Genomic DNA, 274,240 nt, shown 5'->3' with positions numbered 1-274,240 from the left:
CCTTATACCCACCATTTCAGTCGAAACTAGGGTTTTTTCAAAAATTCAAAAATGCAGTGGTCCGTAAGTGCGCTCCACTGCACACCAACCGAAAAACCGCTTTTAAATACTCTAATTTTGCTGAAAATTGGTGTATAGATAGTTTAAAACATGCTGAATTCAAAAAACTCGTCAATTTTTTCCAACAAAAAAACTCACGCTCTCTGTGTGACTCCCAATAGACACCTATATATAGCACTGAGCACTGCGTACAGGCATAGCCATACGACAAGCTCCGCCCACACCGATTTCCAAATTGATCCCTGCAAAGATTTATAGAAGTTTTAGATGGTTTTTAGAGCGTAAATTATAAGAAAAATCCTTTTTTTCAGGATTTTTTCGCCAAAAAACATAGAAATCGGTTGAGATCGGTTAAAATCAGCTAACTGACTTTGAGATCCCGTCACGGCTTACGGTTTTGATCTAAATTGCTAACTTTGTATTTATTTTGTAGCTTAAATCTAGTTCTACATTTTTGTAGTTGACAACTTTTTGATAGCTCAGCCCACTTTTGAGATATGCGCCTTTAAAGACTCTTAGGAGAGAAGGTGCGCGCTCTGCTATCTTTAAAGGCGCATATCTCAAAAGTGGGCGGAGCTATCAAAAAATTGTCAACTACAAAAATGAAAAGCTAGGTTTGATCTATAAGATAAAATAAATCAAAAACAAAAAATAATAAGAAAATTAGGAAAATTGACCCCAAGCGGGATCAAACTCAGGTACTCATTCTCATATTGGCGCACCTTGACCAAGAACTTCTCGGCCAAATTATTGCAAAAAATGTGATTTTTGACGTGGAAAATTAGGTTTTTAAAAGTTTTAAGGGAAATAGAGTTTTCCGGTCATTTCGATGTAAAAATTACATTCAGGCCTTAAAAATGACTAATTTATGCTGTTTTCTTCAATTTTAGCAAATTTCAAACTTTAAAGGCGCATATCTCAAAAGTGGGCGGCGCTATCAAAAAGTGGTCAACTAAAAAAATGAAAAGCTAGGTTTGATTTACAAAATGTGTGTAGTTTCCAATAAATTAATTGGAAATAAAGACAGCTAGACGGGATCTCAAATTTTGAGCCGATTTTAGCCGATCTCAACAAATTTTAAATGATTTTAACCGATTTTCCTCAAAACTGAGCAATTTTTCTGAGCAATCAGAATGCGGGTGCCCTCATAATAGAAGTTATCACCTTCCATCGAAACAGCAATTTGTATAAGCAGAAGAACGAAGAAGAAGCAACGTCGAGTGAGTAAGTCACGGTCATTTTTCGAAATTTTTTGTCTAAAAAATGAAAAAATTATTTTAAAAAGAAAAAAAAACAGAAAATTATTATTGATCAATATTGAGAGAAGATACATGAGTAAGAAAAAGTAAAAGAAAAACTGGTTCTTTTATAAAAAATTTTGTTCTTCTTATCATCTTGCGGTACATTTTTCTGGTGGAAAACAATAAAAAACGAATGGTTTTTTGAAAATCAAAAGAGACATTAGGTTTCTTAAAGAGGAGTGGTTAATTGGTGACCAATTAATTTCAATTCATTGTCTCTACGTCAAACGGTGCCGTTCTTTAAAGATAAAAGAGTAATATCAGATACCATACGGTTAGAAGTTATGAGTGAAAAACAGCTAAATTTGACTACTCGAAACGCGGGTTCTTCTACGAACTGAAACATAAATTATCATTGGACTGTGTAGATCAAAGCTAGTAGATCATTTTTGTAGTTGACAACTTTTTGATAACTCATCGCACTTTTGAGATATGCGTCTTTAAAGATAGGAAGCTAGGAAAGAGCGAGCGCGCCACCGACACCCCAGTTCCTCCAAGAGATTACTATTTCAGAAGTGGGCGGAGCTAGAAAAAAGCTGTCAACTGCAAAAATGGAGAGCTAGATTTGATCTACAAAATAAAGTTAATTTCAAATCGATCGGATCAAAAAAAAAGTTACAGGGTGTCAAAGTTGGACAATTTTTAAAACGATTATTTTTCTCATTTCCATCAGATTTTTGCAATGGGTTTGCAATGGGCTTTGATTAGATTTGTGAGGTGCTTAACGTTATAAATAAAACTACAAAAACGACACAAAAAACAAGCTGAAAATAGCCGAAAAACCCAAGAAAATCGATTTGTACACGGATTTTTACAGATCATAACAGAAATCAGTTAGTTTTAACTAAACATGGTAATTTTTAGGTTAAAATATGTCCAAAACAGGATTTTCAGTCCATCTTGGGTGAGAATATCATTTTTAGCTGTTTTCAGCCAATTTCAGCCAATTATTGACTATTTTTGGGTTTGAAGACAATTATAAATGTTTAAACGGTGATGAATCATAGGTTGAACTTCGATTTCCCAAAATTCAAATTTATGAAATGAACTAACACAAGTACTGACAGTATTATAGACTACAAGGGATTATGCAAATCATTTTCAAAAAAAAAACTTATTTCGATGATCTAATTGATTTTCAGATCTCACCACTGTTCTAAACTATTATTTAACTCTAGATTTTCAAATTTCAAACATTTTCGCTAAAAAAACACAACAAATCACCAAAAAACAATCAAAAATGACGTTATCATCATGAATTATTTTTTGGAAACATAGAGAAGGAGAGAAATGATACCCCTCTCCGACCTAAGCGGGTGATATATGACGAAGAAGACAGATAGAATACAATAAACAGGTTTCTGATAATATATAGATGACATTTTTCCCGGGAAGGAGAAAAAATAATGAAAGAAAAAGATTAATTATATATGGAGATATGTATCTGAGTAGATTACAGGTACAGAATGTTCAGGGTGTCTTTCTGCCTCTAATAGACAGGCACAGGCAGGTTAAATTTTGGCGGAACTAACGATCTGAGCGTCCAAAGTGAAAATCCACGATTTTTGGTTTTAAAAAATTTGGGTTTCTGGACCAAAAAATTGTTTTTTTTTCCATACTTGCAAACCGGGCCGAAACGGGCCGGCCCGTAACTCTCTTCAAACTGAGTTTTATGAGCTGAAAAATATACAAAAATGTAGATCTCGACGAGTTCTAAGTCTGTGGCCTACTACGGGCCGGAGAGATAGTCGTTAAAGGAGAACAGAAGTCATATTTTTTTATTTTAGATTCTGATACTTCAGAAAATTCTGAACAACTTTCACCATTGGAGCATGTACTAAAAATCGCTCTAAACGCCCTAAATTCACGTTTTCCTGGCTCAAAAGGAGCCTAGGTGGAAGAGTTTTCTCACGCGAATTTTTGCCCCCGTGTAGTCCTCTCGGACAATTTTATTTCTCGATATCTCGTTTTCTTGCTTTTTCAACAAATTTTCGTGCTTTTTTCTTTTTTTTTTACGATGTAAATTGAAAAAAACATGAAATTTTGGTGAAAAAAGCAAGAAAACGAAAAATCGAGAAATAAAAAGAAATAATTTTGTCCGAGAGGACTACACGGGGGCAAAAATTCGCGTGAGAAAACTCTTCCATCTAGGCTCCTTTTGAGTAGGGAAAACGTGAATTTAGGGCGTTTAGAGCGATTTTTAGTACATGCTCCAATGGTGAAAGTTGTTCAGAATTTTCTGAAGTATCAGAATCTAAAATAAAAAAAATATGACTTCTGTCCTCCTTTAATGTGCCGTGGGCCGGGAAAAAGTGCCAAAAAACGCGAAAATGGCCGAAAAACCCATTCTAGCTCGGCCCGCGGCACATTAACGAATAGTCATCCGGCCCGTAGTAGGTCACACGCATAGAACTCGTCGAAATCTATATTTTGTTATATTTTTCAGCTCATAAAACTCAGTTTGAAGCGAGTTACGCGCCGGCCCGGTTTGCAAGTATGGTTTTTTCAGCGTTTTTGGCCCAAAAACATACAAAAACCTATGTTTTTTGTGGAAAAAAGACAAACAATAGACGGGCACTGAGTTAGACATGACAGTATAAAAAGTACCGGTCTACTTCTGGGTATGGAAGGCTTTCTATTATATGCATACATCACCACGATGATTTTTTCCTTTCTTATGTTAGCCATGAATCATTTCCCCTTTTGTTTGTTAAATATTTGAACATGAATTCCTGATTTATATATCAAAAATAGAAATGGTTGTTTCGATGTTCAATGCAACGGGGGTCGCATGTTCCGTCTATCATATATTTTTGAATATTTAATAAGAATTAGGTGTGGAAACGAGAGATGTGTTAGCGTTTAAAAAGGAAAAGGAGACTAGGAAAAGGGACAGAACTCATGGTATATGTACATATTTCGGTGTCACCAGATTTTCCGATAAACTCAAGTTTATATGGGTTGAACAGAGCAAAAATAGTACATTATTTTTGTAGTTGACCATTTTTTCGTTGGGACACTACCATGAAAGTTACAGGTAAAGAAACCCATTACTCCCTGAAATCGACTAATTTTAATGCAAATTAACGAAATTTTGGAGATTTTCACTTTGACAACCTATAACTTTCCAGATAGTGTTAGTACAAAATAACGGTCAACTTTAAAAATGATGTGCAAATTTGGCTCTCTCCAACGCATACAAAATTACAAAGACAATCAGGTGGCACCGAAAGACACTGTCAAAGTTGGTCATTTTCCACTGAAAACAGCCAAAGTTGATACCTTTTTGTCCGGTACTGTAGATAAAATGGAGAATTAATTCACTGGATACCGATTTCCTTCAGAGACGTCTGGAACTAGAAAAAGTGAAGATCTGCATAAAATCGCTCACCAGAAGATCCGAGGACTTCTCAAAGAACCTACCTGGATAAGTTGAGGCTACCTTTTTTCTAGAACATTGTAGAAAAGATAATAAAACCTGTGCTCCAGGACTAATCGACCATAGAGTTGTGAGCTCCTAAAGTTATGCGCGAAACTTTGGGTGTGAGAACTTAGAAAACCCTCAACCGTCTAGACGGTCTAGAAAATTTGAGCTTATTACCGGATCATATTCTTTAAAACTAAACATTATATGAATTTTAATGATAAATTTTTTTGAATGACTTCTTTTTTGTACTTCTTGTTTAAATCAAGTTTAAGATTTCTTGGGTGGTTTTACGTAAAGAGATTACTGAACCCAAAAAGTAGAAAAGAACAAAACATGAAAGGAATGCCCACATAATAAGGCAGCTATAGTGCGGGCTTATATGTGTAGTGAATGGAGGGAAAACACTGTCTGACAGAGCTATGCGGAAGTAAAATTTTCAAAAAAGGAATAACATTTTCAAAAAGGAAGACGGAAGAAGGAAGAAGAAAGTGAAAAAACCCCGGAAGACGGAAGTAAATTTTGAAAATGACGAATTTAAGGCGAATTTTGGCGTTATTTTGAAAGCGAGTTTCGGCGTTGTTTTGCATACAAAATTCCATTAAAAACCACCGAAATTCCGCTGAAATTCCGTCGAAAATTACAAAATTAAAGTTCACTTTTTTCACGGAAGTCGGAAGTGACAGACAATTTCAACGGAAGAAGGCAAAAGGAAGAAGGAAAAAGGAAGAAGGAAGGGAAAAATGCCCGGAAGAAGGAAGAAGGGAGAAGGAATTCCGCACAGCTCTGCTGTCTGACTAGGGAAGGTCATTGAGTTATGGGACGTGACCTATATCGTTGCAAAGCTGAGAAAACGTTGATTCCAAATATATATTCAGTTTGTGCCAACGAGGTTTGGTATTCGAGCAAAATAAGAGACACGAACGAATATTCTTGCATTTAAAAAAAAGTTCGCATGTTAAAAAGGCAAACATTTGCCATTTGTCAGAACTTTGACTCGGTTTTTCTCAAATGCCAGACCTCGAGGGGAAAACTTAAGATGCGTTTTCTCAGTTTTCCAAAAAAAAGGAAATCTTAAGGATACCTATATTGTTGAGGTCATTGATTCCTTTAAAGTGCTATGTTCAAATCTTTAACTACCTATGATCAAAGCCGTATGACTCTTCAACGGAAAATTTGAAAAAAAAAACTTGAATACTTGGTATCACAGAAAAACTCCAGCATGTCGAAAGTGTTGAACTGGAAAAGAAAATCTACATAAAAGGTTTACGACCTCAACCCGGCGCACAAGACTTTGCATATTATTATTTGTCACCGGTTAGAGAGTATTAATCGATCATCATCACCCTCCCTCCCTAGTCACCAACTGTCACAACTTACATTTAGTTGTTTTTTGATATTCCAAAATGACAGTCGCCTATTCTCTAGACGTTGCCACATCGGGCCTGTTCACTCAGATCAAAGTACTGCTGAGATGGAAGGGATCGGTGTGGAAGTCGATATGGTCAGAGTTGCTCATCTGGCTCTTGTTGTATTCAGTTTTGTCCGTTATTTATCGAGTGTTGCTGAATAAGGCGCAGAGAGAGTAGGTTGAGGGGGTCCTGAATCGGTTTATAAAATCTTTGTAGCTCAAATTTGGAGTGAGACATAATACAATGTATCTCAGCCATTTTTTTTCACTCAATTTCTGAGACCAGTGTCCGAGGTATCCAGATACCCCAATGTTTCAAGTTTTATATGACAAGAAAGCTGAAGATGTGAGGATTCAAAATATGTTTTTAGATTTTTAATCGGTCAAAAATGGGCGGAGTTATGAGTGGTTAAGCTCAAAGAAATCCTAAACATTTTCTCAGCTCCTCAACTGAAACCAGCGTAACTCTGCCCATTTTTGACCGATTTAAAATCTAAAAGCAGATTCTGAATCCTCACATTTTCAGCTTTTTGATTATATAACATTTGGACATCCAAACATAAAGGACACAGAGGCAGACTCAGAGAAAACACTAGACTGTCAAGTATCCGACTACCTGTATTTCTGTAGATCTGTCTGTGTGTCCCGGGTATCCAGATGTCCAATGGTTCAAATTTTACATGACAAAAAAGGTGAAGACGTGAGAATTCTGAATCTGTTTTCAGATTCCAAGTAGGACAAAAATGGGCGGAGTTACTGCGCTTTTGGCTGAGGAGGCTGGTCTGAGCTGAGGAGGCCACACTAAATTCTTCATAACTGCGCCCATTTATGAGCTACACAAATTCGGAAAACAGATTCAGAATCCTCACGTCTTTAGCTTCCCCACCATATATTTTGTAATGTTGTAAATTCCAGAGTGTTCGAGCAGCTGTGCACATTCTTCGACACTTTCTCTGTGTTCATTCCGGTCACCTTCATGCTTGGCTTCTACGTCTCAATTGTATATAACAGGTGGACTAAAGTGTTCGATAATGTCGGCTGGATTGATACGTGAGTCGCTACGCAGTGAATTCTAGAAGCGATAGTTGTGTAGTCCTTGTGGACTAGTCAGAAGATCAGCTTCTGAGTCGCTTGAGTCGCTACGCAGCAAATTCTACCCTCAAATTTTCAGCTCGGCCCTCACAATCGCCCAATACATCCGCGGAACGTCCGAACGTTCGCGTCTAATCCGCCGCAACTGCATCCGCTACATGATAGTCGCCCAGGCGATGGTCTTCCGTGACGTCTCCCCGGCAATCCGTCGCCGTTTTCCCACTATGAGACATCTGATTACAGCGGGTCTGCTGACTGAGGATGAGCTGGTTGAATTCGATGCGATAGTCAGTCCGCAGAGTAAATATTGGCAGCCGATTCAGTGGTTGTTCTCTCTGGTTACGATAGCGAAGGATGAGGGGTTGATAGCGGATTATTATTTGTATGTGGACTTGATGGATGTAAGTTGGGGGCAGAAAATGCGCTCTACTGGACTTTAACACTGTCAAATCTGCTAATACAGCCTAAGATAGCCTAAGATCGTCCAAGATCGTCTAAGATCGTCCAAGATCGTCTAAGATCGGCTGAAATTGGTTAGAATCGGCTGAGATTGCCCAAAATAGCCCCGAATCGGCCTGAAATTAGTCTAGGACCTGCTAAAATCATCTCAGATTGCCTAAAATCATCTAATGTCGTCTTAAATTGGATAAAATGGTCTAAAATCGCTTAAAATCGTCTGAGATCGTCTAAAAGGAAAATTCATGACGAGTCTAGTTGAACTTTTTCTATAAATTGGATGATAGAAACTTTCGAACCTGCTAATTCCAAAACTGCAAGAAAAATATCTAGTTATAGAAAAAGTTCAACTCGACTTTTGAAATTAAAATGAAAATTAGAAATAGAAGTTTAAACTTGGTCAAAAACAAGTTTTGGTAGTAAAAAAAACTATACATTCTGGGTGCTTTCACTTAAATTTGCAATTTTCAGACATTTACATCTAACTTTGAGCATTTTCGACAATAATTTTTTGGTTTCTAGACGATTTTTAGTGTTTAAAATTTGATTTTAGAAAATCTCAGCCGTTTTTGACATTTCCGGACCATTTTTCTTGTATTTTGAGTTGAAAATCAGAATAATTTTGCTTTTTTTTTTAATTCAACCATTTTCAGTCATTTCAAAACAATTACAAGCATTTTTAGCGTTTTCAGCCGATTTTGAGGGATTTCAGCCGATCTCAAATGTCTTTTTGGCAGAAAATAACTAGCAATTGTGGTTTTCAGTCTATTTTTGCAATTGCAGGGCCATTTTTCTGCATTTTGTGTTAAAAATTCAAAATCCAGACACTGAAATTGCTTTTTAGGCTGCCTCAGGCTATCTTAACCGATCATAGATCATTTTAACCGATTTTAGCCATTCTTAAGCAATCTTAGGCCGCTTTGAACGATCTTAACCGATTTTGACCGATCTCAAGCGATCTTCGACTATTTTCGACCATTTTAACCGATTTCAACCGATCTTAAACGATCTAAGACGTTATTAGGCGCTTTAAGACGACCTTATATGATCTTAGACAAAACCATTTCAGAAACTCCGTGACTTCCGTACTAAGATCCTAAACCTCGTCATTTTCGACATGGTCCCAATCCCCCTCGTCTACACACAAGTCGTCAATCTCGCCGTCCGTACCTACTTCCTCCTCGCACTATTCGGTCGCCAATTCCTTGAAAATAGTGCAAATATTCCCGGTGCCAAGTGGAAAATTGACATCTACTTCCCGATTATGACCTCCCTTCAAATAGTTTTCATAATTGGGTGGTTGAAGGTGTCGGAGGTGATGTTGAACCCACTTGGAGAGGATGATGAAGATTTTGAGACCAATTGGATTATCGAGAGAAATTTACAGGTAAAAACGCGCCGATGACGCGACAGTACTTCCCATTTCCAGGTTGGATACGCAGTGGTAGATCAAGCATACGGTAGATTTCCAATAATCAAACGTGACCCATTCTGGGAGGACGAGACCCCGCAGACATTGGACACGCCGACGTCGACACGCAAACCGCATACCCATATGCAGGGTAGTTGCATTAATATGTAAGAAGAACATTATCTGACTTTCAAAATTTGGCGGGCCCGCCCGGAATTGAAGTTTTGAACTTTTTTACTAGAAGCCCCCTTCTATATTCCAGGAACGAAGCAGATCTCGACAACGGTCTAATTTCATTCGTCCGCCGCCGCTCTCGATCTATCGGTGATGATGACTCGTCGTCTATTTACACTGAAAATACAGATAAACGAGCCAGTACTGCTTCGATGCTCCCAAGACATATGTGGGCTCAACCGAGATCCAAGATCTCAAATGCTATCGCCAAGTTTTACAAATCTGACCCCGAGCCAAGGAGAGCTAGTGTTTGTGAGTCCGGAGTCCGATTTTTTGATTTTTTTTTGTTGCTATTATTCATCAAAAATAATCCAAAATTGTATGAAATTAAAAATTTCAGCGTGTTTGACCCAATTTTGTTGTAAAACCCTGATGTTTTCTTGTAGTTCACGTGGACACAAGGGTTATACCGAGCTTGAACAATTTTGTGCTTTTAGTTCCGATTTTGCCAATTTCTTGCAGTTTTCTATATATAAAAAACTGTTTTTACTTGATAAAATCGTCGGATACTAAACAGACTTCATTTCTAGTGTGTTCTTTCTGTCTGTCTGTGTGTCGGAAATGTCCGGTTGTCCAAATGCCTAAAATTTTATATGACACGAAATCTGAAGACGTAAGGATTTTGAATCTGTTTTCAGATTTTGCATAAGTCAAAAACTCGCAGATCTATGGTGGTTTCAGTTGGTTGCTCTGAAAATGTGTAGAAAGTCTTCTAGCTTAAGAATTCTCAAAATTTCAGCTTTCAAATCATGTTTAAAATACTATATCAAGTTTGAAAATCTGGTATTTAACGAGGTTTTTAGAGGATTAGCGCATTACGACTCTTTTCTTCATCTGAAGTCGTGATAACTCGGTTGGATTTTAACCTACTTGAAGTCTGCAACCAGATTCAGAATCCTCACGTCTTCAGCTTTCCGAGCATATAGATTTTGATAAATTTTAGCATGAAGCGTTAGTGTACTCTTCGTGGACAAGTTAAAATTGGATTTTAAAGTTTTTAGACGATTTTTAAACCCGTTTAATCTGTCGATGGCCTAGGATCCGAAAAATTTGAAATTTTGGTTTCTAAACGTCTTGGTTACAAAATGTCATTGTTTTGAAAAGTTCTTTTTAGCCCCTGACCCCTCAAACTGTATTCACAGGTTCCTTTTACGGAAAAAAATTCTGTTTAGGGGGCGGAGCATAAAATTTGAATGAGATAGAACGTCCCAATATTCCAGGCGTCGCCGCTCTCGACCTCAACCACCGTCGCCCGTCCACCGACCTTCGTGAAATTGAAAAACCGGAAAACGTGGATGACGTCATAATCGATGTGCCCGCTTTGGTTCAAGAGAGAATTCGAATTGCCAAACAACAAGCGGCCGCCGTCAAAATTGAGATACCGGAAGCCTCCATCTCAGGAACATCAGAGGCTGTAATGTTTTTTTTTGAAAAGAAAAGGACAAATTTAAAGGAAAAAAGATTTCAGACGTCCCCATCTGGAAATGTGAAATGGTTCGTTGAAGAGATGCCAGTAATTGAGGAGGAAGATGAGAAGACGCATCGGAAGACACCCAGGAATCTCAGTGCTAGTGAGTATGGTGAAAAATACCGAAAATTCTGGAATTTTCGAGCTAGAAACCAACTAAATAGGCTTGAAATTGAGAATTTGATTGATTTTCGAAACTTTTCGAAAATCCGGCTATTACTAATGGTACTGTAACTTGGTCGGTTTTCATCACATCAAAATTAAACTTATATTTTTGAAATATGCAACATTAGACGGTTCGAATGAGTATAATTACGACCAGAATCCGTCAATATCGAAAATTTTGGCGTGAAACTGAGTACCTGTACTGGTCAGTCAGCCGAATGTGTTTTTCTCAACAAGATTAACCTATTCTGTACATTTTCCACTAAAAACCAACCAAATACCTCTCAAAATGACAGATTTACAGATTTTCGAAACTTTTCGAAAATCCGGCTATCACTAATGGTACTGTAACTCGGTCAGTTTTCATCCCATCAAAATTGAACTTATATTTTTGAAATCAGCAAAATTAGACGGTTCGAATGAGTATAATCATGACATGGTTCTGACGATTTTCAATAATTTTCGAGATTTTCCTAGCTATGCGCCTTTAAATTATGACATTTTTCTATTTGGGTAGAACCTAGTCATGATTATACTCATTCAAACCGTTTAATTTTGTTGATTTCAAAAATACTAATTTTATTAGGATAGCTTTAAAACTGGCCAAGTTGCAGTACATTTTGTGAAAACCAAATTTTCGAAAAGTATCGAAAATCTGTAGCTTTGTCATTTTTAAAGGTATCTAGTCGATTTTGGGTGGAAAATGTAGGTAATTGATGGAATTTTTAAGAAAAATATACTGCCGGCTTACAGACGTGGCCTAGAAACCCAAATGTTGTGGAATTAGGTCTCAAATCCCCCGTCTTCAACATTTTTCTTAATCCCTTTCTCACAATCAAATTCAACTAAATTTGTCACCATTTATACATATTCACACCTGCATTTCAAAGAAATATAACATTTAGAAAGAAAAAAAGTAAACTTTCATCTGAATACTTGATTAGAGGGTATGAATTCTTGGAAACTAGAAAATAGGCACAAATCAAAGTTCTAAAACATTGGTTTTTGGTATTTTAGAACGTTTCATAACCAAGACAAATCGAAACCAAAAATAAAACCTGTTTGGTTTCAAAACGTCGTCAAGGGTCTGGGATTGGAAAGACTGGGAGAATCCCGGTGGCCTTATTTCACAAAGTTTGGGTTTCCAGGCAACGACAGTCTATTTTTCTCAAAAAAAATCCATCGATTTCCTACATTTTCCACTTAAAACCAACCAGATACATCTGAAAATGACAAAGTTACAGATTTTCGAAAAGTTTCGAAAATCTGTTTTTGTACAAAAGGTGCTGTAGCTTAGTCGGTTTTGTTGATATTCTAATAAAATTAATATTTTTGAAATCAGCATTTTCAGACGGTTCGAATGAGTATAATCATGACTAGATTCTACCAAAATAGAAAAATGACACAATTTAAAGGCGCATAGCCAAGAAAATTCCAAAAATTGAAAAAATAGTCAAAACCTAGTCATGACTATACTCATTTGAACCGGCTGAAAGCGCTGATTTCAAAAATTTAGTTTTCATCCTAATAACATGAAACCTGACCAAGATACAGTACCTTTTGTAGAAACCAGATTCTCGAAAAGTTTCGAAAATCTATAATTTTGTCATTTCAAGAGGTATTTGGTTGGTTTCAGATGGGAAATATAGGAAATTGATGGAACTTTCTAGGAAAAATAGTTGCAGTATCAATCCCAGTTCTGAAACGTCTCTCTCTCTACATTTTCAGGCTCATTCGGCAGTCGTAATCCAGGCGGAGGTGGTTCTGGTTCCACATAATTAACATTTTTCAATCAATAAATATTTATCACAAGAAAATCATTTGGCACACAGAAAAAATCGATAAAAATACTTTTAAAAAATTTTGTATCACTGGGATGAGGAGAACGAGAGTACATTGATATGAATGTTTAAGAAGAATGAATGTGAAGTGACTAAAAGACATTTGTAAAAACGTGTTATGGTAAGTGCGCTCTATTGAGAACAGAAAAGAAAACTAGAATTGATTCCCTACATTTTCCACCAAAAACCAACCAGATACCTCTGAAAATGACAAAGTTACAGATTTTCGAAACTTTTCGAAAATCTGGTTTTTACAAAAGGTACTGTAACTTGGTCGGTTTTGATGCCATCGCGATGAAGTTGATATTTTTGAAATCAGCAGAACCATGCGGTTCGAATGAGTATAATCATGACTACTTTCTATCCATTACGAAAAATGACCAAATTTAAAGGCGCACGGCCCAGAAAATTCCAAAAATTGGAAAAATAGTCATAATTATACTCATTCGAACCGTCTGAAAACGTTGATTCCAAAAATATTAATTTAATTTTGATACCACCAAAACTGGTCAAGTTACAGTACCATAAGTGATTTTCGAATTTTCGAAAAGTTTCGAAAATCTGTAACTTTGTCATTTCGACAGGTATCTGGTTGGTTTTTAGTGGAAAATGTAGGAAATTGTTGCAATTTTCTAGAAAAAACAGAAAAAAAACTCTAATTTTGAGGAATTCGGGGCCTCCTATGCCTAAGAAACTGAGCTTGTTTTAGGCTTAGGCTTAAGGCTTACAAGTTAGGCTTAGGCTTCAGACTTAGGCTCAGGCTCAGGCCCCCCTAAACCCCGAAATAATCCTAAATCTGAGAGAGCGAATCAAAATTATCCGCATCAAAGTGTGCGACCACTGTAGTCGTCGACGTTGTCCTCGACTCCCCGGTAGTCTTATCACTATCATTGTTATTCGTGTTGATGATATCCGTCGGTGTGATACTCCGGGGGCTCCGCCTCCCCGAAGACGTCGGTGGCTCCAACATGACACCGGCAATGCGCGGCTCGTAATCCGAATGGTGACGATGGTGGCCTCGGAATGAGGGGACACGGGAGTTGTCACGATGTTGGGGTGATGGAGAGGAGACGTCGACGTCGTTTCCCGGATAGAGATCAAAGAATTTGCATTTGGCCGGACGGAGACAGTAGGAGCATAGAGCGGAGAGCAGCATCATCTCCCATGTGCACATGAACGACGCCCACCCTGAAAATTGCGGAAATTACAATTTTTGAACATAATTCTATTGATTTTCCAGATTTTCTAGACATTTTCCACTAAAAACCAGCTCGAAACCTTGAAAACTAAAAAATTTACACATTTTCGAAACTTTTCGAAAATCTGAAAACCACTAATGGTACTGTAACTCGATCAGGTTTTTTGTCATCGCGATGATATTGATATTTTTAGAATCAGCGCTTTCAGCCGGTTTGAATGAGTATAAACATGCCCAGATTCTGCCTATTTTAAAAATTTTGGTAAATTTCATGGTTATGCGCCTTTAAATCACGTCATTTTTCCATTTAGGCAGAAAGTAGTCATGATTATAGTCATTCGAACCGTCTGAAAGCGCTGATTTCAAAAATATAAGTTTAATTTTGATGTGATGAAAACTGACCGAGTTACAGTACCATTAGTGATTTTCTGGATTTTCGAAAAGTTTCGAAAATCTGTAACTTTGTCAATTTCAGAGGTATCTGGTTGGTTTTTGGTGGAAAATATAGGAAATCGATGGAATTTTCTAGAAAAAATAGGTGCAATGGGTTTGTAGTCTTTTTTTGTCTCGCTGTGAAAATCTGCTATTTTAGGCGCTAATTTACAATTCAGATGAGTCGCAGAGTGGTCAATTCGGAAAGATCGAGAGCGAGATAGTTGAAACCGGTTTCTAAACGTCCCGGTTCTAAAACGTCCTAATTTTGAAATTTACTGGTTGCTGACACAAAAAAAACGTCTAGCTTATAGCATGTCAAAAATTTTTTGCATAATGAAGTTCTTAATTAGTTTCTACTTGCCTTAGTTTCAAAACGTCCCCAGTTTCAAAACGTCTCTAAACCCCTTTCACTATTTTCAAACCAATTTCTTAAATCTTTTTTAATCTTTTCGCCATTCCAAGAAACCAATCAAATTTCTTTATCTCCAGGTGTTTTTCCTTAATTAACTCAATTCCCCTTAACCTGATTTTCTACGCGACCAACGAAAAAAAATGCATATATTTTTAGAATTGCCTCTCCAAAACTCACACAACGCCTTCGCCGCCGCCGGCAAGAATCGGTCGGAGGTGATGAGTCCGACGGCGGCCGCGAATTCGAACACAAACTTCTGAATTGTGTAGATGCACTGAGCAATGTCACACGTTCGGAATAGGAAATCGAATCGATACGGAGCGTGTTTCTCACGGCCCAGTGGGACCATCACATAGCAACCGTAGAAGGCGATACACATCGAGAGGAGAGCGAGGAGTTGTGAGAACACGAACCAGCTGGAAATTTTAAGCATTTTTACCAAATAATTCAATTCATTCCGCGCATTTTTCAACAAAAACCATCCAGATACCTCAAAAACTGACAAAGTTACAGATTTTCGAAATATTTCGAAAATCCGACAATCACAAATGGTACTGTAACTTGGTCAGTTTTAGCGCAATTAAAATGAAATTAATATTTTTGAAATCAGCGTTTTCAGACGGTTCGAATGAGTATAATCATGACATAGTTCTGACTATTTTTTCAATTTTTGGAATTTTCTTGGCTATGCGCCTTTAAATTTGGTCATTTTTCTATTTAGGCAGAATCTAATCATGAGTATACTCATTCGAACCGCCTAATTCTGCTAATTCCGAAAATATTAATTTCATCGCGATTACACCAAAACCTACCAAGTTACAGTACCTTTTGTAAAAACAAGGTTTTCGAAAATTTTTGAAAATCTGTAACTTTGTCATTTTAAGAGGTATCCGGTTGGTTTTCAGTGGAAAATGTGCAGAATAACTTGAATTTACTCAAAAAAACACAAATTGCCTAATTGACCAATGAAAGGACCTAATCTCATTTGTTCAAAGGTGCATAACCATGAAATTTACCGAAATTTTCAAATTTCCGCAGAATCTAGACATGATTATACTGATTCAAACCGTTTGTTTCTGCTGATTTCAAAAATATTATTTCATCGTGATGACATCAAAACCGACCAAGTTACAGTACTTTTTGTCAAAGACAGATTTTCGAAAAGTTTCGAAAATCTGTAACTTTGTCAATTTCAGTGCAATCTGGTTGGTATTCAGTGGAAAATTTACAAAATTGGTGGAATTTTCAATTTTCTTTAAGAAATAGTTGCGATGATTTTGCGCGCTTTTTTATTTTGCGGTTTTCAGCTTAAAATGCTATAAATGCTACTCTTACATGTGCTCCCTCCTGCCCTCTTGCTCCATCGACACGACCACCGAGATCAACTCGAGAAGTGTTCGAATAATGGGTGTCTGGAATACGAGCCACTCGATCCGTCTCAAATTCTGATCCGTACTCTCGACGGTGGGCAGGAATTTGCAGAAACACAGAGGGGGAACGGTGAAGTTGACACGAATGTTACGTTGGAGGAGATAGGCGGACATTTCCTGACGGCCACCGAAGATGTTGAACAGAAGGGTCACCATTATGAACAGGGTAAACATGAAATATCTGGAAATACAGGCAAATTCGGCTGAAAATGAGCTAAAATGAGCCAAAAACATGTTTTGGCTCGAAAAAGAGTCGTCAAAGGACGTTTTGAAACCAAAGAGACACTTCAAAACTGCAAAACTTCCTGGTTTCAAAACGTCTCGGTTCTAAACTGTACGGTTTCAAAACGTCCAAAACAACTTACACCAAAGAAACCGCGTATAGAAAAATGGCTGCACGAGGGATAAACATTCCGACGAGACTTGCAAATGACGTTATCTGAAAGAATTATAGAACATTTTGAATAAGATTTTGATTTGAAAAAAGCTGAAAAACTTGGAAAAAACGATTAAAATCGGTTAAGATCGGTTGAGATCGGCTAACTGACTTTGAGATTCCGTCATGGCTACCGTTTTTGATTAATTTCTTCGAATTTACACTTATTTTGTAGATCAAATCTAGCTCTTCATTTTTGTAATTGACAACTTTTTCATAGCTCCTATCACTTTTGAGATATGCGCCTTTAAAGGTCGACTACTGTAGCGATGTCACTGTTGTCTCTACAGTGTCCCGATTTTTAAGGCTCCGCGACAATTCACAACTGCGACATTTCGCAACTGCGACATTCCGCAACTAACGTAGGTTTCGCAACTGCGACACTTCGCCACAGCGACATTTCGCAACTAGTCATTTCGCAACTGCGACGTTTCGCAACTAGGACATTTCGCAACCACGACGTTTCGCAACTATTAAACTAGCAATAGTTTAACCTAGTTTTGTCTAAAAGTGGGTCAGATAACTTTTTCTTCTATTTAATTATTTTCAAATATGTTCCCAAGCACTTTGGTACACTCTACATTTTCAGCTGACCCAAATATGCAAATGCCCAGTGGTTGCGAAACGTCGTAGTTGCGAAATGTCGTAGTTGCGAAACGTCGCAGTTGCGAAATGACTAGTTGCGAAATGTCGCTGTTGCGAAGTGTCGCGGTTGCGAAACCTACGTGAGTTGCGGAATGTCGCAGTTGCGAAATGTCGCAGTTGCGAATTGTCGCGGAGCCATTTTTAAAGACGCATATCTCAAAAGTGGGCGGAGCTATCAAAAAGTTGTCAACTACAAAAATGATCTACTAAATTAGATCTACAAAATACGTTTAAATTCCAAATAGTAGAATAACTGCAGCTGCCACTGTGGGTTCTCAAAGTGAGTTAATTTTAATAAAAAAGAGAAATCGCTAGGGTTTCGTCATGCTTTTTGAACTTTGGAGACACAAAATTTGGTTTTTTTAGTGAAACCGTGATTTGTGCTAAACTTTATGTGTCCAAAAGTCAAAAAAAAATACAATATGTAGCATTTCCAGAATACATAGTTTCGGAGAAAACATTTTCAGGAATTTTCAATTTTTTTTGAGTACTTATCACATAATTCTCGGCGATCCCGCTTGTAGATTAAATCTAGTAAATCATTTTAATAATTCACTTTTTTTGATAACTCCGCCCACTTTTGAGATAGTAACCTCTTGAAGGAGCTGGGGTGTCGGCGGCGCGCGCGCTCTTTCCTAGCGACCTATCTTTAAAACCGCATATCTCAAAAGTGGGCGGAGCTATCAAAAAGTTGTCAACTACAAAAATGTAGCCCTAGACGTGATCTACACAACCATGTCACTATAAAATTTTTACAGTAACCCAGAGAGCCGTGACGGGATCTCAAACTCAGTTAGCCAATTTTAGCCGATCTCAACCGATCTCAAATTCTTAAACGCTACAGTAACCCAACTCACCGGAAACATAAAAATCAGCGCGTACATATCATTCCGTATCCTCTCATTCGACACATATTTCAACACAAAGAACAGATGGAAGAACGAGAGGACGAATGTGATGGCGACGAAGACGCATGCGATTGTCAGGCATGACACATGCATTACAGACATGTCTGGAATCAAATTATTTGTAGATCAAAAAATAAAAATAAAGAAACTCACTTGCCAACCAATCCGTCGCCGATGGAATGGGCGGCTCGACGAACGAGTTGTTGTGCGGAATGATCGTTTTCACTATCTCCATTCTATAATAATATTTATAATTATAAAAATAGACAAAAAAAGTCTGGCGCGCCTTGGACGCATTTTTCCTGAGAAAAAAAAACTTTTTTCGTGAGAAAATTCCCAAGGAGAGGTAGTCGACATGTTTGTGTATATAGAAAAAATAAGAAAAAGAAGGGGGGCGGAGCCTCTCCAAGTCGCTATGGAAACTCTCGGGGGGCTCACCGGGGGAAAAAAGAAACGAGAGAGAGAGTGTAGGGAATGTAGAGACGCAGAGAGAAGGAAGGAGACGCCATGTATATACGAATGAAAAGAATGAAGAATGGGAGTGGGTTTGTGCACTTTTTAGTCTGTGTACATGGGCTCCGCCCGGATATGATGAAATTCTCACTTTTTTGTTTCAAAAAATTGGTTTTTTTTTTACAAAAAATGATGTTTCTATATAAGAAAATCGTTCAAAATCGTTTAAAATCGCAAATCCCCATAGATAATGAAGTCTGGCGCGCCTGTGGCGCGTTTTCTTAGGAGCCCAGGGATTCTCCTTAATCTAGTGCACCTTTGACGCGTTTAAAAAAAATTTCAAAAAAAATTGAAACTCAATTCAGAATCTTCACGTCTTCAGCTTTCCTAGGCTATTTTTATATTTACTGACAAGGGAACCTTTTAAGTGGTACCTAACGCCATCAAAAACGACCTATACAGGGTGAAAGAGGATGTTTGAAAACCTATAAATCAACTTTCAAAAGTTGCTTACGTGACCTGTAAGTGTCTGAAATTGCCATCTGAAAATTGACCATTTTTACCATTGATTCGCTGCATTTCGCCTTCTCGCCTCCTCCAAATCCTATCACGTTTGTAATAAACTGCGGCGGCACTTTAAAAACGTGTTCGAGTGGCGCAGGTGGTTAGCGTCCAGGTGGGGAAAATTTTGGGCTGGTTCAACCCCTTTGCCATTTTTTTTCTTTTTTTTTGTTTGATTTCTTTTTTTCCAGTTTTTTCATTGGTTTTTTGGAAGCTATCATAAAAGTTTGGCGGCACCTCCATCTGTCAACCGGCAGATCTCTCTTATAATCATCAATTGAAAGGGATTCAGAAGGGAATCACGTTGATAGTGGTACAAAAAAGAATTATATGATAGCTTTCAAAAAACAAAGGAAAAAACTGGAAAAAAAGAAATCAAACAAAAAAAAAGAAAAAAAAATGGCAAAGGGGTTAAACCAGCCCAAAATTTTCCCCACCTGGACGCTAACCACCTGCGCCACTCGAACACGTTTTTAAAGTGCCGCCGCAGTTTATTACAAACGTGATAGGATTTGGAGGAGGCGAGAAGGCGAAATGCAGCGAATCAATGGTAAAAATGGTCAATTTTCAGATGGCAATTTCAGACACTTACAGGTCACGTAAGCAACTTTTGAAAGTTGATTTATAGGTTTTCAAACATCCTCTTTCACCCTGTATAGGTCGTTTTTGATGGCATTAGGTACCACTTAAAAGGTTCCCTTGTGAATTATTTCTATGGCTGGCGCTCTTTTGACGCGTTTTCTTTTTCCTGATTAGTCACCTATAGAAGAAGAAAAGGTGAAGCCATTCTTTATTTTTCGTATATATTTTTCATTTCGAGAGGTCTTCAAATGAAGTCGTCAGTGTTTTTATATCCTTTTTAAAAATCAAAAGTTTTTCAGAAATAAATAGTCTCAATAGTCGCTTTTAGACCAATTATTGATGACTGAAATTGTTTTTTGAAATAAAAGTAAACATAGAAGGAGGACAGCTGAACTAACAAGCAAACTAATTCGTTGGTTATGGAAAAAATTTAAAACTTTCTGTTTTATAGTGAAAAAGGGGAAAGCTGTGCTTATTTTTCAAAAAATTCCATATTTTGGGTACTTATAACCAGCAATGGCTTCTTTTCTTACCTACTGACTAACATAGAAAACAGGAACACGCGTCTAAGGTACAGTACCGGACAAAAAGGTATCAACTTTGGCTGTTTTCAGTGGAAAATGACCAACTTTGAGAGTGTGTCATGGCAATACTGATTGTCCCATCAAGTAGATTTTTAATGAACTATACAGAACAAAGGTAGATCTTCATTTTTGTAGTTGACAACTTTTTTGTAAAGACACTCCCTAGAGAGTTACGTATCGTCAAAGTAATTTCTCCTTCAAACCGACCAATTTCAGTGCGATTTTTGAGCTGTCGTCTTAAAATGACCATAACTCTCTAGAGAGTGTCCGTACAAAAAAGTTGTCAACCACAAAAATGGAGCTCTACTTTTGATCTATATGATTCATTAAAAATTTACTTGATAGGACAATCAGAATTACTATGGCACACTCTCAAAGTTAGTCATTTTCCACTGAAACAGCCAAAGTTGATACCTTTTTGTACGGTAGTGTACGCCAGCCAAACATCATAACAACATTAAAAAACCATTGTATTTCAGTTCATAGTAGACATACACAAAATCAGAAACTTGATTCAGAATTGTCATTATTTCAGCTTTCCAGTCATATAAAATTCCAAAAAGAAACTGAACAAAACCTTACCAGTAACCCAAAAACTACATGTCATTTCTTTTTTTCAAAAAATTCATTCAGCCGTCGTCATCGTCAAAAAGAGAAAAAAGAAAGAGACGGGGAAGTGAATTGGGTGGTCTACCTTGTTATTCTACCTCCGCCTTTTTCCTAGTTGTGGTGTTCAGTTTTTTTGCAATTCTTGCTAGTGAAGAGTGATGTGATGGGAGGTGATTTCCAGTCAGAAGGAGAGAAAATTTGAGAAAAAAAAAGGAAATAATGTGAAGGTGATGTAAAAACTGGCGGGGAGAAGACGGAGTGGTGTGCCTAATTACACAGAAAAATAGCTACTGAAAATTGCTAAAAATGGCTAAAAATGACTAAAATTGGCTAAAAAAGGCTGAAAATAGCTGAAAATGGCTGACAATGGCTACAATCCGCTGAAAAAAGCTGAGATTGGCTGAAAATAGCTAAAATAGACTGAAAATGGCGGAAAAAAGCTGAAAATGGCTGACAATTAACTGAAAATGGCTAAAATAGACTGAAAATGGCGGAAAAAGCTAAAATTGGCTGAAAATGGCTGCTTCAAAACGTCCTGGCTGGCGTTCCTTTGACGCGCATTAACTAGTATCAAAGGTTCGGTAAGAACTTCTATCGCAAGTACCCCTGAGTGACTAGAATATCTGGCGCGCCTTGAAAGTCCAGGCTGGGGCGCCTTTGGCGCGGAAATCGAAAAACATTAGGGATAAAAAATCAAAGTTTTCGCATTTGGAAACTATTTGTTGAAACTATAACAAGGAAATTTGTGATTCAATTTTTTTTCGAAAAAGTCAAATTTTCTACTATTATTCAGAATTACAAGAAATTCTGAAAAATCATTGAAAATGTTCACAGTTTCGATGAAAAATTGGACACTTTTTTTTCATAAAACTTAAATTAAAACGTCCTGGACCCGTTTTCAAACAAATATACAAAATCTTGTCCCAATTTTAAATAAAAACAATATTAACTAAAAAAAAATAATTTTCACAATTTTCACCTGCCTAGAGAACCGGACAAAAAGGTATCAACTTTGGCTGTTTTCAGTGGAAAATGACCAACTTTGAGAGTGTACCATAGTAATTCTGATTGTCACACCATGAAAACTTTTAATGGATCATGGAGATTGAACGTAGAGCTCCATTTTTGTAGTTGACAACTTTTTTCTACGAGCACTCACTAGAGAGTTATGGTCATTTTAAGAGGACAGCTCAAAAATCGCACTATTTTGCACAGAAATTGGTCGATTTGAGGGAGAAATTACTTCGACGATATGTAACTTGCTAGGGAGTGTCCGTACAAAAAAGTTGTCAACTACAAAAATGGAGCTCTACTTTTGATTTGTATGCTCCATTAAAAATTTTCATGGTGTGACAATCAGAATTACTATGACACACTCTCAAAGTTGGTCATTTTCCACTGAAAACAGGCAAAGTTGATACCTTTTTGTCCGGTACTGTACATAGACTACGATGACACAGAAAACACATGAACCGAGTAAAAACCAATTTTCATTTTGAAAAAAAGTGAATTCTGTTTGATTATTTCATTTATTTATTACACGAAACACTAATCGCCTACTATGACACACACACACACTGATCTCTCTGTGTACTATTTGGTACGTATGTGAGTATGATCTGTTTGTTTTATGAGGAGCGTCGTCTCATTGTTATTTTTTGTTGGAAAAATTGTGAAAATTTTGACAAAAAATACATAAAACTGATGGGAAGGGAGTGCCACTCTAGGATTTCAGCAAAAACGCACCTAAGGCGCGACAGCTTCAAATAGTGACAGACCTTAAGACTATCTTAGAACTAGAACCCTGGAAGAAGGGCGCCAAAGGCGCGACAGCCTTACAAACGAAAATTAGAATTTTGGGAGAAAACGCGCTGAAGGCGCGACAGCCTTACAAACGAAAATTAGAATTTTGAGAGAAAAGGCGCCAAAGGCACGACAGCTTTTATGTTGTCAGGATGCCTAAAGCGTTTTTGGAGTTTTTTGTTGGAAATATTTTATTTTATTCCCTAATTACCCAATTAACTCACTTGAGTGAATTTTCAGAAGAGTCTTACAGTAGTAGTGGATAGATAGATGAATGTTATTATTGAGAAGATTCAAATCATTTCAAAATGAATATATTTTTCCATTTTCTGACGGAAGAAAGAAAAATGAGAAGATTGACGTGGGAAAATGAAAGGTCATTGGAACACGTGGGAGTATTATTTAAACGGAAAAAAGTTTCAGAAAACAAAAACTTTAGAATGGATGGGGCGTCGTTGGCATTGGAAAGCTGAGAAAAACGCTGATTTTAAATTTATATTCAGTTTTTGCCCTCGAGGCTTGAAATTCGTGGAAAAAACGAGGTCAAAGTTGGGAAAAATGGCAAAAAAATAGCAAAAAATATTGTAATTTTTCAGAACTTTGATTTCTTTTTTCTTGAATACCAGGCAGCAAAGGCAAAAACTGAATATATATTTGAAATCAGCGTTTTTTAAGCTTTCCAATTATATACAGTACCGCTCAAAAGTATATTAAGTTGCGCCTTTTTCAGTTGAAAATGCCCAACTTTGAGACTGTGTCGTAGTAAAACTAACTGTCCTACAAAATTAATTTTTTATGGATCGAACAGATCAAAGGTAGAGCTCCATTTTTGTAGTTGACAACTTTTTTGTACGGACACTCCTTAGAGAGTTACATATCGACAAAGTAATTTCTCCCTCAAATTGCCCCATTTCGTAATAAAATGACCATAACTCTCTAGGGAGTGTCTGTACAAAAAAGTTGTCAACTACAAAAATAAAGCTCTATTTGTGATCTGTATAGTTCATAAACTATCGATATTGTGAGACTATCAGGGAAGCCGTGTCACTGTCACAATGTTGACCATTTTCAACTAAAAACTACAAGTGTCGCATTCTTTATGGCCAGTACTGTATAAATTAATTGAATTGCAACGGAAAACTTTCGAAGAAAAAAACTATAAACATAGGAACTTTGTCTTCATGATCTTCTATGAGTTGTAGCCTCGACAGCCTGAGCTAGAGCCTAAACACTACACCCACTCACTCCTTCTAACTAGAAAAACCGAGTGCAGAATTCAAAAGTTCTCAGTAATGATCAGTTTTCTCTCTCTCCCTTTTCAGATGATTAATAACACGGTTGAATAGAGAATTTTGACATTTCCAACAGAGCGGATTTCTTAAAAAACAAAAAAACTTTTTTCTAATTAGATGTTTTCAACCGAAAAAAAATGAAAAAAAAGTTTTGAAAAAGTTTTGACTTTTTGATATTCAACATATTCTTCTAATTCACATTGCCAAAGGAGGGGGGGGGGGGGGGGGATGATGAGCATATTCATATGAAAATACCTGAAAAAAGGGATTAAATTTTCTATATGTATATTCATCATAATGGCGTCAATCAGGAGATAAATGGAACAATTGAAAATTCCAGAAAAATAACTGACATAATAAAAATATTTATAAAAAGAAAAGGGAAAATATATATATGAAAATTTCAGAAATTTCAGAGGTTAGGGTATCCACAACAAAACGCGCACAAGGCGCGACAGCTCCACATCTGACAATTTAAAACGCGCCAACGATACGCCCGACTTGAGCAAGTTGATCGTTAAACTCCATTGTATTGAAAACGCGCCAACGACACGCCAGACTCAATAAAACCTCAAACTATATAATTCACTTGTATCTTGGATCCATCAAGTAAAAACAAAAACGCGCCAACGTCACGCCAGATTGGAGAAACATTTCGGAAAGAGACATCAAACAAAGAGATTTCGAATTTTTGAGAAAACTCGGTCAACTTTGATATCTCGTCATAGCTTCCAGTTTTGATCTACACATTCAAATTTACATGTGTTGTGTAGATCAAATTAGGATCTCCATTTTTGTAGTTGACAACTTTTTGATAGCTCCGCCCATTTTTGAGATATGCGCCTTTAAAGATAGAGGAGAAAGAGATAGAGGAAGAGCGCCAAGAAGCTATCCTTCTTTAAAGGCGCATAACTCAAAAGTGGGAGGAGCTATCGAAAAGTTGTCAATTATAAAAATGATCTACTAGTTTTGATCTACAAAATGAATACAAATTTGTTAACTTTTAAGCAAAAATAAGAGCCGTAACGGGTTGTCAAAGTAATTTTTACGATGTTCTAGTCCATTTTCTCCATTTTCCCCATTTTTGCCCATTTTTGACCGATTTTAACAAATTTTAGCAAATTTATGCTTAAATTTCACAAAACTCGAATGGATTCTTTAAAAAATCCTTTCAAAAATTAAAGTTTTTACAGTCAATAACTCAAAATCAAAAAGTTTGTTTTTCGTTAAAAATCGGACATTTTTGAGAACCTGTCAAACAAGTCAATAGTCAAATTGACATTTATTTTGTAGATCAAACCCAGTTGATCATTTTTTTTGTTGACATCTTTTCGATAGCTCCGCCCACTTTTGTGATGTGCGCCTTTAAAGACGAAGGGAGCGCGCGCGCTGCCGACACCCCAGTCAATCTTTAAAGGCGCATATCTCAAAAGTGGGAGGAGCTATCGAAAAGTTGTCTACTACAAAAATACGTAGAATTTTATGTAGATTATTACTATAGTTAACAATTTTCTTTTATCAGTTTTAGATTTTGAGATAAATCGGGTTTGCGGAAAAAATCGTAAAGGTCCTACTATTTTAGGTTATTTCAGGTCATTTTGGTCATTAAAAAAAATTTAATTAGTCCCCCATTTTAATTATCGAGCCTCCTTCAAAGTTTCTCCATCTCTTCTTCCCAGTCCACTTTCCCTTCCCCCCCCCCTCTCCCGACCAGGACGCCCCGCCCCCTTTTCTCTCTCCCGTTATCCCCGCCGCGCCAAGAATCTCTCTGCGTCTCCACTCGGCGCCTACACTCTCTCACGCATCCGTATCGCTCTAGGCACCCGTCGATCCTATAAAAGGACGCCGTCCCTTACGCAGTTCCCTATCCGATTTTCAGTCCAGTGTCCTGTCTTCCTGTCCGACATGGGAGGAGGACACCCCATATAAACCGCATTCCTTATCCCGCCGCTATCCAGTCCGATATACCTTTCTGCTTCTTCTTATTTCTTATTTCTTATATCCGTGTAGTCATCCCCAATTCTGAATCCTTATTTTCCCATTTTTCAGCCCGCCAAAACCACAAGATGATGGAGACATCGGAGCACAAGGAGCTCCGTCGTGTGGCCTTCCTTGCCATCGTTGTCTCGACGGTGGCTGTCATCGCGGCGATCGTGATACTCCCGATGTTGTACTCGTACGTCGCCGGATTCCAAAGCCATTTGATTATTGAGGCCGATTTTTGTAAGGTTAGTAGGGGTACGGTAGCTGAGGTGGTACGGTAACACAGCCTTAGACTGTTGGAGCTAGATAGAAAGCTTAGGGAGCATAGGGTACGGTAACAGAGCTTTAGGCTGTTGATGCTTGCCTAGAGATTACGGTAGCAACATATTACTGAAGCTTAGGTTGTGCAGAATTGGATAGTATAGCTTTGAACGCTGACCGTCTTTATGAGAATCGTGATTTCGGTACCTGAACCTCAGCTGGTCCGGACGGACTGTGCATACACATAAGCTCACAGAGCTGACCTAAAGTCTAGTGAAGACTGTCTAAGGGTACGGTAGCCTTTTACAATGATGGCCTTAGACAGCAAGTACAGTAGCCTTAGAGTCATTGGTCTATTGGTTACGGTACCTGAGACTTAGCTTCTGTGAAGAAGCCCCTAGAGATGCGGTAGACTTAGAGCGTACCAAGCAATTAGAGCGCCTTCAAGGAGAACGAGAGTCAGACGGTACATGACTACTGTACTCCGAGAAAAGGACCTTGGCTAGGCCAGACTAGGTTTTTCGAAATTTTGACGAAATCCTGTTTTCCCTTCTTTCCATATTTATACTCATTGTATTGAGCAAAACAAGACAATTATTTTTGTAGTTGACCACTTTTTGATAGCTCCGCCCACTTTTGAAATATGCGCCTTTAAAGACAGAGAGGAGCTAGAAGAAAAGAAGCTAGCCTACTTTAAAGGCGCATATCTCAAAAGTGGGCGGATCTATCAAAAAGTTGGCAACTACAAAAATGAAGAGCTAAACTTGCTTATGACAGGGGACTCTGTGACGGGATCTCAAAGTCAGTTAGCCGATCTCAACCGATCTGAACCGTTCTTAGGCGATCTTAAACAATGTCAAATATTCAATCTGCCTTTCAGACCCGCTCCCGCGACATGTGGGCTCAAATCCACGACATCGACATGCCCCATCTCTTCGCTCACCGTCAAAAGCGTCAATACTCCTCTCCAAACCCACCAGCCGCCGGCGGCTACGGCGCGCCAGTCACCAACTCCGAACCAGCGCCAACCTGCTGCTCATGCCAACAGGGACCAGCCGGACCACCAGGAGCACCTGGAGACGACGGTAACGCTGGACAAGACGGAGTCCGTGGGAACGATGGAACCGACGGAAAAGAGGGATCACTTTTGGAGAGTGCAATTGTCAATGAGCCATGTATTATCTGTCCACCAGGACCACCAGGACCACAAGGAATGGCTGGATCAAAGGGACCACAAGGACCAAAGGGTGGCAATGGGGAGAACGGACCAGACGGAAAGGCTGGTGCCAATGGAATGCAGGGACCACCGGGTATGATGGGACCACCGGGACGGCAAGGAGTTAGCGGACCAAAAGGTGCTCCAGGACGTATCAATCAAATCAATGGACCTGCTGGACCTGCTGGACACAAGGGAGTCCGTGGAGCGCCTGGACCACGTGGAGAGGCTGGATTGGATGGTGGCAATTCGGAGGGACCACAAGGACCGCTTGGAGATGCTGGACGGCCTGGACCAGTTGGAGAGCAGGGACCACAGGGACCTGAGGTGAGTGCTGTGAATTCAGAATCAGTTTGAATTTTTGAAATCGGAAAATTTTGAAGCGAGATATAACAATTTTAAAGTCATCAGTTTTCAAACCAATCTCTGTCTGTGTGTCCATCTATGTGTCCAGATGTCCTACACATTCAAGTTTGATATGTCTGAAAAGCCGAAGACGTGAGGATTCTGAAACCGTTTGAATTTTTGAAATCTGGCCAGTTTGAAGGTAGTTACGAAGCTTTGAGGGGGAAGAGACCCTTTCTGAAATTCAAATCGATGTAACTCCCATCATATTGACCCTAGCCGAAATCTGAAAACGGATTCAGAATTATCACGTCTTCAGATTTCTAGGCATATATAATTTGTATGTGTAGGACATCCGGACACACAGACATACAGACACACAGACAGACAGAGCTCCGGATCTCAGGGGATCGCTCAGACATGGTGCATCTGCAGCCTTTAGGATATCCGGATTTACTGACGGACATCCGGACAGACATCTGGACATCCTTGCACACCGACACACAGACAGACAGACACAGAGCTAGTCAAAATATGTGGTGTGCAAACGCGCTCCGTTGACAAAATTTCAAAATTTGAGAATTTTTGCGGATTTTACCTTTTTTGAGCGGTTTTGAGTATTTATTCATGAAAATGAGTTCATCGGTAGAGCGCGCTTGCATTTCAAACAAAAACCAGATATTTGGACACACAGACAGACATTTGGAGCTGTGCAAACGCGCTCCACCGAGAAAACATCAAAATGTTCGGTTTTTGGTGGATTTTTAGCGCTTTTTGAGCAGTTTTTCCAACATTATGGGTTCCTCGGTGGAGCGCATTTGCTAAGAGAATCGAAATTTAAAATCTGGACATTTGGAGCTAAGCAAACGCGCTCCACTGCCAAAATTTCGAAAAATTTTGGTTTTCGCGGATTTTAGCGTTTTTTTTGGTTTTTTCGAGAAAATCAGATTAATACAGTAGAGCGTGTTTGCTCAAAACAAATTTAGAAATTTTTCATAGTTTTTTTGAGAAAAATCTAAAAAATCAAAAATTCAAATTTTTCTGAAAAAATACTGAAAACTAGAGTTGTGCATTTGCATCAACACCTTAAATACTGAACATCCGGACATCGGACACACAGACATACCGACAGACAGACAGATGCACCATTTCACCGGCTCAAAAATGATTTTTATCGATTTTTATCGACTTTTCTTAATTTTTCAATTTTCAGGGACCACAAGGACCACCAGGAGAGCCAGGAGGCTGCGAGCACTGCCCAATTCCAAGAACTCCACCAGGATATTAAACCGTTTCCCCAATTTTTTGCCATTTTTTCACAATAATGAAATCAACCGCCCGTCAATATGGGTGTTTCCAATAAAATTCAATTGGTTTCTACTTTTTTCGATTTTATTCGCGATTTTTCGCGGAAAAATCCAGAAAAATCCCGTAAAACACCAAAAAATCCGATAGGATAGATAAAACTTGTTTTCAAACACCCGCCGAAAACTGAAAAGGCGCAAACCTGTCGCTTGACGCGTTTCGCGATTTTTGCTGACGCATAACCGGATCTCAGCGCGAACTTCGAATTCAATTATTTTTCCGGCGATTTTTAATCATTTTCAACATTTTTTTTGATTTTTGAAGATTCCCTACTAACATCTACTAGTCAAATGGTCAAATTACGTGAAGAACAGAAGGCGGAGCTTATCCGGCAAGAAAAAGAGCGTCGGCGGATCGCTCGTCTCCGTCAGGTATCGATTTTTTGAATTTTTTTTGTAATTTTGTAATTTTTTAGGTCCGCCAGCAAACCGCGACGAATGCAAAAGTGATTCGAGACGTTGTGAGCCGGAAGAAGACACAAGTCATCGAAGAAATCAAGTAGTTATCGATTTTTTCCAATTTTTTCCAAATTTTTTTTCAATTTTTCCAATTCAGATCTCAGCTACACGAACAAGTGGAAGATATGATGACGGAACAGGAGAGAAGTGAAATCGAAAATAATTTGAGAGCTCGGGCACCACATTCCAAGCGAAAAACGATGACGCCGCGCTCAAAGGTTCGAGAATCGAAAAAAACGCGTCAACGGCACGCCAGAAGTAGTACAAATTAACTGGAAGCTAATTCGAAGCATGCTGAAACTGAAAATCGCAATATTTTCACAGAAAAATCTGTAAAAATGGTGAAAAATCACAGAAACCCCAGTTTTCTGCGATTGTCGCGTCAAAGGCGCGCCAGACGCTCGATTTCTTATTCGAGCTGGCTGAAAATTGGCTCATAGGTTATTAAGAACATGCTTAAGCTAAAAATCGCAATATTTTTTATGGAAAAATCTGAAAAATTGCTGAAAAATCACCGAAGACCGAGTTTTTTGCGATTTTCGTGATTTTCGCGTCAAAGACGCGCCAGACACTCTAAATTTGCCTCCGAAACGGCGTTTAGACACTTTTCGAGGCGAAATTTTTCAAAAATAACACATTTTATGACGGAAAATTGTTTGAATCCAGTATAAAATTCGATTTTTTGAAAAAAAAGAACTGAAAATTTCAATTTTTCCAGATTTTTCTGCAAAAAATCGATAAATATCTTCAGAATCAGCAGGAAACTGAAAATAAGAAAACATTTTCCCGATTCAATGCGTTTTGGTGTACATTTCAGTAATTTTTTCGAGACAAATTCAGAGTGTCTGGCGCGCCTTTGACGCGGAAATCTCAAAAAACTGGGTTTTCGGTGATTTTTCAGCAATTTTTCAGATTTTTCTATAAAATTAGGAGATTTTTAGCTTCTCAATCACCGATGAGTCAATTTTCAGCCATTTCAAATAAAACATCGAGTGTCTGGCGCGCCTTTGACGCTTTTTTGAACTGAAACTGAAAATTTCCATTTTCTCTCATTTTTTCCAGATTTTTTTTCGCAAAAATCGATAAAAAGGCACGTTACAAGCTGAAAATCACATTTCCAGTCGCTTCCAACTATATCTGGCGCGCCTTTGACGCGTTTTTGAACTAACATTGAAAATTTTCCAGTTTCCTTTATATTTTCCAGATTTTTCTGGAAAAAAGTCGATAAAAAGCACGTTACAAGCTGATAACCACATTTCCAATCGATTTTTCCAGAAAAGAGCCGCCCGTCGTCGAGAAATGACTGAAACCGACTTGGCACTCGCCGAGAAACGGAATGCCGACGCGATGCGACGTCTTCGGAATCAGAAGAAACAAGAAGTCGAAGAACGAGAGCAACGACTGGCGAAACGGAAAGAGGCGGCGCAGAAGGCCAATGAGATTATGAGAGGAAATCAGATTTTATGATGAAAATTTTTAAAAAAATTGATTTTTTTGCATTTTTTTACTAGAAAAATGCTCATTTGATCTGATAAACTCACTAATTTTACTTATTTTGGTTTCAGAATTGCGCAAATCCCAAAAAAATCGGAGAAAAATCACGAAAATTCGACAAAAATCAATTTTCCTTGATTGGTCTGCTAGCTCCGAGTTTTGTAGTTTGTAGTGAGCTAGCAGACCAAAATTCGTTCTCGCTGGGTTTTCACTGTTTTTTTGTCGGTTTTTCGCGGAAAATTACACTTTTTGCATTTTTTGAGAGAAAAATGCTCATTTGATCTGATAAATTCACTAATTTTACTTATTTCGGCTTTAGAATCGCGAAAAATACCGAAAATCGGAAAAAACCAACAAAATCGCTCAAAGTTGGTCTGCTATCTTTTGATTTGTAGTTTGTAGTGAGCTAGCAGACCAAAATTCATTCTCGCTGGGTTTTCACTGGTTTTTAGTAAATTTTCGCGGAAAATTAGGATTTTTTGCATTTTTTACTAGAAAAATGCTCATTTGACCTGATAAACTCACTAGATTCACTTATTTCGGCTTTAGAATCGCGAAAAATACTGAAAATCGGAGGAAAATCACGAAAATTCGACGAAAAAATCAATTTTCCAAGATTGGTCTGCTAGCTCCGAGTTTTGTAGTTTGTAGTGAGCTAGCAGACCAAAATTCGTTCTCGCTGGGTTTTTTGTCGATTTTTCGCAAAAATTACCCTTTTTTTCATTTTTTGCTAGAAAAATGCAGATTTGACCTGATAAACTCACTAATTTTACTTATTTTGGTTTCAGAATTGCAAGAAATACGAAAAATCATAGAAAAATGACGAAAATTCGACAAAAATCACATTTTTTCCAAGATTGGTCTGGTAGCTCCGAGTTTTGTAGTTTGTAGTGAGCTAGCAGACCAAAATTTGTTCTCTCATCGTTTCTACTGGTTTTTTGTCGATTTTTCGCGGAAAATTATGATTTTTTTGCATTTTTTACTAGAAAAATGCTGATTTGACCTTATAAACTCGCTAATTTTACTTATTTTGGTTGCAGAATCGCGAAAATACCGAAAAATCGGAAAAAACCAACAAAATCGCACAAAGTTGGTGGGCTAGCTATTGGTTGTAGTTTGTAGTCGAGCTAGCAGACCAATTGATCGATTTTAGCCAATTTTTTTCAGTTTTTCTGTGGCAAACGCGCTCTAATGATAATCTAGTGAGAATTTTCACGATATTATCAATAGAGCGCGTTTAGTCACGCGTAGGCGGAAGCTATGCTCAAATTTTTTGCAATAAAAACACATTTTTTTCAGTAAATGATTAATTTTTTGAGATCAAATACAGAAAATGACTGTCGACAAAAGAAAAAAAAATGAAAAAAAAGTGAAAAATGGAGGGGTATTTACAAAAACACAGGAGAAAGCGACGATTTTGAAGGAAGAGAGAAAAAATTAAATTCCTATACGAAGAAGGACACAAAAAAGTTGCAATCGCGCTCCACCGAACTTTCCAAGAGTTCCAATGGAGCGCACATGCTGACACCACTAATTCTCACAAGTGTACCGATTCCGGCCGCCATAATTAATACGTCGTGGTGGTCGCTCGCAAACGTCGAACGTCAATTTCAGACATGAGATCTCGTTTTCGTAGAGAAGCCACGGAAGGTAGTCGTCTCTGAAAATGTTATCAATGGAGCGCGAATGGATTATTTTTCAAAATTTTTGTTAATATGACGAGAAAGCTAAGGCAATGACGATTTTGCATCAGTTTTCAAAGTTTTGAAAAGTCAAAATCCCGGGGAGTTACTGTATTTTTTCGTTATTTCGGTTATTACCATGGAAGTCGCCATTTTGAAACCGTTATAACTCGGCAGGTTTTCAACTTTTCAAAATTCTGAAAACTGTCTCAGAACGGTCATATCCTAAGCTTTCTGATGATATCAAAAAATATTTGGAAAAAGTGGGCGGAGCCTGAGTTACGGTAGTTCGAAAATTCTAGCTATTACCTAGGAATTCGTCATTTTGAAACCGTTCTAACTCGGCAGGATTTCAACCGTTTAAAATTCTGAAAACGGATTCAGAACCGTCATTACCTAAGCTTTCTAATCATTGGAGCCTAAGCTTTCTAATCAATGGAGCGCGATTGGGGAGTTCGTTGGAGCGCGTTTGCTTTGTAGGTGGCGAAATTGCCTAGAAAGTTGGAGATAGGTACTTTAAAATGCGCTGATTTTGAAAATCACAGTTTTTTTTAGCAGTGAAATTCGAAAGTTTAAAAAAAATCGATTTGAATTTTTTTTCAAAAATTGAAAAACCAATTTTTTTCAAAGTTTTGTTTTCGAGGTTTTTCCCGATTTTTCGCTGAAAATAACTGTAATTTTTGAAACCAGCGTGTTGAAAAATGCCTATATCCAATTTTCCAGCGATTTTGGGTGATTTTGGGTGGTCAAACGCGCTCCACTGCACAAAAAGGATTTCGGTGGAGCGCGTTTACTTAATACGTGACGGAATTGGCTAGAAAGTCGGAAATAGGTACTTTGAAATGCGCTGAATTTGAAAATCACAGTTGTTGTTAGCTGCGAAATCGGGAAGTTGAAGAAAAATCGATTTGAAAAAATTTTCAAAAAAAAATTTTTTTTTGAGTTTTTCCTAAACTTTTCGCTAAAAACCTAAAAACAATTTAAATTTTCGAATTCAGTGTGTTTAAAATGTCTCAAATCAATGTTCCGCGATTTTGAAAATTTCTGGAGTGCAAACGCGCTCCACTGCATAAAAAGGAGTTCGGTGGAGCGCGTTTGCTTTGTAGGTGACGAAATTTGCTGGAAAGTTGGGGATAGGTACTTTAAAATGCGCTGAATTTGAAAATCACAGTTTTTTTCAGCTGAGAAACTGAAAAGTTGAAGAAAAATCGATTAGAAAAATTTTTTAACAAAAAACGGCTTACTTATGCCACAAATTCTTTCGATACTCGATATACCATTGACTGAATTTATCGAATTGTCCATTATTCACATCCCAAGTACGTCTTCTCTCTTCCAACTCCTTGGCCACCGTCTCCTCGATTTGTTCCTCTTTTAGTTGTCGTTTTCGAAGAATTGAGCCCGTCGCGTTGAAGGCGAGACGGATCTTTGCGATCACTGAGCCCTGCAATTTAAGGCTCCGCCCATTTCTTTCCAAATTTTTTTAATGAAAAGAAAGCTTAGTTAATGACGGTTCTGAGACAGTTTTCAAAATTTTGAAAAGTTGAACTCCTACCGAGTTACAACGGTTTCAAAATGACGACTTCCTAGGTGATAACGGAGTATTTGAAACTACCGTAACTCAGACTCCGCCCATTTTTTTCCAAATATTTTCTATGAAAAGAAAGCTTAGTTAATGACGGTTCTGAGACAGTTTTCAAAATTTTGAAAAGTTGAACTCCTGCCGAGTTACAACGGTTTCAAAATGACGACTTCCTAGGTGATAACGGAGTATTTGAAACTACCGTAACTCAGACTCCGCCCATTTTTTTCCAAATATTTTCTATGAAAAGAAAGCTTAGTTAATGACGGTTCTGAGACAGTTTTCAAAATTTTGAAAAGTTGAACTCCTGCCGAGTTACAACGGTTTCAAAATGACAACCTCCTAGGTGTCAACCGAAATGACGGATTTTCAAACAACCGTAACTCAGGCTCTGCCCACTTTTTCCAAATATTTTTTGATATCATCAGAAAGCTTAAATTATGACGGTTCTGAATCAGTTTTCAGAATTTCGATAACTTGAAATCCTGCCGAGTTATAACGGTTTCAAAATGACGGGTTTCTAGGTAATACCGGGAATTTCAAACTACCGTAACTCTGACTCCGCCCACTTTTTCCAAATATTTTTTGGTATGATTAGAAAGCTTAGGTAATGACGGTTCTGAGACAGTTTTCAAAATTTTGGTAGCTCGAAATCCAGCCGAGTTACGGTAGTTTGAAATTCCGAAACTTCGGTTATGACCGAGAAAATGGTTTTATTTTGAAACCGTTATAACTCGGCGAGTTTTTGACAATTTCAAAATTTTGAAAACTGATTCTGAGCCGTCATTACTTTAGCTTTCTAATCATACTATTTTTATATCTGAAAATCCACAATATCCCCTCGAAAACTACTTACATATCCGACTTGCTGCAAACTGCCCAAGGCACTCTTATAGTCCCCACGATCACCCTGCAAGAAGTCCATCTCGCAGTCGCCGTCCGCGTCGAACGCGCTCCAGTCGTTGAAACAGAATTCCTATAAGTAGTACTGTAGCAAATAGAATTTAAAATATTCAAAAATAGTTCAATGGAGCGAGTTTGCATAGCTAGATTGGTTGAGATCGATTGAGATCGGCTAACTTTGAGATCCCGTCACGGAAAAAAAAGTTTTTGAAAAATTGAAAATCTCCAATTTTTGGCAAAAACACATTTTAAATTGCGGCATGTTGCAAGTGCGCTGTACCGAACACTTTAAATATCCAAAATTCATTAAAAAAAATAGCCGTAGAAAACCGGAGTTCAATAGAGCGAACAAGCCGATTCTGGGAGAGTTGAAAATCAACAGACCATACTAGGTTCAGTGTAGATCAAAAAGTTTTGAATGTAGTACGGCTGTGTAGATCAAACCTAGCCCATTATTTTTGTAGTTGACAACTTTTTGATAGCTCCGCCCACTTTTGAGATATGCGCCTTTAAAGATAGGAAGCAAGGAAGAACGCGCGCGCCGCCGACACCCCAGGCTTCTCGGCCAAATTTGGTTTTTGCTTAAATTGTAGTTTCCGGCATGGAAACATAGGTTTTGTGTGGTTTTTAGCGTCAGAAATGGAATTTTCCGGTTATTTTTATGTAAAAATTATATTTTAGCGATAAAAATGACTAATTTAACGAATTTCCAACTTTCAAGGCGCATATCTCAAAAGTGGGCGGAGCTATCGAAAAAGTGTCAACTACAAAAATGAAGGTCTAGGTTTGATCTACATAACCATAACACATTTGAAGTTTCTACCGTAACCCAGAAAGCCGTGACGGCTCAAAGTCAGTTAAACGATCTCAACTCGATTTACGAGCGTAAATCGACACCTACCTTCCTAAAAGTGTAAAATCCTGGCTTCTGTGGACAATTAATTCCTTTCAACTGCCCTGCCAACGTATTCGATTGGTCCGCCTCTTCCTGCTCCAAATTCGTCAACGACTCACAGACGTCACAAAAGAAACAATTGTTACCATACCCTCCACACCCGTTATTACTCGCATTCTGGCATTTCATATTCGAAAAATCTTTGACATTCCACCACTGATACTCTGCCTTCGCGAAGAAACTGTTGTCTAGGGCTTCTGGGAGATCTTTCACTTTCACATTCTTGATTTCGAGGGTAAAGCAGCCGGGGAACCGGACGACGTCTGGTTTGATGTGCACTTGATTCGGGTTGATGTCGAGGACACGTTTGGCACCGGGACGGGCTGGAAATTTTGAAAAAATTATTGTTTTTTTTAATTGAGGGAATATTGTAGATCGATTAAGATTGGAAAGAAATGAAAATGGCTGGGGCGCCTTCGGCGCAAGATCGGTTAAGATCGCCTAACGCCTAACTGACTTTGAGATCCCGTCACGGCTTTCTGGGTTACTGTAGGTTACTAAATTTGTATTCATTTTGTAGATCAAAACTATTAGACCATTTTTGTAGTTTACAGTTTTTAGATAGCTCCGCCCACTCTTGAGTTATGCGACCTTAAAGATAGCCTACTACTGGTTAGAGAGGCGCAGAGAAGCTAGCGAGTTTAAAGACGCATATCTCAAAAGTGGGCGGAGCTACCTGAAAACTGTCAACTACAAAAATGATCTACAAGTTTTGATCTACATAACCGTACTAAATTCGAAGTTGTTTGATCTACCCTAATTCAAGTTACGGTCTATCTATGCCGGTCTATTCTCAACATTCCTAGAATCGGCTAGTGCGCTCTACTGAACTCTAGTGAACATCGGTTTTCTACGAATTTTTGAAAAAATTTTTGGATATTTAAGGTTCTGTACAGCGCATTTACAACATGCAATGACTGAAAATATGATTTTTGACAAAAATTGAGAAAAATTGAGATTTTCCATTTTTTGATAAAAAAATTTTTTCAGCTTTTGACTAACTTTGACCTACAGCTGAAAATCCTGGATTTGTCTAAATTAGACACATGTGTCATCATTGTGTTAAGCATGTCTAGATTTCCATTTTTCCAGTTGACAATTTTCAGATAGCTCCGCCCACTTTCGAGATATGCGCTTTTAAAGATAGGCTGGGGTGTCGGCGGCGCGCGCGCTCCCTTTGTCTTTAAAGGCGCATATCTCAAAAGCGGGCGGAGCTATCAAAAAGTTGTCAACTACAAAAATGATCTACTAGGTTTGATCTACAAAATAAACATAATTTTACGAAATTTTGATCTACAGGTCATACAGTAATGGGGTCTTGAAGTTCAACTTTCAGTCAATTGCTAAAAAATGCCAAAAAACTCCGTTTTTTCGGATTTTTTTTCAGATTTTTGGTGTTTTTTCACCGATATTTCTCATTTTTCATTTATTTATCAGTTATATTTTCAAACTTACTACAACTAGCATCCGCTCTTCCCGGCACCAACCAAATATCCTGATAATTGCACTTATGATTCAGTTTTCTACGAGCATCTGTGTGTCGGACACCGTTTCTGAAAAAAATTGAGATTTTGGAGATTTTGAATAGTAAAAAATCAATATTAGGACATCCGGATTCCGGACAAACCAAAAATTTCAAAAAAAAAAATTTTTTAACGATTTTTTTTGAAAAAATCGACTAACTTTGACACCCCGTCACGGCTTACGGTTTTGATCAACATGGTCAAATTTACATTTATTTTGTAGATCAAATCTAGTAGATCATTTTGGCAAATGAGTGTTTTTAGATAGCTCCGCCCACTTTTGAGATATGCGCCTTTAAAGACATCCTCCTGAGAAGAAAGGGCGCGCACTCTGCTGTCTTTAAAGGCGCATAACTCAAAAGTGGGCGGAGCTATCAAAAAGTTGTCAACTATGAAAATGATCTACTAGTTTTGATCTACACAATCAATGCACATTTTATTATATTAAATCATGATAGAGTTCCGTGACGGGTTCTCAAAGTTGGTATACCTTGAAAATTGTCATTTTTTATATTTTTAATCATTTTAAACCATTTTTTCTGGCTATTAAACGAAATGTTTTATTTGATCTACCACATTTAAAAAATATTCAATACCTGTACTTAGCACGACACTCCGGGTCCAATATATCACAATCGAGTTGAGAGGTGACGAGGCAAATGAAAGACAATAGGAGGAGTGGGAGGATGGATATGTTAGAAGATAATAGACATTTCAAAGGTCGCATACTGTAAAAATATATTGCATTTTAGGGAAAACTACTTTGATTTTAAAAAGTAACAAAAAATGAGAAGAAAAAAAATTTGTTTGAAAAAAAAATCTGAAAATCAGCAATATTTTAGATCCCGTCACGGTTTACAGTTTTGATCTACACTGCCAAATTTACATTTATATTGTAGATCAAACATGGTTCTCTATTTTTGTAGTTGACAATTTTTTGATAGCTCCGCCCACTTTTGAGATATGCGCCTTTAAACACAAATGGGTGAGGGAGAGGGACAGAGAAGCTAGCGTCTTTAAAGGCGCATATCTCAAAAGTGGGCGGAGCCATCAAAAAGTGTCAACTACAAAAATGATCTACTAGATTTGATCTACAATATAAAATAAACTAAAAACAGAAAAAATTCAAAAATTCAAAGAATTGACCCCAAGCGGGATCGAACCCTGGTACCCATTCTCATAGTGGTGCACCTTGTCCAACAACTACTCGGCGAATCTCAAATTTTGCTAAAAATGTGGTTTTCGGCATGAAAAATTGCGTTTTGAATAGTTTTTAACGTCAGAAATGACATTTTCCGGTTATTTTGATGTAAAAATCGCATTTTCTCGTTGAAAATGACTAATTTAACAAATTTCCAACTTAAAAGCCCACGTTGAGTCCCAGGCTACCTAAGCGAACACGCTCTAACGAGAAACTACGTGGAAATGAAAAATATTTTCACGTATCCTAAAATTTTCTGTTGGAAAATAGATTCTAATGTTCACCGCCACGTATTGCGGACCATGTCTTTTTCAGAGCGCGTTTGCATAGGTAGCATGGGACTCAACGTGAAAGCCGCATATCTCAAAAGTGGGCGGAGCTATCAAAAAGTTGTCAACTATGAAAATAAAGGTCTAGGTTTGATCTACATACCCATGTGACATGAAAATCTCTACAGTAAACCAGGAAGTCATGACGGGATCTCAAATATATATATAGCCGATCTCAACCGATCTCAACCAATCTCTACAGTACTTTAAAGGCGCATATCTCAAAAGTGGGCGGAGCTATCGAGAAAGTGTCAACCATGAAAATGGAGGTCTAGACATGCTCAATACAGTACACATAACTAAAAAGTGAAAAAAAAAACAAGGCGGTCCCTGCAGACCTTCACAACATAACGTTATATATGTATGTATTTACTTGATTCATGTCCATTCTAGAAGGTTCCTAATTGCTTGATAATTGGGGTTAACAAATATAACAATTATATATTGAAGGTGTCTACGTCATCACCAACATGTCTTCTTCTTCTTTTTCTTTTTTTTTTCAAAAAAAGAAGAAGACGTGTGTGTCTTCGCCCCCATCACCATCAACGCACTTAACCTGTTGGCAATTTGACGGAGAGACCTTGGAGGTCATCATCTTTTTCTTCTTATTCTGCCAATAGCAAAATTGGAGAAGAAGAATAATAGAGAATTGAGAAGTTGAATGGGGTCAACTTGGGTGGGGAGAGAGAAGGTCATTGGGAACATGGGGTGTAATAAGAGATTGAGGAGGAAGTTGGTACATAAGAAGATAGAGGGTGTGTAGTTTGTAGTGTGTGTGTAGGTATTGTACTGAATGGGATTAGTAAGGAAGCTAAGGTTATGAGGATTCTGAATCTGTTTTCAAAATTTATTTATGTCAAAAACTGGCAGAGATACATTGATTTCTAGAAGACTCATTTAAAAACGAAGTTCTGGACTGTCTGTCTGTGTGTCCGATGTGTCCAGATGTCCAAATTTATACGACTAGAAAGCTGAAACCATAAGGATTTTGAATCTGTTTTCAGATTCTGTCTAGCTTCTAAATGAACCGAGATAGAACAATTTTAAGGAGGATAACTTGAACACGGTGTTCAAATTTGACGGTTTTTTAAATTCTGTCTGTCTGTGTGCCCGGACTGTCCGGATGTCCAAATTATATATCATTGGAAAGCTAAAGTTATGCGGATTCGGACTCTCTTTTCAGATTTTAGAACGGTCAAAAATGAAGGAAGTTACAAATGTTTCAATTTTAGCCAAAAAAATTAAAAAAAATTTTTTTTTAAACTGAAATCCTCGTAACTTTCTTCATTTTTGACTTTTCTAAAATTTAAAAACAGATTCAGAATTCTTATAATTTCAGCTTTCTATTCATATATAATTCATGTATGCTAGACATCCGGACACCTCGGACACACAGACAGACGCCTCAAGCTATTTGGAGTGCTCAGGACTGACTAGGTGTCTAGAGTACTGCTGTCTGTCTGTCTGTCTGACCAGAGTGTCCAGATGTTCAAGTTACATATCACAAGAATGCTGAAATTATGAGGATTCTGAATCTGTTTTCAGATTCTGGATAAGTCAAAAATGATCCGAGATACTACGATTTTCAAAAGGATAACCAGACGACGGCATTCAGATTTCGCTGTTACTTTTAATGTATGTCTGTCTGTGTGTCCGATGTGTCAGGATGTCCAAATTATATATTACTGGAAAGCTAAGGTTATGAGGATTCTGAATCAGCTTTCAGATTCTTGGTAGGTCAAAAATGGGTGGAGTTATGAGGGCTCAAAGATAGCGCTTCGGGAACAAGCGGTGTTACTGAACTCAACGAACTCTCCCTGTCTGTCTGTGCATCTCTGCGTCCAGATGTCTAGGCGCGTCTTGTTATATATGTTTCGAGAGGTGAATTCATGAGGATTCTGAATCAGGTTTCAGATTCTGGGTATGGAAAAAATGGGCGGAAATACAGGAGTTCAGCGAAAACGTTACTTGAGCCTTGGGGATCTCAGGAAACTTGTTGATATTTCTAGGCTCCGCCTATTTTCAGACACCAAACTGTATACCACTAGAAAGCTGAAGCTCTGAGGATTCTGAATCAGCTTTCAGATTCTGATTAGGTCAAAAATCGACAGAGATACGGGGCTTCAAAATTGGCGGACCTAGAGGTGGGGTGACCAACGGTGTCAAGCTATCTATCTTTAAAGGCGCATATCTCAAAAGTGGGCGGAGCTACCGAAAAGTCGTCAACTAGAAAAATGTAGCCATAGATTTGATCTACAAAATAAATGTAAATTTGACAATGTAGATCAAAACCGTAAGCTGTGACGGGTTCTCAAAGTTAGTCGATTTTTTCATTAAAATCCGAAAAATGGTTCTTCAAGTAATGCAAATGCGCTCTAACTAATAGAATCTCTAAATATCACTAGAATGGACTAAAAATCTCCAAAAATCGTTCAAAACCGCTGCTAACTATTAGTATCTCTAAAAATGGTAAGAAGAAGGCAAGCGCGCTCTACGGGACTGAAAATCGCCTAAAAATCTTCAAAAATCGGTGTATCAAAAGAGGAAATGACGGCGTGTGAATCAAAAAGTTATCAAGTCGCCATGGATTCTAATCCTAATAGTGGGGAAAAACTTGAATATTAGCCTGTGGAGAGTATCTAGGTGAAATTAAACGAGAAATTACGTAGTGATCAATGGGGAAAAAGAGAAGAAGAAGAGAATAGAGATAACCGCGAATTGATTATCGTCTTCTTCTCCACGTCTCTCCAATTTCTGTCTATAAAGTGAGAAAAGGGGGGAATCAAATATCGAATAGGAGAGAAAAAGGGGGGCGAAACCAGACTGGATGTATATTCAGAAGGGGGGAGTGACATTCGTCGAAGCGAGACGACAAGAGAAAACGATTATCTTTTTTCCTTTTTTTGAAAGAATCAAATGGAACAAAAATGGAACAAAAATATATATATAAAAAATTGGGGGCTAAATTCAATAAGCCTACTGTGGAATCGGAATTTTATAAAAAAGGGGAAAAAAGAATGGAAAAAAACAAGAAAAACAAGAATAATAAGACACAAAGAAGGTTGATTTTTGATTTTCAGACAGAAAAAAATTAGAAAAATTGATTTTTGGGGGGGGGGAAAGACAAAAATCGCCTAAAAATTTTAAAAAATAGGAATTTTTTAGGAAAAAGGGAGAAAATTTAAGATTTTTGGATCGGTTAGTTATCAAAAAAAATGGATTTTTTGGGAATAAAACTTTACCTGAAAAGGAACTCTGAATGATGAAACATGATGATATATATATATCCTATGGAAATTCCACAATGGAATGAATATACAGTAGACAACAGGAAGCGATGGAGAGAGAGAGAGATACCTCTATTAGAAGGGCATGGGGAATTTTTTGGGAGTTTTTGGTGGAAAAGGGCTGAAAACTGGACCAAAATGACTGAAAATCAATCAAAAATAACTGAAAATCGGTCAAAAATTGCTGAAAATCAATAAAAAATTGCCAAAAATTGGTCAAAAATGACTGAAAATCGATAAAAATGACTGAAAATCACTGAAAATTGACGAAAGTTGGCTCAAAAACTGAGAAATCTATCATTTTTCATAGGGAAATGGTCAAAATACTCGATTTTAACATTTTAAAGCAGTTTTTCCCTCATTTTCAGTCGATTTTCTTCAAAAAAGCTTCTCAGTTTTTGGGTCAATTTCTTCCAAATTTCAGTCATATTTGACTAATTTCCAGCTATTTTTGACCATTTTTCAGTCATTTTTGACGGTTTAACTGCCAAATCCCCCCGTAAACCCCAAAATCTCAAAAAAAAAAACAATAAAATCAATAAATTATCGATATCCGGCGGTGCCTAATCCTGTTCCATAGTTCGATCGATTTTCGATTGATGTTTGTGTTTCTGATTGTACGATTCGATGTATTCAGCAGACGATTGTCCATTCGACTCTTTTTCATATCTGGAACTGATTACAATTAGAAAACGCGGCAAAGGCGCGCCAGATCAAGCCTAAAATCTAAAAAAAAAAACGCCGGAGGTGCGCTAGAGAGCTAGTTTTTAGCTTAAAATCTGATAAAACACACTCTGAAACCATCAAAAACGCGTCAACGGCACTCCAGAGGCGGCTCAATCAGAAAACGCGCCAGAGGCGCGCCAGCTCATGCTTAAAATATGATAGAAACGCGCCAACGACACGCCAGCTACGCACAGCTGAAGGACGCGGCAGTGACACGACAGTGGGCTCATTTTTAAGCTCAGAATCGGGAAAACACGACAGAGGCGCGCCCGCGGGCTTTTTTTAATAAAAAATTCGTTAAAATTCACTCCGACACCCTCAAAAACGCGCCAACGTCACCCCAGTTACTCACACCTCAAAGACGCGGCAGAGGCGCGCCAGATCAAGCTCAAAATCTGATAAAACGCGCCAACTGCACCCCAGCTTTTCACTACTAAAGGGGACGCGGCGGAGGTGCGCCAGGTCAAGCTTAAAATGTGATACAATTCACTCCAAAACCCTCAAAAACGTCGGAAATTTTTGGAAAAAACGCGCCAACGTCACGCCAGCCGACACTCACTTTTCTGGTATAGTCACACTGAGAATCTCTGGCAACATCCATGGTTTCAGCCATCCGACGAGTGGCGACTGTCCCGGCTCGTAGATCACAGATTTGTGATAGAAGAGGAGACCGTCGAGGCGGAAACTGCAAAAAAGAAAATGGGGGATTGTTGGTGTGTCCGAATGTCCGGATGTCCGAAAATGCAGAATTTTACTGACATTTCGGAAGTTTTAAGTAGAAAAATTCGAAAAATCGGTCATTTTTGGACATCCGGACATCCGGACTCACAGGCAGACAGAAAAATTAGATTTTTAAACATTTTTTTTGTCTGTCCGTGTGTCCGGATGTCCAAATTCTATTTAATTTTCAGGATTTTCAGACAAAACTTGTGTCCGGATGTCCGAAAAGTCTCTGGATGTCTGTCTGTGTGTCCAGAGCGTCCGGATGTCACATTTTCAGATTTTTGCTTGAATCTCGTGTTAAATTGTCTGTCTGTCTATCCATCACGTCCTGATGTCTGTGTGTATGTCCGGATGTCCAAAAATGTCATTTTGGTTGGAAATCGACAAAAATCGACAATTTTTCGTGAAAAATCGCCCAAAACGTGTAATTTTTCAAGAAAAATACCTCAAAATCGGTTGAAAAGCTTTGAAAAACCAATAAATCGAATGAAAATTGTCTAAAAATGTCGATTTTTTGTATACCTGTCTGTGTGTCCGGATGTCCAAAAATAACATTTTCCTGAAATCTCAGAAATTCGGCTAACAATTTGGGCATAGCTTCCGCCTACGCGTGACTAAATGCGCTCTATTCAGAACCATATATGGAAATGTCAGTCATTTTCACAACGATTGCAATTAGAGCGCATTTTGTCACATTTCAGTTTCAGTCTTCTACAGTAATGTCTGTCTATAAGTTTGTGAATCCAGAATCTGGATTCTAGAAGACGATGCATCCAAACGTCCAGATGTCTGTCTGTGTGTCCGGATGTCTAACAATGAAGCTTGTACTGTTTTTGGACGTTTTAAAGCATCTAGGAGCTAAAAAAGATTCAACAATGTCATTTTCCTGTCTGTCAGTGTGTCCGGATGTACATTTCCCGAAAATTTGTCATTTTTGGACACCGGGACACACAGACAGACTGGGAAATGACATTTTTGGTCAAAACCGTCTTTTTCCTGTTTGTCTGTCTATCTGTGAGTCCGGATGTCCTCTCCTCTCACTCACTCAATCTCCGCCTTCATCAACTCTTCCATTTGCTCTTTTGAGCACGGAGCACTTGGCGCCGCCACAAAAACCGCCCTGAATCCGGCGGTGGGCGTGGCCAACTCGGGCTGCTCGTCGAGCTTCGATTTGAGCATAAATTGACGAAAATCGTACGGATTCTCGGCGAATTCGTGTGCATTCCATGTCAAGACGTCCAACACGTGATACACTTGATTCGCGTAGATACAGTCGAGAATTGTCCATGATTGGTCTGCAAAAAAGAAGACATTCGTAGTTTTTTCACACAAAATTGGGATTTTTAGTTTAAAATACGAAAATACTCCTTTTTTATGCGAAAAAATTGTTAATTTCAGTCAAATAGACGTCAGCTATGCCCAAATTTCGAAAAATTGGTAACGGTGTGTCCGGATGGCCGGATGTCTGCTTTTTGGCCGAAACTTCTGAGTTTTAGGCTTAAAAAACGTGATTTTCGACGAAATATTGATTTTCAGACATCAAAATCGCAAAAAATCTTGAATTTTCAACGAACATCCACTGAAAAACTCATTTTCAGACTAAAAAATCGTGAAAAATCCCAATTTTTCGATGAAATTAAGTGTTTAGCCATCATAAATGCCGTAAATGTAAAATTTTGGAGGGCCAGTAGCTCGTTTAGACTAAAAAATACAAAAAATTTTGATTTTTCGCCCTATTTTTTTGAAAATCTTCAAAATAGAAAGGAAATGAGCTCAGAGCGGTTTGAAATTGAAATATGCTGGAAAAACCTCCAAATTGTTACGATTTTCAGCTAGAAATTTCAACAAAAGAGGTTTTTAACCGAGAAATCGGGATTTTAAGCTAAAAACCCGAAATTAATGCGCTTTTCAGCGATTTTTGTCTGAAAAAAGAGTTTTTTTAAAAAGAAACAAGAAGAAATTCGTATTTTTTCAACACAAAATTGTGATTTTTAGTCTAAAATCACGAAAATATATCAATTTTCTTAGTTTTTAAGCGGAAAAGGTGAATTTTTTTGAAAAATAAACTCACTCTTCGATCGACTATTACCACCAGGGAGTCGAGATTGAAATTGTCCGAGTTGGCGACCCGCTTTATTGTAAGATGTCGTGTATCCCTACAAAAAAGTGGAAAAAATTGAATTTTTGGGTGGAAAAATTGAAAAAATCCGTTAAAAATAGGTTAAAAATTGAGTAAAACCAGCTTCAAACTAAAAAATCGACACAAAATATCATTTTCACACCTTCTTGCATAGTTTTTGACGTATTTTTTCCTAATTTTCTTTGGAAAACTCGTTTTGAACTGTTTTCCGAGTTTTCCAAAGAAAATTAGATGAAAATACGTCAAAAACTATGCTAGAAGGTGTGAAAATGATATTTTGTGTCGATTTTTTAGTTTGAAGCTGGTTTTACTCAATTTTTCCCGATTTTTTCTATTTTTTCTCGAAAACTATTATTTTCAGCCATTTCTACAGCAAAAAAACTCAAAAACGCGCCAATGGTACCCCCGTTGTAGTGAAAATTGCTTTTTTTTAATCGGAAAGGACGTAAATTACACTCCAACTCGCCGCAGGCGCCCCAGTTATGTGATTTTTTAGTTTAAAATCTCTGAAAATGCGTCAAAGACACCCCAGATGCGGTAAAACCATCTATTTTTCGTTGGGAAACTCGAAAAATTGTCATTTTTACAGTTTTTCCGCAGATTTTCACATATTTCTACTCCAACCAACCCTCGAAGCAACGACCAAACACCTCTTTCCAGTCGGTGCCATCACCATTGTCCATTCAGTTGAAAGTGAGTCTGGAATGTCGACCAACCACTCACTTAACATCAATTTGTCGGCGTATCTGAATTTTTTGAGCTATTAAATGGAAAAATTGCTATTTTCAGCTGGAAAGTCGGCATTTTTCGGTTTTTATGGAAGTGTCATAAGAATTTCAGCAGTATGAAGCTCCTAGAAGCTCATTTACAGGCGAAAACTCCTTTTTTTCTAGTTTTTGACGTTTTCATATCGTTTTTCAGATTAACATCGGAAATAATCCGAACTTTTGGAGGATTTTTAGATATCTTGATCTAAAACTACGTTTTATTTGACATTTCAAAAGAAAATTGGTTTTAAATTATCGAAATCGATAACTTTTATTGCTTTTTGTGTCCAAAACTCAATTTTTTTCGATTTTTAGGTGTAAATCGGCAAATTTCAGAGGGTCTTTAGTAAAAACTTGGGGAATAACCTCATAAAAACTCGAAAAATCTCAATTTTATAGTCAATTCTTCGATTGCAATCATTTTTAACAATTTTCAGCCTCTAAACCCTTTTTGAAGCTCCTAGAAGCTCTTTTACAAGCGAAAACTCTATTTTTCCTAGTTTCTGACGTTTTCAGATCGATTTTCAGACTAAATTTCAGGATTTTCCACCTAAAACCTGATGAATCCGCACCTTCCAAACTTATTCTTCTTGCAAGCCGCCTTCGACTTGACTTCCACAAATCCGTCGGCGTCTTCCTCATCTGAAGTCGTGTCGTCGAACGCCAGATTCCTCAATTTCATCATTTTATCGAATCGTCCATTCTTTTGTCGTTCCAATGTCTCTTCACGTCGTTTCGCTTGTTGCTCCGCCGCTTTTGATAAATTTTTGAATTGAGAGTATCGAGGATGTTCGCCTGCAATTTTCAGCTCAACAATTAGGTAACTGGGGCGCCTGTGGCGCGTTTTTGGGCAAATTTTCAAGATTTCTGGGTTTCCCTTTTTAAAATTCAATTTTTGATAGTTTCAGAATGATTTTCGGAGTCGGAAATGTCGGAATCTATAAAAATGTCGAAAATTATGCAAAAACCTGCTAAATCGTGAAAATTATTGAATTTTAAGCAAAATTTCAAGATTTTTTTCAGTTTTTCCTTTATAAAACTGAAGAAACCCCGTATTCAAACGATACAAATGTTTAGAACCGCTCAAAAATCAGTGAAATTAACCAGAAACGCGTCAAAGACGCGCCAGCTGGTAGAAATGATGCTAAAACTGAAAATTAGAGCGAATTTCTGGATTTTTACGAGTTACAGAGTGGAAATATCGGACTTCTTACAAAAAAAATTTGCTAAAACCGCTGAAAATTATGTGAAATCAGCAAAAAAGCTCAGCTGGGACACCTGTGACGCGTTCTTGAGCTTTTTTTGCTGGTTTCACATAATTTTCAGCGGTTTTAACAATTTTTTCGTATGAAATTCTATTTATTCGCTCTAAAACTCGTAAAAACCCAGAAAACTGAGAAAATTCGCTATAAATCAGGTCATTTTCAGTTTTCACTGAATTTGGCGCGCCTTTGACGCGTTTTGCTATTTTTGGTTGATTCAATTGATTTTCAAGCGGTTTGAAAAGTTTTTATGGTTCGAACACGGGTTTTTTTTCAATTTTAAAAAGAGAAAACTTTTAAAAAATTAAAAATTTGACTAAAAATCAATAATTTTAGAAATTTCTCGGATTTTTTTTAGAATTTTCGACATTTTTATAGAATCCGACATTTCCGACTAGCTTCTGAACACCGAATCCATGCGAAATTCATTCTGAAACTATCAAAAATTAATATTCTCAAAAACTTACCGAGTGCAGCCGGGTCGACTTGAAATCCACTGCTCAATTGGCTTGTCAACGCGTCCAACTCGTCCCCCATTGCTCTGAAATTCTTATTTTTAGTGATTTTTTGAAGAAAAAACCTTTTTTTAGCGAAAAAACTCCAAAAATCCGCCGAAATTCGAATAATAAATCGGTGTCGATTTACGCTAAACAACACGCGCTAAGCGGGATAGCGGAGTGTCGTTTGGAAATTCATTGAGCACTTTTTGAGAGCTCTTTTCAACAGATTTTCCAGCATTTTCCATAATTTTACTGTTTAAAAATACGCCAAAAAAATTGAAATCGGTTTTATAGTCGATGAGCTTCGAAAAAAGTGAGTTTTGAAAAAAAATTTTAAATTGATTTTTTTTTCCGAAAAAAAAAGTGCGAAATTATTCTTTTTAATGTTAAAATACGTTTCAAGGTCGCATTTTTAACCTTAAAACGTTCGAAATTTTGACCGGAAATACCGAAAACTTTGATACTTCATCTTTTCATTTCGAGCATCTGGCGCGCCTTTGACGCGTTTTGTTATTTTTGGCTAATTTAAAGGATTTTCGAGCATTTTCGAACATTTTTGTTGTTCAAATACAAGTTTTCTTCAATTTTAAAAGTGAAAACTGTAAAAATCTTGAAAATTTGCCGTCTGGGGTGCCTTTGGCGCGTTTTTAATTTTAATTCTGCTGATTTCACATGATTTTTAGCGGTTTTAGCAGTTTTTTGTATGAATTTCGATTTTTTTTCCTCTGAAACTCTCAACTGCCTGAAAAACTATGAAAATTCGCTCAAAATCGGGCAATTTTCAGTTTAAACTTTTAGTCGCTGGCGCGCCTTTGACGCGTTTTGCGTTTATGACTAAATTGACTGATGAACATTTTTATTGTTCGAGTAAGGGGTTTCTTCAAATTTAAAAAGAGAACATTGGGAAAATCTTGAAAATTTGCCCAATTTTTTTTCGAAAAGTTCAAACCGGCATTTTTTTTCGAAAAAAAAATAGGGGGTCAAGTAAAACAAAAAAAACCTACGATTAGCTAACAGTTCCCTACCTCATAGTTTTGGCTTTTCTTTACATATTCTATCTTACTGTATTATTCTTACCTGTCCTCTTCTCCAACCGTCACGTTTTGGGTAATGAAAATGGAGCAGCCGAGAAGCAGACCATTGGGTTATGATGCAATAAAAAGTTTGCTCAAGTCAATGAGTGTGGAGAAGAGGTGAGTTTTACGCTCTACAACATCTCAAACGTCGTGTACATGTTTCAGACAAGAACTCTGTCGCTGCATTCCAGAACTCCGCACAGCAAATGCAGTTGTTCCATATAGAATTGAAAATCTGTCCCTTGGAGATGACTACATTGCAATCAACAGGAAGCTTTGGGGGTTTAAAAAAGTGGAAACATCCGACGGGAATGAGGATTCAGAAAATAAAGTCATCGTTTATTTCAAAATCAGGCGATCTAGAGATAGAAACCGTTTCCAACAACCGAACCAATCACCGGAAGATCGGTTTCGGAAACCAATTCGCTGTCATCGATTGAGCAAATCACCGGAAGACGCATACAATCAACTCTTTGACACATATCTGAGAAATGGGACTGTTGTTGACAAGTTGGAACTGAGAAGTGCTTTAGAATGGCTCGACAAGAAGAACTGTGGCAACTGGAAAATTGGAGTGTCTAGCATTGAAATGGCATGTTGTGCTGATACGACCACGAGCTACGAGCGTATATCTCGATTCATCGACTTCGAACAATTGACAAACATGGAGTTCCACCTTAGTATGTTATCAGTGAAGCTTCTCGAAAAGCCGGAGGTGTGTAGCTCTTTTTCGTTTTTTAATGCCCTGTCTATTTTCCAGGTCATTAACTGCAAAAAACTAGTACTGAATACATCAGGACTGGATCGTGAAACACATCTTTTCGAGAATCATCTTATTCATCTGAGAAACGAGCATTTGGTAGTGATTCATGGTCTATATAATGCCATCGAACCATTGGTGAAGGTAAGAATAAAACGAGATAGCTAAACATCACAACTTGGATTTGTACAAGTCAGGACCGGCTAAACAATTGGTGACGGTTACGTTCCATTAAACCTATGTCCGGACGGTTTTTATCCGAAGTTCTAATCATACCGATCATTCTGAGAAGAGATATCACCTTATATGCAGGCTTGGTCCGAGTCTCCTCGACCGGTTGGATCTCGTTTCACAAACAAGTGTTTTTTAAAAAGAACACAGTCCTTACTATTCCGCAGGATTGAAAAGAATATTGGCGCAGTGCCAGCGGTACATCCGATATTGAAGTGACCCATTCTCTTATTGTATCTATGTTATTCTGTATTTTTTTCAGAAAAGCCTGTTTGGAGTGCCTTTTTCTGAAATTGCCTGATGGGAATGATTTGCTCATCGATTATTCTAAAAACCCCGAGCTTTTCAAAATGGAAGTGATCGAAGGTGGTTTGTCAACGAAGAATGCTGATGAAGAAGAGCCAAGCGAAAAGAGAGCTCGACAATAATGAGCTATGGACCGCTTGGTACCCCATCCCAATCTTTTACCCTTCAAATCTTCTTGGTTCTATTCAACAGCTTTTGTCCTAAAGTATCAACAACTTCTAAAAATTAGGTGTTGAATGAATCTTTATTTTATTATTTCTCCGGAAGACTATTCTCCGGAAGGTTATCTGCCTTTTCTATCTTACTGTATCTTTCTTGTTGATGTTATTTGTTCAACCAACTCAGAATTGACTCAGGATTCCAGTTCGGTCACGTATTCGATCGAAGAGATGGATAATCTGAATCTATCGAGAAGTAGACCATTAAGTTATGATGCGCTGAAAAGTGTGCTCAAGTCGATGAGTGTTGAGAAGAGGTAAGAGTTTTTACAACATTCCGTCGGGCTCTGTACAAGCGAGTAATAGGATGCGCCGTGCCACTACTGAGAAAGACAGAGACGGTCTTTCAGACAAGAGCTCCACAATCACCTCCCAAGTCTCCGTACCATCAATTCCCTGCTTCCATATACCATCAAATCAGTGAGAATCATGCCAAATTCAATAAACATTAACAGGAAACTCTGGGTTTTTGGCAAATCGAATTCAGATGATGGTGATTCAAATCAGACGACGATCTCGATTGTCGATGTTGATACTGACCAACGTTCTCCAGATTTTACTGTGAACAAATCGTTTGACGAGGCATTTGAAAAATGTTTCACTGTCTACCTCAAAAATGGTTCCAATATCCAAGACTTTGATTTATGTGACATTCCCAAGTTCTTGTGTGAAAGAGATGTATCTGATGGTTTGAAATGCACAGTCTCCCAGACTCCGAGTAAGAACTGCAAGGAAATTTTTGATCTACCCTCATGAAACGAAAAATTTGAGAAATTAGCAGGTCTAAAACGTTATTTCATTATTTTTTAGCGTAAAGCTCAAGGTCAGAAGTAAGAAAATTTCAGTTTTAGAATTATTCTGAGAGCATTATCCAACCATTCAATCCAAAAAATTCTGGTTTCAGATACTTTTTCAAGTCGAAAAGGCAATTTTTCATTTTGATTTCGGAAAAATCTACGGGATTTATTCATTTCTCAACATTATCCAACGAATGATAGCTCAAATCGTGCTCCGGAGATTTGTACACATTTCTGTAGGATGGTTTTTCAATTTGCACAATAGTTTTCGAGAAATCGATCAAATTCCGAATTTCTTTCAATTTTTTGTTATTTTCTCGAAAACTAATGAGCAAATTGAAAAACCGTCCTACAGAAATGTGTAAAAATCTCCGGAGCACGATTTGAGCTATCATTCGTTGGATAATGTTGAGAAATGAACAAATCCCGTAGATTTTTCCGAAATCAAAATGAAAACTAGCCTTTTCGACTTGAAAAAGTATCTGAAACCAGAATTTTTTGGATTGAATGGTTGGATAATGCTCTCAGAATAATTCTAAAACTGAAATTTTCTTACTTCTGACCTTGAGCTTTACGCTAAAAAATAATGAAATAACGTTTTAGACCTGCTAATTTCTCAAATGTTTCGTGTCATGAGGGTAGATCAAAAATTTCCTTGCAGTTCTTACTCGGAGTCTGGGAGACTGTGAAATGGAATATTTCGAGACTTATAACAACTAATAAGATAACACGTTCACTAGACGAGTTTGATGCGTTTATTCGATTTGTGAATTTGGACAAGTTAGAACGTATTTCTCTTACACTCTACAATAAATCACATGAACACGGAGGTCGGTTTGGAGTGTTAGAAAAGCCAGCGGTAAGATACTATTTTTCTTTCAATGGATACTTTGAAAACGTTTTCTCAGATTATCAACTGCAAGAATCTCGACTTGACAGTAGTATTATCCGTTCCTGAATCACCAATCAACTACTTAACTGGCCTCAGAAACCAATCTCTGGTATTAAAAGATAATAATTTCAACGTTGATGATCTTCTTATGTTGATTGAGGTGAATATAAAAACATAAGTCTGAAATATATACATGTTGAATTTAAGAACTGGAAAACCTCCGATCGAACAATCGGCACCGGTTTCTATTTATATCCATATAATAACGATACAAACGACATGATCAGTTCATTGAATCTGGAAGACACTTTTCCCGTTCAAATTGAACGGTTAGCCGAATCTCCACGGTTAGCCTTCAGCTTTGAAAGTCAATAACTAACTAGTTTTCTATTTTAGTGACTCAACCACAATGCAAGGGATCGGTATTAAAATGGACAATAATCGGGATTTGGTATTGTATCATGGTAAACATCTGATTGGGAGTTGGTACAATCAATCACTGAAAATGAAAGTGATTGCGAGTGGATCGAAGAAGAATAGGGATTCCGAGCTACATGTTTCAGCCTAATTTTTTCTAAAACCATTCGTTTCGCATTTTTAGTTTAATATTCTTTCTTGCGATACCCAATCTTCTGTATTCGCTTCAACAACTTTTGTCTTAATGTCTAAACGGCATCTAATAGGTTGATGAATTAATCTTTATTAAACTTTATTTTCCCAGGAAGACTATGCTCCGGAAGGTTCGCAGCCTGTTATATCTTACTATATCTTTTTTGTTTGTCTTATTTGATCAACCAATTGACTCAGGATTCCAGTTTGGTCACGTTTCGATCGAAGAGATGGAACAGACGAGAAGCAGACAATTAGGTTATGATGCATTGAAAAGTGTGCTCAAGTGGATGAGTGTTGAGAAGAGGTAAGACGTTTCGCAAAAAAAAAACTAAAATTCAAGCATTTTCTCAAAGAGATCTTTCAGACAAGATCTCCATAATCACATCCCAAGCCTCCGTGCCATCAATTCCCTTCTTCCATATACTATCGATGATGTAAGAATCTGGGAAAATGAGTTAAGTATTAACAGAACACAATGGGCTTTTCGCAAAAACTCAGAAGAATCGAATTCAGATGATGATGATCCAAATCAGTCGACTGTCTCGATTAAAGATCTTAATTCTGACAAGTGCTCTCTAGATTTCCGTGTAAACCAATCTCCAGATGAGGCATTTGAAAAATGTTTCAATGTTTACCTCAAAAATGGATCCACTATCCAAAACTTGGATTTACTTCATGTTCCCAAGTTCTTGTGTGAAAGAGAAGACCCAGACGGTTTCAAACTCAACATCTCGAGACTTGAAGCAAATGATTGGATAGTCGACAAGTTTGATTCCTTCATTCGGTTCGTGAATTTGGACAATTTGGATGATATTTCTCTTTCTCTCTGCGATGAAGAAGGAGAGAAGTTTGGAATGTTGGGAAAGCCATCGTTAGGTGAAAATTCTTGGTTTATAGGGGTAAGACATAGGTGAGAACCCAATAAAAAAGTGTGATGCATACACATAATGCATCATATTTGACGAAATGTTCGGTTTTCTTATTACACACGTATTTAACAAGGGAAGTTATATTCGGTAAAACTCAATATGGAATCCTACGATGACTATGACAAAACTAGTCAAAAACACTGCATGTATGTAGCTAGAACCTGCCGTCGTGAATGCTACCGCCTGCGCCATAAAATCAAAAAAAAAAGGTTTCTCAGATCATCAACTGCAAGAATCTCGACTTGGAATTATACGCTTCAAGATCACTTATCAACTATTACATCGGTCTCAGAAACCAAACTCTGGTATTAAATCAAAATTATTTCGACGTCAATGATCTTCGTATGTTGATTGAGGTGAATACGTAAGCCATAAGTCTGAAATATATTCATTTTGAATTTCAGAACTGGAAAACGTCCGATCGACCAATCGGCACCTGTTTCTGCCTCCTCTCATATTATATAGACGACATTTTCAATTCTTTGGAACTGCAAGACACTTTTCCAGTTGAAATTCAACAGTGAGTTTATTCATTTCAGCTTTAAAGGTCAATAACTAACTAGTTCTCTATTTTAGTGACTCAGCCGATACACCAGGAATCGGTATCAAAATGGAAGACAATCGGGATTTGGTCTTGTATATTGGGGAACATCAGGTTGACGAAGGAGCTTTCCAAGCACTGAAGATGGAAGTGATTGCGAGTGGATCGGAGAAGAAGAATGGGGATTCCGAGGTTTCTGCGAAGGAAGCTGACGAAGGGGAGCCAAGTGAAAAGAGAGCTCGACAATAACGAGATATTGACCGTTTAATATCCCGCCCTAATCTTTTACCCTTCCATTCCACTGAATAGCATTCGCTTTAACAACTTTTGTTCTCATTTATCAGCAAAATTAAATAATGAGTAGTTTGAATGAATCTTTATTGAATATTTTTCCCTCGAAAGACTATGTTCCGAATGGTTAGCTGCCTGCACCCTCTCCTCCCCCGCAGCTTGACACATTCCACATGTCTCACAAGAGACCACACTCTTTCTCACTGTCAAGGACATCTTGACACCTACCAATGCTTTCCCCTCAAAGTTTTCTAATGGTTTTTCTCTAGACCATTGTCTCTATCTCTAAGAAGCTGTCTGGCACCGCCCCACGGGCCGGCGCGAGACAGTTTTTCATCTCTATCCCTCATTCTTAATAGAAGCTACCAGAAGCTGCTTTTTTTTCTTACTTTTATTTCTTTTATTTTTCTAATATTTTTCCCCATTCTTTTTTTACTCCTCACCTTGGAGAGACTTCCTAAGGCGTTTTTCTTCTATCTTGTAATCCTTCCTCCCTCCAATTGAAGCTTCACAAGAAGCTTATTTCTATTATATATTCTTAACTTCTTTTTCTTTATTTTTCACGTAAAATAAATGGTTTAATTACCCAAGTTTGAGGCTTGGTACCACTCTACAGATCCCCTACATCTTCTCTCCGATTCCGGACACACCACTGCCCCGTGCATACAAGTTTTGTCAAGTCTTCGATTGCGGAGATGGATAATCAGCATCAACCCAGATGCAGACCATTGAGTTGTAATGCATTAAAATGCGTGCTCAAGTCGATGAGTGTTGAGAAGAGGTATGGGGTTTTGCAACATTCCAAAACGAGATCTTCACCTCCCCCGGCTTCTCTCTGTGAGAGCGGGGCTGTGCAAGTAGGATCCGCTGCGCCACTGCCGAGATACATTTAAATTTTGCGCTGTCGCTGAAAATACTATGATGCAATTTGTGAATATTTGCTCATCTCCGCAGTCTCCGCAAAAAAACAACAGAAACTTTAAGCTTTTTCTCAAAGATGGTCTTTCAGACAAGAAATCCACACCAATCTGCCAAGCCTCCATGCCGTCAATTCCGTTCTTCCATATACCATCACTACAGTGGGAATTGTGCCGAATGCATTAACAATAAACCGGAAAACATGGACTTTTCGCAAAAAGCAAGTACTGTGGTATGATTTTGATGATTCAAATCAGACGACTATCTCGATTGTCGATCTTGATTCTCACAAAAGTTCTCCAGATTTTTATGTGAACAAATCTCCTGATGAGGCATTTGAGAAATGTTTCAATGTTTACGTCAAAAATAATTCCAATATCCGAAACTTTGAGATTTGGGGTCTTCCGGAATTCTTGTGCGAAAGAGATGGATCCGACGGTTTCAAACTGAACATCTCGAGATTTGAAAACGACTGTTGTGAATGTCGACGTGTTTGATTCCTTCATTCGATTCGTGAATTTGGAAAAGTTGGAATATATTTCTCTTTCACTCTACGATAGATTCAATCAACATGGAGAGCTGTTCGAAATGCTGCAAAAGCCTGTGGTAGGTGGAATTTTTTGGTTAAATTGGATGAGACAGCTCCTGCGGCGGATACCCTGAGATTAGGACGCGCGCTACCCCATAATCGTCTGAAGCTTAAAGCGGCAACCCATTTTGCGACTAGTTACTGCTTAGCACTTTCCGAGAACGGAAATAATAGAACGTAACACAATGAGGCTCAGACTATATTCATAGCTGCGCTTTAATGAGAAATTACGTGTTCCTGAAATATTTAATTTCAAAATAATGATTTTTAATCATTTGACACCGCCACTGTAAGCGAAAAATTTCAATGTTCACCGGCACGACTAGATGTAACCCCGTTATCATTAGAGCGACTCCGCGGACCTATCCTCATTGCCAAAAGCATTTTTTCATACTATCCCGCCATCGAGCCGTAAGATTCGCTCACCTTTTTTCAGATCATCAACTGCAAGGATCTCGAGTTGATATTATTCGCTCCTAGATCATTCATCAACTACTACACCGGTCTCAGAAACCGAAATCTGGTATTGAATCATGAAAATTCAAGCAATTTCCACATCAATGATCTTCGTATGTTGGTTGAGGTGAATATCGTCATTCATATGTCAGAAGTCCGAAATATACACATTTTGAATTTCAGAACTGGAAAACCTCCGATCGACCAATTGGCTCAAGTTTCTGTTATTTCTCATTAGAAAGCGATAGATATTTCAACATGGATTCATTGGAACTGCAAGGCACTTTTCCAGTTGAAATTGAACGGTTAGTTTTATTCATTTTAGCTTTGAAGGTCACTAACTAACTAACTCCTCGTTTTAGTAACGCAACAAAAATGCGAGGAATCGGTATGAAAATGGACGACAATCGAGTTCTGTTCTTGTATCATGGTAGACATCCGGTTGGATTTTGGTACCACCCAGCATTGAAGATGGAAGTGGTTGCGAGTGGATCGAAGAAGAAGAATGAGGATTCCAAGCCATAGAGATATGTATCTCTTTTTTATTCCCATTACTCCAAAAACATCTCTGCCACACTACTCTCCTAATAAAACTTTTATTTTTACTTACATTAATTATACAGCTTGAGTGGAAGTTTACACGAAAATGCTAGAGTACCGGACAAAAAGTCTCAACTTTGGCTGTTTTCAGTTGAAAATGATCAATTTTGACAGAGTATTTCGGTGTCACCTGATTGTCCGATAAACTTACCTAATTTTGTATGGGTTTGACAGAGCGAAAATAGCACATAATTTTTGAAATTGGCCTTTTTTGTAGGAACACTATCTTGAAAGTTATAGGTTATCAAAGTGGAAATCTCCAAAATTTCGCTAATTTGCATCGAAATTAGTTGATTTCAAAGAGCTATGGGTTTCTTTACCTGTAATTTTCATGGTAGTGTCCATACAAAAAAGGTAACTACAAAAATGCTGTACTATTTTTGCTCTGTCCAACCCACATAACCATGAGTTTATCGGACAATCAGGTGACACCGAAATACACGGTAAAAGTTGGCCACTTTCCACTAAAAACAGCCAAAGTTGATACCTTTTTGTCCGGTACTGTATGAGATTAAAACATGATGGGAGAACATTTGACAGATTATTTTCAGAACTCTGAAGATCAAATAGTTATGTTTTGATATTAAAAGTAAACACTTATGAAAATCAGTTGGATATATTCTTTGACACCACTTTGACAACAAGCTCAAAGCAGTCTTCCGAACGATCCGAGACTTCTACTCCGTAGATTATAATCTTAGCTTTTCTAACAATTGGGATAGAAAAACGTGGCGAGTCGGTGATGAATCTGAAATGCAAAAGGAGCTGTAAAAGTTACAGTTCTCCTCTATAAGGCTGTTACTTGCGGCAATCGCCGGCAAGCCGGCGCTGCTTTTTTCACGTTAATTGCATGAAAAGCAAGTTCATTTCCAAAACTTGCTTCCATCGCCAATTTTCATTTCCAAACCGGCGTCAAACGCCGGTTTTCATTTCTAAACCGGCGTCAAACGCCGGTTTTCATTTCTAAACCGGCGTCAGACGCCGCTTTTTTGAGTAGAAAATATACTGAAAATGATAAAAACCGGCGTTAGACGCCGGTTTTTAAAATTGTATTTGCCGCAATCGCCGGTTTCATTTCCGGCGATTGTCGCCCACACCGGAAATAAAACCGGCGATTGCCGCCTTAAAACGCCTGTTTTAACAGCCCTATTATGAATTCATTTTTATCTGTGCATGGGAAGACCGCGCCGCACTCGCGCGGCGGCCACGCCCACTCCCATTTTAACGCTGCGTTCCATTTCTGAACACTGCCGCAAGAAATGGGCGTGGCCGCCGCGCGAGTGCGGCGCGGTCTTCCCATGCACAGATAAAAATGAATTCATAATACTCCTCTACAACTTACTTTTCAATAACTCCTTCCAACTCTTTTCGGAAATTTTTGAATTTTTCATTCACTTCGCTCAAGTATATTTTGATAGCCTCTGCACTATGTCTAGGATACAAAAAGGTTGTTCCCACTTTCTTTCCATTTTTTCTCCAATGTTTTACAAGATCCACCACCTTTACCTCCTCGAGTCCTTCAAGTATGACAGTTTTACTATGCACTTTGTCCATATCGGACATTGAAAGTGAGAAAAATTTCCAGAAAAATTTTGTTCAGGTGAATTCATCACAAGATATCTTCGGGTCCATTGATAGCGGTTTGAAGTTTTTTGAACGGGAAGCTTTTTGAATCGATGAATGGCAAATATTGACTAAATTCGTGGCAGTCTGTATCCAGTTGGTTCACTTGAATCTTCAAATTTTCAGGCAAATCCGAATTCCCCAGTCTTGCATAAATTTCAAGTCGATCCACAAGTATACTTGATCTACCGCCCAGAAAATACTTGTACATTTTTTTCGTCGGGTATCCAAGTGCTTGTTGATGTTTCCGCTTACTTGGTATTTTTCTCTTACACACTTCCCACCAAACCCTTCTTTTTCATTCTTAACTTTGTCCGCATCGTTGGTTTTTCTGCCCTGGTTCACATTGTCAGTTCATTTTTATTGGATCTTTTAAAAAACATAGAAAGACATAGAAAATACATAGAAAAAAAAATACATTTACATAGAAAATTAGGCTGAGGCATCTGGCTCGGAATCCCCATTCTTCTTCTCCGATCCACTCGCAATCACTTCCATCTTCAGTGCTGGGTAGCGCATTATTCCATTTAGATGTTGACAATGATACACGACCAGATCTCGATTATCGTCTATTGTCATACCAATTCCTGGCTTATCGGTTGAATCACTAAAATAGAGAACTAGTTATTTATTGACTTTCAAACCTGAAATAAATGAACTAACCGTTGAATTTCAATTGGAAAAGTGTCTTGCAGATTCAATGAATCGAACATTTCTTTTATATTGTATTCGTATAGTGTATAGGACCATAAACAGAAACTTGTGCCGATTGGTCGATCGGAAGTCTTCCAGTTCTGAAATTCAAAATGCATATATGTCTCAGACTTATGTTTTTTGTATTCACCTCAATCAAGTTACGAAGTTCATTGACATCGAACTTACTGTGATTTAATACCAGATTTTGGTTTCTGAGACCGGTGATGAAGTTGATGGGGGGTGTTTCAGGAACCGTTACGAAGAAGTCGAGATTCTTGCAGTTGATGATCTGAGAAAAGGTTTTGAACGGTTTGTTGAAGCCGATAATAGGATAGCGCGAGTTCAAACCTCTCGATCAGGAGCATTCTCACCCCTTTTAACTAAGAATTTCCACCTACCTCTGGCCTTTCCAGCATTCCAAACAGCTCTCCGTGTTCATTGAATTTATTTTCGAAAGGAAGATAAATATTTTCCAACGTGTCCAAATTCACGAACCGAATAAAGGCATCAAAATTGTCGAATCCATTATCCATTATGAGTGTCGAGATGTTCAATTTCAAACCATCGGATCCATCTCTTTCACACAAGAACTTGGGAACATGACAAAAATCAAAATATTGGATAGTGGAACCATTTTTGAGGTAGACATTGAAAATTTTTTCAAATACCTCATCAACAGATTCCTTCACATGGAAATCTGGAGTACTTTTTTGAGAATAAGAAATCGAGATAGTTGTCTGATTTGAATCGCCATTATCTGAATCATCATCATTTGAATCATCATCATCACGATACCATATTCGTGGGTGTTCGATAATATACCATTCTTTCCAGTCAATGTTTATTGAAATCGGCTCGATTCTTACAACTTCGATTATATATGGAAGAACGGAATTGGTGGCACGGAGGCTTGGGAGGTGATGATGGAGCTCTTGTCTGAAAAATATACTTTGTGATAAAATTTAAAGCTGAGCCTTTCTGCAATAATAATTTCACAATACGTCGTGTAGAATCTACACTGTAGATTTTGAGTTATCACCCAGAAAATGTGCTAGCGGAAGATCCAATAACTAGGCCACGTTTTTCACGGGTTTTGATTGAAATCAATCAAGTTTTATTAATTCAGAACGATTTTTTTCTCTGAAATACGTACTATACTCAAATATTTAGTTTTTAAGAATAAAAACCGGTTTTTTAAAACAGAAATTAGCAATAAACACTTATATATACCAACTTTCTTTAATTTTTCATACTTTCTCTATGAAAAACATTATTTTTTAATTTTTAGCACCTTTTGCACATATTTAATTAAAATTGACCTTAAACCATAACTTTCGAAATAATATTTACGAAAACCCTTTATATATAGTGATATTTCGTAATAATGCCGATAAAATTAACAAGAAATGTGTATTTTAAGGGTAAAATCATGTTAAATACATGTTTTACTATAAAAATCTGGTTTGTAGAGCTATTTTCAATTTATTTTAAGAAAGCTATGCAAAAAATAGTGCCCAAATTATACAAATGTACCTTTTTTCGACGCTCATTGACTTGATAACCGATTTCAAGGCATCATACGACAGCGGTTTGCTTCTTGGCGGAATTGGTCCCTCCATTTCGTTTCTTTTCTGAATATTTGTGAGTTAAATGAATAAAAGCATTGAAAAGTCACGAAAAAATGCGATAAAAACGGAGAAAAACAAAAAAATTTTGTTAGAATGGCCACGGCGCTCCTTCTGCATGTACGAGAGAGTGAGAGACGCAGCAACATTCTGCGCCGCAGTCAGTTGAGAAAACTGGTTTTCAGGACTGAACGCTACCTACTAACAAGGTAAGGGATTCCGAAAAAATCACCAACTATTGTATGAAAGGGGTGGATTAGATTCTGAACAAAAAAAGAACCAATCAACATATAAATAAGTTGCTCATAGTGACATGGCAGCTTGCTCAATACCAGTTATGACTCGCCTGAGAGAGTCTGCATTAAAATTAAAACGAAAAATCTGGTTTCGTGCTCTGGTTTACATTATCCATATATTTTTATTGATTCTTTTAGAAAGACAAATAATGCAGAGAGAATGATTTAACAAAAAAAAATTAGGCAGAAACATCCGGCTCGGAATCCCCATTCTTCCTCTGCAATCCACTCGCAATCACTTCCATCTTCAGTGATGGGAAGCTACAACTTCCAATCAGATGTCTACCATGACACAAGATCAGATCCCGATAGTCGTCCAGATGAATTCCGATTCCTGGCTTATCGGTTGTGTCACTAAAATAGGTTAGTTATTGACTTTCAAAACTAAAATGAACAAACTGACCCTCGAACTTCGACTGGAAAAGTGTCTTCAAATTCCAAAGAATTGAAAATGTTGATTGTATCATTATACAATGAATATAAATAAAAACTTGTGCCGATTGGTCGATTGGTGGTTTTCCAGTTCTGAACTTTAAAATGAACAGAACCGTCCAAAAGCTTGTCAACTTTTGCTGTTTTCAGCAGAAAATTACCAACTTTGAGAGTGTGTCATGGTGATACTGATTGTCCCGTGGAGTAAAGTTTTAATGAATCATATAGAACAAAGATAGAGCTTCATTTTTGTAGTTGACAACTGTTTTGTACGGACGCTCCCTAGTAAAACGAATTTCAGTGCAAAATAGTGCGATTTTTGAGCTGTCGTCTTAAAATGACCATAACTCTCTGCGGAGTGCTCGTACAAATAGTTGTCAACTACAAAAATAAATTTCTACCTTTGAATTCATTAAAAATCTACTCCACGGGACAATCAGTATCACCATGACACCTTCTCAAAGTTGGTTATTTTCAGCTGAAAACAGCAAAAGATGATAACCTTTTTGGGCGGTTCTGTATATATGTCAGACTTATGATTCATGTGTTTACCTCAATCAATATATGAAGATCATTGGCGGGAAAATTACGGATATTATGATAATATAATACCAGAGTCTGGTTTCTGAGACCGGTGTAGTAGTTGATGAGTGATACAGGAGAGTGTACTGACAAGTCGAGATTCTTGCAGTTGGTAATCTGATAAAAGGTTTTTGAAAAATTAACCAAGAATTTCCACCTACCAATGGCTTTTCCAACATTCCAAACCACTCTCCGTGTTCATTTAATCTATCGTCGAGTATAAGATGAATATGTTCCAAATTGTCCAAATTCACAAATCGAATAAAGGAATCAAACTTGTCGACAATTTCACCCTCCATTCTAAGTTTCGAGATGTTCAATTTCAAACCGACTGATCCATCTCTTTCACACAAGAAATTGGGAAAATTATATAAATCAAATTCTTGGATAGTGGAACCATTTTTGAGGTAGGCATTAAAACATTTTTCAAATGCCTCATCAAGAAATTTGTTCACAGTGAAATATGGAGTACGTTTGTTAGTATCAAGATCAACGATCGAGATAGTCGTTTCATTTGAATCCTCATCATCTGAATTCGATCGTTCTCGGTTTTTGTTAATAACCCAGAGTTTTCTGTTAATTCTTAATGAATTCGGCATGATTCTCACTTCTTTGATGGTATATGGAAGAACGGAATTGACAGCACGGAGGCTTGGGAAGTCAGTATGGAGCTCTTGTCTGGAAACTACACTTTGTGAAACGAAATTAAAATAATTTTACAGTATGTCGTTCAGATTTTGAATTATCTCCTAGAAAAGGTGGACTCGGTCATGTTTTTTACAGTTTTAATGCAAAAATGAAATTTTATCAATTCAGGATTTTCAGAACTAATTGTTGATAAACTTGTTGAAAACGGGGTTTCTTTCAGAAATTAGGAATAAACAACCATGAAAACTAACTTTCTTAAGTTTTTCCATATTTCCTTTGTGAAAAACGTTCTTTTATCAAATTGTAGTATTTTTTTGCATGTATAGGGTGCAATTTAGTCTTAAAACATATATTTTAAGAAACTATTTACGAAAAACGTCTATAAATTGATTAAGCAATCTTTTTTCTTTAATTTCTTGAACTTTTTCTGTTTTCAAAACTTGAATTTTCTGTTTTTAAAAATGTTTAAGGTGCCGATGAAAATTAGCAAGAAATGTGTATTCTAAAAGTAAAATCATGTTAAACACATGTTTTACTTAAAAAGCTGGGTTAAGAGCTATTTTTAATTAATTTTTAGAAAATTACGCAAAAAATTGCGCCCAAAATATACAATTGTACCTTTTTTCGACGCTCATTGACTTGATCACCGATTTCAAGGCATCATACGACAGCGGTTTCCTTCTTGCCGGAATAGGTACTTCCATTTTTGTATATTTTCTGAATATTTGTATATTAAGTAGATGAAACATTGAAAAATTCACGAAAAATCAAGAAAAATAGCATAAAAAAGCGAAGAAAAACAAAAAAGAAATTCCGTGTTGCAAACGCGCTCTTTTTGCATGTACGAGAGAGTGAGAGACGCAGCAACAATCGGCACCGCTGTTGCAAAAACCGAACTTTTTGCGCTATATATTGAATGAAAAATGGGGCTTGGATTAGATTCTGAACAAAAAAGAGTAATTAATCTATTAATTAAAAGTTTAACGAGAAAAAAAAAACGGTTTTTAAACTAAAAATCCGCAGAAATGCATTACATCGGAAGGTAGCTATAAGTATAGTGCGAAAAAAAGCTTAAAATGAGGGCGGCGCCTAGAATCACTATAAAAATCAGTTCAATAAATATCATTAATTTTAAAAGGCGGCAAAGATAAACTCTTGATGAAAACAATAAAAACCTGTGTAAAATGGGTGGTATCGGTAATTAGAATTTTTTGCATAAATATCAACAGATTTAGTTTGGATGGTTTTGTTAAGGAAACAACACTTATGAAAATCAGTGGGTTATATTATTTGAAAACGGCCTTCTAGACGCCTCCAAATATTCCTGTACACAGCGTAGACTGGGTAGGAGAGTCCTGTAACCATCGAGGAGAGCGACACGGACAAAGTGAAAGATGAAAAAAAGGGTTTGGTAGACAGAAAGAGGGGAGAGGTCAGATGCTATCTGCCACGTCGTCGCTACCATCGATGAGTAATTAGTCATGATGACGTAGCAACAGTTTATTTGCGCATTGGCAGATCTGATGACGTGGCAAATCTACCTACCAAACCTTTTCTAATCCCCCTGTATTCGGATCATTCTGCTCTCCTCAATGGTTACAGAACTCTCCTATCAAAGTCTACGATGTGTACTGGAACATTTGGAGGCGTCTAAAAGGTTAGTTGTACTTCTTTTTAATTCTTTAAAGACTATTTGCTTCAGAATCCACATCACCGCACGGAGTCCAGTACTACAAAAATTTGAGAAATAAAAAAAAAATTAGGCAGAAACATCTGGCTCGGAATCCCCATTCTTCTTTTATTTCAGCTTTGAAAATCAATAACTTCTCTACTTTAGTGACTCAACCAACTACACTGGAATCGGTATGAAAATGGACGATAATCGAGATCTGGTCTTGTCTCATGGTAGACATCGGATTGGAAGTTTGTACCGCCCGGCGCTGAAGATGGAAGTGGTTGCAAGTGGATCGGAGAATAAGATTGGGGATTCCGAGCCATAAATATGAATCTCTCCCACATTCACGCCTTGCCGTCTCTATTTTTTTCATGCCACCTCCCGCCGAACATTTTTCTATTCCCATCACTCCAGAAACTATTCCCATCACTCCAGACTACTCTCCTAAATTAACTTTTCCTGACATTACCAGCTCAAAACGGTCTTTTGAACGAGTTGAGACTTCGTCGATTATTATCTTAGCATTCCCATCAATTGGAATAGAAAAACGTGGTTTTCTATGAATATATGTATAGCGCTGTCCGCAGTTTTTCTCGTTTTTTAATTAAAAAATCATAAATTGTGTTGATTTTTGCTGTTAAAAAGACATCACTAAACACACGATATCTTGACCTCCTTTTGAATGTAAAACTTGCTGACGGAGCGAACCGTTTGGCTCGGGGCGCTAGTCAAACACCCTCAAGTGCCAATGAGAGAGTGAGCCTCTGTAGGAGACGCAGACAATGCTCCGTCCCTCTTGCTCATTTGAAAATAAATCATTTTGTTTGCTATTCTTTCGTTTATCAGTGTTTTATCATTTTTCGTGATTTTTCGTGAAATTTTAATGTTTTATTCATTTAATTCACAAATATTCAGATAAGAAACGAAATGGAGGGTCCTATTCCGCCAAGAAGCAAACCGCTGTCGTATGATGCCTTGAAATCGGTTATCAAGTCAATGAGCGTCGAAAAAAGGTACATTTGTATAATTTAGGCTCTATTTTTTGCATAGTTTTCTAAGAATAATTTGAAAATAGCTCTACAACCCAGCTTTTTGAAGTAAAAAATGTTTTAACATGATTTTGAATCGAAAATACACAATTCTTGCTAATTTTTATAGACACTGTCACGAAACATCGCCAAACATCAAACATGACTAAACAAACAAAAAAAGTTTCAAAATTAAAGAAAAAAGTTCGTTTGGCAATTTTATAGGCATTTTTGGACGTTCTTGAAAAAGCAGTGTTAATACCGATTTACATCATTAAAATAATGTTTTTCACCGCATAAAAGTGAAAAAATTAAAGAAAGTTAGTGTTTCAGACGAGAAATCCACATCAATCTTCCGAGCCTCCGTACCATCAATTCCCTTCTTCCATATACCATCGAACATGTGGAGATCACACCGAATTATTCATTACAAATTAACGGAAAACTCTGGGTTTTTCACAAAAAGCCAGAACAATCGAATCCAGATGATGTTGATCCAAATCAGACAACTATCTCGATTGTTGATCTTGATACTGGAAAACGTTCTCGAGATTTGCATGTGAACAAATCTTGTGATGAGGCATATGAGAAATTGTTTAATGTCTACCTCAAAAATGGTTCCACTATCCAAGGCTTGAATTTATCTGGTGTTCCTAATTTTTTGTGTAAAAGAGAAGACCCAGACGGTTTGAAATTGAACATCTCGAAAATTTGGATGACACTTGAGATAGTCGACGAGTTTGATTCCTTTATTCGATTTGTGAATTTGGACAATTTGGAATATATTCATCTTTCAATCGTAAATGAAGACAATGAAGGAGGAGAGTGCTTCGGAATGCTGGAGAAGCCAGCGGTAGGTCCATTATTGTCTTAAAATAAATTTTCAAAACCTTTTCTCAGATTATCAACTGCAAGAGTCTCGACTTGTTCTTAATAGTTTCTGAAACTCCACCCATCAACTATTACACCGGTCTCAGAAATCAAACTCTGCTATTATATGATAATAATTTCAGCGTCAATGATCTTCGTATGTTGATTGAGGTGAATACATCAAACATAAGTCTGAGACATATATACATTTTGAATTTCAGAACTGGAAAACCTCCGATCGACCAATCGGCACACGTTTCTGTTTATACTCATATGAAACTGATGCAAACGACATGTTCAATTCTTTGGAACTGCAAGACACTTTTCCCGTTGAAATTCAATGGTTAGTTTCTTTATTTCAGCTTTGAAAGTCAATAAGCTCCCACTGGGTAACAGCGATGAACCTCGCGAAAACGCGCTCCGTTGATACGAGAGACGCGTCGCCTCGAACGGAATAAGCCGCGACGCGGCGGACGGCGCTGGACCCTATGAGAAATATGCTTTTTCCACTGAAAACATAATAGAAAATTTTTTTTTTAAAGAAAATAGTCAAAATCAACTAGAATTACATTTTCCTGTTTCAGAAAACACTATTTTTTATAAATAGACACTAAAAAATGCGACAGAGCATTTTAAGAGATTTCAGACAAGGAAAACTATGAGAATACTCACAATTGGTGACATTTACAACAAAAAACTTTCGAGCAACAACAATTTTTTATTATAAAGGAAAAAAAGCAAAGCAAAATTTGAAAAATTGTTAATAATTTACATTAAAATTTGAAGAAGCGTTGTTGAAGTGAAGTTGCGCCGAAGATTTACAATTTCAGTAGAAAGATAAGGCGTAGAAGAAGAAACCTGAAAGTTTTATTCATGAAACTACGGGAAAACTGACCAATCGGAAGTTATACGTGGAAAAAATAACCTGAAAATTTCGCCTCGACTTGTATGATGATTTTGTCCATTTTTGCTGCATTTGATGGCTGAAAACATATTTTTTCGCTTCTGTAATATTATTTCGAACGAAAAACCAAGAAAAAAAAAAAAAAAAAAATTAATTTTAAACAGCAAAAAACGAAGAAAATTGAGATTTTTCAAAGAAAAACGAGCTTCGCGGCTTATCACTATCAAAGGAGCCGCGACGCGCACGCAACGCATCTCTCTCGGTGTCGATTTACGAGATTGAATTTGAGGTTCATCGCTGTTACCCAGTGAGCTCCCTATTTCAGTGACTTAACCGATAAGCCAGGAATCGGTATTAAAATGGACAATAATCGGGATCTAGTCTTGTATCAAGGTCAACATCTGATTAGAAGTAGGTACAGCCCAGCACTAAAAATGGAAGTGATTGCAAGTGGATTGGCCTGTATAAAACTATATTTTACTACTAGCTACTATTAGCAATAAATCGCCTTTTGTTTTTTTTGGCAACCTTGTGAATAGGCTCATGAATTCATTTGATTTTCATAATTGGATTTGCATGCTGTTTTACTACTTGCTTTTTTATAAATCCCAATAAAAATAGATCGATAATGTAAACCAGAGAACAAAACCAGAAGATTCATTTCGTTATAATTTCAATGCATTACGTCTATGTATTTTCGCAATCGTTGAAAATGCTAAGATTATCATCTACGGAGTCGAAGCCGCCATGGATCGTTTGAAAGACTGCTTCTCAGGCAAATCGATATTAATATAACTAGATGCTGGGTCAATCTAGCAGGAAAATGGAGCCTAGCTAGACACATCGTCAATCTAATGACAGTGTAGCTATAATACAGCACTATTGCAAGTGAATATCAACCAGTCGGTTAACGCAGCCTAACGGCTGCTCAACCTCTTTTTCTACACCACCCGTGTTGAAAATTTAAAGAAATGAATTCATTTGAAGAATGAAAATGTTCTATAATTATCTCCCCCGTGAACTCCTATTTCCCTATTTCGGAAACAAAAGCTACTGAAAGGCTTGAAAACCACGTTTTTTCACCTAGTGACCTAGTCGAGACCTATTCTAACTAAAAAAATAGACGGACATCATTAAGAGAAAATTTCTGATCTTTTGGTCCAAATTTGAAGAAAATCGGTTCAGTAGGAAGGGCGGTAGGATCGGCGACAGACACACAAACATACAGCCGTTTGCGTTTGTTAATAGTAAAGATCTAGAAAAAGTAAAAGCTTTCATAACCTCATCTTTCTAGAAACCACGCACGTTCCACTGCTCGTTTGGTACGCCGACAGTGATACTTTGGGGAGTTGGTGAAAACAGTTGGAATTCGGATGATTTCAGCATGAAAAATAAAACTTTCAAGGAACAAATTGACAAAAATCGGATAAAACCATCGAATTTTGTCATTTTTGAGACAGAATACCTATTTTCAATGTAAATCGCTGAAAAATCGTGATTTTGGTGTCAAAAATACACAAAATTGCGCTAAGAAGCAGCAAAATTTTTCATAATGTATTCTTCTGTAATTTCTCTCGATATTTATGAAAAAAAAACAGCAAAAAATCTTATTTTTTTCGTACCGCCCGTATCATTTCTAGATTCATAGTGATTTGTGTTTTGGAGAAACTACAGTACTCCGAGTTTTAGATTAATTACTGTAATTAATGATCACTAATCACCTTCTGATGTTTGATGTATCAAAGTCTTAAAATTTCAGTTTCGATTTCCAAATTCACATTCTCATCACTATTCCGAGTTCCCATTCCCACCATCTGCTTCCATTTGAATAAATGAAAAGTAGATTTTTTTCCTGAGGCTTCACTTCTAAACACTTGAAAATAAATTTAATTGCTTGTTAACATTTATTCATCTCCCAAATTCATTTTCTCCAAAGAGAATTAAGGATTCAGATCGATAACCACTGGGAGACCAAATTTGTTACAATCCATACAATTTATTATCTCATAGAATTTGTTCAGAACTCGATCTCTCTCGGCTATACCGCATGCATTCTTAATTCTGGCGAACTGCAGAGACAGGCCGAAACTGGCGATGTGCGTTTTATTACAAATAGAATAGTTGACGGCCGAAGACTGAAAAATGTTTGATTTTTTTATCAGAAAAAGCGGTGGGAAAAACTCACTTCAGCGGTCAACTCTTGGAACATCTCTACAATTAGTTTATAGATTTCTGGAACGCCAGACCATTTACCAAGGCACTCTTGATTGAACACACTTTCATTATTGACAATTCCAAGTTTTTTGACGCAGCTTGGAGTTGCTCCAACTGGCTGACGAGTTGTGGCAACAGTAGATCCCAAATATATATCAGAAGAAGGATTAATATCGACAACCAGTGGGAAACCAAATTTGTTGCAATCCATACAATCTCTCAACTCATAGAATATCTTCAACACTCGATCTCTCTCGGCTATACCGCATACAGCCTTAATGTCAGCGAAACCTTTACTCATGGACCAGCCGAATCTGTATGTAATGTTACAAAAAATATAGTCGATTTCAGAATCCTGAAAAATGTTTGATTTTGACCAGTGAATAGTGGGAAAACTCACGTTAGAGAGCGAAAGTTGGAACACAGTTTCAAGAGCTTTATGTTGAGAACTCTTGCCGAAAATTTTACGATGGCATTCTTGATTGACCACATTTCGATTTTTGATGATTCCGAGTTTTTGGGCGCAGCTTGGTGCGGGAGTTGTAGCAACGGTGGCTGGAGTTGTAGCAAAAGTTGCGGGAGTTGTAACAACTGGTGGAATAGTTGCAGGAGGAGTTGTAACAATTGGTGGACGAGTTGTTGTTGGAATCGGTGTTGTTGTTGTTGGAATAGGAGTTGTTGTGGTTGTTGTTGTGGTTGGGATTGGTGTTGTTGTTGTTGTTGTCGTTGGAATCGGGGTTGTTGTTGTTGGAATCGGGGTTGTTGTTGTTGGAATTGGAGTTGTTGTTGTTGGAATTGGAGTTGTTGTTGTTGGAATTGGAGTTGTTGTTGTTGGAATTGGTGTGGTTGTTGTTGTTGTTGGAATCGGAGTTGTTGTTGTAGTTGTTGTTGTAGTTTTTGTTGTTGTTGGAATCGGGGTTGTTGTTGTTGGAATCGGGGTTGTTGTTGTTGGAATCGGGGTTGTTGTTGTTGGAATTGGAGTTGTTGCAACTGTTATTGTTGGCACAGTTGTGGGAGTTGTTGGAACCGTGACATGAGTTGTGACAACTGGCGCGTGAGTTGTAGCAATTGTTGCAGGAGTTGTTGCAAGAGTTGCGGGAGTTGTAACAACTGATGGACGAGTTGTGGCAACAGTTTCGGGAATTGTAGCCAAAGTTGCGGGAGTTGTTGAAATAGGAGTTGCAGTTGTTTCAACAGGTGGGCGAGTTGTTGAAATTGTTGCAGGAGTTGTGGGGAAAGTTGCACGAGTTGAAACACTTGTAGTCGACAATTGATCAATTCCAACACTATCATGACCAATTTGGACACCACAAGTATCCAGAATTTCAGAAGAGTTGCCAATGTAGCAGGCAGCCACGTTCGGGGTACAGAATTTCTGAAAGTTGAGGGGGTTTTGGCGGAAAAATAGAGATTTTGAGGGGAAATAGGGGTCAGGAACGTTTCAAAACGGGAGATTTGAGTTTCTGAGGTTGAGAGCTTTGAAATGAGCTACATATTGCCTGTGTTTGGAGATTTTCAATTTTTCGACCACGCGTTGCGGTCGCGTTGCGGTCGCGTTGCGGTCGCGGCGCGGTCCAAAATAAAAGTTGAGCAAAACCCATCGATATGGGTTTTGCTCATTTGAAAGCTCTTGACGTGCTGAGCTCAATTTTTGCTATGAAAAACGTGTCAAATCCCTCTAACTCACCTTGACATCAGCACAATTATTCGAATTTCCAGTCAAAACCGTTTTGGAGTTTCTAGATGTCTCCAAAGCCGTCGAGCAGTGATGTGCTGGCTCAGTGAAGCAGATTCTGTCGGGAGTGACACGTTTTTCCGGTTGAGGGTCGGTTGGAGCAGAATATGAGGGCCCGAGAAGGGCGAAAAAGAGGAGAAGAATATTCCAACGCATTTCCAGAAAATTTCCAGGAAATTTCCAGAGTCACCGATCGGGACGGGCGTCTGGAGGAAGGAATGAGGAGGACTGGTGACTGGGGGATGGGGAAAGAGGTGACGGCATGGAAAAGATGAGAAACACCGAAAAGCGGAGATGGGAATGGGAACACGGAATAGTTTTGAGAATGTGAATCTGGAAACCGAAACTGAAATTTTAAGATTTTGATGCATCAAACATCAGAAGGTGATCAGTGATCATTAATTACAGTAACTCATCCAAAATTCGGAGTACTGTAGTTTCTCCAAAACACAAATTGCTATGAATCTAGAAATGATACGGGCGGTACGAAAAAATAAGATTGTTTGCTGTTTTTTCATAAATATAGACAGAAATTACAGAAAAATACACTTTTCGTGCTTCTGAACGAAATTTTGTGTATTTTTAACACCAAAATCACCATTTTACAGCGATTTACATTGAAAATAGGTATTTTGTCTCAAAAATAACAATATTCAAGTCGATTTTTGACAATTTTTTACACTGAAAATCCAAATTTTTTAACCGAATTAAATAATATATAAATAGCAATTGCAGAAAACTTAAATCGAGATGTAGAATTCAGTCACTTCCCACAATGCCAGTTGCAGATGCACTTGCCATAATCTCCATTTCAAACACCCATGGATCATGATTGAAGGGATAAGATACTTCACTATCACCCACATACTCAGCAAATATCACCAGACGTCTATCATCCCCCATTTTAATAGTGACGCCGTCAGTGTAGTAGTGATGTCTGAAAGAATGATTGATCATTCGGAATCAATCGGACAAATAACTTACTCTGGATGTTTTGACTCAATCGCTCCAAATCGCTGCTTTAAACGCTCAAAAATTGAATCAACGTCTACGTACTGTGTCTGATACAAACTGAAACGTGTCCCTATCTCACGGCCAGTTATAATCCAGTTCTGAAACACAATTTTCGTTGTTTTTCTTCGTTAAGTGATTGTGGCTTAATAGGCAAAGAATGGTCCCAACCGCAAAGAATGGTCCCAACCGCAAAGAATGGTCCAAACTTTTAAAATATTTCAGCAAAACTAATTTTCACGTCCCTTTTTACCTACGCTCATGAAGGGCCCGGGGCCACTTGATGATTCACACTGTCACTACATTCCAGAGTTGCGCGGAAGTGATTTTTTCTAAAACGGAAGTCGGAAGTCGGAAGTAAAATTTCTAATCCGGAAGTCGGAAGTCGGATGCTGGAAGTAAACTTTTGAAAACGGAAGTCGGAAGCCGTAAGTCGGAAGTGAAAAAACGCCCGGAAGTCGGAAGTTGGAAGTCGGAAGTAGATTTTTTCGCAAAGATTCAAAAACTCCTGGAAAAAGTTCATAAAATTCGCGAAAATCAGTGGAAAATTAGTTTTTGGCTGAAGAAAAGCCTATTTTCTGTCCTTTTAGAACATTTTTCCTTGTATTTCTGCAAAATATACTTTTCGGAAATTCCATCGTTATGGAATGACGGAAGTCGGAAGTAAGCATCCGAAAACGGAAGTCGGAAGTAAATTTTTCAAAACGGAAGTCGGAAGCCGGAAGTCGGAAGTGAAAAACAGTCGGAAGTCGGAAGTCAGAAGTCGGAATTCCGCTCAACTCTGCTACATTCATTCCTGATTAAAATTTCGCTGCTCGCCCCCTTTTTTTCTCCAAGTATGACAATGAAACAGAAGAATTTATTGTATCTCCCAGAGAGATATCAATTTTGAGGGACCATTCTTTGCCTATTGAGCCGTAATTGTTTACCTCCACCAGTTTGTCCAAATCATCAATTGAAAGTCGAGAGTTGTGTAGCCAGAGGTGTTGGTTTCTAAGGCGGAAAAGTGGATCAATCGATGGGGATAACAATGTTAATGTGAGTTTTTCGCAGGTTTTGATCTACAAAAGAACGTAATTGCAAACCGGGCTGAAACGGGCCGACATGGGCCAGCGCGTAACTCGCGTCAAAATGAATATTATGAGCTGAAAAATATACAAAAATGTAGATCTCGACGAGTTCTATGTCCGTGACCTACTACGGGCCGGATGTCTATTCAATAATGCGCCGCGGGCCAGGAAAAAGTGCCAAAAACGCGAAAATGGGCAAAAAAGGCCATTCTAGCGCGGCCCGCGGCACATTAACTAATAGCCATCCGGCCCGTAGTAGGTTACAGACATAGAACTCGTCGAGATCTACATTTTAGTATATTTTTCATCCCATAATATTGAGTTTAACGCAAGTTACGCGCCGGCCCGTGTCGTCCCGTTTCGGCCCGGCTGACAAGTATGCAAAAGAATGCTCCAACAGTTTCAAAGTGACATTACTCACCTCTGGCTTCTCGAGCATACTCGAAATATTATTCGCTGCTAAATGTTCTATCATCACACTTCTCAACGCCTTCAAATCAATGAATCTTCTCAGTTGTTCGTAATTCTCCGTAGAACCTCTCTGAGTCGGCAACTCCAAATTTGCCACTTTTATCTTCAACTCATCTGAATTTTTCTTCTTCAAAAACGCTGGTATACCAACAAGGGTAAGCGTTCCTCTGACAACTGTCCCATTTCTGATGTAGGCGTCGAATAGTTGTTCGAAGACGTCATCAGGCGATTGATTTAATCGACGAGTTGGTGCACGTTGCTCTCCAAGACTGATTGAAACTTCCGTTTCATCTATCACAGGCTCCATTTCATTTTCTCTCTGGATTCTCCTCCCAACGGTCCATTTTCTATTGTTGATTACGAGAGTATCGTTGGAGATTTTCACTTTTTCGAGCTCAAAAGGGAAGAGACAGTTGATGGTATGAAGGGAAGGAATACGGTGGTGGATTTGCTCTCTGGAACGATAATGAAATGTTAGAAGATTACTCTGGATGTTCTAGGTTTTGGCTGTCATTGGGACGTGTCGAAACTATTACATTTCGATGCATACCCGCAAACCGGGGCAACACGGGCCGGCTCGTAACTCGCTTCAAACTCAATATTATGAGCTGAAAAACATACGAAAATGTAGATTTAGATGAGTTCTGTGTCCGTGACCTACTACGGGCCGGATGGCTTTCTGTTAATGTGCCGCGGGCCGGGAAAAGTGCCAAAAAAACGCGAAAATGGCCAAAAAAGTAATCTAGATCTACATTTTGGTATATTTTTCAGCGCATAATATTGAGTTTCAAGCGAGTTACGCGCCGGCCCGGGTCGGCCCGTTAAACAAGTATGTTTCGATGCCTTACTTGTTGAAATGTCATGATTTCAAAGCATCTCTTTTTGAAAAGTATGGTTTTGAAACGTCCCAGAGCCTAAGCAATCACCATGACTAAGAAAATTCATCGTGATTCTAGTTCTTCACTTGTTTCATTTGGGTTTTGACTCGTTCCAGAGGACACAACTACAATTTCATTTCTAAGACGTATTCCACATACACCAAAAGGGAAACAATTAACAAGGGAAGTTCATGGCGAGGCGGGCTGAACTTTTTCTATAAATTGGACCTCAAATACTTTGCTGATTCCAGAACTGCAAAAAAATCAGCTAAATGCTCACGTGGACCGAGTTATGAGCCGTCAAATTTTCACTATTAAAAGCTATTTCCGCGCGTACCGAAAAGTGTACCTCCTCAATTCCCAGTTTGACGGCTTATAACTTGGTCCACGTGAGCATTTTGCTGATTTTTTTTTTGCAGATTTGGAATCAGCAGGGTCGAAAGTATCTATGGTCCATTTTATAGAAAAAGTTCAACCCGTCTCGTCAGGAACTTCCCTTGTAAGAGCGGATGTTGATAAAATTAAATGTTAAATATCAGCAATTCTCCGCTATCGTTGATTTTTAATTACAGATTTCAAAACCTCACCTTATCTCCAAATTCAATGATTTAACCACTGCCTTCGAAGCATCATAAGATAGTGGTTTGTTTCTTGAAAACACTATATTCTTCATTTGGGTCTATGCTCCAGGGGGTACAATGCTCAAGGGGACAAAGGGGACATTTACTCTTGGGGGTACGTAGTTGATGCTCAAAGGGACAAAGTCTCAGAGGGACACATGCTCAAAGGGACACTAAGTTGTTGGATTGGAGGGGGCCCCAAGTTATACTCAAGGGGACAATGAAAAATTCTCAAGGGGACAACAGTTTATACTCAAGGGGACAACAGTTTATACTCAAGGGGACAACAGTTTATACTCAATGGGACAACAGTTTATACTCAAGGGGACAACAGTTTGTAGTCAAATAGATAATGAGAATGCTGGAAGAGAGAGAAAAGAACTTACTAGAATAGTTAATATTTATCAACACTAGCATCTTTTTTTCAATCATTGAAAGGTGTATCATTACGTCTGCTATCGGAGAGTGGAGAACGTGATGACTTTAGTGTCACAATTATTCGTCGAAATAATCGATTTTGAACTATTCATTATTATTTTAACGTTTTCCTTTTCCAATTCTTATCTAATTACAGTACATTATAATGAGATTTTGCTCATTTGTTGAACAATACTGTATGATTTGTCCACTATTGTGAGCTACGGAAGTATCGAAATAAAGCAATGGAGTAAACTGTCTGATGGTTTTCTGAAGTTTTGGTTTATCTAGATGAAATTTCAATTCAACTGAAAACGAACAGAAATCGCAACTGTCGCCGTCTATCATGAAGACTTTCAACGTACTGGCACACAAACGTTACATTTTTTTACAAAAACTTGAATTTCAATGCTGAAAACTCCAGAAAGTGACTATCACACAATCGAGAGTTTTTGGGTTGGTAAAGAAAAACAAAACGTTTCCTGAAGTGATCTGTAAAATTATGAGAAGCAATAAAGATTATTATAGAAATATGAGATTTACAATAGATTTAAAATTTACTAGATAGTTTATTCAGAATTACATAAACCGACAGTTTTGGACAAAAACTATTGCCCGAAAAAATTAAAACAAATCTAGGAGAACGATTGAATTAGTGGTGAATTGGAGCAGCGATGACCTTAACTGCGTTCCTCTCAGCCGAGCGATTTCAGCCTTTCTGTTCTTTCTGGTTCCAGTTGAAAAAGAAGTACATTCCATCGTAGCTAGCAAGGGCGGCACGGCAGATGTTGGCTCTTCCGAATTGCTCATGAAGGTCAACGAGACTCTCTGGGTGTGGATTGCCAGATTCCACGGACAGTATCAGCCATCTTGTATGAGCCAAGACTGAAAAATGAGAAATTTTCAATATTAACCAGCCAAAGCTAAAGAAAGACACCAGTAACAACTCGTTCCTGATTGAAACGACGACTTTTACTTTTCTTAGTTTCGGAGGTCGTCACAATTCTTACCTGGAGAGATTTTCCGATCATCTGAGAACCTCCCTTAGTAGATCGACTCTCCTCCGGTTCCGGTTCCACGAGTGAAATCTTCTCCTTGAATCATCGAACGATTTCTGCGAAGATCTGGAACGAAACAAATAAAAAACTAGACAACCGGAATATTAGCATTTCTCACCGAGCCGCATGGAGATGTCGAAGAAGTTGCACTCATTCGGAGGAGCGAGGAGTAATCGCTGAAAATAATTCGTGTTCAAGAAATGAATAAGAGATTATTGAATTGAGAGAAAACGAGATGAGAGCGGCAAAAATCTTCAAAAAATGAGAGAAACAGGCCAAAAGATCAATAAAAATAGGCCGGATATATCAAAGAATAGGCAAAAAAGACAAAAAATTTTAGGATTCTAGCGGAAAAACAACAGAAACACCTTAAAAATAATAAAATTCTCAAGAAAACTTCCGAAATTCTCTTTAGAAATGAATATTATTACATTATGTTACAGGAAAACTCGGAAAAGTACAAAAAAGTGGAAAAATTCTTAAAATTCGAAAAAAATTCGTTCGAGAATGTTCGAAAAAACACCACCTCGTTCCCATGGCCGAACGTTTTCTGCACGCGTTCTCGGCCACTTGTAGATTTACGGGGGTCGTGTACTCTTGGAGAACAAGTCGGAAAAAATTAACATTTATCGAAAAGTTTTGTACAATTCAGGGTATTTTATGCTTGGTTTTTCTGTTTTTTTGTTGTTTTTTTCAGTCGGTTTCCATCTAGATTATTCTAAAAGTTACAGATCGTCAATGGAGGAGGAAGAATACTCGTCCAGCTCCTTAGAAGACACGGAGGATGAATTCAGGCCTCATAAAAAGTATAGACTGGAATCCTCTGGTTCCGAAAGCTCAGATGATGGGGAAACGAAAAAAAAGAATAGTGAACACCAAAAAATGGAGTTTTCCGAAGGTTTGTGGCATAGAAATGAGTGTAAAAATTCTTAAGATTGTATTTCAGTATTGGAAATAGATGGCATTTGGAGGAGCGGTCCGCATTTTGGGAATTTTCGTAAAAAAGAGATGGAAATAGTTGTCAAATTGGGGTATGTTTCTTACTAGAATTCAACGGATTTCAGTAATATTTTGCAGTGCAAGGACTTTAACAGATGCCTCCAAATTCGTTCTTCCCAAGTTTGAGAAACCCGGCTCGAAATTTGCTATGTTCGATGTGTCCGATGGAATATTCAATGATCGTTTGAAATGGTCACGTAAGGAGAAAGGTGAGTTTGTTATTATTTTAATTTAAAAAAATTAAAAATTAAATTTAGGAAAACCGGTTGTTAAACCAAGAAAACGTACGGTTTCCTTGGCAGGAGAACAGTTCGATGTGACCAGCTTCTGCTCTCCTCTCTGTTCCTCGTTCAAGAAATTTGTGGGTTTGAAAGTTAATTACAGACACATGAAAATTTACAGACTCTGCAAAAACCGAACGACAAAACACTACATGTTGTGTACGTATCAACGAGTACGCGACATTTCTACGATGATCTTATGAATATAAAATCTAGTAAATTTTAAATCTATTGTAAATCTCATATTTCTATAATAATCTTTATTGCTTCTCATAATTTTACAGATCGCTTCAGGAAACGTTTTGTTTTTCTTTACCAACCCAAAAACTCTCGATTGTGTGATAGTCACTTTCGGGAGTTTTCAGCATTTGTATTCACAAGTTTTGTAGAAAAATGTAATGCTTGTGTGCCAGTACGTTTAAAGTCTTCATGATAGACGAGGACAGTTATAATTTCTGCATGTTTTCAGTTGAATTGAGTATTCACTCAGATAAACTAAAAGTTAGAAAAACGTCAGACAGTTTACTCCATTGCTTCATTTCGATACTTCCGCAGCTCACATATCGTAATGTTCAACAAATCAGCAAAATCTCATTATAATGAATTGTTATTAGATAATAATTTGAAAAGAAAAACGTAAAAACAAAAATGAATAGTTCGAAATCGATTATTTCGACAAATAATTGTGACACTAAAGTCATCTCATTCTCCACTCTCATGTCAAACAATAGACGTAATGAGACATCTCTCAATGATTGAAAAGAGATGCTAGTGTTCCCTCATCGATAAATAATAACTATTCTAGTAAGTTCTTTTCTCTCTCTTCCAGCATTCTCATTATCTATTTGACTACAAACTGTTGTCCCCTTGAGTATAAACTGTTGTCCCATTGAGTATAAACTGTTGTCCCCTTGAGTATAAACTGTTGTCCCCTTGAGTATAAACTGTTGTCCCCTTGAGAATTTTTCATTGTCCCCTTGAGTATAACTTGTTGCCCCCTCCAATCCAACAACTTAGTGTCCCTTTGAGCATGTGTCCCTCTGAGACTTTGTCCCTTTGAGCATCAACTATGTACCCCCAAGAGTAAATGTCCCCTTTGTCCCCTTGAGCATTGTACCCCCTGGAGCATTGGCCCTTCATTTGCGACCAGAGAATCGATAATAGGTGGGTGGAAGAAAAAGAAGGAGTGCGTGAGGTACAACGTTGCCCAGCGTAAATAGTGGTGTGAATCGGTGAGTGCGGTAGGGCGTGGTTGCTGGGATTATTGATTCTGACACTCCTTGGGGAATTCTCGGCAATTTAATTACATCTAAGTTGACTTTAGTCCGCCTTTAAATGCTTTCGAATGGTAGTAAGATGAAGGTTCTACGACAATTTTTTAAAGCGGAGCCCGCCGGGAGGCGGCGGACGCTAGTCTGAGACTGCTTAAGACGCACTCTCCGAGTCGATCGAGCATCGATCAACAGACCATGTTCACCCGAAAAAAGTCGACCATCTCCGATTTGCCAATCCTTTTGGTCAAAAATAGTACCAAGTGTTCTTAGCAAATTGGGGTACTTTTTGGCCAGGTCCGTCACCTGGGTACCGAGAAAAATCAAAAAATCGATATTTTTCGAAAATTTTTCCTGAAGGAGTTAGGAATGAAATCTAAACGGGAAATTAATGTAGACACTATTTTAAGCATTTTTTGTGTTCAGAACGAAATTCCAGCTCAACACCTTCATTGTGAAAATTTTGAAGTTTTATGAAATTTTCGGGTTTTTTTCATGAAATCGTTTTTATCTCGGCAGGGACACGAGAAGACGGACTTTTTTATTTTAAATTCGGAATCTACATAAAATTTGGTATTGGAAACATGCTGTCCCTACTCGTATCTCTAGACCCAAAGAAAGATTTTTTGGGAAGAATGAGAAAAACTGCGATTTCAGTTTTCGAGCCCTTCCGGTAAATCAGTTTCGATGTTTCAAAATAATGGTTTTTTGAAGTTTTTCATTCAATCATGCCATTTTTATTCAGTTCCGGTACAATTTTCGATCATACCACAAAAAAATTTTCGAAAAAAATGAATTTTTTGATTTCCTAAAATTTTCTCCTGCATTGAACCATTCCGACTGAAATGTTAAGGATAGCATTATGAAATCAGGAGAATATAACTGGAATATTCTTAAGGTTTATAAAAAACTTGATTCCCACTGTCGGCTCACCTTCTACTTACGCGTTCATGATGAAATTCAGCGAAATTTTCAACTTGGGAAGTTGGTGCAACGGTACTTCATACTTGCAACGTTATTTGACAGGGAATTGCGATGAATATGACAGAAATAGTGAGAAAACTGCAAAAATTGATAGATTCAGCAAGATTTACAAAAAAGGCTTTAAAAAACTAGGACTCATAAATGTTCAATGGTCAGACCTTTTTATGGATATCAGGAAAAAACGTTTCAAGTTTTTTTTTGAAAATCTTGCTGAATCTATCAATTTTTGCAGTTTTCTCACTATTTCTGTCATATTCATCGCAATTCCCTGTCAAATAACGTTGCAAGTATGAAGTACCGTTGCACCAACTTCCCAAGTTGAAAATTTCGCTGAATTTCATCATGAACGCGTAAGTAGAAGGTGAGCCGACAGTGGGAATCAAGTTTTTTATAAACCTTAAGAATATTCCAGTTATATTCTCCTGATTTCATAATGCTATCCTTAACATTTCAGTCGGAATGGTTCAATGCAGGAGAAAATTTTCAGAAATCAAAAAATTCATTTTTTTCGAAAATTTTTTTGTGGTATGATCGAAAATTGTACCGGAACTGAACAAAAATGGCATGATAAAATGAAAAACTTCAAAAAACCATTATTTTGAAACATCAAAAATAATTTATTGGAAAGACTTGAAAATTGAAATCGCAGTTTTTCTCATTTTTCCCCAAAAATCTTTCTTTGGGTCTAGAGTTACGAGTAGGCACAGCATGTTTCCAATACCAAATTTTATGTAGATTTCGAATTTAAAATAAAAAATCCCGTCTTCTCGTGTCACTGACGAGATAAAAACGATTTCATGAAAAAAACCCGAAAATTTCATAAAACTTCAAAATTTTCACAATGAAGGTGTTGAGCTGGAATTTTGTTCTGAACACAAAAAATGATCAAAATAGTGTCTACAATAATTTCCCGTTGAGATTTCATACCTAACTTCTTCAGGAAAAATTTTCGAAAAATATCGATTTTTTGATTTTCCTAGGTACCCAGGTGACGGACCTGGCCAAAAAGTACCCCAATTTGCTAAGAACACTTGGTACTATCTTTGATCAAAAGGATTGGCAAATCGGAGATGGTCGACTTTTTTCGGGTGAACATGGGTGATCGAACGAGTCAGAGAGTGCGTCTTAAGCGCATTAGCTATCATTAAAAAAATCATGATTTTGACTTTTTCTGGACGCCTTCAGGACGTTTGTAACTGTTTTTGTTACTATTTTACATACTCTGATTCTCCAACAATGTTCATTGTAATGCTGAAATGGGGAGGAGAAAAATGATACAAGAAATATAAATGATAATTTCAGAAAGTTACAATAAGTGAAAATATATAAAACATCAGTGTCAGGCTTAGAAGTTAAGTAGGCAATATGAAACGAAAGTTGAAATTAAGCTGAAGTGGGTCTCACGGAGATGCCTTGAAGTAGTAGATCATAATTCCGGAACTGGTTTAATCACAATTTTCAATCGACCACCTTCTTCTGGATCCTCAACTGCGTAGACTTGGATTCTAGACTCGTTGTTGATTGGGATAGAGAACTTAGATGATCCGGGAACAAACCTGAATACAAATTATTGATTTGACTCCCTTATATTTGACTTACCTCTCATTAACGCCATCCAAATCACTTCTGAATTCACCAAACGCTTGTTCAAACTCACGTAAGTTCTCATTGAGGAAATCTTTGTCATCTGTTGGAATCACAAAAGTGGTTCCAATATCTTTTTTAGTTTCAACGTGATATTTAATCAATGAAACCATATCAATTTTGGTGTTGAAGCGTTTAAAATCCACGGTCTTGTTGTTAAGTTTCTTAAGGTCTTCAACAGTGACTCTGAAGTCATGAACAAGAATCAGAATAAGGGTTTCCGCTGACTTAACAACTTGGTTATCAAATAATGTTGAGCACTTGAGGATTGTAACCACAGTTTTTAGAGAAAAACTTTGAGGGTCTATGTGAAGAAGTGCAGTTTCAAAGTCAAAGAGTGCTTCCAAAGAATTCACTGTAAATTTCACATCCACACCCAAGAAATCTGAAAACAAACTGGAACTCCAATCCAACTTGTGCACACGGATTTTCGATCTTCCACAAATATAAAAGTTAATCAATTTCTTCGTTTTGTCTCCTTTTGTCTCCGCTCTCTGTCGGCTGAATGTTTTCCAATTCAAATAGAATCTCACTTCATCTTCATGACATATGATCAATAATTTGTTGATAGTCAGATTCTGACTTCCAATATTAAAATTCTCCAAACAAAGTGGAATCAATTTATCTATTTTTTGAAGGCCTGGTGCACGGGAAATGATATGTGCTCTGAAAACAATATAATACTGAGTGAACTACACAAATCAACAAGACCTACCGCTTAACTGCCTCCAAGTTTTCAAGAACACATTTGAGGCCGGGATAAGAGAGGGGGAGAGGCATTCTCCAATAGCAATGAGAGGAATAATGAGGTTGGAGAGAGACTAAAAAAATACTGCCTCAAGACAATCCAACTGTGGAAACGCCTCCAGTGTCTGTAAGCATGCAAGCGCATTACAATGTTTATTGTGAAAGTTAAGACGGGAAGGAGAAAAATGATACAATAAATTTAAGTGATAATTTCAGAAAGTTATAATAAATAAAATATACATAGAAATAGTGACAGGTTTGGAAATTAAGTAGACGACATGACAGAAACAATGAAATTTTAGTGAAGTGAATCCCAATGCCGATGCTTTGAAGTAGTAGATCATAAACCCGACACTGGATTCACAATTATTTCATAGAAACCTTTGTGTGACGCCTTCTTTGCATAGATATGGATTCTTGATTTATCGCTGATCGGGATAGAGAATCTAGACGATCCTGGGACAAATCTGAAATCTATAAGTTATAAGTCCGATTTTCATATATTTGACCCACCTCTCATTAACGCCATCCAAAATACCTCTATTTTCCCCAAACGCAAGTTCAAATTGATGTAGCATATTATCGATGAAACCTTTGTCACTTGTGGAAATCACAAAAGTTGGTCCTGTAGCTTTCTTAGTTTCAATATGATACTTAATCAATGAAACCATATCAACTGTGGTGTGGTCGAGATATTTGAATACAACTGTTTGGTTGTTCAACTTCTTAAGGTCTTCAACAGTGACAATCCGATCAACAGCGAGATTCAGGAGAAGAGTTTCAGCTGACTTAACAACTTGGCTGTCGAAAATTGAGGTGTTGGCGATAGAAGTGAACAGAGTTTTTAGAGGAAAACTACGAGGGTCTATGAAAGAAATTGCGGTATTGAAACATGAGTAGGTTGTACTCAAAGAATTCACTCTAAATTTCAGATCGACATCCTCTGGGAGAAAACCGTGACTCCAACACAACCAGTCCACATGGATGATTGACCTTCCACTGATATAAAAGTTGAAAAATTTCTTCATTTTGTCTTCGCGGCTCTCTGAAATCTGTCGGCTGATTGTTTTCCCATTCATTTGGAACTTCACTTCACCTTTGGCATATTTAATTGTTAACGTGTTGATAGTCATTTCGTCCCTGGCAATATAAAAATCCTTCAAACATAGTGGAATCAATTTATCTACCTTTTGAAGACCTGGTGAGCGGCCAATGATATGTGCTCTGAAAACAAAATAATGCAAAACGAACTACACAAGTCAACTAGACTGACCGCTTAACTGCCTCCAAGTTTTTCAAAACGCATCGAAGGCCGGGATAAGAGAGGCCGTGAGGCATTCTCTAATAGGAATTAAAGAAGAAATGAGGTTGGAGAGTGAATAGAAGAGGGGCTGGTCAGATACCATCAGGGTATTCGCGTTGTGTAGTATTTGCTCAACTTACACCTCCTACAGTCTCAGATTATCCCTTCATCTGTAGACATTGTGACGTGGAAGATGGTATTTGACCTGCCCCTCTCTCCTATTCACTCTCCAACCTCACTATTCCCTTTATTCCAATTGGAGAATGCCTCTCCCAGAGTTGCGCGGAAGTGATTTTTTCTAATACGGACGTCGGAAGTCGGAAGTAAAATTTCTAATCCGGAAGGGAAGTAAACATCCGAAAACGGAAGTCGGAAGTCGGAAGTAAAATTTTCAAAACGGATGCCGGAAGCCGGAAGTCGGAAGTCGGAATTCCGCGCAACTCTGCCCGATAGTATCAAAAAATCGTTCACGTCGTCACTTTTTTGAGGTTGGAGAGTGAATAGGAGGAGGGGCAGGTCAAATACCATCTGCCACGTCACAATGTCTACAGATGAAGGGATAATCGGAGACTGTAGGGGGTGTTAATTGAGCAAACAACGGGACAGTCCCCTGTGACGTGGCAGATCAGATGGTATTTGACCTGCCACTCTCTTCTCCATTCTCTCTTCAACCTCATTATTATTTTTATTCAATCCTACTACGGAAACGTGAGAAGTCGGAATGCATTTCTTGCTTGATTAGTCTTAACAATTTCAATCTAAAGCGCCCAAATTACAGGGAAGACTTTATTCTGATCCCACTCCGAAAACGGTTGTTTCAACCAACAGACATTACCTAAAGAGTAAAAACGTTTATTGCAACGAGTAGATAATGAGACAATTGATAATTTCAGAAAGAAACACAAAAAAAAGGTCAGTGCATGGAATGAACATTAAGGTGGAATGGGTTTTATGTTGATGTTTTGAAGTGGTAGATCATAATCCGGGAACTGGTTTAATCACAATTTTCCATCGACCACCTTCTTCTGGATCCTCGCTTGCGTACACTTGGATTCTAGACTCGTTGTTGATGGGGATGGAGAACTTAGGAAATCCGGGAATAAATCTGAAAACTAATAATTGATTCAACTCTCTTATATTTAACATACCTCTCAACAACGCCATCCAAGTCCGATTGAAATTCACCGAACGCTAGTTCAAACTCACTGAACTTCTCATTGATATAATCGATGTTATTTGTTGAAATGATGAAAGCGGTCTCCACCGCTTTCTTAGTTTCAATGTGATATTTTATTAATGAAATCATATTATCAACTCTGTAGTAGCCGGAATAGTTAAATATCACAGCCTTGTTGTTAAGTTTCTTAAGGGTTTCAACAGTGAGTATCCCATCAACTACAACAAGCAGAATAAGACGCTTCGCAAACTTCACAACTTGCATGTCGAAGATTGAGGGGTTGGTGGGGATAATTACTAGCATTTTTAAAGGAAAACTAGAAACGTCTATGAAAGAGATTGCAGTTTCTAATTGACGACGAAAGGATGAAATCAAAATGTTTACTCTGAATTTAATATCGAGAGCCAAAGCATCCGGGAGTGAGCTCTCCCCCCAATCCACCTTGTCCACATGGATGGTTGACCTTTCACAGAAGTAAAAGTTGAACACTTTCTTTATTGTATCTTGGCGGCTCGCAAATCCCTTCCGACTGAATGCTTTCCCATTCATTTCAAATTCCACTTCATCTCTACCATAATAAATTCTTAAATTGTTGATTTCCATTTGGTTACTGTAAATTGAAAAATCCTTCAAACAAAGTGGAATCAATTTATCTACTTTTTGAAGGCCTGGAGAGCGACCAATGATATGTGCTCTGAAAACAAAATAATTCAAAATGAACTACACAAGTCAACTAGACTTACCGCTTAACTGCCTCCAAGTTCTCCAGAACACATTTGAGGCCGGGATAAGAGAGTGGGAGAGGCATTCTCCAATAGGAATAGAAGGAATAATGAGGTTGGAGAGTGAATAGGAGATATGCAGGTCAGATACCATCTGCCACTGAAGGCGGACCCCAGACAACTGTGGGAATTGTGTAGTATTTGCTCAATTAACACCCCCTACAGTCTCTTATTATCTTTTCATCTGGAGACATTGTGACGTGGCAGATGGTATTTGACCTCTCCCTCTCTCTCATCCTGGCCTTCGATGCATTTTGGAAAACTTGGAGGCAAAGTATGACTCTGATTTTAAAACAATGGTTATTGTGATGTTGTGCTGTAGTCATTGCGGCTGAAAGCCTAGCAGGCCTAGCAGGCATAGTCCTCCGAAAATAGTTTTTTTTTAATTTAATACTTAACACTGTATACGACTGAAAGATATTCATCATTGAAATTGAAAAAATAGAACAAATAATAACAATAAGTAGGCGGAGTTTCGAAAAATAGAAAATAGTCAGAAATATAAATAAGGGGGAACACAACGAGGTAGTGTAATCATTATAAACCAAAACTCGCTTCTAAATGGCTATTATGAGTTTTAAAATATAGGAAAATGTAGATCTCAGCGAGTTCTATATCCCTGATATAATACGGGTCGGTTTAGGATTCATTATTGAACCTCAGGATGGGATAAAATACCAAAAATCGTCAAAAATGACCGACCTAGGGTATTATAATGGATTCTAAGCCTTTCTGTATTATACCATCTACACGTTGATATGATTTGGAACTCATAATAGTAATTTTGAAGCGAGTTATGTAAAGAAACATTAAATTTATAGCATATGCTTAGTCTCCTCTTCTCCAAGCTCTCTTCACCGACGATCCACCTTTCATGACCTCCATCTCAAGGGTATCTGGTCTGTAGACAGATTCGAATCCACCAAACATCACCAACTCTCGACCCTCTCTCATTGGAATCGTGACTCCGTTGGCATGGAAGGATTGTCTGAAATTGTATATAATGTACTGGAATTCAGTCATAAGTCTTCTTACCCAAGTCCCGGATGCTTTGACCACACCCCTCGGAATCGCTTTCTGCATCTGTCGAACATTTCGAGAATCTTCTCATATCTTTCCGGAGAAAACATTTTCAGAGTGAATCGAGTCCCGATTTCACGGTTGGATGAGAGCCATTTCTGAAATTCGAAAATAGAAAATTAAAAATCGATAATTGCTCACCTCGACCAATGTTTCAACCTGATCAACTTTGAAATGATGATATTCATACTCCAAATGACGATTTTTGAGATTGTAAATGTCATTCATGTGCTTATTCTCAGTTCCGAATTCCAAGTTTGAAACGTCGAGTTTTAGGGTCGGGCAGTTGATGAACTGAAATACGGTATGGTTGAATTATAGCGGAATTGCACAGCGGTTGCCCTTGACTGAGCGCCAAATTTGAACCGCGACGCGCACGCAACGCGATTCGGAAAAAATCAAATCTGCTGACTCGTTTTAAGCGATTTTTAAGCGAATTACAGTATCTCCTTGTTAATAAAGCGCAGTGACAACTGTTGTTCGACGGAGCGCGTTTTCTCGATCTTACGCCTCGCACTGCTGTGTTCTAACCGAAATATTCCATTCAAAAGTATGTTAAGTTTTGCCTTTTTCAGTTGAGAAGGTCCGAGTGTGTCATGGTAATGCTTATTGCCCCATCAAGTAGATTTTTAATGGATCATATAGATTGAACGTAGAGCTCCATTTTAGTAGTTGACAACTTTTTTGTACGGACACTCCCTAGAGAGGTATGGTCATTTTAAGACGACAGCTCAAAAATCGCATTGAGACGATTTGAGAGAGAAATTTCTTCGACGATACGTAACTCTCTAGGAAGTGTCCGCACAAAAAAGTTGCCAACTACAAAAATAGAGTTCTATTTCTGATATGTATGATCCATTAAAAATTTACTTTATGGGTCAATTAGTATTACCATGACTCAAAGTTGGGCGTTTTCAACTGAAAAAAGCGATACTGTAGATAGTAATTAGCATATTATTCTAATTATTCTAATTAGTTCATATTGGAAAGCGCTTTCTCTTAATCTTGCAAAAAAACAATTAAAAGCGCCAATTTTCAAAATGTTTTTTAAACCTATCTTACCTCTGGTGTTCCTACACAATCCGCATTCCTATAGCCTGCTTTGAACTGGATAGACTCCAAATTTCCAAAATCAGCAAATCGGACGAAGTCGTAGAAGATTCGAGGCGTTTCGATATGACCCAAGACGAGTTTTGACATCATTCGAATTCTCGTAAACCCTTGTGTCTCTTTTGTTTGCATGAACGTTGGAAGACCATTGATCCATACCGTATCCTTGACGACGGTTCCATTTTTGAAAAAGGTGTCGAAAAGCAGCTCATAACACTCTTCGGCAGTCTTTTCAGTTTTGAAGTGAAGATATTCACCTTTTCCAGAATAAGTCACTGTTCCAGTGTTCAGAGTTGGAGGAGCAAAACGCGGGAAAACCACACGGCCATTATTCGGGACTCGCGTATCCGGTCTTTGTCCAAAAGTCCAATGATTTCTGTCGATTGAAATGGAGTTCATTGAGAAGGACACCGATTTGATTGTATATGGAAGCAATGCGTTGGTTGTACGGAGTTGTGGGATGTGGCGGTGGATCTCTTGTCTAGAAATTTATTGATTTTTTGCGGTTTTTCAAGCCGAATAACGTCACTATGACCAAATTGACGAATCTTACAAATTTATTGATTTACCAGCCTGGCTGCTGCGCCTTCGGCGCTTCATCCGGCTGGCCTTTCTTTATTTACGTGTTCACCTTCTCAAACATGTATCCGCTTGGCCGAGTGGTCCAAGGCGGCAGTCTCTGCGCAAGATCGATTTTGGGCCCGGCCGCCTTTCTTTCTCATTTCTCAAAATTTGCAGACATTGGGACAGATGGACAAACCCCACATGCGTTTTATATATAAGAATGATCTTCCTGAAAACTCACCTTTTACCAAATTTGAGATGTTTGAGAACCGCCTGTGTCGGCTCGTAGCCTAACGGCTTCCCTCTCGAAGCAGCGACGGTAGTAGCAGCCATTTTTCTGCAGGAATCAATAAATAGGTAGGGATATAGGTACGGTAGTAGAAGACGTGAGGAGGTCGGAGGGAATGAGGAATGAGGGAATGAATGAGACAATGTGTGTGTGTGTCGCATTGTGTGTCGCGTTGCGTGTCGCGTCGCGGTTTTATTATTTTGGCGGGCATAACAAAGATGTGAACGAGAGGGATGGAAATGTTTGACCTAGCCTCTCTAAACAAATTGCTGGGAAAATTGTAGATCTAAAAATGTATTTCTTTCTTAGTATTGTGATTTTGGTGGGTAAACTAATGAAGTTATTGAACTAGACGAGTTAAGCCAAAAAAAAGAAAGAAAATTGCAGGCCTAAAACGTTATTTCTTGAGCTAAAATCCTTAATTGATTAAAAGATCATATGATAATTATAGAAAATTACAAAATTAGCATATGATAATGAGCTAATTAAAATAATATATATATATGAAAATTACTAACTATATAGCCGATGGAATATATATATTGTATTGTGGTCGTTTCAACAAATCAATTATTCGCGACCAGTGCTGGTGTGTAATTTTCACATTTTTTGCTCAAAATTTTGATTTTCAGCAGTAAAAATACCCATAAACCACAAAATGTCCACAAAAAATGAGGAGAGAAACGGATAATTGAAGAGAAATCCGAATCTCAGCTGTATGATTATCTACAAATTAAAAAAAATCAAGAAAAATGATCTAGAAACTTTGAAAAAGTGAAAAATCATTTCTCATTGAATTTTGGTCGATATTTTTTGATTTTCACACATTTGTAGCTCAAAAATTAGATTTGCAAAAGTAAAATTACCCAAAAACCACAAAAAGTCTACAAAAAAGCATTTTACAAAGTATATTTTTACAGTTCTGCCAAGTTTCACATATAATTCGAAAAAATCAAGGAAAATGAACAAAAAACAAAAATGTCTTGTTTCTTATTGAATTTTGGTCGATATTTCGCAATTTTCACACACTTTTAGCTCGAAAATTCGATTTTCAGCAGTAAAATTACTTAAAATTCAACAAAAAAAGCATCTAAAAGCCGAAAAAGTATGTTTTACAGTTTCGCGTGTTTGAAAGTCGCAAATAGAAGAAAAATGAAAGAGGGAGGCTCTCAGACAGAGAGAGAGAGCGGCGGGGTCTTAGACAGAACAAAGAATGAGAAAGAGGGACGGGGGGAAGTTAGATAGCAGGGACAGCGCTGGATACGCAGCATCTGTCCTTGACACCCCCGCTGTGTCACATCTGACAGATTTTTCGATACATAAAGTTATAAATATATGTTGCATTTTTGAAGAAGATGGAGGCTTGGGAGTTATGGAGCTAACAATACATATGACCCTTTCCGCAAAAAATAATTTCAGAATATGTCTTTTAGCTTTTGAGTTACCATCCAGAAAAGGTGATAGCCTATGATCAGAGGCCACGTTTTTCAGTGGTCTTCCAGTTTTTGCATTGAAATAGGTGGAACGTTGGCTTGCACGACACCATCATCATTCCTAAATCTACTTTTAATGGGTCAGCGCAACGGGAAAAGCGTCAGAAGTCTACTAGGTGCATTTTACGAAAATTAGGATTCGTGTCAGAAAGGCTCGGGAGAAACGTTCCTAGTCAGTGTAAAAAGTTTGAACCGATAGTCATTTACACTTTTCAATTCGACTACTCAAAAAAACTGATTATGGACATAGTCAGAAATATTTAAAATGACGAAAATGATAGTTGTTTCTTCAAAATTTTGTATTCAGAGCAGAAAAAAGGAAGAATGACATAAGAGAGAGGGGTTGAGGCATTCTCCGATAGAAATGAAGTGAATAATAAGGTTGGAGAGAGACTAGGAGAAAGGCGGGACAGATACCATCTGCCACGTCATAATGTCTACAGATGAATGGATTATAGGAGACTGTACGGATCGAGGCAGATGGGAATCAGAAATCGTCTGAGGTGACTGTGAGCTAGAGAAAGAGATTTTTTGTGATGAGATTACTAGGTCAAACACCATCTGTCACTGAACGCGGTCTCTAGATAATCCCACTCGGGGAACACCATTTGGACAATAAATGTCCGATGGAACCTGTGAAAATATTTAGGTGAATCCAACAAATCTTCGAATTCACCATTATTGAAATTGGGTGGAAAAAAGCTTCCATATGAATATAAAGCTTCCATATGAATATAAGATGACTACAGTAACCCGAAAATTTATTTCAAGTGTTTTCACAGTGCATGCCATACTTATTCTGTCCTTTTTAAGTTTTAATTTCAATTTGTTTTATTGTTGCAACAGAAAAAACATGAAAGGAAGTTTGATAGGTAACTTGAAGCAAGTATTCCCAATTTTAAAGGATGCAGATTATAATTAAGAGATTTCTGGCACTGGTTTTACTATTATTTTATAGGCGCCATCTTCTTCTGGATCCTCGATTGCATACACGTGGATTCTAGACTCGTTGTTGATTGAGATGGAGAATCTAGAAGATCCTGGGAGGAATCTGAAAACTAATAATTGGTTTTACTCTCTTATAATTGATATACCTCTCATTAACATCATCCAAATCGCATCGGGATTCACCAAACGCTTGTTCAAACTCACGTAACATCTTTTTGATAAAACCTTTGTCATCTGTTGTAATCACAAAAGTGGTTCCTGTAGCTTTTTTAGTCTCCATTTGATGTTTAATCAATAAAATTATATCATTTCTCATTACCCACAAGTTTTGGAATATCACAGTCTTGTTTTTAAGTTTCTTAAGATCTTCAACAGTGGCCATCTGAACATTAATGAAATACAGAATAAGAGGACAAAGATTCACAATAAGTGTTTCCGCTGACTTAACAATTTGATTGTCGAAGATTGAGGTCTCCGGGATAGCGACCACAGTTTTCAGAGGAAAACTATGAGGGACTATGAAAGGAAGTACGGTATCAAAGTCTTCACGGGAGAATGCATCCAAAGAATTTATACTCAATTTCAGATCGACAGGCATGACACGATCTGGGAGCAAACTATAACCCCAATCCAACTTGTCCACACGGGTGATCGATCTTCTACAGATATAGAAATGCACCAATTTATTTATTGTGTCTTCGCGGCTCTCTAATCCCTTTCGGCTAATTGTTTTTTCATTCATCTTAAATTTCACTTCATCCTTATCATATTCGATCGACAAGTTGTTGATAGTCAGTTTATGCCTTTTAATATGGAGATTATCCAAATAAAATGGAATTGTTTTGTCTACTTTTTGAAGTACTGGAGAACGGCCAATGATACGGGCTCTAAAAACAACATAATACTGAGTGAACTACACAAATCAACTAGACCTACCGCTTTACTGCTTCCAAATGCTCCAAAACACATCGAAGGCCGGGATAAGAGAGGGGGAGAGGCATTCTCCAATAGGAATAGAAGGAATAATGAGGTTGGAGAGTGAATTAGGAGATGGGTAGGTCGGCGGGGTATGACTTGAGCAAATAACAGAACAGATGGGAATCTCGACAAGGAGAGGGGGCCGGTCAGATACCATCTGCCACTGAAGACTGTGGGAATTCGTGTTGTGTAGTATTTGCTCAATTAACACCCCCTACAGTCTTCTATTATCCCTTCATCTGTAGACATTGTGGCATGGTATCTGACCTGTCCCTCTTTTATTCCAAATTCCCATTTTTTCCAAGCCGTCGCCTCCTTATAGCCCCTTCTGCCACCAGCTTCCTTCTCATTCCTTCTTAATTTTGATTTTTTTGATTTTTTTTGGGAGTTTGGAATTGTTTGTTGTGAAAAATATAAAGTGGGGAGGAGAAAAAAGTTCCGGAAAGATATAAAAAATGAGTTAAAAATACAAAACATCAGTGTTAGGCTTGAAAGTTAAGCAGAGGACAGGAAACGAAAATTGATATTAAAAGGAAATGAGTCTCATGTCGATTAGTTGAAGTAGTAGATCATAATCCCAAAATTAGATTCACAATCATTTTATAGGGACAACCTTCTTCGGAATCCTTAACTTTGTATACTAGGATTCTCAACTCGTTGTTAATTGCGATGAAGAACAAATCGCATCGGGATTCACCAAACGCTTGTTCAAACTCACGTAACATCTTGTTGATAAAATCTTTGTTCTTTATGGAAATCACAAAAGTGGTTCCTGTAGCTTTTTTTGTCTCCATTTGATGTTTAATCAATAAAATTATATTATTTCTCATTACCCACAAGTTTTGGAATACCACAGTCTTGTTTTTAAGTTTCTTAAGATCTTCAACAGTGGCCATCTGAACATTAATGAAATACAGAATAAGAGGACAAAGATTCACAATAAGTGTTTCCGCTGACTTAACAATTTGATTGTCGAAGATTGAGGTCTCCGGGATAGCGATCACAGTTTTCAGAGGAAAACTATGAGGGTCTATGAAAGGAAGTACGGTTTCAAAGTCTTCACGGGAGAATGCATCCAAAGAATTTATACTCAATTTCAGATCGACAGGCATGACACGATCTGGGAGCAAACTATAACCCCAATCCAACTTGTCCACACGGGTGATCGATCTTCCACAGATATAGAAATGCACCAACTTCTTTATTGTGTCTTCGCGGCTCTCTAATCCCTTTCGGCTAATTGTTTTTTCATTCATCTTAAATTTCACTTCATCCTTATCATATTCGATCGACAAGTTGTTGATAGTCAGTTTATGCCTTTTAATATGGAGATTCTTCAAACAAAGTGGAATTGTTTTGTCTACTTTTTGGAGTACTGGAGAACGGCCAATGATACGTGCTCTGAAAATCACATAATAGTGATGGAACTACACTAATCAATTAGACCTACCGCTTAACTGCTTCCAAATGCTCCAAAACGCATCGAAGGCCGGGGTAAGAGAGAGGCAGAGGCATTCTTCAATAGGAATAAAAGGAAAAATGAGGTTGGGTAGTGACTAGGAGAGGGGTCTTGTCAGATACCATCTGGCGGACCCCAGACAACTCTGGGAATTCGTGTTGCGTAGTATTTGCTCAATTAACACCCCTACAGTCGCCTATCTCTTCATCTGTAGACACTGTGACGTGGCAGATGGTATCAGACCTGTGCACACAAATTGATAAATTGAATTCGTTTTGTTTGAGAGACCACACTGCTGCCAGTGACAACTTGACTATTAACCAATTAGCAATTGAATGCGATAAGGATGAAGTAAAGTTTTAAATGAATGGAAAAAGATGTTGCAAAAGTTTCCTAATGTTATCTGGAAGATTGAAATTTTTATGAATTTTTGAGTGAAAAGTCAATTATTGGTCATATTTTCCTATGATGACGTCATAAGGGACTGGTGACATATTTTTTGTAAATCACTACCATAGGGGTATATATGCTGTGAAAAAAGTTCGGATTGAAACAACTTTTTGCAACTGTGCCAAGGCCCAACACAAACATTCTCACTCTTACAGATAGTGCCTCTGACTTCAGATTCCCATCTGTCTCGTTATTTGCTCAACTCACACCCCCTACAGTCTTTTATTGTCTCTTCATCTGTAGACATTGTGACGTGGCAGACGGTAACCTACGCATCCCTTCCTCACATACTCTACAACCTCATTATTCCTTCTATTCCTATTGGAGAATGCCTCTGCCCCTCTCTTATCCTGGCCTCAAATGCGTTTTGGAAAACTTGGAGGCAGTTAAGCGGTAAGTTTAGTTGATTTGTGAGTTCTCTCCAATATTTTGTTATTTTCAGTGTCCATATCATTGGCCGGTCGCCAAGTCTTCAAAAAATAGATAAATTGATACCATATTGTTTGGAGAATCTCTGTGTCGACTTTCATGAAATGACTATCAACAACTTATTGATTACATGTAATGAAGATGGGGTGAAATTCGAGATGAATTGGAAAAGACTCAGCCGACAGAAGTTAGAGACCCAAAATGATAAAATGAAGAAATTGGTAAACTTTTACATTTGCGGAAGATCAAAAACCCGTGTGAACAAGTTGGATTGGTTTTACAGTTTGTTACCATGTTTCTTGGCTGTGGATACCAAATTTAGAGTGAACACATTGTATGCACTCCTCTGTGAAGACTTCGAATTGTCACGATCTTTTATAGACTCTCGTAGTTTTCCTTTAAAAACTGTGGTCACTATCCCGGAGCCCTCAAACTTCGACAGCCAAATTGTTAAGTCCGCAGAAACTCTTATTCTGTATCTTCTTATTGATCGGACACTCACTGTTGAAGACCTCAAGAAACTTAACAACAAGACAGTGGTACTTGAATACTGTAGCTCTTCCATAATTGATATGATTCCTTTGATTCAGTATCACGTCGAGACTAAGGATGATATTAGAACCACTTTTGTGATTCCATCAAATTACGAAGGTGTTATCAATGAGATGTTAAGTGAGTTTGAACAAGCGTTTGATGAATTCCGATGTGATTTGGACGGTGTCAATGAGAGGTATATCAAAAATAAGGGACTCAAACCAATTATTAGATTTCAGATTCATTCCCGGATTGTCAAAGTTCTCCATCCCAATCAACGGTGATTCTAAAATCCATGTGTATGCAATTGAGAATCCTGACGAAGGTCCCAATAAAATAATTGTGAAACCAGTGTCGGGATTTTGATCTACTACTTCAAAACATCGACCCACTTCAGCTTAATTTCAATTTTCCTTTCATTTCGTCTACTCAACTTCCAAGCCTGACACTGATGTTGTTTTATTATAACCCATTTATTCTGACGTTTCAAACTATCATTCAAATTTATTGTATAATTTGTCTCCTCCTCATCATAACTTTTACAATAAACTTTTTTTTAATCAGAGTATGTAAAATGATAACAAAAACAGTTCTAAACTTTGTGAACCCGTTTAGAAAGTTAAAATTCGGACGGTTTTATTTCAAACATTCGATATTATGCCTGTCTTAGTTCAACATACCCATGTGATGAAATTCTGTTGTCGTCAAGTTGAAACAAAAGAAAAATTTGGTAGTTTTAGTGATAAAACCTGGAATTTTGTGTTAATAGTTCTAATTTTAAACAGTATTTATTGAGATGGGGAACAGCAAATAGAAGCACTTAATTTAAATTATCAATTCAGAAAAAACCAATAAATAAGGTGAAAAAACCAATAAATAAAATTACAAAAAAAAGTGTAACAAAATACAAGACATCAATGTCAAGAGGTTCTTATGCCAATGCTTCAAAATAGTAGATCATAATCCAGACACTGGTTTCACAATTATTTTATAGAAATCAGATGCCTTCTTTGCATAGACATGAATTCTTGACTCGTTGTTGATTGGGATGGAGAATCTAGAAGATCCTACAAGGAATCTGAAAATTAATAATTGATTTGACTCTCTTATATTTGATATACCTTTCATTGAAATCAAACTCGCTTTCTAAATCGCATTTGAATTCCTCGAACGCTTGTTCAAACTCACTTAACATCTCCCTGATCACATGATATTTACATGTTGAAATCACAAAAGTGGTTTTTATATTTTCCTTTGTTTCAACGTGATGTTTAATCAATGGAACTATATCAATTCTCGAAGAGCTCCAGTAATCGAATACCACTTTTTGGTTGTTAAGCTTCTTCAGGTCTTCGACAGTGACAATCCGATCAAAAATGAAATTCAGATTAAGAGTTTCCGCAAACTTAACAACTGGGTCGTCAAAGGTCGAGGCGTTGGCGATAGAAATGTCGGCTCTTGTCGGTTATTTTGGTCCTTAGAATTTTTTTTGGTCCTTAGAATTTTTTTTGGTCCTTAGAATTATTCTTGGTCCTTAGATTTATTTTTGGTCCTTAAAATTATTTTTGGTCCTTAAATTTTTTATTGGTTATTCACAGTGCCTGTGGTATTAAATTTTATTTTTATTTAGCGTTTTTATTTGCCTTGTTAATTGTTTACAATTTCATAATTCAGTCTGCCTTCAAATTATTTATTAGCAAATATGGAACAACTGATAACAAAGCTATAAACTCGACAATCTAGGAATACAATTTATTTAGTGTAATTCGTAAACTATTTATTTCCCTCTTCCACCTTTAGACCTTCCAGATCGAGCTGATTGGTTCCCAGTAGAGCCTCTGGAACTTCGACCACGACCGCGAGCTCCTCCTGATTGTTGTGTACGGGTTACTGCTTCCGTCCTCGATGTTTGAACACGGCTGCTATGACCTCGTCTCAAATTTTGCCCTCTTCCTCTAGCTCTCTGAGCTCTTCCCGGTCGTCGTCCTCCTGTTTCAGTTGGTGATTGTCCACGTCGGTCACCCATGACACTTCCTGAGTTCACTCTAACTCGAAGTGTTCCTCTGCGAATCGTGACATCTCCACGGTCTTGAGTATCGCTCAATTGCTCTTGTCTACCTCGTCTCTGTGTTTGACCACGGTCAGAACTTTGGCCTCTGCTTAACGGCGACGTATTCCCATCAGTCCTTCTCTGTCCGCTTGTTGATTGAACTCTCCCAGCTCCTGTACCTCTTCGCTGCTGACCACGGACGTGGGTATTGCCTCTCGTTCTTCTTCCTCCGTTAACAGACTCTCGACGACTGGCTCCCGGTTTTCGGCCTCTCCTTGTCTGTTTGCCTGTCACCTGCGTACTGCTTCCTGATAGTTTGCGTTTTGATTTCTTCTCAGGAGGAGGTCGGCTGTTGTCTGAATCATAATCGCTCTCCATTGTACTCGGATTATGTGGCAGACTGTCATCGGAGGCCGAATAAACTTCTTCATCATCACTCAGCAGATTGTCTACATTGATCGAGTTTTCATCAGAATGTTCGTTTTCTGATCGGTACGTACCATCAGCATCTTCTGGATCCTCTATTGGTTCTTCATCATCTTGAGAAGAATCATCTGATGGGGATTGTGAAGTGGTTTCCAATTGGTTTCTTCGTCTTCCAAAAGTTTTCATCTCAATGAGCAAGTGATTGAGAAGACGCTCGCGTCTGAAGAAACGGCGAAACATGTAAACTGCCATGTACTCCCCGAGGTTTTCGTCGGGAATTCCAAACTTTGATTTCAACTCTCGCTTGAAGGCTCCCCAGGTGGCTTCAATAGATTGAGTATGCACACGTCTGTCAGTGGGATTCACAAAGTTTAATTTATGGTTGACCCATCTATGAGTGAAGTTCGCTTGAATCTGAGGAATCCCTCCGTATGAGGACCAACCGTCTGAGACAACCATGGAACCTTAAAGTAAACACAGTTGTTAGTTAGCGAAGACTGACTCACCATTCAAAACATGGTCTTTGATAAGAGGAAGGAGTGTGGCAGCATCGCGTTTCTCGACTTGAAACATCAAGACCTAAGAAACTATTATTTGGAGTATAACAGCAATAACAAGTAAGCTTACTTTGTTCGAGCTCCTTTCTACCATTCCAAAGATCCACACTGCCTTCCTACTCAGCATTCGCCCACGATTGTGTTTGGCTTTGAACATGTGGCTTTCGTCTATTTCAACAATTTTGCCTGTAATTGATGAGTATTCTGTAGCACTTCAATTATTCGATGATACCGACGCCACCAAGCTTAAGGGTTGATTCCATTTCTCTAGCAACCCATTGCTCTGTGAGTTGACGGAATGAACGATACATTTGAATCACTGTTTCGTGATTCACCTGAAACAGCTTCGATGTCGCCTCAGTACTCCGCCCTGGGCTTTCGATCCAGTCAGCAGCAAGAAGAAGGGTTTTTTGGATGGAGAGTTTCGAACCTTCAAAAAATGATCCGTCTCTGCAAAATTTAGAGTATACTGTGAGTTTGTGGACAAAAACTACCGAATCATTATTTTGGTTGATACTTTTGATGATTTGCATTTGGAGCACCTCCAGTACAGTCCTAATTGAACACTCTTGTCGGAAACCAAACTCATACGTGAACTTGGGCAATGGGGACACTCTCGCTCATTGGGTATTATTCCATACCTACAGAATAACTTACATGTTGATGAAAAGCAAAGTATTCTTACTTAGTTAAGAACCGGAGAGCTGTCTCGCTGGATGCGCCGTTCAAATCACCCACAAAATCAACAAGGTTCTGTGAGTTGATGTCTGGAAGATTCAGCAAACTTTCAACCGGCTCCGTGAGTGATGGATCGATGATGTGGTGACGCTGCGGTCTGCCTTTGTAGGCAAACGTGACATTGAACAAAAGCAGAAATACACTGAATATCATAGCTTTGAAGAACATGATTAAAGGCCTCTCCTGGCGAAGGCTTATATAGACTTACAAAAGAGCAAGCAGTCCAAGTGCAAAGTGCAGAAAAGTACTATCAAATAAAAGTACGAATGGTTTAAACTTTCCAATGTTTGATAAAGAACGCAACTACTATTGATAAGAAGATGACGTGAGTGTGACACCTTTCTTACAGGTGCGCCCGAAACAGGAGCTTGAACTTTTATCTGTCTCACCTTGCTTAAAAATTGAAATTGATAAGAAGTACCATTGCCCTTTTTTCCATCGTCCTTTGTTTGAACTGATTGAAAGATCAAATTCTGTGTATATAAAGGATGCCTACCCGATGTCCACTATATCCCAACTATCCAGAGAATGAACTGCTTTTCTTCTTCTTGTGTTCTCTTGCTGCTCATATTGGTACAGCCTGCATATGGAGGTAAAGGAGGTGGTTCTCTCCGGAAGATTTTTCCAAGGCATTTTCAAGTAGACTTTAAACTAACGGACATAAGGTACACAGAGCGATTTGAAGGCTTGGACGTTGGCTGCTCTATAGCAATTTCTGCTTTGATTAAAGAAAAAAAGTGAGTGCTGTCTTGAAAATTGTTCTTATCTCTGTTCATGTTACAGGTTTGAAATATTCATCCACCACCACGTTGGTTACTCAGTAGTACCAATTTACATTTTGGTGTCTCCGAGTGAAGGGGTGAGTACAAACGCGGGTTTTCCACTATAATTGCATTTTTCAGACCATGACGTTCTCTAGTAAGAGAAGAAACAGGTGGGAGCTGGAAGAGAAGAAGCGCCTCCCTTCTCTTACTGGCGAACTGATAACGGTGAACCTTGTCGTAGAAGAGGATGGCTTCAAGGTAAGGCCTTACTATTACGCTCCTTTAGAAACTTCAGTTACAGATTGTTATAAACGAAGACTACCACCTGTATTATTATCAACGAATGGATCCATATCATGCGGATCAAATTACCATTGCTGGAGATGTTCTCGTCAATGCAGTGGACATTGCTTATGCGGAGGAAGAAGAAGAAGAGGAGGAAGAAGAAGTGGAGGAAGATCATAATAATTAGAATTAGAGTTAGTAATAAATTGTTATCAGCAGAGTTACTTTCTGATTCTCATCACTTTCACAAAACTATAAAGAAAAATAGAATACAAACAATGTGAAACATCAAAAAAAAAGAGAAAACAAAAATTACGGCCGAACAACTTGGCGTTCTATGCGCTCGCGTTTTGCTGATCACTTTTTAATGTCACAGGCACTGTGAATAACCAATAAAAAATTTAAGGACCAAAAATAATTTTAAGGACCAAAAATAAATCTAAGGACCAAGAATAATTCTAAGGACCAAAAAAAATTCTAAGGACCAAAAAAAATTCTAAGGACCAAAATAACCGACAAGAGCCGAAATGTCCAGAATTTGTAGAGGAAAACTACGAGTGTCAATAAAAGGAATTGCAGCATCGAACTGATGGGGTGCATTCAAAGAATTTACTCTGAATTTCATATCGACCGGCAAGAAATCGGTGAACAAATCGTCAAGCCAACACAACTTGTCCACATGGATTACTCTCCTCTCACAGAAATAAAAGTTGACCAATTTCTTCATTTTGTCTTTGAGACTCTTAGATCCCTCCCGGCTGATTGTTTTGCGATTGGCAAAGACCGAACAGAATTTCACTTCATAGTTTTCATAATATAGAATTATCCAATTGTTGATAGTCATTTGGTCCCTCATAATATAGAAAGCCTTCAAACGTAGTGGAATCAGTTTATCTATTTTTTGAAGGCCTGGAGAACGTCCAACTATATGGACACTGAAAACAATACTGTTAGAGCTACAGAAATCAACTAGACTTACCGCTTAACTGCCTCCAAGTTCTCCAAAACGCATTTAAGGCCAGGATAAGAGAGAGGGAGAGGCATTCTCCAATAGGAATAAAAGGAATAATGAGGTTGGAGAATGAATAGGATAAGGGCAGGTCAGATACCATCTGCCACTGAAGGCGGACCCCAGATAACTGTGGGAATTTGCGTTGTGTAGTATTTGCTCAATTAACACCCCCTACAGTCTCCTATTCTCCTTTCACCTCTAGACATTGTGACGTGGCAGATGATATCTGACCTGTGCACATATTCCGCTCTCCAGGCATTCCAGAAATTGATAAATAAGATATTGGAACCACTTTTGTGATTTCAACTGCTAACAAACTTTTCCTCACTGAGATGCTACGTGAGTTCAAACTTGCGTTTGGTGAATCCCAATGCGATTTTGATGGCGTTAATAAGAGGTATGTCTGATATACGAGAGTCGAATCAATTATTAGTATTCAGGTTTATTCCTGGACCGTCAGAGTTCATCATTCCAATCAACAACGAGTCTAGAATCCAAGTGTCAAGGATCCAGGAGAAGATCTTCCCTATAAAATAATTGTGAAGCAAGTGTCAGAAATCTCTAAAAAATAATCTGCCTCCATTGAAATTGTGAATCCTTGTTTCTGAGTTGTCAATCGATTTTCCATTGTAGCTTTTCACTTTTTCTATTACAACAATAAAATACATTAGAGTTAGAATAAGAAAAATACATAATATATTGCATACATTATTGAAATGGGGAACAGAAAATTGAAACATTTAATTTAAACTATCAATTCAGAAAAAATAAATAAGGTTCATGATATGAAACTTGAAGTTGAAGTGATAGGGGCAATTAGCATAAATGAAAGCTCCAGAAAGTTCGTTGGGTCACAAAATACAAAACATCAGTGTCAGTCTTGGAAATTAAGTAGACGACATGACAGAAACCATGAAAATGAGATGAATGTTGATGCTTTGCAATAGTAGATCATAATCCCAAGACTGCTAGCACTGGTTTCAACACAATTTTCCATCCACCACCTTCTTTTGGATCCTCGATTGCGTATACTTGGATTCTAGAATCGTTGTTGATCGGGATCAAGAACTTAGACGATCCGGGAATGAATCTGAAAACTAATAATTTACTTTATTCTCTTATAATTGATATACCTGTCATTAACATCATCCAAATCACATCGGAATTCACCAAACGCTTGCTCAAACTCATATAGCATCTCATTGATATCATCTGTTCTTTTTGTTGAAATCATGAAAGTGGTCTCCGCCACTTTCTTTTTTTCAATGTAATATTTAATCAATGAAACCATTTCAATTCTGGAGTAGGAAACGCGTTCAAATACCACTTTCTTGTTGTTCAACTTCTTAAGGTCTTCAACAGTGACTATCCGATCATCAAGGAGAAACAGAGTAAGGGATTCAGCTGACTTGACAACTTGGTTGTCGTAGGTTGAGGTGTTGCTGATAGTAGTAAACGCAGTTTTTAGAGGAAAACTACGAGGGTCTATGAAAATAATTGCGTTATGCAAACATGAGTAAGGTGCACCCAAAGAATTCACTCTAAATTTCAGATCGACAGAATCTGGGAGGGAATAGAGATTCCAACTCAAACTGTCCACATTGACAGTTGATCTTCCACATATATAAAAGTTGATACATTTCCTCATTCTGTCTTCGCGGGTTTCTATTCCCTTTCGGTTGGATGTTTTGTCATTCATTTTAAATTCCACTTCATCTTCGTCGTATTTAATTTTCAATCTGTTGATAGCCATTTCGTCCCTGGTAATACAGAACTTCTCCAAACATAGTGGAATCAATTTATCTACTATTTGAAGACCCGGAGAGCGGCTAATAATATGTGCTCTGAAACCAACATAATACAGAGGGAACTACACACAAACCAACTAGACCTACCGCTTAACTGCTTCCAAATGCTCCAAAACGGATTGAAGTCCGGGATAGGAAAGAGGGAGATGCATACTTCAATAGGAATGAGGGGAACAATGATGGTGGAGAATGAATGAGACTAGGAGATGGGGACAGGTCAGATACCATCTGCCACGTTACAATGTCTACAGATGAAGGGATAATAGGAGGTTGTAAGGAGTGTTATTTGAGCAAATAATAAGATAGATAAGAATCTGACGTTGTCTAAATAGGAGGTTGGAGAATAACTGCCTCTAGCCAATCCTACTAAATGAATGTGGTATAAGGTTGAAAAATATGTGAGGAGCCAATTGAATGCATGTCTTGTTCAATTAGTCTTAACGATTTCAATCTAAGGCGCCGAATTCGAAGACTTTACTTTGACCCTAATACGAAAACTGAAGTTTCTCAAAGTCTGACATGATCAAATATAGAAAAAATACGTTTATTGTAAACAAGGAGATAATGAGACAGTTGAAAGTTAAAAAAAGAAACAAGTAATGAGTTAAATGGAATGAACATTGAAATTAAGGTGAAATGAGTCTCATGTTGATGTTTTGAAGAAGTAGATCATAATGCCAAAACTGCTGACACTGGTTTCACAATTATTTTATAGGGAAAATCTTCTTCTGGATCCTCGATTGCATACACTTGTATTTTGGAGTCGATGTTGATTGGGATGGAGAACTTTGACAATCCGAAAATAAACCTGAAAACTAATAACTGGTTTGAGTTCCTTATTTTTGACATACCTTTCATTAACGCCATACAAATTACTTCTGTATTCACCAAACGCTTGTTCAAACTCACGTAACTTCTCACTGATGAAATCTTTGTCATCTGTTGAAATCACAAAAGTTGTTCCTGTAGCTTTCTTAGTCTCCATCTGATACTTAATCAATGGAATTATATCAATTTTAGAGTAGCGAAAACGTTCAAATTCCACTCTCTTGTTGTTTAGCTTTTTCAGTTCTTCAAATGTGATGGTAACAGAAAAACATGATAATAGAGTGAGAGTTTCAGCTGTGGTGGCCATATGGCTGTCAAAGATTGACGGCTTGGGGATTGTGCCCACAGTTTTTAGAGGAAAACTGCGTGAGTCTATAAAAGGAAATAAGGTATCGAATTGCCATGGAGGTACAGTCAAAGAATTCACTCTAAATTTCGTACCGACCGGCAAGAAATCGGCGAGCAAACTTTGACCCCAATCCAAACTGCCCAAATGGATGATTGACCTTCCATAAATATAAAAGTTAATCAATTTCTTCATTTTATCTTCTTGGCTCTCTGATACATGTCGGCTGAATGTTTTCCCATTCATTTTGAATCTCACTTCGTTTTTATCACATATAATCATTAAGTTGTTAATATTTAATTCGTTTCTGTGAATTAAGAAATCCTTCAAACGAAGTGAAATCAATTTATCTACTATTTGAAGGCCTGGAGAACGGACAACAATATGTGCACTGAAAACAACATAATACAGAGGGAACTACACACAAATTAACTAGACCTACCGTTTAACTGCCTCCAAGTTCTCCAGAACGCATTTAAGGCCGGGATAAGAGAGGGGGAGAGACATTCTCCAATAGGAATAAAGGGGAATAATAAGACTGGAGAGCGAATAGAAGAGGGGCAGGTCAAATACTATCTGCCACTGAAGGCGGACCCCAGACACGTTGTGTAGTGTTTGCTCAACTAGTACCCCCTACAGTCTCATATTATCCCTTCATCTGTAGACACTGTGACGTGGCAGATGGTATCAGACCTGTGCATACAAATTGATAAATTGAATTCTTTTTGTTTGGGAGACCACACTGCTGCCAGTCTGACAGAAATTGGAGACCCAAGGGGTGAAAAAATAAGAAGAAAAGAGGAACCAGTGTCTGAAGTCTCGGGAATGTAATTTACCTTTATTGAAATTGTGAATCCCTTGTTTTTGAGTTGTCAATCAAATTCCCATCGTATCATTTTACTTTTTTCTATTACAACAATGAAATATATTAAAGTTTGAATATGAAAAAGACATAATAAGCATTGTAGACACATTTTTTTATTGAGATGAGTAACAGCAAATGAAAGCTTTTAAATTAAATTATCAATTCAGAAAAATATAAATAAGGTTCATGATATCAAACTTGAAGTGGGTGCTTTGAGATAGTAGATCATAATCCCAAGACTGCTAGCACTGGTTTCAACACAATTTTCCATCCACCACCTTCTTTTGGATCCTCGATTGCATACACTTGGATTCTAGACTCGTTGTTGATCGGGATCAAGAACTTAGACGATCCGGGAATAAATCTGAAAACTAATAATTGGTTTGATTCTCTTATAATTGATATACCTCTCATTAACGTCATCCAGATCACTTTTGTATTCACCAAACGTTTGTTCAAACTCATATAGCATCTCATTGATATCATCTGTTCTTTTTGTTGAAATCATGAAAGTGGTCTCCGTCACTTTTTTAGTTTCAATATGATATTGTATTAATGAAACTATTTCAATTCTGGAGTAGCGAATACGTTCTAATACCACTTTCTTGTTGTTCAACTTTTTAATGTCTTCAACAGTGACTATCCGATCATTAAGGAGAAACAGAGTAAGGGATTCAGCTGACTTGACAACTTGGTCGTCGTAGGTTGAGGTGTTGCTGATAGTAGTAAGTGCAGTTTTTAGAGGAAAACTACGAGGGTCTATGAAAACAATTGCGTTATGCAAACATGAGTAAGGTGCACCCAAAGAATTGACTCTAAATTTCAGAGCGACAGAATCTTGGAGGGAATAGAGATTCCAACTCAAACTGTTCACATTGACAATTGATCTTCCACAGATATAAAAGTTGATACATTTCTTCATTCTGTCTTCGCGGTTTTCTATTCCCTTCCGGCTGAATGTTTTGTCATTCATTTTGAATTCCACTTCATCTTCGTCGTATTTAATTTTTAATCTGTTGATAGCCATTTCGTCCCTGGTAATACAGAACTCCCCCAAACATAGAGGAATCAATTTATCTAGTTTTTGAAGACCTGGAGAGCGACCAATGATATGTGCTCTAAAAACAACATAATGCTGATAGAGCCACAGAAATCAATAACACTTACCGCTTAACTGCCTCCAAATGCTCCAAAACACATCGAAGGCCGGGGTAAGAGAGGGGCAGAGGCATTCTACAATTGGAATGAAGGGAATAATGTGAGGTTGGAGTGTCAATGAGACTGGGAGAGAGGCGGGACAGATACCATCTGCCACGTCACAATGTCTACAGATGAAGGGATAACAGAAGACTATAGGGGGTGTAAGTTGAGCAAATAACAAGACATAAGGGAATCAGAAATCGTCTGGGGTGACAGTGAGCGAGACAAAGAGATTCTCCGTGAGGCGATTAATAGGTCGAACACCATCTGTCACTGAACGCGGTCTTTAGATAAATCTAGACAATCGAATCTGGAAAAAAGATTTGACCAAATAAATGTCGTACTTGGATCTGAAGAATTATCAATATGTCTGTTCTATTACGTATAAATCCAACAAGTGCCCGAATTTACAATATTTGGATTCAGATAGACAGGAGCTTCCATATGAATACATACATGTCTATATTTCGGTCTCGTTACCAAGACTAGAGTAGCCTGAGAATTTGCTTCAATTGTTTTCACAATGCATACAATACTTATTCTGTCTTTTTCATACTCTAACTTTAATATTTTTTATCGTTGTAATAATCAAACCATAGGAATAAAATGGGAATAGTGAGGATAGTGAATAGGATAGGGGCAGGCCAAATACCATCTGACACGACACAATGTCTACAGATCGAGGGATAACCGAAGACTGTAGGGGGTGTAAGTTGAGCAAATAACAAGACATATGGGAATCTGAAGTCGTCTCAGGTGTTTATTAGCAGGGAGGGAGTTTGGAGAGTAAAAGTGAGTCTAAATGAAAAAGTGGGAGAGTGTGTTAAATGTGTAATCGAGTACAATGAATATAAATGGAAGCTCCGAAAAGTTACAGGAAAAAAATCTTAAAATACAAAACATCAAGGTTTGGAAGTTAAGTAGAAGGTGATCATGTCAATGTTTTGAAATAATCATTTTCCCAGCACTGGTTTCACAATTATTTCATAGAACCCCTTTTGAGATCCCTTAGTTGCATAGACATGGATTTTAGATTTATCGCTGATCGGGATGGAGAATCTAGAAGATTCTGGGAGAAATCTGAAAACTATCAGCTATACGTTTGATTGTTGGATATTTGACATACCTCTCATTCACGCCATCCAAGTCACTTCTGTATTCACCAAACGCTTGTTCAAACTCGCGTAGCATATAATTGATAAAATCTTCGTAAACTGATAGAATCACAAAAGTTGTTCTAATATCTTTCTTGGTTTCAATGTGATATTTAATCAATGGAACTATCAATGAAATAAAATCAATTCTCGAGTAGTAAACGCGTTCAAATACCACTTTTTTGTTGTTAAGTTTCTTGAGGTCTTCAACAGTGACAATCCGATCCACATTGAGATTCAGATTTAGGGTTTCAGCTGACTTAACAACTTGGATGTCGAAGATTGAGGTGTTGGCGATAGAAGTGAACAGAGTTTTCAGAGGAAAACTACGAGGGTCAATAAAAGGGATTGCGGTATTGAAAGAAAATGAGACTGCACTCAAAGAATTCACGATGAATTTCATATCGACCGGCAAGAAATCGGGGAACAAATCGTCAAACCAACGTAGTGTGTCCACATTAATGATTGATCTTCCACAGAAGAAATAGTTGATAAATTTCTTCATTCTGTCTTCTCGGCTCTCTGTACTCTGTCTGCTGAATGTCTTTTTATCCGTTTCGAATTCTACATCATCTTTATAATAATATCGAATTATCAAATTGTTGAAAGTCATTTCTTCACTGCCAATATAGAGATTCTTCAAACGCAGTGGAATCAATTTATCTATTTTTTGAAGGCCTGGTGAGCGGCCAATGATATGTGCTCTGAAATCAACATAACACTGATTGTACTAGACAAATCGACTAGACTTACCGCTTAACTGCCTCCAAATGCTCTAAAACGCATTTAAGGCCGGGATAAGAGAGGCCGAGAGGCATTCTCTAATAGGAATAAAGGGGAATAATGAGGTTGGAGAGAGACTAGATGAGGGGCGGGTCAGATACCATCTGCCACGTCACAATATCTACAGATGAATGGATAATAGGAGACTCCAGGGGTGTGAGTTGAGCAAATAATAAGATAGATGAGAATCTGACGTTGTCTAAATAGGTGGCTGGAGAGTAACTGCCTCTTGACAATCCTACTATGAAAATGTTGTGTAAGGTTGAAAAAGGTGTGTGGAGCCATTTGTCTTGTTCAATTATTCTTAACGATTTCAATCTACTCAGGTATTTTTGGGCAACTTTGCCCACGAAATGGGCCATGTGGCCCACCAAATGGGCAGTATGGCCCGCCCTACGCGGGCCATCATGCCCATATTCTGGGCCACATGGCCCATTCCGTGGGCAAAGTGCCGAAATTCGGTTCAACGCGCAGCATTCAGCTCCCTTTTCTCTTTCCCATTAATCACAATAATTAACAAGATTACACATTTTTGTACTTTTCTACTATTTATTTGTCAAATTCAAACACAAAAGAATTATTTCAATAATTATGGAAAGTAATAGGATAATATAAGCTGAAATTGGTCAAACTAGAAGATGGAACATAGCGATACAGGAAAAGGAAATAATTTTTCGTGAAAACTACAAATATACAAATTACAACAAAAAATTCAGAGTAAATGCAAAAAATTAAAGATAGAAGAAAATGAGCAGCTGGAGAGCGTAGTTGGTGATGATTCTTGTGTTGTTGAAATCATTTTTTGTTCAGCTGAAATTTCACCAAAAGTAAACAAAAACAAATGAAAAATACTGTCTTACCTGTTAAGTCGAGTTTAGATTTGTTTCATTTTCTGTGCGAAATAAGTAGAATTATATAAATGGACGACAAAATTGATAAAGAAACGAAATAAATAAGAAAAATCGTGGCGAAAAATCATAGTGCGCAGTAGAGCGCGATTTCTCAACTTGTGCCCACTCCGTGCCCATGCTGCGCCCATTCATACTCACCAAGCGCCCAACCTGTGCCCACATCCACCAAGTATTTCCTATCTCTCAACCTGTGGCCCAACCTGCGCCCAACCTGTGCCCACTGGGCCATGTAGCCCTTTTTGCAGGCACTTTGCCCTATTCACGGGCCACATGGCCCAATTGAAAGTTTCGTTGCCCCACCCTTGCCCAAAAACACCTGAGTAAAGCGCCCGGATTCATTATAGCTGAACTCGGCACCTTTCACACAATTGCAAGAAGGACTATAGTCCGGTCACACGACAACTGCAGTTTCTCAAAGTCTGACATGATCAAATATGGAAAAATACGTTTATTGGAAACAAGGAGGCAATGAAACAGTTGAAAGTTTTAAAAAGAAACAAGTAATCAGATAAATAGATTGAACATTGAAATTAAGGTGAAATGAGTCTCATGTTGATGTTTTCAAGAAGTAGATCATAATGCCAAGACTGGTTTCACAATTATTTTATAGGGACCATCTTCTTCTGGCTCCTCAATTGCATACACTTGGATTTTGGAGTCGATGTTGATTGGGATAGAGAATTTAGAAGATCCTGGGAGGAATCTGAAAACTATCAGCTATACGTTTGATTGTTGGATATTTGACATACCTCTCATCGAGATCATCCAAGTCACTTCTGTATTCACCAAACGCTTGTTCAAACTCACGTAACTTCTCACTGATGAAATCTTTGTCATCTGTTGCAATCACAAATGTTGTTCCTGTAGTTTTCTTAGTCTCTATCTGATACTTAATCAATGGAATTATATCAATTTTAGAGTAGCGAAAACGTTCAAATTCCACTCTCTTGTTGTTTAGCTTTTTCAGTTCTTCAAATGTGATGGTAACAGAAAAACATGATAATAGAGTGAGAGTTTCAGCTGTGGTGGCCATATGGCTGTCAAAGATTGACGGCTTGGAGATTGTGGCCATAGTTTTAAGAGGAAAACTGCGTGAGTCTATAAAAGGAAGTAAGGTATCGAATTGCCATGGAGGTGCAGTCAAAGAATTCACTCTAAATTTCGTACCGACCGGCAAGAAATCGGCGAGCAAACTTTGACCCCAATCCAAACTGCCCAAATGGATGATTGACCTTCCATAAATATAAAAGTTGATCAATTTCTTCATTTTATCTTCTTGGCTCTCTGATACATGTCGGCTGAATGTTTTCCCATTCATTTTGAATATCACTTCGTCTTTATCACATATAATCATTAAATTGTTAACATTTAATTCGTTTCTGTGAATTAAGAAATCCTTCAAACGAAGTGAAATCAATTTATCCACTTTTTGAAGGCCTGGAGAGTGGCCAACAATATGTGCTCTGAAAACAACATGATACAAAATGAACTACACAAATCGACTAGACATACCGTTTAACTGCCTCCAAGTTCTCCAGAATACATCGAAGGCCGGGATAAGAGAGGGGGAGAGACATTCTCCAATAGGAATGAATGGAATAATGAGGTTGGAGAGTGAGAGAGGAGGTGAAGAAGGCAGGTCAGATACCATCTGCCACTGAAGGCGGACCCCAGATAACTGTGGGCATTCACGTTGTCACGTTGTGTAGTGTTTGCTCAACTAGCACCCCCTACAGTCTCATATTATCTCTTCATCTGTAGACACTGTGACGTGGCAGATGGTATCTGACCTGCACACAAATTGATAAATTGAATTCGTTTTGTTTGGGAGACCACACTGCTGCCAGTCTGACAGAAATTGGAGACCCAAGGGGAGAAAAAAAAGAAGAAAAGAGGAACCAGAGTCTGAAGTCTCGGGAATGTAATTTACCTTCATTGAAATTGCGAATCCCTTGTTTCTGAGTTGTCAATCAAATTCCCATCGTATCATTTCACCATTTTCAATTACAACAATGAAATACATTAGAGTTTGAATAAGAAAAATACATAATAAGTATTGTAGACACATTTTTTTATTGAGATGAGTAACAGCAAATGAAAGCTTTTAAATTAAATTATCAATTCAGAAAAAACAACAAAAAAGGTTCATGATATGAAACTTGAAATTGAGGTGATAGGTACAATTAGCATAAATGAAAGCTCCATAAAGCTAGTTGAGTTACAGAATACAAAACATTAGTGTCAGTCTTGGAAATTAAGTAGACGACATGACAGAAACATTGAAAAATGAGCTGAAGTGAGACCCATGTTAATGTTTTGAAAATGGTTATCATAATCCTAAGACTGGTTTCAACACAATTTTCCATCCACCACCTTCTTCTGGATTTTCGATTGCGTATACTTGGATTCTAGAGTCGTTGTTGATTGGGATGGAGAACTTGGGCCATCCGGGAATAAATCTAAAAACTAATAATTGATTCGACTTTTTAAAATTTGGCATACCTCTCATTAACGCCATCCAAATCGCATAGGAAATCACCAAATGCAAGTTCAAACTCAATTAACATGAATTCGATAAAAAATTTGATATTGCTTGAGATCATGAAAGTGGTCTCAACCGCTTTCTTTGTTTCAATATAATATTTAATCAATGAAACCATTTCAATTCTCGAGGAGCTACAGTAGTTGAATACCACTTTTTTGTTGTTAAGCTTCTTAAGGGATTCAACAGTGACTATCTGATAATTAATGAGAGTCAGATTAAAGGTTTCAGCTGACTTAACAACTTGGTCGTCGTAGGTTGAGGTGTTGGCGATAGAAGTGATCAGAGTTTTTAGAGGAAAACTACGAGGGTCAATGAAAGTAATTGCGGCATTGAAACATGAGTAGAGTGCACCCAAAGAATTGACTCTAATTTTCAGATCGACAGAATCTGGGAGGGAATAAAGATTCCAACCCAACCAGTTTACATTGATGATTGATTTTCCACAGAAATAAAAGTTTATCAATTTCTTCATTTTATCTTCTTGGCTTTCTAATCCCTTCCGATTGAACGTTTTCCCATTCAATTTGAATTCCACTTTATCTTTATCGTATTTAATTATTAATCTGTTGACGGTTATTTGGTCTCTGTTCAAATATAAATCCTCCAAACAAAATGGAATCGATTTATCCACTTTTTGAAGGCCTGGAGAGCGGGCAACAATATGTGCACTGAAAACAACATGATACAAAATGAACTACACAAATCAACTAGACCTACCGCTTAACTGCCTCCAAATGCTGCAGAATACATTTAAGTCCTGGATAAGAAAGAGGGAGAGGCATTCTCTAATAGGAATGAAGGGGAATAATGAGATTGGAGAATGAATTGGAGAGAGGAAGGTCAGATACAATCTGTCACTGAATACGGCCTCCAGATATCTATGGAAATTTGCGTTGTGTAGTATTTGCTCAACTCACATCCCCCACAGTCTCCTTTTATCCCTTCATCTGTAGACATTGTGACGTGGCAGATGGTATCTGACCTGCCCCTCTCCTATTCATTCTGCAACCTCATTATTCCTTTTATTCCTATTGGAGAATGTCTCTCCTCCTCTCTTATCCAGGACTTAAATGTATTCTAGAAAACTTGGAAGCAGTTAAGCGGTAGGTCTAGTTGATTTCGCGCTTTTCATTCAGTATTATGTTATTTTCAGAGCACATATAATTGGCCGTTCTCAAGGTCTTCAAAAAATTGACAAACTGATTCCACTTTGTTTGGAGAATCTATATATTGGATATAATGAAGTGATTATCAACAAATTATCAATCAAATGCGAAAAAGATGTGAAATTTGGAATGAATAGAATAGCAGTCATCCGAGAAAGATTAGAGAGCCGCCAAGAGACAATGAAGAAATTAATCAACTTTTTTATCTGCGAAAGGTCAAAAATCCATGTGAACAACTTGAATTGGAATAAGAGTTTGCTTCCAGATTTCTTGCCTGTCGATCTAAAATTTAGAGTGAATTCTTTGACTTTCGATACTTTACTTCCTTTTATAGACTCACGTAGTTTTCCTCTAAAAACCATGGTCACTTTCTTCGACAGCTCACTATTTGACAATCTTCATGTCACCTCAGCCGAAACTCTTCACCAGTATTTGCCAATTGATCGGATAGTGACTGTTGAAGACCTTAAGAAACTTTACAACAAGACTGTGGTATTTCGACCCATGTGGCGCTTTAGAATTGATATAATTCCATTGATAAAGTATCAGATAGAGACTAAAAAAACTACAAGTACTACTTTTGTGATTTCAACATCCCTTTCTTTCCTCAATGAGATGTTAAGTGAGTTTGAACAAGCGTTTGGTGAATTCCGATGTGATTTGGATGGCGTTAATGAAAGGTATGTCAAAAATAAAAGAGTCAAACCGATTATTAGATTTCAGGTTCATTCCCGGATCGTCAAAGTTCTCCATCCCAATCAACGGTGATTCTAAAATCCATGTGTATGCAATTGAGAATCCAGAAGAAGGTCCCAATAAAATAATTGTAAAGCCAGTGCCAGGGTTCTGATCTACTTTCTTAATTTTTTGTTCCTCCCATCTTAACTTTCACAATAAACATTGTTTAAAAACCAGAAACGTGATAAGATAACAAAAACAGTACCAAACTTAGATCTGAAATTAAGCAAATCTTAGTCTTAGATTTACTACTTACACTCGCTTCTTTATCATTTCACATTATCAATGTTTATTCAGTTGGGGAAAAGGAAATAGAAGCTTGTAATTTGAATTATTAATTCAGAAAAAAATGGTACATAATATGAAACTAAAAAAATGAGGTGATAGGGGCAATTAGCATTAAAAAAAGCTCCAGAAAGTTACAAATACAAAACATCAGTGTTAGGCTTGAAAGTAAAGTAGACAACATAACAGAAACCATGATACTGAGATGGAGTGAGTCCCATGTTTGATGCAAGTAGTTGATTAATGTCCCGAAACTCCAGACACTGGTTTCATTACAATTTTCCATCTACCACCTACGCCTTGATCCTCGATTACATACACTTGGATTCTAGACTCGTTGTTGATTGGGATGGAGAACTTAGAGGATCCCGGGAGGAATCTGAAAACTGATAATTGGTTCGACTCTCTTATAATTGACATACCTCTCACTGACGCCTTGTAAATCGCATTGGAATTCAACAAACGCTTGTTCAAATTCGCGGAACATCATATCGATGAGACCTATGTGTTCTGTGGAAATCATAAAAGTGGTCCCAATATCTTTTTTTGCCTCGATATGACACTTGATCAATGGAATCAAATCTATTCTCGTGTGACACTTTTCGAATATCACTGTTTGGTTGCTAAGTTTCTTAAGGTCTTCAACCGTGACGTTCCAGCGAGTAACGAGATACAGAATAAGGGTTTTCGCTAGCTTAACAACTGGGTTGTCAAAGGATGAGGTGTGGGCGATAGAAGTGTCCAGAGTTTTCAGTGGAAAACTACGAGGGTCAATGAAAGGAATTGCGATATTGAAATAATAGGATATCGCAGTCAACGAATTCACTCTAAATTTCATATCGACCGGCAAGAAATCGGGGAACAAATCAAACCAACATAGTGTGTCCACAATGATGATTGATCTTCCACAGAAGAAAAAGTTGACAAATTTCCTCCTTTTGTCTTCTTGGCTCTCTGCTCTTTGTCTGCTGAATGTTCTTTTATCAGTTTTGAATTTCAGTTCATCTTTATCATAGTATCGAATTATCAAATTGTTGAAATTCATTTCTTCACTGCTAGTATGAAGATTCTTCAAACGTAATGGAATCAATTTATCCACTTTTTGAAGGCCTGGAGAGCGGCCAACAATATGTGCTCTGAAAACAACATAATACTGATTAAGCTACACAAATCAACAAGACTTACCGCTTAACTGCCTCCAAATACTCTAAAAGACATCGAAAACCGGGATAAGAGAGGGGGAGAGGCATTTTCTAATAGGAATGAAGAGAATAACGAGGTTCGAGAGTGAATAGGCGAGGGGCAGGCCAAATACCATCTGCCACTGAAGGCGGAACCCAGATAACTGTGGTCACGTAGTGTAGTATTTGCTCAGTTAACACCCCCTACTGTCTCCGATTATCCCTTCATCTGTAGGCATTGTGACGTGGCAGATGGTATCTGACATACCCCTCTCATATCCGTCAAAGTCGTCGAGCAGTACTGTGCTGGGTCATTGAAGCAGATTTTGTCTTGAGCAACGGGTTGAGGATCGACCGGAGCAGAATATGAGGATCCGAAAAGGGTAAGTGCTGTGGCGTGAACTAATATGGTCTAGTCTAGGTACTGTGGTTATAAGTGGCAAGAAGATATACCTATATAAGCCTAAAGAACTAATAGTTTGCGGTTATTCCGGTGGTGGAGGGGGCTACGGCCTGGAAAAGATGGGAAAAGGGAATATGGAAATTGAAAATTAAAAGTTAAAGCAACAAGAATCCGGGGGTGATCAGTGATCAATGAATGCGTACCACTTTAACTACATTAACTCCTCGTCATTCTGTAGTTTCTTACAATTTTATTATAGTAATCAAAAAAAGTGAAAAGATACAAAGAAACAAGGATTCACAATTATAATGGAGGCAGATTATATTCTAGAGATTTCTGGCACTGATTTCACAATTATGTTATAAGGAAAATCATCTTTAAAGAGTTCTGGATCCTCGATTGCGTACACTTGGATTCTAGACTCGTTGTTAATTGGGATGGAGAACTTAGACGATCCCGAGAGAAATCTGAAAACTAATAATTGGTTTGACTCTTTTATATTTGATATACCTCTCATTAACGCCATCCAAAGTACTTCTGTATTCACCAAACGCTTTTTTAAACTTTCGTAACATCTTTTTGATGAAACCTTTGTCATCTGCTGCAATCACAAGAGTAGTTCCTGTAGCTTTCTTAGTCTCTATCTGATATTTAATTAATGGAACTATTTCAATTCTAAAGGGGTACAAGGATTGAAATACCACTTTCTTGTTGTAAATTTTCTTAAGATTGTCCAGTGTGACAACCGTTTGAGCTAAAAATAGTATAATAGTTTCTGCTGAGATGGCAATATGACTGTCGATAGTTGAGGGCATGGGAGAAGTGACAAGAGTTTTTAAAGGAAAACTACGAGAGTCTATGAAAGAAAGAGCGGTTTCGAATTCTTCACGGAAGAGTGCATACAAAGAATTCACTCGAAACTTCTGATCTATAGACAAGAAATCGGTGAACAAACTGTCAAACCAACACAACGTGTCCACAGGGATTGACCTTCCACAGGTAAAAAAGTTGATAAATTTCTTCATTTTGTCTTCATGGTTCTCCGCTATCTGTCGTATGAATGTTTTCCTATTCATCCTGAATCTCACTTCATCTTCATTACATGTAATCCATAATTTGTTGATAACGAGCTTCCATTTTCCAATATGAAGATTCTCGAAACAACGTGGAATCAATTTATCTATTTTTTGAAGGCCTGGAGAACGTCCAATAATATGGACACTGAAAACCACATACTACTGATGGAACTACACTAATAAAAACTCACAAATCAACTAGACTTACCGCTTAACTACCTCCAAATGCTCCAGAATACATTTAAGTCCTGGATAAGAAAGAGGGAGAGGCATTCTCTAATAGGAATGAAGGGAATAATGAGGTTGGAGAGCGAATGAGACTAGGAGAGGGGCAGGTCTGCCACTGAAGGCGGACCCCAGATAACTATCGGAATTTGCGTTGTGTAGTATTTGCTCAGTTAACACCCCCTACTGTCTCCGATTATCCCTTCATCTGTAGACATTGTGACGTGGCAGATGGTATCTGACCTGCCCCCTCTCCTATTCACTCTCCAACCTCATTATTCCATTCATTCCCACTCAAGAATGCCTCTCCCTCTCTCTTATCCCAGCCTTAAGTGCGTTTTAGAGCATTTGGAAGCCGTTAAGCGGTAAGTCTAGTTGATTTGTGAGCTTTCCCTAATATTCTGTTGATTTCAGAGCACATATCATTGCTCGATCTCCATGTCTTCAAAAAATAGATAATCTGATTCCATTTTGTTTAGGAAACATTACTATTAACACTGATTGTTTTAAAAACGGGCTGACTATCAACAAATTATCAATCAAATGCGAAAAAATTGTTGTTCAATTCAAAATGAATGGGAAAACATTCAGCCGTCAGATATCAGTGAGCCTCGAAGTCAAAATGAAGAAATTGATTAACTCTTATATCTCTGGAAGATCAAAAATCCTTGTGGACAAGTTCAAACTTCAATCCAAGGTCCATGTTCACAGTTTGCTTCCAGATTTATTGCCAGTGAATCTGAAGTTTATAGTGAACTCTTTGGATGCAGTCTCCCATGAAGACTTCGAAACCGTTATTCCATATATTGACCATCGTAGTTTTCCCTTAAAATATCTGGACACTACAATCGCCAACACCAAAACCTTCGACGATCAAGTTGTTAAGTCCGCGGAAACCCTTGTTCTGAATATGTTTCATCACCGGATAGTCACTATTGAAAACCTTAAAAAGCTGAACAACAAGACTGTAGTGTTGCAATCCTTGTGGAAATTTAGAGTTGATATAGTTCCATTGATTAAATATCACATAAAGACTAAGAAAGATATTAGAACTACTTTTGTGATTTCAACAGATGACAAAGATTTAATTGATAGTATGTTAAGTGAGTTTGAACTTGCATTTGATGAATTCCAATGCGATTTGGATGGCGTTAATGAGAGGTATGTCAAATATACAAATAGTAAAATAAATTATTAGTTTTCAGATTCCGTCAGGGATTGCCTAAGTTCTCCATCCCAATCAACAACGAGTCTAGAATCCAAGTATTCGCAATCGAGGAGCCAGAAGAAGATTGTCCCTATAAAATAATTGTGAAACCAGTGTCTGGATTATGATCTACTACTTCAAGTGACTCATCTCACCTTAATTTCAATTTTCGTTTTATATTGTCTACTTTGCTTTCAAGCCTTTCAAGCCTGATTATTGTAAATTTCTGAAATTATCACTTAAATTTATTGTATCATTTTTCTCCTTCTCGCCTTAACTTTTGCAATAAACACTGTAGACTCAAGCTCACTCCTGTCACTCACTGCCTGCTTATAGAAGGTGTTTCCATAGTAGGATCTACTAGAGACAGCACCTCGCGTCACCTGCCTCTCTCCCAGCCTCATTCCTATTTAGACGACTTCAAATTCCCATCTGCCTCGTTATTTGCTCAACTTACAATCTCCTATTATCCCTTAGACATTTTGACGTGGCAGACTCCAAATTACTGTCTCCAAATTTTCAAGAACACATTTAAGTCCTGGATAAGAGAGGGGGAGAGGCATTCTCCAATAGGAATAAAAGGGGAATAATGAGGTTGGAGAGTGAATAGGAGATGGGGGGCTGGTCAGATACCATCTGCCATTGAAAGCGGACCCCAGATAACTGTGGGCACGTAGTGTAGTATTTGCTCAGTTAACACCCCCTACAGTCTTCTATTATCCCTTCGTCTGTAGACATTGTGACGTGACACTACGTGCCCACAGTTATCTGGGGTCCGCCTTCAGTGGCAGATAGTATCTGACCTGCCCCCTTTCCTATTCATTCTCCAACCTCATTATTCCCCTTTTATTCTTATTAGAGAATGCCTCTCCCTCTCTCTTATCCCGGTCTTCGATGTGTTTTGGAGCATTTGGAAGCAGTTAAGCGGTAAGTCTAGTTGATTAGTGTAGTTCCATGAGTAGTATGTGGTTTTCAGAGCCCATATTATTGGACGTTCTCCATGTCTTCAAAAAATAGATAAATTGATTCCACTTTGTCTCGAGAATCTTTATATTGAAAAAACAAAGCTCGTTATCAACAAATTATGGATTACATGTGAGGATGGGGCAAATTTCGAGATGAATAGGAAGACATTCAACCGACAGATATCAGAGACCCAAGAAGACAAAATGAAGAAATTGATCAAATTTTATGTTTGTGGGAAGTCAATCATCCATATGGACAGGTTGCATTGGCATGACAGTTTGCTCCCATACTTCTTGCCTGAAGATCTGAAATTTAGGGTGAATTCTTTGACTTTCGATACCTTACTTCCTTTTATAGACTCTCATAGTTTTCCTCTAAAAACCATGATTGCTATCACCCAGTCCTCGACCCTCGTCAGTCACATTGCCATCTCAGCTGAAACTATTATACTATTTATATCAGGTCTAACGGCTGTCACGCTAGACAACCTCAAGAACATCTACAACAAGAAAGTGGTATTCCAATCCTTGTACCCCTTTAGAATTGATATAGTTCCATTGATTAAATATCAGATAGAGACTGAGAAAGCTACAGGAACTACTCTTGTGATTGCAGTAGATGACAAACGTTTCATCAAAAAGATGTTACGAAAGTTTAAAAAAGCGTTTGGTGAATACAGAAGTACTTTGGATGGCGTTAATGAGAGGTATGTAAAATAATAAGAAAGTCAAACCAATTATTAGTTTTCAGATTTATTCCCGGATTGCCTAAGTTCTCCATCCCAATCAACAACGAGTCTAGAATCCAAGTGTATGCAATCGAGGATGAAAAAGGTCTCTTTAAAGAAGATTTTCCTTATAACATAATTGTGAAATCAATATCAGAAATCTCTAGAATATAATCTGCCTCCATTATAATTGTGAATCCTTGTTTCTTTGTATCTTTTTACTTTTTTTGATTACAACAATAAAATTGTGAGAAACTACAGTATGACGAGGAGTTACTGTAATTAAAGTGGTACGCATTCATTGATCACTGATCACCCCCGGATTTTTGATGCTTTAACCTTAAATTTTCGATATCCATCTCCCGTTTTCGGTTTCCCATCTTATCCAGGCCGTCGCCTCCTTACTGCCTCCTCCACCGCCAGCTTCCTTCCCGATCGGTGACTCTTTTCTGGAAATGCCTTAGAATATTCTCCACACTGCTATGTTCCTAGGTGGCTGGAGAGTGTAGTTTAAACAAGATTCACATAAGGAATAACCGCAAACTATTAGTACTTTAGGCTTAGATAGGCAGATCTTCTTGCCACGTATAACCTCCATACCTAGGCTAGGCAATATTAGTTCATGCCACAATACTTACCCTTCTCGGGCCATGTTGCTCAGGACAAAATCTGCTTCGCTGAGCCAGCACACCACTGCTCGACGACTTTGAAGAATGCTACTGTAACCGATAGAAATGTTGCTGAAATTTGAGTCTAAGATTGCTTAAGCGCATTTTCGAGCTATCCTTTCATAATTTTGATCTTTTTTGAATGGGTTTTAAAAGTTTCAAATTGTTTATTGTAACCGTTCAGGTGGGGAGGAGAAAAATGATACAATTTATATAAATGAAAGCTCCGAAACATTAAAGTTAATGAAAATACACAACGCATCAGTCTCGGGATTGGAAGTTGGACAACACGAAACGAAAATTGAAGTTGAGGTGAAATGAGTTCCATGTCGATGTTTTGAAGTAGTTGCTCATAATCCCAACACTGGTTTCACAATTATTTTATAGGAACAATGCTCTTCTGGATCCTCGATTGCGTATACATGGATTCTAGACTCGTTGTTGATTGGAATAGAGAATCTAGAAGATCCCGGGAAGAATCTGAAAACTAATAATTGGTTTGAGTCCCATATTTTTGACGGACCTTTCATTAACGTCATCCAAATTGCATTGGAATTCTCCAAACGCAAGTTTAAAGTTGCCTAATATCTGACTGATGAAATATTTGGCATCTGTTGCAATCACAAGAGTAGTTCCTGTAGCTTTCTTACAAGGGAACCTTTTAAGTGGGAGTTAACGCCAGCAAAAACGCCCTATACAGGGTGAAAGAGCATGTTTGAAAACCTATAAATCAACTTTCAAAAGTTGCTTACGTGACCTGTAAGTGGCTGAAATCTCGACCTGAAAATCGACCAATTTTACCATTGATTTATTGTATCTCTTACCACGTTTATAAAGACTTCGGCGGCAGTATAAAAATGTGTTCGAGTGGCGCAGGTGGTTAGCGCCTAGGAGGAGAACAATTTTGCGCTGGTTCGATCCCCTCTACTGTTTTTTTTGTTTGATTTGTTTTTTTTCCTTTTTTCAATGTTTTTTTTGGCAGTTAAATATCATTATAGTTTTTCGGATCCCACCTCGCGGCACCTGCCAACCGGCAGATCTTTCTTAAAATCAACAGTTAAAAGGGACTCTGAAAAGAATCACGTTGATGGTGGGATCCGAAAAACTATAATGATATTTAACTGCCAAAAAAAACATTGAAAAAAGGGAAAAAACAAATCAAACAAAAAAAACAGTAGAGGGGATCGAACCAGCGCAAAATTGTTCTCCTCCTAGGCGCTAACCACCGGCAAATACTCATGTACTACCCGATCATGTACTACCTTACTCATGTACTACCACTACTCATGTACTACCATATACTCATGTACTACCTCGGATCATGTACTACCAATGGCTCATGTACTACCATAGACTCATGTACTACCCCAGCTCATGTACTACCAACCATTTTTTTTGGCATTTTTGGAAAGATGAAACCAAAAAAGCAACAGGAGTAGTATTTAATTATAGTTACGAGCATTTAACGACGGAGTCAAGCTACCGAGATGAAAAGAGCACACCCGAACTTAACATAATAATGGAACCTCAGAGACAAGTGACGAGCACAGAACTAAACTGTGCCTAATCAAGTTCTCCTTAATACCTGGTAGCAATGTGGAACGATTCCAAATTTGCGAACTCCTCAGGTCCCCTTGTAAAACAGGGAAGAGTAAGTTTCTCATAGGGTCTAGCATCTTTCCAAATTTCTACTGACTTCTGGAAGAAGACTGATGGATAGTAAGAGTCTTATTATGATCTAGATTGACCTTTTTGGAACAAGTTTCTTATTATTCGTTTATGTTTCCCAGCACTGGACTGTTTCAAGATGAGAAGAAATAACATTTTTAGAACATTGTAGACCTTTTGTAAAAGTATGTAGTTTATCTAATAAGCCGAATTGCTATAGTACCCTACTGAACTATACTCTCAAAAATAACAGTACGTTTTTTGTGTATCTAATTACAAAAACTTGAGCTTGAAATAAACTTGTTTATAAAGTATATCTGAATTATAATAAGACGCTTACAATCCACCTCCTTCTAGTAGTCAGTAATCATTTTGGGAAGAATCAGGAACTTCCTTTGATCTGGGTGCTCAAACTTGCTTCTGTGACCTCAATCTTTTATGTTATCTTCTCAAGTTCGGGTGTGCTCTTTTCATCTCGGTAGCTTGACTCCGTCGTTAAATGCTCGTATCTATAATTAAATACTACTCCTGTTGCTTTTTTGGTTTCATCTTTCCAAAAATGCCAAAAAAATGATTGGTAGTACATGAGCTGGGGTAGTACATGAGTCTATGGTAGTACATGAGCCATTGGTAGTACATGATCCGAGGTAGTACATGAGTATATGGTAGTACATGAGTAGTGGTAGTACATGAGTAAGGTAGTACATGATCGGGTAGTACATGAGTATTTGCCCTAACCACCTGCGCCACTCGAACACATTTTTATACTGCCGCCGAAGTCTTTATAAACGTGGTAGGAGATACAATAAATCAATGGTAAAATTGGTCGATTTTCAGGTCGAGATTTCAGCCACTTACAGGTCACGTAAGCAACTTTTGAAAGTTGATTTATAGGTTTTCAAACATGCTCTTTCACCCTGTATAGGTCGTTTTCGCTGGCGTTAACTCCCACTTAAAAGGTTCCCTTGTTAGTCTTCATCTGATATTTAATCAATGGAATTATATCAATTTTAGAGAAGCGAAAACTTTCAAATACCACTCTTTTGTTGTTCAGCTTTTTAAGGTCTTCAAGTGTGATGGTGAGATAATAGCATGATAATAGATTGAGAGTTTCAGCTGTGGTGGCCATATGGCTGTCGAAGGTTGACGGGTTGGAAATGGTTGCCATAGTTTTCAGAGGAAAACTGCAAGGGTCTATAAAAGGAATTGCGGTATCGAATTGCCATGAAGGTGCAGTCAAAGAATTCACTCTAAATTTCATATCGACCGGCAAGAAATTAGGGAGTGAACTCTCATTCCAAGTCAAATTGCCCACATGGATGATCGATCTTCCACAAATATAAAAGTTGATCAATTTCTTCATTTTGTCTTCTTGGCTCTCTGATACATGCCGGCTGAATGTTTTCCCATTCATTTTGAATTTCACCTCTTTTTCATCACATATAATCATTAAATTGTTAATAATTAATTCGTTTCTGTGAATTGAGAAATCCTTCAGACGTAGTGAAATCAATTTATCCACTTTTTGAAGACCCGGAGATCGGCCAATGATATGTGCTCTGAAAACAACATACTACTGATGGAACTACACAAATCATTTAGACTTACCGCTTAACTGCCTCCAAGTTTTCCAAAACGCATTTGAGGCCAGGATAAGAGAGGGGGAGAGGCATTCTCTAATAGGAATAAAAGGAGTAATGAGGTTGGAGAGGGAATGAGACTAGGAGAGGAGCAGGTCAGATACTATCTGCCACTGAATGCGGCCGCTAGATAGCTGTGGGAATTCGCTTTGTGTAGTATTTGCTCAACTAACACCTCCTACAGTCTCCTATTATCCCTCGATCTGTAGACCTTTTGACGTGGCAGATGGTATCTGACCTGCCCCCTCTCCTAGTCAACCTCATTATTCCTTTTATTCCTATTGGAGAATGCCTCTCCCTCTTTCTTATCCAGGACTTAAATACGTTTTGGAGCATTTGGAAGCAGTTAAGCGGTAGGTCTAGTTGATTTGTGTGTAGTTCCCTCTGTATTATGTTGTTTTCAGTGCACATATTGTTGTCCGTTCTCCAGGCCTTCAAATAGTAGATAAATTGATTTCACTACGTCTGAAGGATTTCTTAATTCACAGAAACGAGATGCTACTGTAACCAACAGAAATGTTGCTGAAAGTCGAGTCTATGATTGCATAAGCGCATTTCGGAGCAACAATCAAAAACATTGCATAATTTTGAGTTTTTTTGAACGGGTTTTGAAAGTTTGGAAAGGTTTATTGTGAAAGTTAAGATGGGAGGAGAAAAATGATACAATTGATATAAATGAAAGCTCCGGAACATTAAAATTAATAAAAATACACAACGCATAAGTTTCGGGTTTGGAAGTTAGACAACACGAGACGAAAATTGAAATTGAGGTGGAATGAGTCAAATGTCGATGCTTCAAAAAAGTGAATCATTATCCAGACACTGGTTTCACAATCATTTTATAGGAACAATCTTCTTCTGGATCCTCGATTGCGTACACTTGGATTCTAGACTCGTTGTTGATTGGGATGGAGAACTTAGGCGAGTCGTAAATAAATCTGAAAACTAATAATTGATTTGACTCTCTTATATTTGATTTACCTTTCATTGAAATCAAAATCGCATTGAAATTCACCAAACCTTAGTTCCAAGTCACTGAACATCTCCCGGATAACATATATTTTACTTGTTGAAATCACAAAAATGGTTCTAATATCTTGCTTTGTTTCAATGTGATATTTAATCAATAAAACCATATCAAGTCTGGAGAAGCTACAGTGTTCGAATACCACTGTGCGGTTGTTAAGTTTCTTAAGGTCTCTGACAGGAACTCTCCGGCAATAAAAGAGATTCAGATTAAGAGTTTCTGCTGACTGAACAACTGGGTCGTCAAAGATTGGAGCGTTAGCGATAGTAGCCAGAGTTTTCAGAGGAAAACTACGAGGGTCAATAAAAGGAATTGCGGTATCGAACAGAAAGGGTGCAGTCAAAGAATTCACTTTGAATTTCATACCGACCGGCAAGAAATCTGGGAGCAAACCGTCAAACCAACACAACTTGTCCACATGGATTACTCTCCTCTCACAGAAATAAAAGTTGACAAATTTCTTCATTTTGTCTTCGAGGCCCGCTGATCCCTCCCGGCTGAATGTTTTGCCATTCATTTCGAATTCTACTTCATCGTTATCAGAATATCGAATTATCCAATTGTTGATAGTCATTTTGTCACAGATAATATAGAAATCCCTCAAACGTAGTGGAATCAATTTATCTATTTTTTGAAGTCCTGGTGCACGGCCAATGATATGTGCTCTGAAAACCACAAAATATTGAGGAAAACTCATTAATCAACTAGACTTACCGCTTAACAGCCTCTAAATGTTCCAAAACGCATTTAAATCCGGGATAAGTGAGTGGGAAAGGCATTCTCCAATAGGAATGAAGGGGAATAATGAGGTTGGAGAATGAATAAGAGAGGGGCTAGTCAAATACCATCTGTCACTGAAGGCGGACCCCAGATAATGGTGGGAATTCGCGGTATTTGCTCAACTCACATCCCCTACAGTCTCCTATTGTTCCTTCATCTGTGGACATTGTGACAGATGGTATCTGACCTGCACCTAGTCTTCTCTCACTCTCCAACCTCATTACTCCCTTCATGGAAGCTGGAGTGTAACTGCCTCTATACAATCCTACAATGGAAATATGGTATAAGGTGAATAAGAAGTGAGGAGCCATCTGAATGCATGTCTTGTTTAATTAGTCTTAACGATTTCACTATGAATCGTTTAAATTTTAATGTATGTCACCCCAACTGTAGGTTTTCAAAGTCTAACAAGATCTAATGTGCAAAACACGTTTATTGTGAACCAAGAGATAATAAGACAAATGCCAATTTCAAAAAGAATCAAGAAATAAGGCCAATACCACAACGCAACTGAAAAACATAGAATTAACATTGAAATTAAGCTGGAATGAGTCTCATTTCGGTGCTTCAAAGTAGTTGATCATAATCCCAAGACTTCAGACACTGGTTTGATAACAATTTTCCATCCATCACTTTCGTCTCGATCGTCGATAGCGTACACTTGGATTCTAGACTCGTTGTTGATTGGGATGGAGAACTTAGGCAATTCGGGGACAATGATCCGAATTTCTGATAAAAAGAGATCCAGATGAGTTGAGACTGAAAGGGCAGAATCTGGAGTTGCAGGCGTTTTTTCTCTAGCCGATTATGAGCACTTCACTCGGTTTATCGATTTGGGAACCGTGAAAAGTGTGATCTACCAAATAATTTTCAATAATCGAGCAATTTTGGATGAACCAGAGATACCTTACAGGATGTTCTGAAATCAAAACGTGCGAGAAACTCATCCTTACCACTAAAGCACGGAATTTCACTCTTGAGAAGCTTTTGGGTCTTCAAAATCAGCACCTCATCATGGATAAGGAATTTGAGAAATGTGGATCTCGGCAAGTTTTATATTCTTGATTGGAAAACGCTGCATCAAAATTGGACCGAAATGAATCTGGACTTGTGCTCTGGTTTACATTATCAGTTAGTTTTTATTGGTTCGTTAAAAAAATCAAACTTTTATTCATCAGAATAGAAATTAGGCAGAAAGATCTGGCTTGCAATCCCCAATCTTTTTCAGCGATCCTCTCGCAATCACTTCCATCTTCAGTGCTGGGTGGTACCAACCTCCAATCGGATGTTTACCATAATACAAGACCAAATCCCGATTGCCGTCTATTTTAATACCGATTCCTGGATAATCGGTTGAGTCACTGAAATAGAGAATTTATTGACTTTCAAAGCTGAAATAAACAAACTGACCGTTGAATTTCAACTGGAAAAGTGTCTCGCAGATCCAAAGAATTGATCACTTCGTTTGTATCGTATATAGATGAGTATAAACAGAAAGAGGTGCCGATTAATCGATCGGAAGTTTTCCAGTTCTGAAATTCAAAATGTATATACATATTTCAGACATATGTTTTATATATTTACCTCAATCAATAGACGAAGTTCATTGACTTGGAAATTATCATCATATAATACCAGACTTTGGTTTCTGAGACCGGTATAGTAGTTGATGAGTGATCTAGAAGCGGATATGACCAAATCGAGACCCTTGCAGTTGATGATCTGAAAAAAGGATTTTAAAGTTTTTTACAGCGATAATGGGATACCACTGGCTTTGTCAGCATTCGGAACTCCCCTTCGGAACTTTGGGTAAAAGAGAGATAAATGTATTCCAACTTGTCCAAATTTATATATCGAGTAAAATAATTAAACTTGGTGTCAAGCGAAGCCTTCATCCAAATTCTCGAGATGTTCAGTTTCAGACCGTTTGATCTATCTGTTTCACACAAGAACTTGGGAACATCATATAACTCCAAGTCTTGGATATTGGAACCATTTTTGAGGTAGACATTGAAAAATTTTTCAATTGCCTCATCTGTAGATTTGTTCACACGGAGTATCGGAGTATGTTTGCCAGAATCAGAATCAAAAATGGTGGCGGTCATCGGATGGTTTAGGCCAAAAACCCAGAGTTTTTTGTTAATTTTTATTGAATTCGGCATGATTCTCACAAACTCGATGGTATATGGAAGAAGGGAATTGATGGTACGGATGCTTGGAAGGTGATAAAGGAGCTCTTGTCTGAAAAATGCATTTCATTTATTCAGGTTAGGGGCGAGAGACCATTCAAAAAGTTTAAAGTGAGCAATAGACCTACCGCTTAACTGCTTCCAAGTTTTCAAGTACACATTTAAGGCCTGGATAAGAGAGTGGGAGAGGCATTCTTTCAGTGGGGATGAGGGGAATAGTGATGTTGGAGGGAGAATAGGATAGGAAAAGGTCTAATACCATCTGCCACGTCACAATGTCAACAAATGAAGGGACACTGTAGGGAGTGTTAATTGAGCAAATAACAAGACAGTCCCCTACAGTCTCCTATTATCCCTTCATCTGTAGACATTGTGACGTGGCAGATGGTATTTGACCTGCCTCTCTCCTATTCACTCTCCTACATCATTATTTTCTTTATTTCTATTGGAGAATGCCTCTCCCTCTCTCTTATCCCGGCTTTCGATGTATTCTTGAAAATTTGGAAGCAGTTAAACGGTATGTCTAGTCTGTTCCGTGTAGATCAATCAGTATTATGTTATTTTCAGAGCACATATCATTGCCCGTGCACCAAGCCTTCAGAAAATTGATAAATTGATTCCCCTTTGTTTGGGAAACCTTACTATTGACTCTGGTTGGTTTAACAATAAGCTGACTATCAACAAATTATCAATCAAATGCGAAAAAGATGAAGTAAAATTCGGAAGGAAAGGGAAAAATTTCAGCCGGAAGATATCAGTGAGCCTCGAAGTCAAAATGAAGAAATTGATTAACTCTTATATCTCTGGAAGATCAAAAATCCTTGTGGACAAGTTCAAACTTCAATCCAAGTTCCATGTTCACAGTTTACTTCCAGATTTATTGCCTATAGATCAGAAGTTTAAACTGAACTCTTTGGATGCATTCTCCCATGTAGACTTTGAAGCTGCAATTTCTTTCATAGACACTTGTAGTCTTCCTCTGAAAACTGTGGTCACTATCCCTCAGCTCTCAACTTTTGATAACCAAGTTGTTAAGTTAGCGGAAACCCTTAAACTGAATCTCGATGATTACGCAAGAGTCACTGTTGAAGACCTTAAGAAGCTAAACAACAACCAAACAGTGATATTCAAACATTGCCGCTTCCCAAATATTGATATAGTTCCATTGATTGAGTATCACGTTGAAACTAAGAAAGATATTGGAACAACTTTTGTGATTTCAACAGGTGACAGAGATTTCATCTATAATATGTTAAGTGAGTTTAAACTCGCGTTAGGTGAATACAGAAGTGATTTGGATGGAGTAGATGAGAGGTATGTCAAATATATGGGAGTCAAACCTATTATTAGTTTTCAGATTCCTCCGGGGATCGTCTAAGTACTTGATCCCGATCAACAACGAGTCTAGAATCCATGTGTACGCAATCGACGAGCCAGAAGAAGGTGACCATTGGAAAATTGTGATCAAACCAGTGTCTGGATTATGATCTACTACTTCAAGTGACTCATCTCACCTTAATTTCAATTTTCGTTTTTTATTGTCTACTTTGCTTTCAAGTCTTTCAAGCCTGATTATTGTGACTTTCTGAAATAATCACTTAAATTTATTGTATCATTTTTCTCCTTTCGGCCATAACTTTTGCAATAAAGGCTGTAGACTCAAGCTTACTCCTGTCACTCACTGCCTGCTTATAGAAGGGATTTCCATAGTAGGATTGTCTAGAGACAGCATCTCGAGTCACCTGCATCTCTCCCAGCCTCATTCCTATTTAGACGACTTCAGATTCCCATCTATCCCATTATTTGCTCAACTTACAATCTCCTATTATTCCTTCATCTGTAGACATAGTGACGTGGCAGATTGTATTTGATCTGCCCCTCTCCTAGTCTCATTCACTCTCCAACCTCATTATTCCTTTTATTCCTATTGGAGAATGCCTCTCCCCCTCTCTTATCCCGGCCTTAAATGTGTACTTAAAAATTTGGAGACAGTTAAGCGGTAAGTCTAGTTGATTAGTGAGTTTTCCCCAATATTAAGTTGTTTTTAGAGCCCATATTATTGGACGTTCTCCATGTCTTCAAAAGATAGATAAATTGATTCCACGTTGTCTCGAGAATCTTCATATTGGAAAATGGAAGCTAGTTATCAACAAATTATGGATTACATGTAATGAAGATGAAGTGAGATTCAAGATGAATAGGAAAAAAATCATACGACAGATATCAGAGAGCCATGAAAACAAAATGAAGAAATTGATCAACTTTTTTAACTGTGGAAGGTCAATCATCCATGTGCACAGGTTGTGTTGGTGTGACAATTTGCTCCCAGACTTCTTGCCTGTCGATGTGAAGTTTAGAGTAAATTCTTTGAATGCAATCTTCCCTGGAGACTTGGAGACCGCTCTTTCTTTCATAGACTCTCGTAGTTTTCCTTTAAAAACTCTTGTCACTTCTCCCATGCCCTCAACTATCGACAGTCATATTGCCATCTCAGCTGAAACTATAATACTGTTTTTAGCTCAAACGGTTGTCACACTGGACAATCTTAAGAAAATTTACAACAAAAAAGTGGTATTCCAATCATTTTACCCTTTTAGAATTGATATAGTTCCATTGATTAAATATCAGATAGAGAATAAGAAAGCTACAGGAACTACTCTTGTGATTGCAGCAGATGGCAAAGGTTTTATCAAAAAGATGTTACGAAAGTTTGGAAAAGCGTTTGGAGAATACAGAAGTGCTTTGGATGATGTTAATGAGAGGTAGGTAAAATAATAAGAGAGTCAAATCAATTATTAGTTTTCAGATTTATTCCCGGATTGCCTAAGTTCTCCATCCCAATTAACAACGAGTCTAGAATCCAAGTGTACGCAATCGAGGATCCAGAACTCTTTAAAGATGATTTTCCTTATAACATAATTGTGAAATCAATATCAGAAATCTCTAGAATATAATCTGCCATCATCAAAATTGTTATTCCTTGTTTCTTTGTATCTTTTTACTTTTTTCGATTACGATAATAAAATTTTAAGAAACTATGGTATGACGAGTTACTTTAATTAAAGTGGTACGCTGATCACTGATCACCCCCGGATTCTTGATGTCTTGACTTTAAAATATCAATTTCCATCTCCCTTTTTCGGTTTCCCATCTTATCCAGGCCGTCGCCTCCTTACTGCCCCTTTCACCACCAGCGCCCGTCCCGATCGGTGACTCTTTTCCAGAAATGCTTTAGAATATTCTCTACACTGCTATGTTCTTAGGTGGCTGGAGAGTGTAGTTTAAACAAGATTCACATAAGGAATAACCGCAAACTATTAGTGCCTAAAGGCTTAGATAAGCAGATCTTCTTGCCACGTATAACCTCCATATCTAGGTTACGCCACAGCACTTACCTTTCTCGGGTCCTCATATTCCACCTCGACGGAACCCCAACCAAGTAAACGTGTCATTCCGGACAAAGTCTGCTTCAATGACCCAGCACAGTACTGCTCGTCGACTTCGAAGGATTCCACTGTAACCGACACAAATGTTGCTGAAGTTTGAGTCTTAGATTGCAAAAGCGCATTTCGGGGCAATAATCAAAAAAATTTCAAAAATTTGACATTTTTGAACGGGTTTTGAAAGTTATGATTTGTTTATTGTGGACGTTTAGGCGGGGAGGAAAAAATGATACAATTAATATAAATGAAAGTTGCGGAACATTGAAATTAATAAAAATACACAACGCATAAGTTTCGGGTTTGGAAGTCAGACAACACGAAACGAAAATTGAAATTGAGGTGAAATGAGTCGATGCTTCAAAGAAGTAAATCATAATCCAGACACTGGTTTCACAATTATTTTATAGGGACAATCTTCTTCTGGATCCTCGATTGCGTATACAAGGATTCCAGACTCGTTGTTGATTGGGATGGAAAAATTTGAAGATCCTACGAGAAATCTGAATATTAATAATTAATTTGACTCTCTTATATTTGATTTACCTCTTATTGACATCATCCAAATCGCATTGAAAACCACCGAACGCTAGTTCCAAGTCACTGAACATCTCCTTGATAACATTTATATTACATGTTGAAATCACAAAAGCGGTTCTAATATTTTTCTTTGTTTCAATGTGATATTTAATCAATGAAACCATATCAAGTCTGGAGGAGTTACAGTCTTCGAATACCACTGTGTGGTTGTTAAGTTTCTTAAGGTCTCTGACAGGTACTCTCCGACAATAAACGAGATTCAGATGAAGAGTTTCCGCTGACTGAACAACTGGATCGTCAAGGATTGGAGCGTTAGCGACAGTAGCCAAAGTTTTCAGAGGAAGACTACGAGGGTCTATATGTGGAATTGCGTTATCGAACAGAAAGGGTGCAGTCAAAGAATTCACTCTGAATTTCATACCGACCGGCAAGAATTCTGGGAGCGAACAGTCAAACCAACACAACTTGTCCACATGAATTATTCTCCTTCCACAGAAAAAAAAGTTGATCAATTTCTTCATTTTGTCTTCGAGACACGCTGATCCCACCCGGCTGAATGTTTTGCCATTCATCTCGAATTTTACTTCATCGTCATCAGAATATCGAATTATCCAATCGTTGATAGTCATTTCGTCACAGATAATACTGAAATCCTTCAAACGAAGTGGAATCAATTTATCGATTTTTCGAAGACCTGGTGCACGACCAATGATATGTGCTCTGAAAACAACATAGAACAGAGTGAATCTACAAAAATCAACTAGAATTACCGCTTAACCGCTTCCAAGTTTTCCAATACGCATTTAAATCCGGGATAAGTGAGGGGGATAGGCATTCTCTAATAGGAATGAAGGGAATAATGAGGTTGGAGAGAGACTAGGAGAGGGGCAGGTCAGATACCATCTGTCTCTGAAGGCGTACCCCAGATAACGGTGGGAATTCGCGGTATTTGCTCAACTCACATCCCCTACAGTCTCCTATTGTTCCTTCATCTGTGGACATTGTGACAGATGGTATCTGACCTGCACCTAGTCTTCTCTCACTCTCCAACCTCATTACTCCCTTCATTTTCCATAGATGGATGGGAATCTGAAGTCGTCTAAATAGGAGGCTGGAGTGTAACTGCCTCTATACAATCCTACAATGGAAATATGGTATAAGGTGAATAAGAAGTGATGGTATAAGGTGAATAAGAAGTGTCTGAATGCATGTCTTGTTAAATAAGTCCTAACGATTTCACTATGAATAGTATAATTTTGAATGTATGCCACCCCGACTGTAGGTTTTAAAAGTCTGAGAAGATGTGATGTGCAAAACACGTTTATTGTGATTGTCAATTTCATAAAGAAACAAGAAAAAAGGTTAATACCACAACTCAACTGAAAAGCATGGAATTAACATTGAATTTAAAAGGAATGAGTCTAATATCGATGTTTGAAGTGGTAGACTGCGGACACTGGTTTCATCACAATTTTCCATCGATCATCTTTGTCTGGATCCTCGGTAGCGTACACTTGGATTCTAGACTCGTTGTTAATTGGGATGGAGAATCTAGAAGATCCCGGGACAAATCTGAAAACTATAAGTTAGAAGTTTGATTGCTATTTATTTGACATATGTACCTCTCATTAACGCCAAGCAAATAGCATCGGAAATCACCAAACGCTTCGTCAAACTCTCTTAATATATCATTGATGAAAATTGTGGAAACCGCTGTAATCACAAAAGTGGTTCTAATATCTTTCTTTGTTTCAATATGATATTCAATCAATGATACCATATCAATACTTGAGAAGGAAACGCGTTCAAATACCACTCTCTTGTTTTTCAGCTTTTTAAGTTCTTCGAGTGTGATGGTAGTATTGAAAGATGATCCCAGAATGAGAGTTTCGGCTGAGGTGGCAATATAACTGTTGTAAGTTGAGGGCTCAGAGAAAGTGACCATAGTTTTTAGAGGAAAACTACGAGGGTCTATGAAAGGAAGTAAGGTGTCGAATTGATTGGTGTTCGCAGCCAAAGAATTCACTCTTAATTTCGAATCGACAGGCAAGAAATCTGGGAGCAAACTCTTATTCCAATTCAAGTTGTCTACATGAATTTTTGACCGTTCGCAGATATAAAAGTTGATTAATTTCTTCATTTTGTCTTCGAGGCTCTCTGATATCTGACAGCTAAATCTTTTCCCATTCATTTTAAGTTTCACTTCATCTTTTTCGCATTTGATTGATAATTTGTTGATTTTCAGCTTGTTGTAAAAACAGTCAGTGACAATAATAAGGTTTCCCAAACAAAGTGGAATCAATTTATCTACTTTTTGAAGTCCTGGTGTACGGCCAATGATATGAGCACTGAAAACATCATGATACAGAGTGAACTACACAAATCGACTAGACTTACCGTTTAACAGCATCTAAATGTTCCAAAACGCATTTAAATCCGGGATAAGTGAGGGGGATAGGCATTCTCCAATAGTAATGATGAGGAATAATGAGGTTGGAGAATGCATAGGAGAGAGGAAAGTCAGATACCATCTGTCACTGAAGGCGGACCCCAGACAACTGTGGGAATTCGCGTTGTGTAGTGTTTGCTCAACTCACACCCAGTCTCCTATCATCTCTTCATTTGTAGACGTTGTGTTGTAGCAGATGGTATCTGACCTGCAACTCTCCTATTCACTCTCCAACCTCACTAATCCCTTCATTCTCCATAGGTGAAGACTGTAAGGGGTGTCTGTTGAGAAAATAACGGGACAGATGGAAATCTGAAGTCGTCTAAATAGGAGGCTTGAGAATAACTGCCTCTATACAATCCTACAATGGAAATATGGTATAAGGTGAATAAGAAGTGAGGAGCCATCTGAATGCATGTCTTGTTAAATTGTTTAAATTTAAATGTATGTCACACCGATTGAAGGTTTGACAAGATCTAATGTGCAAAACACGTTTATTGTAAACAAGGAGATAATGAGACGAATATCAATTTTAAAAAGAAACAAGAAATAAGGCCAATACCACAACGCAACTGAAAAACATAGAATTAACATTGAAATTAATCGGGAATAAGTCTCATTTCGGTGCTTCAAAGTAGTTGATCATGATCCCGACACTGGCTTGATAACAATTTTCCATCGACCATCTTCTTCCGGATCCTCGATTGCATACACACGGATTCTAGACTCGTTGTTGATTGGGATGGAGAACTTAGGCAATCCGGGGACAACGATCCGAATTTCTGATAAAAAGAGATCCAGATGAGTTGAGACTGAAAGTGCAGAATCTGGAGTACCTTGAAAAGTGAGATCTACCAAATGATTTTCAATAATCGAGCAATTTTGGATAAACCAGAGATACCTTACAGAATGTTCTGAAATCAAAACGTGCGAGAAACTCATCCTTATCACTAGAGCACGGAATTTCCCTCTAACTCAACCGCATCCTGCATGAGACCCAATTCTCATATCTTAAAGATCTTGTAGAGGTAAGGAATTTGAGGAATGTAGATCTCGGGAAGTTCCATATCTCTGATATCGAATGGGCGCCACCCTCGGATCAGTTTTGACTTGATTGGAAAACGCAGCATCAAAATTGGACCGAAATGAATCTGGACTTGTGCTCTGCTTTACATTATCAGCTAGTTTTTATTGGTTCTTTAAAAAAATCAAACTTTTTTTCAACAGAATAGAAATTAGACATAAACATCTGGCTTGGAATCCCCAATCTTCTTCAGCGATCCTCTCGCAATCACTTCCATCTTCAGTGCTGGGTGGTACCAACCTTCAATCGGATGTTTACCATGATACAAGACCAAATCCCGATTGTAGTCTATTTTAATACCAATTCCTGGATAATCGGTTGAGTCACTGAAATAGAGAATTTATTGACTTTCAAAGCTGAAATATACCAACTGACCGTGGAATTTCAACTGGAAAAGTGTCTTGCAGATCCAAAGAATTGATCACTTCGTTTGTATCATATATAGATGAGTATAAACAGAAAGAGGTGCCAATTGGTCGATCGGAGGTTTTCCAGTTCTGAAATTCAAAATGTATATACGTATTTCAGACATATGTTTTATATATTTACCTCAATCAATAGACGAAGTTCATTGACTTGGAAATTATCATCATATAATACCAGACTTTGGTTCCTGAGACCGGTGTAGTAGTTGATGAGTGATCTAGAAGCGGATATGACCAAATCGAGACCCTTGCAGTTGATGATCTGAGAAAAGGATTTGAAAGTTTTTTTACAGCGATAATGGGATACCACTGGCTTTGTCAGCATTCGGAACTCCCCTTCGGAACTTTGGGTAAAAGTGAGATAAATGAATTCCAACTTGTCCAAATTTATATATCGAGTAAAATAATCAAACTTGGTGTTAAGCGAAGCCTTCATCCAAATTCTCGAGATGTTCAGTTTCAGACCATCTGATCTATCTGTTTCATACAAGAACTTGGGAACATCATATAAATCAAAGTCTTGGATATTGGAACCATTTTTGAGGTAGACATTGAAAAATTTTTCAATTGCCTCATCTGTAGATTTGTTCACACGGAGTATCGGAGTATGTTTGCCAGAATCAGAATCAAAAATGGTGGCGGTCATCGGATGGTTTAGGCCAAAAACCCAGAGTTTTTTGTTAATTTTTATTGAATTCGGCATGATTCTCACGAATTCAATGGTATATGGAAAAAGGGAATTGATGGTACGGATGCTTGGAAGGTGATGAAGGAGCTCTTGTCTGAATCATTTATTCAGGTTAGGGGCGAGAGACCATTCAAAAAGTTTAAAGTGAGCAATAGACCTACCGCTTAACTGCTTCCAAGTTTTCAAGTACACATTTAAGGCCTGGATAAGAGAGTGGGAGAGGCATTCTTTCAGTGGGGATGAGGGGAATAGTGAGGTTGGAGAAAGAATAGGAGAAGTGTAGGTGAGATACCATCTGTCACTGAAGGCGGACCCCAGATAACTGTGGGAATTCGCGTTGTGTAGTATTTGCTCAACTCACACCCCCTACAGTCTCCTATTGTCCCTTCATATGTAGACATTGTGACGTGGCATATGATATCTAACCTACCACTTGACCAATTGACCACTACCACGATTGACGACCGGCGGCTTCTTGTGTGCCCCAAAACATCATAAGCTCACAATGAAAATCCATTATCTGCAGTTGAAATTTAAGCGATCAGTGGATATAAGAGACTGTAGGGGGGGGGGGGGGGGGGGGGGGGGTGTGAACTGAGCAAATAACGGGACATATGGGAATCTGAAGTCTTACATGGGAAGTGTCCCTCCTGAAATCTTCCGAATAAGCCTAAAACCATTACGGTACCTCAAAAACTCGAAAAGTTACGAGTTCTCAAAGTGGAGTCATCGAAATTTTTGAAATTTTTTTTTTCAAAAAAAAAAATAACTCTACGAAACCTCCGAGAACGCAGCTATAATGTTGGAGTTTTCTTTGTTACGTCAGACACTACTTGTGTACAAAATATGGAAAGATTTCAGGGAGGACACTCCGGGTTATTCCCATGTTAGGTGTCTATGAGCGACAAGAAGAGATGAATCATTTGAACGGGAGAGGGAGCGGGAAAATAAGAGTTTTTTTTCAGTTTTTTTATTGTTGTAATCAAAAATGTAAAAAAATACAATGGAAGTAACTTAGAAACAAGGGATTCACAATTTTAATAGAGGCAGTTCATAATCTAGAGACTTCTGACACTGGTCTCACTATTATTTTATAAAAACCATCTTGTGATGCCTCGATTGCATACACTTGGATTCTAGACTCGTTGTTGATTGGGATGGAGAACTTAGAGGATCCAGGAATAAACCTAAAAACTAATAATTGGTTTGACTCCCTTATTTTTGATATACCTCTCATTAACATCATCCAAAGCACTTCTGTATTCACCAAACGCAAGTTTAAAGTTGAGTAATATCTGACTGATGAGAATTTCGTCACCCGTTAAGATCATAAAAGTTGTTCCTGTAGCTTTCTTTGTTTCAATATGATATTTAATCAATGGAACTATATCTATTCCGGAGTAGTTAACGCGTTCAAATACCACAGTCTTGTTGTTAAGCTTCTTAAGTTTTTCAACAGTGACTATCTCGTGATGAATTAGATTCATAACAAGGGTTTCTGCTGTCTTAACAACTTGGTCGTCCATGTTGGCAATAGTAGTGGACAGAGTTTTCAGAGGAAAACTACGAGGGTCAATGAAAGGAATTGCGACATTCAAAGAAAAAGAGAATGCACTCAAAGAATTCACTCTGAATTTCATACCGACCGGCAGGAAATTTTGGAACATTCTGTCACACCATAACAACGTGTCAACATGAATTATTGACCTTCCACAGAAAAAAAAGTTGACAAATTGCTTCATTTTGTCTTCACGGCTCTCTCCTCTCAGTCTTCCGAATATTTTCCCATTTGTTTCAAATTCCACTAATCTATTCCATCTAACTATTAAATTGTTGATAGTCATTTGTTCCTTTACAATCCAGAAATCCGACAAACGTAATGGAATCAGTTTATCTATTTTTTGAAGACCTGGAGAGCGGCCAATGATATGGACACTGAAATCAACATAATGCAGAGAGACACAAGTCAACTAGACATACCGTTTAACTGCCTCCAAGTTTTCCAGTACACATTTAAGACCAGGATAAGAAAGAGGGAGAGGCATTCTCGAATAGGAATGAAGGGAATAATGAGGTTGGAGATTGAGTGGGGAAGGGATGGGCAGGTCAGGTACCGTCTGCCACGTCACAATGTCTACAGAAAAAAGATAATGGGAGACTGTAGAGGGCCGTCTCGTTATTTGCTCAATTCACACCCCCTTACAGTCTTCTATTATCTTTTCATCTGTAGACATTGTGACGTGGCAGATGGTATTTAACCTGTCCCTCCTATTCACTCTCCAACGTCATTACTCCTTTTATTCTCCAGAGCTGGAGACTGTAAGGGGGTGTCAGTTGAGCAAAGAACGGGTCAGATGGGAATCTGACGTTGTCTAAATAGGAAGCTGGAGAGTAACTGCCTCTAGACAATCCTACTATGGAAATATGGTATAATATGAACAAGAAGAAGAAGAAGAACATGAACAAGAGTGAAGAGCCATCTGAATGCATGTCTTGTTAAATTAGTCAGAGATTTCTCTATGAATTGTTTAAATTTTAATGCATGTCACCCCGACTGTAGGTTTTCAGAGTCTGACAAGATCTAATGGGCAAAACACGTTTATTGTAAACAAGGTGATGAAGAAACAGTTGAAAGTTAAAGAAAAACAAGAAATGAGGTAAATTTAATGAACATCCACACCAGGCTGAAATGAGTCTCATGTCGATTCTTTAAAGTAGTAGATCATAATCCCAAAACTTCAGACACTGGTTTGATAACAATTTTCCATCGATCACTTTCGTCTCGATCCTCGATAGCGTACACTTGGATTCTAGACTCGTCGTTGATTGGAATGGAGAACTTATACGATCCAGGAATAAATCTGAAAACTAATAATTGATTTGTGTCCTTCATTTTTGATATACCTCTCATTAACGTCATCCAAATCACTTCTGTATTCACCAAACGCTTTTTGAAACTTACGTAACATCTTTTTGATGAATCCTTTGCCATCTGCTGCAATCACAAGAGTAGTTCCTGTAGCTTTCTTAGTCTCTATCTGATATTTAATCAATGGAATCATATCAATTTTAGAGAAGCGAAAACGTTCAAATTCCACTCTCTTGTTGTTAAGTTTCTTAAGGTCTTCAACAGTGACTATCGGATCAGCAACGAGAAGTAGAATAAGGGTTTCAGCTGAGGTGGCAATATTATTGTCGTAGGTTGAGGTATCGGGAAGAGTGATCATGGTTTTCAGCGGAAAACTACGAGGGTCTATGAAACGAATTGCGGTTTCGAACTCCCAATGGGAGAATACACTTAAAGAATTTACTCTAAATTTCATACCGACCGGCAAGAAATCGGGGAGCAAACTTAGACGCCAATTCAACCTGTCCACATAGATGATTGACCTTCCACAAATATAAAAGTGTGCCAATTTCTTCATTGAGTCTTTGCGGCTCACTAATCCCTTGTGGCTGAATGTTTTCCCATTCATTCCGAATTTCACCCCATCCTTATCATATTCAATCAACAATTTGTTGATAGTCATTGTATCATTCGCAATATAAAAACTCTCCAAACAAAACGGAATCAATTTATCAATTTTTTGAAGGCCTGGTGCACGGGCAATGATATGTGCTCTGAAAATAACATAATACTGATTGATCTACACGGAATAGACTTGACATACCGCTTAACTGCCTCCAAATGTTCCAAAACGCATTTAAGGCCGGGATAAGAAAGGGGGAAAGGCATTCTCGAATACGAATGAAGGGAATAATGAGACTAGGAGAGTGAATAGGAGAGGGGCAGGTCAAATACCATCTACCACGTCACAACTGTCTACAGATTATGAAGGGATAATAAGAGACTGTAGGGGGTGTGAGTTGAGCAAATAACGAGACAGATGGGAACCTTAAGTCGTCAATGATGCTGGGTATCGCGACGATGTCCGATCAGCAAGACAACGCGACCAAAGAACCACCACAATTGGAAGCCGTTCGCCGTATCTAATAGTGCAACAATCCTGTCTCAATCGGGCGCCACGCCGTAAAGTACAAGCCCATTAATGAAATCGACCTAATTCTGGCGCCGATTCGGAGAAGTGCAAAGTGGATGGACCGGTCTTCAGGAGTATTTAAGTTTGCTGCTCCAACGTGGAAACACAGTCTCAAGAGGAGATCACCAGAGTCACCTTCCACCCTCCTGTCCCCATTTCCCCGTTCCTTATTTCCCTATTAGCCCCTTTTCCTGTCTCCATTACTCCCCATATATTATTATTCTGCATATATATCTACTCAATAAACTTATATTAATCTGAACCACCTGTTGCCTGAATACAACTCAGTTTACTGGGAGAGATTCTGCCTGTAGACAATCCTACTATGGAAAAGTGGTATGGGCCGGGCCTATTTTCAAATTTTCATCGGCCCGGCAAGAAGCGAATTTTTCCAGAAAAACATGTTTTTTCCGCAGAAATATTTGAATAAGTAGTATTTGGGGCATTTTGTGCATTTTAGTGATAAAAAAGTACTTGAACAGTATTTTTGGGGTGTAAGAATTCAATAACAAATTTCACTCGGAGCCACCGGAAGACTATAGTCCGGTATCACGACAATTGCAGTTTTTGAAAGTCTGACATGATCAAATATAAAAAATATGTTAATTATGAAAGAGGAGGTAATAAAACAATTGACAATTTCAAAAAGAAACAAGAAATGAGGCAAAGGGAATAAAAATTGAAATTAAGGAGAAATAAGTCTCATGTCGATTCTTTAAAGTAGTAGATCATAATCCCAAGATATCAGACACTGGTTTGATAACAATTTTCCATCGACCATCTTCTTCTGGATCCTCGATAGCGTACACTTGGATTCTAGACTCGTTGTTGATTGGTATGGAGAACTTAGGCAATCCGGGAATAAGTCTGAAAACTAATAATTGGCTCGACTCTCTGATATTTTGAGATACCTCTCATTAACGCCATCCAAATCACATCGGAATTCCCCAAACTCTTGTTCAAACTCACGTAACATCTCACTGAGGAAATATTTGCCATCTGTTGCAATCACGAAAGTGGTTCCAATATCTTTCTTAGTTTCAACGAAATACTTAATTAATGGAATTATATCAACTCTGGAGGAGATGCAGTATTCAAATACCACAGTTTTGTTGTTAAGTTTCTTGAGGTCTTCAACACTGACTATTCGATGAGTAAAGACGTGCAAAATAAGAGTTTCTGCTAACTGAACAATTTGATATTTTATTTAACTATTTAAATATACAGAAAATGTCACTGGAGGTCAGGTAAAGTCCCTCACGAGACTAAACCTGAGTAAGGAAACCGGGAATAAGGAATTATAAAATATGTGTTGGGCAAGGGGGAGGGAGAATAAAGAAGAAAAAAAAATCAGAATCGTGCAATATTATTTACAAGAAGAGAGTTGAATTCCGATGGGCAAAGAAAATGGGGAACATTAATAGTTAAGGCATTCCAAATAGGTATTACAGTTGAGAAAAAATTAGAGCAATTAGGATTTATACAGATAAGAGACATTGGGCGACGGGAGGAGGAACTTAACCTGACATAGGTCTCAAGACTAGGAAAATATGAGGCGCCGATTATAAGATTGTATAAGAGAAGTAGTTGCGCTTTGAGCCTACGGTGGCGCATAGAAAAGAGGTCAAGTTGGGAGAGGCGATCCGAGTAGGAACAATAGGGGGTGTTACAGCGTTGAAGAATTTTCCGCGAAAAGAATCTGAGAGGAGTTTCGAGCTTGTGCGCTAGTTTAGATGATGGGGGAGGCGAATAAACGACGGAGCAGTATTCAACTAGAGGGAGTACATAAGTTTTGAATAGGAAGATATAAAATTGGGGAGAGTTGGATTTGAAAGATTTCAGTAGTTGTTTTGGACGGAGTAAGGCGAGAGCAACAGCCCGATTAATGTGCCTAGTGAACTTGAGATTAGGTTCTATTAATAAACCTAAATCCCTAACAGAATCAACGGAATCAATGAGGGAACCTCCAATAGTGTACGGGTGAGAAGAGTTTCGAGGTCCGAGACGAAGAAGGGCAGTCTTAGAGTGGGCCAGAGGTAAGGAGTTATCAGAAGCCCAAGACTCTACCAAGTCTATTCCCATTTGAAGTGCTAGAGGATCATGAGAGTAAAGCTTAATATCGTCAGCGAAAGCTGCGATACATAGCGATGAAATGTCAGCAAGTTTGAGCAGGAGATCATTAATAAAGACTAAAAACAGGAGAGGGCCAGAGACGGAGCCCTGGGGGACACCGGAGGTTTTGATTGTCGAAGCTTGAGTTTTCGGGAATAGTGATCATGGTTTTTAGAGGGAAACTACGAGGATCTATGAAAGGATGCGCGGTTTCGACGTGTCTACTGTAAAGTGCTTCCATAGAGTTGACTCTAAATTTCAGATCGACAGCCAAGAAATTTGGGAGCGGACTGTCATACCAACACAACCAGTCCACATGGATGATTGACCTTCCACAGGTAAAAAAGTTGATCAATTTCTTCATTTTGTCTTTTCGGCTTGCAAATAGCTTTCGGCTGAAATTTTTCCTATTCATCTCGAATTTCACCACATCCTTATCATATTCAATCAACAACTTGTTGATAGTCATTTCATCACTGTCAATAAAGAGATTCTTCAGACAAAGTGGAATCAATTTATCAATTTTCTGAAGGCCTGGTGCACGGGCAATGATATGTGCTCTGAAAATAACATAATACTGATTGATCTACACGGAATAGACTTTGCATACCGCTTAACTGCTTCCAAATGCTCTAAAACGCATCCAAGGCCGGGATAAGAGAGGGGGAGATGCATTCTTGAGTGGGAATGAATGGAATAATGAGGTTGAAGAAAGAATAGGAGAGGGGGAGGTCAGATACCGTCTGCCACGTCACAATGTCTACAGATGAAGGGATAATAGGAGACTGTAGGAAGTGTGAGTTGAGCAAATAACGAGACTGCTTCTAGGCAAGCCTACTATGGAAAAGTGGTATGAGGTTGAATCATACTTGTCACGGTCCGGGCCGGGCCTATTTCCAAATTTTCATCAGCCCGGCAAGAAACGAATTTTTCCCGAAAAACTTGGTTTTTTCAGCAGAAATTTTCGAAAAAGTAGTCTTTGGTTCATTTTGTGCAAAACTTCGATTAAATCGGCAAATTCAACTAGTTCTGCTGTGAGTGACGATTATGAGTTGAAGTAGGTGTGAGGAGTCACCGGAAGACTATAGTCAGTTTTTGAAAGTCTGACATGGTCAAATATGAAAAATATGTTTATTATGAACAGGGAGGTATAGGCACAAGAAATAAGGCAAAGGGAATAAAAATTGAAATTAAGCTGAAATCACTCCCATGTCGATTCTTTAAAGTAGTAGATCATAATCCCAAGACTTCAGACACTGGCCTGATCACAATTTTCCATTGGCCACCTTCTTCTGAATCCTCGATTGCGTACACGTGGATTCTAGACTTGTTGTTGATTGGGATGGAGAACTTATACGATCCAGGAATACACCTGAAAACTAATAATTCGCTTAACTCTCTTAATATTGGACATACCTTTCATCAACGCCAATCAAAGCACTTCTGTATTCACCAAACGCTTGTTCAAATTCACGTAACATCTCATTGAGGAAATCTTTGTCTTCTGTTGAAATCATAAAAGTGGTTCTAATATCTTTCTTGGTTTCAATGTGGTATTTAATCAATGGAATTATATCAATTTCGGAGTGGTCTGATTCAAATTCCACTCTCTTGTTGTTAAGTTTCTTAAGGTCTTCAACAGTGACTATCGGATCAACAACGAGAAGTAGAATAAGGGTTTCAGCTGAGGTGGCAATATGATTGTCGTAGGTTGAGAAATCGGGAAGAGTGTCCAGAGTGTTCAGCGGAAAACTACGAGGGTCTATGAAACGAATTGCGGCTTCGAACTCCCAATGGGAGAATACACTTAAAGAATTTACTCTCAATTTCAGATCGACAGGCAAGAAATCTGTATCCCAACTCAGCCTGCCCACATGAATGATTGACCTTCCACAAATATAAAAATGTATCAATTTCTGCATTTTATCTTCTTGGGTCTCTGCTCTGTGTCGCATGAATGTTTTCCTATTCATTTCAAATTTTAACACAAGAGAGTGGGAGAGGCATTCTCCAATAGGAATGAAAGTAATAATGAGACTAGGAGAGTGAATAGCAGAGGGGTAGGTCAGATACCATTTGCCACGTCACTATGTCTACAGATGAAGAGTAATAGGAGACTGTAGGGGGTGTAAATTGAGCAAATAACGAGACAGATGGGAGCCTGAAGTTGTTTAAGGTGTCTGCGAGAGAGAGAAAGAGATTCTGTGTAATTTCTCCTTGAGTAGATTGGTAGGTCGGACACCATATGCCACTGAACACTGCCTCTAAATGATCCTAGTGTGGGAAAACTATTTGAGCAAATAAATTAAGATCTGAAAAATTATTTAGATGTCTGTTCTGTTAACCAACAAGTGTCCGAATTCACTATAATTGGATTCGAGTAGTCAGAAGTTTTCAGTAACACGAAAATTTGTTTCAAGTGTTTCCACAGTTCTGTGATTGTCATATTTTAATTCAAATTTATTTCATTGTTGCAATAGAAAAAAACATAGAAACAAGGATTCACAATATCAGTGGAGACAGATTATAATGACGAGATTTCAGACACTGGTTTCACAATTAGTTTATAGCGACCATCTTCTTCCGGATCCTCGATTGCGTACACATGGATTCTACACTCGTTGTTGATTGGGATGCAGAACTTAGACGATCCTGGGAGAAATCTGAAAACTAATAATTAGTTTTACTCTCTTATATTTGATATACCTCTCATTAACGCCATCCAAATCACTTCTGTATTCACCAAACGCTTTTTCAAACTCGCGTAACTTCTCACTGATGAAATCTTTGTCATATGTTGCAATCACAAGAGTTTTTCCACTATCTTTTTTAGTTTCAACGTGATACTTAATCAATGGAACTAAATCAATTCTGGAGTAGTTAACGCATTCAAATGCTACAGTCTTGTTGTTAAGTTTCTTGAGGTCTTCAACAGTGACTATTCGATGAGTAAAGACATGCAAAATTAGAGTTTCTGCTAACTGAACAATTTGGCTGTCGAAGGTTGACGGCTTGGGGATGGTGGCCATAGTTTTTAGAGGAAAACTACAAGAGTCTACAAAAGGAATTGCGGCATCAAATTGCCATAGAGGTGCAGTCAAAGAATTCACTCTAAATTTCATACCGACCGGCAAGAAATCGGGGAGTGAACTCTCATTCCAAGTCAAATTGCCCACATGGATGATCGATCTTCCATAAATATAAAAGTTTATTAATTTCTTCATTTTGTTTTTTCGGCTTGCTAATTGCTTTCGGCTGAAATTTTTCCATTTCATCTCGAATTTCACCTCATCCTTATCATATTCAATCAACAATTTGTTGATAGTCATTTCATCACTGTCAATACAGAGATTCTTCAGACAAAGTGGAATCAATTTATCAATTTTCTGAAGACCTGGTGCACGGGCAATGATATGTGCTCTGAAAACAACATAATACTGATTGATCTACACGGAATAGACTTTGCATACCGCTTAACTGCTTCCAAATGCTCTAAAACGCATCGAAGGCTGGGATAAGAGAGAGGGAGAGGCATTATCCAGTGGGAATGAAGGGAATAATGAGGTTGGAGAGTGAATAGGAGAGAGGAAGGTCAGATACCATCTGTCACGTCACAATGTCTACAGATGAAGGAATAATAGGAGACTGTAGGAAGTGTGAGTTGAGCAAATAACGAGACTGCCTCTAGGCAAGCCTACTATGGAAAAGTGGTATGAGGTTAAATCATACTTGTCACGGTCCGGGCCGGGCCTATTTCCCAGTTTTCATCGGCCCGGCAAGAAGCGAATTTTTCCAGAAAAACATGTTTTTTTCAGCAGAAACTTTTGAAAAGTAGTCTTTGGTTCATTTTGTGCATTTTAGTGATAAAAAAGTACTTGAAGAGTATTTTCGGGGTGCAAAAATTCAAAAACAAAGGGTCATTTCACGGGCAGGGCCCGCCCGTGAAACGACGATTATGGGTTGAATTAGGTGTGAAGAGCCACCGGAAGACTATAGTCCGGTGTCACGACAACTGCAATTTAAAAAAAATCTGACAGAATCAAATATGAAAAATATGTTTATTATGAACGAGGAGGTAATAAAACAATTGACAGTTTCAAAAAGAAATAAGAAATAAGGCAAAGGGAATAAAAATTGAAATTAATCGGGAATGAGTCTCAGGTCGATTATTTAAAGTAGTAGATCATAACCCCGAGACTTCAGACACTGGCCTGATCACAATTTTCCATCGACCATCTTTTTCCGGATCCTCGATTGCATACACTTGGATTCTAGACTCGTTGTTGATTGGAATGGAGAACTTATACGATCCAGGAATAAATCTGAAAACGAATAATTGACTTGACTCTCTTATAATTGATATACCTCTCATTAACGTCATCCAAATCACATCGGAAGTCCCCAAACGCTTGTTCAAACTCATATAGCATCTCATTGATGGAATATTTGTCAGTGTTGCAATCTGTTGGAATCACGAAAGTGGTTCCAATATCTTTCTTGGTTTCAATATGATATTTAATCAGTGGAATTATATCAACTCTGGAGGAGCTAAAGTCTTCAAATACCACAGTCTTGTTGTTAAGTTTCTTGAGGTCTTCAACACTGACTATTCGATGAGTGACAACATGCAAAATAAGAGTTTCTGCTAACTGAACAATTTGGTCGTCGAAGTTTGAGGTCTCGGGACGAGTGATCATGGTTTTTAGAGGGAAACTACGAGGATCTATGGAAGGAATTGCGGCTTCGAACTCCCAATGGGAGAATACACTTAACGAATTTACCCTCAATTTCAGATCGACAGGCAAGAAATCTGTATCCCAACTCAGCCTGCCCACATGGATGATCGATCTTCCACAAATATAAAAATTAATCAATTTCTTCATTTTATCTTCTTGGCTCTCTGCACTCTGTCGGATGAATATTTTCCTATTCATCGCAAAATTTACCCCATCCTTATCACATGTAATCCATAATTTGTTGATAGTCATGTCGTTACTGTTAATACAGAGATCCTTCAAACAAAGCGGAATCAATTTATTTATTTTTTGGAGGCCTGGAGATCGAGCAATGATATGGGCACTAAAAACAACATGATATTTATCAAGCCACGCAAATCAACTAGACATACCGTTTAACTGCTTCCAGATGTTCCAGAATACTTCGTAAGCCGGGATAAGAGAGGAGCAGAGGCATTCTCTAATAGGAATGAAGGGAATAATGAAGTAGGATAGTGAATAGGAGAGGGGAAGATCCGATACCATCAGATGAACGGATAATAGGAGGCTGTAGGGGGTGTTAATAGAGCAAATAACGAGACAGTCCCCTAAAGTCTCCTATTATCCCTTCATCTGTTGACATTGTGACGTGGCAGATGGTATTTGACCTGCCCCTCTCCTATTCACTCTCCTACATCATTATTTCCTTCATCCCCACTGTAAAATGCCTTTCCCCCTCTCTTATCCCGGCCTTCAATGTATTCTGGAACATCTGGAGGCAGTTAAACGGTAAGTCTAGTCTATTCCGTGTAGATCAATTAGTATTATGTTATTTTCAGAGCACATATCATCGGCCGTGCACCAAGTCTTCAAAAAATAGATAAACTGATTCCCCTTCGTTTGGGAAACCTTACTATGGACAGTGATTGGTTTAACAATAAGCTGACTATCAACAAATTATCAATCAAATGCAAAAAAGATGAATTAAAATTCGAAAGGAATGGGAAAAAATTCAGCCGTCAGATATCAGTGAGCCTCGAAGTAAAAATGAAGAAATTGATTAACTATTATATCTCTGGAAGATCAAAAATCCTTGTGGACAAGTTCCAACTTTCCTCCAAGTTCCATGTTCACAGTTTGCTTCCAGATTTATTGCCTGCGAACCTGAAGTTTAGACTGAACTTTTTGGATGCAGTCTCCCATGAAGACTTTCAAGCTGCAATTTCTTTCATAGACACTTGTAGTTTTCCTCTGAAAACTGTGGTCACTATCCCTCAGCTCTCAACTTTTGATAACCAAGTTGTTAAGTTAGCGGAAACCCTTAAACTGAATCTCGGTCATTACCCAAGAGTCACTGTTGAAGACCTTAAGAAACTTAACAACAAGACTGTGGTATTTGAACACTTTAGCTTCTCCAGAGTTGATATAATTCCATTGATTAAATATCATATTGAAACCAAGAAAGATATTAGAACCACTTTTGTGATTTCAACAGATGACAAAGATTTCATCAATGAGATGTTAAGTGAGTTTGAACAAGCGTTTGGTGAATTTCGATGCGATTTGGATGGTGTTAATGAGAGGTATGTCAAATATGAGAAAGTCTAATTAATTATAAGTTTTCAGGTTCATTCCCGAATCCCCACAGTTCTCCATCCCAATCAACAACGAGTCTAGAATCCAAGTGTATGCATTGGAAGTTCCAGAAGACCGTTGTCGATTGAAAATTGTGATCAGGCCAGTGTCTGAAGTCTTGGGATCATGATCAACTACTTTAAAACACCAACATGAGAATCATTTCTGCTTAATATCAATTTTCACTCCATTGACCTTATTTCTTGTTTCTTTTTGAAATTGTCAATTGTCTTATTACTTCCTCTTTTACAATAAACGTGTTTTGCACATTATATTATGTCAGATTTTTACAAACAGCAGTCGTGGTGATACCGGAGAATATGTATCACTCCCACTTTTGAATTGTAACTTCTTTGTATTTCTTTTTTATTTGTAAAAGTGGTGTGAATCAATCAAATTGATAAACAATCATCTAGTGTTTTTACATCCCCAAATGTTCAAATATTCTGGTTTTAATTAAATAACAAAAACAGTGGCAAACTTTATAAAAAAATTCAAAATTATGAAAATGTCTTTATAATAACTGAAATTCGCTAAACCAATCTTAGACTCAATTTTACACCTCACATTCACGCTCGCAGGGACCTGTTTCGTTATTTGCTCAACTCACACCCTCTACAGCAGAGTTGCGCGGAATTCCGACTTCCGACTTCCGGGATGTTTTTCACTTCCGACTTCCGACTTCCGTTTTGAAAATTTTTCTTCCGACTTCCGACTTCCGACTTCCGTTTTCATAATTTTACTTCCGACTTCCAACTTCCGACTTCCGTTTTCGGATGTTTACTTCCGACTTCCGTCATTCCATAATTGTGGGATTTTGGAAAAGTACATCTCGCAGAAATAGAAGGAAAAATGGTCTAAAAAGACAGAAAATGAGCTTTTCTTCAGCCAAAAACTAATTTTCCACTGATTTTCGCGAATTTTATGAACTTTTTCTAGGAGTTTTTGAATCTTTGCGAAAAAATCTACTTCCGACTTCCGACTTCCGACTTCCGACTTCCGGGCGTTTTTTCACTTCCGACTTCCGGCTTCCGACTTCCGTTTTCAAAATTTTGCTTCCGACTTCCGACTTCCGGATTAGAAATTTTACTTCCGACTTCCGGATTAGAAATGTTACTTCCGACTTCCGACTTCCGACTTCCGTTTTAGAAAAAAACACTTCCGCGCAACTCTGCTCTACAGTCTCCCATTATCCCTTCATCAGTAGGCAATGTGACGTCGCAAGGAGGCAGGGAGAGAGTTTGAGGAGTAATGTTGAGTTAATAAAAATCATTTTAAAGTTATTATAATGGTTGAGATGCTTAAAATTGTTTGTGTTATTATTTTACGTACTTTAATTTTCAAACAATGTTTATTGTGATGTCGAGAGGAAACAATTATACAATTAATGTGTTAAACTGGCTGTGGGAAAAATATTTATCAAAGATCAAATATAGGCGCTCGCCTTTGCTGAGACGGAGCTTAAAAATGAAGTGTGGGTGGAAGAAAATAATATTAATAATGAAAAAGTAGAATGGAATGATTCAAGGCTCAGATCCTATTAATCACAAGATTGGGAGCGGAAAAAATGGGAGAGAAGTGGGTATCATGTCGAAGTTTGGAAGTAGTAGATCATAATCCCGAGACTGGTTTCACAATTATTTCATAGAACCCCTTTTGAGATCCCTTAGTTGCATAGACATGGATTCTAGATCCATCGTTGATAGGGATGGAGAATCTAGAAGATCCTGGGAGAAATCTGAAATCTACAGGTTAGAATTTTGATTGCTATTTATTTGACATACCTCTCATTCACGCCCTTCAAATCGCATCGGAATTTACCAAACGCGAGATTAAACTCACGGAGCATATTATTGATAAAACCTTTGCAATCTGTTGGAATCACAAAAGTGGTTCTAATATCTTTCTTAGTTTCAATGTGATATTTAATCAATGAAATCAAATCAATTCTGAAGCGACAATGTTTGAATATCACTGTTTTGTTGTTCAACTTCTTGAGGTCTTCAACAGTGACTATCCGATCAATAGCGAGATTCAGAAGAAGAGTTTCTGTTAACTTCACTACTTGGATGTCGAAGATTGAGGTGTTGGCAATAGAAGTGAAAAGAGTTTTCAGAGGAAAACTATGAGGGTCTATGAAAGGAATTGCGGTATTAAAATAATAGGATATCGCTGTCAACGAATTCACTCTGAATTTCATATCGACAGGCAAGAAATTTTGGAACATTCCGTCACACCAACACAACTCGTGCACATGGATGATTGACCTTCCACAGAAATAAAAGTTGACAAATTTCTTCATTTTGTCTTCACTGCTCTCTCCTCTCTGTCTGCTGAATGTTTTCTCATTCATATCGTTTTCGAATTTTACTTTATCTTTATCATAACCATAACCAATTCTTAATGTGTTGATAGTCATTTCTTCCTTTACAATAGAGAAATCCTTCAAACGCAGTGGAATCAATTTATCTACTTTTTGAAGGCCTGGTGCACGGGAAATTATATGAACCCTGAAAACAACATAATACTGATTAAGCTACACAAATCAAAAAGACTTACCGCTTTACTGCTTCCAAGTTTTCAAGTACACATTTAAGGCCAGGATATGAGAGGGGGAGAGGCATTCTCCAATAGGAATGAGGGGAATAATGAGATTGGAGAGAGGCTAGATGAGGGGCGGGTCAAATACCATCTGCCACTGAAGGCGGACCCCAGATAACTGTGGGTATTCGCGTTGTGTAGTATTTGATCAATTAACACCCCCTACAGTCTCCTATTATCCCTTGATCTGTAGACATTGTGACGTGGCAGATGGTATCTGACCAGCCATTCTCCTACTCACTCTCCTAATCTCATTATTCCTTTTATTCCTAATTGAGCAAATAACGAGACAGTCTGCTACAGTCTTCTATTATCCCCAACATCATTATTCCTTTCATTCCAACTGGAGAATGCCTCTCCCCCTCTCTTATCCCGGCATTAAATGTATTCTGGAAAACTTGGAGGCAGTTAAGCGGTGAGTCTACTTGACTTGTGAGTTTTCCCCAATATTTTGTTGTTTTCAGAGCACATATCATTGCTCGATCTCCAGGTCTTCAAAAAATTAATAAACTGATTCCGATTTGTTCGGAAAACCTTACTATTGCCTGTAACAACCTGACTATTAACAAATTGTTGATTGAATATGATAAGGATGAAGTGAAATTTGAAATGAATGGGAGAAGATTAAGACGACATGTATCAGACAGCCAGGAAAACGCAATGAAGAAATTGATCAACTTTTATATCTGTGGAAGATCAATCGCCCGTGTAGATAAGTTGTATTGGTTTCCCAGATTGCATCCAAATCTCATGCCTGTCAATCTGAAAATTAGAGTGAATTCTTTGGAACCATTCTTCGACTTCGAAACTGCAATTCCTTTCATAGACCCTCGTAGTTTTCCTCTAAAAACTGTGGTCGCAATTCTCGAGGACTCAACATTATTTGACAACCAAGTTGTGAAGTTAGCGAAATCCCTTATTCTGATTCTCATTCATTACCAAAGAGTCACTGTTGAAGACCTTAAGAAACTTAACAACAATACTGTGGAATTCAATCGAGATTACCACTCCAGAATTGATATAATTCAATTTATCAAATATCAGATAGAGACTAAGAAAGCAACAGAAACCACTTTTGTGATTTCAGCAGATTCCAAATTTGTCATGGATAGAATGTTAAGCGAGTTTGAACTAGCGTTTGGCGACTTTCGATTGGATGGCGTCATTGAGAGGTGGGTCAAATATATACCAATCAAATGTGTAACTGATAGTTTTCAGATTCCTCCCAGAATCTTCTGGATTCTCTATCCCGATCAACAATAATTCCAGAGTCCATGCCTATGCAACTGAGAAATCACCATATGGTGGGTGTAAACTAATTGTAAAACCAGTGTCGTGATTATGATCTACTACTTTGAAGAAATGTTTGACATCCTGACATTGATGTTTTGTTCTGTGTCACTTAATTTTGTTACTTTCTGATGTTTTCCCACCTCAGTTTCATGCGATTTTAATTTATTTTTTCTGAATTGATAACTTAGACCTTGCTACCGAACCCAAATATAAAAATGCCTCGGTTCATTTAGAAGCTTGAATAAGATGAATAAGATGTAAGGGTTGTTCAATCAGTCTCAACTATTTAATTCTCATGCACCCGAATTCATTATATTTCAAATTTTGCACAATCACAAGAAGACATTATTCCTATTTCCTCACGATTGTAGTTTTATAAAGGTCTGACATGATTTATTGTGCAAAACCGTTTATTGTGAACAAGGAAGTAATGAGACAAATGACAATGGATACTTAGCGAAAATGGATGTCCTGTCGATGCTTTAGATTAGTTGATCATAATCCCGAGACTGGTTTCACCACAATTTTCAATCGACCACTTTCTTCTGGAACCTCGATTGCGTACACCTGGATTTTAGACTCGTTGTTAATTGGGATCAAGTATTTAGACGATCCGGGAATGAATCTGAAAACTGATGATAAATTTGAGATTTTCTTTTATTGGACCTTCATACATACCTCTCATTAACGTTATCCAAATCGCATCTGAAATCACCAAATACAAGTTCAAACTCGCGTAACATATCATTGATAGCATCTTTTCTATATGTTGCAATTATGAAAGTGGTCTCAACCACTTTTTTAGTTTCGACATGATACTTGATCAATGGAACCATTTCAATTTTAGGGTAGAGAACGCATTGAAATACCACAATCTTGTTGTTCAGCTTCTTAAGATCTTCAACAGTGACAATCCGATCAATAATGATATTCAGATTAAGGGTTTCCGCGAACTTCACAATTTGTTCGTCAAAGGTTGAGGTATCAGGGGCAGTGATCACATTTTTCAGAGGAAAACTACTAGGGTCTATGAAATGAACTGCAGTTTCAAAGTTGTGACGCGACGGTGCAAACAAAAAGTTCACTCTGAAATTGATATCGAGAGCCTCCGAGACATCTGGGAACAAACTGTAACACCAATCCAACTTGTCCACACGTGTAATTCCTTTTTTACAGATAAAATATTTTAAAATGTTTTTGATTGCTTCTTCCTGGCTGTCTAATCCCTTCCGGCTGAACGTTTTTCCATGCATTTCAAATTTCACTCCATCGTTATCACATTCAATTGTTAATTTGTTGATAGTCACTTCATCACTGTCAATACAGAGATTCTCCAAACATAGTGGGATCAATTTATCAATTTTTTGAAGACCCGGAGAGCGACCAATGATATGTGCACTGAAAACAACAAAATATTGGGAAAATCACTCTAGTCAACTAGACCTACCGCTTCACTGCCTCCAAGTTTTCAAGAACACATTTAAGGCCAGGATAAGAGAGGGGGAGAGGCATTCTTAGAGTGGGGATGAAGTGAAAAATGATGTTGGAGAGTGAATAAGAGACGGGCTGGTCAGATACCATCTGCCACGTCACAATGCCAATAGATGATAGGTGAATGGGAAACTGTAGGGGTGTTAATTGAGCTAATAACGAGACTGTCCCCTACAGTCTCCTATTACCCCTTCCAACCTCATTATTCCCTTCATCCCCACTATAGAATGCCTTTCCCTCTCTCTTATCCAGGCCTTCTATGCGTTTTGGAGCATTTGGAGGCAGTTAAGCGGTAAGTCTAGTTGATTTGAGTAGCTCAATCAGTAGTATGTTGTTTTCAGAGCCCATATCATTGGCCGTTCTCCAGGTCATCAAAAAATTGATAAATTAATTCCACTTTGTTTGGAGAATCTTCATATTGGAAAAAGCGAGCTCGTTATCAACAAATTATGGATTACATGTGAAAAGGATGAAGTGAATCTCAAAATGAAAAGGAAAACATTCAGCAGACAGATATCAGAGTCCCAAGAAGACAAAATGAAAAAGTTGGCACACTTCTGGATCTCTGGAAGGTCAAAGATCTATGTGGACAGGTTGCGTTGGTTTTGCAGTTTGCCACCAGGTTTCTTGCCTGTTGATCTGAAATTTAGAGTGAATTCTTTGAATGCATTCTGCGACTTGGGAGCCGCAATTCCATATATTGACCCTCGTAGTTTTCCTCTCAAAACTGTGGCCACAACCCTTAAGTCTTCAACATTATTTGACAACCAAGTTGTAAAGTTTGCGGAAACCCTTATTCTGAATCTCATTCATCACCGGAACGTCACTGTTGAAGACCTCAAGAAGCTTGAAAACAAGACTGTGATGATCAAATCCTTTTGGGACTTTATAATCGATATTATTCTATTGATCGAATATCATATTGAAACTCAGAAAGATATTCGAACCACTTTTGTGATTTCTACAGGTGACAGAAATGTCCTCAGTAGAAAGTTACGCGAGTTTGATCTTGTGTTTGGTGAATTTCAATCGAATTTGGATGATGTTAATGAAAGGCATGCCAAAAATAAATAATAACTCAAATCAATTATTAATTTTCAGATTTATTCCAGGATTGCCTAAGTTCTCCATCCCAATCAACAACGAGACTAGAATCCGCGTGTACGCAATCGATGATTCAGAAGAAGATTGTCCTTATAAAAAATATTTTCCTTATAAAATTATTGTGAAACCAGTCTCTATAGTCTCTGGATTATAATCTGCCCACCTTGAAATTGTGAATCCCTTGTTTCTTTTTGCTTTTTTTTGATTACAACAATGAAATAACTTGGAATTAGTGTGTTCGATTGTTCACTTTACACTCCCCCCACCACTTTTTTCCTCTCCCAATCAATTAATTCATATGATCTCAACCTTGAATCATTCTCTTTTTTTTTTAATGATTAATATTACTTTTTCCGCCCACACATCAATGTATGTTCAAGCTTTGCTTTTTGTCAGTTTAAATACAGATGCGATCTTTGATCTTTGAAATATACGCGCTGAATACTACTCCCACAGACTCCCACAGTTTAAAGCAATTATTAGAATATAAAAAGACAGAAGTATAGTTTACATTGTGAAAGCACTTAAAACTATTTCTGGGGTTATTGTAGTCCTTGTGACGAGACTGGAATATAAACATGCATGCATTCATATGAAAGCGACTACTCGAATCCAAATATTGTAAATTCGACCGACTGTTGGAGTTATACTCAACTGAACAGATATCTAAATAATTCTACAGATCCTAATCGAACATTTATTTGCTCAAATCGGTTTCCCACAGTAAGATTATCTGGAGACCGCGTTCAGAGACAGATGTTGTTCGACCTACAAATCTCGTCACAGAGAATCTCGTTCTCTCGCTCACAGACACCTTAGACGACTTCAGATTCCCATCTGTCTTGTTATTTTCTCAATTAACACCCCCTACAGTCTCTTATTATCCCATCATCTGGAGACATTGTGACGTGGCAGATGGTATTTGACCTACCCATCCCTTCCTCATTCACTCTCCAACCTCATTATTCTCTTCATTCCTATTCGAGAATGACTCTGCCCCTCTCTTATCCCAGCCTCAAATGCGTTTTGGAGCATTTGGAGGCAGTTAAGCGGTAAGTCTAGTTGATTTGTGTAGCTCGATCAGTATTATATGGTTTTAGAGCACATATCATTGCCCGTGCACCAGGCCTTCAGAAAATTGATAAATTGATACCACTTTGTCTCATGAATCTTGATATTGGAAAAAGGAAACTCTTTATCAACAAATTATGGATTACATGTGATAAGGATCGGGTAGAATACGAGATGATTTGGAATAAATTTAGCCGACAGATATCAGAAAGCCTAGAAGATAAAATAAAGAAACTGGCACGCTTTCATATCTGTGGAAGGTCAAACATCTATGTGAACAGGTTGAATTGGCATGACAATTTGCCACCAGGTTTCTTGCCTGTTGATCTGAAATTTAGAGTCAACTCTTTGGAAACAGGTTCTGACTTCGAAACTGCAATTCTTTTTATAGACCCTCAAAGTTTTCCTCTTAAAACTGTGTTCACTATTCCCGAGGCCTCAACATTATTTGACAACCAAGTTGTGAAGTTAGCGGAAACCATTACTCTGATTCTCGTTAATCACCGGAACGTCACTGTTGAAGACCTCAAGAAGCTTGAAAACAAAACTGTGATGATCAAATCCTTTTGGGACTTTAGAATCGATATAATTCCATTGATTAAATATCATATTGAAACTAAGAAAGATATTTGCACCACTTTTGAGATTTCAACAGGTGACAAAAATTGCTTCAGTGAGATGTTACGCGAGTTTGAACAAGCGTTTGGTGAATACAGAAATGATTTGGATTTTAATGAGAGGTACGTCGATTATATAGCAATCAAACTTACAACTTATAGTTTTCAGATTCCTCCCAGGATATTCTAGATTCTCTATCCCGATCAACGATGAAACTAAGATCCATGTCTATACAACTAGGGAAACAACAAGTGTTTTCCGTGACATAATTGTGAAACCAGTGTCTGAAGTCTTGGCATTATGATCTACTTCTTCAAAACATCAACATGAGACTCATCCCAGCTTAATTGCAATGTTCAATCTATTTATCTCATTACTTGTTTCTTTTTAAAATTTTCAACTTTTTCATTCTCTCCTTGTTTACAATAAAGCTGTTTTTCATATTTGATTTTGAGAACTACAATTGTTGTGACACCGGACTATAGTCTTCCTTGCAATTTGTCTACGAGTTTGAATATAATGAGCGCCTCAGGTTTGAGATTATAATCTGCTTGAAATTATGAATCCTTGTACTTCAACTTTATCTTTTTCACTTTTTCCTATTGCAACAATAAAATATATTGGAAAGTGCATAGTGAAAACAAACAACATTTCGGGTTACAGTAGAACTCTGTATTCATATGGAAGCTACTGTCTATCTGAATCCAAATATTGCAATTTCGGATGTTAGTTGGATTTAAACTCAACAGAACGAACATTTTAATAATTCATCTAATCTTAATCGAACATTTATTTGCTTAAATCGGTTTCCCATGGTAGGAATATCTAGATTTATCTAAAGACAGACAGATGTTGTTCGACCTACAAATCTCATCACAGAGAATCTCTTTCTCTCGCTCACAGACACCTTACACGACTTCAGATTCCCATCTGTCCCGTTATTTTCTCAATTAACACCCCCTACAGTCTCTTATTATCCCATCATCTGGAGACATTGTGACGTGGCAGATGGTATTTGACCAGCCCCCTCTCCTATTCACTCTCCAACCTCATTATTCCCTCTATTCCTATTGGAGAATGCCTCTCTCCCTTTCTTATCCTGGACTTAAATGCGTTTTGGAGCATTTGGAAGCAGTTAAGCGGTAGGTCTAGTTGATTTGTGTAATTGTTTCTGTATCATGTTGTTTTCAGTGCACATATCATTGGCCGCTCTCCAGGACTTCAAAAAATTGATAAATTGATTCCACTTTGTCTCAAGAATCTTCAGATTGAGAAAAGCAAACTCGTTATCAACAAATTATGGATTACATGTGAAAAGGATGAAGTGAATCTCAAAATGAAAAGGAAAACATTCAGCCGACAGATATCAAAGACCCAAGAAGACAAAATGAAAAAGTTGGCACACTTTTGGATCTCTGGAAGGTCAAAGATCTATGTGGACAGGTTGAGTTGGTTTTGCAGATTGCCCCCAGGTTTCTTGCCTGTCGATCTGAAATGTAGAGTCAACTCTTTGGAAGCAATTTTTGACTTCGAAACTGCAATTCTTTTTATAGACCCTCCAAGTTTTCCTTTAAAAACTGTGGTCACTATCCCCGAAGCCTCAACATTCCAAGTTGTGAAGTCTGCGGAAACGCTTGATCTGAATATCTTTATTGATCGGATAGTCACTGTTGAAGACCTTAAGAAGTTGAACAACAAAACTGTGATGCTCACATCCTTTTGCGACTCTAGAATTGATATAATTCCATTGATTAAATATCATATTGAAACCAAGAAAGATATTCGAACCACTTTTGTGATTTCCTCATATGACGAAGGTTTCATCAGGGACATGTTACGTAAATTTGAACAAGCGTTTGGAGAATACAAAAGTGATTTGGATGGCGTTAATGAGAGGTATGTCAATTAAATAACAATGAAACTAATAACTGGTAGTTTTCAGATTCCTCCCAGGATCTTCTAGATTCTCGATCCCAATCAACGATGAAACTAAAATCCATGTCTATGCAACTAAGTGTGTGTTTTTTACAAGTGCTTTTTATAACATAATTGTGAAACCAGTGTCTGAAGTGTCGGGATTAATCTGCTTGAGATTGTGAATCCTTATTTCGGAGTTACCGCCATTGTATCTTTTTTTTTTACTTTTTTTCTATTACAACAATAAAATAAATTGGAATTATAACATAAACAAAACAGAATGAGTATTGTATGCATCGTGAAAACACGTGAAACAAATTTTCGGGTTACTGTAGTCCTTACAGCGGAACCCAAAAAGCTTCGGACTACTCTCTAGTCTGTTTGAATTTGTGCGAGTGATGTCAGAATTTTGAAATTACCCTGCCGCTCTCTCATCATTCTTTTTTTTTCGCTATCGAATAACCTTTTTCATTTATTTGTTTGCTTATCACAATCGTCACCCCGCTCCCTCTTGTTTCCTGCAACAAAAATGTTGTTTTTCAGCCGAAAATGGTGAATTCAGTTTTCTTGAGAAGTAAACCACTCTCCTATGATGCTTCAAAGTCTGTGCTGAAATCGCTGAGTCTGGAAACGAGGTGAGTGCAATTTCCATTAATTTTAGTTCGGTTTATACATAATTCCGGCGTTTTTATAGTTTTTCAACAAGTCTTTGTCAACTTTTACTATATTTTTTGACCAGATTTGTTTCACTGACTAGGGAAGGCCCTCGACTCGGTCTGGAGTTATGGGACGTGACCTACATCATTGGAAAGCTGAGAAAACGCTGATTCCAAATATATATTCAGTTTTTGCACTCGAGGCCTGGTATTCGAAAAAAACGAGGTCAAAGTTTGAACCCTCTGACAAGTCATTACCTTTCCGACGTGTGAACATTAATTGCATTTTAAAAATCAGAAAAAAAATCGTATTTTTTGTAAGATAAGCGAACTACATTTGAGATACCGTCACGGTTACTGTAGAAATTTGAAATGTTATGTATGGTTATGTAGATCAAATCTAGTTCTTAATATTTCTAGTGAACAACTTTTCAATTGCTCCTCCCATTTTTGTGTTATGCACCTTTAAAGTTGGAAATTGCCTAAATTTGTCGCCATTTTTAACGCAAAAATATGATTTTTACGTCAAAATAACTGCAAAAAATCCGTTTTTGCCGTTAAAAACCATTCAAAATTTAATTTTCCATGTTGGGAAACACATTTTTAGAAAAAATTTGGCCGAGAAGGTATTGGTCAAGGTGCACCACTATGAGAATGGGCAGCAGGGTTCGATCCCGCTTGCGGAACATTTTTTCAATTTTTGATTTTTTGTGTTTGAATTTATTTTATCTTGTAGATAAAATCTAGATTTCTATTTTTGTAGTTGACAGTTTTCAGGTAGCTCCGCCCACTTTTGAGATATGCGCCTTTAAAGACAGGTCTTCAGCCTTCAGGGTCCCCACAGCTACAGTAGTCAATATTTAAAGGCGCATATCTCAAAAGTGGGCGGAGCTATAAAAAAATTGTCTACTACAAAAATAAAGCCCTGGATTTGATCTAAAAGATAAAATAATTTAAAAACAGAAAAAATCAAAATTTTTAAAAATTGACCTCAAGAGGGATCGAACCCTGGTACCCATTTTTATAGTGGTGCGCTTGACCAAACTCTTCTCGGCCACCAAATGTTTGCTAGAAATGTGATTTCCGACATGAAAAATCAGGTTTTGAATAGTTTTTAACGTCAAAAATGGAATTTTCTAGTTTTTTCATGAAAAAATCACATTTTGGCGTTTCATGCAGTTTTTCTTCAATTTTTGCAAACTTCCAACTTTAAAGACGCAAAGTGGGCGGAGCTATCAAAAAGTGTTCAACTACAAAAATGCTCTCCTATACTTTTTTAACAAATATTTCTCTTCCAGAGAACAAATCCAAACCCGAATCCCATCCCTTCGCATCATCAACTCCCTCCTACCATTCCATTTCGATACGGTGTCAATTGAAAGTGACGATCTGAAGATAAACGACAGAAAATGGAAATTCCGGCCAGTTTGGTCACAAGAACAATCAGATTGGCTCAATCTCCAAACTATTCCAAATCTATGTGATGTTTACATGTATTCCGGAGGTCCTTATCGATGGAACAAGTCGCCTGAGGAAATGCATCAACAAATATTCGATAGTTATCTCAGAAACAACACAGTGATAAGAGAATTACTCCGTGTGTATGAGATTCCCAGCTTTCTGAAAAACAGAAAAGATTGGACGATAAAAGCGGTGAATTTAGAGTTGAGGTGTCGAAGCATGGAGGATTATGAGTACTTGGTAGAGATGGTTGATTGGGAGACAGTGGAAAGTGTGACAATTGTGGTGACGACAGATGAGATATTGGAGATTTTCGAGAAGATGGAGGTGATGGACAAACCCCCAAAGATTGGCTCCTGTGACGCACAATTGGTTTTTTCACTCGATTTTGAACAGTTTCACAAGGAATCATTTTTCATACTTGCAAACCGGGCCGGCGCGTAACTCGCTTCAAACTCAATATTATGAGCTGAAAAATATATAGCTATTCGATAATGTGCCGCGGGCCGGGCTAGAATAGCTTTTTTGGCCTTTTTCGCGTTTTTTGGCACTTTTTCCCGGCCCGCGGCACATTAACGAATAGCCATCCGACCCGTATAATATCAGTGGCATAGAACTCGCCGAGATCTACATTTTGGTATATTTTTGAGCTCATAATATTGAGTTTAACGCGAGTTACGAGCTGGCCCCCCTCGGCCCGTTTCGGCCCGGTTTGCAAGTAAAAAACTGTTAAAAACAATTAATTATAACTCTATTTGGAATTGTAGTCACTAGGGTCGATTTTAGCCGATTTTTTGGAATATTCTGAAATTTTCAGACGCTAAAACGTTGCAAACCGTCTAAATTTACATTTTTCTTCAAAAAATTCAAAAAAGTTGATGCCTCGTGTACTCCTTGTGTACAATTCCTGTCATAAAAGCTTTTACTGTATCTCAATTTTCAAACGTTTTCACAAAAAATTAGTTAAATTTTTGAATTTAGCGTGTCTGAAAGTACCTATGCTGCAATTTATATTGAAAATTCAGAGCGAGAGTTTCGTGTACTCCTCGTGAACAATTTTTTTTTTAAATTTTTGTGATTTTCAGACATTAAAACATTGAAAATTGTTAAATTAACAATTTTTTAAATGTAAAAATCCGATAAAATCTACTTTTTCCTACGTCAAGTACCTGGGGCGCCTGTGACGCACTTTTTCTATCAAAATCGATTTTTACTCGTTTCTGATGTATTCCTAAATTAATCTAATCAATTTTTAAGAAAACTCAAAATTCCTAACGCCATTTTTTGTCAAAAAAAAACGTTTACCTGGCGTACCTGCGGCGCGTTTTCCTGGAAAGTTTTCAAAACCATTTCAAAACGAGCGTTAATCTATCTAAATATCGCTATAGCAATTATTACACTGTGAACCCCTGCACAAGCTCCGCCCATTGAGCTGAACTATTGAATTCTGTCAAAACGGACCAAATTTGCTTCAAAATGAATGTTATGATCTGAAAAATATATCAAAATGTAGATGTCAGCGAGTTCTGTCAGTGGTCCAAAGTTTAACCTCATTTTTCTCGAACACCAGGCCTCGGAGGCAAAAAACTGAATATTTATTCAGAATCAGCGTAATTTCAGCTTTCCAATGATGTAGGTCACGTCCCATGACTGTTTAGCTCATCTCGCTACAGACTTGACTAAAGACATAGAACATACGGAGACCTATATTTTGATATATTTTTCAACTCCTAACATTCCGTTTACAGTGTTTTATTCCAGATCAAAACCTGCAAAACCCTCTCGATCCTCCTCTTCCCAGCTATTGCGTCCCCGACACTCAACCAACTTCTTAATCTTCAAAACCACCACCTCCATCTACATCATACTCGATTCACACTTTCTGATCTACAAAAACTGGTGGAGAACTGGATTGCTTCTGGGGCTCGAGAAGTTGGGACTCGTTTCAGTTGGGGACGAGAGAGCTATGACAAGGTTATGGATGTATTCGATCATTTTAGAGAGTGTCTTGGTGCAGTTCCAGCAAAACATCCGGGGCTTGGGTAAGATGAGTTGAAAAGATGGGTAGAGTGAGCAAGGTGATCCAACGATACTTAATAACCGATCAAAATCGGTTATTGATTAAAAAATCGGTGAGAATATTTGCTGGTTTTTAGAAAAAAATATATATATCGGTTTTTCTCCGGGGAAAATCGGTTTTTTTTTCTGAAAGTTCAAGTTCTACGGCGATCTTTCACACAGGGGTGCGAGGCGTAAGGTCCGCAGCAAATAGTTTTGAATTTACCGGCCGAGTCGCAATGCGTGTGCGTCGCGTTTTTTATTGAAAGATACGACAAACACACGCTAAACTTGAACTTGGCACTCAGCCCAGCCAAGCCTGTTTTTGGCACCGTGCCAACCGCTGAGCGACGGAGCGCGTTTAAGAGACCTTGCGTCGCGCACCCTTGTGCTTTCACGTTTCTATCAAATTTGCACTGTTCTTAATTCAGATTTTGCGTTAAAATTGATAATTTATCATCTTTGCTCAAATTTTCTATCAACAAAACCGCCGTAGAACTTAAACTTTTAGAAGAAACCGATGAAAGTCGGTAAAAATCGAAAAATAATCGGTTTTTTGCAAATCACAATCGAAGAAAATAGATTTTTACCGATTTTTTTTGTAAAACTTGTAGAAATTGACCGGGAGAAGAATCGATTTTCACCGGTGGAAAAAAACTGTTTTTCCATCGATTTTATCTTCGGTTGAGCACTCTGATAGTGAGTTTTTTATTTCAGACAACACTTCTATGCCAATGGAGTCGCTATCAAGATGGGGAAGGATAGGAAGCTTGTGATGTATGGTGGTGTCAAGAGACATTCGAAGAAAAATGTGCAAAGTGTTGCTCCGTGGATGTTCCGGATGGAGGTTATGGCGGCAGACCCAACATTTGACATTCCTCACTGAATTGCTTGTCTCAAATATCTTTGTTGTCACAAAATAAAATATTTCAGCAAACAGCAACTGCAAATGCTTAAAAAATCGCCAGCAACTGGACAGGCGCGTTTTCCGTTCAAATTTTCAGTGTTTCTTTTTGCACTGGAAATGCCAGACTTTCGACCGGCCGGGTCACAGTATAAAAATTTGAAATTTTGAAAGTGTCTGATTTTTTTAGTAAAAAATATAATTTTTGACCATTTTTGAATAAAAAATTCTCACTTTTTGACTCCGGATCGGGCCGGCCCAATAAATGAAATATATTGCGAAACAATAAAGAAATTTTGATAAGTAAATGAGCAGAAAATCAGTAAATCTTATAACTTTATACTAATTTAAATTAAATGCTTCTATTTTCTCTTCCCCATCTCAATAAAACATTGTTTGAATATTAGAAATAGAAACTTACAACTACAGAATGAGCTGAATTTCAATAAAACTACAAAATGAAATAGGGGTAGATTTTTGTTGAACTATAATATTTCAGCCATCAAAGAGTCTGTAATACTAACTTCCAATCTAGTTCAGAAGCGAAATAATTGGCCGAATTATAACTTTTTTGAACGGGTTTAAGAAGTTTGAAACTGTTTTTGTTTTCATTTTACATATTTTGATTCTCGAACATTGTTTATTGTAAAAGTTAAAATGGGAGGGTAAAAATGATACAATAAATAAAAATATAAAAAACATCAGTGTCCGACTTGAAAGTTATGTAGACGATATGAAACGAAAATGGAAATTAAGTTGATATGGGGGCCTCGATGGACACTGGTTTCACAATTATTTGGTAGGGGCAATCTTCTTCTGGATCCTCGATTGCGTAGACTTGGATTCTGAACTCGTTGTTGATTGGGATGGAGAATCTAGAAGATCCCGGGAGAAATCTGAAAACAAGTAATTGATGTGACTTTTTGAATATTTGATTTTAGCCAACCTCTCATTAACATCATCCAAATCACATTTGAATTCACTAAACGCTAGTTCAAACTCACGTAAATTCTCATTGAGGAAATCTTTGTCATCTGTTGAAATTATAAAAGTGGTCTCAATCACTTTCTTAGTTTCAACGTGATACTTAATCAATGGAATTATATCAATTCTGGAGGAGCTACGGAGTTCAACTTCCACTTTCTTGTTGCTAAGCTTCTTAAGTTCTTCAACAGTGACTATCCGATCCATGAAAAGATTGAAAATAAGGATTTCTGCTGACTTAACAACTTGGTTGTCAAAAGTTAAGGTGTCGGGATAAATGGTCAAAGTTTTCAAAGGAAAACTACGAGGGTCTATAAAAAGAATCGCGGTATCGAGGTGATGACGATAGGCAGCAGTCAAAGAATTCACTCTGAATTTCAGATCGACCGGCAAGAATGCATGGAACTTCGGGTCAAGCCAACACAACTCGCCCACATGGATGATTGACCTTTCACAGAAATAATAGTTGATCAACTTCTTTATTTTCTCCCTTAGGGACTCTGCTCTCTGTCGGATGGATGTTTTCGGATGCATTTCGAATTCCACTTCTTCATCTTTATAATAATTGATTGTTAAATCGTTGATAATCATTTTTGTACTATCAACAACATAAAAATCCTCCAAACGTAATGGTTTCAATTTATCTATTTTTTGAAGACCTGGTGCACGGGCAATTATATGGACACTGAAAACAACATAATATAGAGTGAACTGCACAAAACAACTAGACTTACCGTTTAACTGCTTCCAAATTTTCAAGAACACATTTTAGACCAGGATAAGAAAGAGGGAGAGACATTCTCCAATAGGAATGAAGGGATAAATGAGGTTGGAGAGTGAATAGTAGAGGGGGAAGGTCAGATACCATCTGCCACGTCACAATGTCTACAGATGAAGGGATAATAGGAGACTGTAGGGTACTGTCTCGTTATTTGCTCAATTAACACTCCAACAGTCTCCAGTCATTATCCCTTCATCTGTAGACATTGTGACGTGGCAGATGGTATTTGGCCTGACCCTTTCCTATTCACTCTCCAACCTCATTATTCCATCCATTCCTATTGGAGAATGCCTCTCTCCCTTTCTTATCCTGGTCTTAAATGTATTTTGGAAAACTTGGAGGCAGTTAAGCGATAGGTCTAGCTGATTTGTGTAGCTCAATCAGTATTACGCGTTTACGTGACCTTGCGTTTTGCACCCCTGTGTTACACAACAGTCACAGATCGAATTATCTCAGCAGTCAGAAATCGCGCCCCACCGCACGCGCAGTCTCCGCACTATTTGCGAACGAAAAGTAGACAACATCTGGCATCCATTGGTAACGTACATTCCCCCTCACTCATTCATTTCTTTCCCCTCATTTGCTCTTCTATCTTTTCCCCAGTTTTCCCCATTCCTCATTGTGCGCGAAAACATATTGTCACTATTTTATCGATCCCACCTACGCAGTCGCTGTCTCATCTCCTAATAGCCTATTAATTCTTCAGACACTGTGGTCGAAAATGGAGGTTCCCACAAACAAACCACTCTCCTATGATGCATCGAAAGCTGTGCTGAAATCGATGAATCTGGAAACGAGGTGTGTTTTTGAATTTTAAGCATTGTTTTAGTAAAAACAATTTGTTTTGACTATTTCTGACCAGTTTTTCAGTCCCAAAGTGTTAACTGTGCCAAAAATTGAGCAAATCGATTAAAGACCTATCCCACTTGTTAAAAGTGGTCCACATATAACAAAAACTTGTCAAGTACACAAATTTGATAAAAATGCTGAAAAACGCTGAAAACAAGCAATTTAACTTTGAGAGCCTGTCACTGCCGCCAATTTGGCTCCAATCTTTTTAAATTTACATTTTTCTTATAGATCAAATCTAGACCTCCATTTTTGTAGTTGACAATTTTCTGATAGCTCCGCCCACTTGTGAGATATGCGCCTTTAAAGATGAGTTACTGGAGCCGTTTGGACTCTCGAACCTACCAAGCTTTAAAAGTGCATATCTCAAAAGTAGGCGAAGCTATCAAAAAGTTGTCAACTACAAAAATGTAGAGAATTTTAGATAAATTATTTCAACAATTAACAAATTTTATGTGACATATTATCCTAGTGAAATATGAGTCAACAAAAGTTGAGTAAATGCACCATATACCAACAGGGTGCATCGACTCCAAGTTTGTACCGAAAAATCTGATTGTAGAGCTTCAGATCTCATGAGAATGACCCTTAAATAACATAATTTTCATAAAAATCCCCTCCGAAACTCATAAAAACCAATTTAGGGAAAAGTCGTCCAAATGGCTCAGTGGAATTTTCGACGAATCCCCCAGTATGGGGTACCAGGGTTCGATTCCACCTATTGGTCAAATTTTTGTTTTGTTTTTAGAGAAGGCTAAAGGTTCCAATAAAGCCAAAAATTTGAACTTTTTCGAAATTTTTGCATTCTCTAGCTTTTCTGCGCCTTCGCACTCTTTCAGTCTCTCACGTTTTGAGGTAGTGATATTTAAAGGCGCATATCTCAAAAGTGGGCGGAGCTATCAAAAAGTTGTCAACTACAAAAATGGAGAGCTAGATTTGATTTATACAACTTTGAATTTCAAATTTCAGAGAAGCGATCAACAAGCGTATCCCATCGCTCCGCGTCATCGACTCCCTCTTCCCATACGAATTAGAAAAGGTACTAATGTCCACTGATCGCTTAAATTTCAACGATAGAGAATGGTTTTTCATTAAAAGGGGCAATGACCATTGTGATCTTATGATGTCATCTGGCACACAAGAAGCCCCCATCCGTCGCTTGGACATGTCTGCAGACGCTGCATATCGTAAGCTGTTCGATGCTTATATCAGAAATGGGACAAGAATTCGAACTCTTTATCACACCGACATCCCTGAAATGCTGATGGAGAAAGATCCAGAAGAGTTGAGACTGAAAGTGCAGAATCTGGAGTTGCCGGCGGCTTTTATGGGTAACCACGTTGCCGATTATGAACACTTAACTCGTTTTATCGACTTGGGAACCTTGAAAGGTGTGATCTACCAGATGAATTCAAATAATCGAGCAATTTTGGATAAACCAGAGGTACGGTACGAGAATTGGCAACTAATTTATCGATTTTGTAGATCAAAACGTGCGAGAAACTCATCCTCATCCCAGAAGAAAATCCACTGAATCTCGGCCTAACTCTCGAGAAGATTCTGGGTCTTCAGAATCAGCACCTCGTCCTGCATTATACCAGATTCTCTCATCTAAAAGATCTTGTGGAGGTAAGGATTTCCAGATTTTGAGAGTTTTAAAGAAAATTCAAGTAACTCCCCTGAAAATGAACATTCAGAGTCCAAAAATATACCAAAATATAGATCTCAGCGAGTTCTATGTATTTGATATCGACGAAATTATTTTTGATTCCAGATATGGCTCGCTTCTGACAAACCGATCGGAAGTCGTTTCAGTTGGGGACAAACGTACTACGACGACGTTCTCGATATTTTCAAGCATTACGAGAAGGAGAAGGGAGCAGTTCCATGGAAGCATCCACGTCTTGGGTAGGTTACAGTACTTCTGTCTCACTCAAAAAATGCTCATATTTTCCAGGAATTCGTTTCACGCTCACGGCGTCAAACTCAGTATGGAAGGCGGTCGGAACCTTGTGATGTTTGGTGGCGCTACCAAGAAGTACAAGTGGTTTGACATTGCTCCGTGGACCTTTGATATCGAGGTGATGGCAGCGGATGTCTAATTTTGTCGCTGAAAATCAAGTCTTACTGGTAAAACTCGAAATATAATTCCATTAAATAAATATATTCCTATTGTATTTGTTGTTATTAGCCAAACCGCTATTTCGATCGCTTTCTCAATCCCTATCATTATCGCTATCACTATCACTATCTCTATTACTTTCACTATCACCCTCGCTATCGCAATTTATGAAAAAATAAATCTTTCCCTACTGTATTCTGTTGTTATATGCCAAACCACTACATCCTTTCCCGGGACGATAGGCGGCGCACCATCTGTTCATAATGCAACCACGCTCCGCCGCACTTATGTACACTAATCCACTCGGGACCATCTGCCGCTCTTTCACCCTTATTCACCCCCTCATTCACCCTCCCCTTCACCCTCCCATCCACCCTCTCTTCTCTTCTCGACCCAAATTATCGATTCTTCATTTTCCTTCCGAAAATGGAGAATCCACTGCCCGATGAAGCTACAAAAGCAGTGTTCAAGTCGCTCTGTATGGAGACAAGGTGAGATACGAAAATTTTATATTTTGAGGCTATTTTTGAGGGTAATTAGGCACAAAAATAGAAAAAATACTTGAAAACTGACAAAATTTAAGTCATTTCGGAGTTTTTATGGGTTTCGCCCAAATTTTGCTGCAAATCTTGACAACAACTATAATTATTACATGGACTAATCAAATATAATTTTTTAAAAAACGGAATTTTCAAATTCCCAAAAATGCTCAAAATTGGGTGAAAATGGCTGAAAACTGCAAAATTTCAGTGAAAACACTCAAAATTGATTGTTTTTTTTATTACGAAACCTTATTTTTAACCAATTTTAAACTTATGATTTTTAATTTCCATTTAAAACTACCTTTTTCCAGTTGTGACCAGTATAAACCGGGATAGAAACCTATTTCTGATGGTTTTACTGGCTTTTTAGCGATTTTTTTGGAATTGTAGGTTATTTTTTACTTGAAAACAGTGAAATTGAGTGGTTTTAACAATGAAAAGCGTGAAATATTTAATTCTCATCAGATTTGGCAAAAATGAGATACTTTTTCAAAAATTTTGCAAAATAATTTGCAAATTTGACACCCTGCAACTTTTTTATTATTTATCCGATCGATTTGAAACTACACGTGTTATGTAGATAAAAACTTACGCTTTATTTTTGTAGTTGACAACTTTTTGATAGCTCCGCCCACTTTTGAGATATGCGCCTTTAAAGATAGGCTGGGGGTGTCGGCTCTCTCATAGCTACCAATGTTTAAAGGCGCATATCTCCAAAGTGGGCGGAGCTATTTAAAAACTGTGAGCTGTAAAAATGGAGCCCAAGTCTTACTCTACAAGATAAAATAAACTAAAAACAGAAAAAATCGAAAATTCCAAGAATTGACCTCAAGCGGGATCGAACCCTGGTACCCATTGGTGCACCTTGATCAAATTCTTCTCGGCCAATTTTTGCTAAAAACGTGACTTCCGACATAAAAAATCTAGTTTTGTATAGTTTTTCACGTCAGAAATAAAATTTTCCAGTTATTTTTATGCAAAAATCACATTTTGGCGTTGAAAATGACTTATTCAGGCAATTTCCAACTTTAAAGGCGCATATCTCAAAAGTGGGCGGAGCTATCGAAAAGTAGTCAACTACAAAAATGAAGAACTAGATTTGATCTACAAAATAGTTGCAAATTCAAAAAAATTATTAAAAACGGGAGCCATGACGGGATCTCAAAGGTAGAGCCGATTTCAACCGATCTCAACCGATCTTCTCAACGGGCCGAAACGGGCCGTCACGGGCCGGCTCGTAACTCGCGTCAAAATGAATATTATGAGCTAAAAAATATACCAAAATGTAGATCTCGACGAATTCTATCTCCGTGACCTACTACGGGCCGGATGGCTATTTGTTAATGCGCCGCGGGCCAAGAAAAAGTGCCAAAAAACGCGAAAATGGCCAAAAAAGCCATTCTAGCCCGGCCCGCGGCATATTAACGAATAGTCATACGGCCCGTAGTAGGTCAGAGACATAGAACTCGTTGAGATCTACATTTTGGTATATTTTTCAGCTCATAATATTCATTTTGACGCGAGTTACGAGCCAGCCCGTGACGGCCCGTTTCGGCCCGTTGACAAGTATGATCTCAACCTATCTCAACCGATATGAAGCAGTTTACCAATCAAATCTCTCATTTTCAGAATCGCCATCATCAACCATATCCCATCTCTCCGCTCCATCAACTCCCTCCTCCCTTACACCTTCAAAAATCTAAAAATCGGCACGACTTTCATGGAAATCAACAACATCCAGTGGTTCTTCTGTCCGGTTAAGACACCGGAAGATTCGGATAAAGTGGATATTCAAATAATTCGTGATAAAAAAAGAGCGCCGATGCGTCGTGTGGACAAAACGGCTTACCAACAACTGTTTGATTATTATGTCAAGGAGGGAACAGTGATAAATGGGTCCCTGGTGCTCAACGGAGCACCGGAGTTCTTAAATGACCCAAAAATGAAAGTGTACTGTAAAAATCTGGAGCTGAATATCAGAAGCACTAAGGATTACGAGTTGCTGATCGGCCTTATCAAAATGGATACTGTAGATGTTCTCAAATTCCCAACCACCCCGAATACAGTAACTTTGCTGGATAAACCAGAGATCCAGACGGTCAAGACACTTCACCTAGTCATCACTCAAATCCCAGGACACCCATCCCTCCAACAACTCCTCGCCCTTAGAAACCAGCATCTGAAACTACGTCACACCAGATTCCCATTGGACCATCTTGACGCGTTGGTTAGGGACTGGATGGACACTGGAAGAGATGTGGGCACGGTTTTCAGTTGGGAGCTTATCAGCTATGAAGACGCGCTCATGATGTTCGATCATTTTGAAGCAAAGCTTGGAGCACTGCGGTCGATGCATCCGAGGATTGGGTGAGTTGTTTTAAAGGGCTGAAACCCGCTCCAAAAATATACCAAAATGTAGATCTCGGTGAGTTCTATATCTTTGACCTACTCCGAGACAGATGGTTAGTCATTAATGCGTCGCGTGCAGGGCAAAAGTGCTAAGTGCTAACACGAAAAAATAACCCAAAAATCTATTCTAGAATATTTATACGCTATATCACTGTGTAGATCAAATCTAGCTCTTCATTTTTATAGTTGACAACTTTCCGATAACTACGCCCACTTTTGAGATATGCGCCTTTAAAGAAGATAACCAAGTTACACTGGCAAACTGGATTCAGTGGAGTGCGGCGTAACTTGGTTACTGTATTTTTGTTACTGTATTAAACATTTTTGGCATTTTTTCCTGTAACGAATACCAATCCGACCCGTATCGCATAAGTGATAGAGAACTCGCCGAGATCTACATTTTGGTGTATTTTTAAACTCAAGATCCTGAGTTTCAAGCGATTTACTTCTATATCCAATTGTTTTCAGCCAGACCTTTGGTGACAACGGTGTCACTATTCGAATGAAAGAGGAGAAAGATCTGGTGATGTTTGGTGGGCGTGTCATGAGAAAGGATAAGGAATTCGACACTTCTGGATTGGTTTTCCAGATGGAGGTCTTCGAGACAGCACCGATTATTCATGAACGTAGTGACGATTGGTGGTGAAGTCCTGCTTAATGTTGTATTATATTGAATTTTCATTTCTTTTCTTGTAATTCAAGCTACAAATAAAGTATTCCGTGATTTTTTGTTTCTGCGGCAACCACCTTCCGACCTCTGACTTAACAATAAGTGTGATAAGGCTTCATTGAAAAAAATTAACAAAAATCCAAAAACTCAGACATCAGGAGTTGGCACGGAGCCAGCTGAAGTGGTGCTCGATACCACCTCCATTTCAAAAATGTAGATAGTCCACTCCGACTGGGGTTCGCGCTGGTCACAATACATCACGAGCTCACGATCCTCTCCCATTTTGAGAGTTATACCTTTGCCATGAATTGTTTTGTTGAAAAAATAATAGTCAAGATTTGACCCCGCTTCAACACCACTAAAATGTGTCTTCAAGCGATACAGTATGCCACGAACGTCCTTGTGTCCTTTCTGCGCCCAACTGAAGCGTGTCCCGACTTCCCGACCAGTGGTAATCCAGTCCTTCAATTATTATTCGATTGAATTTCGTTCCAAATTGGAAACTGTTACCTGCACAAACAGTTGCAGTTCATGAAGTGTGAGGCCGTAATTTTCTAATTGGAGGTGTTGATTGCGAAGACGAAGAAGTTGGTCGACTGATGGTAAGCCATAGAGAACTGCCTCAATGGTGAGCTTCTTGCAGGTTTTGATCTGAAAGAGAACACGGTTTGACAACATCCTAGTTTTGGAACGTTTCAGTTCGAATCAACCATTTCTTTCATCAAAACTGAAATTCGGCGTCAAAAGTGCGTCAGATGCGGAACGTCCCGAACGTCCCGCAGAGAACTATGAGACACCGTATTGACAAAAACACGACGACTTAGTTAAGAATAGTCACTCACCTCTGGATTGTCAAGAAGGGTCAGCGAATTCCTTAACTCAATAATCCTGACATTTTCCAACACATACAAATCAATAAACCAAAAAAATTGATCATAGTCCGTTGTTACAAAAGTATTCAACTCCAAATTCGTTACTTTCATCTTTAAATCCACTTCGTTCTGACTTTTTCTTTTCATAAATTCAGGAATTCCAATAAGACAAAGTGATCCTCTGACAACTGTTCCATCTCTTATGTACTCATCGAACAGTTGCTCCAAAATCTCTTCAGGGGATTTATTCACACGATAGCATTTTTTTGTGTCTTGATTAAACTGGAGAATTAATTCCCACTTTTCTGGATCTTCAACTTTTCTTAATGGATTTTCAGAACTTTGTACCCAGACTGGTCTCATGAACCATTCTCTTCCGTTGGTTTCAAAAGTGTCAGTTCCTATGACTACATTTTCCAAAACATATGGTAATCGGGAGTTGACAGTGCGAAGTGCCGGAATTCGTCTGTTGATGGCTTCTCTGAAAATAATAATTTGTAGAAAAATTGTTGAGCAAGTTATGACATTCATTTTCGTGATTGACAATTTTCTTCTAGCTTTGCTAACTAGGGAAGGATCCCGAGTCGAGATGGAGTTACAGGTCGAGATATATATCATTAGAACAGAAATTTTGCGCTGATTTCAAATCTTTACTCTGTTTTTGCAGAACGATTTTGGGGAAAAAGTTATTCGCATTTTTGTGGCTTTTCAGTGCAAAAATTTGCATTTTCAAGACTCCCAAAATTAACGATTTTCTTAATTTTTTCAATTTTTTTTGTTTTGTACGTACGAGTGCGATATTTCCGTTCTAGTGATATATATCTCGACCAGTAGTTCCATCTCGATTCGGGATCCTTCCCTAGTAAGTTTTGAGGTACAACAATTGAAAGTCAACTAACGATTTTTGTAAAATTGGGATAATTTCGGACATATTTTCCAAATTATAGCGAATAATCATAATGACGCATTTCAAAATAAGTACCAAAGATCTCACCTTGTTTCCAGACTCAACGATTTCAGCACTGCCTTCGACGCTTCATAGGAGAGTGGCTTACTTCTCAAAACTTCTTGGTTTTCCATTTTTTTGACTGAAAAATCAATAATTAAGAGTGAGAAAAATATGTTAAAGTGATAAGAATCAGCAGGGAGTGTCTCTATAAAGAGGAAGTAGATAAGAAAGTTGTTGACTCGCTGAAAATATTTATTGGTTGACGTTTGGGGTATTTGAACAAAAAATAAGAAAATAAGAATACATGAAAAGTAGTAGAAGACATAGAATGAGCTATTAGAAATAAATCAGATTTAGAAAGTTGAAAATTGAAAAACTAAGAAGACGAGAGACGTCATAGAGTATGAATATGAGAGAATCGGAGTCTGGTGATATTTAATTTGGTGCTTAGTGACAATGAGCCAAAAATTCATATAATTTCATAATGAATCTGTGCAAAAACATTTATTTCACAATAAATAATTCCACCGACATAACACGTTTCTTATCTTTCTCCTCTTCATCGACTGACGTTCTTGTTTGCATTTCCATCTCTTCGGTTTTTTTGCTTTAACTTTTGTTTTCTCAGTCAAAAATTTATTATTGTTAATTTTTCAGTCCGAAAAATGGAAAACCAAGAAGTTTTGAGAAGTAAGCCACTCTCCTATGAAACGTCGAAGGCATCGTTGAGTCTGGAAACAAGGTGAGTATTTTTTTGTTGTTGTTTTTTTATTTGCTTAATTACAGTACTGGCCATAAAGAATGCGACACTTGCAGTTTTTAGTTGAAAGTGGTCAAATTTGTGACTGTGACACGTCCTCCCTAATAGTCTCACAATATTGAATTTTTATGGAGTGTATAGATCACAAGTAGAGCTTCATTTTTGAAGTTGACAACTTTTTTGTACGGGTACTCCTTGGCCAGTTATCATCCGCAAAGTATTTCCTTGCTATTTTTGCACTTTTTTAGTGCTAAAAGAGGAGATTTCGAGCAATTAACATTGACATTGATGACGTCTAAGGATGTGCTCCTACAATTAGAAGAAATATAAGTGTACAATTAATGCAATTATACGCAAACCGTTAACTAACTTTCAAGTATCACATCTCAAAATCTAGCAGAGCTAGAAGAAAATTGTCAATCACGAAAATGAATGTTATAACCTGCTCAACAATATTTATACAAATTATTATTTTCAGAGAAGCCGTCAACCGACGGATTCCGGCATATCGCACTATCAACTCCCGATTACCATATGGAAAATGTAATCATAGAAAATCGAGGTTTTGAAGCCAACGAAAGACGTTGGGTCATAGAACAAACCAGATTCCAAAGAAATCAATTAAGCCACGTTGTGGAACCAAGAATGAGAGTAGTGACCATTTACGACTTTAATTCACATAAAAAAAGCGGAATATCGTGTGAACAAATCCGATGAAGAGATTTTGGAGCAACTATTTGATGAGTACATAAAGGATGGAACAGTTGTCAGAGGATCACTATGTTTTCGTGGAATTCCCGAATTTTTTGAAAAGAAAAAGTCAGAATGAAGTGGATTTGAAGATGAAAGTAACAAATTTGGGGTTGGATATTCATGAAACAGAGGATAATGAGCACTTCATTCGGTTCATTGATTTGGATGTGCTGGAAAATGTCGAGGTTCTCGTTGGGAAGAATACGCTGGCAATTCTTGATAAGTCAGAGGTGAGTAAGTATTCTTAACTGCTCTTTCGATACGAAGTCTCAAAGTTCGTGGGCTGCGGAAAGTTTTGAAATTGAGGTATTTCACCATTAAATGTATCAGGCGCACGTTTCGAATATCCATTATTGTGAGAGAGGTAGCTGATTGAAACTGGAACATTCCAAAACTAGGACGTTTCAAAACAGTGTCCTTTTTTCAGATCAAACCCAGCAAGAGCCTCACAGTTATTGTAAAACTTGGTCCTTACTTCCAATCAGTCGACCAATTTCGACGTCTCCGGAATCAACACTTTTATTTGAAATATGACGGCTTCAGACTTAATGATCTACGTCTGTTTGTGGAGGTAACAGTTTCCAATTCGGAACAAAATTTGATAGATTTAATTTCAGGACTGGATTACCACTGGCCGTGATATTGGGACACGCTTCAGTTGGGGGCCGCGTCCATCCGAGGACGTTCAACCCATTATGGAGCATCTGAAGACGCATTTAGGTGCTGTTGAAGCGGGGTCAAATCTTGCCTTTTACTTCTCTGACAAAGCAATTCATGACAATGGTTTAACTCTCAAAATAGGAGAGGATCGGGAGCTTGTGATGTTTTGTAAAAAGATCCGGTCGGAGAGCTTATCTTATTGTCATTGGTCGTTTGAAATGGAGGTTGTATCGAGCGCAACTGCAGCTAGCACCGTGCCAACTCCTGATTTCTGAACTTTTGTATTTTTGTTCTATTATCAATAACCTAGTATAAAACTACACGTTTTATGACAATAATACTTTTATTACCGAACTCAAAAAAGCAGTGAAAACACCCAAGCGGAGAAAAACAACATAAAAATAAGACAGAGATGACTCACACACCCCTCGGTGTATTTATTCAAAGCCCGCACTCTACAAAAACGGGACAAAATCCAAAAGAGGTAACTCTTACAATTAGGTGCCGTTAGAGCCCAAAAGTGCCGAGCTCAATGAAACACGGAGGTGAATTTAGAAACTCAATCAACTTTAATAACTTGTTTAGAAGAACACTCGGTGTATACAAAACAAATTACTTGTATTATGATTGATACTTTTTACACAATCATCCACTTATTATCTTTATGACTTTTAATCACTCAGATTTTGTGGCACCGTGGTGGCGGAAGCTCTACTGAAAACAGCAACCTTGAAATTTTTTATAAAAATAATAGTCCAAATTCTTGTACGCTTCAGTTTTTATCGGTTTTCCAAAAAATAGTAGAAAATTCGACGTTTTTTGCAAAAAATCAAAAATATTTTGAAAACATTTTCAACAATATTCAAATTTCTACAGGAGCCGGGCAGAGCCGAGGAAAATTTTTCAGTCGGCCCGGCCCGGCCCGGAAGTTCCCAACCCTGGTGCTGCTCCGTGGATCTTTCAGATGATGCTTATGGCTGCAGAGCCAACAATTGAAACTTCCAAAGCATTCTCACTGAATTTCTGATCTAAAATCACTTTGTTGTCTTATCGGGAGGACATTTCAGAACCAGACACTCTGAAACCAACCACAAAAGGAATCTCGTAGAAAATTGGTTCCTAATTGTATGGTGAAAAGCTGTTTTGATTTCTGGTTTTTAGTGCAATAAGTAACAATTAAAATTCAAAGGCTTCATTCTTTGAAAAAAAAAACAAGATACAAAAATTATTAGAAAATTGGTTCCGAAGTATCGGGTGTCATAATGTTTCGATTTTGCGGTTTTGAAACTTGCCGGAGTCATCATACACAATAGGTAGATAATTAAAGATGCTTAATTGAATAGAAACAAAAATACAAAACTCAGACATCAGGAGTTGGCACCGTGCCAGCTACAGTAGTGCTTTCAATAACAGCATTTTTAGATTCCATACAATCTATAATTGATGCGTTATTTATAAAGGTCTCTTAGAATTTTCTGTAGTATCGGAATTTTCCATTAAAAAAGGACTCTTTAAATTTTTGATAAAGGGCAGAATAGATACAATCCAAAAAATGTAGAGGAAAATGAGAAAAAATTGTGGTATTTGTGAAATAACCGAGGAGAGGACGACTATAGGATTTAGAAAATAGTTTTCTAATTGAAAAAAGTTAATTAATAAAAATTTTTTAAACAGGAACATTGGATTCCAGATCCATTCTCTTCGGACCGTTATCACCATTGTAAATACCATCGTCTCTGATCACCCATCGGCCGTGTTGTCCTCTCCAATTAGCCACAAACACATCCCATCCGTAACGTCTACCATACCAGTCCATGGTGCACCAGAATTGAGTGTTCTTCTTCTTATGGAAAGACCATCCGAGTGACTGACCCGGTTGAACCCACACACCATCTTTGTCACCAATCCTGTCATCTTTCGAAGCACACCACATATGAGCATGATGGCGTCCGTGATTTTCGACTATGACAGTGGACTTTTGGGAATGATCGATGACTTTCACAAGTGAGCTCAACACATTAGAGAAGGCACCCACTATTACAAATGGATTGGCATGAGCTGATTGGAGAAACAAACAGGCACAAACTACAACAACCAACAATTTTCTGTTGATGAGCATTGCTGCAAAACTTCAATTTCAATTGTTTAAAACAATGAATAAGACTTACCGATTTGATCAATGAATAGAAATGTTTATTCTTCAGTAAGCTCATGTCAGGGCTCATTTATAGCCGTTTTCTCCGTCACCACTCCTCTTGTGTAATCTTGAGTCACACTTCTACCCTGATGACGAGACATATGTTGCTCCTGTCAACAAATCTCGAGCCCGTGGTCACATATCTCTGTTAGTCATAGTTTATCAACAATTGAGAATCCGAAAACAGCCATCGAGCTCAACTTAAATTCAGAGACTTTATTGAAAAAAGAAAATTCAACAATTTAAACACCGGAAGTTGGCACGGTGACAGCTGCACGGGTGCTCGATACAACCTCCATTTCAAAAAACCATGGATGTAGGATGTGAAACGCCGACGGGATGTTGCTCTTGCCACAGAACATCACCAGCTCACAATCCTCTCCCATTTTGAGAGTTATACCTTTGCCATGAATTGTTTTGTTGGAGAAATAATAGTCAAGATGAGACCCCGCTTCAACAGCACCCAAATGCGTTTTCAGATGCTCCATAATAGGTAGAACGTCCTCGGATGAAAGCGGCGGCTCCCACCTGAAGCGTGACCCAATATCTCGGCCAGTGGTAATCCAGTCCTTCAATTATTATTCGATTGAATTTCGTCTCAACTTGGAAACTGTTACCTGCACAAGCAGTTGTAGATCATGAAGTGTGAGGCCGAAATTTTCTAATTTGAGGTTTTGATTTCGGAGACGTAGAAATTGGTCAACTGATGGTAAGACATAGAAAACTGCAACAACGGTGAGGTTCTGGCAGGTTTTGATCTGAAATAGGACACGGTTTGACACAACATCCTAGTTTTGGAACGAACGTTTCAGTTCGAATCAACCATTTCTTTCATCAAAACTGAAATTCGGCGTCAAAAGTGCGCCAGGTGACCACAATACGCCTTTAAGATTAGTCACTCACCTCTGGCTTGTCAAGAAGGGTCAGCGAATTCTCATAAGCAATAATCAAGACATTTTCCAACACAACCACATCAATAAACCGAAAAAAATGATAATCTCTTTCATAAATATCCACCTCCAAATTCGTTACTTTCATCTTCAAATCCTTTTCATTTTCTCTTATTCCTTTCATAAATTCAGGAATTCCAATAAGATAAAGTGAACCTCTGACAACTGTTCCATCTCTTATGTACTCATGAAATAGTTTCTCGTAAATCTCTTCAGGGGATTTGTTCAAAGAATAGTACTCTTTACGTAAATTCTGGTGAAGTTCCAATTTACACTTTTCAGGATCCACAACTTGTCTTATTGGATTTTCAGAAATTTGTACCCAGACTGGTCTCATGTTCCATTGTCTTCCGTCGATTTCAAAAAAGTCATCGCATATGACTACATCTTCCAAAACATATGGTAATCGGGAGTTGACAGTGCGAAGTGCCGGAATCCGTCTGTTGATGGATTCTCTGAAAATAATAATTTGTATAGAGGTACAACAATTGAAAGTCAACTAACGATTTTGTTAAATTGTGATAATTTCGGACATATTTTTTCATTTTATAGCAAATAATCATAATGACCCATTTCCAAATAAGTACCCAAGATCTCACCTCGTTTCCAGTTTCAATGATTTCAGCACTGCCTTCGACGCTTCATAGGAGAGTGGCTTACTTCTCAAAATTTCTTGGTTTTCCATTTATCGGACTGAAAAATCAATAATTAGGAGTGAGAAAAATATGCTGAAGTGATAAGAACCACGGGGCAGAGTTGTGAAGAATGAAAAATTTGAGCTGGAAAATTGATGTGTCAGCAATGCAAACAATAACGACAACCGATGCAGAGGAGAAAGATAAGAAAATTGAAACATGAAATAGAGAATTTTCTTTAAAATTTAGTTTGTTTCACTTCATCAAAAAATAATAAAATAAGAAAACGTTATAAATAGTAGAAAGCATACATAGAACTAGATAGAAATTTGAGAATAACTATTTTCAGCGGTTCTCAGTGGTTCTTATCACTTCAAAACTCTTTTCTCTCTCTTAATTATTGATTTTTCAGTATGAAAAATGAAAAACCAAGAAGTTTTGAGAAGTAAGCCACTATCCTATGAAGCGTCGAAGGCAGTGCTGAAATCGTTGAGTCTGGAAACGAGGTGAGTGTTTTTCTTCTGCGTGTCGTTGCTTAGTGTGGACAAACTAGTTGATTTCATAACTCGAACAACCACAAGTTCCTGTTTTCAGGGAAACCATCAATCGACGGATTCCGGAACTTCGCACTATCAACTCCCGCTTACCATATGTATATTCTGGAAAATGTAATCATAGGAGATAACACTTTTCAAATCAATGGAAGACGTTGGTTGACTGGACCCTAGAAAGAGAGAACTTTATCACAATGGAACAAGAATAGTTGTAATTCATGATAGAAAAGTTGTGGATGGTGATCTATTAACCTTCGATCCTACGTGTATGAGATTTCTATTAGTTCTATTGGCGCCAATCGTGTTTGTTAATAAAATTATTACTTCCATAAAACGTGTAGTTTATAATAGTTTATTGAAAAGTATAAAAATCCAATAATTCAGACATCAGAAGTTGGCACGGTGCCAGTTGCAGTGATGCTCGCTACAACCTCCATTTCAAAAGTCCTAGATAGATAATCAGTCTTGCTCTCTCCGCGGTACATCACGAGCTCACGATCCTCTCCCATTTTGAGAGTTATAACATTTCCATGAATTTTTTTGTTGGAGAAATAATAGTCAAGATTTGACCCCGCTTCAACACCACCGAAATGCGTTTTCAAGCGATTCAGATGATCGACAACGTCGTCGAATGTACGCGGCTCCCAACTGAAGCGTGTCCCAATATCACGACCAGCGGTAATCCAGTCCTAAAGTAATTAAATCGATTGAATTTCGTTCCAAATTGGAAACTGTTACCTGCACCAACAGTTGCAGTTCATGAAGTGTGAGGCCGTAATTTTCTAATTGGAGGTGTTGATTGCGAAGACGAAGGAGTTTGTCGTTTGAGAAGTTGGCCGGTCGGCTGCCAAAACAAAACTCAACGGTGAGGTTCTTGCAAGTTTTGATCTGAAATAGGACATGGTTTTTAAACGTTCTATTTTTGGAATGTTCAGTTTTAATCAGTCATTTATTTTATCATAACTGAAATTCGGCGTCAAAGGTGCACCAGGTGCGAAACGTCTTGAAAAAGCCCGAACAACTATAAAGCTTCGTATCGAAAGATCACGACGGTGCAGTTAAGAATACTCACTCACCTCTGGCTTATCAAGAATTGCTAGCGAATTTCGTCCAAAAACACACTTGACATTTTCCAACACATCCAAATCAATAAACCGGAAAAAATGATCATAGTCATTTGTTCCGTAAATATCCAACTCCAAATTCGTTACTTTCATCTTCAAATCCACTTCGTTCTGACTTTTTCTTTTCATAAATTCAGGAATTCCACTAAAACGAAGGGATCCTCTAACAACTGTCCCATTCTTTACGTACTCATCAAATAGTTGGTACCAAATCTCTTCAGGGGATTTATTCAAAGAATAGTAAGTCTCTTTACGTGGCTTGTTTTGGCGAATGGTCGCTGTTCTTCTTCTTTGGCCTACAACTTTCTTTAAGGGATTATCAGAATTTTGTGTATCCTGGTAAATGGCCACTTCACTCTTTTCAGGATCCACAACTTGTCTTAATGGATTTTCAGAACTTTGTACCCAGACTGGTCTTATGATCCATCGTCTTCCGTCGGTTTCAAAAAAGTCATCTGATATGACTACATTTTCCAAAACATATGGTAAGCGGGAGTTGACATTGCGAAGTTCCGGAATCCTTCTGTTGATGGCTTCTCTGAAAACAGAAGTTTGTATAAAAATTGTAGATATAATAATGTCAGACATATTTTTTTTTCATTTTATAGCGAATAATAATAATGACTCATTTCAAAATAAGTACTAAAGATCTCACCTCGTTTCCAGCCTCAATGATTTCAGCACTGCCTTCGACGCTTCATAGGAGAGTGGCTTACTTCTCAAAACTTCTTGGTTTTCCATTTTTCGGTCTGAAAAATCAATAATTAAGAGTGAGAAAAGAATGTTGAAGTGATAAGAACCACGGGGCAGAGTTGTGAAGAATGAACAATTGATGTGTCAGCAATGCAAACAATAACGACAACCGATGCAGAGGAGAAAGGTAAGAAAATTGAGACATGAAATAGAGAATTTTCTTTAAAATTTAGTTTGTTTCACTTCATCAAAAAATAAGAAAATAAGAAAACGTTATAAATAGTAGAAAGCATACATAGAACTAGATAGAAATTTGAGAATAAATATTTTCATCGAGTCAACAATTTCCTTATCTTTTTCTTCCTCCCAGAGACACTGCCTGGTGGTTCTTATCACTTCAACATTCTTTTCGCACTCCTAATTATTGATTTCTCAGTCCGAAAAATGGAAAAGCAAGAAGTTTTGAGAAGTAAGCCACTTTCCTATGAAGCGTCGAAGGTAGTGACGAAATCGTTGAGTCTGGAAACGAGGTGAGTGTTTTTCTTCTGCTTGTCTTCAGTTAATATGACTTTTACTACAAATTCCTATTTTCAGAGAATCCATCAACCGACGGATTCCGGAACTTTGCACTATCAACTCCCGATTACCATTTGTTTTGGAAAATGTATACATAGAATATAACTGTTTTGATACAAACAGAAGACGGTGGTACATCGCAACAGCTTTGGTAAGAAACTCTGTAATATTGTGTGAACAAATCCCCTGAAAACATTTTGGAGAAACTATTTGATGAGTCCATAAAGGATGGGACAGTTGTCAGAGGATCCCTTTGTTTTACGAGAATTCCTGACTTTCGCACAAAATATGACCAAATCATGAAAATTTGCAATTTTTCGGGTTAAAAGCGCTAAATTTGGATCATTTCAAAGCAATAATTTTCATTTCAATCATACTTTGAACAATTTTCTAGTAAAAACCACAACTATTGAGATTTTCACTGAAAATCGGTTTTTATCGACTCAAAAAATTTTTTTCTTTCCGAAAATAGCATTTTTGAGTAATTTTGATGTTTCTAAGCGCAATAATGTGTATTTTTGACACCAAAATCACTATTCTTCAGTGATTTGCATTGAAAACAACTATTTTGTCACAAAAAATGACAAAGTTTGATAATTTCAGTCAATTTTGGACAATTTTTACACAGAAAATTCAATTTTTCATGCTGAAATCATCCAGAATCACTATATCTGTATTGGCACTGTATGTAAAGTTTTTTAAATTTGCGTTTTTCACATTATCCTGGCCCGAAGCACTTTAATAAACAGCCCTCCGTCCCGTATTATATCAAAAACGTAGAACTCGTTGAGATCTACATCTTGCTATATTTTTCAGATCATAAATCTCTAGGGTCTGTTTTTTTTCAAATTAGGTCAGTTTTGACACAATATGTCAGTCTGTTATATCATTTATAAGCTGAGTGCCTTGTGCGCGGAGCTTGTGCCAGGAATCAAAGTGTAATTATTGCTAAAACGATATTTAGAACGATTAACGCTTGAAAAGGGCTCAAAATTATCTTTTCTCTTGTTTGTGAAAAACTTTGCTGAAAAACGCGCTGCAGGTACGCCAGATAGATGTTTCTTTGAACAAAAAATAGTATTACTGTTAGGAATCCTGAAGCGTTTCTTTGTTTTTAAACACCTTTTCACAAAAATTGAAAAAAAATGTATGTTTCAGCCAAACTTTCGGAGACAACGGTGTCACTATTCGAATGAAAGAGGAGAAAGATCTGGTGATGTTCGGTGGGCGTGTCATGAGAAAAGATAAGGAATTCGACACTTCTGGATTGGTATTCCAGATGGAGGTCTTCGAGACAGCACCGATTATTCATGAACGTAGTGACGATTGGTGGTGAAGTCCTGCGGTATTGTGTTATATCGAAATTTCTTTTTTTTTCTTGTAATTCAAGCTACAAATAAAGAACTCCGTGATGTTTTGTTTCTGCGGCAACCACCTTCCGACCTCTGACTTAACAATAACTGTGATAAGGCTTCATTGAAAAAAATTTAGCAAAAATACAAAAATTTAGACATCAAATTGGCATCGGAATTGGCACGGTGCCAGCTGCAATGGTGCTCGCTACAACCTCCATTTCAAAAACCCATACATATTCGATCTCCCACTCCGAATCGATATTGTTCTTGCCACAATACATCACAAGCTCCCGATCCTCTCCCATTTTGAGAGTTATACCTTTGCCATGAATTGTTTTGTTGGAGAAATAATAGTCAAGATGAGACCCCGCTTCAACAGCACCCAAATGCGTTTTCAGATGCTCCAGAATGGAAAGAATGTCCTCGGATTGAAGCCGCCGCCAACTCAAGCGTGTCCCAATATCACGACCAGTGGTAATCCAGTCCTGAAGTAATTAAATCGATTGAATTTCGTTCCAAATTGGAAACTGTTACCTGCACAAACAGTTGCAGTTCATGAAGTGGAAAGCCGATATTTTCTAATTTGAGGTGTTGATTGCGAAGACGTAGAAATAGGTCAATTGATAAGTTGGTCGGTCGGCCGAGATAACGCGAATAAATGGTGAGGTTCTTGCAGTTTTGGATCTGTAAGAGGACACGGTTTTAAAACGTCCTAGTTTTGGAATGTTCAGTTTTAATCAGCCATTTATTTTATCATAACTGAAATATGGCTCCGGATTGACAAAAACACGACGGCTTACTAGGGAATGGTCTAAACTGACCGTGGAGTTCAGAAACGAGACCTAGCACAATCGATAGACAATCAAATTTTAATGGGAAATCAGTTTTCAAAAATTGCTGAATGGCCTCCAGAATCCAGATATTCTAATCTGAAAATGCATCCCATTAAAATTCCCATTAAAATTTGATTGTCTATCGATTGTGCTAGGTCTCGTTGCTGAACTCCACGGTCAGTTTAGACCATTCCCTAGTTAGTTAAGAATACTCACTCACCTCTGGATTGTCAAGAAGGGTCAGCGAATTCCTAAAAGACATAATCCTGACATTTTCCAACACATCCAAATCAATAAACCGAATAAATTGATCAAAATCCTTTGTTCCATAAATACCCAACTCCAAATTCGTTACTTTCATCTTCAAATCCTTTTCATTCTCTCTTATTCCTTTCATACATTCAGGAATTCCACTAAAACGAAGTGATCCTCTGACAACTGTCCCACTCTGTACGTACTCATCAAATAGGTGGTACCAAATCTCTTCACGGGATTTGTTCATACGATAGCATATTTCTTTTCCTTCATTAAACTGGAGAATTAATTCCCATTTTTCTGGATCCTCAACTTGTCTTAATAAATTTTCAGAACTTTGTACCCAGACTGGTCTCATGAACCATTCTCTTCCGTTGGTTTGAAAAGACTTTGCTCCTATGCGTACATTTTCCAAAACATATGGTAATCGGGAGTTGACAGTGCGAAGTGCCGGAATTCGTCTGTTGATGGCTTCTCTGAAACTAATCGTTTGTATAGAAGTACAACAATTGAAAATCAACTAACGATTTTGTTAAATTGTGATAATTTCGGACATATTTTTTCATTTTATAGCAAATAATCATAATGACTCATTTCAAAATAAGTACCAAAGATCTCACCTCGTTTCCAGTTTCAACGATTTCAGCACTGCCTTCGACGCTTCATAGGAAAGTGGCTTACTTCTCAAAACTTCTTGGTTTTCCATTTTTTGGACTGAAAAATCAATGGTTAGGAGTGAGAAAAATATGGTAAAGTGATAAGAACCATCATGCAGTGTCTCTATAAAGAGGAAGTAGATAAGAAAGTTGTTGACTCGCTGAAAATATTTATTGGTTGACGTTTGAGGTATTTGAACAGAAATAAGAATATAAGAATACGTGATAAGTAGTAGAAGACATAGAATGAGATATTAGAAATAAATCAGATATAGAAAGTTGAAAATTGGAAAACAAGGAAGACGAAAGACGTCATAGAGTATGAATATGAGAGAATCGGAGTCTGGTGATATTTAATTTGGTGCTTAGTGACAATGAGCCTAAAATTAATATTATCTGTGCAAAAACATTTATTTCACAATAAATAATTCCACCGACATAACACGTTTCTTATCTTTCTCCTCTTCATCGACTGACGTTCTTGTTTGCATTTCCATCTCTTCGGTTTTTTTTGCTTTAACTTTTGTTTTCTCAGTCAAAAATAATTATTATTGATTTTTCAGTGTGAAAAATGGAAAACCAAGAAGTTTTGAGAAGTAAGCCACTTTCCTATGAAGCGTCGAAGGCAGTTCTGAAATCTTTGAGTCTGGAAACTAGGTGAGATCTTTGGTACTTATTTTGAAATGGGTCATTATGATAATTTGCTATAATTTGAAGAACTACATATGTCTGCAATTAATGCAATTTTACAAAACTCGTTTAGTGTCACATCTCGAAATCCAGCAGAGCTTGAAGACAATTCTCAACTACAACAACAAATGTCATAACCTGCTCAACAATTTTTATACAAATTATTATTTTTAGAGAAACCATCAACAGACAGATTCCTGCACTTCGCGGTGTCAACTCCCGATTACCATATATTCTGGAAAATTTAATCATAGAAAATCGAGGTTTTGAAACCAACGGAAGACGTTGGGTCATAGAACTAACCTGGGACCAAAGTAATCCATTAAGCCACGTTGTGGAATCAAGAATAAGAGTAGTGACCATTTACGACTATAATTCACATAAAAAAGCGGCATATCGTGTGAACAAATCCGATGAAGAGATTTGGTACCAACTGTTCGATGAGTACATAAGGAATGGAACGGTTGTCAGAGGATCACTCTGTTTTCGTGGGATTCCCGAATTTTTGAAAAGAAGAAGAGAAAATGAAGTGGAGTTGAGGATGAAAGTAACAAATTTGGGGTTGGATATTCATGAAACAGAGGATTATGATCATTCTGTTCGGTTTATTGATTTGGATGTGTTGGAAAATGTCGAGGTTCTTGTTGGGAAGAATACGCTGGCAATTCTTGATAAGTCAGATGTGAGTAAGTATTCTTAACTGCGCCGATGTGTTTTTTCCATACTTGCAACGGGCCGGGCCGGCTGAAAAATTTGAACTGAAATTTTGAACGAAAATTTGAATTTTTTTGAATTTTTTCCCAAAAATGTCGAATTTTTGACTATACTTCAGAATTCAATCAAACGATATGTTTGCATCAAAAAATTGAAATTTTTAATGTAAAATTTCAAAAAAAAATCAAAAAATTTGGTAAAAAATAGGTACCTTTTTTCGAAGCCGGGCCTTCGGGCCGGGCCAAGCCTTGAAAATTCTCTAACGGCCCGGGCCTTCGGCCTTGCCGGGCCGGGCCGTAAATTTGCAAGAATGGTTTTTTCTACATATACGGAGTCTCAAAGTTCGTAGGCTGCGGAAAGTTTTGAAATCGAGGTATTTCACCATTAAATGTATCTGGCGCACGTTTGACGCTGAATGTTCGTTATTGTGAGAGAAGTAGCTGATTGAAACTGGAAAATTCCAAAACTAGGACGTTTTAAAACAGTGTCCTCTTTCAGATCAAAACCTGCAAGAGCCTCACAGTTATTGTAACACATGGTCCTGACTTCCCATCAGTCGACCAGCTTAGACGTCTCCGGAATCAACACCTTTATTTGAAATTTTACGGCTTCAAACTTCATAATCTACATCTGTTTGTGAAGGTAACAGTTTCCAATTCGGAACGAAATTTGATCGACTTAAATTCTTAAATTCAGGACTGGATTACCACTGGCCGTGATATTGGGACACGCTTCAGTTGGGGGCCGCGTCCATCCGAGGACGTTCAACCCATTATGGAGCATCTCAAGACGCATTCTGGTGCTGTGAAAGCGGGGTCAAATCTTGCCTTTTACTTCTCTGACAAAGCAAAACATGACATTGGTATAACTCTCAAAATGGGAGAGGATCGGGAGCTTGTGATGTTTTGTAAAAAGATCCGGTCGGAGAGCTTCTCTTATTGTCATTGGTCGTTTGAAATGGAGGTTGTAGCGAGCACCAATGCAACTGGTACCGTGTCAACTCCCGGTGTCTGAATTTTTGTATTTTTGTTCAATTTTTAATAAACTAGCTGTATTTTGTTTGTTACATATTGCACAATCCTCCACGGCCTTGTATGTTGCGGAAATAATATATTTCTAGATCGCAACTCGAGTTATAACTCCTGAGCCACCAATCTCACAGTTCTGACGATTATGAACAGAAAACGTTGAGTAGATTGTTATCGCAAAGCCACGTGATTGAGTTCAAAAAGAGACGTCCAGAATAGTAATGGTTACAGTATGGAATGCCACGTATCATGCATTTCTTATGCAGATTATAGTGAATCTGCCGATAGACTGGAGGTCAAGAATTATAACTCAAGCTGCGATCAAAAACTTATTAATTCGTCAACATACTTTTTTCAAGATCTGACTTCTCTCTGCACTTAACTTCTTCTTAATATCATCGCCAGAATCAAATGTCTGGATGTTTTATACAGTACCGCCCAAAAGGTTATCAACTTTGGCTGTTTTCAGTTGAAAATGACCAACTTTGAGAGTGTGTCATGGTAATACTGATTGTTCCACAAAGTAGATGTTTAATGAACTATACAGAACAAAGGTAGATCTTCATTTTTGTAGTTGACAACTTTTTTGTACGAGCACTCCCTAGAGAGTTATGGTCATTTTAAGACGACATCTCAAAAATCGCACAATTTTGCACTGAAATGGGTCGATTTGAGGGAGAAATTACTTTGTCGATACGTAAAAAAAATTATACATATTTTTGATAAAGGGGAGAATAGATACAATCCAAAAAATGTAGAGGAAAATGAGAAAAAATTGTGGTATGAGTGAAATAACCGAGGAGAGGACGACTAATGGATTTAGAAAATAGTTTTCTAATTGAAAAAAAAAAATTAATAAAAACATTTCTAAACAGGAATATTGGATTCCAGTTCCATTCTCTTCGGACCGTTATCACCATTGTAAATTCCATCGTCTCTGATCACCCATCGACCATGTTGTCCTCCCCAATTAGCCACAAACACATCCCATCCGTAACGCCTGCCATACCAGTCCATGGTGCACCAGAATTGAGTGTTCTTCTTCTTATGGAAAGACCATCCGAGTGACTGTCCCGGTTGAACCCACACACCATCTTTGTCACCAATCCTGTCATCTTTCGAAGCACACCACAGATGAGCATGATGACGTCCGTGATTCTCGACTATTACTGTAGACTTTTGGGAATGATCGATGACTTTCACGATTGAACTCAACACATAAGAAAATGCACCCACTATTACAAATGGGTTGGCATGAGCTGATTGGAGAAACAAACAGGCACAGACTACAACAACCAACAATTTTCTGTTGATGAGCATTGCTGCAAAATTTCAATTTCAATTGTTTTAAACAATGAATAAGGCTAACTTACCTTCAAGAAAACTTGTTGAATTAAGTATTTATTTAGATATAACAATTCAATTAATGAATAGAAAAGTTTCTTCTTCAACAATCTCATGTCAGGTATTTATACTCATTTTCTCCGTCACCACTCCTCTAGTGTAATCTTGAATCATGCTACTACACTGATGACGAGACATATGTTGCTCCTATCTTCTTGTCAACAAATCTGAGCCCGAGGTCACATGTCTCTGTTAGTCATAGCTTATCAACAATTTGAGTGTCACGATTCTGGGCAGACGGCCTAAAAATAAAAAATGTGGTTTTCTAGGCCATCACACTAAAACAGTCGTTACTCGATGTGAAATGAAGATTTTAGAGTTTTGTGACCTGTCATAGTCACATGGCCTAGGGGGTCCCAAGCCACCATATTAATTTTCAGCACCTCATACCTCTCCAACATTATCAGCATCCCCCATTGACGTCGTTTCCGAGTTGATGATCTCCGGCGCGAAATTCAAAATCTATTGGCTAATGGAAGTTAAGCCCACGGTTATCAAATAACTTTTTTATTGGCACCGTGCCAACTTTATCATTCCACGAGTTTTTTTTTCTCGTTTTAATGAAAATCGTTTTATTTACTCCTTTTCATCCCTTTCCAATAAATAATCCCATTCAAATTTCCCTCCATTTCCACATTTCCACTAAACAAGACGCGGTGACCCCTTGCGGGATAGCGGAGTGTCGTTGTCTGTTTATTTTACTCATTTATTCCAATTCGGGCCAAAAAACGGGAACAAATAATGGACAAACCACTATCCTATGATTCTCTAAAGTCGGTGCTGAAGCATATGAGTCTGAAAAAGAGGTGAGTTGGCTGAAAATTAGAGAATTTTGGAGTTTTAACTTATAAGTAAGTGTGAAATGCTGTGAAATACTTAAAAATTTAGGAACACTAGGCTAAATTATGGAGTTCAGACCACAACCTGATAATTTAAGCAACGATTATTGATAGTTTAAGTATTTTTAACGTAAGAACTCTGAAAATCGATTAAAAATCGTAAAAAAAATATGGTTTTAAATTGTTTCTTTATGAAAAAATATTAAAAATCAATAAAATCGCAGAATAATTTGCTTTTTTATAGCAAAATATTGTAGAAATTGAGATTTTTTAAGGATTATTAAGTCTGAAACAGGTAATTTTGTCAAAAAAGTAACAAAACATGTCTGAATTTGCTTAAAAACTTAAAAACTACGAATTTTACAGAGAATTTTGAATAAATTTTGATTCTGACATTTTCAAACGGTTTTTTCTTCAGTTTTTGCGAAAAATCGATGCAAATTTGGCTGAAAATTATTGCAAAACAGTTTTTCTCCAATTTCCTATTTTCAGAGAAGCCATCAACAGACAGATCCCGGCACTTCGCACCATCAGCTCCAGCGTTCCATATGTTTTGGAAAATGTAGTCATATCAAATGCAACATTTGAAATCGATGGAAGACGTTGGTTCACTAAATCAGCCTGGTTACAAAAGTCTGACCTTCCAATAATATTAGTTCCAACTCGAGATGTTGTGACTCTTGAAGAGACTGAATTGACCATTCTACAGGGGAATTTTTCTCAAGCGCAGTTTCGTGTGTATAAATCCGATGAAGAGGTATTGGAACAACTCTTCGATGAGTACATAAGGAATGGGACAGTTGTTAGAGGATCACTTTGTATTGATGGAATTCCTCAATTTTTGAAAAGAAGAAGAGAGAATGAAGGGGATTTCAAAATAAAAGTAACGAATTTGGAGTTGGATATTTATGGAACAAAGGATTATGATTATTTTATTAGGTTTATTGATTTGGATGTGTTGGAAAATGTCAAGTTTCTTGCTGTGGAGAATTCGCTGGAACTTCTTGATAAGCCAGAGGTGAGTGAGTATTCTTAAAGGCGTATTGTAGTCTGTTGTGATATTTTCATATCATAATGTATGAGTTTCGGCAAGTTCATTTTCATAGTTCAAGAATTTTTTAATTTGGTCCACACCCCGCTGAGATCGAGCACCGGAAAGTTTGGTGATTGAGATGGCCGAAGAAAATCGGTGGCCGTGGCCTAGAAAACCGACTTCGGAAACGTTGATTTTTAAATTTTGACGGTATTTTGGAGTATTTTTGTTGTATTTCTTCAATAATATCGATAGAATAAGGCAAATATTAATAGAAAAACACTAAAAACTAGCGAAAATAACGCCAGAAATAGCAGAATCAAAACAACTTTACCCAAGTGAAATTTCTAGAAAATTCCAGCTGACCAAACTTTCCGTCGTTTTTTTCAGTATTCTGCTATTTCTGGCGTCATTTTCAATAGTTTTTAGTGTTTTTCTATTAATATTTGCCTTATTCTATCGAAATTATTGAAGAAATACAACAAAAATAATCGAAAATACCGTCAAAATTCAAAAAATCAACGCGCCTGAAGTCGAATTTCTAGGCCACGGTCCCCATTTCTCAGCGGGTTTGTGGACCAAATTAAAAAATTCCTGAACTATGAAAATGAACTCGCCGAAACTCATACATTATGATATGAAAATATCACAACAGACTACAATACGCCTTTAACTGCGCCGTCGTGTTGATTGACAGAGATGATCCAAAACTAGTGCGTTTTAAAACCATGTCATTTTTCAGATCCAAACTTGCAAAAATCTCACCGCTATTGTAAAATTCGGTCCGGACTTCCCATCAGTCGACCAACTCCGTCGTCTCCGAAATCAACACTTATATTTGAAATATTATGGCTTCTCACTTCATGAACTACAACTGTTGGTAGAGGTAAAAGTTTCCAAGTTCTGACAAAATTTAATCGATTTAAGTATTTCAGGATTGGATTACCACTGGTCGGGAAGTCGGGACACGCTTCACTTGGGAGAACCATCAATTCGAATTAGAGGACGTTCTTGGCATTCTTCAGCATTTGAAGGCACATTTTGGTGCGGTTGAAGCGGGGTCAAATGGTAATAGCACAACTCTCAAAATGAGAGAGGATCGTGAGCTGGCCATGTTTTGTGACAAGATCCAGTCAGGGAGGGACATCAATTATCTTTTTGAAATGCAGGTTGTAGCGATCACCCCTGCAACTGGCATTGGGCCAACCTGATGTATGAATTTTTGTATTTTTGTTCAAAGGGAGCGACGGTTCTCAAATAATTGTTTATTTTTCCTAATTGCAATCATGACAACTATCAGCTTTATTATTTTTCATACGAGTTTTTTCTTTGCTTTAAATGAAAATCGTTTTCATTACTCTTTTTCCCGCTTTCCAATAAATAATTCTATCCAAAACTCCCGCCATTTCCACATTTCCACTAAACAAGACGCGGCGTGCCATCCGGGATAGCGGAGTGTCGTTGTCAGTTTTGTTTATTAATTTATTACAATTCGGACCTCAAAACAGGAACAAACTATGGACAAACCACTATCCTATGATTCTCTAAAGTCGGTGCTGAAGCAAATGAGTCTGAAAAAGAGGTGAGTTGGCTGAAAATTGAAGAATTAAGGGGTTTAACTAATAAGGAAATGTGAAATGTTATGAAATACTATTTTCAAGATTGAAACGTTGTCCACATTTTTGTAGTTGACTTAATTGTTATATCAAAGTTAGAGATTAACAAGAGCCGTACCTCAAAATCTAGCAGAGCTAGAAGAAAATTGTTAACTACAAAAACAAATGTCATAACCTGCTCAACAATAATTTTTGGTTAAATTCCTATTTTCAGAGAAGTCATCAACAGACAAATTTCGGAACTTCGCAATGTCAACTCCCGCTTACCATATGTTTTGGAAAATGTACGCATAGGAGAGAACTATTTTGGAACCAACGGAAGAAGTTGGGTCGCCGAATCAGAGGCAGTTGTGGATCCTGAAAAGAGTAAAGTGGCCATTTACCAGAATAATTCACATAAAAAAGCGGAATATTGTGTGAACAAATCCCCTGAAGAGATTTGGTACCAACTATTCGATGAGTACATAAGGGATGGGACAGTTGTCAGAGGATCATTTTATTTTCGTGGAATTCCGGAACTTGTGAAAAGAAAAAGAGAGAATGGAAAGCATTTAAAGATGAAAGTGAAGAATTTGGAGTTGAATACTTTCGAAAAAGAGGGTTATGACAGCTTTATTCAATTTATTGATTTGGATGTGTTAGAAAATGTCACTTTTGTTGCTGTGAAGAATACGCTGGCAATTCTTGATAAGCCGGAGGTGAGTGAGTATTATTGACTGCGCCGTCGTGTTGACGCTGTTCAAAATAGTTTTTTGCTTTTTTTGCTACCTCCAGAATAAGCCCATTACAGATCCAAACCTGCAAGAACCTCACCGTTGTTGTGACATACGGTTGTGACTTCCCATCAGTCGACCAACTTCGTCGTCTCCGAAATCAACAACTTCAGTTAGAGCATCTCCATTTCACACTTCACGATCTACAACTGTTTGTGGAGGTAAAGTTATATAATTGAAGTAAAATTCAATCGATTTAATTTTAGGACTGGATTACTTCTGGCCGTGAGATTGGGACACGCTTCAGTTGGGCGCAAAAACAGTCCAAAGACGTTGCCGACATTCTGGAACATGTGAAAACGCATTTTGGTGCTGTTGAAGCGGTCTCCAACAAACCATATTATGGTAATGGAATAACTCTCAATATGGGAGAGGATCGTGAACTGGTGATGTTTTGTGACAAGAGCAAACCCCAGTCGGAGAAATACATAGACTATTCTTGGGTTTTTGAAATGGAGGTTGTAGCGATCACCCCTGCAACTGGCACCGTACCAACTCTTGATGTTTGAATTTTTGTATTTTTGTTCGAAGGGGCGGCGCTTCTTAAATAATTGTTCCTTTTTCTAAATTGTCATCATGCCAACTATCAGCTTAATCATTTCTCCCCCGAGTTTTTACTTTTTTAATGAAAATCGTTTTATTTACTCCTTTTTCTCCCTTTCCAATAAATAATCCAATTCAAATCTGCCTCCATTTCCACATTTCCACTAAACAAGACGCGGTGACCCCTTGCGGGATAGCGGAGTCTCGTTGTCAGTTTTTTTTATTCATTTATTCCTATTCGGGCTTAAAAACGGGGACAAACAATGGACAAACCACTATCCTATGATTCTCTAAAGTCGGTGCTGAAGCATATGAATCTGAAAAAGAGGTGAGTTGGCTGAAAATTAGAAAATTTAGGAATTTCACTAATAAGGAAGTGGGAAATGTTGTGAAATACTTGGAACTTTAGGAAAACTAGGCTAAATTATGGATTTCGGACCACAAACTGATAGTTTAAACAACAGTTATTGATAGTTTAAGTATTTTTAACGTAAGAACTGTGGAAATCGGTTAAAAATCGTTTTAAAAAATATTTAAAATCGATAAAAACGCTGAATAATGCACTTTTTTAAAGAAAAATATTGTGGAAATTGAGATTTTCATGAATTTTATGTCTGAAACAGGTAATTTTGTTGGAAAAATATCAAATTACAAATTTTGCATAGAAATTTATGCAAACACTGAAGGAATATCATTTGGAAATGAGTTTACACAAAATTTTGTGTGTTTAATACTTTTTCGGCAAATTAATCTGTTTCAGACATTAAAACTATGAAAATCTCATTTTTCACAATATTTTGCTAAAAAAATCACAATTTTCTGTGAGTTTATGGATTTTTCATATTTTTTAACTATTAAACAACGTAGAATTAATTTTCAGCAATTTTCCACCATATTTTTTACTGTTTCAACTGATTTTCAGTATTCTTACATTAAAAATACTGTAAAAATCTATTATTTTTGTTCAAATTGAATGAATTAACAGCTTTTAGAAAAAAAAAACTACTGATTTAGCCGATTTTTCATTGGTTTTTGAGATAAAATACGTATTTTTCGGATAACAGTAGTTATTGGCACAAAATTAGAAAAATTAAATCATTTTCAGGCGAATTTCCAATGATTTCTTGCAAAAACTGAAGGGAAATTGCTTGAAAGTGTATTTATACCAAATTCTGTGGAAACTTCGTGATTTTTTATAAATTTAAGCGATTTCAAGGTAGTTTTTAATACTATTTCGACAAATAAACCTGTTTCAGACATAAAAACCCATGAAAATATCAATTTCCACAATAGTTTGCTGAAAAAACCGTATTTCCTTATGATTTATTTTTTTCTGTGCATGAGAAGAATGCGCCGCACACACGCGGCGACCACGCCCACTCCCATTTTAACGCTGCGTTCCATTTTTGAACACTGCCGCAAAAAATGGGCGTGGTCGCCGCGTGTGTGCGGCGCGGTCTTCTCATGCACAGAAAAAATTGAATTCATAATACCATAAGCGCACAGTCGCCTATGGTAACTTTAGGTTCTTGTACTGTAGCCTTATGCTAGTGTACTGTAACTGTTTGATTGATTTTATCGGTAGAGCGCCTACCGTACCGCTTACCGTACTAAATATTCAAGATTTCCAGAGAACAAATCGACTATATCCTGCCATCCCTCAAAACTGCGAATTCCAAATTTCCATATCATCTCTCAAAAGTGACAATCGGTGACTGGCACCTGAAGATCAACAACAGAACATGGGATGTCCATCCGGCATTCCAGAAGATGAACGAACCACTGACAGCAGAAGACGTGGCAGCAGTGGAGTTTGTGGAGATCAAAGGGCGGGCGTCGATTCGATTTCTTGTGAAATATGACGAATTATTTAAATACGAGTATAATCAGGAGATACCTCAGGATAACGAGGAGTTATTCAAAAAACTTACCGACGAATATTTGAAGAATGGTACCCGAATTGACACACTAAATATCTATAGCTTCCCGAAATGTCTGGAAGAGAAGAATCCGGAGACGTGGCAGTTGAAGGTGTCTGAGTTTAAGATGAGAAATACTGACTATGCGACGTATCTGAAGATACGACCGTTTATCTTGGGGAGTCTGCCGTTGAAGAGATTATGTTTTTGTTTCAGAGAGGATACCTTGCCAATGTTTGATGATCCGTTGGTGAGTTTTGATACTAAAATTTTGTTCAATTTGCTCAGAATGGTTGAAAATCCGCCAAAATCCGTCAAGATTTGGTTGAGATCGGTTGAGATCGGCTAAGATCGATTGAGATCGGCTAAGATTGGCTAAGATCGGCTGAAATCTTTCTAAATCTGCCGAAATCGCTAAAAATCTCATTAATCATCATGAAATGACTAAAAATAGCTCAAAAAATCGCCAAAATCCGTCAAAAAATCGCTAAAATTGGTTGAAATCGGTTGAAGTCGGCTGAAATTGCTTAAAATCGTCTAAGATTGTCTAAAATCGGCTAAGATCGGCTTAAATCTATATTTTTCTTGTAGGTCAAACCTAGTCCTCCATTTTTGTAGTTGACATCTTTTTGATAGCTCCGCCCACTTTTGAGATATGCGCCTTTCAAGTTAGAAATTCACTGAATTAGTCATTTTTATCGCCGAAATTTGATTTTTATATCAAAACAACCGGGAAACTTCATTTCTGGCGGTAGATACTGTTCAAAACCTATTTTTCCATGTCGGAAACCACATTTCCAGCAAAAATTTTGCCGAGAAGGTATTTGCCAAGGTGCACCACTATGCGAATGGGTGCCAGGGTTCGATCCCGCTTGGGGTCACTTTTTTCTAAATTTTCGATTTTTTTCTGTTTTTAATTTATTTGATCTTGTAGAGCAAAAGTAGCGCTATATTTTTGTAGTTGAGAATTTTTTGATAGCTCCACCCTCTTTTAAGATATGCGACTTTAAAGATAGGTAGCTAGGAACGAGCGCGCGCCGCCGACACCCCATCCTCTCTCGCTCTTCCTAGAGCCTATATTTAAAGGCGCATATCTCAAAAGTGGGTGGAGCTATCGAAAAGTTGTCAATTACAAAAAAGGAGGTCTAGATTTGATCAACATAATCATGTTACATAAGAATTTCTACAGTAACCTAGAAAGCCATGACGGGATCTTAACTGAACTCATCCGATCTTAACCGATTTCCACCATTTTTTTCTGAAATTTTATTGCAAATCCCTAATTTTCAGCTCCAAACGTGCAATAAACTCTTCCTCCAATTCCCCTATTACAACCCGGATCCAATCAACGACGTCCTCATGAATCTCCAGAATCCACACGTCCAAATTACCTATCTGAATTTGCCAATTGAAAGATTGCAGGAGGTGGCACAGGTTGGTACCGTATTTTTTTGATCTACCGTAACCCATCCAAAAATATTTCAGAGATGGATTCGAGATCGCCGACCAATCGGTCATACATTTTCATATTCTATCGAAAATTTCGATTACATTTTGGATTGTTTTGAGGAGTTCGAGCTGATATTTGACGCGAAACCTTCCAGAATTACGAGTCTTGGGTGAGTATTTAATGGTGGCCTAGAAAACCAAATTTTGGATTTCTAGGCCACGCTTTTCAAACTTGTTCAGGAGGCGATTTCTTGTCGATTCCAGGTTACAGAATTCAAAAACGTTCACTTTAAATCGAGTTACGCCCATTTCAGTATTTTAGCGTGATGGCCTAGAAACTCAAATTTGGGCTTCTAGGCCACCACAATAAAATCGTCGTAACTCGATGGAAAACAAAGATTTTTGAGTTCTGTATATATGAATCGGCTAGAAATAGTCTCCTGGATGATTTGGGCATGCGTGGCCTAGAAATCCAAAATTTGGTTTTCTAGGCCATTTCACTGAAATCGTCGAAACTCATTCAGAAATCGATATTTTTGAGTTTTAAGACATGGAATCGACTAGAAATATGTTTCTGGATGATTTAGAAACGGGTGGCCTAGAAATTCAACATTTGGAAAATTTTGGATTTCTAGGCCACCACACTAAAATCTTCGTAACTCGATGGAAATTGAAGATTTTTGAGTTCTGTAACCTGGAATTAGCTGAAAATGGCTTCCTGAATGATTTGGACATGCGTGGCCTAGAAATAAAAAATTTGGTTTTTTAGGCCATTTCACTAAAATCGTCGTAACTCATTCAGAAATCGATATTTTTGAGTTCTGTAACCTGTCATAGCCACATGGCCTAGTTTTTCACCTAGGCCACCATATCAATTTCCAGCACCACGTACCTCTCCCACGCTGTCACCATCCCCATCGACGACGTGTCCGAATTCGTGATCTCCGGCGCGAAATTCGATACCTATTGGCCACCATTTCAATGGAATCTCAAAATGGAAGTTATGCCGAGAGGCGCGACGGTTCCCAAATAATTTATAAATTGTGTCCCTCTGGTAATTGGTGTCGGCATAATTGCATAATTAACCAAATGAATGAGTTCTCATTCCTAAGCCGAATGGAATGCATGGAATCTTTGTAGATCAAACATCGAATCACTTATTACACTGAGGGAATGGGGATAACGGAGTGAAAGTGAGGGAGAAAATGATTGACGGACGGCGTGTGTTCCTTATCCCCTTTTTAATGACGAAATTGCGTAAGATCTTGTCAGAAGGGAAAAGTTCAATGAAGCTATGCAACAAGTCTACAAGAAAGCTGAAGATGCAAGGATTCTGAATCCGATTTCAGATCCTGAGTCGAGTTTCAGAGAGATCGCTCAAAATTGCTTCAAATCGGTTGAGATCGGTCAAAATTGGCGTAAAATCGGCTAAGATTGCTTAAAATTGCTTAAAATTGTCTGAGATTGTCTGAAATCCCTCAAAGTCAGCTGAAAACGCTGAAAATAACCGAAAATTTATCAATTGTACCCAAAAATACAAAGCAAAGCTCTGCAAAGCAATTTCAGTGCCTGGATTTTGAATTTGCGACCCGCAATACAAGAAAAATGATCGAAATAGTTATTTTCAGCGAAAAAGACATTTGAGATCGTTTAAGTTTGTTTAAGATCGTCTAAGATTGACTTAGATCGGCTTAAATTTATGTTTAGTTTGTAGATCAAATCAAGTAGATCATTTTTGTAGTTGAAATTTTTCAGATAGCCCCGCCCACTTTCGAGATATGCGCCTTTAAAAATAGCCAACAAAATTTGCAAACCATCTATATTTTTGATGGAGATATGGGATTTTTAAGCAATTCTCAGCAGTTTTGATTTCTAGAGCTTCAAATTTGATGTGAAAATGAAAAAAATCTTAAAATTTGAGATTTTTGATCTCACTAGCTTCCAATCTTTAAAGGCGCATATCTCAAAAGTGGGCGGAGCTATCAAAAAGTTGTCTACTGGAAAAATCTTAGTCGATCTGAAATGATCTTGAACGATCTCAGCTGATCTCAGATGCCTTTTTGGCTGAAAATAACTGGAAAATGTGATTTTCAGTCCATTTTTACAATTGCTGGTTAATTTTTGACGTTTCTCGGTCATTTTTCTCGTATTTTTGGGTTAAAATTCCAAATCCAGTCACTGAAATTGCATTGCAGACCTTGGTTTTGTATTTTTAATAACAGTTGATGCATTTTCAGCTGATTTTTGAGAGATTTCAGCAATTTTTAAGCAATATTAAGTGATCTAAATCAATCTTAGGCTATTTAAACCGATTTTAGACTAACTTAGGCAATTATTTTCATTTTAGAGCATCTCAGCCAATCTAAGGCGATCTTAGTCTATCTCAGCCGATTTTAACCATTTTCAACCGATTTTGACCGATTTTAGGCGATCTGGCCCGTTCTCAAACCATTTTCAGCCGATTTTAAGCAATTTTAGCCGATCTCAACCAATTCAAACCAATTTTTCCAAAACTCCGCCTGCAAACAGGCTTGTATACAATTACACCTGCAAACAGTAATAAAAAAAGTGTTGGTAAACGAAAATAAATAAATAACTCAACAAGTACAAGTATCATGTCACTCATTACATTACACCCCCCATGAAACCAGTTCATTGACAAGCGCCGTGGACGTAGGTCAAAACTATTCTTGTTTTTTGTTCCCTCCCCCAAGTCCGTCCGCCTTCCCCGCCAACCTAAGTGCCTGCGCCTTTAAAAGGACGGCGTCCTATTTCCCAGACCGTACATCTGAAACATGACGACGTCTTCTTCACTTTTTTATTTTTTACTCATCGGGCTTACTGTAGCGGCGCCGGTGCCGTTACCCCTCGAGGAGGACTTCAATGTGTTCCATACCAAGCAGGAGAATCATGGTAATTAACGTTTAATTACAAAATTGGGTTACGGTAACCGAGTTCAATATTTAGAACAAAGATTCCTGCGCGTCGATCAGAACAAGGATAAAGTGGTGACGTTCGACGAGTTTTTGCATATGGAGTTGGCGTATGTGGACGCGAAGAAGGAGGAGTTTGACACGTTGGATAAGAATCGTGGGTTATTTTGAGTTATAGAAAAATGTGTCAGTAGAAAGCTGAAGACGTGAGGATTCTGAATCCGTTAGAATTTTTTAAATCGGGTCAGTTTGAAGGGAGTTACGAGGCTTTGAGTGTGAAGAGACCACCTTATGAAATTCAAATTGCTGTAACTCCCCTCATATTGACCGTAGTCAAAATTTGAAAGCAGATTCAGAAATCTCCGGTTTTCAGCTTTCCTGACATATATAGTCTGTATATATAGGACATTCAGACACACAGACAGACAGGCTTTCGCTCAAAAACCAACAGAAATTTGAAAATTGTTTACTTTATAATCGTCATATCTCCCGTCAAACTGCTCCGATTTCAAAAATTCTTACGGAATCAAAATTTTCACGTCTTCAGCTTCAAATTGATATATAATTTGAACAAAATGGACATTCCGGCACAGAGACACACACAGAAAGACACAAAAACATGGTTTAGGTGGCTCCTCCTTTGTCTGTTTGTCTGTCTGAGTATCTGTGTGTCCGGATGTCCAGCACACTCAAACTTAATATGACTCAAAAGCTGAATACGCGAGGATTCTGAATCTGTTTTCAAAATTTAAATCGATTAAAATTGAAGGGAGTTACAGCGATTTTAAGTTTAAGTTTAAACTTGTCCACGAGGAGTACACGAGTCTTTGCTAGTTTTTTGTTAGGTTTCGATCTATTTTTGCTGGTTTTTTTTTTGAAAATTTGCTTAGAAATTGTAACTGTTAACAATTTTCTGCGTTTGAAACTTTTAAAATCACGAAAAAATCCGAAAAATTCAGAAAAATAGACGATAATGACAAAATTTCGACATTTTTCACCTCCAACTTGTCCCCGAGGAGTACACGAAACCCTCGTGCTGGAATTTTTCACAAATTGCAGCATAAGTGCTTCAAGACACGCTGACTTCAAAAATTATATTAATTTTTCGTTAAAACTTCTAGGAATTGAGATATAGACAGTGAAAAGCTAGAAGCTTTTAGAGCTGAAATTGTCCACGAGGAGTACACGAGCCTTTCGGTCGATTTTAGTCGATTTTCTTGGATTTTCACATAGAAAATTGCCAATTTAAATGGTTTACAACGTTCTCAACGTTTGATGACTGAAAATCCCAAAAAAATCCAAAGAAATACAGAAAAATGGTCAAAAATGAAGAAATTTTGAAAATCACCACCTTCCATGTTAAAACTGTTGTATCTCGGCTCATTTTTGACATACATAGAATCTGAAACTTGATTCAGAATCCTTATAACCTTAGCTTTTTAACTGTATAAAATTTGGATGCATTGGACATCTGGATACCCGGAACACACAGACAGACAATAGAGACGCTCGGGGTGATATACGGAAACTTATGGAAAAATCGTTGTATCTCGGCTTATTTTCAATTTACGGAAATTCTAAAAAGATATTTAGAATCCTTGTAACTTCAGCTTTCTAGTCATATAAAATTTTTGTGTCTCGTTTTGAAACCGGGACGTTTCGCAACCATTTAAAATTGCAGACGACGGAAAAGTGAGTCTTGCCGAGTACGAGGAGCACTTCCATGAGGCGTCGAGCAAGAACGAGAAGTCGAGAACCGCCTACTTTGCTAAAGTTTTTGAGGTAATTAGATTATAAATTTTTCCCATAACTAATTAATTAATTAATTGGTTTCAGGACTTTGACGAGGACTTCAACATGGCGTTGAGTCGTGACGAGTTGGAGCGTGTGCTCGCTGAGAGGTTCTTAGTGAAACCGAGAGAAAACTTCCCCAAATTGTTCTTCAAGTTCGATGTGGATAAGTCGGGAGGACTTGATTTGACTGGTAAGGCTACAAAAACTACAAAATTTTGAGAAAAATCGGTTAAAATCGGTTGAGATCGGTTGAGGTCGGAGTGTTACTTTGAGATCCCGTCACTGGCTTCATTTATACTTTTCAACTGAAAATGTTGTTTCCAACATGGAAAATTAGGTTTTGAATAGTTTTTAACGGCAGAAATGGAATTTTCCGGTTATTTTTATCTAAAAATCACATTTAGGCCTTGAAAATGACTAATTTAGCAAATTTCCAACTTTAAAGGCGCATATCTTAAAAGTGGGCGGAGCTATCAAAAAGTTGTCAACTATGAAAATGGAGATATAGGTTTGATCTACAAGACCAATGTAAATTTAAGGCAATTTTAGAAGATCTTAGTCGATTTCAGATGTCTTTTTGGCTGAAAATAACTAGAAAATGTGTTTTTCAGTCTTTTGAGGTTTTTTTATTATTTTGGGCTGAAAATTTGCATTGGAGAGCTATGTGTTGTATTTTTGGGTACAATTGATGGATTTTCAATTATTTTCAATCATTTTTGCGCGTTTTCAGCCGAGCTCAGCCGATGCCAACCGATTTTAAGCAATTTTAGAAAATCTTAATTAACTCAAATTGTTGTAAATCGCCAAAATTGGCCTAAGACCTGTAAACAACATCCTATATCGCCTAAAATGATTTTAGCAGGTCTTCGGCCAATTTTAGGCAATCTGAAGTGATCTTAGCAGATCTTATGCCAATTTCGGCCGATCTTAGACGATCTTAAGTCGATTGTAGACAATTTCAGACCACCTTTGACAATTTAAACCAATCTGTTAGGAGACTTTTGAGCATCTTAGAGCAAACTGAAACAATCTGAAATGATCTTAAACGATTTTTGGAAATTTGAAACAATCCTAAACGATCTTAGCTATTTTAAAGCAATTTCAGCCAATCTCAACCGATTTTAAGCGATCTTAGACGATTTAAGACGATTTTCGACAGTCTTATGCCATTTTTGGCTGGCTTCGGCCGATCTTAGATAATCTTGAACAATCTCAGCCGATTTAAACCGATTTTGAGCGATCTTATACCATTTTAGAGCATTTTCGAACATCTGAGAGGTTCTTAAGCAATCTAAGCCGATCTTAGACGACTTTAGGCCAATTTTGACAGAATTACTCCATTTTAAGCAATTTTAAACACTTTTTACCAAAAAAGCCCCAAATTCCAGAATACATGAAATTCGACGCCGAGTTCCCATTCGACCAAACCGATCCAGTCGGCGGAGCTCCCTCGAAAGCCAACTCTCACGACGATCAAATGCATACCGAGGTCCCCCAAGACGCCGACGCCGCCGCCATCGCCGCCGTCTTGGCTCAAGCGTCGCCGACGTTGAATAAGAGTCCGGCTGGAGCAGTGCATCATGAGGGTCCTGGACTCCATCCGGTTGCTCCTGGAGCTTTTCAGCCGGCGGTGCCGATTAAGAAGGTGTAAAGTGGTCAGGGGGTGTGAAAATTTAATTTTTTTCAAAAAATACTGGTACAAAACATTCTTCATGGTCATATAAATACATATAAATACAAATAAAGCTTCATTTTCCTTGTTTTCTATACAATTTCTACATAATTTTTACACAAAATGCATCGGGAAAAAGCTGAAGACGTGAGGATTCTGAATCCGTTTTTAGATTTTGGCTACGGTCAAAATGAAGGAAGTTACAGCGATTTGATTATCAGAATGGGGGTTCTTTAGACTGAAAGCTTTGTAACTCCATTCAAAACTCTTCAATTTTAAAAATTCCAACGGATTCTGAATCCTTACGTCTTCAGCTTCAAAATGATATATTATTTGAACACACTGGACATTCGGACACACCCGACACACAGACAGACACAAAAAAACATTGTTCCACCTTTGTCTGTCTGTGTATCTGTGTGTCCAGATGTCTAGCACACCCAAATAATATATGTCTGAAAAGCTGAAGACGTGAGGATTCTGAATCCAATTTCAGATTTTTGCTACGGTCAATATGAAGGAAGTTACAGCGATTTAAATTTTTGATTTTCAGAATAGGGTCTCTTCCCACTTAAAGCTTTGTAACTTCCTTCAAAACTTTCCGATTTTAAAAATTCCATGCGGATTCTGAATCCTTACGTCTTCAGCTTCCATTTCATACTACATAATTACAAAGCCCCCAATTATCTCCTGTTAATTGCTAATTAATGAACTTTGGTGTTCGCCCCGTTCTTCAGCACCGCCATATCACTCGACACCACTGTATTCTTCATCTTCTTCGCCTCCTTACTATGTCGAATACCGTAACCAATGTAGATCAAAATTCCGATTGCAAGCCATACGAATAGTCGGATCCATGTCATTAAATTAAGATATACCATCATAAATACGTTGATGAGGAGACCAAGGCATGGGAGGAATGGGACAAAGGGGACCTGGAAATACATAAGATTGGCTGAAATCGGTTGAGATCGGTTGAGATCGGGTAAGATCACTAATTCATTTTAAAGATCAAAATTAGTAGATCATGTTTGTAGTTGACAACTTTTTGATAGCTCCGCCCACTTTTTAGATATGCGTCTTTAAAGTTGGAAATTGTCTAAATTAGTCATTTTTACCGCCAAACTGTAATATTTACATCAAAATAACTGGAAAGTTCCATTTCTGATGTTCAAAACTATTCAATACCTAACTTTCCATGTCGAGAACCACATTTTAAGCAAAAATTTTAGGAAAAGTTCGGCCGAGAAGGTCTTGGTCAAGATGCACCACTATGAGAATGGGTACCAGGGTTCGATCTCATTTGGGGTCTTTTTTTGTTATTTTTTTTAATTTACATATATTTTGTAGATCAAAACTAGTAGATCATTTTTGTAGTTGACAACTTTTTGATAGCTCCGCCCACTTTTGAGATATGCGCCTTTAAATACTGCCTCCCGAGAAGAAAGGGCGCGCTCCCTTCTGTCTTTAAAGGCGCATATCTCAAAAGTGGGCGGAGCTATCGAAAAGTTGTCAATTAAAAAAATGATCTACTAAATTTGATCTACAAAATAAATGTATATTCAAAACGCTTACGTCATTTTGTAATACCAAGACGGACGGTCAAAGTTGACTAATTTATAGAAAAAAAAACTTTCTAAAGATGCATGTCAAAGGGGAATTAAGATCTGAGAAGATTTTTAGCAGTTTTTCCAGTTTTTAACATAAAATACTTAAAACACGTACTAAAATTAATGTTAAACTGAAATTCCAAAAAAAAATCCGTTCAATTTTGAAAATTTTTAGCTCTCCATTTTTGTAGTTGACAACTTTTTGATATCCCCGCCCACTTTTGAGATATGCGCCTTTAAACACTCTCGCTTCTCTAGGTCTCTCTTCTGTCTTTTAAAGACGCATATCTCAAAAGTGGGCGGAGCTATCGAAAAAGTGTCAACTACAAAAATGTAGCGTTACTTTTGATCTACAAATTAAATTTAAAATTAAGCTGATTTAAGTCCATCTCAACCGATTTTAGACGATCTCACACACGATATCTCCCCCACCCACCTTATAAGTAGCCGTCGACTTGTTCTGTTCATGTCCCAAAATGAAAATAAACGAGATAATTGAGCAGACGGCGCCCACAACCAATAGAATAATTCCACCTGCATTACTGAATATTCCGGTCTTGAATGGAAGCGCGAGACAGACGTATCCGAAGATCAGGGCACCTGTTGCACACCGAATCGAGATTCCGTCAGAGAAGTTGTCCCAGAAGGAGCGGAATGGTACCCACGGTTTTAGTGTGCCGCCTGAAATGCAAATAATTTTTAAAAAATGAGAAAAGATTAATTAAAAATCTTGAAAAATCGAGGAAAAAGCCACTCAGGGGCTTTTTAACTTGTCCACGAGGATTACACGAGCTTTCCTTAGGTTTTTGTTGAAAATAGATGTAAACCTTTCTAAAATCTGCTTGAAGCGCTTCAGGACGGTTCAAAACCGCTTAAATTTTTTAAGAATCGCGTCAAAACCACCAAAATTCAACCGAACTTTCAAAAATCCTCTCATCCCCTTGTTCACGAGGAGTTCACGAGCCTTCCGGTCGATTTTAGTCGAATTTTTTGGATTTTTACAAAGAAAATAGTGCAATCAAACAATTTGCAACACTTTCATGTTCAAAAACCACAAAAATTTCGAAAAATAACTGAAAATAATAAAATAAAATACTAAATTTCGAAAATGTCCACCCCCAACTTGTCCACGAGGAGTACACGAGACCCTTGTGCTAGAATTTTCTAGAATTTGCAGTATAGGTACTTCAAGACACGTTGATTTTAAAAATTCTATTCACTTTTTGTGAAAACTTCTAGGAATTGAGATATAGACGTGAACGACTGAAAACTTTTGAAGCTGAAGTTGTCCACGAGGAGTACACGTGTTCTAACATTGGTTTTAGTCGATTTCAAGCGATTTTTTTTGAATTTTCAGGCATCAAAACGTTGTAAAATGTTTAAATTGACAACTTTCTATGTAAAAATGCAAAAAACAACTTCAGCTTCAAAAGCTTCCAGCCTTTCACTGTCTATATCTCAATTCCTAGAATTTTTAACAAAAAATAAATATAATTTTCAGAATCAGCGTGTCTAAGAGTACCTACGCAGCAATTTATAGAAAATTCCATCACAAGAGTTTCGTGTACTCCTCGTGGACAAGTTGGTAGCGAAAATTTTCGAAATTTTGTCATTTTTGGGCACTTTTGAGTTATTTTTGGTGATTTTATTGTGATTTTTAATCTTTAAAAACGCTGTAAACCGTTTAAATTGACAATTTTCATGTAAAAAACCCGCAAAAACCGACTAAAACCTAAGGAAGGCTCGTGTACTCCTCGTGGACAAGTGGAGGAGAAACTTTTTTCGTAATTTTTGCCCGTTTTTAACCGCTTTTTTGCCCAATTTTCGTACTTTTTCGCATTTTATGAATTCTCCGGAATTTTCAAACCTTAAACCGTTGCAAACTGTTCAAACTGTCAATTTTCTGTGTAAAAATCCAAAAAAGTGTTTCATCTCAATTTCTCCCGTTTTTCCCCAATTTTCCCCCCTCCAAACCTACCATCATCATACTCCTCCTCACTTCCATCCTTCAACATCTTCTGATGCCTCAATATCACAACACACAACGACACCATCGAATAAGCCAACAGTGTTCCAATCGACATAAAGTCCACGAGTGCCTCCAAATCGAAAACCAATGCGAGCACCGAATTGATAATAGTGAATGCGATAGTGGCGTTAAGGGGGGTCTTAGTTCTTGAGTTGATAACTCCAAACCACCCAAATATCAATCCGTCATCGGCCATCGCATAGACAGCTCTCGGCAAGGCAAATGCTCCGGTGACAAGGTTATTAAGCATTCCGGCGAGAGCTCCAACACTCATTATAATCTTCGCAACAGTTGCTCCTTTCATCTCAAACGCCGCTGCAAACGCGGCATCCGGATCTACTTGGTCATACGGTACCATAAGAGTCAACGAAGCCCCCATTAGGACATACAGTACACTAATTATAGCCAATGAACTGAAAGTGGCCAAAGGAATCGTCCGATGAGGATTCTTGGCTTCTTCCCCGGCGGTCGCTAGGGCTTCAAATCCTATAAATGCGAAAAAACAGGTGGAGGCACCCGATACGGCTCCCTGGATTCCGTAGGGGAAGAATTTGGAACGGCCGTCTGGGTAGGTACCTGACCAGAGGGAGAAATCGGCGTAGGTGAAGCCGCAGATTATGACGAAGGCGAGGACCTGGAAATAGGGTTTTTTAATTGAGATTTGAGATTTTCAGATTGAAAATTTTAGAAAAATCGTTTAAAATCGGTTGAGATCGGTTGAGATCGGCTAACTAACTTTGAGATCCCGTCACGGCTTTCTGGGTTACTGTAGAAACTGGAAATGTGTTATGAATATGTAGATCAAAACTAGTAGATCATTTTTGTAGTTGACAACTTTTTGATAGCTCCGCCCACTTTTGAGATATGCGCTTTTAAAGTTGGAAATTCGCTAAAATTGAAGAAAAAGTCATATTCATCGCCAAAATGTGATTTTTACATCAAAATGATCGGAAAATTCCATTTCTGATGTTAAAAACTACTCAAAACTTAATTTTTCATGTCGGAAACCACAGTTTTAGCAAAAGTTTGGCCGAGAAGGTCTTGGTCAAGGCGCAGCACTATGCGAATGGGTACCAGGGTTCGATCTCGCTTCGGGTCACTTTTTTCTAAATTTTAATTTTTTCTGTTTTTAAATTGTTTTATCTTGTAAATCAAATCTAGGGCTACATTTTTTTAGTAAACAACTTTTTGATAGCCCCGCCCATTTTTGAAATATGCTCCTTTAAATGTATACTAGTCGATTTTCGTCGTGATTCTCTATGGAGCGCGGTTGCATTTTGCATGAAAATATCAGAGTAAACGTGCTCTACTGAAAATTCTTCATCAAACCCAAAATTTCAGTCAAAAATTCAAATTCGCGCTGAATTTTCGACAAATTCTCAATAGAGCGGATATGCATTTTTTCTAAATTGTTGGCTCAAAAACCTCATTTTTCATCGATTTTTTTGGTTTTAAACCATTTCAAACCTTTTTGGCACGTTTTAGAACCGGGACTATTCGGAAATAAGCAACTGGGACATTTCAAAAGAATTTCCGCTTTAAAACCTTCAAAATCATCGGAATTTTTGGATTTTTTGTTTTCTCAAAGTCTGTCTGTGTGTCAAGATGTCCAGATGTCCCATTTCCCCGCTCACTCACCGCCAAATTCAACACCACAAAACTGGTGTTCACATTGGCTGAAAATTTCGATCCCATCGCCACAGCAATCGCCACCAGATACAACAGAATGAATGCAAGGAAATCCGGGTATTGAGCGAAGAATCCGTGTCCCTATAAAATGTATGTTGTAGATCAAAACTAGTAGATCATTTTTGTAGTTGACCGTTTTTTGATAGCTCCGCCCACTTTTGAGATATGCGCCTTTAAAGTTTGGCGCTTGGTTACTGAAGTCAATCTTTAAAGGCGCTTATCGCAAAAGTGGGCGGAGCTATCAAAAAGTTGTCAACTACAAAATTAATCTACAAGACTTGGGCTATACGGTAATACAAAAATTTTTAAACTTTTATCCTACCCTGCCAACTTACATCACTCAAATGTCCGACATTCGTCAATGTCCAATTGGAGACACTCTTATAGACCAAAGTGTCAAAGTAACCGGACCAACTTCTCGCCACCGCCGCATTTCCAATCATATACTCTAATGGGACCGTCCATCCCACAATGAACGCCCAGATCTCTCCCATACCCACGTAACTGTAGGTATAGGCACTTCCAGCACGCGGAAATCTGGTGGAAAAATTTGAAAAAAAAATGAAAAAATGTAAAGAATCGCTATCCCTCTATCCCTCTATCGCTATCACATTTCATTGAATTTTTCAACAAAAAATCCGAGTGTCTGGCGCGCATTTGACACGAAAATCGCTGGAAATGCATGATTTTGGCATTTTCAGCCAATTTTTTAGTTCAAATCATTGACAAATATTGATTTTGGTCTGAAAATTGCTTTAAAAACCGGGTTTTGGGCTGAAAATGAGTGTTTTACCGCATTTTTCGGTGATTTTCACAAGATTTTGGACCATTCAATATCATTATCACTATCGCTTTCACTATCACTATCCCTCTATTGTTATCGCTATCCCTCTATCACTATCGCTATCGTTATCCTTGTCGCTATGGCTATCGCTATCCCTCTATTCCTCTATCCCTCTATCATTTTCACTATCCCTCAATCACTATCACTATCGTTATCTCTATCGCTATCCCTATCGCTATCCCTCTATCCCTCTCGTTATCTTTTTCCTAATCCCTATAGCTATTCTGATCGTTATCCTTGTCTCTATCCTTGTCGCTATCTCTATCCCTATCGCTATCTCTATCATTTTCGTTATCCTTAGCATTATATATCGCTATCCCTCTATCATTTTCGCTGTCCTTATCGCTATCCCTATCGCTATCCTTATCGCTATCCCTATTCCTATCCCTATTCCTATCCCTATCGTTATCCCTCTATCAATATCGCTATCCCTCTATCTTTATCTCTGTCGCTATCCCTATATCCCTCTATCTCTATCACTTTCGCTATCCTTAGTATTATATATCGCTATCCTTCTCCTCACCTGGCTCCAAACTCTGCATAACTGAACGCCGACAACAAAGCGGCAAATCCGGAAAACAAGAATGACAATATGATCGCCGGACCCGCCTGATTCCTGACGACCGATCCCGTGAGCACATAAATCCCGGCTCCAATCATATGACCGATAGCGATGAACATCACATCAAGTATCGTAAGACATCGTTTCATTTGGGAATTCAAATGGGATCCACCGTCGAACGTCTTCTTTCGAAATAGGATATCCGAGATTTTGGTGAGCGCAGATATTGTCATGGTTGTATTGATTTCTGCTGGAAAAATATCAAAAAATGCAATTTTTAGTCTCAAAAAGGGGAAAAATGTAGTAAAAAGCACTTGACATGTAAATTACAGGGTTCCTGAGTGGTTTTGAAAAAAAGAAAACGACATAAAACAAAAGGAGAAGGTTAAATGAGGCAGGAGGAAGTGGTTTCTTTGAACGTGTTATTATACAAGGAAGTGTAGTCATGTTCAAGGCTAAGGAAAGGAAGATTGAAAAGATACAGGGCGTTTTTTTTCTCCGAGATATGGCAACCTTTCATGATGATAGATAGCATAGCTTTGGTGATTTGTCTTAAAATGGATATTAATCTATGGTAAGTATCTCAGAGAGCATCAGGGTTTTCAAAATCTTTACTAATAATATTCAGCAGATCCGTTTGTCTGTCCGTTTGTCGCCGACTCTAGCGCCTTCTGTACTGAACCGTTTTTAATGAAACTTACACAGATCGATTGGAAATTTGTCCCGGATGATGCCCGTCTATTTTTTTTAGTCAAAATAGTTCTAAACTAGGTCATAACGTGAAAAAATGTGGTTTTCAAGCCTTTCTGTGGCTTTCATTTTCAAAGTAGGGAAATAGGAGTTCACGGGAAAAATAGTTATAGAACTTTTCATTCTTAAAATGAATTCATTTCTTCAAATTTTCGTGTTGTTTTGGAAAGTTTTTCCTACAAATGTGGGGTCAGATCTATTATGCAAACTGTTTTTTGCTATAAACAGTTGGATGTGGACGAAACGAGTCAGATGTCTAAGTGTAAGTTAGATAATATTTAACTGATTTGTTTGTCTGGAATCTAACTTGCCAAAGGTAATTTTCACCCTTTCGAAATAAATTCTAGAAACTTCTTGACACAGATGAAGTCTGTCAGGATCAGAAGTAAATAATTTCTGATTGGTTAGTAATATTAGAAGATGATAGTGGGATATGATTGGTTTTTGCATCGTGAACAGAGTTGACCGGAATTCTGCCTTCCGTTATCGGCCACTTTCTTCATTCCGTTCAACTCTGATCGTGAAGGACGAAATTCTAATTGATCTGTCTATCAGAGTTGAGCGGAATGCGGTTTTTGAAATAGCGGAAGGCGGAAGGCGGAAAGCGGAGTAAACATATTTTTGGGCGGAAAGCGGAAGGCGAAATTTAGAAAAATCGGCGGAAAGCGGAAAGCGGAAGGCGGAAGAAACAATTTTGGCGGAAGGCAAAAGGCGAAAGCGGAATGAAAATTTTTGGGCGGAAAGCGGCAAGCGGAAGGCGGAATTTAAAAAAAATTGGCGGAAAGCGGAAGGCGGAAGAAACAATTTTGGCGGAAGGCGGAAGGCGAAAGCGGAATGAAAATTTTTGGGCGAGTAGCAGCAAGCGGAAGGCGGAATTTAAAAAAAATTGGCGGAAAGCGGAAGGCGGAAGAAACATTTTTGGCGGAAGGCGGAAGGCGAAAGCGGAATGAAAATTTTTGAGCGAGTAGCGGCAAGCGGAAAGCGGAATTTTCAAAAAATCCGCGAAAGCCAAAGGCGGAAGCACAACATTTTTTGGCGGAAAGCGGAATGAAAAAATGCCAAAAGGCGGAAGGCGGAATACAAAATCGTTTTTAAAACGACGGTTTGGCCTTATTTTGTTGCAAAAAGCCCTTAAAATGGTTAAAGTTGGGTAAAATTTTGTTTTTTTTTTCGGTAAAAACTGATAGCTTTTTTTACAAATCAAATAATATTTATTGATTGAAGGACCAAAGGCCGCTTATACATATCAAGGCTTTGCTGCAAAAAAACCTCAAAAATAGCTGCAAATTGGAGTCTGCGAATACATTTTTCAAGCGGAAGGCGGAATGAAAAAAGTGACGGAAAGCGGAATTCCGCTCAACTCTGCTGTCTATGTTTCCATAAGAATATTTGTGAAGAAAAAATCGCTTCATATTCCACAGGAAAGAACAAGTCATTGAGAAAGTTTGTCGAAATCTTATTAGTAAAGCAGAGGTGCTTCAATTGGTGTCTACCATAACGGGCTGCTTAGCTTACAAAAACTACAACAAGTGAAAAATTTATACGATCCGGGCGTAGGAAAAATTATGAAACCTCAATAGTCTGAACCATTTGAGAAGCGCCGCAGGCGCTGCAACACCCAGAAGGGTGGAGTAGAAAAGGAGGTTTAGCAGCCGTTAGGCTGCGTTAACCGACTGGTCATAAATATTCTAAAACTGTTAAAAAAATACTTGCAAAACGGATAGGCGTGTAAATCGCTTAAAATGCGATAATACGAGTTGAAAAATATACCAAAATGTACAGTATCGGACAAAAAGCTATCAAGTTTTGCCGTTTCCAGTTGATATTGCCCAATTTTACTGAGAAAAAAAGCAAGTTACATATCGTCGAAGTAATTTCTCCCTCAAATCGACCAATTTCAGTGCAAAATAGTGCGATTTTTGAGCTGTCGTCTTAAAATGACCATAACTCTCTAGGGAGTGTCCGTACAAAAAAGTTGTCAACTACAAAAATGAAGATCTACCCATGATCTGTATGATTCATTAAAAGTTTTCATGATGTGACAATCAGAATTACTGTGGCACACTCTCAAAGTTGGTCATTTTCCACTGAAGACAGCCAAAGTTGATACCTTTTTGTCCGGTACTGTAATTGTAGCATTTAGAGCAATTTTTAGCATCAATAATAACAGTTTCTTAAAGTTTTCTGAAGTATCGGAATCTGCGATAAAAAAAAAACTTCAAAAAAAAACGGGGAAAAGAGGGAAAAGTGCTGTGCACTTTCTGATATTCAAAGAACAAGTCTGTGCTCGAAACACTTACAAAAAATGAATGCATAGCTCAAAAAGTGAGCTGAAACTGTTCGTAAACGTCGTTATGGAAAATTGGCGTGTTCATGTCTAACAGAACAATCTGAGACTAAAAAAAACCAATTTAAAGAGGAAAAAAAGAAGATAGAAGGCCAAATATTGTATCAAACAAAAAATTCTGGTTAGAGCAACGCTATAACTTTTTAAAATCAGCCGGAAACTTGTAAACGTATGCAAAGTTTCACGATTTAAAACGTTTAAACCAGAATTTTACCGAATTTCATGTATTTTGAGGTTCAAAACATGAAAGTTTTAGTGGTTTAAGGGTCCGGGAGCTTAAAACCTCAACTATACAGACACATTTCTTTTAACTGCTAAAATTTTCACTTCAGTTCTCCTTAATAAAAGATTTTCTAAAAGCTAAACGGACTGGAATCTGTCAGGAAGACTGTCCTTTCAGTACAAAAAAGTGGTCACTTTTTTCGTTTTTTTTTCTCAAAAAAATCATACTTGCAAACCGGGAACCGATACGGGCCGGCCCGTAACTCGCTAGAAACTCAATATTATCGGCTGAAAAATATACCAAAATGTAGATCTCGACCAATTCTATGTCCGTGTCCTACTCATGTAATTGATGGGCGAACTGCGCTATCATTGGGCAGTTTGCGGGACATTTGGGCAGCCCTGCGGAGTGGCAGCGGCAAGCCGCCCATTTGAGGCGCAGTTCGCCCGATCCCCGCGCATTGCCTGCCCAGTAGCTGCCCATCACCTGCCCATGCGCAGTTTGCCCAAAACCGGCGCGGTCGCCCAAACCACTGGGCAACTGGCGCACTAGCTGCCCATCTGCTGCGCAAAATTATGTGAGTACTACGGGCCGGGAAAAAGTGCACATTAACAAATAGCCATCCGGCCCGTAGTATGTCACAGTTATAGAACTCATCGAGATCTACATTTTGGTATATTTTTCAGCTCATAATATTGAGTTTGACGCGAGTTACGAGCCGGCCCGTTTCGGCCCGGTCTGCAAGTAAGAAAAAAAATACGCGTATTACAGAATAACACAATAGGACAAAATGTTGTCACAAGCTATTGAATAATAAAAAACAAACCCATCAGGGTGGGCCAATTCGTCGAAACGTTTGTTATTTCATATGCCATCTGACATATACAAACTGTATACATGTATATTGGAAAAACAAAAAAATACATATCAAAAATCGGAATTCGAGTAGTTTACTCATTCGTTATTAGTGTGTTGTGTCAGTTTACATGTCTGCGTCTCTCATCTCTAATACGAGATTGTCTAGTTATTTTCACATTTCACACAGTTCACATTCATTGTCATAGAATTTAATTGTTGAGTCAATGCGACATGACCCGTGACGACTGGAGCGATCGGGGATTCAGGAAGAAGGGAATTTGAGGAATTTCATCACTTTTATAGTGAAAAGGACTGAAAAAAAAATAAAAATGTCATTTTTTAACGACAATTGGTTGTTTATGACTGTTTTCATGAAAAACTTAATTTTCGCCATAGAAATACTATTTTTTGAAGGTTTCAAACCGATTTTTTGCTATATTTTACTTGTTTTTGACCATTTTGAGAAAACATACTGTAATTTAATATCTCTGGATCCGGCTAAGTTTGAGACCTCGTTACTACAAAAAAGTAAATCAAAATTTAATGAAATTATATTCATCTTGTAGATCAAACCTAGTAGATCATCTTTGTAGTTGACAACTTTTTGATAGCTCCGCCCACTTTTGAGATATGCGCCTTTAAAGTTGGAAATTTGTTAAATGAGTCATTTTTAACGCCAAAACGTGATTTTTACATCAAAAAACGCGGAAAATCCATTTCTGACGTTAAAAAATATTAAAAACGCAATTTTCTATGTCGGAAATTACATTTTTAGCCAAAATTTGGCCAGGGAAATTTTGGTCAAGGTGTACCACTATGAGAATGGGTACCAGGGTTCGATCCCGCTTGGGGTCCTTTCTTTTTTATTTTTTTATTTTTTGTTTTTAATTTATTTTATGTTGTAGATCAAAAATAGCGCTACATTTTTCCAGTTGACAACTTTTTGATAGCTGCGCCCACTTTTGAGGTATGCGCCATTGAAGATAGCCTCCCAAGAAGGAAGAGCGCTACCTCCCCACTATCTTTAAACGCACATATCTCAAAAGTGGGCGGAGCTATCAAAAAGTTGTCAACTACAAAAATGATCTACTAGTTTTGATCTACAAAAATCATACAATTCCAAAACACAAAAATAGTGACAGAATGCCATGACGGGCTCTCAAAGTGAGACTTCTCTATGAAAATTTTTCCGAAAAAAAAAACGTTTTTTTTTAAACATGTGAAATGACAACTAAAATCCAAACTTTCAGAAATACAGTATATATATTGTTTGAATCAGAAATCAGTCAGAACATTCAGTGTCCGTCTTTTTTAATCAAAAACTTTTTCCTAGGCTCCGCCCCCTTATGTTATATTGTTATAATTCCAATACAACAAAAACATGAACATAAACATACAAAAGAAAAAGTGAACAATAGAAAAAAAGGGAAAAAACTGTCGGAGAGAACATAGAAAAGGGGAATTCACAAATATATGGAAATGATATTCAATGAAAATGAAAATTCATAAATAAATATAATCTGATCATATCGAATTGATGTTTATAACGGGGGTGTCACGAGGTCTGTGTACTTTGAACCTGAAATCTGGCGCGCCTGCGGCGCGTCTGTCTGTGTGTCTACGCACATTGGTGTCCGGATGTCCAAGAGTACTGTATTGTGGACATCCGGATGCATAGACACACAGACAGATATAAGGATTCACCTAACTACCTGTAGCAAGTGCGATTTTGAGCATTTTTTTGTGTTTCTGGTGTCTGTCTGTGTGTCCGTGTGTCGGGATGTCCTACACATACAAATCATATATGACTAAAAAGCTGAAGACGTGACAATTCTGAATTCGTTAAAAATTTTTTGCTATCTTCAAAATAAGCCGAGATACAAAGATTCAAAGTTACGCCTCTCGGAATTCCACTTGTACACGAGGAGTTCACGGAAAGCGAAATCGCAAATCTCGATTTTTCTAGAAACTTCTGAATAGATATTTTCCGACACTCGGATTGTGAAAATGTCATTCATTTTTCAGAAAAACTTCCAGAAATCGAGATTTTGTACTTAATCAATGATCCTCCACTCATACATTTCATAATGTCTACATTTGACGCGACTTATCTCAATTTCTGAAGTTTTTTTATTATTAATGAAGGCGTTTTTCAAAATCAGCGTGTTTGAAAATACCTAAACACCAGTTTATAGAAAATTCCAGAAACTTTGATTTCGTGTACTCCACGTGGACAAGACGATGAAGCGGTTTTCAGAGAAGCGAGAGCGAAAACAGTTGTATCTTGGTTCAAATTACTGTTAGCGAAAATTTAAAAACGGATTCAGAATCCTCACGTCTTCAGCTTTTCAGTCATATATTTTTTGCATGTGTGAGTCATCTGGACCATACAGACACACAGACAGACAGAGAGGTCCTCCTAAATACCTAAGAAAGTCAGATACTTCAACACTCTGAACAGTGTTCATGATGTCTGTCTGTGTGACCATGTGTGTTACTGTCCGGATGTCCGGGACTACTGTATTGTGGACATCCGGATGGATAGGCACACAGACACACAGACAGACATAAGAATCCCCCTAACTACCTGTAGTAAGTGCGATTTTGAGCATTTTTTGTGTTTCTGGTGTCTGTCTGTGTGTCCGGGTGTCCGAATGTCCAGTATGTTCATATTATATATCAATTTAAAGCCAAAAACCTGAGAATTCAGAATCCGTTAGAATTTTCAAAGTTCGATCAATTTGACGCGAGATATAACGATTTTAAAGGAATCAATTTTCAAATCTCTGTTGGTTTTTGACCTGTCTGTCCATCCGTATGTCTGTCTGTTTGTCCGGATGTCCAAAATAAAATAAAATCTTTATTAATTATACGGAGCAATATCCTCCACATGTAACGTCGTATTCACACTCTTCTCGTCAATTGTCAAATGCTTCTCAATTTCAGAATCTTTGGCGTCGTGGGATTCTGAATTTTTGACTTCTGGAGTCTTCTGAGCGTCTCCACCCCCACCACCGCCCAACTTCTGATCCGGAGTCATGCCGGGCGGTCCTGTCTCCTCTTTTTTTGAATTTCCAGAATTTCCAGAGCCCACACACATTCCCTGACTGTCACAGATATCTTTCGGATCGTCATTCTTCAGACGATCTAGATTCACTCGGTTGATGACATCACAGAGGCTGCTGGAGTCGTTCTCCGTCGAGTTGAGACATTCGGAACGGATTTTCTGGAAGAAAATGGGGTATGAATAGAGGAAATAGGGGAAACATTGCATTTTCAGCGATTTTAAGCGATTTTCTGAGATGTCTGTCTGTGTATCCGGATATCCAGATGTCCAGTCTACTTAAATTATGCATTGTTATAAAGCTGAAGACGTTAGGATTCTGAATCCGCAAGAATTTTTCAAATTAAAAAAATTTTGAAGCGAGATATAACGATTTGAAAGAAGCCAATTTTCAAATCAATGTATCTCCGTTGGTTTTTGTCTGTCTGTGTATCCAAATGTCCAAATGTCCAGTCTATTCAAATTATATATCATTATAAAGCTGAAGACGTTAGGATTTTGAATCCGTTAGAATGTTTGAAATCGGTTTAAATTTACGCGAGATATAGCGATTTTAAAGTAATCAAAATTCAAATCGGTGTAATTCCTTTTATATTGACCGTTGTCGAAGTCTAAATACAAATTCCAAATCCTTACGTTTTCAGCTTCAAAATGATATATTATTTGGGTGTATTGGACATCCGGAAGCACAGATGCACAGACAGACAAACAGACAAAGGAAGAGCGATCTTAACCACGTTTTTCGTGTCTGTCTGTGTAACCGGATGTCCAAATGTCCAGTTTAATCAGATTATATATTATTTTAAAGCTGAAGACGTGAAAATTCTGAATCCGTTAGAATTTCTGAAATCGGATAAGTTTGAAAAGAGTTACAAAACTTTGAGTGGGAAGAGACCACCTCTTGAAAATCAAAAACTAAAACCGGTGCAACTCCCTTAATATTAACCGTAGCCAAAATTTGAAAACGGATACAGAATCCTCACGTCTTCAGCTTTTCAGACATATATAATATTGGTGTGCTGGACATCCGGACACACAGACAGACAGACAGAGATTGAAAAAACTGACGGAGAAACCTACTTTAAATTGTTATATCTCGCTTCAAACTAATTCGATTTTGAAAATTCTTACAGATTCAGAATTCTCACGTCTTCAGCTTCGAAATCATATATAATTTGAACATACTGGACATTTGGATACCCCCGACACACAGACACACAGACAGATACCACATAACACTCTTAATATCGCACTCGCTACAGGTAGTTTGGTGGGTTCTTATGTCTGTTTGTCTGTCTGTCTGTGTGTGTGTCTATGCATCCGGATGTCCACAATACAGTACCCCCGGACATCCGGACACTAACGCACATGGACACACAGACAGACACTGCTCAGAGCGTTGAAGTTTCTGGCTTTGCTACAGGTCTGTGTGTATACCTGTCTGTGTGTCTGTGTGTCCGGATGTCCTACACGCCCAAATTTAGTATACCTAGAAAGCTGAAGACGTGAGGATTCTGAATCTGCTTTTAAATTTTACATACGGTTGATATGAAGGGAGTTACAGCGATTTGAATTTTCGATTTTCAGAAATTGGTCTCTTCCCACTAAAAGCTTCGTAACTCCCTTCATATCTCTCCGATTTCAAAAATTCCAACCTATTCTGAATTCTCACGTCTTTAGCTTTTTAGTCTCTCACACTTAAAATGTCATTTTCTCTCCTATGACCCCCTACGAACCTCCTCAAAATCCTGCTCGGTCGCTTGTCTCTCCTTCAATTTCAATATGACCACTTGACAGAATTCACACAGAAAATCGAGAGGAATCAGTTGAAGATTCGGGGGTTCTTGGTCCATGACGTCAGTGTCGTTGTCACGGGTAAATGTGTATTTGATTACTTTGTAGTCGGGTTTTATTGTCTGAAAATTGAGAAATTTTAAATTTGAGATAGGTTGCGATCGGCTAATTGACTTTGAGATCCCGTCACGGCTTTCTGGGTTACGGTATCATTTTAGATGTGTAATGGTTACGTAGATCAAAACTAGTTCTCCATTTTTTTAGTTGACAAGTTTTTGATCGCCCACTTTTGAGATATGCGCCTTTAAAGTTGGAAATTCGCTAAATTAGTAATTTTTAACGCCAAAATGTGATTTTGGACATGAGGTCGCTAGAGACGATTTTTAAGCAGAAAGTAAGTGTTTCCGATCATATTTTGTTAATAATCACTATTATTAGCTTTCATCTGTATTAATTAATGGTTAGAACGTATTTTTCTTCCTTATTAGTACGTTTTATCAGCAAAAAACCGACTAAAAACCGCCATTTTCAAAAAAATTGTTGCAACTTGCCAGTTTTTGCTTAATTTATAAATTCACTTTGTAGATCAAATCTAGGGCTACATTTTTCTAGTTGACAACTTTCTGATAGCTCCGCCCACTTTTGAGATATGCTTTAAATTTGGAAATTAGTCATTTTTATCGCCAAAATGTGATTTTTACATCAAAATAACCGGAAAATTCCATTTCTCACTTTAAAAACTATTTAAAACTTAGTTTTACATGTTGGAAACCACATTTTTAGCAAAAATTTAGCCGAGAAGATTTTGGTCAAGGTGCACCAATGGTACCAGGGTTCGATCCCGCTTGGTGTCAATCTTTTTAATTTTTGCATTTTTTTTTGTTTTTAGTTTGTTTTATCTTGTAGAGCATGTCTAGAACTTCATTTTTGTAGTTGACACTTTTTTGATATCTCCGCCCACTTTTGAGATATGCGCCTTTAAGACAAAAGTAGGTCGCGCGCCGCCGACACACCAGCCAATCTTTAAAGGCGCATATCTCAAAAGTGGGCGGAGCTATCAAAAAGGTGTTAACTACAAAACTGGAGATCTAGATTTGATCTACAGGATAAAATAACCTAAAAACGAAAAAAAATCAAAAATCAGAAAAATTGACCCCAAGCGGGATCGAACCCTGGTACCCATTCTCATAGTGGTGCGCCTCGGCCAAATTTTTCTCGACCAAATGTTTGCTAAAAATGTGGTTTTTGACATGGAAATATAGATTTTGTATAGTTTTCAACGTCAGAAATGGAATTTTCCGGTTATTTTGATGTAAAAATCACATTTCGACGTTAAAAATGACTAATTTAGGCTGTTTTCTTCAATTTTTGCGAACTTTAAAGGTGCATATCTCAAAAGTGGGCGGAGTTATCAAAAAGTTGTCTACTAGTAAAATGAAGGTCTTGGCATGTTCTATACAGTCATACAATTTTTTAGTTTGCTCAAATCAGTTTGAGCTTCGTGACGGGCTCTCAAAGTAAGAGCTCGGATGTAAGGTCGTAACTTGTCACCGTCCCAACTAGTCTCAAAATTGTCCAATTTTCGCAATTTTTTCTGGGTACCAAGCTCAAATTATAGTGATTATGATGAATTAGTTGATTAAGTCTAATTACCCCCTAATTACCCCATTAATTACCTTTTCACCGCCCATCACTGGAGCAGCGGCACTGTAGACAGCTAGTACCACCAGGATTGTCAATTCGAGACGCATTTTTTCAGAATTTTTAATATTTTCAGCAGGCAAATCGGGTTGTAATGAAGCACTGCTTTTCCTTTTCGTCTCAAAAGAAGTGGGCGGAGCCTAAAAAGAGGGAAAGAATGAGAAAAAACGACGAAAACGACAGAGGAAGAAGAGGATAATCTTGGCAAATTGCAATTTGCCAAGATTATCCGATTTTAGAGGTCACAAAGGGGCGAGACTGACGGGAGAAAAGGGGGTCATAAACCAGAAGCGGAGTGGGAGGTATGCAAAAAAGAAAAGTGAATATTTATGGGGTTTCCTTCCGGAAGGCCCAAGGCGCTTCCTTGTTTGAGCAGAAAGAGCAAAATTTGGAGCAAAAGGGAGAGGGGGAGGGGGAGGAGCACAAAATAAACAAGAATCTGATTTTTGACGGGTTACGGTAGTCTTTTGGCCGCCCATTTTCACATTTTGATTTGTAGTAATTCGGGGAACTGAGTCCGATGTAGCCTCGACCTATATCTTGCGATTGAACTTTAGTTTGGAAAGGAAGCTCTTAAAAAGACCGAGTTATCTGGAAGTGTCTCAACTAGAAAAATTCGAAAATCAAAAAGTCAACAAATCCATTCATATCCGGCCGGCGGCACATTACCAAATAGCCATCCGGACCGTATTATAACAGATACGTAGAACTCGTCGAGATCTACATTTTGGTATATTTTTCAGCTCATAATATTAAGTTTGAAGCGAGTTACGCGGTGGCCCCCACATAACAATGGAGGTATTTTCATTCATGAATGACCATTTTATGAATGAAAATTGATAATTGCCGTGAAACAGGACATGTTTTAGTCATAATTAAAAACGGACGCATAACTCGCGTCAAACTCAATATTATTGGTTAAAAAATATACCAAAATGTAGATCTCAACGAGTTCTACAGTACCGCTCAAAAGTATAGTAAGTTTTGGTTTTTAAAAAAGGTCGGACTTTGAGAGTGTGTCATGGTTATACTTATTGTCCCATCAAGTAGATTTTTAATGGATCATATAGATCTCAAATAGAACTTCATTTTTGTAGTTGACAACTTTTTTGTGCGGACATTCTCCAAAGAGTTACATATCGACAAAGTAATTTCCCCCTTAAATCGACCAATTTCAGTGCAAAATAGTGCAAATCGTCTTAAAATGACTATAAGGAGTGTCCGTACAAAAAAGTTGTCAACTACAAAAATGGAGCTCTATGTTCAATCTATATAATTCATTAAAAATTTTCATGGTGTGTGGCAATCAGGATTACTATGGCACACTCTCAAAGTTGGTCATTTTCCACTGAAAACAGCAGAAGTTGATGTGTCAGGTACTGTATGTCTATGGTATAATACGGGCCGGATGAATAGACGTTAATGTGCCGTCGGCCGGGCTAGAATGGATTATCGCATTTTTTCTCGATCTCTATCATATCTGAGACATACAGCTCGCCGAGATCGACATTTTAATATGTTTTTCAATTTATTATATTGCGTTTCAAGCGAGAAAACTTAACAAAAGCGATTTTTTGGTGAAGAATGAATAAAATTTTTGCCGAAAATTGCATTGAAACAGTCAAAAATAGGCAATATTTATGGCAAATCGCTCAATTTTTTTGTATTTTACAGTCTTGCACAACAGAGTTGCGCGGAAGTGTTTTTTTCTAAAACGGAAGTCGGAAGTAAAATTTTGAAAACGGAAGTCGGAAGCCGGAAGTGAAAAAACGCCCGGACGTTGGAAGTCGGAAGTCGGAAGTCGGAAGTAGATTTTTTCGCAAAGATTCAAAAACTCCTAGAAAAAGTTCATAAAATTCGCGAAAATCAGTGGAAAATTAGTTTTTGGCTGAAGAAAAGACTATTTTCTGTCCATTTAGACCATTTTTCCCTGCATTTCTGCAAAATATACTTTTCGGAAATTCCACAATTATGGAATGACGGAAGTCGGAAGTAAACATCCGAAAACGGCAGTCGGAAGTCGGAAGTAAAATTTTAAAAACGGAAGTCGGAAGCCGGAAGTCGGAAGTGAAAAACAGCCCGGAAGTCGGAAGTCGGAATTCCGCGCAACTCTGTTGCACAATATAATAGTGCTGGAATAACTGAAAAGGCGTTAACGACGCCCCAGCCAAACAAAAACATAGGAGCGCCAGACATGAAATAGGCGTAAAAGGCACGCCAGACACTAAACATCTTCCCGAACAACGCGTCCAAGGCGCCCCAGTTTTTACCGAAATTCTTGAATTTCATAGACAAAACGCGTCAAAAGCACGCCAACATCCCCTCACAGGGGGTCTAAATGCAGCAAACAATGCTCTAACTGAAATCAGTAAAAAAGGCGTCAAAGGCACGCCAGATAGCCTCAAGAACACAAAAATTGCCCAAAAAAGTTCCAATAAAAAGTGAAAAAAAGAAATAAAACAAGTTGAATTTCTGTGTGAAAAGTGATGGTGTCACCGCAGTGGAACAACCCTTCTTCCTTTGTCCTTCTTCTTCTTTTCTCTCTCTTCTTCTCACTCACTCTCATCATCATCACAGTCTCCTATCTATAGGATACAAGTCACAACAATAAGTAACTACTGTTAGGTGGGTAGGTAGGTGTGTAGTGTGTATCGATTTGTTTATGGAATGGAAGAATACAAATGATGATGATAAAGAGATCATTAATGGGAAAGGCGGGGGAAATAGAAAGTATCAAAAATCAGAAGAAAAAATACAATTTTCCTTCGATTTTCTTCAATTTTCAGCATTTTTAGCCGGAAAAATCACATTAAATCAGTGAAAATCCTCAAAAATCGATCGAAAATAGAGATTTTAGACCAAAAATCAAAAAATCAGTTGGGAATAGGTGAAATTGGGGAAAAACTGATGGAAAATCGCGTTTTTAAGGTGGAAATTATACAAATTTACAGAAAAATCGATGAAAAATTGATTAAAAAAAAGAATGAAATCATGGCGGGAGATCGAGTGAAAAATAGGGATTTGAGGCAGAAATTGAGGGGAAAAATATAATTCTTCAAGCTATTTTTGTCAGAAAAACACGAGAAAAACAGGAATTTTAGGTGTAAAACTACGTAAAACAATGATATTTCCACCGATTTTCTTCAAATTTTTGTGATTTTTCGCTGATTTCCACCGATTTCCAGCAATTTGAGTTGAGAAATCACTGAAAATCCTCAAAAACCGATCAAAAACAGAGATTTCAGAGGGCAAAAATCGATGAAATTGGGTCGAAAATGGGGTTTTAGAGCAAAAAAAATGAAGTAAATCGGTGAAAAATAAAAATTTCAGGGGAAAATCAATGAAAAAACGATGGAAATAGTGGAAAAATAGGGATTTTAGAGGACAAATTGGGTGTTTTAGGGGCAAAAAATCATGAAAAATCGATGAAATTCGGCGGAAAATGGGGATTTAAAGGAAAAAATCATGAAAAAGAGCGAATTTCACGGTCAAAAATAGGGATTTTAGGGGAAAAATAGGGATTTTAGAGTGAAAAATGGGTCAAAAATAGGAATTTTAGGACAAAAAATATGAAAAAATGGGTGAAAATCGCACTATTCATCCATAAATGACCATTTTAGCGTGATGTTGCTCTCTTTTCGGAATTCTGACACATTTCAGCGGAGTTCCCGATTCGAATAGTGCCAATTGACGGGCGAAGTCTTCAGAAGACCCAGAAGACGTTGACGATGGAGGAGGAGGGGGCGGAGCTTCTTTTGATGGAGACGAAGATTTGGAGATATGAGTAGAAGACGTGGTGGGCGGGGCGAAGGTGACAGCTGGTTTCGTCTGGAAAAATCAGAAATTTTTACATGCTGGCGCGCCTTTGACGCGATTTAAAGTGATTGCGAGGAGGCTGGCGCACCTTTGACGCGTTTCTCTAAGAAATTCAAGAGTTTTGATGGAAATCTGGGGCGCCTTTGACGCAATTTGAAGTATTTGGAAGGGGACTGGCGCGCCTCAGACGCGCGATTTGAAACAATAGCAATGGCTGGTGTGCCGTTGACGCGATTTGAAATATTTGGTGGGAATGTGGGGCGCCTTAGACGCGCAATTTGAAACAATTGTAAGGTGGCTGGGGCACTTTAGACGCGATTTGAAATACACGGAAGGGGATTCTGGCGTGCCATTTACGCTTTTTCATCTATCGGAAACACTGTCTGGCGTGCCTTTGGCGCGTTTTGTCTATGAAATTCAAGAATTTCGGTAAAAACTGGGGCGCCTTGGACGCGTTGTTCGGGAAGATGTTTAGTGTCTGGCGTGCCTTTGACGCCTATTTCATGTCTGGCGCTCCAATGGCGCGTTTTTGTTTGGCTGGGGCGTCGTTAGCGCTTTTTCAGGAGGAAAATTTGTATTTATAAGAAGTCAGGGGCACATTCGGCGCGATTTTAGCTCTGAATGTGTCTGGCGCGCCGTTGGCGCGTTTCTGTGGAATTTTCATAAAAATTTCACAAAATCGAACAGAAATCATGCAATATTTCTCACTTTTTTAATAAATTTTAAATTTATTGATGATCGGCTTGAGGCGGCTCTCCTGCTTTTCCAGCAGGCTGAAAATTCTGAATTTTTATGGAAAAAATCTGAAAAATCATGCATTTTACACCAAAAATACGACATTTTTGGATTTATAATGCGAAAAACGCGCCAAAGTCGCGCCAGACGATCTCAATTCCACTCGAGAAGGTAGAAAACGCGTCAACGGCACCCCAGCTTCCAGTTCTTCCGAAATTTTGCAGAAAACGCGCCAAAGGCACGCCAGGATTCGGGTTTTCTCGGAAAAACACGCCAATGACACGCCAGACATCGGGTTTTCAGGGAAAACGGCGGCAACGACACACCAGTCTTCGGGGTTTCAGAGGAAAACGCGCCAAAAAGACGCCAGACTTCAGGTTTTCAGGGAAAAACGCGTCAAAGACACGCCAGACGGGTTTCTCTGCTCAAAAAACCGAATGACGCAAATAGTCGCGTTGAGTTAATTAAGTTAATTAACTCAATTAGGCGTCTCTCTTCCGCTGAAACCGAGTCAGTGACATTTTCAGCCAAAATTAATCGGATTTTCAGCCGATTTTCAGCTCAAAAGAGGGATTCGAACCTCCTTTTTCTCGTTTTTTTCGGTTCTCCGCCTTCTGAATCCTCGCGATTTCTGCGAGCACAGCGTCTTGCTCCTCCTTTGGTATTCTCACGGTTTCGAGCTCATCAATGTCCGAATATGGGATTCCAGTGATTCGAGCGACCGCCGATTTGGTGCTTGTAGAGGCCATCGATGGATAGCCCTGCATACTTTCAGAGGGGTTAATATATAGGTTTGAGGGGTGAAAATTAGGCTGAAAATGCTGAAAATAGGTGAAAGAGGTGGAAAAACTCTCAAAAAATGCTCAAAAAAGGTCAAAATTGGCTAAAAATCGGGGGAAAAATAATAATTTATGGGGAATTTTCTTCTTTTTACACAGAGAAATCAAAACGGGGATAAAACATTGAGGGGAAAAAGAGGAGATAAATAAATTAGACTGGTTTGTAGTCGAGTTTCGACTCGAGACGCTTCGCATCACCAACTTTACGGACGGCCTTCATGAAGTCCTCGTCGATGACGAACTCACGTTCAGCACGGATTGCGAACATTCCTGAAAGAAGATTTGATGATTTCGACATAAAAAATGAGAAGTTTAACGCGCCAAAGGCGCCCCAGTTTGTTCAAAACCACTCAAAATTCTAGAAAAACGCGTATGAAACACGCCAGACACTTCTAGGTCTCATAATCGCGCTGAATGCGCCCCTGACTTCCAATAAATACAATTTTCCGTCCTGAAAAGCGCTAACGATGCCCCAGCCAAACAAAAACGCGCCATAGGAGCGCCAGACATGAAATAGGCGTCAAGGGCACTTTTTCAAGAATTTTAGGCTGAAAAACACTTTTTCAGCAAAAAATCTCAATTTTCTGTCTTTTTCAGGAAAAAAACGACTTCATATTGCGGAAATGGGGAAAATCACAATCTCTCAAGATTTAAAGCCAAAAATCAAGTTTTTCCACTGAAAACCTTAATTTTTGGCTCTAAATCTCGAGAGATTATAATTTTCGTCATTTTCGCAATATGAAATCGTTTTTTTCCTGTTAAAACTGCAATTTTCAGCTTTACTCACTATTTTTCTGGCTGAAAATGCCTGTTTTAGCTGAACTCTGTCTATTAAATCCGGTTTTCCCACATTTTCAGCCAGAACATTAGTATTTACGCCTCAAAATTGCAGTTTTCAGAGGAAAATCACGATTTTGTACTTTTTTTTCATGGTTTTCAACACCAAAATCCTAGTTTTTCACAGAAGCACGTAACTTTTCACTTAAAAATCCCGTTTCTGCTCAAAAATCATCTTTTTAAAAAGGAAAAATCGCAAATTTCGACCCTAAAACTATTTTTGACCGAAATTTCCCGTTTTTTTCAGCCCCAAAATATGATTTCCCACTGAAAACTGGAACCGGATTAAAATTCAGATTTCTAAGTGATTTTTCAGTTATTTTAAGCTTCAGATGGTTCAATTCTGAGTCTTTGAACATTTATCCTATCTATTTTATCTATTTTCTGCCTATTTTTAGCGATTTTCTTCCATCCGTACCCGCTTCAGTGCACACATTTCTCAAATCCGCCGCCGAGAATCCATCCGACAACTTAACAACCGCCTCAAAATCAATCTCTCCATGCTTCGTAATCTTATTCGAATGGATCTTCAGAATCTCAAGTCTCGATTGCTCATTCGGCAATCCGATTTCAATCTTTCTATCGAGTCGTCCAGGACGAAGAAGTGCCGGATCCAACGTATCCGGTCGATTCGTCGCCATAATAACCTTCACTTTTCCAAGCGAATCGAATCCGTCCAACTGATTGAGAAGCTCCATAAGAGTCCGTTGAATCTCTCGATCCGCCGACGTTCCCTCCGAGAAACGGCGTCCACCGATCGCATCGATTTCATCCATAAATACAATGCAAGGCTGATGATCTCTGGCGTAATTAAACATTTCTCTGATCATTCTCGCCGATTCTCCAATGTATTTATCGACGATAGCGGAGGACACAACTTTCAGGAAATTACAATCCAATTGAGACGCCACTGCACGCGCCAAAAGTGTTTTTCCGGTTCCGGGCGGTCCGAATAGAAGACATCCTTTGGGTGGAGTGATTCCGACACGGCGGAAGAGTTCCGGATTGATGAGGGGCAGCTCGACGACTTCACGAAGCTCACGAATTTGCTCGGCGAGCCCTCCGACGTCCGAGTAGCTGATGTTTCCCGGGTCTTCGTGAGACATTTTGTAGACGAGTGGGTCGACTTCACGGGGCAGTTGCCGCCTGAAAATTGAAAATTGAGTGAGAATTTCTGGAGAAATGGGAAACACTGGCGTCTTTTTTGCGTGTTTTTCCCTGAAAACCGGAAGACTGGCGTGTCTTTTGCGCGTTTTCTGCTCAAAAACCCGATGGCTGGCGTGTCTTTGGCGCGTTTTCCCTGAAAACCCGATAGCTGGCGTGTCTTTGGCGTGTTTTCTGCTCAAAAACCCGATGGCTGGCGTGTCTTTGGCTCGTTTTCCCTGAAAACCCGATGGCTGGCGTGTCTTTGGCGCGTTTTCTGCCTTCTCGAGCAAAATTGAGAATGAGTGTGTTTTGAGCTGAAAATCCAATTTCAGGGCTCTTTTTATGGAAATGTCACGGAGAGACCCATGACCCCCCGTCTGACTTGGTTTCAGCGAAAGAGACGCCTAATTGAGTTAATTAAGTCAATTAATTAGGCGCGACTCTATTTGCGTCATTCGGGTTTTTGAGCAGAGAAGATGATAGGGGGAAGTCTGGTGTGTCTCTCACCGATTCTAGACTTCGAAACACAGCCGAAAAGCGTCAATGGCACGCCAGCATCTCGGTTTCATTGCTCTGGAAACGCGCTTAAGACGCCCCAGCAAACTGAAAAACGCGTCAAAAACACGCCAGCTAGAGATAGAAAGCGCGCAAATGACACGCCAGCTAATCTCAAACCTACTCGAAAAAGCAGAAAACGCGCCAAAAACACGCCAGCCTTCGGTTTTTCAGGAAAAACGCGCCAAAGAGACGACAGCCTTTGGGTTTTAAAGGAAAAACGCGTTAAAGACACGCCAGCCATCAGTTTTTCAGGGAAAACGCGCCAAAGAGATGCCAGTCTTCGGTTTTTCAACGAAAACGCGTCAAAGACACGCCAGCCTTCGGTTTTTCAGGAAAAATGCGCCAAAGACACGCCAGTCGTCGGATTTTCAGGGAAAAACGCGCCAAAGAGACGCCAGCCTTCGGTTTTTCAGGGAAAATGCGCCAAAGACACGCCAGCCCTCGGGTTTTCAGGAAAAACGCGAAAATTGAGTTTTTGACCAACTTTGATGCGATGTTTAGATCAAAATCCGCGCCAAAGACGCCCCAGACGTCGAAAAATCACGATTTCTGTACTAACATGATGGTAAGAGTGGTCATATCCAACGCGACTCTCGTTCCCTGCTTCAATTCCTCCTTATTGATCGAACGACGACATCCGACGACATAACGTGGTCCATTCGTCGCCTTCACAATGAATTTCTCCTCTGAAAGTTGCTTCAACACCTCTCCGACAATCTGTCCGACGGATTGCAACGATTTGATGTCGTTCTCCGATTTATCGAATTGTTTTGTCAGTTCGCTCTCTTTCTTCCGCAAATCTTTCAGCTTTTGCTCGATGTCACGGCATTCGGCCAGTTTTCGGCGGTAGTTGTTGAGCGCTTTGGTACGCTCGTCGACGACGACTTCTGGTCCCGTTGGCTCGACCATTTTCTGCAAAAAAATGATGAAAATGGAGGAAAAATAGTGAAAATTCGAAGAAAATGAAGGAAAAATGACACAAAAACGTGAGATTCCATAAAAATTTGGGCATAGCTTCCGCATCAGAGTGGCAAATGCGCTCTAATGATAATCTGACGTTAACTTTGTCATTTTAATCGGAAAACGACGAAATCAACACTTGATTATCAACAGAGCGCACATGCCACAATTCACAGGAGTTTGGAAAAAAAAACAGAGTTGGATGCGTTTTCGAACAACAGAAACCATGTTTTTGAGCAGTTTCTAACACTTTTTACTCCAAAATTACGATTTTTGGATCAGAGCTGAAAAATCTTTTAAAAACCCGAATTTTTCTAGAGTAAAGATGTCATTTTTAAGGCAAAACTGACATTTTTCCACTGAAAATGGCTCAAAAATAGATTTTCCAGTTAAAAATCGGTCAAAAGTAGCGTTTTAGATTCAAAAACCTCAAAAACCGGTTCAAAAATCACATTCTCTGATTGAAATTGATAAAAAACGCCAATTTCAGACTTGAAATCGCTCGAAAATGCTCCAAAAATAGTTTCTCCAGTCAAAAATCGGTCAGGGGTATTTCCGTTAGAAAATGTAGTTTTCTGTTCGAAATTGCACCAAACTAAGCAAAAATCGCAAATTTAAGTCAGAAAATCGCCTTTTTCAGCTCAAAATTGACAAAAACCGCTGAAAAATGTCCTTAAATGAGCAAAATTGAGCGAAAATCAAAAATGATGACAAATAACAGCAAAAATCAAGAAAAATCTGATTTCTGGCAGGTTTTACATAGATTTTCAATTGTAAAACACCCAGAAATCAATAAATTCACAGAAAATACAGCATAAAACAAGAAAACTTGGTCAAAATCTGTCGGTTTTCGTTTTAAGAAAATCTTGACCAAAATTACAGCAGGAAGCCCGAAAATTATCAGTTTTCTAGGTGAATTTATGATTTTTACACCTCAAAATTGCAAAAAATCAACAAAAACTGCATTTTTACCTCAAAAAATCACGAAAAAACCGGAAAAATCGCGGGAAATGAAAAATAAAAATTAAATTGTCATCGTGTCCATCAGAGCGCGTTTGCAACATTCTGCATTTGCGCGTGACGGTGTCAGCTGCGTACAATGCGTCAGACTTGACGACAGTTAGGTAATAAGGAATTTTAGAGTCTAAAAACTTGATTCTAGCTTGTTTTTGCTGAAATTTTCTAATTTTTCAAGGATATATAGTGATGGAGGAATTTTCGGAAGAGACTGTAAGTAAAAATTTTGGGAAAATTCGTATAAAAATCCAGTTTTTAGCAGAGCCCCCCAGAAAGAGGAAATTCGGTGGAATTCGTGGCGAGTGTGGAGCAAACCGAGCAACCATACACGGTTTTAAGCCATTTTCAGCATGATTTTAACCCGAAAATATCGATTTTCCAGCCAAATCCCATGAATTTCCAAAAAAATCGCCCAAATGCCGCACAAAAGAAGAAACCGCAGGCGCGAGTGGTACAAACTTACCCGCATGGCACTATAAACGATGCGATTGCACCGCCCATGTTTGCTACGATGAAAGAAATGACGGAAGATTTTTGGATAACGAGAAAACGGAAAATGGAGGCGTTGGGTCTGGAGGAAATGCGAACGAAATCGAAGAATATGAGTGTTCCCATGGCTAGAGTCAAGAAAATTATGAAAATCGATGAGGATGTGCATCATGTTGTGAGGATTTGAAGATTTTGATGGAGAAAATTGGAGAAAATCGAGAAAAATCGGAGAAAATTGAATTTTTTAGCTCAAAAACTCGGGAAAATGACGATTTCTCATCGATTTTTTATCTAGAAAACAGCCAATTTGTCGTTTTCGAGGCTTTTTGAGCTACAAACGTAATTTGCTTGTCGAAAACCGATTTAAACGTGTTTTCACTTCGAAAAATGAACTTTTTATCGAATTTTTGAACTTTTCTATGGAAAATCGATTTTTTTATGATTTCTTGTCAATTTAAAGCAATTCTCAGTCGAAAACCTGGATTTCTTTATAATTTTTTAGCTGGAAATGCAATTTTTGACTCAAAATTGAGATTTTGCTCATTTCCGTTCGATTTTGTACAGAAAACTATAAAAATTGCGTAACAAATGTCACTTTTGCATGAAAAACGTAATTTTCAGAGCATTTTCGACTTTTTTTTGAGTCTAAAATGATTTTTCCAGTGATTTTTGTCTTAAAAGTATGTTTTCTTAGAGATTTTTTACAGTAAAAACCAGTTTTGGAGCATTTTTGAGCGATTTTCTGTCGAAAAATGCTAGTTTTTGCCTATTAATAGTGTTTTTCATCCATTTCAATTAGTGAAAAGCGATTTTTTGGAGGTTTTTGAATCTAAAACACTACTTTTGACCGATTTTTAACTGGAAAAGCTATTTTTGGAGCATTTTTGAGCCATTTTCAGTGGAAAAATGCCAGTTTTGCCTAAAAATGGCATCTTTACTCTAGAAAATTCGGGGATTTTAAAAGATTTTTCAGCTCTGATCCAAAAGATCGAAATTTTGGAGTAAAATGTGTTAGAAACTATTTAAAAAACATGGTTTCTGTTGTTCGAAAACGCTCGTGGCATGTGCGCTCTATGATAATCAAGTGTTGATTTTGAAAAAAAGAAGGAAAAAAAACGCTATTTTCCAGTGATTTTCGACAGAAAATTGAGTTTTTTGAACGATTTTTAGTGAAAAAATCTCATTTTTGACCGATTTTCGACTGAAAAAGTCATATTTCTTCCAGTTCGTCGGCTCTGATGCTCCAATCTTCATGGCTCAAGCGGCTGAATTCTTTATCGAAGAAATGACAGCAATGGGATGGCAACACGTGAATGAGGCACGTCGTCGTATCCTTCAGAAGGCCGATATCGCGACGGCCGTCCAAAAATCTGAACAATTCGATTTTCTAATCGATTTTCTCCCGGCGAAACAAGCGGAAACCACAGATTTTCAGTCAAAAAGACGGAATTCTACGACTCAAAAAGCTGGTTGGAATAGTGGGCGGAGCGTCGTGGAGAAGCCACGCCCACTCCCACCGAAAGCCACGCCCCCTACAGTAGTACCGATGTTCCAATGTATTCAGAATGAAACGGAAAGGGGTACGGTAGAATATCAGATTATACAAACGAATTCTGATTTGCCGTCGACGTCATCTGCTGGTGGAACGACGTCTTCTAATGAATCGAATCATGGATTTGTGGCGCCTATACCGAAAGTGACAAGAAAAACGACTTAAATCTCTATTTTTCAGCCTAAAATTGCAATTTTTAGCCTCAAAAACCTCATTTTTTAACCTAAAAACTATGATTTTCAGCCTAAAATCGTGGTTTTGAAGCTGAAAATCTCATTTTTAGCCTCAAAACCATGATTTTCCGCCTCAAAACCTGTATTTTTAGATGAAAACCTTGATTTTCCTCTTAAAACTGTGGTTTCCAGGGGGGAAATTGTGATTTTCAGTCCAAAGCCCTTATTTTTGTTCAAAATTCATCCTTTTTTTCTGAAAGAAATCCTGATTTTTGACTTTAAATCCTTAATTTTCACCCAAAAATTCTAAATTTTCCGGTTTCTCAGCTTGAAATCCATAATTGTGTGCCTCAAAACCCCTATTTTTCATTAAAAATACCAAATTTTTCGGTTTTTAGCCTCAAAATCAAGATTTTCAGCTTCAAAATCATGGTTTTGAGGCTGAAAATACGACTTAAATCTCTATTTTTCACACTAAAATTGCAATTTTTAGCCTCAAAACCTCGGTTTTCAGCCTAAAATCCCGGTTTTTGTGCTTAAAAAACTCTTTTTTGGCCTAAAAATCATAATTTTCAGCCTAAAAACTATTATGTTCGGCTTCAACACCATGATTTTCAGTGAAAAATCATGGTTTTTATGCCGAAAATCATTGTTTCGAGGCTGAAAATCATGCTTTTTCAGCTGAAACACCCAACAACCAAGATTGTCAGCTTGAAGTAGTGGTTTTGAGAATGAAAACCCAGATTTTTAACTTAAAAATCTCATTTTTGGCCTTAAAAGTATGGTTTTCAGTCGAAAATCTTGGTTTCAGGTTTTTTTAAAAGACATGATTTTGGTTTGAAATTCCTTTTTTTCACTCAAAAATTCCTTTTTTTTTACCCCGAAAACCAGGATTTTCAGCCTAAAAACCTCATTTTCGGCCTCGAAACTATGATTTTCAGCTTAAAAACCACGATTTTCAGTCAAAATTACGATTTTCAGCTTTAAACTTTGTTTTTTGGTGAAAAATCGCGGTTTTAAGACTGAAAATCGAGGGTTTCACGCTGAAAATCGCAATTTTTAACCCGAAAATTCCTTTTTTCTGGGTTTTTTTGCCACATTTTCAGCCTCAAAACAATGATTTTCAGTGAAAAAATCCTGGCTCTGAGGCTGAAAATCATAATTTCATGGCTGAAAACTCCTCTTTTTGCTTTAATTTTCCATTAAATTTATAGATTTTCCCGTTTTAAGCCCATTTTTTGTTCGATCTCCACTCTTTTTTCCCCAATTTTATAAGTTTTATTCCCACTTTTTCTTTCTTTTTTCTTTTCTTGCTGCGTTTTTATATGTAAAAATTCTGAAATATTGCATTTTTTTCTTTTTTTTGTTATCAAAATGATGATTTTTTCAAATAATTGATAATTTTTCAAAAATCTTTCTTTAATTTATTGATTTATGACCGGTTTTATGCCGCAATTTTACTACTTTTCTCTGTTTTTTTTTTCCAGATTTTCTTCGTTAATTTTCAGTGAAAAATGCACATTTTTTCGATTCTAAGATTTCAAAACGCTCAAAATTCCAAAAATTGCATGTTAAATTCAAAAAAAAACGATCATTTTGACTGAAAATAACCATTTTGCTAGACGAGAAACGCGCAAAAGGCACGCCAGGTTTCCCAAAAAAAAACCATTTTTTGAACAATTTCTGTTTAAAATCTGTAATTTTTTGGCGTTTTTAGCTCAAAAAGATTTTCAACCAATTTTTCGACGAAAACCTCATTTTCAGCTCATTTTCTATGAACAATTCAAAAGATATGACTCAAAAACGAGCAAAAAGTGCGCCAGACACTCAAACCGCTTCAAAATGCGTCAAAGGTGCGCCAGATGGGTTAAAAACGCTGAAAAACTGTTATTTTATGCGATTGTTCAAGTTAAAAATTTCAGTTTTCAGCTTCAAAATCGATCTGGCGCACTTTTAACGCGTTTTGAGCCAATTTTTTCTGCTTTTGTGGTCATTTTCAGCAGAAAATGTCGAAACTATCGATTTTGACAAGGAACAGCCCAATTTTTCAGCAAAAAATTGTTTAGAAATGCGTTTTTTAGGGAATCTGGCGTGCCTTTGGCGCGTTTCGAATAGAAAATTCGTAGAAAACCACACGATTTTCAAGGTTCTGGCGCACCTTTGACGCGTTTGAGTCTTAAAACCTCATTTTCAATAAAAAAAGTTACATTTTTGCGCCTAAGGCACGCCAGATTTTCCAAAAACCAAATTTTTGAACAATTTTTGCTGGAAATCTGAAATTTTTTACATTTTCTGCTTGAAAAAATCGATTTTCAACCAAAATTTCGACAAAAATCCTCGTTTTTTGTGTATTTTCAATGAAAAATTCACGTTTTTCATCAATTTTTTCACAATTTTGTAAAAAATTTCAGATTTCCAGCAAAAATTGTTCAAAAGTTTGGTTTTTGAAAAATCTGGCGTGCCTTAGGCGCAAAAATGTAAATTTTTTATTGAAAATGAGGTTTTAAGACTCAAACGCGTCAAAGGTGCGCCAGATCATCTGAAAAATCGGCTAAAGTAATGTAAAAATTTCAGATTTCCAGCAAAAATTGTTCAAAAGCTTGAAAAAAATCGATTTTCAACCAAAAATTTCGACAAAAATCCTCGTTTTTTGTGTATTTTCAATGAAAAATTCACGTTTTTCATCAATTTTTCACAATTTTGCAGATGTGGGTTTCGAGTGATGAATTGAATGCGAAGAAGACGGTGTGTCACACGAGAAATGTGGAATCGAATCGAGAATTCGCTCATTCTGATATCGTCGCCTCGTTCGTTCATAATCGACCGAAAAATTTGAGTGAGGTCAGTGGATTTTCAGGCTGAAAAAAAAATTGACTGAAAATGTGACTTTTGAGCTGAAAAAATCTCGAAAAATTCGAGTTTTTAGCTCAAAATGCAGATTTTTAGCTTAAAATCCTATCAGATACCGAATTTTTCAGCCTTCAATTTGAATTTTTAGGCAAAAAATCCGATTTCAATTGATTTTTGGCTGAAAACTGGCTGGAAATGATGATTTTTAGACTGAAAATGTGATTTTTGAGCTGAAAAATATTTAAAAATTGAGTTTTTAGCTCAAAAATGCAGATTTTTAGCTTAAAATCCTATCAGATGTCAAATTTTCAGCCTTCAATTTCAGTTTTTAAGCAAAAAATCCGATTTCAATTGATTTTTGGCTGAAAATTGACTGAAAATGTGATTTTTGAGCTGAAAATCTCGAAAAATTCGAGTTTTTAGCTCAAAAATGCAGATTTTTAGCTTAAAATCATATCAGATACCAAATTTTCAGCCTTCATTCGAATTTTCAGGCAAAAAATCCGATTTAAATCGATTTTTGGCTGAAAACTGGCTGGAAATGATGATTTTAGACTGAAAATGTGAATTTTGAGCTGAAAATTTCAAAAAATTGAGTTTTTTGCTCCAATTCTCAAGCGAAATTCGGTTTATTCGTTACGAAAATTGCATTTTTAGCTCAAAAATTCAGATTTCTTGCTTCGGAGCATTTTTTTTTTCCGAATTTCCGCTGAAAATCCATTAAAATCTTCATTTTCAGACTTTCAGCTTGATTACAGGTTTCAGCTGAAAATAGTGCATTTTCAGATCAAAAATTGAGATATTTTGCTTGAAATTGTGCTGAAATTCCCTGTTTTTGAATGAGATTTTGTGGAATTTTCACATTTTTCACCCTTTAACTCAATTCCACTGAAATTTTGCTGAAAAATATCAAAATTTTGATTAAAAACGCGTCAAAGGAACGCCAGATTGCCCACACGTTTTTTTTTGCTGAAAAAATCTGTATTTTTGACACTTTCAGCTGAAAAATCGGCCGAAAATGACCAAAAATGACAAAAAATTGGCTCGAAACGCGTCAAAGGTGCGCCAGATCGGCTTCAAGTCTGAAAACTGGCGCACCTTTGACGCGTTTCGAGCCAATTTTTTCTGCATTTTTGGTCATTTCCAGCCGATTTTTCTCAAAAATATGCTGAAAATCTGAAAATTTTTTTCAGTTAACATTCGAACGACACGGAAAAGCGGGACGTAAGAAGGCGCCAATTCTATCGGTGAAAGGAGGAATTAGTGAGAAAGTAGTCGAAATGGGACAAGATGTCAATTGTCTTGATGAGGGATTCGATTTCGCTGTGGCTATTGTGGATACGGTAATAAAATGCGAAAAAACGCGTCAAAGACACGCCAGATTAGTCGAAAACGGTGAAAAATCCGCTGAAAATCGGAAAATTGTGGATCAAAACGCGTCAAAGGTGCTCCAGATGACCTGAAAATGGAGAAAACCTGACTAAAATTGAGAAAATAGAACTAGAAACCGCGCCAACGGCACGCCAGAACCTTAAAAATCTGAAAATCTGTATTTCCGAATTTTATGCGCCACAGGCACGCCAGATTCCCCAAGAAAATCCTTTTTTTTTTAAGACTCAAAGCGCCCCAAAAATGCGCCAGATCGGCTTAAAATAGTGAAAAATCAGCTGAAATAGACAATAATTTAGATAGTTTGAGCTGAAACGCGCCAAAGGTGCGCCAGATTGGCTTAAAATAGTGAAAAATCCGCTGAAAATCGGAAGATTTTGGATATAAAACGCGCCAAAGGCACGCCAGACATTCAAACCGCGTTTTTAGCTGATTTCCCGCATTTTTTGAACATTTTTTGTTGGAAAATCGATATTTTCTGACTGGAAAACTGTAATTTTTGCATAAAAGAACAGTTTTTCAGTTTTTAAGCCGATCTGGTGCACCTTTCGCGCGTTTTCAGCTGATTTTTGTCATTTTTCAATCATTTTTGCAAAAAACTCATTTTTTGGGTATTTTTAACAAAAAATTCACATTTTCTCGATTCTGAGTTCGAAACGCGCTAAAGGCACGCCAGATACCCTTAAAAACCGCATTTTTGAGTAATTTTCGTTGAAAAAAAAAGTATTTTTTGACATTTTCAGATTAAAAAATCGATTTTCAACAAAACATTTGATGAAAAAAACTGATTTTCAGCGTATTTTTTGACATTTTCAGATCAAAAAATCTGTTGAAAATGACCAAAAACGCAAAAAATTGACTCTAAACGCGTCAAAGGTGCGCCAGATGAGCTTAAAAGTAGCGGAAATTAGCATTTTCAATCTTTTTTTTTTGAAAATCGGTATTTTCTAACATTTTCAGTCCAAAAAAATTGATTTTCAACTAATTTTTTAGCAAAAAAACTAATTTTTCGCCTGAAAAGCACTATTTTCCATACTTGCAAAATTCCGGGCTGACCCGCCGGGCCGGCCGGGCCCGGCCCGGTTTCAGCCCGGATTTGAATTTTTGAATTTTTTTTCACTAGAATTTTTTTTCAATAATTTTTTTGTCTGAAAATTTTCCACATTTTTTATCAAGAATATCAAAAAAAAAACAGTTTTAAGCGAGTTATGAGACCTCAAAATTCCAAAAATCGCTCCCCGTCGTCATTTTTTCAGTACATTTCACAGCACCCTATCACTCCAAAATCTACTTTTAAGGCGTCAGCTCGACAGGAAACGCGTCAGAAGTCTACTGTGCGCATAACGCGATAAAAATGTTTTGAAAATGTTTTCAGTGGAAAAAACCATTTTTTTTGGAGATTGAAAATAAGTTTAGGGGAAATTTCGAAATTTTATTGCTATAAAACACCTAAACTTCACTGAATTCGGTAGAAAACGGCTGATTTAGTAATTTTTGGCTACTGTAGGAAAACTTTTTTGCTATGCGCCTTTAAAGCTACAGTACAAATTTGCACTGCTAAAGTGTCAGCAATGCCTTGGGTCATTTGGGTGCGTAAGGACCAGTGTATCATAACTCGCTTTAGACGCATTTTCAGACATGAAACCAAAAGAAATGTATCTTTTTTCTGGCTTTCTGAATCGATTCATATCAAAAACCCTCAATTTAGAACTAGTTGTGTCCCCCTTTAAAATTTTTTTGCCAAAAAAATTGGAAAATTTTCGAAAAAAAAAATTGAATTTTTTAGTACTGAAAATCCGGGCCGAACCGGGCCGGGCCGGAGAAATTCTGATTTTGGCCCGGCCCGGCCCGTTGCAACTCTGCTATTTTCTGACATTTTTAGTTAAAAAATTGATTTTTTGCCAGTTTTTTAGTGAAAAAAAACCTCATTTTCAGCGTATTTTAATGAAAATTCACATTTTTCTGACATTTTCAGCTCTAAAATTCAAATTTTCAGACAACCGGCCTCGCAACCTATCGTCCCGCTCGTCTCTACTCGTTCGAATCGAAATATTCAGAAGACGTCGAGAAATTGTTGAACGGCGATAAGAAATCGTTGTCAGGAGACAATTTCAGTGAAGATTTCTCGATTTCAGCGGAAAAATGGGCTGAAAAACGTCGTCAGCTGACTTCAAATTTCGGTTCATCGAAAAAAATTAAAATGGACGAAGCGGCTCAGCGACGAACAATTAATCAGGAGACGTTAGATGAGATGAGAAAAACGGCGTTCGCTTCGAATTCCAACGTCGAGAATTCAGAAGACGTCAAGTTAGAAGATATCACTATGATGGCCAAAGCGACGTCATCGATTCTACCGAAAGCGGTACAATCGGAATTGGCAAAGGATATTTATCCGATTTCTCTTTTATTGAAGACCTGGAGGTCGAAGCCGTTGAGCAGATCGCCGTGGAGCTCATGGAGCTCAAAAAGAAATCCAAAAAAGCGCTAATCGAAGCTGGAATTCCAGATTGTGTCACTCTCATTATGTATAATGAGACTGTTCCAAAACGGGCGGCCGCTTATCTCCTACTGGCGACAATGTGCGAAATGTTGGGAAAAATGGGAAAACAGAGACAGATGTTGAGGAAGGAGATGGCCGAGTTGAAGATGCCTGATGTGTTGAGACAGAAGGTAAAAATTGACGAAAAGTAGAGAAAAATCCGCTGAAAATCACAGAAAATCACCAAAAATCGGTTGGAAACGCGTCAAAGGTGCGCCAGAATTGCTGAAAAAACGGAACGTCTAGGCACAAAACGCGCTAAAGACACGCCAGATTGACTGGAAATCGATAAAATACAATTGAAAACGCGTCAAGGTGCGCCAGAATGGCTGAAAAAGGGAAAGTTTAGGCACAAAACGCGCTAAAGACACGCCAGATTGGATTAAAATGTCGAAAAATCCGCTGAAAATGAACGAAAATTGGTTAAAAACGCGCCAAAGTTACGCCAGATTGGCTTAAAAACTGAGCTTTAAAGTTGATCTGGCGCACCTTTGGCGCATTTTGAGCCAATTTTTGTCATTTGTGGTAATTTTCAGCCGATTTTTTCAGCTGAAAATGTCAGAAAATACCAATTTTAAGCAAAATTTCACTGGAATTGACAAAAGTCTCTTTCGAGCGTAAAAAATGTGAAATTTTCAGATAAATCATACAAAAATTCGAATTTCAGCTTAATTTCAAGCAAAAAATCTCAATTTTCAACAATTTCAACAGATTTTTCACATTTTCAAACCGATCTGGCGCACCTTTGCCGCGTTTTGCCAGATCAACTTTAAAGCTCAGTTTTTAAGCCAATCTGGCGCACCTGATACGCGTTTTGAGCCAATTTTTGATAATTTGTGGTAATTTTCAGCCGATTTTTCAGCTGAAAATCCCAGAAAATATCGATTTTCCAACAAAAAATGTTCAAAAATGCGGGGAATCTGGGGTGCCTTTGGCGCTTTATGATAATCGAATTTCTCCTAATATTACCACTATTTTCAGGTCCAATCGCAGTTCTTTGGCGAATCGACGGCTGAAAAAAGGATATACTGGAAGAGGTGCTGAGAGAATTCGACTGAATGTCACTGATTATGATCGATTTGTTGCTCATACTCTTGCTCTCGCTCTGACTTTGGCTCCGGAGCACAAAGTGCCATTGACACCGTTTCAACAGGTCGTTGGAATGCAACCGAGCAAGTTGGAGAAGGTTTGTATAGGGGAAAAAATGGGAAAAATCGGTTGAAATTGACGAAAAATCGAGAAAAACGGCTGAAAACGCGTCAAGGTGCGCCAGGTCAGCTGAAAATATCGAAAAAATCGTTTGAAATTGACGCAAATTGAAGATAATTCAAGGAAACTGAAAACTTGTTAAAAACGTGCGAAAGGTGCACCAGTTTTTTCGTCTAAATTTGATGAAAAATGGATTTAGTGTCAAAAAAAAAAATTTCGATGAAATCTGCTCTAAAATGCGCCAACGGCACGCCAGACTCGTCGACCCTCAAAAATCCATTTTTGATCAAATTTCCGTGGAAAAATTGGGGTTTTTCTTGTCAAAAATCGGTATTTTTTTGACTTTTCAAGTGAAAAATCGACTAAAAATAATCGAAAATGACAAAAAGTTGGCTCAAAACGCGTCAAAGGTGCGCCAGATGGGCTGAAAATGCTGAAAACTGTTATTTAAGACAAAAAATTACAGTTTTTCAGCCTTGATGCCGATCTGGCGCACCTTTGACGCGTTCCAGTCTTGAAAAACCACATTTTTGAATAATTTTTGTTGAAAAAACATTTTCAACCAAAAATTTCTTTCTAGCAACGCGCCACAATTTTTTGTTGAAAAATTGGGATTTTCCTGGTCAAAAACGGTTGTAAGCTCAAAAATCGGTTAACTGATCTAAAGATGCAAGTAAGCACAAAGATCGGCTGAAAATCTACTAAAAATGACAAAAAATTGGCTGAAAACGCGTCAAAGGTGCGCCAGATGGGCTTAAAAGCTGAAAAACTGTCATTGTATGCAAAATTTGACGCAAAAATTACAGTTTTTTCAGCTTTTGAGCCGATCTGGCGCACCTTTGACGCGTTTTGAGCCAATTTTTTTGTCATTTTTAGCCGATTTTTCAGATGATCTGGCGCACCTTTGACGCATTTTTTTAAAAACCTTGTATTTTTTGGCATTTTCAGCTGAAAAAAATTGATTTTTAACCAGTTTTTCCACAAAAAACCTCATTTTCAGATGTTCCAAGCACTCGGTGCCGATTTGTTGCGTCTCGATGTGCATACCGCTCAGACACTTCGTTCCCTCCGTGCGGCCCGTCCTCTGAAAACCACCGAGTCTCGAGCAGAAGGACCACGCAAAATTATTCGTCGTTAGAAGACAAAACAATTGATTTTTTGACCTTAAATTGTTGAATTTTCACTCAAATTTTTGTTTTTTCAATTTTTTGACCTAAAATAGTCGGAAAAATCTACTTTTTGCGTTTTTTGGCTTAAAATTGTTGAAAAATCGATTTTTTTAACGTTTTTTTTGACCCAAAATTGTAGATTTTTCACTCAAATTATCGATTTTTTTGAATTTTTTGACCTAAAATTGTTGAAAAAATCGACTTTTTTGCGTTTTTTTGGTCAAAATTGATGAATTTTCACTCAAATTTTTTATTTTTCGTGGTTTTTTGACCTAAAATTGTTAAATTTTTACTCAAATTATCGATTTTTTGAATTTTTTGACCTAAAATTGTTGAAAAAATCGACTTTTTTGCGTTTTTTGGTCAAAAATTGATGAAAAAATCGACTTTTTTAACGTTTTTTGGTCCAAAATTGTTGAATTTTCACTCAAATTTTTTTATTTTTCGTGGTTTTTTGACCTAAAATTGTTAAATTTTTACTCAAATTATCGATTTTTTTGAATTTTTTGACCTAAAATTGTTGAAAAAATCGACTTTTTTGCGTTTTTTTGGTCAAAAATTGATTGAAAAAATCGACTTTTTTTAACGTTTTTTGGTCCAAAATTGTTGAATTTTCACTCAAATTTTTTTATTTTTCGTGGTTTTTTGACCTAAAATTGTTAAATTTTTACTCAAATTATCGATTTTTTTGAATTTTTTGACCTAAAATTGTTGAAAAAACCGATTTTTTTCGAGTTTTTTGGTCTAAAATTGTTGATTTTTTCACTCAAATTATCGATTTTTTTCGACTTTTTAGGTCTAAAATTGTTGAATTTTTACTCTAAATTTGTTGTTTTTGTTAATGAAATTCGTTTTTAGATTTCCCATTTTTTGAATTTTTTCGGTTAGATTATTCCCTATTTTTTCAATATTTTTTTAAAGGAAATTGTAGATTTTCAGCTAAATTTATCGATTTTCAGATCAAAAATGACGGAAAAAAGAAGGAGATGAGGAGTTGATTGGTGAGTTTTCAGACAATTTCAGCCAGTTTTTGGCTGAAAATGCTCAAAAATGGAGATTTTTGGCGAAAAACTGAAAACAAAATCGACTAAAAATCGAGAAAATTTGACTCAAAAACACGAAAAAGGCAGCCGTTTTTAGCTGAGCTTTTGATCAGAAATAACAAAATTTCTATCTAAAATGCGTCGAAGACACGCCAGAATGGTTGAGAAAAAATTTTGAAAACGCGCCAAAGGCACGCCAACTTCCTCAAATACCTAGAAAACCGCGTCAAAAGAGCGCCAGATTAGAGTTTTTTGCCTAAAAACGCGTATTTTTGACTGAACAATCTAGTTTTCACCAATTTTCCGAAATCTGGCGCCCCTTTGACGCGTTTAGAGTCAAAATTTGATTTTCTCCCATTTTTTGTCCAAACTTTTGAGCAGAAATAGTTTTTTTGCGAAAAATCCCGCGTTTTTGAGTAAAAATCCATTTTTCACCATCAAAATATTTTTTTTTGTCAATTACTGCCAAAAATATGTAAATCGTGTGATTTTCTTCGAATTTTTTCACGAACGCGCCAAAGGCACGCCAGACTCTTCTGAAAACCAACATTTTCAAAAGAAAAATCTGTTTTCAACAAATTGTTTAGCATTTTCAGTCCAAATTTTAACAGATTTTCCCAAAGTTTTGAGTAAAAAAGTCGAATTTTTCGCTTAAAAAAAATCCATTTTCACCAATTTTCTGGAATCTGGCGCACCTTTGACGCGTTTGAGTCAAAATTTTCTCGATTTAGGCTAGTTTTCCACCTTTTCCGTAGATCTGGCGTGCCTTTGACGCGTTTTTCAGTCAAAACTTCTCGATTTTTGGAGTTTTTTGAGTAAAAAAGTCGAATTTTTTCGCTTAAAAAAGTGAATTTTTCGCTAAAAAAGTCGAATTTTTGCCTGAAAAATTCAATTTTCCTCATCAAAGTCCGTTCTGGCGTGCCTTTTCTTTAAAAAAAATCTTTTCTTCAAAAAATCTGAGGATTGGAGCGCCGTAGACGCGTTCTTATTGAGTCTGGCGCTCCTTGGACGCGTTTTAAAAGGAATTTCGGAATTCTGGCGTGCCTTTGACGCGTTTTGAGTCAAAATTTCTCGATTTTTGGTGATTTTTGAGTAAAAAAGTCGAATTTTTGCTTGAAAAATCCAATTTTCGCCAAAAAAGTCGAATTTTTCGCTAAAAAAGTGAATTTTTGACGGAAAAAATCCAATTTTTCTCATTAAAGTCCGATCTGGCGCACCTTTGACGCGTTTTCAGCCAAAACTTCTCGATTTTGGTGTTTTTTGAGTAAAAAGTCGAATTTTTCGCTAAAAAAGTGAATTTTTGCCAAAAAAGTCGAATTTTTTGCTAAAAAAGTGAATTCTTCGCTAAAAAAAGTCGCATTTTTGGTGATTTTTGTGCAAAAAAGTCGCATTTTTCGCTAAAAAACCAATTTTCCTCATCAAAATCCATTTCAGAATTCCTCAACTCCATCTCCTCGACACCTCCATCGAATTTCTTCGAACATTTGCCTTCCCCAGACACAACGACAGTCCGAACCATGAATTTCGCCCTAAAATCAATAATTTCCCAACTGGCCACGCCCATCAATTTAGAGGCGGAGTCAATGTGTGGATGGTTGATTTATAAGCAAGGAGGACCTCAACGTCATCAGAAATTCTTCGGATTCTGGCGTCAAATGTCTCGAAATGTGTCAAAATTCAACGAAATGAGTCTAGTGAAACGACTGAATTCGGTGCTGAAAAAAGCTGAAAATTCTGGAAATTCAATGTATAAAATTGAGGCGTCCGCGCTGAAATTCGTGGCGTCAGAATGGCTGAAACGACTATTTCTACTCGAAAAAATCGCTAAAGGTGCGAAAAAATGCGCTGAAAATGCGCTTGGACAGCTGGAAATCGCGCAATGGATCAATCTGTCACTTGTGATTTTTGCAGTTTCAGCACAAATCTATTCGGATGTATTAAAGCAGACTTTGGAAATGGAAAGGACATGGTGCCCAACGATTTCAGCGATTTTTAGAGATATTGATGAGAGATTTCCGATGAAATTGAGCGATTTGGCGGTGGTGAAACGGATGAAATTGATTTCTGAAAATCGGAAAAATCTGGCTGGAAATTGCGAAATTATGAGACTTTTGAAGTTTTCCACGGAGAAAATCGAGGAAGCACACGTCGAGAACGAGTTGAGACAGAAAACGTGAGTTTTTGGCTGAAAATTGAGAAAAATTGGCTGAAAATAGAAAAAATACGGCTGAAAACGCGCCAGATAGGCTGAAAATCGCAAAATTTTGGGTTAAAACGCGCCAAAGACACGCCAGATCGGTTGAAGATCGGAACATTTCGGCTCAAAAACGCGCCGAAGGTGCGCCAGATGGGCAGAAAATCAAAGAATTTTGGTTCAAAACGCGCCAAAAACACGCCAGATTGGCTGAAAATGGTGAAAAATCGGAAATTTTCGGTTTAAAAAGCGCCAAAGGTGCGCCAGATCGACTTAAAATAGTGAAAAATCGGCTGAAAATCGGACAATTTTGGCTCAAAACGCGTCAAAGGTGCGCCAGATCGGTTGAAAATCCGAAATTTTTGATTAAAAACGCCCCAAAAACACGCCAGATTGGCTGAAAATCGTAAAAATCGAAAAATGTTTGCTCGAAACGCGCCAAAGGTGCGCCAGATCGGCGGGAAAAACGATGAAAAATCGGAAATTTTTGACTAAAAACGCGCTGAAGGCGCGCCAGATAGGCTGAAAACCCAAAAAAAAGCTGGATAAAAACGCGCCAAAAACACGTCAGATCTGAAAATTGCAAATTTTAGGCACAAAACGCGTCTAAAGCGCGCCAGATTGACAGAAAATCGGTAATTTTTGGTTCAAAACGCGCCAAAAACACGCCAGATGTGCAGAAAAACTGAAAATTTTGGCTCAAAGAGCGTCAAAGGTGCGCCAGATTGACAGAAAATCGGTAATTTTTTACTAAAACGCGCTGAAGGTGCCCCAGCCACCCCAGAAATACATCTGATGAAAATTTGTCTTAAATCGGCTTTTGAAAAACGCGTCAAAGGTGCGCCAGGCTATGAGTCAGATTTTATGTAGATTTACGAAGGTTGGGGGTGGATTTACGGACTAGTAGACTACGAAGTTTGAAGGGTTTTATTAATTATTAAGTTATAAAAAGGGACAAATAATTAAGGTAATTAGGATAATTAGGGGTAATTAGTATGGCTGGAATCGCTGTTTCCGTTTGACACGAATCCTTCTCATTCGAAATATCGATTGATCCATACATTCGGTAGCCAACTCGACAGACTCCGCCTCTTTGAATTCGATGAATCCAAAATTCTTCTGGCGTCCGGTCCGCTTATCCGTTGGAATAGTGACAGAATTTATTTCTCCACAATCTTGAAATAGTCTTCAAGTTGGCTGGAAGTGGTACTGTAGTCCAAATTGGCGACGTGAATTGTCCTCCGATCGATTTCCGCCTGCTCTTGATCAGTTGGTGGCTGGTAGTGATTTGAGCTCCGTTGGATTTGGAGCCAAATCTGGAGCTCCGCCTTCTCGGAGACGGTGAAATGGGTGGTGGTGATGGTGGTGGAGATTTGGTGGTTGGTGAAGTTGATGGCGGTTTTTGGAGGGATTCTGGAGGTTTTGGAGCGATTTGGAGCCGGTTTTGGAGCTTTGAATCCAGTTGGAGCAACTTTGGAGCTCTTAGAGGACAGCTCCAGGGCTCCAGGAGCACAAAGAATAGTAGAAGTGGTATGGGCGACCATAGTTATAGCTAGAGGTAGTGAGAACAGGAAAGGTGAATGAGACTGTCTAAGACGTCTAGCCTGGAGAGGGGTCCCCCCTATTAAGGGCGGAGCCAAGGTGCTCTCTGGGAAGACATACCATGGTTTACAACCTATGGGAGAGGTTATTGTCTTCTGGAAATGAGAAGATCAGATAGACATCTCTATTGACTATAGGTGAAGATGGAGGCGATTTACAACTTGGGACATCAAATTAGTGTGAAATTGACTTTATATTTCGAAAATACTCCGAAAAACGTGATCATTTTGTGGAAAGTGCGCTCTAATGATAATCTGGTATGAAATTCGTTATTTCTAGCTTGAAAATAACAGAATTTACAGTAAATTATCAATAGAGCGCACTTTCCACTTTGATGCGGAAGCTATGCCCAAATTTTCATTTTTGAGTTTGTTGAAAGTGCGCTTCACTGCACTTTTCACATTGGTGCGCCGACGGGGCTTAAATTTCAGATTTTCAGTGGAAAAAAACTTAAAATTTTAAGAAAATGTGAAAATTCGACATTTTCTGATAGTTTTATTTCGAAAATACTCCGAAAAACGCCATTATTTTGTGGAAAGTGCACTCTAGTGATAATCTGGTATATCATTCGTTATTTCCCGCTAGAAATTAACAGGATTTACACCGGATTATCAAAAGAGCGCACTTCCCACTTTGATGCGGAAGCTATACCCAAATTTTCAACTTTCAAAGCGTAGGAAGTACGCTCTATTGCTAATTTAGTGTTAAAAGTGTTATTTTTAGTCGAAAATCTTGAATTTTAGGCTGAAATTGACATATTTACCACTAGATTGTCATTGGGGCGCACTTTCCATTTTGATGCGGAAGCTCTGCTCAAATTTTCATTTTTCAAAATCTAGAAAAGTGCGCTCTAATGCTAAAATGAGTTATTTTCTGATCCCAGCATCCTTCTTATTCCTAAAACGCGTCAGAGGTGCGCCAGATAGCCCGTATTGCTCGCAGACGGAAACATTTCTCCAATTCCTTCATTTCACTCTAGCAAGTGCGCTCTATTGCTGATTCTGTTGACAATTGTGTTATTTCCTACTCGAGAATAACTCAATTCCCTCCGGATTATCAATAGAGCGCACTTGCTATTGGGATGCGGAAGCTATGCCCAAATTTTCATTTTAAAATATAAAAAAAGGGCGTAAATTTGATAATTTTGTACCAATTTCCAGTTCCGAAATTCTCCACGAGGCGCTCATCACCGAAATGACAGAATCGTCAAAATCCGGACCATCCACGTCTTCTTCAGCTCAATTCGATATGTCAGATCTTGGAATTTCCATTTCCAGAGAGGACGCCAGTTTTCTCAATTCAACTAGTGAGTTTTAGGCTGAAAATTGCTTGAAAACGCGTCAAAAGAGCGCCAGATTCAGAATCTGTGCCGAAAACGCGTCAAAGGCGCCACAACCTCCGGAAAACCTATAAAACGCGTCAAAGGAGCGCCAGATTCCGAATTTTTCAAAGATCGCGTCAAAAGAGCGCCAGACGGTTCGAATTTTGAATGTAAAAACGCGTCAAAGGTGCCCCAACCTCTTGAAATACCTAAAAACGCGTCAAAGGCACGCCAGATTCAGAATCGCCTCAGAGAATGCGTCAGCGTCACGCCAGACACCTCGTTTCAATTAGGACGCGCTGAAGGCACGCCAGACTTTCGGAATTCCTTGAAAACGCGTCAAAGGAGCGCCAGACTCAATAAGAACGCGTCCACGGCGCTCCAGTCTTCAGATTTTTAAAAGAAAACGCGTCAAAGGAGCGCCAGATTTCCGAAAATTTTACAATCTGGCAGAAAACGCGTCACAAGCGCCCCCAACTTCCGAAATACCTTTAAAACCGCGTCAAAGGAACGCCAAGACTCAAAATTTGCACAGAAAACGCACCTACGGCACTCCAGCCTTCCGAAATTTCTACAAAAAAAACGCGTCAAATGTTGCCCCAACCTCTTGAAATACCTTTAAAAACCGCGTCAAAAGCACGCCAGAAAAGTTTTTTTTAACGCGTCAAAGGAGCGCCAGATTCAGAACTTTTTTAAGAAAACACGTCAAAGGCACGCCAGCCTACCGAAATTTCTACAATCTGCTCAGAAAACGCGCCTAAGTCACGATGGCTGAAATGTTTAATTTAAAAACGCGTCAAAGGTGCCCCAACCTCTTGAAATACCTCAAAAACGCGTCAAAGGTGCCCCAGATCCCATATTTTCAGTCCAATCGACGTCTACAACATTCCTTCTGAAAAGTGACGACGATGATGACGATCTACTGATGTCACCGAATCTTTTCGCCCCAAAATCGCTGAAAACTGTGAAAAAATCGAAAAAATTGACGGTGATGAAGAGGAAATCAGAAGTGATCTCATCTGGAGACTCGACGACGACGCCGAAAAAGATTCAGAAGACGTCGAGCTTCTTGACGTCAACGTTGGATTTGTTGAGTGAGGGGAAGAAGACGAAGAAAAAGTCGAAGAAATAAACCATAATTTCCTAAGCCACGCCCACTTTTTTTTGCAATTTTGCCGCATGGTTTCGTTTTTAGCGGTTTTCAAGCATCTTGGCAAGTGCGCTCTACTGATAATCTGATGTTGTAATGGTGATTCTAACACCAGATTGTCAATAGAGCGCATTTGTCACTTTGACGCGGAAGCTATGCCCAAATTTTCATTTTATAATAGAAAAATTGAAAAAGGGGCGTGGCTTAAAGCTTATTATTAGATTTTTTAATTGTTATCAGTTTTTCTTAGCCCCGCCCACTTTTTTCCGCAATTTTGCCGCATGGTTTCATTTTCAGCGGGTTTTAAGCATCTTGGCAAGTGCGCTCTACTGCTAATCTGTTCAGAATTCCGTGTTTTATCAAAAATTACGGTATTTAGTTCAGATTATCAATAGAGCGCACTTTAATGCGGAAACTTTGCTCAAATTTTCATTTAGGGTAATCCACACGGTGGAAAGTGCGCTCTAATGCTAATTTGGTGTTAAAAGCGTTATTTTGAGTCTAAAATCCTGGATTTTACGCTAAAATTGACATATTTAAGACTAGATTATCAATAGAGCGCACTTGCCACAATGATGCGGAAGCTATGCCCAAATTTTCGTTTGAAAAGGGGCGGAGCCTATTATTTAGTAATTTTTGTTGTTATCTTCATTGTTGATTTTCAAATTTTCAGATGCTCCGCCCACAAATGGGCGGAGCTTAAGTTTTTATAATAAAAATCGATTTTTTTTCAATTTTTTCTCAGTTTTTTTTTCATAAATTGGTCTCTATCGTGCCATTTTTGCTATTTTTGTTATCATTTTTCTTAATTTTCACCCCAATTTTCCTGATTTGTTTCCGTCTGCACTTCCCGTTTTTTTCTCCGTGTTTTACTGATAACATGTGATTTTTCTGATTTTTCACGGAAAATATCACAACTGACACTGAAGAGTAGACAGTTGTCCGATTCGCTGAAATTGGACTGAAAATTGCATCCTGGATAGGGTTACTGTAGTTGAAAAGCCGAAAATTTGAGGGTTTTTTAGCCAGCCAGAAATTTGGTGAAAATAGTGAAAAATGAGAAATTTTCATAAAAATCCGCTCCAAATAGACATTTCTCACTTAAAAACGCGCCTACGTCGCCCCAGACATAAGTTGTTAACTAGATCATGAAAACGCGCCTACGTCGCCCCAGACTCCTCGAAATTTTGCCACCTATCCCAGGATTACTGTAATTGTTACTACCTGTCCAAATAATTGAAAATTCCCGATTTTTATTCGGAAAAACGACGAAAATCGCATTTTTATGCGTCTTATTGACATAAAATTGTGAAAAATACGAAAATTTTCATAAAAATCGGTGTGAAATCGAGATTTCTCACTTAAAAACGCGTCAAAGTCACCCCAGGCAGTCTAAAATTGTCGCTAGAAATCAGAGTTGCATGGAAGTGAAAATTTCTTATCCGGAAGTCGGAAGTAAAATTCCTTATCCGGAAGTCGGAAGTAAAATTCCTTATCCGGAAGTCGGAAGTCGGAATTCCATGCAACTCTGCTAGAAATCACGAATTACAGTTGTGCTTCGTGAAAATTTTGAGTCATTTTATTTTCTTTTTCTCTTATTTTATGACACATTCTCAAAATTTCGTCATAAAAGAAAAAAAGGAATCATTTATACCTATACTGATAAGAATCGGTTAGCAGAGAGAGAGCGAGAGACATAGAGACATAGAGAGATAGAGAGAAAGGTGGGGTGATGGATGGACGGAGATACGGAGGGTGCACAAAACACTCATTGAGTGTAGTACACTGGAGGGGAAGTCTCTTTTCTGCAGACATTTCTTCTCCTATCTTCGTGCATATGGTTTATGTTCTCGTTTTTTCTGTTTTTTTGATGAAAAATTCCAACAAAAAAAAACGACGATTTTGAACCGGAAATTGCTGAAAATGGTCAGAAATTGCTGTTTCTGTTCTCATTTTTTTTACCAAGTCCCTCCAATTCCGGGTCTCTTGGCGCCACGTTTTCGGTTCAATTAGAGAAGAATTTCCAGCCATAACTTGTTTTCCTCAAATCAGTTTTCGTGACGGGTTCAAACTTACTAGGTAAGGTCATGGAGTCAGTCTGGAGTTATGTGATGTGACATATATCATTGGAAAGCTGAGAAAACGCTGATACCAGATATATATTCAGGTTTTGTCCTGCAAGTCTGATATTCAAGAAAAATTAGGTCAAAGTTAGGAAAAACTGTAAAAAATATTTCAAACAGCGTGTCGTCGACCTTGTTTTTTTCTCGAATACCAGGCCTCGAGGGCAAAAACTGAATATATATCTGGAATCAGCGTTTTTTTTAGCTCTCAAATGATATAGGTTAGTCTCATATCTCCAAACTGACTCCATGACTTTCCCTAGTCAACAAATTTATTTCCGATTTTCCGATTTCACGTGAACACAATATTTTGACGTTCTGAGATGAGTTGGCAATACGCAAATTGACGTTTTGTCCACACGTAGCGATCCTTTTCTATTGTTTCGTTGAGTATCTACTAGTTTTCAATATTCTTCTATCAGGGTACAAGCCACATCGCGCTGAAATGCTTACTGAAAAGCCAGAAAGTCTATTTGACACTTCAGGTTAGTCTTATTCAAAACATGCATCATACGGTACAGTCATAGGTAAGTTTTAGTCTGGAAATTCAGAAATTTTAAGCTCGAAAATTTTTTGGTCAGCAAGTACTCTATCTCAAACTTTTTTTTCGAGAGCTCGAAATTTTTTAAATAAAAATTTCCCGACTTTTGAATCGTATGTGGTAATCGTGTGAGACTTCTTTTGTAGCTTAAGTTTCGTCTTATTTTTTGTGCGATTTTTAACGTATTCGTCAATGATGTATGTTTCTTAGTCTCTCTAAGTCTCCTCCTCTCATCTCAAAACAACATGAGAATAGTTTGCACAACGAAAAAGAGAGAGCACACAGAGAGAATGAATGTTGACCTGGCAACCTGTTCCTTCCCCCTTTTCACTCGGTCTCATATGTTTCTTTGCACTCCTTTCTGTTTGTAGCCTACGTTACATTTTTGCGTTTTTAACGAAAAAAAAAAAGCGGAATTCACTGAAATTTTGAAAATCAGAAATTTTTAGAAATTCTGAAAGTTTCTGTGAAAAAAGAGTATGATTTCTGAAATCAGCGTGTCTGAAAGTGTCTATACCTAATTTATTAGAAAATTTCAGAGTCATGAGTTCCCGTGTACTCCTCGTGGACAAGAGCGAATTTTCATCTTTTTTTAGATTTACACCATTTTTAATCACTTTTTGGTGTTTTTCGCTGATTTTTCACGAATTTTAAAGTATTTTTCAGCGACTTTTCAGCGAAAAACACAAAAAAAATGACTAAAAACAGTGAAAATCTAAAAACAGAAAAATCCATCTTGTCCACGAGGAGTACACGGAATCTCATGACTCTGAAATTTTCTAAAAACTTAGGTATAGACACTTCCAGACACGCTGATTCCAGAAATCATACTCGTTTTCAAAAAATGGGTTACCTACCAAGATTCCGTGTACTCCTCGTGGACAAAACAAATTTCTTTCCGATTTTCACTGTTTTTAGTATTTTTTCCATTATTATCGCTGATTTTTTCACATTTTTTGAGCATTTATCGGCGATTTTCTCTATTCTAAGGCTAAAAACTCAAATTTCAAGAATTTTCCACCCACTTTCAAGATTTTGTGTACTCCTCGTGGACAAGTCGGGTTTTTCTGAATTTCGACCGATTTTTAGCCAATTTTCACACAAAAAAATCTGTCACCTTCTTTAACTTTCATTTATATTTCATTTTCAAGAATGTTGACAAGCGCGCTCTACTGCTAATCTGTTCAAAATCCAGCTATTATTGGTCTCTCCGCCCAAAATAACGGTATTTAGTTCAGATTATCAATAGAGCGCATTTGTCGTTTGAATGCGGAAGCTATGCCCAAATTTTTATTTATCCACAGTGGAAAGTGCGCTCTAGTGCTAATTAGCTGTTAAAAGCGTCAAATTTTGAAATTTTAGGCCAAAATTGACGTATTTAACACCAAATTATCAATAGAGCGCACTTGCCACCAAGATGCGGAAGCTATGCCCAAATTTTTATTTATCCACAGTGGAAAGTGCGCTCTAGTGCTAATTTGCTGTTAAAAGCGTCAAATTTTGAAATTTTAGGCCAAAATTGACGTATTTAACACCAAATTATCAATAGAGCGCACTTGCCACCAAGATGCGGAAGCTATGCTCAAATTTTCGTTTAAAAAGGGGCGGAGCCTATCTTAACCGATTTCCACCGGATTTTCACCGATTTTCTCCCCGTTTTCAAGCACTTTTACTATAAAATCTCTGAAATTTGCTGTTCAGACATCAGAATGGGTTACCTACCAGACTCATTTCACTATTACATCGAAACCGCCCTCGTCGCCCTCCTCGTATGGGTCGTAATAAGGAATCGATCGAAAAGACAACAAGAGAAATTGTCAAAGAAATTGACGGAACGACAGAAAGATGAACTTATTGCCGATTGGCATCCAGAGCCATTGGTACCAGAGACACCACAGGATCATCCGGTCTTGAATCCCAAATATGCTGATGGGTTGGTACTGAAAATCACTGAAAAAACCACTTTTTCCCGTCAAAAAAATGACTGAAAACTGTTTTTTCGCTTAAAAAATCCGGAAAAAATGATGGTTTATGGTCAAAAATGGACCAAAATTGTAATTTTTCAAGAGAAACACAAAAATTAAGAAAAATGACGAATTTTGAGTGATTTTGATGAAAAAATGATCAGAAATCACTGAAAATCCACTTTTTTTCGTCAAAAATGACTCAAAAACTGTTTTTTTGCTATAAATTCCAGAAAAATGACGGTTTTCGATCTGAAATCGCTAAAAATCAATCGAAATTGTGATTTTTTGGAAATAATGGGAAAAACATGGATTTTGGATTGGAAAACGCAAAAATTAATGAAAAAAGACGGATTTCAGCGGTTTTTACGTCGAAAAAAGGGTTTTGAGAAGATTTCTACGTTAAAAACGCTGAAAAAATGCAATTTTCAACATAAAACTTGTTGAAATCGACGAGTTTTCGCCGTTTTTTATTGATTCTTACAACCAAAATAGCATTTTGAGTGGATTTTAATGTTAAAAAACGTCAAAAAATCAGTTTGTAACAAAATTCTGAAATTTTAGGCTCCGCCCACTGGCTACATGGTGCATCGCCGGGGGTTTTAGCTGTATTTCAGTGAATTCTGCCAATTTTTGTGGTTTTTCGGTTTTAAAAACGGGTTTGCAGCAAATTTTCAATCTGAAAACGTGGAAATTTCAGAAATACCGATTTTAAGCCACGCCCACTGGCCATATGGTGCATCGGCGGGGGTTTAGCCGTATTTCAGTGATTTTTTTTCGTTTTGAAATGAAAAAATTGGGTTCCGAACTGATTTTGGTGCTAAAAACGTCGAATAAATCCATTTTCAGCATAAAATCTTTGAAACCCCACTTTTAGACCACCAATATGGTGCATCGATGGGGTTTTAGCCGTATTTTAGCGATTTTTTTCGATGTTTTTAACATTAAAATCCGCTCAAAATACTATTTTCAAATGCAAATCTTCCTAACAACGATCAAAAACGTCAAAAAATGAGTATTTAGTTTCCGTCTACCAGCGATATGGTGCATCGGAGGGATTTTTGCGGATTTCAGCGATTTTTTTCGGTTTTGAAATGGAAAAATCGGGTTCCGAGCCGATTTCTGGTGCTAAAAACGTCAAAAAATCCATTTTCAACATAAAATCTTTGAAACCCTACTTTTTGACCACAAATATGGTGCATCGGTGGGGTTTTATCCGTATTTCAGCTATTTTTCGATGTTTTTAACATTAAAATCCGCTCAAAATACTATTTTCAAATGTAAAACTTCCTAACAACGACCAAAAACGTCAAAAATGAGTATTTAGTTTCCGTCTACCAGCTATATGGTGCATAAACGAGGTTTCAGCCGTATTTCAGCGATTTTTTTTGGTTTTGAAATGAAAAAAATCGGTTTTCCGAGCCGATTTTGGTCCAGAAAACGCCAAAAAATCCATTTCTAACATAAAAATCGTTGAAATCCCACTTTTAGACCACCAATATGGTGCATCGGCGACGTTTTGGTCGTTTTTAGTCGTCTTTAGTGATTTTTGCATCCAAAAATAACATTTTGAGCTGAGTTCCATGCTTCAAAACGTTAAAAAAGTTGTTTTACTAAAAAATTTTAAAAAGAAATTTAGGCTCCACCCACTAACCAAACGGTGCATCGGCGGAGTTTTAGGCGTATTTTGAGGATTTTTGGCAATTTTTCTAGTTTTTCAGTCTAAAACGGGTTTGGAGCACATTTTCAATCTGAAAACGCAAAAATTCAGAAATAAAGCATTTAGGCTCCACCCACTTGTTATATGGTGCATCGATGGGGTTTTAGCCGTATTTCAGTAATTTTTTCGGTTTAAAAATGAAAAAAAATCGGTTTCCGAGCCAATTTTGATGCTAAAAACGTCAAAAAACTCATTTTCAACATGAAAATCTTTGAAACCCCACTTTTGAACCACCAATATGGTGCATCAGCGCCTTTTTTTGTTTTAAAACACAAAACATTAGAAATTAAGGATCCGCCCACTAGCCATATGGTCGGCAAACAAAATTTTGAAAAACTGCGAAAAATATCAATTTCGAAGTGGAAATTAGTGGAAAAAATTACTGAAAATCAATTTGTTCAGTCAAAAAATGACTTTATAACAGTTTTTGCTGAAAATTTCAGAACAAAATACGGGATTACGGTCAGAAATAGCATTTTTTCTGAATTTTTCCACAAAATAACCTTTTCCATTCTAAAATACCGCTGAAAACGTCATTTTCAGACTTTTTCAACCCGAAAAACTGTAATTTTCACCTATAAACCGATACTTTTTATTCAAAAAAACTAGCTTTTCTGGAATTTCAGCTCAAAAATCTGTTAGGGCTGAAAAAAGTTAATTTTCAGTGATTTTTGCTTAATTTCTCATCAAATTTACTCAAAAACCGGAATTTTTTGAAATAATTTTTGCAAAACCCGTTATTTTTCTGAAATTTTTGTCAAAAAAACAGTTTTTGAGTCATTTTCGACCGAAAAATGTAGATTTTCAGTGATTTTTGCTCAATTTTCCAACAAAATCACTCAAAAATCACTCAATTTCTGCAGAAAAATGACAAAAGAGGTGACGATCGACGGCGAGACGTATCTGAATATGGCATCCACCAATTTCCTCAGCTTCATCGGTGTCAAACGAATCGAGGAACGCGCGAAACAGACGATTTTCAAATATGGAGTCGGATCGTGTGGACCACGTGGATTCTACGGAACCGTCGATGTTCATCTCGATTTGGAGAAAGAATTGGCGAAGTTTGTACCCCGAAAAACTCGGCGAAAAATAGTGAAAAAAGCGAAAATTTCATAAAAATCGGTGTGAAATCGATATTTCTCGCTTAAAAATGCAATTTCGCCGCATAGAAGTCATTTTCGAGCATCTTGGCAAGTGCGCTCTACTGCTAATCTGTTCATAATCCCGTTTTTTTAAATCAAAAATCACGGTGTTTGGTTCAGATTATCGATAGAGCGCACTTGTCATTGGAATGCGGAAGCTATGCCCAAATTTTCATTTTCCACACAGTGGAAAGTGCGCTCTAACGCTAACTTGGTGTTAAAAGCGTCAAATTTCGGAATTTTAAGCCAAAATTGACATATTTAACACTAAATTATCATTAGAGCGCATTTGCCACAAAGATGCGGAAGCTATACTCAAAATTTTGTTTAAAAAGGGGCGGGGCCTGCTGAAAACGGTTTTGAAATGTCTCCTAGTTGCAAAACGGGATGGTTTTGAGGTGTCTGATTTGGACGGTTCTAAAACGAACAGTTTCGAAAAACACCGTGTCTCGGTTAGGTAGATTTTGAATGGATTTGAGATTGTGAGCTTTGACAAGTGCGCTCTACTGATAATTTGGGGTTAACAGCGTCATAATTTGGTCTAAAATCCTGAATTTTAAGCCAAAATTGACATATTTAACACTAAATTATCAATAGAGCGCACTTGTCACAAAGATGCGGAAGCTATGCTCAAATTTTCGTTTAATTCGTTGAAAAACGCGTCGAAGGAGCCCCAGACTTTTCAATTATGAAGACGCGCTAAAGACACGCCAGCTTTTAGAAACTCCTTCAAAACGCGTCAAAGGAGCGCCAGATTCGAATTTTGAATTTAAAAAACGCGTCGCAGGCGCCCCTACCTCCTGGAATATCTGTGGGAAAAAACGCGTCAAAGGTGCCCCAGTCGTCAATTTTTTCAGATTCATGGGCTGCGAAGAGGCGGTTCTCTACAGTTACGGATTCGCTACCGTATCCTCGGCGATTCCCGCTTATGCGAAAAAAGGCGACGTGATTTTCGTCGATGAAGGCGTCAATTTCGCGATTCAAAAGGGTCTCCAAGCGTCGAGAAGTCGAGTGGAATACTTCAAACATAATGATATGGAAGATTTGGAGAGATTGTTGTTGGAACAGGAGCAGAGAGATAAGAAAGTGAGAAAATTAGCAATAGAGCGCACTTTCCGCATCAGAACTGCTATTTTCGATTGAAAATTGACTGAAATCGGCTTTGAAGCTTTGGCAAGTGCGCTCTATTGATAATCTGGTGTTGATAGCGTTATTTTGAGCCTAAAATCATGAATTTTAAGCCAAAAGTAACGTGTTTAACACCAGATTATCAATAGAGCGCACTTGCCACTTTGACGCGGAAGCTATGCCCGAATTTTCATTTAGAAGTTGATTTCTAATGTGGAAAGTGCGCTCCATTGATAATTTATTGTGAAACTCGGTATTTTTGAACAAAAAACACAGAATTTGAGTCAAAAATAATGATTTAAAGATTAAATTAGCAATAGAGCGCGCTTTACACATTGGGAATCAGCAGTGAAAGAGTAGAAACGCTATTTTCGACTTAAAATTTGCTGAAATTGGCTGAAACTCGATTTTTCCATGCATTACAGCTTTGGCAAGTGCGCTCTAACAATAAATCGGGTGTTGAAATTGTTATTTGGAGTCAAAAATAACAGTTTCAGCACCAGATTATCAATAGAGCGCACTTTCCAATTCTACGCGGAAGCTATGCCCGAATTTTCATTTAGAAGTTATTTCACGATGTGGAAAGTACGCTCTATTGAGAATCTTGTGCGAAAATCGTTATTTTTGAACAAAAAACTCAGAATTTGAGTAAAAAATAACGGTTTTTTCACTAAACTAGCAATGGAGCGCACTTTTCACACCGTATACCAGCTTGTTAATAGAAATTCTGGTATAGATTCCACGAAAGTGCGCTCTACTGATAATCTGGTGCTGAAACTCGCTATTTTCAACTTCAAGCAATAGAGCGCACTTGCCAAAAAGCAAAAATCGAATTTCAGATAATTTGAATCCAAACTGAGTCTATTCGTCTTCCCCTTTTCTCTGCGTCTCTCCCATGCCCCCTCCTCTCCCCTGACTCCGCCCACTTTCCACACATATCATAGTGACGGGCGGAACCCGTAAAGTGTCGGCTGCTCTCTCTGCATGTCTACCCTCCATTTCATTTCAACAATCGTGGTGCCCTATTAGCGCCGAAACAGCCAGTAATAGTGGAAGGTGGATGGAGAGAGATACATTACACTATTTCTACTGGTAGACAGCTTTCTGAATAGCCGTCGAATCTCCCCACCGAACCAATTTTTGGAAGCCCGGATGGGCTGAAAATAGCGATATGGCTCGAAAAATGGGCTAAAATTCTGCTAAAATTGACTGAAATTGGCTGAAATTTGATTTTTTGGCCAAGCCAAGTATCACAAGTTTACAGCGTTGGGAAGTGCGCTCTACTGATAATATGGTGTTGAAAATATAGATTTCAACACCAGATTATCATTAGAGCGCACTTGCCACTTTGACGCGGAAGCTATGCCCGAATTTTTATTTAGAAATGGATTTGAAATGTGGAAAGTGCGCTCTATTGCTAATTCAGTGTTTAAATCGTTATTTCTGAACAAAAACTCAGAATTTGAGTGAAAAATAACGATTTTAACCCTGAATTAGCAATAGAGCGCACTTTCCACATTAGAAATCAATAGAGTAGAAAATATGCTCCATTGCTAATCTGATGATCCTGAAACCGCTATTTTTGTCTAAAAATTGATTGAAATTTAGCGATTTTTACTTATTATTACAGTTTCACAGATTTGGCAAGTGCGCTCTATTGATAATGTGATGTTGGAATTGTTGTATGGTGATTCCAACACTAGATTATTAGTAGAGCGCATTTGTCACTCTTACGCGGAAGCTATGCCCGAATTTTCATTTACAAGTTGTGATCATATGTGGAAAGTGCGCTCTATTGATAATTTGATCATAAAATCGAATTTCAGTCAATTTCAGCTGAAATTGAGCCCATATATCGCTATTTTCAGCCCTTTCGGGCTTCCAAAAATTGGTTCGGTGGGGAGAGGGACCGCCATTTCCGGTAGGCCGTCTACCAGTATAAATAGTGTAATGTATCTATCTCCATCCACCTTCCACTATTAGACTGGCACGATTTACATAATGAAATGGAGGGTAGACATGCGGAGAGAGCAGCCGACATTTCACTGGTTCCGCCCGTCGCTATGATATGTGTGGAAAGTGGGCGGAGTCTGGGGAGACACGGAGAGACGCAGAGAAAAGGGGAGGATGGAGAGCAGTAGTTTTGAATAAAAAATTTGCTGAAATCGACTGACATTCGGTTTTTGCTTTGGCAAGTGCGCTCTAATGATAATTCGGTGTTGTAATGGCGATTGCAACACCAGATTATCAATAGAGCGCATTTGCCACAAAGATGCGGAAGCTATGCCCAAATTTTTATTTAGAAGTTGATATGTGATGTCAAAAATGCGCTCCATTGCTAATTTAGTGTTTAAATCGTTATTTTTACTCAAATTCTGAGTTTTTTGTTCGAAAATAACGATTCCAACACTAAATTAGCATTGGAGCGCACTTACGCAGAAGCTGTGCTCAAATTTTCAGTTAAAATTTGATTTCCAATGTGGAAAGTGCGCTCTAACGCAAAATTTGTCAAAATTTATAATTTTTCAAACCCAGATTGTCCGCAGAGCGCACTTTCCACTTCTACCAAACAGTTCGAATATTGGCAAGTGCGCTCCATTGCAAATTGGGTATGAAAAAACTCTGATTGTAATTGGAGCGCACTTTCCACTTCTACTCGAAAATTTGTGTCTTAGCAATTGCGCTCTACTGCTAAGCTAGTGATTTTCAAACCTGATTATCGGTAGAGCGCGTTTGTATCGTTTCCCAAAATCTATACACCAAAAATGGAACTTGGCAAGTGTGCTCCATTGCTAATCCGGTGTGAAAACGATTTTCACATAAGATTAGCAGTAGAGCGCACTTTCCACTTTTACGCGGAAGCTATGCTCAAATTTTCATACACGATGTAGAAAGTGCGCTCTACTGATAATTCTATGTTTTCAAGGCCAAATAATCCGTCATTTTAACGATTTTTCACCTAAAAACTTCAAATTTTCCATTCTAGGACCCGAAAAAAGCGAAATCCGTTCGCCGCTTCATCGTCGTCGAGGGTCTCTACGTAAACCACGCCGATCTGTGCCCACTTCCAAAAATAATCGAATTCAAATGGCGCTACAAAGTCCGCGTGTTCATCGATGAGAGTTGGTCGTTCGGAGTGATTGGAAAGACTGGAAGAGGTGAATTTCAGAATTTTACCCGTAAAAATCACAAAATTTACATATTTAAAATTGAAAAATCGCCTAAAAATTCGAAAAAGTTGCGAAAAAAAATGACTAAAACAAGAAAAAGAATACTGTAACAGTAGTGAGAATCGAGAAAAGTAACCGTGAAATTGGGCTTGACGACGTCGTGGATTCAGATGACGTTGAGGATTCTGAAGTAGATGACGTTGACGGCGTCTTGGAGGTTGAAGGCGTCCCAACTAGAGATTCCAGCACGGGACCCTTATAGTTTAAGCGATCCGAGTAGGTCATGATGAGATCCAAAGCGGCGCCGTTTGTCCAACCGAATCCCGCCTGGAAATGAGGATTTTGAGATTGTGAACTTTGGCAAGTGCGCTCTATTGATAATTTGGTGTTAAAAGCGTCAAAATTTGGTCTAAAATCATGAATTTTAAGCCAAAATTGGCATATTCAACACTAAATTATCAATAGAGCGCATTTCCCAAAAAGATGCGGAAGCTATGCTCAAATTTTCATTTATCCACACAGTGGAATGTGCGCTCTAATGATAATTTGGTGTTAAAAGCGTCAAAATTCGGAATTTTAGACCAAAATAGGCATATTTAACACAAGATTGTCAATAGAGCGCACTTGCCACTTTGGCTCAAATTTTTATTAAAATTTATCCAAGTGCGCTCTAATGCGAATTTTTGTTCCTGTCAATAGAGCGCACTTCCGAAAAGACTCAACTATGGCAAGTGCGCTCTACTGCTAATTTTTAGAAAAATGGCAATTTTCTGTGCTTGAAACCCTGAAAAAGACCAGTTTTTGTAGTCTGGCGTGACTTCAGCGCGTTTTTCTTATCAAATTTCGAACTACTTTCGTTTTTATTGTGGTAATTGCGCTCTATTGCAAATCCGATTGAAATTCTGGTATTTTCAGCGTAAAAAATCTGAAAATAACGGATTTTTCGTCTAGGGCGCATTTACCACTTTGGCAAGTGCGCTCTACTGCTAATCTAGTTTTTTTTTTCAATAAGAGAAGACACTAAATTAGCAATAGAGCGCATTTGTCACAAAGATGCGGAAGCGATGCCCAAATTTTTATTTTCAAGTTGATTTCAAGTGTGGTAAATGCGCTCTATTGCTAATTTAGTGTTTATATCGTTATTTTCAACTCAAATTCCGAGTTTTTTGTTCAAAAATAACGATTTTCTCACTAAATTAGCAATGGAGCGCACTTGCCACTTTGACGCGGAAGCTATGCTCAAATTCTAATTTGAAAAGTTTTCTGTGATTTGGCAAGTGCGCTCTAGTGATAATTTGGGCTTAAAATAGTGATTTTTCACTCAAATTTTAAGTTTTTTGTTCAAAAATAACCTATTTTTCTCAATAGAGCGTATTTCCATCCCCACTCCCTACCTGAACTTCATATTCCCCACCGGTTGCCAGTTTTCCATGTGGCTCTTGCACATTATATTTCTCCCACATCGCATTCGACACATTGAACGTCTGCATATTCGTCTCCAACCACTTCTCAGCCAAAACGAACGCTTTTTGCTGAAGAGTCGGATTTATCGATTTGCGGAGACCCTCGATAATCATATGATTCAACGGACTCCATCCATTCGGATAATCCCATTGCTGCTGCGTCTCTTTATGCATACTCGTCGGTATCCCACCCGACATTCCGAACGCTCCAGACGCCTCCATCTGATTGTAGACGTCGACGGCGAGCTGAGAATTCAGCGGATCGTAGCATTGAGCGAACAGTGGCGCCGCGTTCGATGGGAAGAAGTCGGTGTTGTGGGCGCCGGTGCGGAGATTATAGTCGTACCATCCTTTTCTCGATGCAACGTAGAACACTTTTGTGAAGGATTGACGGAAATTCGTCAGACGAGACGACCATTCCATGTGTTTTAGTGGGTTACCTGGAAATTGGTTTTGGTAAATGCGCTCTACTGCCAAAAATTTGGTGTTAAACGCGTCAAAATTTGGAATTTTAGGCCAAAATTAACGTGTTTAACACCAGATTATCAGAAGAGCGCATTTGCCACGGAGATGCGGAAGCTATGCTCAAATTTTCATTTTGGAATGTGCGCTCTAGTGTTAATTTGGTGTTTTAAGCGTCAAAATTTGGAATTTTAGGCCAAAATTGACATATTTGCCACAGAGATGCGGAAGCTATGCTCAAATTTTTGTTATGAGCGATAAAACCGCAAATTTTCTCAAACTTTTGTCCGTAGAGCGCATTTTCCACATCTACCAAACAATTCGTATTTTGGAAAGTGCGCTCCACTGCGAATTAGGCATGAAAAAAACGCAGATTGTCATTGGAGCGCACTTTCCTCCTTTATTCAAAAAATCGGGGTTTTGGCAAGTGCGCTCTACTGCGAATTTTGTGTGGAAATCCCTTTTTCTGAATGAAAAAATAACGAATTTCACACAAGATTATCGATAGAGCGCACTTTCCAATTGTACGCGGAAGCTGCTCAAAATTTGAATTTTTAGTTGATTTCCAATGTGGAAAGTGCGCTCCATTGTTAATTGATTGTTTAAATCGTTATTTTTTACTCAAATTCTGAGTTTTTCGGTCAAAAATAGCGATTTTTGCACTAGATTATCAATAGAGCGCACTTGCCACTCCTACGGGGATGCTAGTTGATTTCTGATGTGGGAAGTGCGCTCTATTGATAATCTGATGCTGGAATCGTTATTTGAAGTCAAAAATAGCGATTTTTGCACTAGATTATCGATAGAGCGCACTTTCGCAGAAGCTATGCACAAAATTTTATTTAAAAGTTGATATACGATGTGCAAAGTGCGCTCCAATGCTAACTAACCTGTCAACTCGTAGAAAAACTGCATAATATTCATATTATAGCACAAAAACGCGTTCAAATCCACCGGCACAATATTCGTCGTCTCAATCGTCGACAAATTCTTGTGATCCTTAAACCATCGACTCGAAAAGTCCCATCCGCTCTCCGCCGCACTTCCGATATCCTTGAAAAACTGTCGTTTTCTGGATTTGGTGGAAAAGTGCTCAGCGCTCAGTACGTCTTCTCTGAAACTCTCAGGACGAGGAGTTTCAGCCTCGGTGTGATACTGAAACATATGGACGGTCTCATTGAGGTCTTGTGACTCCAACGTGAGATTGACGGATCTCCGTTGACTCCAGAAGACGTATTCCTTTTCGATGACTGGAATCATGTCGATGACTAGTTGAACGTCTTGTGTCGCTTGGTAGTATTCGTACACCATTGGAGCGAAAAATGGCGGTTGTGATCTACGGAGATAATAGACACGCCCACCGTTTGGCACGAAACCGTATGTTTCGATGATGTGGGCGAAGTTGAGAATCATCATTCTCGCCGTTGAATACAGCTCAGACGCTATCAACCCCTTGACGATCCAATAGGCGTCCCAATAGTAGAATTCACGGAATCGCCCACCGGGCAGAATGAATTGATGTGGGACGTAGATCAAAGAGAACCGAGACGGGTCCTCCTTGACTTCTGGCTTCATTTGACGGCAAAGTTGAATCCAGATGAAGTGGAGACGTTGGGCGAACGCCTGGTAATGGCCGTCCTGGATTTGGGTGAGCTTCTCGGTGATGGGCTTCCAGTCGGGCAAGTTGCAGCTGGAAAATTGACATATTCCGGTTGAAACTGGTAGTTTTACCGTTTCCAGGGTAATCCACACAGTGGAAAGTGTGCTCTAGTGATAATTTGGTGTTAGAAGCGTCACATTTTGGAATTTTAAACCAAAATTGGCATATTTAACACTAGATTATCAATAGAGCGCATTTGCCACGAAGATGCGGAAGCTATGCCCAAATTTTCATTTCAAGCGGTTCTAAAACGGGAAAATCGCAAAGACGGTTCTAAACCGGAATCGAAACCCGGACAGTTTGTAACCAGTCGATCAGAAACGGTCTAGACGGTTCTAAACCGGAAATTCTATATTTCCCGAATAAGAAACGGACGGACAATTCTAATTCGGCAAAACTCTAGATACAGTATACCCAAATCACTGTAGTTCGAGATTTGCCGGTTTAGAACTCTGGACGATCTGAAACCATTTCGCCCGTTTCAAAACCGCAGCCGGGTCTAATCCGGGCCGTTTCGAAACCGCCTAAATTGCAATCGGCTGGCGTGCCTTTGACGCGCGTTTTCTATCTCTGTCTGATCAGAAATCACAAAACGAATAAGGAACTTTTGATAAGGAACCAATGTACGCTTATCTTCAAAGATTTTTTCCAAATCAGAAGAAAAAGAAGATAGGTTCCGCTTCTTATCAAATCTAGAAAAGGTACATGGCAAAAAGATCAGTAGGTCAAGAAGACTACTGTAGCTTTGATGGATACTGAGATTGTGAGCATTGACAAGTGCGCTCTGCTGATAATTTAGTGGTGAAAACCGTCAGATTAACAATAGAGCGCACTTGCCACAAAGATACGGAAGCTATGCTCAAATTTTTACTAACTTGGTGTTATAAGCGTCATTTTTAGTCTAAAATCCTGGATTTTAGGCCAAAATTGTCATATGCAACTCACACATCCAACTCATTCCCCTCCTTATCGAAAAACTCGTCCACAAACTCGGCGACGTCTTTTTTCGATATTTCCTCGATGGGCACCGGAAACCTCCGCTCAAAATGATCCATAATGAGCTCGCCCGTCTGATTCACTTTCATCGGTTGATCGACGAACGTCTTGGAATCCGGATAGAGCTTCACAGCCATCACGGTCTGAAGCAGCCTCCCACTACAGTATACCATCCATTGTCCGGGAGCCGTCTCGTTGTCACATGGCAGTACGCTACCGTTGAAATAGTCGGCTCCGATGAGACGAGCGATGTCTCGATTCGTCTGGAATTGCTTGATTGGAGCGCACTTGCTCAGGATCGGCTAAGCCTAAGTCTAAGATCGGTTAAGCCTAAGATTTGTTAAGCCTAAGATCGGCTAAGCCTAAGATCGGCTAAGCCTAAGATCTGCTAAGCCTAAGATCTGCTAAGCCTAGAATCTGCTAAGCCTAAGATCAGCTAAGCCTAAGATCTGCTAAGTTCGGTGGAGCGCACTTGCTGACTTACCAACTCCGTCAACTCGGTGTGCACCCGATTATCATGCTCGGGCGTACCGAAATCCGCACGATCATCGATGATATCATTGCCACGTGGATCCTTCTGCGGTCGTCCTACCGTACCCGGGATTACTGTAGTGGTGAGGAGTAGGAGGACTGAAATCCTCATCTGCAAATATAAATTGGAATGAAAGAACTAAAATTTTTGTGAAAGCGGAAGAAATAAGCGATCGGTGGAGGCGGAACGAGGAAGTACTGTAACGCGGAAGCGAGAAAAAGAAACAAATTGCATTTTTTTTGCGTTTTTTTTCTTCGAGTTCCCCACAGGGAACTTCCCTATTCGAAGAAATCAACAATCAGGATTTTCGGTTAACAAATAAATATTTATACCCAAAAAAATGGGTGTATCTATATGTAGTTTGACGACGACGACCAAAAATCACAAGGAACAGGCGTGCCTTTGGCGCGTTTCGGTGACCAAAAACCGGAAATCGATACCGCCTGGCGTGTCTTTGGCGCGTTTTTGTGACGAAAACCGAGAAACGGTACTGTCTGGCGTGCCTTTAACGCGTTTTCAATCAAAAAGACGACGAAAGAGAGCATTGGAGACAAAAAAACCGAGAAGCGGTACTGTCTGGCGTGCTTTTGGCGCGTTTAGTGACGAAAACCGGAAAACGATACCGGCTGGCGTGCCGTTGACACGATTTTCAGTTTTTAGAACTCGATGAGGTTGAAAGACTTGAAACTTGCAAAAGTCATAGTGAGAAGATGGACGATTACGGTGGAATTACGGTAGAATGATACAGTAACCATGAAGATCGGCTGGCGCGCCGTTGATGCGTTTTTCAAGAATCGAACTGAAGTTTTCAGCTTTGACGGTCTTTCGACAGTAATCCGGGAGCGTTCTGGCGCGCCGTTGACGCATTTTTGTATCAGAAACTGGAAAACCAGAAAGCTTCCGATAGATCTTGCCAAAAATCGGGCAGGTTACTGTAACGAAAGATACTGGAATCGCTGGAATCGGAAAATTCCCATGAAATGTACTTTCGGAATGAAATATCTCGATTTCTAGTCAATTTTCACCTGAAAGAAACGGCTTACAGAACGATTTCTAGTGTAAAAATCTCGGAGAAACGAGTTTTTCACATATCTACAGTACTCCTATCAAGTTCAAATTATTCAACAAAGAGACGGTTTGGATGCAAAACACATGGACGCAAAATTTGGACAAAAAAAAGAAGAAAAATATTATCGTTTTTCTCCAGATTTTGTTAGTCGAATGAAACCAGGTTTCACCATATGTCAGAATAAGGAGAAGAAAACATAATACGGAGACAATTCCAAGGACAACTTATTATATATAAATAACAAGAATGAGAAAATACGTCTATCTGAAAGTACAGTATGACATGATGACATCAATTATATCAGGACAAAACACATAGAGCGTGATCTGACATTTTAAAGGAATCCCCCGATCACCACCACGTGACGACATAACTAATCACGTGGGGCGTAATTAGGGGATAATTTTGAAATGAGGAACATTTCGAATGATAAGAAGGTGGAGTCTTCTTTCGAGAGGAAGTGAACTTTGATAGTGAGAAGAAGACGAAAAAGAGAACGAAGACTGTGTGTCATCAGGTTTCTTATAAAAGTTACACTATGATAGCAGCCATCCCCACCAGAGAACAAAATAGCAATGATCAAAGTATGGGATGCTATGATATGGGAGGTCTCTATTTTTGGCACGATGACCTTAAAAAGATGAAAGTCTGAAAGGAAAGTGTGCACTCTATCTCAGATTTGAGGGAATTTCTAAAAGCGTCAAGGACACGCCAGCTGAACGCAATTCTCTCACTAAAAATGTGTCTCGGAATTGAAGCGCCTCAGATCAGCATTTTTTTTCTGAAAAAAGTTGCAAACGCGTCGACGGCACCCCTGGAAAGGTAATTTTTTATAAAAGCGGCAAAGACACGCCAGTCATCTTAATTTGCAAAGAAACCTTATCTGACTCAAAAAGCGCCAAAGACACGCCAGATTCTTCCGAATTCTGCTGGTGTGGCATACACAGGGTTAGAGAAATTGAGGTTTTGGAATTATATTTTTCAAAAAATCTTCCAAATACCCGATTTATGTATTATCGAGCAAGACCGAAACACATTCTGAAGACATTTCGAAACTATCCGAATTTTGAGAAACCAACCAGGACATTCCAGAACAGAGACATTTCGAAACTCAAAAAAATCTCGAACTGAGAAAACTTGGAACCAGCTCTTCTCGGATTCCGAGAGAGAGAGATCCTGAAAAAGTTCCAAATCTTTTGCGGAAAAGAAGACTTCCTCAACTTTGAGATCTTTTGAAACCGAAAAAAATTCAAAATCTCGAAACCGGGACAGTCTAAAACCTTGCCATTTCGAAACCGGCGAATTTCGAATCCAGAATGCTCATGGAGTCATCAAATCGAGAGATGTTTCAATCTGGAACATTTCGAAATTATCTCAAAACCGAGAAAAGTCGGTGGCATTTTAAAAGTCGGGACATTCCTCCACGAGTCAAGAATTCGCCGGGAGGAACGCGACGTTCTGAAAATCTTCAGGAGATCTCGAAAAGACGTTCCGTGGTTCCAAAATGTGTCACGTTTCCGAACTGTCTCAGTTTCGAAACGACCTCCACTCTCCGCGTCATCCAGACACAATGAAACAGATGATTAGTGTTGATATGATAACATAATAATTGTCTCTCCCTATCTCTATCTCTCTCTCACTCTCTCTCTCTCTCCATAAATCACATGGAGGTGAAAAGAACAACCATTTCGATCGGCAGTTTTTTGAGATTGAGACAAGTGGAGGAGGAGGAGGTCATAGGATACATCTCTCGTGTATTCATGATTAGATATGGGTGTGTGTTTCGAATATCAAAAATCAGAGAATCGAGAAAATTTTCAGAGCGTTCACTCTTTTTTGAGTGGTTAGACCAATTTTCGGATGAAAATGGCTAGAAATAGGCGCTTATCAAAAAGTGACTGAAAATGATTAAAAATCGCCGGAATATGGATGAAATTCGTCGAAAAATGACTTAAAACAGTCGAAAGCGGAAAATGCCAGAATTTGGAAGAAAATGGCCATAAATAACCGGGAATTGGATGAAATTGACGGAAATCGGCAAAAACTGTCGGAAAAGGATCGAAAATTTTCTTAAAACAGAGGAAAATAGTGTAAAATTGACAAAAAAAAACAGTCGAAAGCTGACAATGCCCAAATTTGGGTGAAAATGGTCGGTAAATGGCCATAAATAACTGGGAATCGACTGAAATCGGCTAAAAATTGTCTGAAAATGACCGAAAACTGCTGAAAACAGTCGAAAGTTGTCTAGAAATGATCCCAAATTGGTTGAAAATGGTCGGGAAATGGCTATAAATAACTGGGAATCGGCTGAAATCGGCTGAAAATTGTCTGAAAATGGCCGAAAATTGACCAATTTCCATCAAAACAACTCAGTTTTTATCAAAAAACGCGTCAACGACACTCCAGCCGAACCAGTTCCTATTTGAAGAAGCGTAAATGAACACAAATCAATGAAAAGTAACATCTCTTTTCGTGTTAAAAAGTACAATTTTTTGTAAAAAAAAAAGGAATGAAGAAAAGGAAGAAACGAGAAGCTTCAAGGTGTAAACCATATAATACATTTTCAAGAAATTTTTTTTATCATCGCCAGTTTTTTGGGTTCCAGTTCCTCACATGCTTCCTCCTCCCATTTTCTCTCTCTCATTTTTGTCGATTTTGCAGAAAAAAAATGCGATATTTTATGAGATATCGAGAGATTTGTTATCACAGCGTGATACTTTCACTATCTCTAGTCGATCTGTGATTTTGGAGATGAGAGAGATCACAAAAATTGACGCTGGCGTGCAGTTGACGCGATTTTAAAGAACTTTCTAAGAACGAAACTATCCAGAAGATCGCCCTGTTTCTAGCAGGTGAAAAGCGCTGGGAAAAAGCGAATCTGGCGCACCTCTGGGGCGTTCAGAATCCGGAGACTCGGAATGATAGAATTCTGGAGATTCTGGTAGTTTAGAAGACGTCGAATTCGGAAAATTTGGAATTTATGGCTGAAAACCATTATATCTCGGCTCATTTTGAACTCTTTTCGAAATCTGAAGCTGGATTCAGAATCCTCACGTCTTCAGCTTCCCATTCATATCAAATTCCAGGACATCCGGACATCCCGACAGTCTGGACACACAGACAGACACTATTTAGACGGGAGAGCTTAGGGAGTGTCTGTCTGTGTGTCCGGATGACAATCGTTTCTGATGATTCAGAAGACGTCGAATCTCAAAAATTCCCGGTTTTCAGAATCTTCGGATCCAAATTCTGAATTTTCAGAATCTTGATAATCTGAATTAAATGGATTCCAGAGATTCTGGCGCGCCTTTAACGCTTTTTCCGAATAATTTAATTTCGACAGAAAAAAAACGGACAGCCTTCTGTCTGGCGTGCTTTTGACGCTTACCGCCTCCATTTTTATATCGAAATGAGAAATGAGTTTTTTTGACATTTTCGCACCAAAATTGGCTCGAAAACCCGATTTTTTTCTATTTCAAAACCGAAAAAAATCACTAAAATAGGCTAAAACCACGCCGATGCACCATATAGTGGGCGGAGCCTAAAATCCTTTTTTTAATATCAAAATGAGTATAAAACACAAAAACACAAATGTAACTCAATTCAACCAAAAATGTTTTGTGATGAAATTGGAAATCGAACTGGTTTCAGCAGTTTTTGTGATCTGGTGTCCAAAAACGGGCGGCCGCCGTGAGTACACTCACTCATAGACACAGACCACCACAACCGCCTACTTATGTAACGGGTGTATAGAGGGATGATTCTGCAAAAAAAAAAACGAATGACGTGACTCAAAAACGGCGGGATTTTGTATAAATGAGTCAGATGACACACAGATCTTCATCACATCACAAATCTGGCGCGCCTTCCGCGCTTTTCTAGTTGAAAACCCTCAATTTTAGAGAAAATTATGATAAACGCGACTAAGGCGCACCAGATAGCCAGAATCTGCTAGGAGCTTACATAGCACGATTCTACAGTATCTGATATCCTACAATACAATATCTACAGTACTCCGATCCTATGATTCTTATGATCCCTTCATCTACAGTAATCTCATTTAGAGCCAAGAGATAAGAATCATAGGATCGGAGTACTGTAGATATTGTATTGTAGGATATCAGATACTGTAGAATCATGCTCTCAAAAAACTGAAATTTTTGGAAATTTCTGGAAGTTCCTAGAAGATTCTGATTATCTGGTGCGCCTTAGTCGCTTTTATCATAATTTTCTCTAAAATTGAGGGTTTTTCAACTAGGAAAGCGCGGAAGGCGCGACAGATTTGGTAGATTTCAGAAACAATCAATTTCTAACAAAAGAGCGATCAAAAAAATCGGTCTGAAAATCTGAAAATCTGAAAAACTGCAAAAAAAATTTGTATAAATGAGTCTTCATCACATTTTTGAGATACAAATTATGCCTATTAGTATAGAAAAGTGTTGGTCATCAGTTTTTGGATCCTATAGATAGGGGTACTGTAGGATCAAGAGATTACTGTAGATGAAGGAATTTTGAGAATCCAAGGATCTGGGTACTGTAGGATGTGTGAGAGTACTGTCGAAATCTTCAAAGGGATTCAGAATCCTCACGTCTTCAGC

The 274,240-nt window shown here is 38.0% G+C and overlaps 83 protein-coding genes and 1 pseudogene across 84 annotated transcripts in view; 33 read left to right on the top strand and 51 right to left on the bottom strand.

Annotated features, from left to right (window-relative positions):
• The window catches only part of GCK72_007926 (uncharacterized protein), a gene marked incomplete at both ends in the record, with an annotated part of 7,620 nt that extends 6,321 nt beyond the window's left edge, over positions 1 to 1,299 (bottom strand). Inside the window, 2 exons of the mRNA XM_053726539.1 lie at positions 199 to 302; positions 1,225 to 1,299. Of these exons, the coding sequence (XP_053590733.1) occupies positions 199 to 302; positions 1,225 to 1,299 (179 nt within the window). The remainder of the gene's footprint in view (positions 1 to 198; positions 303 to 1,224) is intronic.
• A 4,892-nt stretch (positions 1,300 to 6,191) lies between these two features.
• On the top strand, positions 6,192 to 12,800 carry GCK72_007925 (uncharacterized protein; the record flags this gene model as incomplete). The annotated part of the gene is made up of 9 exons (XM_003091743.2): positions 6,192 to 6,370; positions 7,112 to 7,246; positions 7,368 to 7,689; positions 8,814 to 9,131; positions 9,174 to 9,322; positions 9,418 to 9,641; positions 10,610 to 10,803; positions 10,858 to 10,960; positions 12,751 to 12,800. 9 exons carry the CDS (start codon positions 6,192 to 6,194, stop codon positions 12,798 to 12,800), a joined length of 1,674 nt encoding a protein of 557 aa, XP_003091791.2.
• Positions 12,801 to 13,653: 853 nt separating this feature from the next.
• GCK72_007924 (uncharacterized protein) lies at positions 13,654 to 18,562 on the bottom strand (the record flags this gene model as incomplete). The annotated part of the gene is made up of 6 exons (XM_053726538.1): positions 13,654 to 14,051; positions 15,086 to 15,324; positions 16,244 to 16,519; positions 16,704 to 16,777; positions 18,277 to 18,431; positions 18,481 to 18,562. 6 exons carry the CDS (start codon positions 18,560 to 18,562, stop codon positions 13,654 to 13,656), a joined length of 1,224 nt encoding a protein of 407 aa, XP_053590732.1.
• Positions 18,563 to 26,256: 7,694 nt separating this feature from the next.
• GCK72_007923 (uncharacterized protein) lies at positions 26,257 to 28,678 on the bottom strand (the record flags this gene model as incomplete). The annotated part of the gene is made up of 4 exons (XM_053726537.1): positions 26,257 to 26,496; positions 27,485 to 27,672; positions 27,844 to 28,005; positions 28,615 to 28,678. The coding sequence occupies 4 exons, from the start codon at positions 28,676 to 28,678 to the stop codon at positions 26,257 to 26,259; spliced, it is 654 nt and encodes a 217-aa protein (XP_053590731.1).
• GCK72_007922 (uncharacterized protein) lies at positions 26,278 to 29,304 on the top strand (the record flags this gene model as incomplete). The annotated part of the gene is made up of 3 exons (XM_003097517.2): positions 26,278 to 26,439; positions 27,336 to 27,998; positions 29,230 to 29,304. The coding sequence occupies 3 exons, from the start codon at positions 26,278 to 26,280 to the stop codon at positions 29,302 to 29,304; spliced, it is 900 nt and encodes a 299-aa protein (XP_003097565.1).
• Positions 29,305 to 29,671: 367 nt separating this feature from the next.
• GCK72_007921 (uncharacterized protein) lies at positions 29,672 to 31,306 on the top strand (the record flags this gene model as incomplete). Its single annotated transcript, XM_003097533.2, has 4 exons — positions 29,672 to 29,752; positions 29,797 to 29,879; positions 29,937 to 30,057; positions 31,115 to 31,306. 4 exons carry the CDS (start codon positions 29,672 to 29,674, stop codon positions 31,304 to 31,306), a joined length of 477 nt encoding a protein of 158 aa, XP_003097581.2.
• A 1,557-nt stretch (positions 31,307 to 32,863) lies between these two features.
• On the bottom strand, positions 32,864 to 38,705 carry GCK72_007920 (uncharacterized protein; the record flags this gene model as incomplete). Its single annotated transcript, XM_003097526.2, has 6 exons — positions 32,864 to 32,993; positions 34,260 to 34,459; positions 35,454 to 35,573; positions 36,402 to 36,778; positions 37,911 to 38,008; positions 38,575 to 38,705. The coding sequence occupies 6 exons, from the start codon at positions 38,703 to 38,705 to the stop codon at positions 32,864 to 32,866; spliced, it is 1,056 nt and encodes a 351-aa protein (XP_003097574.2).
• A 4,653-nt stretch (positions 38,706 to 43,358) lies between these two features.
• Positions 43,359 to 48,950, bottom strand: GCK72_007919 (uncharacterized protein; the record flags this gene model as incomplete). Its single annotated transcript, XM_053726536.1, has 7 exons — positions 43,359 to 43,464; positions 44,081 to 44,206; positions 45,290 to 45,539; positions 46,316 to 46,400; positions 47,013 to 47,130; positions 47,724 to 47,946; positions 48,881 to 48,950. 7 exons carry the CDS (start codon positions 48,948 to 48,950, stop codon positions 43,359 to 43,361), a joined length of 978 nt encoding a protein of 325 aa, XP_053590730.1.
• A 1,079-nt stretch (positions 48,951 to 50,029) lies between these two features.
• GCK72_007918 (uncharacterized protein) lies at positions 50,030 to 53,761 on the top strand (the record flags this gene model as incomplete). The annotated part of the gene is made up of 9 exons (XM_053726535.1): positions 50,030 to 50,106; positions 50,155 to 50,704; positions 50,750 to 50,893; positions 51,643 to 51,761; positions 51,960 to 52,076; positions 52,905 to 53,160; positions 53,210 to 53,353; positions 53,401 to 53,540; positions 53,590 to 53,761. The coding sequence occupies 9 exons, from the start codon at positions 50,030 to 50,032 to the stop codon at positions 53,759 to 53,761; spliced, it is 1,719 nt and encodes a 572-aa protein (XP_053590729.1).
• Positions 53,762 to 54,032: 271 nt separating this feature from the next.
• GCK72_007917 (uncharacterized protein) lies at positions 54,033 to 55,524 on the top strand (the record flags this gene model as incomplete). The annotated part of the gene is made up of 5 exons (XM_053726534.1): positions 54,033 to 54,109; positions 54,170 to 54,704; positions 54,953 to 55,090; positions 55,139 to 55,254; positions 55,311 to 55,524. 5 exons carry the CDS (start codon positions 54,033 to 54,035, stop codon positions 55,522 to 55,524), a joined length of 1,080 nt encoding a protein of 359 aa, XP_053590728.1.
• A 737-nt stretch (positions 55,525 to 56,261) lies between these two features.
• GCK72_007916 (uncharacterized protein) lies at positions 56,262 to 56,981 on the top strand (the record flags this gene model as incomplete). Its single annotated transcript, XM_053726533.1, has 2 exons — positions 56,262 to 56,347; positions 56,576 to 56,981. The coding sequence occupies 2 exons, from the start codon at positions 56,262 to 56,264 to the stop codon at positions 56,979 to 56,981; spliced, it is 492 nt and encodes a 163-aa protein (XP_053590727.1).
• Positions 56,982 to 57,072: 91 nt separating this feature from the next.
• GCK72_007915 (uncharacterized protein) lies at positions 57,073 to 58,054 on the top strand (the record flags this gene model as incomplete). Its single annotated transcript, XM_053726532.1, has 4 exons — positions 57,073 to 57,090; positions 57,510 to 57,656; positions 57,713 to 57,834; positions 57,892 to 58,054. 4 exons carry the CDS (start codon positions 57,073 to 57,075, stop codon positions 58,052 to 58,054), a joined length of 450 nt encoding a protein of 149 aa, XP_053590726.1.
• A 2,130-nt stretch (positions 58,055 to 60,184) lies between these two features.
• On the bottom strand, positions 60,185 to 62,067 carry GCK72_007914 (uncharacterized protein; the record flags this gene model as incomplete). Its single annotated transcript, XM_003097489.2, has 5 exons — positions 60,185 to 60,359; positions 60,416 to 60,546; positions 60,597 to 60,737; positions 60,847 to 61,384; positions 61,982 to 62,067. The coding sequence occupies 5 exons, from the start codon at positions 62,065 to 62,067 to the stop codon at positions 60,185 to 60,187; spliced, it is 1,071 nt and encodes a 356-aa protein (XP_003097537.2).
• A 481-nt stretch (positions 62,068 to 62,548) lies between these two features.
• GCK72_007913 (uncharacterized protein) lies at positions 62,549 to 64,735 on the bottom strand (the record flags this gene model as incomplete). The annotated part of the gene is made up of 5 exons (XM_003097428.2): positions 62,549 to 62,723; positions 62,773 to 62,894; positions 63,354 to 63,500; positions 63,545 to 64,061; positions 64,650 to 64,735. 5 exons carry the CDS (start codon positions 64,733 to 64,735, stop codon positions 62,549 to 62,551), a joined length of 1,047 nt encoding a protein of 348 aa, XP_003097476.2.
• Positions 64,736 to 70,448: 5,713 nt separating this feature from the next.
• GCK72_007912 (uncharacterized protein) lies at positions 70,449 to 72,613 on the bottom strand (the record flags this gene model as incomplete). The annotated part of the gene is made up of 4 exons (XM_003097461.2): positions 70,449 to 70,643; positions 70,694 to 71,077; positions 71,123 to 72,097; positions 72,410 to 72,613. The coding sequence occupies 4 exons, from the start codon at positions 72,611 to 72,613 to the stop codon at positions 70,449 to 70,451; spliced, it is 1,758 nt and encodes a 585-aa protein (XP_003097509.2).
• A 603-nt stretch (positions 72,614 to 73,216) lies between these two features.
• Positions 73,217 to 76,560, bottom strand: GCK72_007911 (uncharacterized protein; the record flags this gene model as incomplete). The annotated part of the gene is made up of 4 exons (XM_053726531.1): positions 73,217 to 73,394; positions 73,442 to 73,569; positions 74,960 to 75,464; positions 76,475 to 76,560. The coding sequence occupies 4 exons, from the start codon at positions 76,558 to 76,560 to the stop codon at positions 73,217 to 73,219; spliced, it is 897 nt and encodes a 298-aa protein (XP_053590725.1).
• A 2,160-nt stretch (positions 76,561 to 78,720) lies between these two features.
• GCK72_007910 (uncharacterized protein) lies at positions 78,721 to 79,465 on the top strand (the record flags this gene model as incomplete). Its single annotated transcript, XM_053726530.1, has 4 exons — positions 78,721 to 78,880; positions 78,929 to 79,013; positions 79,060 to 79,190; positions 79,239 to 79,465. 4 exons carry the CDS (start codon positions 78,721 to 78,723, stop codon positions 79,463 to 79,465), a joined length of 603 nt encoding a protein of 200 aa, XP_053590724.1.
• Positions 79,466 to 82,943: 3,478 nt separating this feature from the next.
• GCK72_007909 (uncharacterized protein) lies at positions 82,944 to 83,941 on the bottom strand (the record flags this gene model as incomplete). Its single annotated transcript, XM_053726529.1, has 3 exons — positions 82,944 to 83,073; positions 83,117 to 83,827; positions 83,877 to 83,941. 3 exons carry the CDS (start codon positions 83,939 to 83,941, stop codon positions 82,944 to 82,946), a joined length of 906 nt encoding a protein of 301 aa, XP_053590723.1.
• A 307-nt stretch (positions 83,942 to 84,248) lies between these two features.
• On the bottom strand, positions 84,249 to 85,246 carry GCK72_007908 (uncharacterized protein; the record flags this gene model as incomplete). Its single annotated transcript, XM_053726528.1, has 3 exons — positions 84,249 to 84,375; positions 84,422 to 85,132; positions 85,182 to 85,246. 3 exons carry the CDS (start codon positions 85,244 to 85,246, stop codon positions 84,249 to 84,251), a joined length of 903 nt encoding a protein of 300 aa, XP_053590722.1.
• A 940-nt stretch (positions 85,247 to 86,186) lies between these two features.
• GCK72_007907 (uncharacterized protein) lies at positions 86,187 to 87,196 on the bottom strand (the record flags this gene model as incomplete). The annotated part of the gene is made up of 3 exons (XM_053726527.1): positions 86,187 to 86,316; positions 86,360 to 87,082; positions 87,132 to 87,196. The coding sequence occupies 3 exons, from the start codon at positions 87,194 to 87,196 to the stop codon at positions 86,187 to 86,189; spliced, it is 918 nt and encodes a 305-aa protein (XP_053590721.1).
• Positions 87,197 to 87,998: 802 nt separating this feature from the next.
• Positions 87,999 to 90,257, bottom strand: GCK72_007906 (uncharacterized protein; the record flags this gene model as incomplete). Its single annotated transcript, XM_003097438.2, has 5 exons — positions 87,999 to 88,158; positions 88,206 to 88,348; positions 88,392 to 88,544; positions 89,313 to 89,841; positions 90,166 to 90,257. The coding sequence occupies 5 exons, from the start codon at positions 90,255 to 90,257 to the stop codon at positions 87,999 to 88,001; spliced, it is 1,077 nt and encodes a 358-aa protein (XP_003097486.2).
• A 2,367-nt stretch (positions 90,258 to 92,624) lies between these two features.
• Positions 92,625 to 93,655, bottom strand: GCK72_007905 (uncharacterized protein; the record flags this gene model as incomplete). The annotated part of the gene is made up of 3 exons (XM_053726526.1): positions 92,625 to 92,757; positions 92,801 to 93,541; positions 93,591 to 93,655. The coding sequence occupies 3 exons, from the start codon at positions 93,653 to 93,655 to the stop codon at positions 92,625 to 92,627; spliced, it is 939 nt and encodes a 312-aa protein (XP_053590720.1).
• Positions 93,656 to 94,201: 546 nt separating this feature from the next.
• On the bottom strand, positions 94,202 to 95,147 carry GCK72_007904 (uncharacterized protein; the record flags this gene model as incomplete). The annotated part of the gene is made up of 2 exons (XM_003097459.2): positions 94,202 to 95,033; positions 95,083 to 95,147. 2 exons carry the CDS (start codon positions 95,145 to 95,147, stop codon positions 94,202 to 94,204), a joined length of 897 nt encoding a protein of 298 aa, XP_003097507.2.
• A 722-nt stretch (positions 95,148 to 95,869) lies between these two features.
• On the top strand, positions 95,870 to 96,870 carry GCK72_007903 (uncharacterized protein; the record flags this gene model as incomplete). Its single annotated transcript, XM_003097473.2, has 3 exons — positions 95,870 to 95,934; positions 95,984 to 96,700; positions 96,744 to 96,870. 3 exons carry the CDS (start codon positions 95,870 to 95,872, stop codon positions 96,868 to 96,870), a joined length of 909 nt encoding a protein of 302 aa, XP_003097521.2.
• A 1,411-nt stretch (positions 96,871 to 98,281) lies between these two features.
• Positions 98,282 to 100,428, bottom strand: GCK72_007902 (uncharacterized protein; the record flags this gene model as incomplete). The annotated part of the gene is made up of 6 exons (XM_053726525.1): positions 98,282 to 99,444; positions 99,487 to 99,559; positions 99,608 to 99,723; positions 99,770 to 99,987; positions 100,032 to 100,178; positions 100,223 to 100,428. The coding sequence occupies 6 exons, from the start codon at positions 100,426 to 100,428 to the stop codon at positions 98,282 to 98,284; spliced, it is 1,923 nt and encodes a 640-aa protein (XP_053590719.1).
• A 752-nt stretch (positions 100,429 to 101,180) lies between these two features.
• GCK72_007901 (uncharacterized protein) lies at positions 101,181 to 101,511 on the top strand (the record flags this gene model as incomplete). Its single annotated transcript, XM_053726524.1, has 2 exons — positions 101,181 to 101,297; positions 101,341 to 101,511. The coding sequence occupies 2 exons, from the start codon at positions 101,181 to 101,183 to the stop codon at positions 101,509 to 101,511; spliced, it is 288 nt and encodes a 95-aa protein (XP_053590718.1).
• A 309-nt stretch (positions 101,512 to 101,820) lies between these two features.
• GCK72_007900 (uncharacterized protein) lies at positions 101,821 to 102,368 on the bottom strand (the record flags this gene model as incomplete). The annotated part of the gene is made up of 2 exons (XM_053726523.1): positions 101,821 to 102,259; positions 102,304 to 102,368. 2 exons carry the CDS (start codon positions 102,366 to 102,368, stop codon positions 101,821 to 101,823), a joined length of 504 nt encoding a protein of 167 aa, XP_053590717.1.
• A 919-nt stretch (positions 102,369 to 103,287) lies between these two features.
• Positions 103,288 to 104,296, bottom strand: GCK72_007899 (uncharacterized protein; the record flags this gene model as incomplete). Its single annotated transcript, XM_053726522.1, has 3 exons — positions 103,288 to 103,426; positions 103,470 to 104,180; positions 104,232 to 104,296. The coding sequence occupies 3 exons, from the start codon at positions 104,294 to 104,296 to the stop codon at positions 103,288 to 103,290; spliced, it is 915 nt and encodes a 304-aa protein (XP_053590716.1).
• A 517-nt stretch (positions 104,297 to 104,813) lies between these two features.
• GCK72_007898 (uncharacterized protein) lies at positions 104,814 to 105,825 on the bottom strand (the record flags this gene model as incomplete). Its single annotated transcript, XM_053726521.1, has 4 exons — positions 104,814 to 104,952; positions 104,996 to 105,129; positions 105,577 to 105,709; positions 105,761 to 105,825. The coding sequence occupies 4 exons, from the start codon at positions 105,823 to 105,825 to the stop codon at positions 104,814 to 104,816; spliced, it is 471 nt and encodes a 156-aa protein (XP_053590715.1).
• Positions 105,826 to 106,408: 583 nt separating this feature from the next.
• On the bottom strand, positions 106,409 to 107,415 carry GCK72_007897 (uncharacterized protein; the record flags this gene model as incomplete). Its single annotated transcript, XM_003097430.2, has 3 exons — positions 106,409 to 106,547; positions 106,591 to 107,301; positions 107,351 to 107,415. The coding sequence occupies 3 exons, from the start codon at positions 107,413 to 107,415 to the stop codon at positions 106,409 to 106,411; spliced, it is 915 nt and encodes a 304-aa protein (XP_003097478.2).
• A 921-nt stretch (positions 107,416 to 108,336) lies between these two features.
• On the bottom strand, positions 108,337 to 109,355 carry GCK72_007896 (uncharacterized protein; the record flags this gene model as incomplete). Its single annotated transcript, XM_053726520.1, has 3 exons — positions 108,337 to 108,463; positions 108,510 to 109,241; positions 109,291 to 109,355. The coding sequence occupies 3 exons, from the start codon at positions 109,353 to 109,355 to the stop codon at positions 108,337 to 108,339; spliced, it is 924 nt and encodes a 307-aa protein (XP_053590714.1).
• Positions 109,356 to 110,804: 1,449 nt separating this feature from the next.
• Positions 110,805 to 111,808, bottom strand: GCK72_007895 (uncharacterized protein; the record flags this gene model as incomplete). Its single annotated transcript, XM_053726519.1, has 3 exons — positions 110,805 to 110,934; positions 110,981 to 111,694; positions 111,744 to 111,808. The coding sequence occupies 3 exons, from the start codon at positions 111,806 to 111,808 to the stop codon at positions 110,805 to 110,807; spliced, it is 909 nt and encodes a 302-aa protein (XP_053590713.1).
• Positions 111,809 to 112,560: 752 nt separating this feature from the next.
• Positions 112,561 to 113,558, bottom strand: GCK72_007894 (uncharacterized protein; the record flags this gene model as incomplete). The annotated part of the gene is made up of 3 exons (XM_003097491.2): positions 112,561 to 112,690; positions 112,734 to 113,444; positions 113,494 to 113,558. 3 exons carry the CDS (start codon positions 113,556 to 113,558, stop codon positions 112,561 to 112,563), a joined length of 906 nt encoding a protein of 301 aa, XP_003097539.2.
• A 1,647-nt stretch (positions 113,559 to 115,205) lies between these two features.
• GCK72_007893 (uncharacterized protein) lies at positions 115,206 to 116,215 on the bottom strand (the record flags this gene model as incomplete). Its single annotated transcript, XM_053726518.1, has 3 exons — positions 115,206 to 115,344; positions 115,388 to 116,101; positions 116,151 to 116,215. 3 exons carry the CDS (start codon positions 116,213 to 116,215, stop codon positions 115,206 to 115,208), a joined length of 918 nt encoding a protein of 305 aa, XP_053590712.1.
• A 653-nt stretch (positions 116,216 to 116,868) lies between these two features.
• On the bottom strand, positions 116,869 to 117,898 carry GCK72_007892 (uncharacterized protein; the record flags this gene model as incomplete). The annotated part of the gene is made up of 4 exons (XM_053726517.1): positions 116,869 to 117,016; positions 117,060 to 117,193; positions 117,638 to 117,770; positions 117,834 to 117,898. The coding sequence occupies 4 exons, from the start codon at positions 117,896 to 117,898 to the stop codon at positions 116,869 to 116,871; spliced, it is 480 nt and encodes a 159-aa protein (XP_053590711.1).
• A 252-nt stretch (positions 117,899 to 118,150) lies between these two features.
• GCK72_007891 (uncharacterized protein) lies at positions 118,151 to 119,185 on the top strand (the record flags this gene model as incomplete). The annotated part of the gene is made up of 3 exons (XM_053726516.1): positions 118,151 to 118,215; positions 118,265 to 119,011; positions 119,056 to 119,185. 3 exons carry the CDS (start codon positions 118,151 to 118,153, stop codon positions 119,183 to 119,185), a joined length of 942 nt encoding a protein of 313 aa, XP_053590710.1.
• A 734-nt stretch (positions 119,186 to 119,919) lies between these two features.
• Positions 119,920 to 120,924, top strand: GCK72_007890 (uncharacterized protein; the record flags this gene model as incomplete). Its single annotated transcript, XM_053726515.1, has 4 exons — positions 119,920 to 119,984; positions 120,034 to 120,152; positions 120,486 to 120,729; positions 120,774 to 120,924. 4 exons carry the CDS (start codon positions 119,920 to 119,922, stop codon positions 120,922 to 120,924), a joined length of 579 nt encoding a protein of 192 aa, XP_053590709.1.
• Positions 120,925 to 125,537: 4,613 nt separating this feature from the next.
• GCK72_007889 (uncharacterized protein) lies at positions 125,538 to 126,532 on the bottom strand (the record flags this gene model as incomplete). Its single annotated transcript, XM_003097519.2, has 3 exons — positions 125,538 to 125,664; positions 125,708 to 126,418; positions 126,468 to 126,532. The coding sequence occupies 3 exons, from the start codon at positions 126,530 to 126,532 to the stop codon at positions 125,538 to 125,540; spliced, it is 903 nt and encodes a 300-aa protein (XP_003097567.2).
• Positions 126,533 to 127,719: 1,187 nt separating this feature from the next.
• Positions 127,720 to 128,915, bottom strand: GCK72_007888 (uncharacterized protein; the record flags this gene model as incomplete). Its single annotated transcript, XM_053726514.1, has 5 exons — positions 127,720 to 127,894; positions 127,944 to 128,065; positions 128,118 to 128,255; positions 128,300 to 128,774; positions 128,851 to 128,915. 5 exons carry the CDS (start codon positions 128,913 to 128,915, stop codon positions 127,720 to 127,722), a joined length of 975 nt encoding a protein of 324 aa, XP_053590708.1.
• Positions 128,916 to 129,174: 259 nt separating this feature from the next.
• On the top strand, positions 129,175 to 130,209 carry GCK72_007887 (uncharacterized protein; the record flags this gene model as incomplete). The annotated part of the gene is made up of 3 exons (XM_003097427.2): positions 129,175 to 129,239; positions 129,290 to 130,036; positions 130,080 to 130,209. The coding sequence occupies 3 exons, from the start codon at positions 129,175 to 129,177 to the stop codon at positions 130,207 to 130,209; spliced, it is 942 nt and encodes a 313-aa protein (XP_003097475.2).
• A 447-nt stretch (positions 130,210 to 130,656) lies between these two features.
• On the top strand, positions 130,657 to 131,676 carry GCK72_007886 (uncharacterized protein; the record flags this gene model as incomplete). Its single annotated transcript, XM_053726513.1, has 4 exons — positions 130,657 to 130,721; positions 130,771 to 130,903; positions 131,351 to 131,484; positions 131,529 to 131,676. 4 exons carry the CDS (start codon positions 130,657 to 130,659, stop codon positions 131,674 to 131,676), a joined length of 480 nt encoding a protein of 159 aa, XP_053590707.1.
• An 859-nt stretch (positions 131,677 to 132,535) lies between these two features.
• On the bottom strand, positions 132,536 to 133,537 carry GCK72_007885 (uncharacterized protein; the record flags this gene model as incomplete). The annotated part of the gene is made up of 3 exons (XM_003097462.2): positions 132,536 to 132,665; positions 132,709 to 133,422; positions 133,473 to 133,537. 3 exons carry the CDS (start codon positions 133,535 to 133,537, stop codon positions 132,536 to 132,538), a joined length of 909 nt encoding a protein of 302 aa, XP_003097510.2.
• Positions 133,538 to 134,123: 586 nt separating this feature from the next.
• GCK72_007884 (uncharacterized protein) lies at positions 134,124 to 135,233 on the bottom strand (the record flags this gene model as incomplete). Its single annotated transcript, XM_003097479.2, has 3 exons — positions 134,124 to 134,274; positions 134,325 to 135,050; positions 135,100 to 135,233. The coding sequence occupies 3 exons, from the start codon at positions 135,231 to 135,233 to the stop codon at positions 134,124 to 134,126; spliced, it is 1,011 nt and encodes a 336-aa protein (XP_003097527.2).
• A 560-nt stretch (positions 135,234 to 135,793) lies between these two features.
• GCK72_007883 (uncharacterized protein) lies at positions 135,794 to 137,574 on the bottom strand (the record flags this gene model as incomplete). The annotated part of the gene is made up of 6 exons (XM_053726512.1): positions 135,794 to 135,978; positions 136,476 to 136,561; positions 136,611 to 136,732; positions 136,785 to 136,922; positions 136,968 to 137,442; positions 137,510 to 137,574. The coding sequence occupies 6 exons, from the start codon at positions 137,572 to 137,574 to the stop codon at positions 135,794 to 135,796; spliced, it is 1,071 nt and encodes a 356-aa protein (XP_053590706.1).
• An 825-nt stretch (positions 137,575 to 138,399) lies between these two features.
• Positions 138,400 to 138,874, bottom strand: GCK72_007882 (uncharacterized protein; the record flags this gene model as incomplete). The annotated part of the gene is made up of 2 exons (XM_003097515.2): positions 138,400 to 138,535; positions 138,579 to 138,874. 2 exons carry the CDS (start codon positions 138,872 to 138,874, stop codon positions 138,400 to 138,402), a joined length of 432 nt encoding a protein of 143 aa, XP_003097563.2.
• A 1,196-nt stretch (positions 138,875 to 140,070) lies between these two features.
• Positions 140,071 to 140,575, bottom strand: GCK72_007881 (uncharacterized protein; the record flags this gene model as incomplete). Its single annotated transcript, XM_053726511.1, has 2 exons — positions 140,071 to 140,209; positions 140,253 to 140,575. 2 exons carry the CDS (start codon positions 140,573 to 140,575, stop codon positions 140,071 to 140,073), a joined length of 462 nt encoding a protein of 153 aa, XP_053590705.1.
• Positions 140,576 to 142,116: 1,541 nt separating this feature from the next.
• On the bottom strand, positions 142,117 to 144,175 carry GCK72_007880 (uncharacterized protein; the record flags this gene model as incomplete). The annotated part of the gene is made up of 4 exons (XM_053726510.1): positions 142,117 to 142,255; positions 142,300 to 142,574; positions 143,928 to 144,060; positions 144,111 to 144,175. The coding sequence occupies 4 exons, from the start codon at positions 144,173 to 144,175 to the stop codon at positions 142,117 to 142,119; spliced, it is 612 nt and encodes a 203-aa protein (XP_053590704.1).
• Positions 144,176 to 144,733: 558 nt separating this feature from the next.
• GCK72_007879 (uncharacterized protein) lies at positions 144,734 to 145,455 on the bottom strand (the record flags this gene model as incomplete). Its single annotated transcript, XM_053726509.1, has 2 exons — positions 144,734 to 144,872; positions 144,917 to 145,455. The coding sequence occupies 2 exons, from the start codon at positions 145,453 to 145,455 to the stop codon at positions 144,734 to 144,736; spliced, it is 678 nt and encodes a 225-aa protein (XP_053590703.1).
• A 569-nt stretch (positions 145,456 to 146,024) lies between these two features.
• GCK72_007878 (uncharacterized protein) lies at positions 146,025 to 147,035 on the bottom strand (the record flags this gene model as incomplete). The annotated part of the gene is made up of 4 exons (XM_053726508.1): positions 146,025 to 146,163; positions 146,207 to 146,481; positions 146,788 to 146,920; positions 146,971 to 147,035. The coding sequence occupies 4 exons, from the start codon at positions 147,033 to 147,035 to the stop codon at positions 146,025 to 146,027; spliced, it is 612 nt and encodes a 203-aa protein (XP_053590702.1).
• Positions 147,036 to 147,683: 648 nt separating this feature from the next.
• On the bottom strand, positions 147,684 to 148,693 carry GCK72_007877 (uncharacterized protein; the record flags this gene model as incomplete). Its single annotated transcript, XM_053726507.1, has 3 exons — positions 147,684 to 147,822; positions 147,866 to 148,579; positions 148,629 to 148,693. The coding sequence occupies 3 exons, from the start codon at positions 148,691 to 148,693 to the stop codon at positions 147,684 to 147,686; spliced, it is 918 nt and encodes a 305-aa protein (XP_053590701.1).
• A 246-nt stretch (positions 148,694 to 148,939) lies between these two features.
• GCK72_007876 (uncharacterized protein) lies at positions 148,940 to 149,980 on the top strand (the record flags this gene model as incomplete). The annotated part of the gene is made up of 3 exons (XM_053726506.1): positions 148,940 to 149,004; positions 149,055 to 149,798; positions 149,842 to 149,980. 3 exons carry the CDS (start codon positions 148,940 to 148,942, stop codon positions 149,978 to 149,980), a joined length of 948 nt encoding a protein of 315 aa, XP_053590700.1.
• Positions 149,981 to 151,461: 1,481 nt separating this feature from the next.
• On the bottom strand, positions 151,462 to 152,474 carry GCK72_007875 (uncharacterized protein; the record flags this gene model as incomplete). Its single annotated transcript, XM_053726505.1, has 3 exons — positions 151,462 to 151,588; positions 151,635 to 152,360; positions 152,410 to 152,474. 3 exons carry the CDS (start codon positions 152,472 to 152,474, stop codon positions 151,462 to 151,464), a joined length of 918 nt encoding a protein of 305 aa, XP_053590699.1.
• Positions 152,475 to 152,801: 327 nt separating this feature from the next.
• On the top strand, positions 152,802 to 153,790 carry GCK72_007874 (uncharacterized protein; the record flags this gene model as incomplete). Its single annotated transcript, XM_003097504.2, has 3 exons — positions 152,802 to 152,866; positions 152,916 to 153,623; positions 153,670 to 153,790. The coding sequence occupies 3 exons, from the start codon at positions 152,802 to 152,804 to the stop codon at positions 153,788 to 153,790; spliced, it is 894 nt and encodes a 297-aa protein (XP_003097552.2).
• Positions 153,791 to 154,239: 449 nt separating this feature from the next.
• On the bottom strand, positions 154,240 to 155,256 carry GCK72_007873 (uncharacterized protein; the record flags this gene model as incomplete). The annotated part of the gene is made up of 3 exons (XM_053726504.1): positions 154,240 to 154,369; positions 154,423 to 155,142; positions 155,192 to 155,256. 3 exons carry the CDS (start codon positions 155,254 to 155,256, stop codon positions 154,240 to 154,242), a joined length of 915 nt encoding a protein of 304 aa, XP_053590698.1.
• A 206-nt stretch (positions 155,257 to 155,462) lies between these two features.
• On the top strand, positions 155,463 to 156,493 carry GCK72_007872 (uncharacterized protein; the record flags this gene model as incomplete). The annotated part of the gene is made up of 3 exons (XM_053726503.1): positions 155,463 to 155,527; positions 155,577 to 156,202; positions 156,348 to 156,493. The coding sequence occupies 3 exons, from the start codon at positions 155,463 to 155,465 to the stop codon at positions 156,491 to 156,493; spliced, it is 837 nt and encodes a 278-aa protein (XP_053590697.1).
• An 833-nt stretch (positions 156,494 to 157,326) lies between these two features.
• GCK72_007871 (uncharacterized protein) lies at positions 157,327 to 158,332 on the top strand (the record flags this gene model as incomplete). The annotated part of the gene is made up of 3 exons (XM_003097458.2): positions 157,327 to 157,391; positions 157,440 to 158,150; positions 158,197 to 158,332. The coding sequence occupies 3 exons, from the start codon at positions 157,327 to 157,329 to the stop codon at positions 158,330 to 158,332; spliced, it is 912 nt and encodes a 303-aa protein (XP_003097506.2).
• Positions 158,333 to 159,105: 773 nt separating this feature from the next.
• Positions 159,106 to 165,006, top strand: GCK72_007870 (uncharacterized protein; the record flags this gene model as incomplete). The annotated part of the gene is made up of 6 exons (XM_053726502.1): positions 159,106 to 159,170; positions 159,220 to 159,924; positions 159,971 to 160,042; positions 161,900 to 162,389; positions 163,824 to 164,104; positions 164,838 to 165,006. The coding sequence occupies 6 exons, from the start codon at positions 159,106 to 159,108 to the stop codon at positions 165,004 to 165,006; spliced, it is 1,782 nt and encodes a 593-aa protein (XP_053590696.1).
• Positions 165,007 to 165,775: 769 nt separating this feature from the next.
• On the bottom strand, positions 165,776 to 166,807 carry GCK72_007869 (uncharacterized protein; the record flags this gene model as incomplete). Its single annotated transcript, XM_003097468.2, has 3 exons — positions 165,776 to 165,920; positions 165,971 to 166,693; positions 166,743 to 166,807. 3 exons carry the CDS (start codon positions 166,805 to 166,807, stop codon positions 165,776 to 165,778), a joined length of 933 nt encoding a protein of 310 aa, XP_003097516.2.
• Positions 166,808 to 167,510: 703 nt separating this feature from the next.
• GCK72_007868 (uncharacterized protein) lies at positions 167,511 to 169,740 on the top strand (the record flags this gene model as incomplete). Its single annotated transcript, XM_053726501.1, has 4 exons — positions 167,511 to 167,587; positions 168,608 to 169,082; positions 169,413 to 169,546; positions 169,596 to 169,740. The coding sequence occupies 4 exons, from the start codon at positions 167,511 to 167,513 to the stop codon at positions 169,738 to 169,740; spliced, it is 831 nt and encodes a 276-aa protein (XP_053590695.1).
• A 446-nt stretch (positions 169,741 to 170,186) lies between these two features.
• Positions 170,187 to 173,357, top strand: GCK72_007867 (uncharacterized protein; the record flags this gene model as incomplete). The annotated part of the gene is made up of 3 exons (XM_053726500.1): positions 170,187 to 170,251; positions 171,932 to 172,669; positions 173,180 to 173,357. The coding sequence occupies 3 exons, from the start codon at positions 170,187 to 170,189 to the stop codon at positions 173,355 to 173,357; spliced, it is 981 nt and encodes a 326-aa protein (XP_053590694.1).
• Positions 173,358 to 173,528: 171 nt separating this feature from the next.
• GCK72_007866 (uncharacterized protein) lies at positions 173,529 to 175,333 on the bottom strand (the record flags this gene model as incomplete). Its single annotated transcript, XM_053726499.1, has 4 exons — positions 173,529 to 173,843; positions 173,892 to 174,032; positions 174,224 to 174,734; positions 175,248 to 175,333. 4 exons carry the CDS (start codon positions 175,331 to 175,333, stop codon positions 173,529 to 173,531), a joined length of 1,053 nt encoding a protein of 350 aa, XP_053590693.1.
• Positions 175,334 to 176,717: 1,384 nt separating this feature from the next.
• Positions 176,718 to 177,650, top strand: GCK72_007865 (uncharacterized protein; the record flags this gene model as incomplete). Its single annotated transcript, XM_053726498.1, has 3 exons — positions 176,718 to 176,945; positions 177,143 to 177,286; positions 177,333 to 177,650. 3 exons carry the CDS (start codon positions 176,718 to 176,720, stop codon positions 177,648 to 177,650), a joined length of 690 nt encoding a protein of 229 aa, XP_053590692.1.
• A 1,391-nt stretch (positions 177,651 to 179,041) lies between these two features.
• Positions 179,042 to 179,494, bottom strand: GCK72_007864 (uncharacterized protein; the record flags this gene model as incomplete). Its single annotated transcript, XM_003097510.2, has 1 exon — positions 179,042 to 179,494. The coding sequence occupies one exon, from the start codon at positions 179,492 to 179,494 to the stop codon at positions 179,042 to 179,044; it is 453 nt and encodes a 150-aa protein (XP_003097558.2).
• A 320-nt stretch (positions 179,495 to 179,814) lies between these two features.
• On the bottom strand, positions 179,815 to 181,207 carry GCK72_007863 (uncharacterized protein; the record flags this gene model as incomplete). Its single annotated transcript, XM_003097502.2, has 4 exons — positions 179,815 to 180,141; positions 180,190 to 180,330; positions 180,476 to 180,977; positions 181,122 to 181,207. 4 exons carry the CDS (start codon positions 181,205 to 181,207, stop codon positions 179,815 to 179,817), a joined length of 1,056 nt encoding a protein of 351 aa, XP_003097550.2.
• A 370-nt stretch (positions 181,208 to 181,577) lies between these two features.
• Positions 181,578 to 185,953, top strand: GCK72_007861 (annotated as a pseudogene). The gene is made up of 6 exons: positions 181,578 to 181,663; positions 181,752 to 181,825; positions 183,201 to 183,320; positions 183,965 to 184,058; positions 185,263 to 185,389; positions 185,615 to 185,953. Coding segments are annotated over exons 1-6 (840 nt in total).
• On the bottom strand, positions 182,092 to 183,576 carry GCK72_007862 (uncharacterized protein; the record flags this gene model as incomplete). The annotated part of the gene is made up of 4 exons (XM_053726497.1): positions 182,092 to 182,400; positions 182,450 to 182,599; positions 182,788 to 183,373; positions 183,491 to 183,576. The coding sequence occupies 4 exons, from the start codon at positions 183,574 to 183,576 to the stop codon at positions 182,092 to 182,094; spliced, it is 1,131 nt and encodes a 376-aa protein (XP_053590691.1).
• On the bottom strand, positions 185,618 to 187,253 carry GCK72_007860 (uncharacterized protein; the record flags this gene model as incomplete). The annotated part of the gene is made up of 4 exons (XM_053726496.1): positions 185,618 to 185,944; positions 185,994 to 186,143; positions 186,513 to 187,023; positions 187,168 to 187,253. The coding sequence occupies 4 exons, from the start codon at positions 187,251 to 187,253 to the stop codon at positions 185,618 to 185,620; spliced, it is 1,074 nt and encodes a 357-aa protein (XP_053590690.1).
• Positions 187,254 to 187,774: 521 nt separating this feature from the next.
• Positions 187,775 to 189,621, top strand: GCK72_007859 (uncharacterized protein; the record flags this gene model as incomplete). The annotated part of the gene is made up of 4 exons (XM_053726495.1): positions 187,775 to 187,860; positions 188,068 to 188,575; positions 189,106 to 189,249; positions 189,304 to 189,621. The coding sequence occupies 4 exons, from the start codon at positions 187,775 to 187,777 to the stop codon at positions 189,619 to 189,621; spliced, it is 1,056 nt and encodes a 351-aa protein (XP_053590689.1).
• Positions 189,622 to 190,502: 881 nt separating this feature from the next.
• Positions 190,503 to 190,955, bottom strand: GCK72_007858 (uncharacterized protein; the record flags this gene model as incomplete). The annotated part of the gene is made up of 1 exon (XM_003097493.2): positions 190,503 to 190,955. The coding sequence occupies one exon, from the start codon at positions 190,953 to 190,955 to the stop codon at positions 190,503 to 190,505; it is 453 nt and encodes a 150-aa protein (XP_003097541.1).
• Positions 190,956 to 191,780: 825 nt separating this feature from the next.
• On the top strand, positions 191,781 to 194,122 carry GCK72_007857 (uncharacterized protein; the record flags this gene model as incomplete). The annotated part of the gene is made up of 4 exons (XM_003097498.2): positions 191,781 to 191,845; positions 192,371 to 192,896; positions 193,654 to 193,797; positions 193,847 to 194,122. 4 exons carry the CDS (start codon positions 191,781 to 191,783, stop codon positions 194,120 to 194,122), a joined length of 1,011 nt encoding a protein of 336 aa, XP_003097546.2.
• Positions 194,123 to 194,428: 306 nt separating this feature from the next.
• Positions 194,429 to 195,809, top strand: GCK72_007856 (uncharacterized protein; the record flags this gene model as incomplete). Its single annotated transcript, XM_003097521.2, has 4 exons — positions 194,429 to 194,493; positions 194,742 to 195,225; positions 195,318 to 195,461; positions 195,507 to 195,809. The coding sequence occupies 4 exons, from the start codon at positions 194,429 to 194,431 to the stop codon at positions 195,807 to 195,809; spliced, it is 996 nt and encodes a 331-aa protein (XP_003097569.2).
• Positions 195,810 to 196,106: 297 nt separating this feature from the next.
• GCK72_007855 (uncharacterized protein) lies at positions 196,107 to 200,244 on the top strand (the record flags this gene model as incomplete). The annotated part of the gene is made up of 5 exons (XM_053726494.1): positions 196,107 to 196,171; positions 197,475 to 198,012; positions 199,053 to 199,196; positions 199,248 to 199,381; positions 200,094 to 200,244. The coding sequence occupies 5 exons, from the start codon at positions 196,107 to 196,109 to the stop codon at positions 200,242 to 200,244; spliced, it is 1,032 nt and encodes a 343-aa protein (XP_053590688.1).
• A 1,762-nt stretch (positions 200,245 to 202,006) lies between these two features.
• GCK72_007854 (uncharacterized protein) lies at positions 202,007 to 205,589 on the top strand (the record flags this gene model as incomplete). Its single annotated transcript, XM_003097429.2, has 5 exons — positions 202,007 to 202,124; positions 202,179 to 202,301; positions 203,826 to 203,926; positions 203,981 to 204,128; positions 205,327 to 205,589. The coding sequence occupies 5 exons, from the start codon at positions 202,007 to 202,009 to the stop codon at positions 205,587 to 205,589; spliced, it is 753 nt and encodes a 250-aa protein (XP_003097477.2).
• Positions 205,590 to 206,314: 725 nt separating this feature from the next.
• On the bottom strand, positions 206,315 to 212,577 carry GCK72_007853 (uncharacterized protein; the record flags this gene model as incomplete). The annotated part of the gene is made up of 6 exons (XM_003097436.2): positions 206,315 to 206,545; positions 207,657 to 207,901; positions 209,199 to 209,883; positions 210,888 to 211,019; positions 211,274 to 211,475; positions 212,306 to 212,577. The coding sequence occupies 6 exons, from the start codon at positions 212,575 to 212,577 to the stop codon at positions 206,315 to 206,317; spliced, it is 1,767 nt and encodes a 588-aa protein (XP_003097484.2).
• A 6,808-nt stretch (positions 212,578 to 219,385) lies between these two features.
• On the bottom strand, positions 219,386 to 223,131 carry GCK72_007852 (uncharacterized protein; the record flags this gene model as incomplete). The annotated part of the gene is made up of 3 exons (XM_003097483.2): positions 219,386 to 219,748; positions 221,323 to 221,502; positions 223,057 to 223,131. 3 exons carry the CDS (start codon positions 223,129 to 223,131, stop codon positions 219,386 to 219,388), a joined length of 618 nt encoding a protein of 205 aa, XP_003097531.2.
• A 3,547-nt stretch (positions 223,132 to 226,678) lies between these two features.
• On the bottom strand, positions 226,679 to 228,399 carry GCK72_007851 (uncharacterized protein; the record flags this gene model as incomplete). Its single annotated transcript, XM_053726493.1, has 2 exons — positions 226,679 to 226,909; positions 228,304 to 228,399. 2 exons carry the CDS (start codon positions 228,397 to 228,399, stop codon positions 226,679 to 226,681), a joined length of 327 nt encoding a protein of 108 aa, XP_053590687.1.
• A 223-nt stretch (positions 228,400 to 228,622) lies between these two features.
• On the bottom strand, positions 228,623 to 231,921 carry GCK72_007850 (uncharacterized protein; the record flags this gene model as incomplete). The annotated part of the gene is made up of 3 exons (XM_053726492.1): positions 228,623 to 228,741; positions 229,727 to 230,454; positions 231,572 to 231,921. The coding sequence occupies 3 exons, from the start codon at positions 231,919 to 231,921 to the stop codon at positions 228,623 to 228,625; spliced, it is 1,197 nt and encodes a 398-aa protein (XP_053590686.1).
• A 1,257-nt stretch (positions 231,922 to 233,178) lies between these two features.
• GCK72_007849 (uncharacterized protein) lies at positions 233,179 to 235,195 on the top strand (the record flags this gene model as incomplete). The annotated part of the gene is made up of 4 exons (XM_053726491.1): positions 233,179 to 233,202; positions 233,249 to 233,320; positions 233,372 to 233,653; positions 234,704 to 235,195. The coding sequence occupies 4 exons, from the start codon at positions 233,179 to 233,181 to the stop codon at positions 235,193 to 235,195; spliced, it is 870 nt and encodes a 289-aa protein (XP_053590685.1).
• A 2,714-nt stretch (positions 235,196 to 237,909) lies between these two features.
• GCK72_007848 (uncharacterized protein) lies at positions 237,910 to 244,328 on the top strand (the record flags this gene model as incomplete). The annotated part of the gene is made up of 6 exons (XM_053726490.1): positions 237,910 to 238,044; positions 239,247 to 239,396; positions 241,439 to 241,683; positions 241,740 to 242,129; positions 242,963 to 243,167; positions 244,191 to 244,328. 6 exons carry the CDS (start codon positions 237,910 to 237,912, stop codon positions 244,326 to 244,328), a joined length of 1,263 nt encoding a protein of 420 aa, XP_053590684.1.
• A 2,591-nt stretch (positions 244,329 to 246,919) lies between these two features.
• On the top strand, positions 246,920 to 247,579 carry GCK72_007847 (uncharacterized protein; the record flags this gene model as incomplete). The annotated part of the gene is made up of 1 exon (XM_053726489.1): positions 246,920 to 247,579. One exon carries the CDS (start codon positions 246,920 to 246,922, stop codon positions 247,577 to 247,579), a length of 660 nt encoding a protein of 219 aa, XP_053590683.1.
• A 1,177-nt stretch (positions 247,580 to 248,756) lies between these two features.
• On the bottom strand, positions 248,757 to 249,140 carry GCK72_007846 (uncharacterized protein; the record flags this gene model as incomplete). Its single annotated transcript, XM_053726488.1, has 1 exon — positions 248,757 to 249,140. One exon carries the CDS (start codon positions 249,138 to 249,140, stop codon positions 248,757 to 248,759), a length of 384 nt encoding a protein of 127 aa, XP_053590682.1.
• Positions 249,141 to 250,392: 1,252 nt separating this feature from the next.
• Positions 250,393 to 251,651, top strand: GCK72_007845 (uncharacterized protein; the record flags this gene model as incomplete). Its single annotated transcript, XM_003090612.2, has 2 exons — positions 250,393 to 250,504; positions 251,386 to 251,651. The coding sequence occupies 2 exons, from the start codon at positions 250,393 to 250,395 to the stop codon at positions 251,649 to 251,651; spliced, it is 378 nt and encodes a 125-aa protein (XP_003090660.2).
• A 4,391-nt stretch (positions 251,652 to 256,042) lies between these two features.
• Positions 256,043 to 267,101, top strand: GCK72_007844 (uncharacterized protein; the record flags this gene model as incomplete). The annotated part of the gene is made up of 6 exons (XM_053726487.1): positions 256,043 to 256,266; positions 258,881 to 259,081; positions 260,020 to 260,248; positions 263,277 to 263,448; positions 266,317 to 266,567; positions 266,820 to 267,101. The coding sequence occupies 6 exons, from the start codon at positions 256,043 to 256,045 to the stop codon at positions 267,099 to 267,101; spliced, it is 1,359 nt and encodes a 452-aa protein (XP_053590681.1).
• On the bottom strand, positions 263,545 to 268,684 carry GCK72_007843 (uncharacterized protein; the record flags this gene model as incomplete). The annotated part of the gene is made up of 5 exons (XM_053726486.1): positions 263,545 to 263,787; positions 264,855 to 265,363; positions 266,276 to 267,075; positions 267,991 to 268,304; positions 268,526 to 268,684. 5 exons carry the CDS (start codon positions 268,682 to 268,684, stop codon positions 263,545 to 263,547), a joined length of 2,025 nt encoding a protein of 674 aa, XP_053590680.1.
• Between the last annotated feature and the right edge of the window lie 5,556 nt (positions 268,685 to 274,240).

Source organism: Caenorhabditis remanei, chromosome II (genome assembly GCF_010183535.1).
Source record: "Caenorhabditis remanei strain PX506 chromosome II, whole genome shotgun sequence".
NCBI lineage: Eukaryota > Metazoa > Nematoda > Chromadorea > Rhabditida > Rhabditidae > Caenorhabditis > Caenorhabditis remanei.
Note: the sequence above shows the minus strand (reverse complement) of the source record. Positions and strands in the feature narration are given on the sequence as shown.